The 280,202-nt window shown below is 40.3% G+C and overlaps 3 protein-coding genes across 14 annotated transcripts; 2 read left to right on the top strand and 1 right to left on the bottom strand.

Moving 5' to 3' along the window:
• Positions 1–16,960: 16,960 nt before the first annotated feature.
• On the bottom strand, positions 16,961–195,457 carry AFF1 (ALF transcription elongation factor 1). 11 transcript variants are annotated; one of them, XM_019731262.2, is made up of 21 exons: positions 195,207–195,456; positions 183,654–183,727; positions 104,609–104,729; positions 103,292–104,200; positions 70,328–70,372; positions 65,490–65,576; positions 64,457–64,493; positions 61,024–61,075; positions 48,934–48,988; positions 48,770–48,807; positions 46,554–46,710; positions 40,587–41,528; positions 31,607–31,710; positions 30,574–30,820; positions 29,782–29,873; positions 29,517–29,574; positions 26,540–26,676; positions 25,876–25,947; positions 25,320–25,457; positions 23,208–23,413; positions 16,961–22,252 (listed from the first exon to the last, which is right to left on the bottom strand). In XM_019731262.2, exons 2-21 carry the CDS (start codon positions 183,689–183,691, stop codon positions 22,131–22,133), a joined length of 3,657 nt encoding a protein of 1,218 aa, XP_019586821.2. In that variant the 5' UTR covers positions 183,692–183,727; positions 195,207–195,456; the 3' UTR covers positions 16,961–22,130. The 11 variants fall into 11 exon arrangements, with proteins under 11 accessions (XP_019586821.2, XP_074179919.1, XP_074179925.1 ...); XM_074323818.1 differs by having other exon boundaries at positions 48,934–49,012; XM_074323824.1 differs by having other exon boundaries at positions 48,934–49,012; positions 70,328–70,369; positions 195,207–195,455.
• A 35,293-nt stretch (positions 195,458–230,750) lies between these two features.
• LG02H4orf36 (linkage group 02 C4orf36 homolog) lies at positions 230,751–238,207 on the top strand. 2 transcript variants are annotated; one of them, XM_019731373.2, is made up of 4 exons: positions 230,751–231,102; positions 231,813–231,941; positions 234,557–234,711; positions 234,942–238,207. In XM_019731373.2, exons 2-4 carry the CDS (start codon positions 231,877–231,879, stop codon positions 235,073–235,075), a joined length of 354 nt encoding a protein of 117 aa, XP_019586932.1. In that variant the 5' UTR covers positions 230,751–231,102; positions 231,813–231,876; the 3' UTR covers positions 235,076–238,207. The 2 variants fall into 2 exon arrangements, with proteins under 2 accessions (XP_019586932.1, XP_019586934.1); XM_019731375.2 differs by lacking the exon at positions 230,751–231,102 and adding an exon at positions 231,208–231,339.
• Positions 238,208–249,304: 11,097 nt separating this feature from the next.
• On the top strand, positions 249,305–275,636 carry SLC10A6 (solute carrier family 10 member 6). Its single transcript, XM_019731372.2, has 6 exons — positions 249,305–250,233; positions 262,476–262,594; positions 264,230–264,318; positions 266,936–267,111; positions 271,761–271,918; positions 273,318–275,636. The coding sequence occupies exons 1-6, from the start codon at positions 249,857–249,859 to the stop codon at positions 273,530–273,532; spliced, it is 1,134 nt and encodes a 377-aa protein (XP_019586931.2). The 5' UTR covers positions 249,305–249,856; the 3' UTR covers positions 273,533–275,636.
• The last annotated feature ends 4,566 nt before the right edge of the window (positions 275,637–280,202 follow it).

Raw genomic sequence — 280,202 nt, forward strand, 5'->3', positions numbered from 1 at the left:
TTTTGTTCCTTTTCTTCTCCATGTGTTCTATGATACAGAATGCATTTAGAATCTAATTCATGTCTCATCAGTTAAGAGTGTTTTCTATGGTTTCTCATATCAGACTTTTAAAGAAATTATTGCGATGTCATTGGCTCTTTCTTTTTCCCTTTATGTGGAGTTACAGTGGCAATAAAACTTCAACATAGTATTTTCTTAAAACCATATATAAATTTGTATAGTAATACTCCCTCAAATCAAAATAATAAATTATCATATATGCTCCCAAGTATGGAGTTGAGAGAGTTGGGTTCGTATCAGTGTTTGATTGCATTTATAGAATCAAAATGATGTAATTGTTTATTCTCCATCCCTCAAATATAGATCAGTTTAGTAGGTTGGCTGTAATATTCTTCTCATAAAAAAGATCTTTCTGTCTAACTTAGAAAAGTTAAAGGCAATTAATGTCAGTAGTTGCACTAGTTTTAGTGACTGATTAAGCAGTTGTCTCTTCAGCAATTGTAGACTTGTACTACATCAAAAGGAGGTTCTTTATGCGTTAAGATTGAATGTTATCCTTCCAAGTAGCAACCCTGTGAAGCTGTAATTGTGGGGTTTTTTAGCTATGTTGCCACTATGCTAAAAACTTTCCTGAAACTCCTCTTTGAAAATATCCTGAAGAGTCTACTTGTGAGTAATCCAAGAGAATTGGTCTCATGATTGTCTGTCTTAACGTTAATTTTGAGCAGGGTCTTACTTGATTATTGGCCCTGTGTACTTTATTCATCAGACTTGATTCAAAATATTTTATGACTATCACAGGTGAAATCTACCCTCAAAGAATTAAGGTTTTCCTCCACTGCAAAAAAATTGTCCAGTGGAAGATTTCTAAAATAACCCTGAGCAGTAGTAAACTTCAGTGAAAGAAGTTTATAGCTTCTTTAAGGAGCAACATTATTTGAGTGCAAAAATTCTGGTCGTTTTTTGTTGTTGTTTTAACAAATCACTCTTCCATTATCTTAATGGTTGAGGCTACATTCAGTCTAACTGAACAAACTTTATACAATATAAGGGGTTTCTTAAATGTGGGTACCATGTTTCCCCAAAAATAAGATCTAGCCGTACCATCAGCTCTAATTCGTCTTTTGGAGCAAAAATTAATACAAGACCTGGTCTTATTTTAATATAAGACTGGGTCTTTATAATATAAGACCAGGTGTAATATAATATAATATAATTAATATAATACCGGGTCTTATATTAATTTTTGCTCCAAAAGATGCATTAGAGCTGATTGTCCAGCTAGGTCTTATTTTCAGGGAAACACGATAGTAGTCATGGAGACTATTAAATAAGAACAATTTTTTAAATGTGTAGTCTGTACCAGTCAGTTTATAATAACATTTTAATCTCTATAATAATTCTTCACTTTACAGTTAAAAAATAGATTCAAAGACATTAAAGTAACTTGGCCAAGATCCACAACTAATCAGTAGTGGACCAGTGTTCTTTGTGACTGAAAAATTCCACTATTCCACTTAACCAAGCCATATCTCTGCTTTCACAAGGTAGTATATATACACTTAAGAGAAGGTGATTTTCTTGCTAGCATTATAAAAGTATTTCTGTTCACTGTACTTTTATTTGTCACTTCTTTCCATTCATTGCGATATAACTGATATGTAACATACTAGTTTCAGGTATACAGTGTGATTCGATATACACGTATATTGTGAAATGATCACAATCAGACTGGTTAACATCCATCATCACCCATAGTTAAATTTTTTTCCTTGTAATGAGAAGTTTTAAGATCTCTCTAGGCAACTTTCAGATATATATTACAAGTATTAATGTAGTCACCATGCTGTACATTACATCCCCAGGACTTATTTTATAACTGGAAGTTTGTGCCTTTTGACTCCCTTTGCCCATTTCACCCTGCCTCTGACAACCACTGGTCACTGTATTTCTGTATGTAGTATTTTGTATATATATAAAAATATATGCAACATGGAAGTTATCAAGCATACTAAGAAAACACATGCACCCACTCCCTAATTAAGAACTAGAACATTTCTGGTAAGATTCACTCTACATTTGTATTCCTTCTCAATCCCCAGCCTACCCTTCTCCCCAAGAGGTAAGTACTACCCTGAATCAATCATTCCTTTGCTTGTTTTCCTTTTGTTTTCATACATATATCCCTAATTACATAATGTTTACTTTCGTTGGTGAGCTTTATAAAAAACAGTATCATCCTGGTTGTAGTCTTATGTAATTTGATCATTCAACAGGTTCATTTTTATAATATGTTGGGTATATGTATTTTTTGCTTTTAACACTACTAAAATGAACATTCATGTACAGTTTCTTGGTACACATGTGAAAAGGTTTTTCTTAGATACCTAGAAGCAGAGTTGGTTGTAGGTATGTACCTGATCAGCTTTATAATCGTTTTATAACATAATGCAAAGTTTTTTTCCAAAATAGCTGGGCCAGTTTACAGTATGGTTTATCATTTACTTACTGTTGTAAGACCTAATTCTTGCCAATGGTGTAGGTATAAGATGGTATTTTATTGTGGCTTTGATTTGCATTTTCCAGATTATCGATTGAACATATTTCCATGATTATTAGTCATTCCTGTTTCTTCTGTGAAATACTTCTTGATGTCTTTTGTCCATTTTTCTACTTTTTAAATTTACTTAAGAGTTTTTGAATAGTATACTAATATTTCTATTTATTTGTATTGCACATATCTTCATCAGGTTTGTGGCTTTTAATTTTTTTGTAAAGAAAATTTTAACATAGTCAAATGTAGTTCTTTTTGTGTCTTAAGAAAGTTCTTTTTTAAAATTAGTTTTTGGTACGCAAAACAACATAATGACTAGCCATTTATATACCTCACAAAGTGATAATCCCAATAAGTCTATTACTCATCTGCCACTGTACATTATTATTATAATATAAATGACTATATTACCTATGCTGTACTTTATATATCTGTAACTATTTTTTAATTGTAGTTGACATTTAATATTTATATTAGTTTAAGGTGTATAGCTTAGTGGTTAGACATTTATGTAATTTCTGAGGTTATCCCCCCCTTAAGTGGGTATACCCATCTGACGCTATAGTTTTTTTTGTAGTTTTTACAATAATATTGACTATATTCCCCATACTGTATTTTATATCCCCTGACTATTTTGTAACTACCAATTTGTACTTCTACATCCTTTTACCTTTCTAACCCAAACCCCCAATCCCCCTCCCATCTAGTAACCATAAGTTCTCTGTATCTATGAGTCTGTTTCTGTTTTATCTTGTTCTTTAGATTCCACATGTAAGTGAGATCATATGGTATTTGTCTCAGTCTGACTTATTTCACTTAGCATAATACCCTCTAAGTCCATCCATGTTGTCACAAATGGTAAGATTTCATTCTTTTTTATGGCTGAGTAATATTCCATTGTATAAATGTACCACTATTTCTTTATCTGATTATCTACTGATGGGGATTTCAGTTGTTTCCATATCTTGGCTATTGTGAATAGTGCTGCAGTAAACATAAGGGTGCATGTATCTTTTCGAATTTTTGTTTGAGATTTAAATACCCAGGAGTGGAATTGCTAGGTCATAAAGTAGTTTTACTTATAATTTTTTTGAGAAACCTCCATACACCTGGAATTAATTTGTGAATGTGTAAGATAAGAAAAATTTTTTTACCATGTAGGTAACCAATTTTCTTCGCACTGGTTTAGTGACTAAGTTCATCCTTCCTCAGGGACTTTATCTACATGGCCAATTCCCATGTAAGTATACATCTATTTTGGGACTTTCTGTTCTGTTCCATTGGTTCTATTCAGTTTGTCTAATCAAGGCCAAGTGACACATTATTCTAATTGCTGTAACTAGATTAAAGGTCTTACTTAATACCTGGTAGAATGAGTGTTCCTTCCTTTTTTTCTTGATGAATGTTCTCAGTCTTTTGCTTTTTTATTAAATATTAGAATCAGTTTGTCAGATTTAGGGGGTGGGGGAAGAACTCCAGAATTTAAAAAAAAACTAGAATCACATTTAACATAGATTAACTAGCAAGTATTGACAGCTGTACAATATTGAATCTTCCTGGGTTTTGCTACTTTTACCAGGGCAAGGAAGTTTCCTTCTATTTCTAGTTTGCTAAACTTTTACTATAGGGGTTGAATTTTATAAAACACTTTTTTTCATCATGAGGTAAACATGCTTTTTCTACTTTAATCTGGTAATGTGAATTATACTTACATCTGAAAATATCCTTATTTTACTGTCACTCTTTTATATGTATTTAATTTTTTTTCAGCTTTATTAAAGTATAATTGACAAAATTATATATATTTAAATTGTACAGTTTGACATATGAATACTTTGTGAAATCAGGTTAATTAAAACATTCTTCACCTCACAGTTACCTTTCTTTGTGTGGTGAGACTACTTCAAGTTTACTCTCAATAAATTTCAAGTACACGGCACTTACTGTTATCTTGATAGTTTTGCTAGATACAGTTCTAGTTAGTTTTCTCTCAATATTTTGAAGTTATTCTTCAGTCATGGTTTCCTTGGTTTGTACTCCAAGTCAGCTGCTACTTATGTTTCTTTCCTACGGGATCTCCTTTTTCTCTCTGCCGCTTTTATCATCTCTTCACCTGTTCTGTAATTTCACTATAAGGCCGTCTATTAATAGACGTGTCTTTATATTTATCCTGCTAGTATACATTGTAATTCTTACGTTGTGATGTATATCTTCTATGAAAAATCTGCCATGGACTCTTTGAATATTACTTTTTTTTTCAAGGACTTTATCTCCTATTTACTAAATTTCACGTCACTTCTGTATAATCTGCTATTAAACCATGAATTTTAAATTGCAGTTACTGTGTTTTTCATTTCCAAAAGTCCTATTTCATTCTCTTTTAGATACGCTCAGTCATGTTGATGGATTTTTATTCTTTTTCTTTCTTTGGGCATTTTCATACATTATATCCCGTGGTTGATAAATCTAGTATCTGAAGTCTTGGGGGTCTAATTCTATTTTTTTTTTTTTTTTTGTCTCTGGATTTTTCCTTACAGTGCTAGTCTTATCTGTTTCATGATCGTACTTTGTAAATGCATACTTAGATGAACCTGTGGGAATGCAGAGGTTCTGAATTGGCCATGTTCTCTGTCTGTGTGTCTCCAGGCCAGGAACTGCCCCTGGGACATTTGCGCTCTCTCCTGGCCTAACTCAGGGTACTCAGGCTTAGCTCCGCCCCTTACTGCGGGTCCAGAGCTTAGTCTCCCGATGTCTGCACTGGTAATGGCATCGGACCTCAGAGCAACTGGTGGCTTTTCTGTTTACTTACTACTCCTGCTCAGGGTCCAGCTTATAAGCTGTTTCCCTGAAAATAAGACCTACCCTGAAAATAAGCCCCAGTTAAGATCGTCAGCCAGACGGATGCATTTAGTACATTATGACGATGTTCCAAAAGACGATGACATGACTATATTTGAATAAATGTACATTGTTGTACATGAAAAAATAAGACCTCCCCTGACAATACGCCCTAGTGCGTCTTTTGGAGCAAAATTAATATAAGACCCGGTCTTATTTTTGGGGAAACACGGTATCGGCTTTGGAGGTTTCTCTGCTTTCCTGAGAAGCCAGTAAACCATTTAAAATGTATGTTGTTTCTAATGTATCTGAGAACTAATACCATGTTTCCCCGAAAATAAGACCTAACCGGAAAATAAGCCCTAGCATGATTTTTCAGGATGACATCCCCTGAACATAAGCCTGAATGCGTCTTTTGGAGCAAACCTTAATATAAGACCCGGTCTTATTTTGGGGGAAACACGGTAGTAAGGGAGAGCCTCTCAGGTTATCTAGTCTCTCATAACCCCCACCAGCAGGACATTGCCACTTCCATTCTACACCCAAAAAAGGGGCAGTTTTGTCTTAACTGGTTGTCACTTAAGCTCTCTCTTATGTACTACTAGATCTCTTTATAAAATTTGGTGTCGTAGTAGACCTTAACTGAATGAGCTTTTTGGGTCCATGTATTTATGTCATACCTAAAGCCTTGAGTAAATTTAAACTAGGAGTTTATAAAAGGATAATTCATGAAATATAAGATTACTTGGCATACATGTGTCAGTCACTTTGCATCTCTTTGCCCTGAATGTCTCAAGTTATCACTTACATACACCAGTCCCTTAGCATGTTGATGTAATAAATCCCTTCATAACTATGACTCAGGTACTGATGTAGATGCAGAGAATCACTGTGTTCCGCCTGAAACTTTGCAATCTTTTTTGTTAATGTTACTGTTTTGGCCTTTGGCCAAAAGTAATAAAATTTTTACCTGACCATAAATTCCCTGATTTTCCCCTATTGGTCTGAAAACAATGGTCTTTTCTCCCGTCTGGAAACCAGAGCTCAGGACTGAGTGACACAGTGGCTATTTGTATTCTAACACAGGGCTGTAGTTTTCCTTCTTCTACTTGTTTCATTTCATTTCTCAATACCTATCCTAATGTAATACTAAATCAGTGTGCTTTTTTTTGTAAGTCACCTTTAGTTAGAGGTATAATTTATATAAAATTCACTCGCTGTGTTTATAGTGCATAATTTAGTAAGTTTATAGAGTTGTGCCAGCATCACCATAATCCAGATTTAGAACATTTTAATCCTCCTCCCAAAATTCTCGTGAGTCCTGTCAGTGTCCACTTCTCCCCTCTCTGCCTCTCACCCCAGGAAACCACTGATGTGCTTTCTGTCTATAAATTTGCCTTTCCTGGGTATTCATAAGTGAAATCATACTCTAGAGTCTTGCGTCTAGCTGCTTTCACTTGGCATGTTTTGAGATTCATTTCATCCAGACTGTAGAATTTTTATTGCTGAATAGTGTTCCATTTTATGCATAAACCACATTTTGTTTATCCATTCACCAGCTGGTCGTTGGGACTGTTTCCAAGTTTTGGCTGGTTATGCCTAATGCGCCATGAATGTTCAGGAACATAATGTGACCACATTTTCATTTGTCTTTGGTTGGTTCATAAAAGTGCAATTGCTGGGTTGTAACAGTTCTTAAGACCCAAGTGTCATCTACAGTGGCTGTACTATTTTAGATTCCTGTCAGTGCAGTATGAGGTTTCTGCCTTCTCTTCATCCTCTCCAACGTGTTGGATTCTTTTATTACAGCCTTTCTCCTGGTTGTGAAGTGGCATCCTGCCGTAGTTAAACCAATGTATTTTCTACAGCACTTTTTCCTTAAAGGAATGGTTGCCCTCTAGTGGTGCATTCTGCACATTGCAGCTTTAATCATCCTAAAGCTAAAACTTGCTGTTACAGTCATTCCAGGTTGTGCCTGTCTTGTTTAGCACACAGGGCGCAGTTTGAGTTCCAGGTTCCAAATGTTTTCCTTGTTACCACTGGTAACAATCCTCAGGAGCTGACTGGTTCATTGGGGCTTTTATTTAATCTCTGGAGATGCATTATAGTCAATACTAAGCTTTTGTGCTTCAGCTGTCACCTCCTTTGTGCACCCAGATCTTCTGCTGTAAGGATTTACACCTGTACAGTGGCTAATGCCTGCGAAGAATGGGGAAAAGGCCAGAGATGGTTTTTTGGGTTTCTTTTTACTCAAACCTATCACATCCTTTCAAACCAGAGCCAGAAGTGTAAATAATTCTTAGTAGTGGAATGAAATGTAAATTCTTTTTTTAATGAATTGCACATAAATGGAATGTCTGGTGGCTCCTTGGTAGTCCTGGTAACACTTTGTAAATATGCCTGTAGAGAGCTGTAAAAATTTAGGAGAATGGGTCTTACCTGCCCCCGGGCTCCTGGAGCTCTGCTGAAAGGAGAGAACACTATGTACATTAAAAATAGTAAAGAAATTGAGCTAAGACGGATCTGGCCAGGGATTTACTTGCTTATGAAATGCGTATTTGGTAAGTAAAGAAAGATGTGGCTTTAGGAAATTAGGGTAGTAAAACCAAATATTTAATGGTTTCAAGTCAGAAATTACAAGTTTTGCTTTATACAGGATCTCTCACTTATTTTTTTACAAAGTATAGAGAATGTACATGTGTGAAATTTCCCTAACCTCCTGTGCCATAGCACAATTCATTTACCTAACAGTGCATTTTACTATCTTGACATGTCTATAAAATGACCATGCGTATACGTATGTGTACCCATACACAAAAATACATATGCACACAAATGCTTAAACACAGAATAGAGAGCCTGATGGATGATTTCCTGCTTGTCATATGGAGGCAAGAGGAAGAAGAGAGGCCCAACCATCCATCTCTGTGTGACATTTGGTACACAGTAATTCTACTCTATAGTGATATGGCTTAACCCATTTATGTTATCAGTTGGGTGGATAAAGAGGTATAAGATTTAGGAGAGAAAGTTTATTCAACTTCAGGATAAGCATTGGATATGAGAAAAAAATGGAAATATTCTAGGATTAAAGTAATTTTTAAACATGTATCAGAACTTCAGAAATGTTGATATATAATATTGCTTATATAATGAATATTGCTTATTAAAGAATATGGCGATTTTGATTAATCCAATTGTGCTGCCATCATTGCCAAAACAAAACCAATTTAGGGAGATACTGGAATTATTTTATAGGGACAAATTGTTATCTTCTGTGTTTTGGAACCAAGTCTGGTGAGTTGTTTGCATTGTTTAATTCCCCTGAGAAAAACTACCATAAAGTAGGGAGTGTGTATGCTTGCCCATCTAATTCTGCAAACAGATTTGAAAAAAATATTATAAATTTGTTCTGAACAATGGTAACAAATGTAGAACCCCCTCCTCCCCAGGATGGTGATTTTGAAGGACAGTGGTCCTTTTTAGTAAGTTCTGTGTATCTCTATAACACATCATGTTTAATAAGGAAATATTTGATTACTAGTATTTTCACTCTACAGACTTCAGGATATCATATATCCTTCCTTTTTTGGTACAGGTGAGGAAATGCAGTACCAGACATTCAGGTAACTTGCACAAGGCAGAAGATGATTCTTGTTTTGGCTTCTGGTTGTACTGCCTAGACATTGCATGGCAAAAGTGAGGCGTGTCCAGCTGGGGCTAAGGCATTCAGTCTTCAATGTCACCAGTTTCTGAGCTAAGGTTTTGTTCCATCCCTCTACTCAAACTTGGAGGACCCGGGGAAATTCATGCTGTTGCCTGTTTAGTTATTTTGTATGTGTTGGGAATTTAACCTTTAATGGTTACTTTACATTGTTTGTGACTTTAAACATTGTTTTATGCTAGGTTCTTTAAAGGATTATCACGCTAAATTTAACTTTTATATTTTATTAAACTTTTCTTTATTAAATACATGTGCTCATGAAGAAAATACAAATAAAAAAACTGTCAATTTCAGCAATCACTAGAGGGAACTAGTATCTTCATTCGTACTGGTGAAAATCTACAAGGCAACAGGTTAAGCAACATCAGATAAGGATCTCCCCCCAGCCCCCCCCGCCCCCCCCCGCCCCCCGCAAACTGTGCTAGTCACGAAGTTTCTAGTTATTGCAGGTTCTCAGGACTTCTCAACCTGTTTCATAAAACCTAATTCCTACTGACAATCCAGTTTTACTAATTGTCTCTACCACAATCAAAAAATGGTTGTTTTTTGAAATTTTATTTATAGTTGATACACAATATTAGTTTCAGGTATACAGTAGTGATTTGACATTTTTATACATTACAGTGTGATCACTGCACTAACTCGAGTAATCATGTCACTATGCAAACTTACCAGTATTATTGATTATATTCCCCTTCACCTTTAGCACCCGTCCCCCCACCCTCACCTATGGCGGCCATCCCTTTGGTCTGTTTCTATGAGTCTATTTTTTTAGATGCCACAAATTAAGTGAAACCATACTGTATTTGTCCTTCTGTTTCAATTTCATTTAGCATCATACCCTTTAGGTCCATCCATGTTGCAAATGGCAAGATTTCATTCTTTTTTTATTGTTGTGTAATATTCCATTGTATATATACATCACATCTTCTGTATCCATCTATCGATAGAATAGTTTGAAAAGGGCAGGTACTAATTCTTTAAAAGTCTGGTAGAATTCACCTGTGAAGCTGTCTGATCCTGGGGTTTTGTTTGGAATTATTTTATTGCTGCTTGAATTTCATTGCTATAAATTCTTCTGTACAGATTCTCTATTTCTTCCTCATTTAGACTTGGAATGTGTTTATAGAAATTTATCCAATTCTTCTTGCTTGTCCAATTTGTTGGCATATATTGTTCATATTATTCTTTAATGATCTTTCATATTTTTTTGCTTGATGAGTCTTGCTATAGTCTTGCCAATTTTCTTTCAAAAAATGAGCTCTTAGTTTCTTTAACCTTTTCTGTTTTTTTCTATTTCATGTATTTCTGCTCTTTATTATTTCCTTCCTTCTACTTACTTTGGGTTTTATTTGTTCTTATTTTGGGTTTGCTTGTTCTTCTTTGTGTATTTGGGATTTTTTTTTTTTTTTTTTCTTCATGAGGTAGGCCTGTACGGCTATAAAGTTTCCTCTTACAACTGCTTTTGCTGCATCCCATAAATTTTGTAAGGTTGTATTTTCATTTTCATTGTCTGAAGGTAGTTTATTTCCTATTTGATTTTTCTCTTCAATCCATTGGTTGTTTAGAAGCATGTTGTTTAATCTCCATGTATTTGTTTTTTCCAGTTTTCTTCCTGTAGTTGATTTCTATAGTTTCATGCCATTGTGGCCAGACAATATATTGCTTGACATAATTTCAATCTTGAATTTATTGAGGCTTCTTTTGTGTCCTAGTATGTAATCTATCCTGGAAAATGTTTTATGTGCACCTGATAAAAACGTATAATCTACAGTTTTTGGATGAAATGCTTTATAGATATCAAGTTGGACTAGACTAAGGTAGCATTTAAAGCCATTTATTAATTTTCTGTCTGGATGATCTGTCCATTGACATTAAGTATTAATATCCCCAATTATTATAATATTAATTTCTGCCTTTATGTCCATTAACATTTGCTTTATATATTTGGGTGTGTTGATATTTACAATTCTTATATCCTCTTTGTGGATTGATGCCTTTAAAATTATGTAATGTCTTTGTCTCATTTTACATTCTTTGTTTTAAGGCCTATTTTGTAGGTATAAGTATTGCTACCCCAGCTAATTGTTTCTATTTGCATGGAGTATGTTTTTTCCAGCCCTTTTCAGTCTGTGTCTTTCGATGTAAAGTGAGTCTCTTATAATCAGCATATAGATGGGTCATGTTTTCTTATCCATTCTGCCACCTTGCCTTTTTATTGAAGCATTTAGTCCATTCACATTTAACATAATTATTGATAGGTATGTGCTTATTGGTATTTTATTTTTTGGTTGTTTTGGTTCACTATTCCTTTCTTCTCTTGATCTCTTTCCTTTTGTTTTCTTTAGTGTTTTTATTGGCTTTGTTTCACTTCTTTTTTTGTCTATTTTTGGCTTATGGTTACCATGAGGTTCATAAATATCCATCTCTATATATAGCAGTCTATTTTAAGCTGATAGGCATTTAAGTTCAATTGCATTCTAAAAGCACTACTTTTATTCTCCCCCTTCCACTCTGTTTTTGACATCATGTTTTATATCTTTTTGTTTTGTGTATCCCGATTATAGTTTTAATTTTGCTATTGTCTTTTAACCTTAATATTAGCTTTAAGTTGATTACTGTAATTACTGTAATTTGCCTTTACCAGTGAGATTTTTTTCTTTTGTGTATTTTCTTATTCCTGGTTATGGCATGTTCTTTTCTGCATAAAGAAGACCCTTTAACATTTCTTATAAGGCCAATTTAGTTGTTGTGAACTCCTTTAGTTTTTGCTTGTCTGGGAAACTATGTCCTTCAAATCTGAATGATAACCTTGCTGGATATAGCATTCTAGGTTGCAGCCCTGCATGTGAGTACCATTAAGTGTTTGTAGTTCCACACTTTAGGTGGGCAGCCCTGCATGTGAGAGTGCAGTAGTGCTCCCCACTAGCTCTGTACTCGCTCTAGGACTGTCAGCCTGACATGAGCACATGGTAGCACCACCACCATCTTCAGACAAGGTAGCCCTGCAGGTGGCTACCACAGCATTTTGTTAGCACCGTACTCTGTCCAGGTAGGGAGCCCCATGTGTGTGCAGACCAGTAGGTGCATGAAGCAGCACCATGCTATACCCATCTCTGGGTGGAGGGGCCCCTTGTGTGCACACTGTGGTGTCCTCCTGTGCCTACTGGATCTAGCTCCAGGAGGGGTGGCTGGGGACACACTACAGTGACCTGCAGGTCGGACAGAGAACCTGGGTGGAGTTCCTGCCTGCTATGCACGTACCAGGCAAATGTAAACAGTGGCGCTCACCCGTTCCTCTGGTCCTGGGTTGTTCCCTCAGCTCCCAAAGAGCTCCCGTGGTTCCCTGACATTCTCTATGTGGTCCCTCTCTTGTGCAGAAGCTGTTCAATCAACTCCAGTTGTCTTAGGAGGAACTGCTTTAAATATAGGGTACAATGTGTTTTGGGGAGGAGGCAAGCTCAGCATCCACCTACAGTGTCATGTTGGACCCGCCCTCCAAAAATGGTTAGATGTTAACAGTGCTAGGATACTGGTGTGAAGGATGCTTAGCTTATAAAAGCCACATTTCCTCCAGTTCATTCTCATAAGTGAAATCCCCTTTATAACTTGAAATCAGACAAATGTGTGTCATAATCTGGGTTTCACCTTTTACTACCGTGTTTCCCCAAAAATAATACTCGGTCTTATATTAAGTTTTGCTCCAAAACACGCTTTAGGGCTTATGTTCAGGGGATGTCATCTAAGGCTTATTTTCAGGTTAAGTCTTATTTTCGGGGAAACACGGTAGCTGCTTAACTATGGACAAACTATAGCATAACTTTCATCATCTAGAAGCATGATGATAATGACTGATTTGAAACGTGGTTTTAAAAAGAAACCATACAAAGTACACAGCACACGTGGCTAACATACATTCCTGTCCCCTTCTCCATATTTCACTTTCTAGGTCTGTTGTGCCACAGGGAATGTATCATGCATGTAGTAATGAAAGGGGGAGGGCTGCGTGGGGAATTCAGGACAAATACATCAGCACAAGAGGAGTGCTATCCTCTGCCTAACAGATAAGGTGGCATATGCCATGCTATCGAGCTTGAAATAATTCAGTCTGAACAGTGTATCCACCGGGCTTTAGAATAGCATCTGTGTTAGACCAGACTGGCTGAAGGCAAGGACAATAGCTATTTGAATGGAAAAATACCGGCTCTGAAGTTGCCTGTCACCTGGATGGAAAAGAGACATGCTGTCCAAAAGCTGGGCTCCCTGACCCAGGCTTCATGCCAGCACACTCTGAAACATTACTTTGCACAAAGCAATCACTAAAGTATTAAATGGATATGAGTAAATCTAACAGGGATGAGAAATAAGCCCTCCTTTGCTTTTTAACCTTCATTTAAAATACGCAAATTTCAGGTTAATAGGACTATACTCAAGTAAGGCTCAGGACTGACAGGTGACAAATATTAGATTTGATCTCTATGGGCCATAGAGAACCCTATGGTGAAATTCATTCTGTACACTCAGTGGGTTTCAAAACTGCCAATACTTTACAGCTTTCAAGTTATCCAGGATGAATGTCAGTTTCTTGGACAAATTACTAAAGTTTTAAGGATTAAGGGAGCTTCACATCCTGAAGACCCATGTCAATGATGTACATAGAGTTTCACTCACTTAGGGGTTGATCACTGCCTCCTACCAGACGGGAAATGTAAACTGCTCATGGCTGATGTCTTCTGAGGTGCAGGCAATTAAACTCGGGAAGAGTCATGCAGTGAGGCAATCAACCTAATGCAAGTTTCTTAATTTACAAATTAGAAGGAAAAAGATAATCTGATAGAAAAGGAGCTAAGTACAGGAATAGGCCTTCCTCAGAAACACAGCCCATCAATTTGTGGCAGAATGATTAACTTCAGTCATCAGAGAAATGCAAATTGCAGTAATAATAAGGTTTTCCATTTTGGTATAAGAGCTTTTTGGGAGAGAAAGCTCTTTTTAAATTTAATTTTTTTTAACTTGGCTTATCTTTTGACCCAGGCAGCCCCTGCTTTCGGAAACTTATCATGTAGAAATACTCTGTAAGAATGCATGATGCTGTGTACACCAAGTCCTCCATAATGCGCTGTTTGCAACAGCAGACTAATTGGGGGACCAAGGGAGGCTTATGTGCATAATGGGAGAATGTTTAAAGAAGGATATAAATAAACATATCCTTATTACACAGTATTTTGCAGCCAAAATATTGACAGAAAGAAGACTGATATAAACTGAAGAATGTAGTATATCCAAACTTGTTTAAAAATAATGTGTAAGTGCACAAAAAAAGTTTTCTCGAAGAAGATGCACCAAATGTGATGGCTATTAACTCTGGGAAGGAAGGGATGAAGTACACTGGCCTTTGTACTTTTTGCTCTATATGCTTTTGCGTCATTTGATTTTTAAACTAATCTATTTGTAAATCAGTTTGAAAACAGTATTTTTTTTTTTTAGTTCCATAATGACTGTCATGCATATGTAGGCTTGAGAAGCTCTGCAAAACCACCCTACCAGGTCAGGTACTCCCTCAAGATGCTTGTCAAGTCCCTCTCAGTTGCAATCCTGGGTACCAAGTCCTACCTGCTTTTTCAAAGGTGGAAAAACAGGGAAATGGGTCATTCAAGTCATTTTTCTAAAGCCCACGCAATGAGTACAATTGGTTCTCCGTGTTCAGTAGTACATGTAGATGTAGGAACGTGTGTGCACCTGCTTGTGTGTGTGTTGTTGCTCAGATGATTTACAGGAATGTTCAGCACTGGACAGATGCAAGTCCGTAATTGTTTCTGCCTCCTACACATGAAATAATGTAAATGAGATGTTAGGACTGGGCCCCAGTGATAGAGAAGGGTGATTTAAAGCACTTATCCAGGGCAGGCACACGGTCTTTTAAAGCTAAAATGGAACTGTCTGTTTAAAAAGTATTTCAAGGCCCACCCCTCCAGTCTGTTAGAAGGGCACAGGTCTTTATTATCAGAGTCCTGGTCTACAGGGAAACCACAAACACTGAAATGGCCCTAAGACGAAACAGACTAGTCGGATATAGTTATCTAATCACAACCAAAGTAACGGCAGACAAACCTCTTAAGACCCGTTGGGCGTCAAGGCTGTTTGGAATGGATTGGAGGGTTCTAAACACCATCTAGATGTCCTGAATAAACGTAGCCTGGATTGTGACAATTTACATTCCCAACATCCTGGCAAACAGTGAACAAGTATCTATTTAAATTCAGGCTCCACAGGTACCTAAATACTTGCTTATAAAAAGACTAAGAAGGACAAGGAAATCACTACTTATTCAGAGTTGTACTCAGTGATAGTAAAACTGCCTCATACAGGGTCTGGGAACAGCCCTTGCCTACTCGTTCGTACTTGAGATACCAAAAGCAAAAACTGCAAAGACATTAGAAGATGTCGACTACTTTAGAAAGACTGTCAAAAAGCGCCATAATAAAAAAAAAAAGTTGTAATTCTGAATTAATACTCTTAAAGAGACATAACCAAATGTAACGCATGAAACTTAAAGAGACATAATCAAATGTAATGAATGAATGCTGATTCAAAAATTAAGCTGTAAGATCTTCGGAGGACAGCTGCAGAAATTTGACTATGGACTGAATATTAGGTGTTGAGAAACTTTCTTAGATGACATAATGGTAGTGTGGTTACAATGGAAAATGCCCTAGGAAATGCATGCTGAAGTATTCAGGGGTGAAACTGAATTCAGCATAAACATATACCTGCACACACTTAAAGAAAATAGGGTAAAATAATTGTTGAATCTGCCCCGTTTGCTTCAGGGATGGTCATGGATGCACTTTGTAATATCCCCAAATTAGAAATAATGCCTGACAAGGGTGTTGGATCACTACTTCTGAAAATTTGTAATAGACAAGACATGACATGGAATGTTTTTGTGAAAAATATGAAAGCCCAGAAGAGATTGTTATTATCCATCTTTCAAATAAGACCTCTTCCCTATAGCTTCTCCTAATCTAAAACCCTCCTTTTTCCCACCTTGCCATTGCATGCTTACCAGTTACTGCCGACTTGTCAACTTACCGCAAGCTTGCCAAGGCTGGGTCCATTTGTTCATTAAGGTCAATGTAAGTAGAGGTCACCCTAATGAAAGGAAGAACAAAAAAAGAGGAAGAGGTGGGTGGTGAGGTCTTCATCAGAGTTGAGTCAGAGGCTGGAGGGGCAGGTGTTGGGATTTTGTCGTGCAGTGAGGGGAGGGAATTAGAATAGTCCCCCGTTTCTGAGTGTTTATGCCAGAGACTAGGCTGAGCACTCTCCATACATCATCTAACGCTTGCTTTTACATGGTAGATAACCAAGTTTATGAGAAAATAAACTCAGATAGGTCACAGAGCAAAATGGAAAGCCAGGATTCAAATTCAAGTTTTGATTTCCTAAAACCACTGAGGTAGAGTGTTTTCTTTCAGAGTAGCAATGGGAGGAGACCAGATGGCCTGTCGATTCAATTCAATACCAACATTCTACAAATCTGTCTACGCAGCAAACAAACTGAAAATAGGCAAACTTGGTCACTGTTGCACCTAGCAGTTGATGTTAGAAGGATAAAAAGCCCCACTGGTGATACCAAGCTGATGTTTAAGATCTTGAAGATAAACCGAGCGGGATGAGTTACCCTCTGCCCGCACTTTTCCCATTTCAACAATAAACACCTATTGTGAATGAGGGTGCATTATCCCATGTGACATTATCCTTGGCTGTAAATGGTCATTACATAGAGCAATTTTAGGATTCTTTTTTTTTAATTCAGGCAAAATGGAAGCATGACTCAACTCCAGTGATGTCTCTAAATTTTTATTAAATTTTTATTTTTACAGCTCTTATCCTCTTGTGAAAAGGAAAGAATTTGAAGGTGAACAAATCAATTACATTTTTTTACAGCAATTAATCCTCATTACAGAGAACAACAAAAGATCTGTGGCACATTCTCTTTGGAAAGATCTTTTGCAAATTTTTCTTCTAAAAAAAGAAAACAAACTATATAATTCTCACAGACCACGTCTCTTTCAAAGGACTATACAAGGCAGCTAAATTTTATTCACAAAAGCCCCAGGTTTCAGTTCCACTGCTCAAGTAGATAAAATACACGGAGTCCCCTTTATCTGTGTTGCACATCTCCCCACTGAGACCATTGCTGCTTCCCTATCCTACAGACAGTCACTGTGTGGACCAGACAGCTGGCATGTTATTCCACAATAACTAAAGGAAAATTCATATTATTTTAGAGATAGACCAGTGATCTTCATTTATCAACTGGACAATTTTTTTCCTTTTTAAAACAATTTTAATAATACCAGGATTTGACTTTCCTCTAAAGTTATAAGAAAGCAAAAAATATATAATATAATATAATATATAATGGTAATAAATAAAAAAAAATGGCAACCCTGCTCAGGTATCATCCAAAACGATCACATTCAGAAACAAATAAAACAAGATTTGGGACACACACACACACATACACACACACCAACATCAACAGTGTATACTTGGTATCTGGGGGGGGGGGGGGTGTGCAGTAATTTTAACAATACATGTTGACGGCCTGAACGAAAGGCGAAGATAATACTGCCTGTGTTAAGCGTCGCTTAAACATCTACTTTTAAGCAAAGCAGGTTATCTTAGGTCAGCCACTGCCGGGTCTGCCCAGTGCAGCTCGGCCAGCCGCACTGTCAGTGGTCTTATTCCCTCGTCCTTCCAGGCCGATACAGTAATATCCGGGCTCCCAGGGAGCTGCATGTTTCCTTGCTGCTCTCTTGGGTAGAGAAATACAGGCACTTACTTCTCTCCTCATCACAGTACCTGTTGACAGCCGACACACAGCGGAACAGAATATAGTGTGATTTTTCCCCAGGACAATAGGAAATTTACAGTCACCTTAGGAAAGGTGGCAGGTGGTACCTGTCAACTCATCGTGAAAACTCAAGAACGTGGCCAGTCACAGCTCACTGTCAATCACTGAGAAATCAACACAGCTGATTGCGTATGTGAGATTCATATGGTAGAAATACCACTTGCAATGTTTGAAGGAAAATCCCCAACACCACATTCTTCTGCCACTCCACCTCTGGCTACCAAATGACAAAAGATAAAAAAGGCACAGGAAAAACCTTACATCCATAAAACCTAAATAGGACCAAAAACAAAGAGGCAACCCATTAGAGAAAGGGGAAAAAGGAGCAAGTACCACCACAAGCCGGACTCCCCTCCATAGTCACATACAAAACTCACTTCCAGTGAGCAAATCTCCGTATCTGTGTTTCTCAAAGAAACTCAAAAGAGTCTTGCAAGATTTAAATACTGCTAACCAGTGATAAAGAGTGTAATAGATGAAGTGGCAAAGTTTCTCAAAGATTTTATGTAGTGTCTGGGAAAATAAATTCTTAAGAAAAAAAGAGTGTGGTGGGAGGTGGGAGATCAACCCTCACTTGATTCATTTACCTTAAGAGGCACAAATACACCTCCAACTTCGTGAAGCAGAGGAGCAAAAGGGGCAAGACCCACCTAACATCTCTTAATTAAAGCCATGGCAAAATAATACAGCATTTTTCCAAAATTAGGTTTGGTTAGCAAAAGGCACAATAAATATATCCAATTCAACCAGCTTCTTATTCTGTGTGTGTGTGTGTGTGTATGTACACGTACACACATCTACTTTCATATCTCAGAGCTAGAAGTTTCGGAGGGCACAATGGTTTCTTTCTACTGCCAAAAATTACTGAACAGGAATCAAAGTAGTAACCTCCTGCTCTTACTAACATTAATATTTAAAGTACCAATTAAGACAAGTTTTTAGCCAGAAAGGGGTGGAGTTTTTTTTTAGCTTCTAAACATCCTGAGATCTGGAATTAAAGGATATAGAGCAAGGGAGATAAGTGTGGTCCAATTTGTCTAAGGGAAATAGCTAATATATTTTGGTCAAAACAGATCTATAAAATAAAGGTCCTTTTGTTCCAAGAGATCAGATGCTTTCCGCATTTGGTATTGTGATTAAATCATAATATCAGATAAGTCATTCTATTGTAGTTCTTCTCCTGATGATATGCCTACTGGACCCTCCAACTCGCCACCACAGCTCGTATGTGACCTATGTTTTCACGTTCTTAACCCAGTGTAATTTGGTAAATTTCAGTAAAGTGTTTTTCTTTGTTTAGCAGGGGCCTTAGTCTGGCTAAAATCTCAAGTTCAGGGATTCACATTTTAATTATCTCAAGAAAGGATAGAAACATTCAACATTTTTAAAAGTAAAACAGTGTTCTTCCATTTCCTAGTAAAGACACACAGACACACCCACAGACACACACGAAATTGTAGTGCCAAAGGCAAGATTTTACACTCCATTTTCACAAGATGTTTTGTATTTGTCTCACTGTGAAGTGTGTATTATTGTTGTTAAGAACTTCACAGATTCACAGGTAATTTTATAATCGAGTCCTTTCAATTATCTACCTCAGTACAAATTTTGCCTTTGGGATTTTAAGCATGCAGTGAAAAAGTGCAAATGATTTAAAAGCCTTTTGATTTCTATATACAACTGTAACAGCAAAAAGAGCTTATGAACATTAAAGATTCACCAGTCACTGCCTTTTACATATTCTATTTAAAAAGTAGGCATTAGGAATTCTCTTTTAGGTACAATACATGTGGCAGTAAGAATCAGAAACAGTCCTTGATCAAAATAGTACAAACTGATCTCTGCAAATTCATTAGTTTTTCAAGGGATAAATAAAATTTTAATATAAAGGTCAGGGGGGAAAAAAAGAATAAGGCCACTGAAAAAGCAGTCACTCCTTTTAGAATCGGCTGAGAAATGGAGGCAGAAAGGTCCTCAGTCAAGCGAGCACAGTGGCTTGCTGACAGGACACACGCTCCCACCCCAGCGCAATCTGCATAGATCAGAACCCGCCCCAAAGAACACATCCTTCCAAAATAACAGGTGGCTTACGTGGGGAAGTGATAGGGTAAAGGGGGCAGAACTGGCCAAGAAAGAAGAAAAAAGGATGTTAAATAACTACATCAGCCTGATGGTGGTGTCATGTCTCCTACACACAATGCCACAAGGTTACTTTTTAAATAATTTAAAAAGGACCATGGTTTTGCTTCAGAATATCAATGCATAAAGTCGGTCCATCAAGTTATCTGAAGATAGCAAAACTTCCAACATGAAGTTTTTGATGCTCAGATATTACTACTGCTTAATTCTGTGGCTTTAACCTAAATATGAGGTGACAGACCTTTGCTCCAGCTACTGATGGCACAAGAACGGGCTAAGACGCTGAAGGAACAACCTCAGACAGTTCATACTGTGAAAAAGAAGCATCACTCCCATCTTCTACACATCCCTTCATGTATCTGCCAAATTACCAAGAAAGTTCTTACATTCATCATACGGACCTTAGACGGCTTCATTATAAATAAAGATGGAACTCTCTTCTTCACTAAAAAATGGCAAACATGCTTGGTAGCAAACAACATGGAGAGGGGCAGAACAGGGTGAAGGAAGAAAAATAAACCAATTGTACAGACACTACTCAATTTTAATACGCGCAAATTCTACTTCTAAAAGGGATCAAAAGAATTGGCTTTTAAAAACACTACCCTCAAAATAATGCTTCCAATAATAACCTTCAAAGTGTCAATGAAAAAGAAAATCCATGCTTGTGGGTATGTGGGAATTCTGATGTGTTCTTTCATTTTAGGTCATTCAAAATGAACTTGGTTTCATGTATATAATACGGCAATAATAATTTATGGAAAGGCCACAGTTCCTCTTCAACCTATCAAATCTAGTTCACTGAGAACACTCTAGAGTGAAGGCATGTGGTGACGATTTTTTTTTTTCTTTAATTCACCACCCCAAGTCTCCACATCCTCAGGGAGTTAATTTCCCCTAGACAATCAAGGGCTCTGAAAAGTCTAGTTTTGCTATAAATATAAAATGATTTGTAGCAGAAAAATACAGCCTCTCTAAGAAGTAGATTCCATTTTTCTTTGTTCACTGACAAAACTCTGAGTTTGTTAGACAACATGAGTTACCACATAACTGTAGACCACAGATCAGCACCTCAAATTCCAGCTCTACTTAAACAAAAATTAAAAAGCCCTTTAGCCAACTGGTCATGTATAAATGTTGGTTCCCTTCTTCCCCAAGGTAGAAAATCCAGAATATAGTCAATGGTGACTGCCTTTCGCTGAAGCGGGGGGTGGGAATGGCAGCGCCACGTCCTTGATGGCTTCCCGTGTGCTGCTCGGACTCGGGCTGCCTTCCAGCACAGTAACGAAGAAATCAGGGCTGGGGTGAACGTGCAGTACTCCAGGCCGTGGAGGGTCGCCCTCGAGTCTATAAATTATGACAATACTTGGTATTATCAAAGCCACTGTTCATTGGCAGAAAGTGGGGTACAGTGGAGTCCTTCACAATTTATGTTTTATGGATGACTGTTAGCATTTATCAAACAAATATTTCCCCCAAAAAAAACTTAAAAGAAAAAAAAAAATCATCCAAAAAACCCTACACCAAAATTCATTGTTAAAAATATTGCCTTCTGGGAATGGACTAGTGTGACTACTGGGATGACGTGAATTTGCCTTCAGAGTTGAAATTGCTTCTCCTTTCATTTCATTTGTGACTTGCATCCTGCTGGTTTAAAAAATACGGAAATGTTTCTAGACCATTCATACACCCCTCTGAGGCTACATTGCACTTCTGTCCTTTAGTCAGGAAAGGCAAGATCATCTCTGAAGCCAGCCTCCTCGTTTCTGCTTCTGCACAGCCCTCGTGTGCAACCAATGATCACATGGTTCTTGAGAGTTTAGGTGGACACATGTCCTGGCCATCTCATGGTGCTTCTCAAGTTTGGTGTCCTGATGAGACAGATGTCTGGACTGTTTTTGAGGCTTCCAATGTGCAAAAAAGTTCCCAAGGCATCAAATCAACTTGGGGCTCCATTAAGGTGTTTTGGTTCCTTGTTTTAGCCACTGAAAACCCTGTCTTGCGTAGTGCACCAGATCCGTCAAACTGCTGTTGAGGGCCAAGGTGCACACACTTGTGCTGAGCTGAGCAAAAAACTCTGTAAACAAAGCAAAACCAAAACCAAGTAAACACACGTGCACGCACAAAAATAAAAATGGAAACAAAAACTCAAGATTCTAGAAGCCGATCCCCACAATATTCTGCATTTCATCTATTACAGCAAAGAATCACCCTCTACTGCTATGGCTTGCTAATTCTCCACGTCCCTCCACTGGCTTTTGGGAACTGGCTTTTATTTTATTTAGGGTTGAGCCATAATGCCTAACACAGTGGCTGGCACTGGAGAATACCTAGTTTATACTTTTGGATCAATGGATGCATGAAAGGAAAAAACAAAAACCCAACATGTTTTTAAAATGTATTTAAAAAGTATTAGTTTGTTAAGAAGTTCTAAGAGGCAGTGAGGAAATTAAGTGGCTACAGCCAGGAAAATACATGTCATGGCGTGAATCTGGTATTTACATGAGCATTTATTTAGTGGTCACTGGCACGGACATACTCTACCATCTCCTAAACCTTGGATTTCTCCAAGGGTCGCCTTCTCACACAAGTTTCAAGAAAGCTTACTTACGCCACGTTTCTTGTACTGCCACTAACCAGCTTTCTTAACATATACTGAAAACACGCTCAGTATTTAGGTGATGCTACTTCATATCTCAAACTTGCTGTGCCTAGGGACAGCCAGTGACTTTCCTTTTTCATTTGCTCTGCCCTTTAGCTAGCATTTCAGTTCAGGCTGAAATGATGATGCCAGAACTTCTGAAGGTGCTGAGGCCACTTCTAATTTTGCTGAGATCTAGCCACAGAAATCCAGCTCCACACCACAGAGCTCAAGAAAGCATTGGGACTAGGTTATGAGGCAGGATGGAGAACATGTAAGAGTAAATAAGCTACACATTTCCTTTTCTTCAAAGAAATGAATGTAAAATACAAACAATGCTATTCCCTCCCAGTCCCCCTGCCCCAGTAATTACCACCACAGAGCCATTTACCTTTATTCTTCCTGGTAAGGACCTCAGCCTGTTCCCAAAGATCAAAGGCGGTAAGGATGTGGGAAGTGATAGTGATATAGGAAGATGTCATGTTTTGGATGGTGGCAGGCATCCCACCGCTCCCCACACTGCCAGCACTTGACTGAGATCCTATGGAGCTGGCAGCAGAAGGCATTGGAGAGAGAGGGGATGGCGTGCCTGTGCTTCTGGAAGGTGAAAAAAGAGAGAACTGCTTAATCACCTACACCCCCAGATTACAGGTTTCCTGTCTCTGGAACTGCAGGCCAAGTCACGAAGTTTCAGTGTGTACCAGCCAAAATGACAATCAGTTCGATAAGGCCAAAGAGACACTGTCCACTTTCAGTATTTTGGGAACTTACTCCATAAAATACAGTGGAATGGGACCCACCAAATGAAAAGAGTAACTCGATGGAGGCCAGGTGTTCTTCACTGGACGTGGGCAGCTCTGTGTTCCAAACCTGTTTTTCCACGCCATTTATATCATCTGCTCCCTAGGCCTGGAGTCCCTGCCTCTCCCACCCCCATTCCAACTTCTCCTAGTAAGACACACTGCCCTGTGAAAAAAGCCCTAATCTCCCATATGTTCATTCTTTCATCCCCATTAACTGAGCACCTACTCTGTTCCTGGCACTCTTCTAGACACAGGGGATATATCCAGGCTTCCTTTCTTCCACTGAAATTGTTTCTTTGCATTTATTAACTTACCTATTGCATTTCTTACATTCCATTATATTTTCCTATTTATGCCTTTCCCTGAGTCACAAGCACCTTGAAAGCACCATTTCTTATTAATCTTTGCATTTTTAGCACTTAGCAGAGTAAGTGCTAAGCAGAGGCCCTTGATAAACACCCGCTGCATTGATGCATGACTGTGGGATAGCCAACAAGGAGACCGGACACAGACGTATCACGAATCAGGGGGTTCATGATTTTCTCTTTCCTCTCCTCTTGACTATATACCTATACATGCAAGTTAACAAGTGCCTTGATATGGATCAAATGAGAAACACAAATGAAATAAATCATTTAGACCTAACGGATATAAAATGGAAAGATGGGTCGGCAGCAGTAACCTCATAATGTGGTTGCACCTGCTCTTTGGTTGCATGAACCCTAAGTGTCCCCAGCAGAAGGTATATTTTGAAGGACTAGAGTGGAAGCTCCATGAGGGCAGTGAATCTCATCTGCTTTATTCACTGCTGTATCCCCTGTATCTAAAACAAGGTTTGGTACAAGGAAGGTACTCAGTCTATATCAGCTGGAAAAATGGTAGAGGAGTTATCTCAAATAATGTGACTGACAACATAATAACTTAGAATAGTATCTCAGAGGTGGGAGTCATGAAAATTTTCCGAGGTGGGAAGTTACTTCTCAATCCAGACTGTCTTTTTTTTAAGAGAGGCCATATGGGAATCTCTTCCTTTGAATGTGCTGGAATTGGGGCAATCTTCTAAGTGATATTCTTAAAATAGCAAAACCTATCAGAACTGAGAACTTGTCAAGGAGTATAACCAAATTAAAAAAAGACTAGGCAAGTATTACAGGGAAGAAAATTCTATCTTCACCTTAAAAACACTTGAAGTATTGTTTTTCGACATCTTATGATGTCGATGAACAATTTCAGTTCACAAAGTGGGGGAAAAATTTACTAGAGATAATCGTTTTTGTTCTGAATATCACTGTTATGGATCCTAGAGAAAATGGAGGGCATACAGTTCAGGAAAGTTCTTGTTTACTGAAACACCAAGATGACGTGTATATAAAGAGAAAAGGTTTTGGCTCTGGTTCTGTTGGCTTGGCCTCTAGTTGTTTTGTGTTATTAGGCATATCTATAGATCCTCAAAGCTCTAACGTTTTGACCCTATATCCTTTGCAATTATCTTTTTATGTTACCCAATCAGCAAACACCTTAATTTATGACTATTATCAAAGAGGTAGAAATACACAAATAATTTAAGTTTAAGGAGCAAATAAGCACATAGATGTATACAATTTTTGAAAAGCCAAAGTCACATGTATGCAAATGTTTGCAAAAGCAAGAGATAACTAATGACCCAATATTCAAATTTATTTAAATTAGCTTATCATTACCTTGCAATGCATGGAGAAGGCGCCCGGGCAACTTTGGAAGAACTCTGGAAGTGTTCATTAAGAGTACGAGAATACTTTATTGCTCTATCTTTTTTACAACGAAACATCGCCATGTTCAAAATGGACTGACAACGCATGCTATGAACATAAACAGAAGGTCAAGTGTTACCGTGTAGATATTGAGTGTCACCATTACAGAAAGACAGCCATCTAACCTTTTACAGTCTAACGAACACACTCATCTGCACGAGGAAGAACATGTTAAGAATCTTGCTTACTGCACTCTTCACTGTTATCAGAAATGTAGCAGAAAAACACAAATATACAAGGATATAATTTAAGTCACGAGACGAAAGCATTTATGGAGTCATCAGTAAAATGGCAGTAGGTGCCATTTCATAATATTTAACTACCACTGGGAATAACCCCTTTACCTTAATATTTTATTGATTCAATTTTCACTGTAATTTTCATGCTAAGTAAACACATTTCAAGATCTTTTTGTACATCAAAAGATACAAAAGCAAATGTAATACTTTTTAGAAAAAGTACTCACCATAAAACAGCAAATATTTTCTCTTGTGTTGGTGCTGTGGAGTCTGAGAAGGATTTCAATGACATTATGAATCTGTAGGAAAATATAAAAACAGATCATGTTAAACAAAAGCAGTTGGAAAATCCTTGACACAATGACATCTTACTATGTTTGTCTAGGTTTTATATTGATTTTTCCTGAAGCTGTGGAGACAAGAGCAATATAGAAAAAATGAGGTTTTGCAGCAACAATTCAGGCCATTCAGAAAACTAGGTGAGGACGTGTCTCTGCTCTGGCCTGTCCATTGACTTGAACCCAAGTAGACCCATGTCCTGACTGAGTCCCCTGTTGAAATGCAGATAATAAAGAAGGAAGCTAAAAGTGAGCTGAGAGGGCATCTGATAAGAAAGCCAAACTGGAAAAACCAACCTCTCTCTGAAAGATTTGGCATTTCACACTGCACTTGGCAAATAATGTAGTTGGATCCAGCTTTTCTGTTCTAACATTCATCTAGAATATAATTTTAGTTCAGGACAAAAAAAAAAAAAAAAGTTCCTGGATCAGTAACTTGTTTGAAGGCTCCCCTTTATTAAGCTGTCTTCACACTAAGGTTCAAATGGATAAAGGCAATAAAGGTGAGGACAGAGAAGTACTTAAGAGGATGGCAAACTGACTTGGCACTTACTTAATGAGGACTTCGGCTTCAGAGTACACCGAGTAAGCCGACTTAGACGCCGGGCTCTCCGACTCCACGGCAATCCCACACTCAATGAGGGACAAGGCAGCTTCCAAGTACTTGAAAGCCTTCCCAACCTTGTCCGTCTGTAGGAAGAGAAAATGGTCATTGTGAGGCCTGAGCCAGACTTTTATTTAGTTTCTCACCCACATTCTTTACTGTAACTTCCCTCCTCCGTCATAGTTTAATTATGGCCACAGGGAAGTGTGAGAACAAACCAAATCAAAATAATTGCTGAAGCCTTTTGGCTCTGACCAACTGAAAATGTTCTTTTAGCACAAATTCAGTAGGAAAAAGAAAATAATCTTGTGATAAGACTATTTCTCTCAAAACCTCATTAAAGTACATATTCAAACTAAGGCCAGGAGTACACAGTCTCTTTGTTATTAGTATGCAATTACTCCTTATATCATTTTCCTGATAAATTGATTATTCTATACCTCTAGAACAACACACACAAGTTTCTTTGTAGGTGTTGAAGTTTATCTTATAAGTAGAAAACAGTATTGGTAATGAGCATCATAGATATGTCAAACAATGATCGTTTTGTTATCTCACAGCCCAACAGACTGTCTCATCTCATTTCGAAGTCTGGGTTAAATGTACCAGGCTGTCCCCTGGGCGAACAGGGAGAACACTGCAGAGTCGCTTATAGGAAATATAGAAATAAAAATGAAATCAGATACTGGTGGTCACCTAAACCTGAAGACACATTTTATCCGTTCATGCTCTTCTCACTCGGTGGGATACAGGCAAAAAGGCAGCTCAGCTTAGACTACACGTGCGTGAGCACCACATGCTGTAAGAGCAACTATCACATCTGCAAGTTTGTAGTTTCTGCTAGTGCTTTCATTTTGATCATGTTCAAAAAGAAAGAATGACAACAGAAGAGATGCAAGTGGAGTATGAAAAGATAGTGACATATCGGCAAGGAAAGGTGGTTTAGCGCTGCTAATTTTAATTTTTTTAAATAACCTGACTTAAATATTTTTTTTCCTAGAGAACCTAGGCTCAGAAAATTAGTGACAGAAAGAATAAAAATTAAATTAGCATGGCCCAATTAATCAGCAGTACAGTGTCTCATTGGTCTGCCTCACTGGTGGGAATTTAACTTATTTATTCAATACCATGTCTTTCATGGAATTTCCAAAATTTGTATTGGCCTGAGGATATAAACAGAAGAAACGACAGTAACGCAATTATGTTATTATCCACCTCCTTAAGTATTTTGTAAGGCTAATAGTATAAATATATCTATAATAAACTCTCCATGTATCTCCTAAGACAGTGTTCAAGTACTAAAATCCTTATTTCCCTACTCAACAATGAATATAATGCAGAGATGAAATACACTCTTCTATATTCAGCTGTGCACTTAACTACTTGGTATGCGGAATGGACATCTTTGAGACACTGTGCAATTAAAGGACAATAATTCAAAGAGGATGGCCTTTCGGGTTTTTGTCCAAACTGGCCTACTTTGAGACTTGAAATGAGACGTCATTATTTGTTAAAATGGGGCGCAGTGGGCATAGATGAGGACCGTCCTGCACACACTGGGATGTGTGGTCGGCTTAGGCAGGGGGAAAGAAGATGTGCCTGTGTACAGATTCAAAGCAAAACGAAAACAAAGTTCCATGTAGAATACTTACTTGTTTGACTAATGAGGGAATCTAGTGCGGAAAGCATCCAATGTCAAGATAAGTTTTAGATAACTGGCTAAGTACTGAATATTTACTTTTTCAAATCTCAAAAGATTCATCCAGTCCTAGCAACAGCCTTACAAAGTTGGAGGGAAGAAGGCTGAGAAGACACCATTGTCTGGCACTGTCTTAGTCCACTTCCTCTGACCCAGGTCATCCGGGTTATAGAGTCACTTTAGAGACAGGACTAAGGGGGCTTGTCTTTGACCCCCTTTCAGCATCCAACATGGTAAGGACTCAATAAACATTCTGTCCCAATGAATGGGGACCCCGCCCTCCCTAGCCTGTGTGAGAACAGAGGTCAGCAGACACACTGACATCACACAGCGAGCACCAGGCCATGAGCTTGACAGCCGTCACGGACTCATCTGGTTCGGACCCCTGTGGGCCTCTCGAGTGTGTGGTTAGGTGTGCATGGGGAAGAAGGCAGACCACCACACTCTTCTCCTGTGGCACAAAGTTCAGAGTATGGTACTCGCCGAGGTTTAGGTTTGGGAACACATTAAGGTTAGATGATTAAATATGACAAAGGGCCAACACTAATTATATTGCAGCAGAGACGGAAAAGCATAATTTAGTTATGTATGCAATTAAGAACAAAACCCCCCCTTTCCACAACGTCCACAGACATCAGGTAGAGAAAGTTCATTTTTCAAGCATGTTTTTACCAACAGGACAATCACTGCCTGCATCTTACTATGTCATCTAATGGCTTTGGTCTACTGTCCCCTCAGATTCGTCCCTCAAGGGCTTTAAGATAATTTTGGAATTGCAAATAGGCTACCTCAACTTTCAAAATATTTCAGGGTGAACACAAATAGATCGACTTTCACGAGCAGGACCCGTTTTACAAACCCAAAGAGTTGATTCAATGGGACAAGGAAGCAGTTATGTATTAAATAAAACACTACCAGGTAGATCAACTTTCATTCATTTAGATATAAAACTTGGGACTAGGTACTTTGTATATTCGCCCATGAACAATCAATGGAGTCAAAGAAAAGAATGTCACTGCGAATCCCTTTCCCCTTGTGCCTTAAGGTCCTGCCGATCCTGCCATGGCGTGGCCAATGCCAGGCCCAGGCCGCACACCCCCTCCTACTGCTGCTCCCCTGCACCCCGCCCCCCCACAATATATTCAGTGGTATGTAACACTGTAAAATGAGATGAGAAATATTTTATCAGAAAACTTTCTACCAAAAGGATAAAGAGCTAAGACTGACCATTAACTCTGCTTTTTGCTTCAACTTTTTCACCTCCTTCATGTGAAGATCTGCTTGTCTGAAAGAAGAAGAGATCAGGGGTGGGTCATATGAACCTGAAATTACTAGACGGAGCAAGGGGACTGAAGAAGGCTGAGAAGGTGAAAAAGGATGGGAGGAGAAGGGCAAAGAAGAGGAAGTAAGCAAAGGGTAAGAAGAAATGAGGAGGGGGAAGGACGAAGAATTGGGCAAATACGGGATATGAAGCAAGCATCCAAAATCTTACTTGTCAAACTTCACTTGAGGCTTCCCTGGTTTCGAGTTACCATTTGGCAAAGAAGGCACTGGAAAAGGATTTGCAGTATCTCCAGAAGATCCCTTTAAAAAAATCATTATACAGATCGCACTCTGTCACTGACCTAAATGTACAATCCCTTTAAATTAGCCCAAAACAGCAGTTCAAAAGAGAGGAAATCAAACACTGAACAATTCAGCTTGGTTGAGCACTTTTCCAGCTAGATTTAACTGAAACTGTAGGTTCTGATTGTAGTGGGGATTCAAAAAGATATAGGACAAACTGTTCAAGAGAACAGATAATCAACAAAACCAAATGTCACATTTTCTTTTAGTCAATACATATACATACGTACATACGTACATACATACATACATACACACACGTTAACAGGAAGATAGGAACCTGTATTTGAGAAAAGTGGTTAATTTCTTCCCATTATAATCAGTAACAAAAGTATGAGGTCAAACATCCAAACCAAGAACAAAACAGGGTCACCATTTCTTACTACAAAACATCTGATAAAAAATTAACACAAAACATCTATTCTGATTTTTCACCTCTAGATCCCTTTAAGAATAAACTGCCACCTAAATGTTCATGCGCTATTAACTATCTATTACTCTCCCCCTAAAGAGACCTTTAACCACAAACAACTCATTACTGCCTTATTTAAAAATGATGACTAGCTCTGAAGTAACATTGTTAGGCACTTATCTTATTTGGGAACTTAAAGATACACCCATACATCCCAGTTGATAAACAGCGGCCTCCCCGACTTACTTTGTGTTCTGTGGAGCTTCCAGAACCCTTTCCCTCAGCTTTTCTGCGCTTGGGAACGGGCGAGTCCTTGTGGTTGCCCTTGGTACTGCTGGCACTTTTGGGAGGGTCCTGGCCACAGGGGTGCGCTTCCCGCCTTGGCCTCTTCTGTGTAGGCTTGGCTGGCTTCTGGGACGACGAGGACGAGGACGACACGTGTGTAGGGGGAAGCATATCCTTCTTTGAGGGCTCAGAGGAGGGCTTAGGTGTTCTGGAGTCAAACAGCACACAAAACTAAGTTACGGCAGAACATGGACCACATACCTTAGTTCTTTAGTTAAAAGGACACATAGCTGCTGACACAGAAGACCATGATACTCCGAAGTGTGAAATCCATTTTGTAGAAAGGCCAAATCTCAGGGACTTTGATGCCTTTGAAAAATCTAGTCCTACTGATGAGTACTAAGTCAAGCTGTATGGTTTGTCACTAAGCCGGCCGCGTGTGCCAGTGGTCCTAGCGTTCCCTCACCAAGCCAGTCTGCGTTAGCTGCCGCCCAGCCTGTCCCTTTCTCATAAGCAGACCGCCACCTTCACATCTGACTCTGTCACTCCCAAATCCTTCCATGTGATACTCTACACTTGTTTTTGCCACATTTTGTGAAGCGATTTCTTGAACAAATCAGAGCATGAATAATAGTGACTTTTTGTAACTTTGGACAGGTCAGTTTAATCTCTCTGTGCCTTGGTCTCCAATTCTGCAAAGCACCTTTCTTATCTTTATATAAAAATTCCATCAGAAAGATATTAATTCCAGGTGTTTAGAAAATTTTCTACTCTTAAAATGCTTTTGATAAATCCAAGTTTGCTGCCAAATGAGTTACTGATTCCTATAAGGTCCTCACGGATGAAAGCCCCAGGAGACAAGCTCAGCAGATCATTGCAACGAGCCAGGACAAGCCTGTCAATCCACTCATTCTGCAGAAGAAAAATGTTTTGCTGTGTCAACAGCCAGAAGACTCGATCACGTTCTTAGGCCATTCCTAATCTCTATACTCACTTTGCTTTAGAAGATTCTTTGTGTGAGGACGAAGATGACGACTGTGATTTGATTTCTTTCTCCAGCCTGACTTTCTTGCTATCGTGGTCTCTTTCTGCTTCCCCCTAATATTGTAGTATAACAAAATAAATTGTCACAGACATAGTTGTACAGGCAAAAACAGATAGCAACAGCGACAAAAATAATTAGACTTTTGGAGACAACTATCTATACACACACAGCAACCTTCTAAGTACCTATACTGTGTATGTGTGTGTGTGTGTGTGTGTTTGGGGGCGGTGTGGGGAAGGCAGACAATCTAGATTTGATGTGATCTATATGGAGACCAAGTTTTGCATGAAGAAGGACTATTCTTCATTCCCAGGAAAGGGAGGATATCTATCTAATAGCTGACAAGAAGAAGAAGAAGCAGTAGACTTCAACACATTATATTTTCTAAATATAAAAGAATAAATAAAACATGCATATTCTCATGAAGTAACAACAAATGATTTTGAATAAGGTTCCCAGCTTCTTTCAAAAGAACCATCCACTTACAACTACTAATTTAATGTTCATATAGAATCAGGAGTGGAGTACTTAAAGCTTAGCTTTTCTTCTAATAAATAAACAAGTATATAGTTGAAAATGAAACAGGCTACAAAACCCTCCGCCTATTTATCTTACAGATGGACTAGAAAGACGTACAACAAAATAAGAACAGTTGCTTATGCATCTGGCTAACTTTTTTTTCCTTCTTCATTGACACATTTTCGTGTGTGTTTTTAAATCATCTATATCATTCTCTACATATATGCAGTCATATTTTGTATTCCAAGAAATGTGACAGAAAATGAAGGATTGTTAAATATGATTTTAGTGTGAGAGGACTGAGAGAAGAAGGGGTATTAAATTCTATAAAAGTTAAGTACCACAAAAGCATCTACTTCTACCAAATTGAAGTGAGATAAATGTGTGAAATCATTAAGAGAACAAAGATTCTTCATGGTGAAAGTCTTCCATGTTTTTGTGCTCTCGTGTCAACATGTACACCAAGTTTACAAAAAGTCTAACACACAAACCCAATGACTTCATGGTGGCCTCCTTCCCACTGGCCTGGGCTCAGGTAACACCCATGGGAAGGAGCCACCACCTCTCCAGCAAGTGACAGTGAGGTGACTGGCGGGAGTCATTCAATTAATTCTGATGCACATTTAGAATTAAGCTGCTCCAACTGTCAGTTCACTGAGACAGAAATCTGGGACACCACCAGTCAATCTAGGGCAATACCTTAAAAACCTAAAATCCTCCCTTAAAGCCTTAAAGGAAGAAAACAGCCTTCAAATTAACTGTAGGAGGCCCTGGTTTTCACACCTGTTCCTCCCTCTCTCCCTCCCTCTGCTCCCCCTTCCCTGAACTTCCCCAAGAAAAATGAATACATTAAGACGTGTAGATTCAAGCTCTGCCCAGACACTAATAAGCAGCCTGGCCCTGCTCAAAAGATGGGGATATAGAAAAAAAACAAAAAACAAGCTGTCCTTCTGCCATTCTGCCAATAAATGTGCCAAGTGTGCACTTCCTTCATCAGCTCCTTGGGAAAACATTTTATTTCTTGTTTCAAAATGGATACTTTTAGGTGGCTTATAAAGACACTTGTTTTTAAGCTCTAGGTGTGCGCACACGTGAGAACATGAAGGAGGAGGGAAACTATGGGTACAGGAGAGACATGAGACCGCAGGGAAGGCTGCTGCACCTCTGCAGGCCATCACTGCTGGCCTGCCGTCCTGCACACTCCTGTGTGACGGGCCTCACACAGGGAGCCTTGGACACAGCCAGTCAGTCCGCAGTGACTTCAGAGATTTAGTGCGAAACAGGAAAATGCAGTAATTCGTACATTGATTAAATGTTGAAGTGATAATATTTTAGATATATTAAATTTAGATATGTAAAATTACTTTAACTGGTTTTCTCTTTCCCCCTTTTTATATTTATAATGAGGCCACTAGAAGATGTTAAAGCATATACGTGGCTCACATGATTACATCTCTGGTGGACAGCACTGTTCCACACACTTTTCCAGAGGTAATCTGCAAACTGGGCTCTGAACCTCCCTTTAGCCAATGCAAAGAAGGAATTATAAAACGTGAGGTTAGATAAAAACCAATCAGTTGCTCAGAAATATAACCATTCATTACAGAAGACTGGAGGAAAAGTATCTTGAGAGACCAAATAAGGAAATAACGTGTCATAAATAAGCCCATCCTAAAGGCACAACTGAAATGTAGCAGGAAATGTTACCCAGCTGTTTCTCACGTGGCACTCAGCGCGGGCCAGCAGAATCCTGAAGCACAGTTGGAGAGAAATGAAAGCCTGCTACGACTTTGCACAGCACACTGGCCTCCATTAAACAATCCATAATGGGAACACTTGAGTTAGTCAATGTTGGCAGAGAAAAAAGAAGAAACTGGAAACAACTGGGTTAAGAGAGGATCCAACTACTGAGGGCATCTTCCTTGTCACTTAACCTACTATGCCCCAGGGGCTCCGCCACCAATGGGCCTAATGAATTCTCTTGAGCTTTAGATTAAAAAGGCTGCAAAGCAGGCCTAGCAAGCAGTGCACGAAGGTGGGAAATTTATCTTTGGGAAAGGTCACAGAATTTGTTAAAATATCCAGACAGATATTGTACATGAGGTATTGAGTAATAAATACTTTTTTCAGTCAAAGGTATTTCTAGGCAGTTAATGACACGTAAGTCCCCAAGGGAAAACCAAGCATAAACCGTCCACAAGTTTACTTCCTAAAGAAAACACCAGACCCCAGAGGTGGAATGAGAGTTAATTTTTGTTTGTATGTTTTCATGCTGCTTAGGACATGCTAGTTATGACTATGCACCAAGGTGGCAGACCTTCTAAACCACATATGAAAATAAGGCTCCTAGTGAGTCAGTCCTCACAAGCTGGTTCTAACCCTGGCTCGTGCCAATCAGTGACTCAAGGGAACAGCCAAAAACCAACAAATTACCAAACTCTGATTTCCAGGCCAGCATTAATAACTGTGTTGGCACTTACTGGATTAATGTGCTTTATAGTGACACGTAGCAACTTAGAAGCTGATAATATTCTGTAAGCTGGCAGAAAGTTAAGTATTAAACAAAATAAAGCAAAAGTTCCCTTCTGCTCATTTTGCTTGCTTGACTGAGTTCAAGCCTGTGGGTTTGAGGTTCATGTTTTTGTCCACTGTATACTTGGAATCCTGTCACCTCGTCTGGAACTGTCACAGAGGCTTCCCCAGCGGAGGCGCTCAGGAAGTATTTGTTAACTGGCATGGAAATTAAGTTGAGCAGCTGAGGGGCACCGCTGAGGTCCCTGGAAACAGTGAGGTCCCTGGAAACAGGGCTGCACTACAACTTTAAATGGACGGATTTAGGAAGAGGGAGCCTCGTCATGCTGGGTGGCAAGAAAGGCAGACCTGAATTTCAAGACTGGAGGAACAGGAGGGAAGGAGTTTTTGAGATTTTTCTGGATCAAGAAGCCACAAGAGTGATATACTCTCTCTTTCTTCCAGAAGTCTCCTCTGCGCTGTGGCTTACCCACAGATCAACCCCCCATTTCAGAGAATCCTGTCTGAGGACTGGGTGTTCCCTTTCCCCAGAAGAGTAAGTGTCTCAATGGTGCTGCACCTACAACAAAAGGAGGCTGCTAGCTGACAACCTGGTCCTAACTGACTTATATGCTTTCCTAACCTGCTGGGTCGGGCAGCTGTGGATTATCTGCCAAATGCCATTCCACCCACAGAGTGGAGCAAAGGGCCAGGACGAAGCCCATAAAAGGAAGCGCAGGGCCTGTGCTAGACCCCGGTGGCTTCTGGAAGAGAGGACTGCAGGGCAGCCTGGTGCCTGCCTGGCTTCTGGCTCACCATCCACGTCCCTGTAGGTAGCAGGGAAATGAGGTGGCTTTTTCAGAAATGACACTCACTTTGGACCACAGTTGCTTCTAAGAGGTGTTAAGGTAGTGTCCTAGGAGCGTGGCTGTGATGGGGAGAGATGAGGGATGTCTGAAAGGGAAACTGAAATGGCGAAGGAGTAGGGGTGTGTGGGGTACTGGGGTGCCAGGAGTGTGGGCAATGGAGGGATTGAGCCAGGGCTGATACTGGAACTGCCAGTCAGTACACTGATCTTGAACTATGAGCTTGTGACTCCAAGAATCTCCTCTACCAGACACGTGTGGGGAAACACACAAACAAAAAAAAACGTGTGAAAGAAAAGAACGACCACTGCACAGGGAGGAGTCATCACACCTGAGCTCCAGACCTGCTTTGACTGAGCAGCCAAGTGATGTCAGCGCCTTGCTGGATCTCAGCTATATAAGGAAGCAGCTGAACAAGTGACCTGGAAGGTCTCACACTCAAATTCTAAGACTGTCAGCTTCTCCCACAGGGAAGCAAAGGCGCTGGGTAGCACATGGAGCATGGGAAAAGTAGAGAAGCAGCCTTTTGGGAAATTCAGGGACTTCTCTGGCATGTGCCTCTGCAGGAGGTTCAATAAGAAAATGACACACAAACAAATGAGAAACAAAAACTCATAGACACAGACAATAGTTTAGTGGTTACCAGAGGGTAAGGGGATGGGGGGTGGGAGATGAGGGTAAGGGGATCAAATATATGGAAGGAAAACTGACTCTGGGTGGTGAACACACAGTGTGATGTACAGACGATGTAATACAGAATTATACACCTGAAATCTGTAATTTTACTAACAATTGTCACCCCAATAAATTAAAAAAAGAAAAAAAAGAAAACTAGAGATAGACACACACAAAAAAAAGAAAAAACGACACACAGATGGAAAGGGAAAAGAATCATGTGATTTCACTCATATATGGGATATAAAACAGAAAGCAACAAATAAAACAAAAACCTCATAGACACAGAGCAGTATGGTGGTTACCAAATGGAAGGAGGGTGGGGGGAAGATGGAGAGAGTAAAGGGGGTCAAATATATGGTGACAGAATGAGACTAGACTTTGGGTGGTGAACACACAATGCAACTCAGAAATGATGTATTGTAGAATTGTCTATTTGGAACTTATATAATCTTATTAACGAATGTCACCCCAATAAGTTAAATTTAAAAAAATGACACAGCAGACACCAAGTCCTAGTTAGCACCAAGAATGAGGGCGGGACTTACTGAGGAGACAGGGTATAGTCACTGGGATAAGTGCTACAGAAAAGGTAAATTAATTCACCATTTTTTTTCTTTTTGGTGAGGGAATACACAAGCATTAAAATGGCTTAAAACAGTCTTAACGTGCATATGGTTACAATGTTCTTCTTAGGATAACTAAGTATGAAGAAATTAGGTTAAAGTGGCCTCAGAAAATTATAAAGAATGACTTTTCAAACCCTTGATTTTGAAGGATAATGACTGGGAATGTTGATCTGGAGAAACAACCCAAGAAAAGACCGATTTTAGACAGTAGGGAAGGACTGAACCAACAACCATCCTCAAGGAATGAAAACGCACATTTCCCCAACATATCCCATAACTTCCCTTCCTCATGCTTCAAAACACGTGATAGCACTGAAATTTGCTTCCAAAAATGTCATAGCTTCTCCATCAGTAAAGCAATTATTCAGAAAAAGGAAAAGACCTGAATGAATGTACCTCCCTGTCCCCGTCATTTACCTAAATGACTATTAAGACAGTCTGGTATTTGTTTGAATGGCAACCTATAAAATGATTGAATTAAATGAGACAGTATCTATAGAAGTGCCCAGACCAATGCTTTGCTCACACATGGAGCTCTATGCATAGCAGGTGTGCGTTTAAATACTCTCAACGGCAACCAGCCTGACTGTACATTATCTTGTGCTTTCAACTTCAATTTTTCTACCAAATCTAAAAAACATAACCTTGGTTTAAAAATTATTTAAAAGAAAACCTAAGTTGTATTTTAAATTCTGAACTATTTTAAATTCTGATCAGTCTGAACTTCTCTAGTTTATATAAACAGCACTATGTGTGGTCATGCTTGCTTACCCTCACAATTTTCTCCACTTTCCGCCATGAATTGTTTCCTGCCCACTCCTTGTAGTGAAATGCTATGTACACATAATACATGTACATTTCTAGGTACCACATCCGATGGCTTCCTTACAGCTGTTAACTCTTGATGAGCATCTTCTCACCCTTTTAAATCTAAAATAGCTTCAAGAATCTGTTCACCCTCTGAAAATATTTGCTAAATTTCACACCAGGAGATAGACCCTAAAGGGCCTTTAAATAAAAACACTAAATTCCACTGATAGGAAATACGAGGCACATTCTTTACTTTCTCACTAAACCGTCTGAGAGCTGCTTCTTGTCATCACACTGAAAATGAAGAATACAAGTAAGTCTCCACTACCCAAATTTGGGGCAAGGGGCCCAAGCTTAAAAGGAGGTCAGCCCTCCCTCTGCTCTGCCTCTGTGCTGGGCTGCCCATGGGAGCAGCTGACGCCCTGCCCCAAAGGAGTCAGGGTCAGGACAGGAAGAGAGGAAGCCCGTTTCATGCAGGGAAGGAGCTGAGACTAGTAATGTTCGGTATTAATAGTATCTGGAACCCAGCAGGAAGGAAAACCAAATGACACATGATTCTCTGATCATGAAATACGTACTTGGGGGGCTGATTTTTATATCAATTTATGTGAAAGCTTCTAAGTAATGTTTCTAACTAGTGACATACTTCAAGCAAGGAACTCCTGGTTGCCGAGATCCATGGTGTCTAAAACACAGTGCACTGGATTGCTTGATCCAAGGAACTAGCTTTGTACAATCTTGGCCCTGTGGTAAGGCTCTGTCTGCTGCAAGGGCTCCCAGCCCCCCACTACGTATTAGGATTAATTGAGAATTTTAAAAATAGCAGTGGGGGTGGGGTTTTGCGGGTGTACACCTTGCCACCAGTACTAACAGCTCCCCGGGTGACCGTACGAGCGGCCAGAGTTTGGAACCACTGATTCAGACCCGGATCCTGTCAGTGCCATGCAGAGAGGCAGACTGTTCCCGGGCCCAGAACCCTCTGCTGCTTGCCAGAGCTTTAAAGAAAGCACAGTTGACTAATATGAGGGGGTCATTAGTATTTCTCCATTCCTCTAAACAGAAAGATAAACGAGCTGCCCTAATGGAGCTCAGCCAAGAGCCAGGAATGGCTTTTGGAGGGCACAGTTCATATACTCAACAGGGAGAGTTGAGTTTCCCTTTGGGGAGCTGCAAGCAACACTTCCAGATTTGCAAGAGTGGGGGCTGGGCTAAGAACTGTCAGGGAGAGCCTCCAATTTCTAACATTTCCTCCTGTTTACTGTGTTTCCCTGAAAATAAGACCGGGAATTAAATAAATTTTTACTCCAAAAGACGCATTAGGGCTTCTGTTCAGAGGATGTCACCCTGAAAAATCATGCTAGGGCTTATTTTCCAGTTAGGTCTTTCCGATTCGATTTCAGGGAAACATGGTAGTAAAAGCATTTGAGAAGCTAATACGTCTCCCCACTCCAGCTAATGCAGAAGGTAGGTGAGCACTGTTCACTAGACAAGACCATGGTAGCTGGAGGGATAGGTGAAAAAGTGATTTCCCAGGAGGAGGAGGTAAACGAGTATATCTTTGAAGTCTTTTCAGGTATATTGGATGCAGGTACTATTTTCCTACCCAGGTCCATCAAGATTTCCTCCATTAAGGTTTACACCTTTAACACACAAACACCTGGCATGAGGGAAAATATGCCCTCTGCTAGTGAAGCTGCATGATCAATTAGCACTGGATCCCACCCCAGCTGACTTGCCCCCAGGGCTCTTATGGTGACAATGCCCTCATGTCTCATTCAACAAGGTTCTGAAGGAAACAGTCACCCTCAACTATTTGGTAAAGTCATGTTATATTTTTAACCTGGTGGAGTAATCAGTTGAATCACAAACATGACAACAGGCTTGGTGCTCTTTCTGTCCTTTGTTATTCTTAGATCAGCTTCCACACATGAGTAAGAAGTTTTTTGTGTAGTTATAAGAGTGTTAAAACTTTTACTCCTTGCAGCAGGAAAGACATGGCTCTTCTGGTGCCTCTCACTCTGAATCTTGGGCAGATTGGCTTAGGAATGCTGCTGGGGAGAAAACTCACTAATCTTTCATCAACAAGAAGCAGCAAAAAAAATCTATCAGAAGCTCAATGATTCAAAATAAAGGAAGGAAACTGTCCAAAATAGTGATATGTTTGTGTTAACTGAGGTTCTTAAGTGATGCAGGATTTGTTTTTTATTTTTTATGTTCATCCCCTAAGTAAAACTCCCATAATTCTGTAATAAATAAAATGACAGATTTTCAATACTTTACAGTATACCCTACCAGCCGATATTAGTCAACAAGATGTCCTAACCATAAGTTTAATAGCTCTGAAACTTTTTTATAACGTTCTGCTTATTAATAAAAGTCAACAACAGAGGTCACACATTCTAAATCCGGAGGGTTCAAATTAATGAGGTATTAGGCAGCCATGAGTAATTTACTCAATTTCAGTGTATAGAAGTTCTTTCAGGAATTCAGACTACTAATTAACATTTCAATTCACTTAATTTACTTTTAATTAATTTACATTAATTAATATTTAATTTCTAGGGCAAAAGCTAATGGGCCAGGTGGTAAATATGTTATCAGAATAAATAAAAAAGTGCCCCCAGATGCGCCGTTATCCTAAAACAAGCTACCCTTTCTCGGGACTACCTCATCTTTTTTCAAATGCGCAAGGCCACTGAAGGAAGCTGGCGCTTGGTACTGCCTGTCTGCAAAGTGGGAAGCATCCAAGGCTGCAATTAAAGAGTAACTTCTGGTTTAGGAGCAAAGGCTGGATCGAATCCAAACAGGCTTCCCGTCTCTTCTAAGACAACTCGGGGCTCTAATCTAGTGCCAAGGACAGCCCTAAGCCAACAGCAGGTACACGCCACACTGCGAGGGAGCCCAGGCCCCCTCACTCACCTTTCTCTTTTTGGCCAACTTGCTTGAGTTGTCTGAGTTTCTCTTCTCAGAATCCAGCTTCTTCCCAGCCAGTGGCTGTTTGTCTTCCGGTTTCTTCTGGTGGCTTCCCTTCCCAGGCGGCTGGGGTACCCAAGACAGGAGGTCGAGGGTTATCTTCACCATCAAGCTTTGTGGGGGAGGCGTGTCCCTGAGCGGGGAGAGCAGCTTGGTGTCTCTCAAAGGCACCTGCAGTTTGTCCTTCCGGCGGTCCTCCTGTACCACCACGGCACGGCGACAGCCACTAGTCCTGCCACCACTGTCACCACTGTGCAGGGGGCCCTGGCTCTGAGTCAGGGGAACGAGGGCAAAGTGCTCAGGGCTCTTGTTCTCCACATTGTCCTTCGTGGGCTCTGGGCCCGAGAGCGGCTTTGAGGGGGCTGGGGGTGCGGCCCTGTGCTTCTTCCTTTCGCTGGGGGTGGGCACGGCTGGCTTGGGCTCTCTGGTGTCTCCCGCACGGGGCCTCCCTTTCGTCTTCACCTTGGGCTTATCTTTGGAAGGCTGGTCCTTGGAGCCGTGGGGAAGAAGTCCCAGCTCACTCTCTACCTGCAAGCTGGCCCGAGAGTCTGCTGGGGCAGATGCCTTGATGGGTTTTTTGGGTTGTTTGGTTCCAGTGGTTTGCCTCTGCGGTGGCTCCTGCTGGGCAGGGGACTTCTGACAGCTCCTCTTGCCAGTGTGGGGGCCTTCCGGAGGGACCCGAGGGCCTTTGCTGGAGCTTTTCGGGGGAGGATCTTTGGATTCCGAATGCTCGTGACTAGTGGTGCCACCGTCACCACCCTTGCCCTTCCCGTCCGGGTGCCGAGGGGGGGGCTCTGCGCTCCCCAGTGCCTCTGGTGGCACAGCCGGCTGGCTGACTTTGGTCAGCCAGTTGTCCAGCTGCCATTTATTTGTTGTAGGAGGCTCGGGCTAAAATCAAGAAAAAAGAGAAAAGTGTTAACTGACAATGGTGATCAACTCTTCTTTTGTGCTGCTCCCACTCCTGCAGGACTGTCCTGGGGAGGTGTCATCATTCCAAACCTGAGAATTCAGGTCCTTTTTAACTTCCTCTCATTACAGGTCAAATTCTGTAACAGTTAACCCTTAAAACGATCTTCCAATTCTCTTGTGCTATGGGAATTTTGCTGAAGCAGATATTGACTAATAATAGACCATTAAATGCTGAACCAACGTAACCACTGACAACTGCTAAGAAATCTTTGTGACATAAATATGTTGTTCTAATGTTACAGTATTAACTTAAACAGAATCGACACATTTTACTTGTAAACTATTCTATAATAGGGAGAATTGAAGAATAAAAAGAGTCCTTTATCAAGGATTTTCAGAAGAAGGCTAATGAATAAAGTAAGTCTTGGTGATTACCTATGGGCTTCATGATTTACCTTTTGACATACTTTTCAACTGAAAATTACTTCAAGATTTGATATCATTTATTTACTTAAAACATCATAAACATTTATGTGACAAGGTTTTCAGTGTATCACAGATACACCCTCATTTTCAAATGTTACACCTTGATAGAAAGAATAAAGTGCGGTCATGTTAGCCAAGCATTAGTCCCACTTGAGGTCTTTAAAAATCAAGCATTAATTCTCTTGTTACAGGCAATCGGGTCTGAAATAGCACCTATTTCTCTAAGACACAAAGGGAGGCTCCAGAACACACATTTCAGAGCAATGATATTATACTGATTATCTGTGCAACTGATATGTCAAGTAAACAGACGTTCTTGATATCTCCTGTTATCTCAACTGTTGTTTAAATCTTTGTTGCTAACTGATGATTGATGTATCTAACCATCTCTAACTAGGTTATTAGATCTTATTAACAGAATTACAGGGACTTTTGTATCTCCAAGCTCCACTATTATGTCTTGCATACAGTGGTGTACATAAGATATTTATTTGAGCATTCCTGTAGGTGTATTACTATACCTATAAATATTATGCCATATAAAAAATACTAGGATCTATTAGAGTAAATAATATTATACTTTTTAAAGGGTGTACATCACTGGCATGCTACATGTTTTTCTTAAGATCCATCTGACAGGAGGTTTGTATGAATGACTAAATCCTACGCACAATGCACTAGGAAGCTAACTGAAAGCTATTCCATACAGATTTAACTGATTACATTATGGGTTAAGGAGATCACTCCAGTAGGTGGACAATATTTTACAGGGAAGAATTGCGAACAAGTTTCCCAAGTGGAATATCCCAAGTAATTCAACTCTATAAAAACATGCAAACTTAATACATGAAAGATACGTGGATATAATGTAAAGGCTTTTTGGCTGGAAAAAGGTTAGGTAATAAAATGATCAGGTAGGTCGTTTGGACTTAGTGTGATTGAAACAAATAGAACTAAGAGAAACTTTAAGGAATTCGATAGGGCCATACTTTTGCCAGAAAGATGGCTGCATAACCTTTTTTTTTTGGCTTACCCTATATTGCTTCCTAGAATAACTTCTTTACAGTTCCTTTTACTTACATCAACTCTATATCCGGGCTCACATTTGAATTTCAGAGCAGGGAGGGAGGGAAGAGGAAACTACTCTTAAGTGCCAGGCATTTTGTCACATGTAATCTAAAACTGTATTCAATATTCTAACAAGACAGGATGATTATTAAGGGTAGAGAGAAGATTAGCACAGAACACCTACTTGTCAAGCATTATTTCCTGCAAAGACTTGAGGGTGTCCTAATACTAGAGGTTAACTGGGGACAAAGCATTAGGATATACCACTTGCCAATCACTTCAGAAACCAAACCCTGCAAACCCTTCAAACCCTTTCTCAGGAAAGGTAAGGGTATATCTCACCAGGGCTGCGTTTACAACTGTACTCCAGTCACTACAGAAGATCTATAGAAGGGCATGTATACATGAACCAGAAAGAAATGTCATCCCTGGTCTAGGTAGCACCTGACTTTTCCCTCCCCAAACAGGGCAGTATAAGATACATTTAGTAGTCCCTAAAGGAATGTCCTGGTTACAGAAATAAATCACATTTTCTTCCGCTGCAGTCCTAAAAATGTCCAGAAGGGAGGCATATGGCCCAATTGCTGGGTAAAATTGAGCTGGTGTGTCCAGACGGAGGGCAAAGGGTAGGGGCGATTCTTTTTGTGTACCTACTATAAAGATGTAAAATGGATAGAATTCCTTTTAGGTCAGATGTTATTTAGGTGTTGGAGAAAACTTTCACATGAGGGATTGGTTAAAAATAGATTTTAAAATGAATTTTAAGAGTGTAAGCGGTGGATAGGATCAAGGTTCGAACTTTCATTTCTTCTTTTGCCTTTGCTCATGCCCCTCCCCCTGCCTCCCAACGTTGGAACAAGCCAAACAATGCATACGGGAAGTGAAAAAACATATGATTAGCTTCCATTAAGCAATTTCATAAATGTTTGACCATATGTCCTTTAACTCTCCTAACTTCTGAAATTGGCAAAAATTTATGTATTTTAGAGTGAATTATGATTTTGAATAAAAAATTTTAAGCTAGGCACAACATATGCCTACTTTGCCAGTAAAATATCATAGCTGTGGGGTAGTATGAATCCGAAACTTGAAAGAAAAGAAGGAAGGAGAGAAGCAGCATGGTGTAGCAGGAAATGAAAGGGCTCCAGAAGTAATGGGATATGGGTCTGAATCTTCAGTGTTGCTATTTTCCTTACAGGTGAAAGGAAAGCTACCCACCTGTTAGGACTGAGGGATGGTTTAATCAAGTAACTCATGAAAAAGTACCAACAGCCTCGTTAGCAATCAACCACGGTAGTTTACTACCAAAGAAATGGACAATGAATGATTAGACAACTAAGCAGATCCCTGAATAACCGAGAACAGAATCGTTGTTGTTTTTTCTGAACTTTAATAGAACAGTGAAAAAGGCGAGGTGTCCCATATATTTAGAAAAGCTGAAGTTTACATTTTGGTCCCCACTATAAAGCAAACACTGAAATCTGCTTTTTCCCAAGTTCACCACCAGCTCATCTGGCGTGCATATAACATTTCAGGGTCTCCTAAGATCTCTAAACTTGTCAAATGAATTTAAAATGGAGACAGAGGAAAATTTCTCAGCATTAAAAACAGAATAAAGAAAAGGTTGAGAAAGTTATTATAACTAGTAACTATGGCCTATATTATGTATGGAATTCATGTTACTCTCAACTAACACAGGAGACTTACAATAATGAAAGTATTATTTTAAGAGGAAAGAAGAGTAGTTAGATACCTTGGGAAAATTAAAGGTTTAAAATCTAGACAAAGACAAAATATTTCTGGGGAAGTTGAACCTCAGTATATAACATACAAACCACACCCAAGTCTGGAGTTGCACAGCAACACTGAAAGGTACAAATATGACCCTATTCAGTAAGGCAATTTGAAAAAATAAAGTAGGAATGGAACATTTATTTTTTATCCAAGAGTCTCTAATTTTATTCCAGTAACCTCTTGAGCAACAAGATATAATTGTTTCATTAAATCAAACACCAGATGAAATCTTTCTTTCAAGTTTCAATTATTCAGCCAATCTGTACCATTACCATTTCATTGGAATTGAATTTTACTATTTAATTAAATTCTCTTCCTTCTATCAGTAGAAGGAAGCGTGCAGACTATTTTTAATGAATAAGATGAGACACAAAGCAAAGATTTTATAAACATTAACAGTGAACAATCACATAATTCCTCTGTAGAGCATATTCAGTATCTTTTTCCCTGAGGAACAGAAAAATTATTTCAATAGCAATTAGTATCACACAAGGAAACAGAGAACCCCCAGAAACACAGAGTAGTTTCTAAAATCTGAAACGCACTTCAAGTGCAGTTAAGGCTGATCTATGTTTATTCACTCCAAAAAAACATTTATTGAGCACTTACTCTGCGCCAGACATAAACTCATATCTAACAAAAAATGACACTCAGTTATTTTCTCAGCCTCCCTTGCCCTCAGACGTGGCTCTTAAGTCTCACTATATAATCTCCAGATGGATTTGGTTAATGCCCTAGTGGAACTGCCTTGCTTTCTAAACAGCAGAGACAAATATAAAAATTGTAACACTTTCTTAGTCAGAAAGTCTCATTTCCCAGCATTCCCATGTTAAACATGCAAAATAATTTTCTCTATACAAGCTGGTGTAGTTCACCAAATATGTCTTCCCTTTTCACTAAGTATCCTTCTCCAGCGTAATTTTTACACTGCTACTCCAAGTTTTGAGGGCATTTGGCAACCGTTCTAGTTGTTACTAAATTTCTTGTGCTCCACAACCCAGTACATAGCATAAATCCTGTAGATAAATGCGGTGCTTGAGATTTTCAATCTCATCTGTTTATCTTTACAATATGTCCCAAGGGCGGGTGACAGGCAAACACAATTATCCCTGTTTTACGTGGGGCAGAGCGTGCAAGAAACACAGCCCTGGCAAAATCACTTCACCATCAATTTAATGCATTGCTTTCAGTGATTCAAAAATAGAACCTCTGATAACTTATTTCTAGTTCATGTTCCTGCCCTTTGCTAAATCAGGCTATCTACTTCTGATTTCCTTAATTCATGCATTCCTGAAATTTCAAAAAGAATTCTCATTAATATTAAAACAGTAGCCTACTAAAAACGCGTTCACTTTTTCAAAAGCAGGGAAAAGAAAATGGTGTGCAAACATTCTTAAAGAGTGGCTCTTCAAAACAACACTAGCAACAACGGAGAAGAACCTATCAGAGGAGAGAAGACCTCTCTCCCAAACCTCCACTGCCAAATGTTTGGTAAGAAATAACTAGAAACAGCTGGTTCCACAGGGTAGGAGCAGAAAAGCATTGCCCCAGGGGAAAAAACTACTCAGTCCCACGGTCTGGGTCTGGCCCCAGCACGCTAGCCCCGAAAGACAGAACGCTGCCATCTTAGATTGCCTCCTGGAGGGGACACGGTACCTCAGGAGCCGCAGTTTCATGGGGTTCATTCTCGTCGCTGTCACTTGAGCTGCTCTCGCTCTCCGAGTCCGAGGAGCTGTCTGAGTCAGTGGTGCTCTCTGACTCGGCACCACTGGAATGTGCTGAGGCCGCTGCTTCTGGAAGCGACTGCGGAGCGCTGCAAAGCAACCGAAAGAGATCATCTGAAGACACCACGCAAGGTGGATTTTTCCCCCTCTTTATTCATTTCCTGCTTTGCTCATTTTTCTGCAACTTGAAAGAAGGGCCTCAATATTACCTAATCTTACTAAATTACCATACCATCCAGTTGAGAGAAAGGCCCACAGTCACTCAAATATCAGCAAAAACTCTTAAAATAGCTCACCAGATAACTACATAAAGAAGGAGCCTGTGGAATTTTGCTCATAAAGAACATTTTGAACTATACAGATGCCAGGTGCTTCACATCAGGGGTTGGTAAACCATGGCAGGGGCTGGCTGCCTCTTTTTCTAAATAAAGTTTTATTGGAACTTTATTGGAACATATCCACACCCATTATTCTGTGTGTTGTCTATGTCTGCTTTTATAGTACAAAAGCAGAGTTAACTACTTTCAACACAGACTCTATGGCCCACCAATATTTAAATAAAATATTTACTTTCTGACACTTTACGTTGGCCGACCCCTGCTAGCCATAACCCAAAGCAGTTAATTTATGAAATAAGCCAATACGTTAAAAGCTCACTCTATGCTCTATATGAGAACTGTATGGCAGACTCCTGCATACACACGGTGTTCCTTGGAAAGTGATCTCAAAGGCAATCCAGTCACACTCGTGGGCAGAATTAGAAAATAGGCCGTTCTTTGCGAGTGGCTTAGGATGGTCCCAAATACCAGCTAACGTAGAGATGAACTACCACAAGTTTTAAGAACAGGGCAGTAACTCTAGGTCAGTGAGAAAAAAACGTACTGATCACACTGCTGGGCATACACAGAATTTCAAAGCGGTATCAAAACCTTGCCTTGATGGAATTAGTCAAAGCAATACATCAACTAGAATCTTGAAAGCCTCCTTATCTGCCTAAAATATTAAGTGATAAATTAATTAAATAAATTATACGAGAACAAGTAGAAAAAAAATTATTTGATGATAAAACCAGTAAAACCACTAGCTGAGGTAATTTTAAAATAAAAACACTAGCCTAGGACATAACTTCCTCATACGCAATGTTGCGTCAGGTTTGCGATCACTGTCACTCAGGTGGCTTAAGCCAGTGATAATCAGAATGAGATACACTTTCTGTGTTACTCCTGCTTCTGACTTATCCCCACTTTGTTTTTTCTATTTTCCTTCTCCTCCACTTTTAAGGCAGGTACTTTGTCATATTTTATGAGTCACTATAAGCCACCAGAAATTACTGAACAAAATAGGATATAAATAAAGGAGCAGGGCTTATGAATCCACAAGACCTTTTACAATTACTTGAGCTCCCCCCACAATAGCTGTGACATCACATGTATGTGAGGAAGGTTCTTACTGCTGAGTTTGGCTTGGAATGGACGACAACATCTCAAGGGAGTAAAACAGCTACAGCGTAATTTAACTCTGACCATGGAGGTCAGGTACCGGAGTATTAAATCATTAAATTCAGTACCACACAGGGAAACAGAAAGATGGTTCAGATCGTTCCCATTTCCAGAATTAAAGCATCATGTTTTTTAAAACATAGCTAGCTGTTGACAAAGTGAAAACAGTGCCATCTTCTATCACACTAAAATGTACTGCAGGTCATTTTTTAAGAGCAACTGAAACGATTAGAAAATTCACGTAACCAAGAAAAAAGGCACCATGGAAAAGTCAGCTTTATAATTTTTGAAGACACAGCAAATCGGTCACTTTCTAATAACACTGGACTCTTCAGCATAACTTCTCAAATACTGGTTACATAATACTGATGGAAGTGATTTAAACTTATTTTAAACTCTCAAAAATATTTATCACCCAAACTGATGATTTGGGTGGGTGCAGGGGCTCCTTCTCTTTTATAGAGTTAACAACCTCTCTATGATTGATTGAAGATTCCAAAATATTAAACAGGTGCTTTCTTTTAACTGTGAACCTCCATATCCTTCCCCATGAAGAAGCGATGAAAGTACTACATAAGGTTGTATTTTCCCCAGTTGGTAGAGAAACGCAAACGTTTTGTACAGATGGGGAGAGAGCAGCACACAGTACCTTGGAGGTGCAGATGCGGAAGGAGGCTTCTCTGGGGTCTAGGCATTCACAGTAAGGGGAAGAAGGACCAGGAAAAGAACAAAATACAGGTTAGGATAAGCAGTTCTGGAAGGTTAAACGGATTTTAAAAGGATTCCTGGTGTCGCGGGGAATACAGAACTTACTTGTTCGCTCTCACTGTCCTCACTGTCACTAAGCTGAAGGTCATCTTCAAGCATGCTAGAAAGGACAGGGACAGAGACACTGCAGAATTTAACATCATTTCAATAACTTCTTTAGCATATCAACAGAAGATACGCTTAATGACTTTAAAAAGGGGATGGACTAGGTATAGGTTTTATTTATTCATTAAATGCTTTATTTCCTGGAAATGTAAGTTTTACAATTATAACACAGAAACTAGTTTGGTCCAAGCTCCTTACTATCTCACAATTGAATCCTTCACACATGTGAGCACTGAAAGCAGAAATACTATGAGACAGGCATTTGCTGCCAGCCTCAAAACTAAAGTAACCAGGTCCACAAAAGGAGGAGAGGAGTGATTGCAGTCTAGACTGCTATCTGTCACCATGTACCAAAATTAATTCCAAATGGATCAAAGACCTAAACATAAGACCTGAAACAATACACTGCATAGAAGAAAACAGTGACTAAACTTACGGACCATGGGTTCAAAGAGAATTTTATGAATTTGACCTCAAAGGCAAGGAAAGTAAAAGCTAAAATAAATGAATGGGACTATACCAAACTAAAAAGCTTCTGCACAGCAAAAGAAGCCATTGACAAAATAAAGAGGCAACCAACAGAATGGGAGAAGATATTTGCAAACAACCCCTCCGATAAGGGGCTAATATCCAAAATATATAAGGAACTCATGCAACTCAACAACAAAAAAACAATCCAATTAAAAAATGGGCAGAAGACCTGAATATACATTTCTCCAAAGAAGACATACAGATGGCCAACAGACATATGAAAAGATGCTCAACATCACTAATCATGAGAGAAATGCAAATAAAAACCACAATGAGATATCACCTCACCCCAATTAGAATGGCTATCATCAACAAGACAAATAATAAGAAGTGTCGGAGAGGCTGTGGAGAAAAAGGAACCCTCATACACTGTTGGTGGGAATGCAGATTGGTGCAGCTGCTATGGAAGGCAGTGTGGAGGTTCCTCAAAAAGTTAAAAATAGAATTAACATATGACCCAGGAATCCCTTTCCTGGGTATATACCCAAAAAATCTGAAAACATTTATCCGTAAAGATGTATGTGCTCCGATGTTCGTTGCAGCTTTATTTACGGTGCCCAAGACATGGAAACCAAAGTGTCCTTAGATAAATAATTGGATAAAGAAGATGTGGTATATACACAATGGACTACTACTCTGCCGTAAGAAAAGATGAAACGGTGTCACTTGCAACAAAATGGATGAATCTGGAGCTTATTATGCTAAGCGAAATAAGAAAAAGTCGAGAACCATATGATTTCATTGATATGTGGGATATAAAACTGAAAGCAACAAAGGAATAAGACAAACAAAAATGGAGACACAGACAATAGTTTAGTGGTTACCAGAGGGCAAGGGGGGCGGAGGTTGTAGATGAGGGTAAGGGGGATCAAATATATGGTGATGGAAGAAGAATTGACTGGGTGGTGAACACACAATGTGATATACAGATGATGTAATACAGAATTGTACACTTGAAACCTATGTAACTTTACTAACCATTGTCACCCCAATAAATTTTAATTTAAAAAAAAAAGAAAGAAAGGAGGGAGGGGAGGGGGTAGGAAAGAGAAAGGGAAAGGAAGACAACACACTACACTCAAATTATTTCCTTCTATATTCTCTAACAACTAGAATAAATGATTAAGCATTAAATGAATACTGGATAAATGAAAATTTTAAAGTGCTTAGAACAGTGCCAAACACTTAAAAAGTGTTATGAATTAAATAAATACATAGTAAGTCGGATTTATCAATCAAGGCAACTGTCACCAAAAAGTGCACTTACCTTACCTTTTTGTCGAAAGGACATTAATAAAAGTGAACTTTATTTTCCATACACACAAAAATATTCTCTTTTGTCTGTTTGAACACTGATCAGTGGAAAGGGTAGTAATACAAATAATATTGTTTTCTAGAAAATACATTTCACCTCACTGCTATCATTCTGGTAAAAAATAAAAACTTAGTTCACTTCCTCAAAGTTATATTAATACTCATCTCTAGGTAGTCTGGTTATGGAACCTAAATATTAAAAGCAAACATTTTTCAATCTGTGTATGTTTACTCAAATCTTAGCCCCTTCCCTATCTCTTCCCTTTTACCTTCTTCCATGGAGATACCCAAAATCAAAGGAATAAATCAGTAATTGCTTTGTTCCACTTCCTCCAAAATGTATGAGCATGACTATTTGAGGAAATGTTATAAGTGGGGGGAAAAAGTCTGCTTGAGTATTACTGATGCTCCAAAAACCAAATTACATTGGAGGTTACAATCCTTCAGTACTTCCAAAAATACTTCTTCAATAATCTGACCAACAATTTTTAGTGCAAATCCACTACCTGCCACTGAAGTAAGTAGGCGTGATTATTTTGGGAGTCCTTGGTAAAATCACTGTATTTTCTAAAACTTGGCGCTCTCATAATGACTACCTATATGCAATACTATTATTTTGCCAACGTGGTATTTCCACCAACAAATGTAGTAAAAACATCCTGTGATAAGTTTCTAAAAAATATGAAAACTGTTAGCTACTTGTAAATGTAGATCTTACTCAATATTTATCTAATGAAAGCTAAGGTCTTATTTTAGCCCGGCTAGAAAACACAGCCTCAGATGTAGGGCTTGGCAGTAGCAATCATAATGGTATAAAAGTCACTCAACAGGTTTACTGCTGAATGGTGTCTTGGCCTGGGTAACACAAGCAAAACACAAAAGATGTATCTTTAGAATAAATGTAAGGAGAAAAAAACAAAGAACAACAAAAAACTCTGACGAAATGTGTTCAGTATTAACCAACAACAACAAAACCACAGTAAATGGACCTCTTTGTTTCTTAGTCATTGGGTTTGTTTTGTATAAAACTGATTTGCCTTCATTTTCTAAAATATCAATAACCATGTAATCCACCGAAGCTTCCTGTTGTTAGAGGAGGACTAAATACCTTGTAAGTTGTTTGCCTAGCTACTGAATGCCTAGCTTCCATGAATACATTCTCCAGACGTCAGCCAGAAAGTACATTTAAGATATGGTCAGTAAGTCAGAAAGCCTACCAGTATGTTCCACTTCAGTTCTACTGGCTGTTAAGGAATAAAAGGGACTGTAAAAATGCATTTCAGATTCTGCAAATTTCCCCTTCAGAGTGTTAGGTAGACAATAACAAAACAAGCCTGCAGGTACAAAACTTATTCAGGACCTAAATAGGGTTGAAGGCCAGTTACCTCTGAAGCAGGATTGCTAAAGACATCTCCAAAGACACACTCACTCAAAAGCAATGATAAACCAATAGGGTCAAACAAAATCTACCACTTACGTAGGATGTACTAGGGATTTACACGTGGTAATTCGTTTAATCAAAATTCATGGGTATAATTTATTTGACATGAGAATCAGGAGACACAGTGTATTATTGTCAGTGTCTGCCAACCCAGCCAACAGTAACCACAGAATCTTCCAGAAACCACGTTTAATCATATCATCATTGATGGGTAACTTAACATAAAGCAATATACTCTTAATGGAGAAAATAAATACTTCCTAAGTTTTTTTATAATGAACATTTATTGCATCTCTATTAAGATAAAAAGTTATTTAAAAACCATAATGAAGTTTTGCTAATATAGAAAATTAATCATGAATGCCATCGTGATTTTTTTTTTTTACAAAAAGAATCTACATAGTTGGGAAAACATCAACCTGATGACAGGTAAAGGTTTTATTTACAGTGATAAAGAAGAATTAAAGGAATCAGCTGCTAAAATACTCTACTTGTCCCATAAACAATTACATTTGAGGCCAAGCACATTAGTAAAACATACTATACTTTACATATTGTATGTGAAAGACCTGGCCATTGAATGTGAAGAATGACCAAGTTCACTACAGCACATCTGGGGGAGCACCTTTCCACCCACAAAAAGAGAATCAAATCTCTTAGACCCAGTCTCATTCATACCAATAAAATCTAGGACAAGAGAACATAGAGCCCAAGGGATGTACTCAACTGTAAACTTTTCTGGGGCAGGATCAAGTCGTTTTCACCTTCACAGTATCTGTATCTAAAACTTGGCAGGTACGCTAAAACGCTAGCTGAATGAACAGCAGCACCCCTTTTGGTGAGTAAGTAGCAGTACCACATAGCTGCACCCACTCTGGGAAGGCGACAGGCATTCCCTTCCTCACAGCCCTAGGGCCAGCTCTGGTCACCTCCTCACATTCCAAAGAGGAGCACATGGACTCAGAACGGCCACCTGACTTGCCTAAGGTCGTCAAGCTGGTATACGCTGGAGCCAGGCTACCAAAGCCATTCCATCTGATATGATCCCCTTGCTCTGGACACAAGGGCTAGAAAATCTAACCAATGGAATGAAATATAAGTTTCAGGACCCAGTGAAAGACTTTCATTTAAAAGAAAACTATCTTGTTGGAATAGAACGAACATATTATTTTTCCCTGATGAAAATCAATGAACTTTAAACCTTGTATACTTTTTAAAGTGGTCAAATAACGAATTTTACTTTCAAACGCCAAAGACAGAGCAGTTATTTCAAAGCATATGGCACCATATGGCCTACCTTGGCACTGTTCAAAAGAAGCCGAATGCTCAGGGAAAACAACTCTTTGAACTACCATGTAGGTTTAACCACATTTTACACTACTGTTAGGTAAACTTTTTACTTAAAGGTTACAAACAATCCTCAAACCCCTTTATACAAATGCATTCTTCAGGCAGCTGTTCTGCAAAGCTTAGAGCCGCATACAGGTTTCGGCAGGCATGCTTCGGCGACTCAAAAGTCCAACTGTTACTGTGTGAGGACACACAGACAAGCCTTTATGCCTTTTCCATGCCGTGGTCCTGGGCTTGCCAAAGAGTTCATTGCCAATATTCTGTAACAGCTCAATTCAGAACCCAAAACCCATTTAAATGATCTGATTTCTTGGCTTCACCTTTCCTATGATCAGGCCATACATTTTATTTGGGAAAGAGCAAGTGAAAGCAAGCAAGCTCACAGCAGTTATTTGCAATTAATAAGTCACAACCCTGGTATTAGGTGTGCTTAAAGTGGTAAGTAATGCTTTTCAGAAATGGCTAATGAACACGTAAGAATATATAAATTTGCACAATCTCATAAACTTAAAATTGATTTGGGGGCAGAACGGGCAACAGAGTGCACGGAAAGGGAAAGAAGTTGGGCTCCAAGGCAGATACATAATCCCCAAAATTTTAAATTCAATCAGGCTTTGATTCATTTTTGACAAACGATGAAGCAAGAACTACAAATGTTTTGTATAAGATGATGGAAGGCTACAAATTATGAAGAGGACTCCATATACAAGAAGTGATAAAATGAAAAAGCAGATCTTAAACGGTTGTGACACAACATATGAGGTGTGATTAAAAAAATACGGTGAATGTTTAAATTTTAAAAATTTGCAGTAAAAGACACATTGCCATAAATCCCCCTCAAAGTACTCCCCCTCGCTTCGAACACACTTATTCTGTCATTCTTGCCACTTTGTGAAGCAGTTCTGGAAGTCCTCTTTTCGTGTCTTTAATTGCGCTGTCATGGCTGCCTCGATGTCCTGAATTGATTCAAAACATTTACCTTTCATGGTCATTTTGACTTTGGGGAAGAGCCAGAAGTCGCCTAGTTCCAGATCCGGTGAATAAGGTGGAGGAGGACACACTGCAATGTTTTTATTTGACAGAAATTGCCACATACCAGAACTGATGTGTGACATGGAGCATTGTCATAAGGAGGAAGTAAAGACACTCACAAAAGAGGACTTCCAGAACTGCTTCAGAAAGTGGCAAGAATGATGGGATAAGTGTGTTCGAAGTGAGAGGGAGTATTTTGAGGGGGATTAATGGCAATGTGTCTTTTACTGTAATAATTTTTTTTTTATTTAAACATTCACTATGTCTTTTCATCACACCTTATATAAAGAGAAATCTCCAAATGGTGACAGTAGTTGGCAGAACTCAAATTTATCAAGCGACTGTTTATGGGAGATTATGGACTAACAAAACAGAGGGGAAAGTGATTAAGCACATGATTTACTGTAGTAATCGAGCTAATGGTGGATAAGGTAAAAACTGTTCCCAAAGGTGTAAAAGATTATTTAAACTCCATGGATCAAGTGAAAATTATCCGAGGTGAAATAATGACATGAGATAAAAACATGAGTATAAATGAGGGGAAATTTAAAGTTAATAAATAAGATTAAACCAATAAGTATGACAAAATAATAGTGCAAGAGTGACATACTGGATTAGAGACAAAATCTAGAAAAATTATTGCTGAAAATCATGTCCACTAAATATTGCTCATAGGTAATACATTTTCTTCCAAATTTATTCTGAGTACTTATTATATGCCAAGCTCTGCTTTAGACTCTACGGATATAACCCTAAGCAGACAAAAATCCCTGCTCTTGTGGCACTTACAGACTAGAGGAGGGAGATAAAAAACTAAAATACATACTTTCTCAATGCGTAGGAAGCTTAAGAAAGGGCAAAAGTATAAAAGAGAAAGGGTATAAGTTACTCTTTCCCGTGGGGTAAGGGAAGGCTGCGTTGCTAAGGGGATGACATACAAGGAGAGACCTGAAAGGAGGAATTGGGGGGGAAGAGTAATCAAGGCACAAAAAACAGCCAAGAGGCCCATGTGGCCAAAATGGACCATATACTTGTACATGGGGGAAGGGAGGGTAGGAGGAAAGAGGCAGAGAGGCAGGTTACGGAGGGCCTTGGAGGCCTTTGCAGGGTGTAGGTGGGAGGAGGGGAGACAGAGACAGAGAAGTAGACCACATCTTGTTGGTTTCATAGCCCAGCATCCCAGAGTGGGTGGGATGTACAAATTAGTTTAGGGCTAATAGACACTTAGCGATTTAAAATATATTTTATCCAGTCTTTCAATCCATGTTTAAATTAGTCTAGGGTCACTTATTGCAGTGAATTAACAGTTATGATTAAAAATGAGACTTAACTGGACTGTTAACTTTCCTTTAAAGTCACGTTTTGCATATGCAAATGAACTACTCCAAAGTAGTCACTTCCAATAAGAATTATTCCTTGATGTCTTCAAATGCCTTCAGAGCCTGCAGCATAAATTATTACGCCCTTTTAAAGGTGGCAAACACTCCCTGCCTCCCTCTCACCATTCAGGCTCCAGATCAAATGTCACCTCCTCTGAGAGACTTTTCCTGACCTCCTTCCCAGTAGTATCAACCATCACCCAAAAAAAAAACTCTTCCCCCCCCCACCCCACCCCCGGGGCGAACCTGTCACTATCGTGTCACCTAGTTTGTATTAAGAGCGAGCCACCTCATTTAGTCACGTCATGGAAAACAAGAATTTTCTCTTACAGGCCATTGTTTACCCAAGTACCTAAAGCAGCCCAGGAACACAGCATGCGTTCAGTTTTTATGCACTGAACGGATGAATGACAATTTTTGGAAATATCTCCAAGTCACCTGGAGCCAAGCCCAGAGAAAAATTTATATAATTGAAGTCAAAAGCAAATTAAAGAATGGTGAGAACAATTTTTCTTTTGTAAAACACGGACTCATTTACTTAGCACTTAACCTATTTCTACAACATACACTTGATAAATTTATTCTTCTTGTCCATTTTATTTGACCTTTGGTCTAAGACCAAGTACAGTAGTGGATATTATCCTAAAGGCTTGTTCCCAAAGTAGTTCACGGCATGGCTGCATCATCTGAGAAAGTAGGGCTCCGAGGTGAATACTTTGAGAGGACAATATTCCAGAACTGTGGCAGTATTTTAATAATTATTCAAAATATGCTTCATTTCACAGTCTTAACAGAATACCCCTTCAACATTATGCAAGTTTCCAGCATGAACCTGTATACAATGTTAAGTCAGACGTTGTGCTGCAAGAGATCCTAGAATATTGCCTATTAAAGCTGTAAGTCCAAGAGTCAAACTGACTATTCCAAGAGACTATAATTCTACCATGAGCCTTTCACAGCACAGTGCAGATTAGGAAAAGAGGTGATTATACATTTGGGAGTTGCATTACTTTCTAAATATTGGTTTAATGTTCCCTAGTGACTACAATTCTGAAACGAGATTTTTTTAAACATCGTACAGAATGATTCTTTTTGCTTGCTTTCACTTAAGAACAGAAATTCTTCAACACTCAATCTTACAAATTCTCATTTCTCTATAGCACGGCTAAGATTAACTAAAAAAAAAAAAAGCTGTATCTGCTTTCTTCCTTTTATTTTACACCTCTACCTTTTCTCCTGAAAACAAACAAAACACTTCCTAATACATCTAGGTTACCAAAATAATCATGAACACCAATAACCTTGGATTCTCAATCACCTGATCAGATAAGCTGGGAGTGGGGGGAAAAAATGTATCCTTCCCCAGCAATGCCTGGTATTGAGTACTGGGAATTATTGTCAAGAATGGGATTTCCAATTACATAATGTGATAAAGGTTTAATGTAGTTAAACCATGGTATAACTGACCAGCACAAATATCTGTTCCTTGTTTTCAGGAGACAGGGGTATGACCTCAGTGACAAATCATTTATGTAAGCTTTACATATTAGGGTGATTTCTACCACTCCTTCCATAGTATGTATCAGTAAACAGCACTCCTAAGTTACAGTTGTCATTAAAGGATCCAGGCAAAACATTTTCACATAATATAATCTAACATTTAAAGATAAGACAAAAAAGAAGTGTCTTAAAAAGGAGAAAAGTAATTTCTTCAGGCTAAATATGATTTAAATGAACTGGTCCAAGTAAGCCACTTCTTCAGATTTAGTTCTAGAACATTTCAGCTGACATGTGTCCTGCTGTGATGATCTTATAATGCAATAAACTGAAAGAATGGGGCTTTCTTAGTTCTTTGCCAAGATATTTAAAAACAAATACTATTGTAAAAGTTGAAAATTCAAGCTCACTTAAAAAGGTATCCCACTCTTCCCAGCCTTTATCAACTTTACCATTTCTTCTCATCAAACTTCCTTCCGAGACAATCCCAAGCCTCTACATCCAGATATGTCCCTCATTTCAAAAGAAACTTTCCACATAATAAAAATTTCAAATTGTATTATAACAATTTTATTGTAGGCTAACTTCTGTCTCTAAATAAGTACTGACAATTTCTGAGAAACACACAAGAAAAATAAAAGAGGGCACTATCTAGTAAGGACCTGGCAATTTCAGGGTACGGAGTGGGAAGGGAGAAGAAAGTCAGCCACTACAGTATACCTATCAACTGCCTTATAGTTTCCAAAACATTAACAGATTATAACAGATTATCCCTTTTGGAAGGCTGACAGAAGCATTGACACCAGTAAACTGCATCTGGATGCACAAGAGGAACTATCCACGATTACATAAAGGATTAATAACTACATTAAAAAAGGAAATACTTTACACTTTGCCTTCAGAATTCAGCAGATGTAAGCCTTGGAAAGGAAAAGGATTCCAAGTCCAGGAGCCCTTAAAGCAACATCCCCTCCCCTAAACTTAGGGACAAATAGCGCTTACATCCTAGCTACTCACTTCCCCCCAAAGCTTGGCAGAAGCAATTCATTATTTGAGAACTAGAACTTCAACAACAGAAATTAAAAGCAACAGATTCAGCACATACTTCTTTCACATCTACATGCTTCTACCACCTGTCTAACTGCTACTCCCCACCCCCAAGTCTGGACAGATATATGAATTATTACAGACTCTTCACAAGTTTATTCTCTAGTTTAAGGCCCCCCTTTTTTCCTTTGTATGTACTCTTCTACTTTCCTAAGGATTCCCAAGTACTAGTAACTCTGAAAGAAAACGCATTATGACCTACATTGATTTTTAAAACCAAAGTACAAATGACCCCGTAATTAACATTCTTTTCCTGACACTTAAAGTACATTAGACTATCTCCCTGGCACTGTGTGTGTCACCGAAGTGGTTTAAGTGCGTGTCAAAGAACCCTAATGACACTAGATCAAATTAACCTGTAAGAATGAAGAGATTTACCGTACTAAATCTGAAACAATGACTGCACTTCACAAATTAATTGGGACACCGCTTTCATCCAGTCTCCATAAAAGTGATTCCTTTTTCCTAGAGGTACATTTCACTTTGGCACTTATCAATATCACCAACGCCACCGCCACACAAGCACAGCCATACAGCCCTTGTTACCTACCCAGGCTCAGTATTATTTCTCTCCTCTACCACTCTTCCCTTCCCTCTTCACCTTCACTAGGCCCTCCTTTCATCCGTCCCCTAAATCCATTAGGATCAGAACAAAATTCTTTTCTGGGTAATTTTATATGTAGCAAATTGTTTCCATAAAGAAAACACTACATATGTCACAAGATATAAGTGTACCTGTTAGAAACTTTCAGGCACCTCTGATTTCAGTGGTTTCACTCACTTATCAGGAGAACTACCTCTTTCTCTGAGTAGCAAAATTGTCATAGAAAACGGCCTCAGTCCCTACCACCTACCTAAGCCTGAAAGCTGATGGAAATTGGTGTGAGAGGGTGTAACTTTGAGCTGCTCGCTCTGAAGCCACTTCAGAGGCCCAGGTCAGACCCAGTTGCCTTTCTCCGTCTACCCACAGGCCTCGGGAAACAGCTGCTTCCTTCTGGTGCTGCTGCCGCCACCCACTGGGCTCCTTGGAAAGCTCCTCCCCTCTATTCTTTCTGCCAACGGGGAGGAGAGCTTGTCAACTCCCCGGTCCTCCCTGCCCCCAAACATACTGGCCAGGGCCTTTTATGGTCTAAAGGGCTTTACTACCAACCACTATAAAGAACACGAGGTACAAAACTTCGGGAAGTTACAGGGTTTCCTCAGAGTATTACAATTGCGGTCCTTGGACCTACCAGCTACCAAGTAGTTTAAAGATCTCTTCCTTCTTTAAGTCTAAGTCGTTGATTCTAGACTTTCCAAATTCAGGAGCCAGTAAATTTAAAAAAAAAAAAAAAGAGAGAGAGAGTATAACTGACATACAGTTATTAATTTTTTTCTAGTAAAAGATGATAAAAACAAGCAAAAACTCACCATTTGCCAGTACCACAAATGAAACAGATTTTTACACTAAAATAATCTATCCCTTAAGCTACAATTAATTTATCTTTTAAAAAAATCTCATTATATTGTTCTTTTATTCTTATTTTGCTATAGTGAAATGAAAACAAATTGCATCAAGGGAACGAACATTTAACCTGGTTCCACATTCAGTTGTGGTGAGAAAATAAAATTACCTCTTCACGTCAACTATACAGTTTTTAAAATAGTCAATCCCCTGCAATCCCTCCTTCCAAAACACATGGAACAAATATTATCCCTAGAAAATAGGAGAAAGCTGGAGCTTGAATGTGAAATCCTAAGACTAGCAAACTCATGTTAGTAAGTGATTAGATGCCGAAGAAGAGAAAGGCTGCCTCACTCAGTCCCTGAAGCACTTCTGGTTGTGTGAAAAGAAAGCAGTATTAGTTCAATACCACCAAGAAATGACAAATTGGGTCAAAACGCTGATTTTAAAATCTTTATTATGTAGTTTAAACTGTTCCAAAAACCCAAAATATATCTAGACTTACTTGGCCTTAATAAAGAACAGCTGGGCAACACGCCTCATTTTTTTATTAGTTAAAACTAGGCCAAAAAAGTGGCAGAAAATCTTAAATTATGCACATCCCCCAAAATTTGTTTCCAAAAGCTAAAGCTATTTAAGACTGAAATTTATAAAGCTAAAACTTTCTATTTTCCACATTTAATATGTAAATCATGGCTCAAATGTCTTTCTTTTGAAAAAAACCCCTTAGCAAACTCTATGGTACCTTAGAAACCTTCAAAAGAACTTAATCCAAATACAAATGTAGGTCGCGTCTTCCCTCTACAATGCAGCAGAATTTTATGAAAATTTTACTTGAAAGCAGGGGTAAAAATCTAAGCAATAGATTTATGTGAGAAATTACAATGTAATTGTAATTGTATTACAAACTTAATAAACAAAAACATTTTACTTACGATGTTCCCTGCTGCGAATTAGGGTGCGTTTTTGAAGATGTATCATATTGTTCTGTGGAAGAGGGGGAAATAATTAGAGCAGCACAATGACATATGTTCATGAGACTATTAGTTACAAATTCCTTTCTGCTGTCCCCCACCCTCACCTTTTTCACCTCAACAGTACAGTACTTGAATTCTGTCACCCAGAGGGCTATGCACTGGACTTGGTATAATCTCACTGTTATACAGTAACATTTGTGTTATTTCTAGAGAGAGAGAGGGATTGCTCAGAATTAAAACCCTTAACAGAACAAAAACACTTGAGCACTGCTTACAGCGGGCCCCACCACACTGCTGGCAACTTTCCTATGTGCTGGAGACTTTCCTTCCTTCGATGTCAGTTGGTAGGGGCTCAAATAAATGCACTGTGACAGGGCTGCTCTCATCCCCCACCTGGTTTGACCTTGTATATCTCAGTAACCTGCTAGCTTCTGTCCTCGGCCAACAGTGCTCTCCCTCCCACCTGGCCCCTCCATTATTCAGCACCCTCTCTGATCATTTATTCAACAACTATTCACAGACTGCCTTATAGATAACAAGATGTTCAAGGCATTTGACCCTGTCTTCAATGAGCTTACAGTTGACTGAGGGACATCAAACAGGCATGCAAATACCTACAATCCTAGGCTATGTGAGAGTAGGTACACAAATCTGTTATACAAACTAACCATCCCAGGAATCTAGAGAATGGCCCCTCTGTTGGTAAAGACCAAAGAAGGCAAATTAGAAAAAGGAACAAAATGAACTGTGTCACAAAGGATGGGTGAGATTTTTGACAGAATGACTGCTGGTGGGAGGGTGAGGAAGCTTTTCCGGCAGAAGAGAGAGTGTGAACAAAGGTAGAGACATGAGGAGTGAAAGTGGCACAGAGTGGAAAAGGTAAGACTGGGTGCAGAGTCCCTAGGGGATGGCCTGGGAAGACGGCAAAAGTCAGACTTTAGAGGGCTCTGAATGCCAGGATGGGAAGTCATAACGTTATTTGTTGGGCAATGAGACACCGCCAACGGTCTACACAGGGACTTGATAGAGCGATTCCTCAGAAAGATTATTCAGGAGGTGCAGCGTGGTATAACCCAAAAGGGAGCAGGAAACGTAAAGTGTGGAGCAACAAACCAGCTGGGAGGCTGCAGGTTTTGTATGGGTCTGAGGTAACTGAGACCTGAAACACAACTTGAAGTGGAATGGAAATAGGGGTGCGTTTCAGGCCAGAGTGAGTGATATTTCCCATCAATGTCATGTAGAGACCCTTGAGTATTTGCAATTAATCACTTTATCCTCATGGTGGCAGCAGCTCTTATGTGTGTTTAAGATTTCATATTTTTATATACTGCTTCCCTTTCTGGTTAGAAAGCTAGGGCGAGGACTACAAATCAGAGGGGTTAAAATCACTCTTTTGACCACTCACGGGGACTCCCCTACCGATGTGGTGACTGGGCCCTAAGCGCCACAGGGAGGTTGCCCTCAGGCAGCCATGTTTTCGCACATGTGGACATGAGCCCTGGGATGTGCAAGCAAAATCACTATCCTTCATTCTCTAGGCTTTCTACAGGCTCCAATACTGCAAGATCGCTCTTCCAGAAATCAGAATTCTCTTGCTGGGCATATCTTGAGAAATACATGTCAAGCTCTACTTTTCGGAAAGCTATATCCACATAAATTCCACTCCCTCTTCATCCAACATATAACTAGTGCTTTAGGGTCGAACCAGGCCCCTCGAAGGCCACATTCTCACAAAGGTAAACAAACAAGGGTCCTGAGAACACCGACAAATTGGCAGCAGCATGTAAGACCCCAAGATAAACATCTGGTGAGCCAAGACCTAGGGAGACCTGCGGGCATCTGACGACTTCTCACCAGACCGACGGGGAATGGGCCCACACGACTGCATGGACCGAGAGGACCGCCCATGCCGGCACAAGAAAGCATTGGCCTGCCAGCCCATCTTCAACTACCCTTTGCTACATGGGGAAATCAGTTTAAAGGACTAAAGGATCTTCCTAAACCAGGAGTTAGCCATCATGCAAGCTGTGAGTAACCCAGGGGAAGGCACATATTTCTGCATGGCTGGCCGCTCCAGCAAGTGGAGGCAAAGGAGCCCCAGCAATCCTGGACACAGCCAGGCTGGCGGTCAACCTGCAGGCGCGTTAGCTACTCCACCTGGTATCTAGCTTCGGATAGGCTGTCAAAATGCCGAGAAAAAATATTTCCCAATCTCTCCAAGCAACCGTCCATTTCTGTTACTTTTACTTTGTTACTTACACAACACGGTGGCAAGATGATCAGGCTTATTTCTCGGCATTTGGGGGAAATTTAGATATGAGTTCTTTGCAAGTTCTTATTCAGTATCTCTAGAGCAGGGGGCAGCTACCTTTTCTATAAAACTCACACAGTAAATATTTTAGACTTTGCACGCTGTACCTTGTAACATAATAATAAACGAATGGGCATGGCTGTACCTAATAAAAACTTCACAAAACTAGCTGAACAGATTGGGCTCTCAGGCTGTAGTTTGCCCACCCCTGCTCTAGAGGAAGGATGTTCTGTTTCTTGCTTTTCTCATCTTTTTTATACTCTCCTCACATCCTTACAATTTAAATAACAGAATAATCTAAGGAAAAATGTAAATGGGGGGAAAGAATGAGGTGGGAGATTTGAAGGAAGAGTCACCTCCACGGAATATCTATCTGTGAGCACCCTCTCCTGACACATAACACACACCCTGTTTTGGTCTCCCCAGCCTCTGACGACTAATACTTCGTAACTTCAGTACTTACCACATAGTATCGATGAACTAAATAACTGCAAATACCCTAGCCATTTTTTGTCAAGCTTCAAATGCCTTGCATGTAGTTGAGACACAAAGAATATACTGACCTAAAGGGTTACTGATGAGAAAAGCCAGATCTAGTTAGCTTTCTTCTGTTTCCCCCTGAATTTTCAACTATTTACAATCCATAAAAGGGGTCCAAAAAAAGAATTACAAGGCAAATACATATAGAGGGGCTAAGGAAGTTGTGTGTTGCATTCTCTATAAAAATTTCTTACTTCTGTGTAAAAAAAAAATACAAGAACCGCACAAAATATCCTAACCTATTCTTATATACAATTCCTGGGTTACGATGCTTTGAGAGTCGCATTGAAGTCCTGATCACGTGTCAGGCTAGACCAAATTGCATTTGTTAAGTACTTTAGTAAGACAGCTTCATGAACTTTGCAACCATTTGAAATTCCACCTAAAGAACAGCTTTATATCTGCCCTCCCTTCCTATTGTTTCAACATAGGAAGCCCTCATCTCCACTGGGGCATTTGTCATTCATATTTTTTATATTAAAACAGTAAAAACCATGCTTTGTTCTCCAATGCAATAATCTGTTCCATATATTTACTTACTTTGGTTTTGGGTTGTAGAACTGATGTGCTGAGAATCCTAGGGAAAAAAAATAAAAATCTCTTAGTTATTAAGCTTTATAAATCTAAGACTACATCATGGCTAAATCTGTTAAACACAAATAAATCTAATTTTTACATAAAATAGGATTCATTGCTTCCATTCTTTCCTAGAGTTTATTTTCCTTTGGCAATGAGCAACGATTTTCTTTTAACAAAGTATAATGTTTTGCCTTAAAACCAGTAATAATGAATCATCTTAAAAAAAAAAAAAAAAAAAAACTACTTTAGAAAAGTAGCTAATGCAAAGTATCTAATGTGGCAAATTCTGGTTTGGGTAGACATAACCTATTGTGAAAACAGTATCATGGAAAGGAATAGCTATAATATGTTAATGAAGTGCATGCATTCCAGGCTGGACAGAACACAGATCTGACGGTGCTATTTCTACATTTTGAAGGCTATCCCAAAGCACACCGCTCCTCAAAAAAAAAAAAAAAAAGGGGGGGGGGGCAAATGGCAGTGTTTTTATTTTTAATACATTGTTCACAAATACAGAAATGTGCATGTCAGCAATTAATTCACTTGTTATTAAAACCAGCACAAATGTAGCTGATTACACATTAAACTCTAAGAAAATTCAAGAGGTATAAGAAGTATAAGATGTAGGTATATCCAGGTATATACCTAAATTCTAAACTAGGAATCAAAGAACCTTCCTCACTTAATTTCCTTGTACTTCCATTTTCCCATCTATAAGTAAGGACCCTCAAATAAGAGTATTGGCAAGTCCTCAGTGCTTTCATAAGCTACAAAACCCTAAGTGAATGGAAGATGTTCTCTCTGACATAATTTGGAGAACAAAGTGTTTGAAAGCCTTGTGACAAAGCACTTTAGAAGCTCAGTTAGCTGCAATTTTAATCTAGCCATCAACGATTTCAACAAGTAGTATTTGATTAATCTGGCTTACAGCAATACCTCAGACCTCTCACTGTGGACGCAGTGCCTGCTATACTTTATACTTCTAAGGAATTACCTTGGTGGGAAAAGGAAATTTGGAGGGCTCAGCTGTACTAGGCGTATGTATTGCTGTCAAAGGAGGAGGCCATGAATGGGTCATTTCCTGAAAAGAGATTTGGAAAGGGAAGAAAAGGTAAATTATAAATAGAACATTTATTGTTACTTAACTTTTTAAACAATGTGGTGCAGATTGATGGTAAATGAAAAGTGAAACCTTGAAAGTTATTTCATTTACTTTTTTAAAAACTCCCACTTAATGGGCTATGTCCAAAAGCTGAAGATCTCCAACTTACAAAACTGAAAAAAAACTCAGTTTGAAGAAGAAAAACAAAAGCTAGAACAGGGATGGTCTTAACACTCTGAATATTATAAAGCATCTAAACAAATGGCTGTAGGTATTTACTAGAGCTTATGTAACTGTGAAAACTGAGTCTCTACTCAATGTTTTCTTTCTCCCTCAGCTTCTTTATTGCGTTTCCTGGAATTATTTAAGTTCAAAGGAAGAAGAACTTTCCTGTTTGACTTAAGCAAACAAGTAATTCAGGTCACTTGTTCCTCTTGGGAGAGTTTTAATGGATTTGACCCTTCCCTGATACACACTATTAGCATGTAATAACTTTTTGGAGGACGAGGCCCTAAGAAACTACCTTCCCTTCCCATCAGCAGACATTTCATTTCTATTCACTCTTCATGGAGACAAGGTTTCTAAATATTACAAATTCATATATTTATCTTGACATGAATTCTTTTTTTTCTAAGCGTATTCATGAATTGTATTTTGCTTTGCTAAAAAATATCAGTGGAAAACAGAATGTCAGATTGAAGGTGTCTAATCACACACATGTGCACAAGCACAACTTGTTAAAGAGCTAAAATGGAGATCATTAACTCCTATTCTTGCATTTCACAGATGAGAAAACTGAGTTCCAAAATGACTGGACTGGGTGCCCCAGGAAGCCAGTGGCTGAGAGCACAGAGCATGGGCCACTTGCATTCCCAGTCTAAGAGAAAGAAATCCATTCTGTGCCTAAGAGTTGCATGGCGAATTGGATGAAAGATCAACAGGCAACTCGCTACCAGCAAGCTGACAACCCCAGACCATGCTGTATTACCTCACCTGTGCAACACTGTGTATTATTACACTTCATTCTTTTCAGAGTGCTGACCAAAGTCTCTATTAGCACAGAAATGCCGTGTGATCCTTGCAACAACTGGAGACGGAGCTCTGGCAAGTATTTCTCCTCCCAACCTGGGTGTGCACCTTCCCTTGCCTGTCCCCACAGCCACTCTCTGGGCTGCTACAGCCCCAAGATCGACGTAAAAGACCTGGCACAGAGACAAGCAAAATAACTGATGCCGGCTTTCTTGAGAAATTTTTGTTAAAGGTCAAAGCATCCCCATGTCTAGCCACGTGCTTGGTTCAGATGAATTTCTGGACTAAAATGTAAAGGAAAGAGTTAATTAAGTGCTTTGGAGCCAGAGATCCGGACTCGCATCCTGACTCTGACCCTCACCAACCCAGCTGTCTGACCTCTCCAAGCCTCAGTTCTCAGTAACAGGCAGACGAAGACCACATCTTTTCCCAAGTGTTTAGGGTAATTTACATCAAGTGCTTGGGTACATGGTGCACAGAAAGCACTTAAAAATTAAAAGCATTATCATTTTTAATTAAAAATCTAATGTTTAAGAACTTCGATACTGCACCAGAGAGCTCCCTGCTGTTTTATTTATTTCACTATACTTGAAGGTATGCGACCATTATAATGCTACGATGTAAAAACATAATTACATAACCGAGAAGGTGTTTGAAAACACCACCCTTGTTTTCCAAGAATTTCTGTATAATTCCAATGATATCTATGACTTTTAGTCACCGATTATTCCCAGAAAACATCCATTGTACTCTCAGTGCCTAAGGCTATCCGGGGTATTAAATTAGGCAGTCGGAATGTGCATAGTCTTTCAGGCCCTGAGGGTTGGCTAGCAGTCTGAAAGAATTTAAGTACTTCCCTAAATGCCTAGCTTAGGAGAGGGACTTGGGCCTTAGGAGAATTGGGGCCGTAAGGAGAAGAGGTTGCCCTGAATGGCAAGGCCAAGAGCTTGCTCCTGACCTAACAGTGACTTACCACGTCAGTGGGGTACACGGCTTGGTACCTGCCTCAGGCCTGGCCTCTGGGTGCCACGGCTGCGCTCCCCGCTCCCCTTCACTCACTTTGCTCTAGACCCACTGTCTAGTTTTTGCTGTCCCTCTAACAAACCAACCTGCTGCCGCCACCTGGAGGGGTTTACACGCTTTCCTCTGCCTAGTCCTCTGTTCACTAGCCTGCTGTATGACTCACACCACATATCAATATCGGATGTTTTATTACATATCTATGACCTCCATGAGAGCAAGAATTCTTATTCATATGGCACCCCCAGTGCCTAGAAAGACATCCGAGGCTTAATGGGTGCTTGTTGAGTAAATGAATGAATGAACAAATACTAATGCTACCACTCATTGTACCAGTGTCGCTGGAATGCTGCACTGAGGTAACGTCTCCAAGTCCTGCATTGTTCCCCTGGGGGTATCCAGGCTATGCCACTGTAAGTAGAAAACCTGAGCTGTTTCCCTTCTCCCACTGAGGGCACTGCCCTACCTGGACCCTCGTGCATGACAAATTCCAGGGGTCTGGCACTGTCTGTCTGTTATCTTCTTACTCCATCGGCCTGGAGGGCTTACAGGCTCCCACTTCCCCTTCATTAAAATACTTCCACCCCTAATATTTCCCCTAGAGAAACAAATAATATCTTCCATGATTGATTTTCTCTGTTAGAGAACTATTTACTGCCTTTATTGCCCATCAGAAAGAGTTGTGTTAGGATTCCTGGCAATCTTCATAAATTGCTGGTACAAGGTAAGAGCAGGAACCACGAGGAAAAGGAAAACTAACTGGCTCGACATCCGAGAATGAGAACAGGAATGGACTCTAGAGATCATCTACTAGCCCATGGACTTCATTTTAGCAACAGGGAAACTGAGGCCAAGGGAGAACACGCGTCTTAACTGAGGCCACAGAGAAGAGAAGGGGACAGAGACTAAGTCTCCGCTATGCACAGGCCTCTGCCCTCTGCAGTTCAACACATCCTTCTATTTCAGTCTCCCTGTTCATGATTTCCAAGTGAAAATACTCACCTCTTGTTTGCATTAACCATTTACTTCCAAACATTCCCAGGTAAGTCAGAACTCAGTAATGTGATGCTGGGTGAGAGGAGAGGGGGGATGGATGGGTTTACTAAGTTAAAAATGCTTGTCTGACCATCATTCTAAGTAAAGGATTTGACAGTCATATATAAACATACATCAAAACCTAAGAGAAAAGCATCTGACATATGCAGAAGACAACTAATCTATATTGTTGGATTTATATTTGAAGTAACTATAGAACATATCACTTCAGAAAAAATGCTACGGTCATATTTTCTAACTAAGTCATTTGTTATTTTTATGACTTATCATACCAAAGAATTTCAGAAATGGTAGAGGATAAAACAAAACTTGATCGAGATAACTTGTTAATTATTAGTTTTGTTTATTATTAATCTTACTTGCTGTTTGACAAAAATTTCTTGTTAGCAAGACAAAGTATGTTTCCCTGGAGGGATATCTTTCTCAGAAAATCTTAACTACAAAAGCAGGGGACAGTAGATTGTAAAACAAAAATAATGAAATTATTTTCCAAACATCTGGTTAGACATCACTTTTATCAAAATTTCACAAGTGAGAAGAAAACCAATATACTTAATTACTGATTTCAGCGCCATCTCACTTAATACTTTACAATGAAAAATTAAAGAAAGAACTGGGCAAGCATATATTTTGAGGGAAAAAAGTTAGCAGCAGAGATATAAATTAATAGGCACATGTGTTTTATTTATATATATATATCCTACTTTCAAAGAAAAGTGTGTGTGTGTGTGTGTGTATATATATATATATATATCAGAAACCTTATAGTAAAAGATAAAAGCAAGAATACCATTAAAACTGACATGGAAGAAAATTAAAAACCATAGAGGAGGAATGAGAAACAAAACCCTCAATTATTATAATTACTATATTTGAGCATTAAATTTAGCTTTAGATTTCCTGGAAATTAAAGCCAAAACGGGAAAACATAACCGTTTATATAAATCTTCCGATAAAAAGAAAGCATGCTGGTTCATGAGGAGAATCCCCACCCCCCACCCCCACCCCCAGAACTAAATTCTAGAAGGAATTTGTCATCCTTCTGCAAGAAAACTTGAACAAATGGATAATGGATTCAATGATGTATTTGTAGAAGCAGGACAAACGTGCATGACACACTTTCACTAAACAAGAGCAAAAAATAACCCTTTCACATCAGTCTAAAGATGCCCATTTACTTTTTTTACCCCTTTAAAAATTCATGGACTCATTGATGATAAGGCCATACACGTGAGGTGTCACTTACAAAACGTCAAGCACTATTTAACCCCCGCTGTCTCCCTTACCAAATCCATGCAGGAAGTGTCCATTCGGGGAAGTGAGCAACTCTCCTGAGTCTTTATGGACAACCAGAAAAACTTGAGAAAGACAGGTCTTAAAGCGCTGGTCCAAAGGCCTTGTAAGTTTGTCGCCTTCATTTTAATTAATAAAATCTGTCAGCGAGTTCAATTATGTTCTCAGACTCCCTTCGTTACTGTTCTGGTTTATCTCGCTTTTGGAGGTGTTTGGGGGGCACTGCTTAAAGGGGTTTGGAATGGCAACTGTTCATTAAAGCCAAAGTAAATGGATATGTGTCTGCTTACTTAAACATTTCTTCAAGTGAGAAACACCAGCAATGAACTCACCTTCAGAATCTCTTCAACACAATGCACTTCATTGGAGTAGGTCTGCTGAAAATGAAAAGGAAGAAAAACTTAGCACACAAAAAACCCTACGGTGATGGTGATAGTAGATGCTGGTGTTGGTACAGCAACACTCATAAGGAGACCACCTCAGGGCCTACCTTTTACTAGCTAAGTGTTAGGAACTTCACTTTCTGGATGAAATAAGACAAAGACATTCACTTGACTTCATCATGAGGGAAAGCAACAACAGACTAATTATGACCCAGGTCAGAAGTTTTCAATGGAAAATGTGTACATTAAAGAAAATTAAAGCTGGCCCGGTAGCTCAGGTGGTTGGAGCGCTGTGCTCCTAATGCTGAGGTCGCCAGTTCAATTCCCATATGAGCCAGTGAGCTGCGCCCTCTATAGCTAAGATTGTAAACAATGGCTCTCCCTGGAGCTGGGCTGCCGTGTGCTGCCGTGAGTGTCCAGTGGCCAGCATAAGTGGCCGGCAGCCAGCGAGAGCTGCCATGAGCTACTGTGAGCAGCTGACCAATGACTGGGGACCGAATGCCTCAGCCGGGGGGAGCGCAAAGCTCATAACACCAGCATGGGCCAGGGAGCTGTGTCCTACACAACTAGACTGAGAAACAACGGCTTGAACCAGAGTGTGGGGGTGGGGGGGTGGGGGGGTGGCGGCGGACGAAAGGGGGAAAAAAGAAAATTAATACATTTGTCAATCTAGGGGGAAAAGAATATAACAAAGGTGGAGGCAGAAGGAGATAAAACCAGTGTCATAGTCTGCTGCTTCAGAGTTCAGTGAGCCAAGTTACACAAACATAAAGATCCCCCAAACACTTAGTAAGCCCACAGTAAAGAGGCCAACACCCAATCAAGGATAGATTTTTTATTTTTGGTAATATTTTAACCTGCCAAAATTCATTTTAAAGTTAAATGTCTCTAGCCTCCTTCAGGTCAGCATTTTGATTACATACACACACTATTCACACATATATGTACACACTATTCACAAATATTTCCCCTGAGAAAGGCCCTAAGGAGAGAGATTACCTAGTGTCTTAGAGGAAAGATCCACTATTTATACCTCTTCCTTATCCCCAGCTAAACAAATGGCGGTTGCTGCTGCTAGCATCACCACAGTGTCTAGGAAATGTCATTTTATAGTGCAAAAAGAAGGAAAAGTTAAATCTTTAAAAAGAAAAAGAAAGAAAGAAAGAAAGAAAGAAAGAAATCACTTTTCCTTAACTAGAGACATGAAACAAAACCCACGGATTTCATGGTTTTCAATGGAACAGCAGCTTCTGCTGTGTGTCGGTTCATAAGCCAAGTGCCCTGGGCAAGTTCTACACAACACCCCCTCCCATTAAAACCACTGTTCATGAAGAGCTGGGCAGTTTGGTGCAATAGCTGCCTCACAGCTACACAGCAGATGGAAAGGGTTCTTTTCCTTGCTCTCGTTTCTAATTTGAGTGCAATTTAATACAGCACTGGCAGCTAATTCCTGAATTAGGGTTTTAAAATCCACTGTTTCCCTCATTCCAGTTTATTCTAAGGAAGAAGGAAAAAGTAAAGAACATACAACATTCACACTGTCCTAGAACTGAATCTAATGGACATGTCAAAATTCAAATGAAATTAGGCCTGCCGGGGTCCGGTTTTAGAACATGTGAATCTCTTAGAAATGGTTTTATTGAAATGTCTACTGTTTGTTATTTTTGAGGTAGGACCTGGAAGTTAGGAGGTATGACCAAAGAATCAAAGATATCCCTTTTATCTACTGTCCTCACTGGAACCGCCTTCAGGTATTATGCGTGTCAACAGCTAGACCTGCTTACCCACTTTTAGTTTCCAAAGCCACAAACGGATACCAAAAAACTGAACCAAACATTAATAACCAAATATTTTAGCAGGAATGTCAGAAACAGAAAAGAATGCTGTTTTGAATACGTAATCATATTCTATGGTTTCAATTTTTCACATGCATTAGGAAAAATAACAATTAGAAGCTGAAGGTAAATCACTAGAACAGAGCACATGACTACTCACTCAGATCAAATAGTCCCTTCATCCTATCTGCTGCTGGAATGAGGCGGGAAATCCAATTAAAACACCTGGCAATCAGTGAAAAAGTGAAGCATGTTGGAATGAGGGCAAAAAAATGATTTGTCCACTGCTTCCAACAGAATGAGGTCAGAAAGCTGCAACTTCAGGACACTAAAAAAGACTTTCTGATCTTCCTAATTCCTCAAGCAGTCAAGATGTTTCCTTTCACTAAAAGATTCTTTTTTTTTTCCTAAATTTTTATTACATGAAATGAACCAGGACTGAAGAAATTTTTCTATAGCTTATTGTTTATTAGTCAGGGTAAGATAAATATTGCTACCATTTTTCCTCAAAAATAAGACCCAGCCAGACCATCAGCTCTAATGCATCCTTTGGAGCAAAAATTAATATAATACCTGGCATTATATTATATTATGTTAAAATAAGACCGGGTCTTATATTAATTTTTGCTCCAAACAAAGATGAGAGCTGATGGTCCGGCTAGGTCTTATTTTCAGGGAAACATGGTAAACAGTCACCATTCAATCTATTAAAAATTCAAAATGAGGTCTTAAGTTCAAGCATTAATTGGTTAAGTTACTGTGAACTTTCCATGTAAAGTCCATTATGGGAGTATGAGTATTTCAAAGGAGTGTGGCAATTCCATTCCAAATACATGAGAATCTATCATGTTTAAAGATCTATCAGTAGCCTGTTTATCATGGCAAAGAGCTGAGAACGATCAAATGACCAACAACGGGAATCTAGATAAGACCTTACAGCACCTCCACAAAGCAGTATGCTGTGCAGACTTAATAATATAAATATATGTGCTTGCATGGAGAGATGTTTGAGATATGTATTTTCAAGTTTTTCTTTAGAAAGAATTTCATACTTACAGAAAAATTACAAAAATAATACAAGGAATTCCCATGAGCCCTTCACTCAGATTTCCCAAAAGTTAGCATTCTACGTATTCTTTATAGTTTTCTTTCCCACCTCCTCCCCCATCTACACTGAAAAGTTTGAAAGTAAGAGAATTAGCGTTAATGCCTATTTACCCCTAAATACTTCTGGGTGTACCAGGATACATTTTAAAACTGCGTTTAAAAGAGGGGCAGTTAGGAGAACGTATAGTAGGCGCCCATGCCCCATCTACCTGAGATTCATATTTCCACTTTTCCCCCAACCCAAATAATTAGACTCTGAAACTAGAGTACAGGCATTACAGGTGTGTTTGCAGACAAAGATCTGGAAGGACAGGCTGCCTTGTTTAATAAAGCACAACTTGGCACCTTCAAGTCTGCCACTGGACTTTCCAAAAAGGGAGGAGTAGTTCAACAAACCATTACGGCCTAATCCGTTCCTTAAAATCCACTTTCCCCCCCACAGGCCCTCCCTTGAACACTGAGGCGAAAGGGTAAGAAAGGGTAAACAATCAGCTTCTCTAAAGCACAACTGAGTTAAGGCTGAAGCTCTTCAGGTAAGACTAGCTCAAAGAACAAGAGATGATAAAAAAGCAACCGCCAAACTCTGTGCTACTTGCATGGCTCGAGACGCTCCGGTTTGCAGGTCCTTCCCTGTTTAGCTCTCCTTCAATGGAGCAGACACTGACTTCAGCACTTACAACCACAAACCTCACGGTTGTCTCCCACTCTCAACATCTAGGTTCCTAGAGGAGACAATGCTCCCCTCCTGCCTCCTGTGGCTCCCTCACAGGTCCAGGTCCTGTATGTATTAGGTTGGTGCAAAAGTAATGGCGGTTTTTGCAATTATTTTTATCTTTTTAAACCGCAATTATTTTTGCACCAACCTAAAAGACAGACCTCCCAACAGAGACCACACTTCCCCACTGGGGTATGGCCTTCACTCGATTCCATTTTTTAAGATGATAGCAACCACTTATTGAATACATATTGTACTTGGTATTGCATTAAACTTCTTACATACTATTATTTCCTCCATTTGATACTATCTATTGCAAGATGCACCATCATTAACTTGGTGGGGGCAGGGGAAGTGTGGCAACTGCACTAAATGCACCCATAGACTGTAGATATATCCCTTACTACAGAAACTTAACAATGAAATGAAAATCTCTGAAGGAATTCTGTATAACACTGTATTTAATTCTCACATCAACCTTGATGGTAGGTATTACCTTACCAAAATGAGACTGAGACTGGATTCTAGAGAAATTCAGTTACATGTCCAAGGTCACACAATGCTCTGAAATGACTAAATCTGGCTTCATGATACTGTCATACTACCTTTCCAAAAAAAAACAACAAACCCTCAACCTTCAGGCAAGAGACAGCATATGAAGGAAGGAATATGATCCCAGTTGTTTGATGCATGACTAAAGAGCAATTTTTTCCTTCTGATTGTACAAGAAGCATTTTTGTATTCAGATGTAACGGCCTCTTACTACTGTGACGCTTCAGACCAGAAAAGGCAGCGAAGCTGGCCTTGGTCTGCTTTCTCACTCCTCTTGGAATAACATTGTGTAATCACAAGGAAATGCACTGATACCAAAATAAAATATGTTAGTAAATGTCTTCTAAGCATGACACACAGTTTGTTTTAATAAGCTAAAAAAGAGCTGGATGGAAAAACTATACCTCACCACTGAGACCAGGAGGGTCTCGCAATATTGTGCTGTAAGTCTCTCAAGTTTCACCAGAGCAGCACTTCTGTAACAATGCGATTCTCAAAAAGGCTTAGTTATCGCTCACCAGGAACTGCAGGGAGCACGAAGGCAGCATGCTGAGGAAGGAAGCCAAACATCTTGGATTCTAGTTCTTGTTCTGGTCAGGACTGGTTTTGCAATCCTGGATAAGATTCAACTTGTTTGGGACTATTTCCTCATGGTGATAAAGGGATAATATTACCAATCCAGACCACTTCACAGGGTCGGTATGAAGGTCAGATGTGAAACTTTAACATTCCCTGATTCCCTCACTCCCGAAACTGTGCATGTGCTCCCACAGCTGTCTGTACTTTTCCTGTCAAAGCCCGCATGTTTGATCATCTCTGTTGCTTCTAGATTACAAGTTCTGTGAAAGTGGGGGCCAGTTCTACCTCGCTGAATCACCAGTCACACTTTGCTTCCAGGTACGTGTTCAGTCTCACAACTCAAGAATATGAAAATAAGTTTCCAATTCCAATTTTTAGAACTTCAGAGACTTAGTAAACACTGAAGCTTGTCTGAATTATAAGTCAACACCTTAATTAATAAACTACACGGAAATAAACATACTAGGACAAAAAGGGAAATCATTTTGCATTGTTTTCTCCTTCCTCTTAGAAACTCTGTGCATGTGTCAGATTGGCAAAACAAAGGGCTGACAGCAGTCCCGTGACTGTGAGACAGGTGAGGGGAAACAGGCACGCAAGTGCTGTGCGTGGCGGGTGGGCACAGTAGTACAACTACCGAAGACAGCGATTTGGCTACGGCCACCAAATGCCAATTTGCCACTCTGACCCAGCAACCTGACTTCAGCACCAACTCCTACATGTACAAAAAGACATATGTGCAAGTTATTCAGCCTAGTGTGTAAACAGGAAGGTCCTGGAAACCATGTAAATGCCCACCTGTAGGTAACAGGCTAAGAGGAGTGTGGTATATGGTGCTTACACAGAAACACTATGCAGCTATGACAAAGAATGAGGGAGCTCTTGCTATACTGGTTTGGGACCGTCTCTAAGACATATTGGTAAGCAGAAGTTTAAAAAATAAAAAAAAAAAGGCTGGCCCCGTGGCTCAGGCGGTTGGAGTTCTGTGCTCCTAACTCTGAAGGCTGCCGGTTCGATTCCCACAAGGGCCAGTGGGCTCTCAACCACAAGGTTGCCGGTTTGACTTCCGCAAGGGATGGTGGGCTGCGTCCCCTGCAACTAGCAACGGCAACTGGACCTGGAGCTGAGCTGCGCCCTCCACAACTAAGACTGAAAGGACAACAACTTGACTTGGAAAAAAGTCCTGGAAGTACACACTGTTCCCCAATAAAGTCCTGTTCCCCTTCCCCAACAAAATCTTAAAAAAAAAAAAAAAAAAAAAAAAAAAAAAAAAAAAAGATGCCGTATATGCCAGGACTTGTATAAATGAAGATAGTGAGAAAAGAACATATATGTAGAGTTACTTAATATGCACAAGATACCACTGGGAATAACACACAAGAAACCCATATCAATTACTTCTAGAAAGGAGAACCAGGTGGCTGGGGAATGGAGTGGGGGGGAGATTTTCATTATGTATCTTTTTTACCTTTTAAATTCTGAATCATGAAATACATTATCTATTCATCAACAAAAGCAAAAATTAGAGATAAAAATGGGGATTAAAAACTTTCTCAAAATATACCTAAATGTCTTCTGCCACATTTGCTGCTATTTTTTATCAGGCTTCCTCTATGTAACTTCCTTCTCCCCAACACACACTTGTGTGAATGTGCCCCCAGGTTCCCCCTCAGAGCTCTGGGCCTGTCCCATCTAACACTTAGCACACTGACCTGTTCACAGATTTACTTAGAGTCAACCTGCCCTAACGGAGTGTGAGGTGCTCCTGGGGAAACCCGGGGCCTGCTGTCAAGGCCTGACCCAGTGTTTGCTGGCTAGTTCACTCTTGCTTCTCAAACTAGACTGCACAGTCCTTAAAAGAAGGTTATTTGGGAGGAGGGGGGAATTCTCTTTTGATCAATCACACTTATACACTGAGCAGACACATCTGAAACACACAAAGCCTCATAGGATTGTTTTGAGAAAGAAAGAAGACAATACACATTAAGGCTAATGCCACACAAATAAATTCAAGCATTTATCATTAAGATGTCATAATCAGTATTTCCAAGAGACAGATTAGAGGAGGAAACCAGAAGGCCTGCCTCAACAAGGTTTTGACATTTAACTTTATTCCGTGAACGCACAATAAATTACCTAAACTAGGCCTATTCCAAGAACACACTCATCCTGCCTGGGTGTGCCTACTTCAGCTGGAAAAAATACAAAGGTGCTAGCAGTATTACTTCAGAAGTATCGTGCCCTTTGGGGCATGATACTATCCACACCCAGAATTTCAGGATAAGAAGTTTTAAAATCCCTAGATAGATTCATGGGCGCACTCATACTGCACTTTTTTTTTTGAAAGCGAAAAGTTGTTAATATGGAAGGAGGGATAATGGGTTAGAAGACAGAAAATAAGGTACTCTTAACAGTTTTCTTAAAGAATAGTAAATAATAAATAGTATTATTATATAAATTGCAAACCAACTTTGTTAAATTATCCCTTCAAAAAATTAAATGTCCTCCAGCTCTTCCCAAATATTTTCAAATAATGGAAAGGTTTTGGGTAGCTTTTCAAAGGTGATGAATTCCCAATATGTAGCAAAGAATTAGTCACACAGTTCCTGGAAGCCTCTTTTTAACACCAAGCTGTCTGCCAGATGTAGAGGCTAACACAATTAGTGTTATGCGGACTGGAGAAATTCCCATAGTCCTTCGAATAAAATTTTCAAGGAGAGGAGAAAAGAGATTGATAATAAACAAAACGAATTTAAAAATTATCTTTTAAGATGACAAGCAATCTACAGGTCACCTACAACTAATACCCAACAAAAACTTACCGCAGACCAAGCAATTCTACTCATACAGAAGCATCTAGAAATGAGCAGATAGTGTGGAAGCAGAGGTGTCACAAACACTGGCTGCCCTTTTCTGGAAGTCTTCCTTCACCTGACTGCCCAGCCTCCCTCAATTCTGAATGGCAGCCCATGGTGTTCTAGTCTGTCTCCTCCAGACTGGCTTGCTGCAGGTGGGGACTGAGGTGATTCATCTCTGTATCTTCTAGGGCCTTAGCATAATTCTGGACTGATACAGATACGCAAGTAATATTTGTGAAATGGATAAATTTGATTTTTTCATCTCCAACAAAATTCAGAAACATGAGCTTGTCAAAAAGTAATTACGGAGTAAGTGAATTCTGAATTTTTTTCTATATTTTGGAAGCAATGTTTGCTCACATTTGTAAAACTCCAGACTTCACTGAACAATGATATTGTTTAAGATAAAGACATCTTCAATTCAAAAAAAAAAAAAAAAAAGTGCTACTTATTATAACTAAATTCTATTACCACCACCAAGCCAATCAGATGTTTTTGACCCAAGGAGTAGTTGCCCAAGCGCAATCTGGGGCCATGAATTTCTCAGAAAGTGAAGTTTCAGATGTGACAGTAAAATGAGAACATGACTGGTGGAAGAGAGGGTACATGAGGTATGGTTGGGTGGTAAAGGAAGGGTATATGTCTCCTTGAGACAGGAGATCAAGAAATACTCCCGGATAAACACAGAAAGAAAACGGAAGCTTGGAAGATGTGCTAGCGTTCCAATTCACTTATTAAATGAGACCTAATTATCCCTAATATTTTTAAAGTTCATCTTTAGGTAAACTACTCTTTTATAGACAAACTATATATCACATCCTTGTCCGTTTTCCACCAACTAGAGCAAAAACAGTCTTTAAAAAAACAAACCCCGAACATCATTGCTGAAACTTACAAAACTGTACAGAAATAAGCATTTTGAACTTTAAAGATTAATATAAATAGAGTCTGTTCCTTTCCAGTCATTTTGATTATACCGTGTTTCCCCGAAAATAAGACCTAGCCAGACCATCAGCTCTAACGCATCTTTTGGAGCAAAAATTAATATAAGACCTGGTATTATATCATATCATATCATATCATATCATATTATATTATACTATACTATACCTGGTCTTACATTAAAACAAGACCGGGTCTTATATTAATTTTTGCTCCAAAATACGCATTAGAGCTGATGGTCCAGCTAGGTTTTACTTTCAGGGAAACACGGTATCAGTGATTTGCTTTAACTAGTGTCACGGATTATTTTTCTAATGTATATACTTATAATAGCTCATAATTTGTATTAACTAAACTAATTAAAATATTCTGGAAAATTCTGTTTTGATCTCTTATTAAAAGAAGGCATCTTTTAATTATGAAATCTAGGATCGAGTTCTTAAGATCTGGTTTAAATAAACAAAAATAGGAACAATGAGTAGCTATTATCCACCTATATAATTGTAAACAGTTGATATAAATACACAAATAAATATGAAAGGAATAATAAAAGGGCTGGTTTCATTTATTTTATTACTATTATATTTCCTGAGCTCACATGTATAAATTTTAATATGTCTGTAAAGCTGTAGAGTCACGTGAATCAGTTCCTATTTTTAAAACTACTACTACTTAGAGCCGGTGCATACACACATAAAAGTTTTCAATTGTTATTATTTATTGATAATATATCAACTAGCTTCTTGGTGTCAAAAAGGGGTGGAGTATACCTGAGAGAGGTTTAAACTGACAAACACAAAGTACCTGGATGAAAAATGTAAAATACTTACCATTGTTTGACAGTAAATATGCCTCATCTCAGTTATTCAGCTTTTTAACTTTTGATTGTGACCCATTACCACTCACTATGTAATAAGGACTCAGAAATCCTCAATGCTCTAAGGCTCTAAAATGCTGTGCCTTTGATGAAAGATCACATAAGACTCCATGAAGCCCACTGTGGGCATAGCAACCACAAATGATTTAGTAAGACTGGCTAAAAAGCACTGTTTAAAAAAACAAAAAAGGCACCACAAAAAACAAGTCTAGACATCGGTTTTATTCCAGTGATGATAAACTGACAAGTTCTTTCAAATGGCCCAAACTATATAATTTATCTCCACTTTCATAACCAATTTCTTACTAAAACAACCTCTAGAGTTTTTTAAAGAGGGGTTTAATTTTGATTTTTGAGTGGGTACATTAATTTACAAAGCACAAGTGCCCTTTTAATTAAAATATATCACCTCAGGGAGGGTGTTAAACTGCAGTGTAATGGTGTTTTGTCACCATGCTTACTTAGTCCATCCCGATCCAGTCCTTCCATCCCGCCCTACACACACACACACACACACACACACACACACACACACACACGCGCGCGCGCACACGCACACGCACATGCACGCACACACGCTCTCACACCCACATATACAGTGTTCTCTTGAAAATCATATTAACTGATAGTTCTGAGTCTAAAACAACACAATTACTTTGTCAACCGTGACCAGATTAATAGATAAACCTGTATTACTGCCCCTTCTTTGAGTGCATGTGTCTATCAAATTTAAACGGCAAAAAACGTTCAGGAACCATGTCTAATTCTATGTTTCAGAGTGTGCCTGGACTTTTTTTTTTTTTTTTTTTCCCCCATAGCTGGGCATAAACTAAGACCACAGAGGCACCAGAGGAAAACTTTCCATCAGTTTCTGGATGAGGTTGAAAGAAACTGAAATCATATGAATAAGATAAACCATTTAATCCGTGCTTTGTCTGAAAAAACATAAAGATTTTTATCCTGGGTTTATTCCAGCAGCAATCTCAACAGTACCCTCTGGGCTAGGTGCTGGTTGTCTGTCTCCTGGCATCGATGGTTTTTAAAAACAAAAACCAGAAAGGGGGGGGGGGGGGGGGCATAAAGAAAATTACTGAAGCAGTAGGCCAGAGGCATGTATACTCTGAGGAAACAATCTGAGCTTCAAACTACCCTGGGGATTACTGATACTATAATAAACACAGAAGAGAGAAGGTAAATAAAGATGGCCTTGCCCTTTACATCTTAATTCTAAACAAATAAATTTTGGTTTTTTTGTTTGTTTGTTTGGATTATTTTTCTTTTTTTGCTTTAATGTTGGGTAACAAACAACCAGGTAACTTGTTAGAATTTAGAAAAGGACCAAAGGTGGGAAAGTACAACATTTAATATTATGTTATAAATGGTTTTAAATCATTTATTATCATCAAAGAGCACCTAAATTTAATTGACTATTTTTTTCTATAATCTGTTGAAAACCAGATTCAGTCAGTCTTTTTAGGAAAAAAAAAAAGCTTATTAATTCCACTGAATCTCTGATAGGCTTAATAATCTTTTCCTTTTTCTATAGGTATCTTTGTAAGTTTAGCCTCCAAGTATAGACAAATTACATCACACTTCCAGCAAAACTCATCTGATAAACTGATTTGCTGAACTTGAGAGGAGTGAAAATACGTTTAACAAAGTTTTGAACAAATATTTAGTCACTCAACAAGCACTGCTACTTGAGGGTAGGGTAAACATATATAAAAAATCATTCTTCAATTTATTTTAAATAGGTATATAATATGTGCCCAAAAGAAAAATGTTTTTGCTTGTAAAATAAATGTACTCTAATACCTACTGAATTTAAAGCATGCAAGCAGTCATAGCATAGATGAGAACAATTGTAATGCTTACAGGAGGGAATAGGTAATTGCCCCTTTTGAAGACAGGAAGCAGTCAGCGACTGCTCCATCCATCTCAACACGTTTCTCTCAGTCTCCAGACCCTCTCTTCTCATCCCCTCACACTGACACACAGATGCAATGAAGAAGTTTTAAAAGGACTCTTCTGACTTTAATCCAGAGTCCTAGCCCAAGACTCCAACTTTTTGAGTGTTTTAAGGCTCAGTGTCACTCAACCACATTTGTCGTAACTCCCAATATTCTCGCACTGACTGTCATTCCTGTTTTCTCTTCACTTCTAAACTTTTCTAGTATACAGAATCTAGGTGCCAGAGAAGAGATAATATGAAAAAACTGGCAACCACTCTAATAGTAACAACAAAAGCAACTCCCCTTGAAATTGCCTTTAAAGGACAGGAGGGTCAAACCAGCAGAAGTAATTATATCTCAGTTGTACATAAATCCAACTGTGGCCCTTCTGACTGTCCCACACACCTGGCAAACTGCCCATTGGGAAAATACTCCTGGAGCCGACTTCACTTCTTTCCTGACATTATCATAATCACATTGTGAGTTTACGGAAGGAGCATTACCCAAAAAAAAAAAAATTCTTCTTTCATCCTGAAGGTTTTTAATTGGTAGATAGCCAAATTCCCTGTAAAAACAAGCAGTATTATGAATAACACCATAATAATGGTGTCTACTACACAGCATTAAATGAACCTGAAAAGTTTTTGACTGGCTCTTCAGCAGGTAAGTCTTATCTGTTTCATTATCTTTTAGGTAAAACTTTTAAGAGGCATCTCAATGTCAAAAAGTTGTCTGCTTAATAAAAAGTCTCTCAAAAGCTTTTTGTAGGACAAAATAAACCAGCTTCTTCTGGACTGAACTAGAACACTGTCTTTAAAAGAAATTACTTGTGAGGGACTTCAGTTACTAGAAAACTCTATTGCTCCCTAAGTCTGGGAGCAACAGGTTTTCCAACTCATTTCATGACATAATTCCTACTTTTAAAAAAAGCCAAAAGGTATAACCAGAATTCAAATCAATCAAGGACAAGTTTGCATTCTAGTAACCCGAGGGTTCTCCGGCCTTTCTCATTATTGCTTCCCAATTTCTCAGCTCTCTGGCGGTTGATAGAAGATTCACTACTGCTTGACCTTAAAACAAGCAAATTGCATCTTCTAGGGGGAAAATGGAAACACTGTCATCTTCTCTAACTACTTTCATTGCATAAATTCACACGCCACATAAACACAAACTATATGATCACAAACTATGATGAATAAATGAGAACCATAAAGCTACAAGAACATTAAAATGTATCTACTACACCTGCCTGCACTTAAGCATGACTACTTTGAAATATTCCTAGACCAGTCGAAATCAATACTATCCATATTTGGTTAGGAGCTCCACAATCTTTTAAATTTGTCTTAAATTCCATTTGTCTGCTAAAAAAACAAAATAAAGCAATAAAAGCTGAGAGGGAGGGAAAAAGGTGGGAAGGGAGACAGGGAGAGACAAGGCAGGTGGGGAGGGTGGTGGTGAAGGTGAGGGAGAAAGGTTAGGGGGTGGTAGGGAGGGAGAGGGCGAGGGAAGGGTGGGGGAAACAGGAGATGGGGGAGAATGCACACAGGTATACAAACCTGTGTTTGTGTACCTTAAATACAAATATTTAAGCTTTTAAACTGCCAATATCTTCCATTTATATCTTTAAGAAGATAAAAGAAATTATGAACATTTGCCACGTGATCCAGAAGTTCAAAACCAGAACTTGAAAGATGGACAAAAAACCTGAGTGGTAAGAAACTGCTTACTTAAAAATGCTTTTAACTTTTAAAACACATTTCCAAAATATGCTGTGATTTTGTACAGATACTACACTGTAACATACTTCCTCCACTCTTACACCATCATTTCATTAGAAAGAAAGAGAGAGGGAGAGAAAGGAAAATCCATAATCTAAACCAAACATGAAAACCTCAGGAGATATTCCAAGTCTCTAGTGGCAACTGAAAGAGAGAGAGGAGAAAAAAAAGCCACACCACCTGTCTGCCAGCTATCAAGTGTATACCAAGGGAGGGGACATGGGAGGGGCTGAATACCTGTGGCTGGAAAGCTTATTTACCTTGTTTATAAGGTCAGGCACACAGCAGCACTGAACTACAGAGGTTATACTGATCCTTCTTTGATGTCAGTCCCTAACGGAGGAGACAAAAAAAGAAGACAAGGAGGGAAGAAGGGAGAAATGAAGGAAGGGATGGGGAGAAGGGGAGAGAGAGAAAAAGAAGTCCGCAAAGAGAGGGAGAGAGAGGTTTGCCTTGAGGCCTCTCTCCTGCCTCCTCCTTCCGCACCTGAATCTCAGGCTTGCACTTCCTCGTACTTACGGTGGGGCAGCTGTGCACTGTGGGGCACTTACCTTTGTGAACATGTCTTACTGCCTTCCTACATAGCAAACAAGCTTTCCTGTTTCCATACATTCCCTGGGCAGCCCTAAGCGGGACCATTAGGTCAGTGTCTTTTGTGCTGGCGGCTGCAATGGCGGCCCTGACAGGAAGGAACTTTGAATCTCTTCCCTAGTACTGAGCCATAAGAAGCAGTGAGTGCTCCCAGGCTCAACTCCCCTGGCTCTGCTCCTAAAAATGCTCTCTGAAGTACACCGTTGCTTAGCAATATTTGCCTTCCCCCTGTACATTTGAAATTGGCAACATCTGTCCCTTTGGCAGTTTTGACTTGTGCAAAGCACCACGCTCATAGTTTAAAAACACACGGCTTTATGAAATGAGTAAACCTCCACTCTTTCCATCTCCCCGCAAAACCCCCAAATGGTTTAATCTTTGCTTCTCCAGGTAGATGGAGACGCAAAAAAAAACAAAATCTACAGAATTTAAGGATGCTAATAGTACATAAGCAAAATGTTGAAGCCACCAGTGGGAGTTCCTATTGAACCCCACCTAACAAGTCGTCAGTCTGTCTGCACAATTATGCCTGAGGATGTATCTGAACTAAAAACCCCATTTAGCTCACAGTTTTTCTATATAACTAATTCTATCACCAGGTATTACGTGTAAATATGTATTAGTAAGACAAGATATAAAGGCAATCTATTCATGGAGTAGGTAAAGGAATTTTTATGCTTACATTGTAGCCCAAATTCATAAAAATACAAAGACACATATGCGCACATGCGGATCAATGACAAAAGAACCTAAAAAAATCTAGAGGAAAAATAGTTCATTTAAGTAATTCCAACATTTAACTTCAAAGTAAATGATCTTAAATTCCCTAAGTTTTTTTGATTTACCCCTCAACATAGTCACCTTAGTATTTTACTGAGGTTACTCATTAACACTAAAGAAGTTCATGATGCTATAATTTTTCCATTAAAAAAAGAAAACCTATCATAAAAAAATAAAACTTTTTATGGGCAGTATATGTGTTGTGCATATAATATTACTTTTTATCTAGCACATTAACGGGAAATAAAAATCAGAGTAATAAAAAAGCATAAAAGTCAACTAAGTATTGAACCACGTTCTGTGCGTTCAAACTTTAGTGTGTAATATTTTTGTTCTTTTGGGCCAGTTTTGACATATTAGAAACACATGTTTTCAAAGACATTCTAGCGGAACTGAGCTCCAGCTACAAAGGGCAGGCTGACCTACTGCTTTCATCAAGTCTCTACCTAGAGCTTATAGAAGCAGACGAGACTGCATGATACTTACGGCAACTAAAAACACATGCAAAAGGTCCTTGACTCTCTGGATTTAACAATCGCCCTGAAATTCCATAACATGCATGGATTTGTAATCCTGCTTAGCCACAAATGTGCACTCAACACCCTAGAACCCACTTCTCACTGTAGCTCATCACTCAGTACTTGCCCAGATGCACACAGTAATTCTTATGAAGTTAAGGCTTTTTACTGCAATTTATGGAAGAAACTTGAGTAGATTTTGCTGTCGTTCATTACTTCAGCGTTTCCTTCCCCATTCTGGCAAATTCTCAAAAATTTCAGTTCCTCCAAGTCATCCTCAGCGGTTGGGAACTGACAGGGTCGGACACGGCAGCTTCCAGACATGGCTCTGCCAGGGACCAATATCAAGCTCACTGCATGGAAAGGGCTTAAGCACAGTGTCTGGTACACAGTAAATTCTCAAAATACAGACACTGTTTTTATTATTATACTATCCTACCATGACACAAAAGTCTCAGTTTTTGTCTTTCTTCCAATTTACTAAACTTTCCCACTTCTCCACACCATCACCCAAACACAACTTTTACTTAACGAAGGTCTATGAAAACTTCCTCTGGAATGAGGAAGGAAATGCTGAAGTAACGAACAACAACAACTTTGTATCTTTTCATAACTGTCTAGTGCAATCCTTGCTTGCACCTCTGATTTATCCTTTAAACATCCAAAGTCTCTCCAGGTCTGAAGAAGCCGTCACCTACTGAACACTTGTGTCTGCAATATGTTTTTAATAAATTCTGAGTTAATGTGAGGAAAATATGGGAATTTGTAGAGGCTGGGATCCTGGGCCCTGGGGATGAGGGGGAGGGAGGGAGCCGGGGCAAAGACTGTGGTGCTGTCCACCACGCAAGTGCTGATACACCTTGAGGGTTCTATTTAGAGGGTCTCCAAATTATCCTCACGTCAACCCATCAAGCCATTTGTTGGACAAGTACAAAAAAGCTTCCCCTGAGAAGAGTTCCAGGGCTGCAAGGGACAGCCAAAACTGGTCACGTCAGCACAGCCCTTCTCCAGGACTGTCCCTGTACAGTCCACAGGGCAATGATGGGCCACTAGAAAGCCAAACCACAGTGGGCGTGGGAGTGGGGGCTGGTTACTTAACCAGCTACCAGAGTATTATTGAGAATTTCTCCATTCTGAGGCTTCTGAGGTATTAGACCTGTTCTTAAGGATGAATGCCATGAGCTGTCCCACAGTGCCAACCAATAATTAATTATTAGGTCTGCAAGCAAGCGAAACAAAACACAGGCTGTAATACTCTATCAAAATGAGCTATAAGTTCATTACCATATCATGAGACTCGAACTACTCTGAGATCCGGAAAAAAAAGGCGAGGGTCCCTGTGCTGTTTTCACAAACTCTGAAAATGTTCCAATGGTGTCCAGCCCCAGTCTCTTTCAAATCCTACATACCTAATAACTTGCAGCACAGCCTGCTGGCACACTCAGAAATGAATCTCAAACAGTATTATCATAAAAGCCTTCTAAAATATACTCCTCACTCAAGACAAGTTTCTACAGCATGGTAGTAGTAGCAGCAGCAGCTGTCCGTAGAAAGAACCAGTATTAAGAACCAGTTGGATGGAGTGGGTAGAGGAAGGGGGAAAGAAAATAATGGACAAAATGTAGTTCTGAACTCAAGAAAATTCTTGAAGCAGGAAGAGGTTCTTCACTGGTGAAGGGAAGGAAAAGTTTGACGTCATCTCAGGCCTCAAGCTTATTTTTCTTCTATGACACTGCTCCATCTCTCATTGAACTTGACAAATTTTTTCCTCCAGGACTCAAAATGTCTAAACTTCAAACTTCAGTCATTGTCACACTATCTTCACAGTAATACCATATTGTAATACTACCTGTCCTGTTTTATTTAAATCAACCTATGATCAACTCCCTTTTTGACTTGGCCTCATCCTAAGTAACAAAATTTATGAAATCCTGGATTTCATGTACATTATATATATATTTTTATATATATTTATACACATTGTTTTTCTAATTCACATTAAGTTACATAAAACAAAGATTGGTGTCCCTATATTCTTTTGGAAGTTCGCATACTAATCAATACTACAGGAACAAACAGCTGAGTGGATGTCTCAGGACATAATGACTCCCCTGCCTCATGAAACATGAAACCATTTGCTTAATTAGCTTATACAAGGGTCACCCATCCTCTGTACCAGATTGAGGAAGCCTTCACAATGACATGAAAATATGCCTACTCAGGCCTATCCTTCCTGGGTTTGTGACCCAGACCCCAAAATTAACGCTGTATGATCTGTGGTTTAGAACCAGGTTTTTCTATATGTGTCATGATGTCCAAATACAACTGAAAGCTGGAACTACCCCCATGTAGTTCCCATGACAACTAATACAATTTTGGAATCCTGAAAATATAGCAGGTACTCAATACTTTATTAGTGGTATAAAATACTCATTTACGTCTCTTGTTTAAAAAAGCGTGTGTTAAAACTTGAGTGAAATTAAACCCATGACATAAAATTTCATGAGTTCACCGAAACAACTGAGAAACACCATCAAAGCAACCCAAAACATTAGGACACTTCTTAATATCCTGGTGACTTCTACACATAGCTATAAAGTCAATAAAGACCACTTGTAGACAGTTAACACACAATTTTCATGCAGTATGAATTTGCTCTTAATGTGATGCATGACAAGGGAAGGTGGGACACCCCACCGTCTCCTATATGCTGGGCACATATATCCCATTTCATTGTGACACAGCCCCGTAGCTCAGGTGGAACTGTCTCATTTACAGGGGGAGGAAAATGAACCCAGGTATTCTGACTCCACCTCATCATCCATTAGGAACATTACCTCCCACTTATATTTCTTTAAAGCCTTAACATTCAAAACGATCCGAATCTCAGATTCTCAGCCAAGGCAAAGAAGTGAATCTACTACATTTACTCACACACTTAGTGTTATAATAATGATGATGACGATGATGCAGCTATTTATTAAATACAGTATTTACTATATGCAAGCCACTGACCTAAAAGTCTCATGCACGTTTTCTTACTTAAATCTGATAGCTATCTTACGAGGGAGAGTCTATTAATTCTGTTTCACAGATAAGAAATTGAGGTTTGAGCAGTAATTCTTAACATGTAAGTACTCTGCCTGTACTCTAACAGCTAATTCAAGTTAAAGACAAGATTGAAACCCAAGTTTTCTTAAGCCAAAATCCATGCTCTTAACTACTACCCATAACACATAAAAGGGCCATCTAATTAGAAGGGAAAAAAATAACAAAGTATATTTTCCTTCCCTCCAACAACATCCAAAGTGTTTGTAGTGGTCTATGGATCATATGGCCTATTATATACTTATTATTCATCCCTAATTATAAATAAGTATTAAAACATCAAAATTCTCAGCAATGGTATCACTAGAGATAAAAATGACACCCAAGAGAAAAATAGTAGTTTGGAAATTCTCCGAAACAATCATACCCCAGAGTTCCTAAATAGTACCCTATACTAATTAAATATACTTGTGTAGAAAGTTATACTTCATACAAACAAACATGAGCTGTCTATATAACTACAGAATCAATATTACCAAAATCAGTTTATTTTTGAGGGTGGGGTTGGAGTTTCTGGAGCCACCCCAGGAGCCAGAGCTGTGCTGTCATATTCCCTCCTCTTCTATTTCCATTTGAAACCTATAAAGGTTGTTCATACAGTAAAAAACAAAACCACATACACAACACACACACACACACACACACACACACGCAGTAAGCCCACACTTAATTAACATCGTTGATAGGTTCTTGGAAACTGTGACTTCAAGTGAAATGATGTGCAATGAAATCAGGGTTATCATAGGCTAACTGATATGAACAAGAGTTAAGTTCCTATGGCATATTTCTGGTCAGGAAAACATCACCAAACTTCTAAATAAAGACCCAAGACACTACTAATACTAAACATTGAAATAAATGTGATCGGTAGATACATTTAAGAAAGATTCAAAACACAAGGAAGAGGATTATTTTCCAATCAGCTGATGCCAGTTCAGGGTCGCAGGTGGCCAGAGTCCTCCCAGCAGGTCAGAGTGAAAGGCAGGCACCCAACCTGGACAGGACGCCCTTCCATCACGGAGGGCACGTGCACGCACACACACACACACGCGCGCGCACACACATCCTTGGGACGTGGAAAGAAATTGGAATCCCCAGAGAAAACCCACATAGACATGGAGAGAATGTACGAACTCCACACAGACAGTGGCCCCTGCTGGGAATCGATTTTTTTTTTTTTGTCCCATTGATGTTATAACAAAACGATACGGAACGAAACAACATTTGAGGACCTGCACTATGTTGCTAAGATAAAAGGGAGGAAGGAAGGCAGCTCTCATGTGCTGAATGGGTGTTGAAAACCAGCTCCCTATTATTCACTATAAAAACAAGAAAAGCAATTTAGAATTAAAGGTATTAAAGGATATGCTACTAGAGCAGGTATAGGAAACAGCAGCAGAGTCCAACTGCCGCAATTCAAACTCCTTTTTCAAAAAGAACCATAATACTGAGAGCTGAAAAGAGCATGAATGACTATCCCCCTCCTGTTACACATACAGGAAAAGCAAGCACATTTCTACTTGGTGACAAGGAGGTAAGAATCCATGTTCCATGGTGTTTGGTGTGGCAAACCCTAGAAACCATAAAGATGTTATGGAGGGTAACGCTGGGGGGGGGGGGGTTTCTTTAACTATATGTAATAAAATATGAACAAGTGCCTGAATCACACATATTCAAAGGCTTATGGAGAAAATACCTTCATATTAGGAAACAAGAGCAAAAGATAAAGATGCAGAGTAGGACCTACTTTACATAATTTCTTTTAAAGTTTGAAAATCAAGTTTTACTTTAGATACCATTAAACGCATTCTGGTATAAATCCTTCTGAAAAAACTACGTCTTTGGCATGTCTGGGTTCTCACCCCTTGGATCTGCCCACAGGGAGAAATCATCACAAGGGCACAGAAATCCCCGCAGATAATTCCCAGGGGGAGACGGCAGCAGCTACAGGCTCAGGGGGGCTACTAAGAGCACAGCGAGAACTGCGGCAGCAGCGTGTGCGCCCGAAGGCGCCAGCCGATTGTTGCTCGCAGAAGCACAGTCCTATGTTGCCAGTGCTTCCAGTGTTTAAGAAGAAAAATCAAAATCCAGATTTCAATGTGAAGTCGACTACTTTTCGATGCTGTCAACTAAATCAACACACCAGACAAGACACTGGCCCTCCGTGGGTTAGCGCTCGCAGTGCTGGCGTTAACCTTCCTTCTCCTGCAAATGGGGGAATGAGAGACTGCAAGAGAAGAGTCTCTTTTTCCGTTCAACATCGCCCCATGGACATGTGGACATCTGCAGCCCCCTCTGAGAGATTCTGAAAAGGCCCTCTGCCTCAGTGAACCAGGGGGAACAAAGTAGGAGGCAACTTCACTGCGTACTCCGATGGTCTTTTTGCCGCACCAGCTCCTGCCAAAGCCCGCCTGGCAAACACTGCCTGGCACATCACTAGAAACATGAACCAAGTAAGCAAAATAAACCACCGTGCAGTTATTTTACATGACTTTCCGTGGAAGAAATCTGTTAACTGTAGGTGAGTCATAACAGAATAAAGGACTCAATTAGGTTCCAAACAGCACACCCGTGTTTTCCCGTCTTAGCAAGCAGTTCACTGGAATCTTGAGACAATATAAGGGACATAAAAGACTCTGGTGTCTCACCTCTGTTTTACCCTTTACTAAAAGATAATTTATCTTACTAGAAAGTGAAACCCAGGTTGCCAGACGGGCTTTTGCAGGGTCAATAATTCTTAAGTTACTAGGATACAAATGAATGACACCCAAGTGGTCTGGAAGAGTTAAACCCAAAATGGTTAGCTCACTCCACAAACGGTGATTCATTCAATGGGCAAATGTTTAAAATTGACAATCCTTTGAGATTCACAGCAATTGTATACCTACCACTTGTATTTTAAAAAATCAAAAATATGCTAAAGGAAATCTAGCGTCTTATTTAATACAGAAGAAAGCACCTAAATACATGACAGCTACATTACTTTTCAATTTTTACAGACATAAAACCACTTGATTAGTCTCTAAACTCAATATTGAAAAGTACAGCAATTATGAGGCTGAAACTCTACTAAGCACACCTAATGATCAGATTAGGCTGCTTATTTTCAAATCCACACGCAAGAATGCCCAAAGTGACCTGGGAAACACTTAGGCTGAAAATGGTAAGTCAAACAGTTCCTTCGAAAAACTGCTGAACTTAATGCATGTTTCCCACCTAAGTGTCCTAAGTAGGAAATTCACTCCCATAGCAAATAGTTTTTCCCCATCTGCTCCGACAGTTGTAAGAGATTATCTTTCAGACTCCAGATCAAAGTGAATCTGTACGAGGTCCTCGAGCTGAGCACCGTGCAGGAAAATCCCTGCTTTGCCCCAGCCCTCACTCGAGCCAAACAGGACAAACAAGCGTCGGAGACAAATGAGCCTGCCGTCGAAATGTTACCACCTGGAGAAAGACCCAGGATGACACCAAGGAGACATGCTAAGACAACAGGTGCACAGAGGACAAAGTCAGCTCTGAAGGGCGTGAGTGGCTGCAAGGGAGCCTAGAAAACGTCACCAGGAGGCCCACGACCCACAACTGGAGAGACAGTTAACCCGTCAAGAAGGCAACTGAAGATACCTGGATTTTGATCATGAAGGTAATGAAAAGGGACTGAAGGGTCTTAAACTCGGGTAACTTGATCTGGTTTCCGGACAGTAAAATCACTCCCTTGTGGAACAGTGTGGTAGATCATTGGAAGGGAAAGAAACAGGGGGGAAGCCGAGTTAGATAGAAAGAAGATGTAATTGTTCAGGAAAGTGTTAAACATCTGAACTAAAGAAGCGGCAGCGAGAAACAGGAAAAAGACGCTTTCCACAGATATTTACAAAGTAATATTCATAGGATAGGGTTGTCAAATGGGTGAAGTAGGGGACAGAAAGGAATTGAGCTGGTGACCAGGAGGAAGAAACAGAATACTGTGTGTGTGTGAAGAGGGACAGGGGAAGGCAGACATAATGAAATCTGTTATAAACAGGACAGAGTTGAGATGCCTGTGCAACATCCACAGGGACGGTCCAATGGCAGCTGGATAGGAGCTAGAGCTCAGAAAACTTTGGAGCCTTAGACTAGAGAAATAAATTTGGTAATCATCAAATTGAGCAGAGGCGATCAGCAGCGAAAGGCTGCAGAGAAAAGATGGTTGAGGGCATAGCCTTGGGAAAGGGGCGGGAGGGACCGCCTCCAAAGGAGATAAGGCATGTGGAAGGGGTCAGAGAAAACCCAGACAACAAAGGAGGGCAGTGTTTAGGGGATGGTAGGCGACAGTGGCAAATGCCACAGAGAGGTCAAGCAGGCTACACTCCAGAACATTCCTTGCCGTGGTCCCCCAGGAGTCCACTGGGGGCAGCGCAGTGGAGTGGTGGGGGTTCCGAAAGCGGGTGGCGGAGAGGAAGCACGCACAGAACCTTTACCTCCTGTCTCCAGAGCTTCAGCTGTGACGGGAACAGGAAGTGCTTAGAGTAATACAGGAGCAGGGTGGGGAAGGGTTTGCTTTGCCCTCTTCGCTAGGAAAGGCCTGACTATAAGTACTGACTGTTAGGAAGGAGCCAAGTGATGGGGAAAGGCTTAAGGTAAGCAAAAAAGGTGTGCAGACAGGATTTTTTTTTTTTTTTTTTTTTGAGTCATCATAGGTGGAGAGAATGGAGAACTTAAATACCTGGTGGCCTCCTTCTCTTTTACAGAGTAAAAGCCAAAGCGAAAGGCCTCCGAGCAAGCACACGGCCAGTACAAGCAAAACTGAGTTTCAGTCGTCCTCTCATCTGAACCCCCTGTACCACCTAACACCTGCGTGATTTATCAGGCGCTGACATGAGGCCATGAAGGAAACAGCTCCTGACGCTTTAAGTGTCACAGAAATAAGCATGAATCCACAGAAACCACGTTTTGTGGTAGAGTACCAGAAGTAGTAACCAAGAGTCCTGGTTCTGTGTCCCCCATCTCTGCTACTAATGAGCTTAAACCATTCAACTTCTTAAAGACTCAGTTCCATGGCACGTAAAATGATGATTCATGCCAACTACCCTGCCCAACTCACAAGGTTGCTGTGACAATCGAGAGAGAAACAAATAAGCATGTGTTTTGGAAATTAAAAGGGGGTGGGAGCGGCAGTAACATATTTCCCAGTGCACATGTCTCTATAAAGTGAAACATTTACACCAGCGATTGCCAAACTGTGGGAATGCTGCTCCTCAGGAGTGAGCCTACAGCCCCGATGCCATCAGGCAGGGGTGGCAGCGGAAACTGCTGAGGGCAGTGATGCCCTCATCTTGGTAAACCAGTTTCTAAAAGCTTGATTACCCCGAAGCAAATGCTTTCTTTCCCCAGGCTTTTCATTGGTGTTTTTTTAACACTTAAAAATCACATGTTTAGGGCTTTATTCTCCTAGAACATGTTAACTGGGGATTCCTGGTCCCTTGGATCTGATCCCACCTACATTCCTCACGTCTACTCCAATAAACAAGTTACGAGTACATTCAGTCTTCCTACTTCATCAGCATCACAAATTCCTCATTTGGATAACCCTCGGTCTAAATCCTTTTTCCTTAAAGCCCAGTTCAAATTTTAACTGTGATCACTCCTACCACCACCTACTGGGCTCTTCTTATGGGCCAAGCACTGTTCTAAGCACTGCAGACCATCTCAATCGAGTAGCCTCTCTGTACAGAGGAAGAAACTGACGACACAGCAAGGTTAAGTTCCTCGCCCAAGATCTCACCAAGCTGTATCACCATGCTGTACTGACTACCTGCCATGCAGCCAGAGTAATTTCTCCTTGGCAGGAAAGACTCCAGGTCTTGGATCAAGCACCCGATAAGCAACGAAAGAACTTCAAACACTGGTTCCCTTCTCGCCATGCAGGCGCATCTCCCCACTGCTCTGCTCTGCCTCTACCCGATGTCCTCGAACCATAGGCCCAACTACTCCTCCCAGGCCTCTCACCATGTCTTGCCTCCATGTCTCTTCTTTCCCTACTCCTCTCGCCAATACCCAAGTACTTCAAAAGTCAACTCTAAACAAAAAAAAAATCTTCCTGTTTTGAAAGGCAACGTGAATGGAGGTGTCATAGTTAAGGGTGTGGACTGGAGCCAGAATACCTGGATCTGGATTTATCCGGCAGTTCCGGCCTCAATACGCTTGGCCACACGAAGGTCTCTGTACCTCTGTGGGTAGAATGGCCATAATAATAGTGCCTATCACAAGGGAGGCTTGTGGGGGTGAGAGAGTTAATACAGACAAAGCACAGAGAACAGTTCCCACCATACCGTGACCTGGAGCACGGTGGGATCATTCTATAACCAACAGTTCCATACACATCATACTTTGTATTTTTTACACTATGTAATAAATTTACTGTGCAAGTGTCTTTCTCTCCCATTAGCTCCCTTTATAACTAGTGGATGCTCAAATATTTGTTGATTTTTAGAAAGGCAGAAACCCAAAATGTAAAAATGTGAATTTTTCTATGACCAAATTGTTCCCGACAGGAAACACTGGTTTTAACATTTCATAAGAATGCCCAGATTATTTGATAATAGGAAAAAGAATTTTTTCAACAATTAACATGTTCATTCTCAAGCATGAAAAAATGTTGGAAGCATAATACCATAAGAAACTCTAATTACAGCATAAAATTCTGTAAAAAAATTTTTTTCTAAAACGCAATAGCAAATATTTGCTTTGGGGTGGAGTATTTTAAAAAAATCGAGCTGTAAGAAAAAGGAGAACCCATAAAGCTTGAGTTTCTAAGAATGACTGCAAGAAGTCTGAATAACACAGGATACGTTCCTTTCTTAACTCATGCAGTTCAATTTAGTCTTGCCCAATATGAATTTTCAGAGTTCTATTATTTGTACATTGGAACAACAACAAAAACTAAGGCGATTTACCTAAGGGACAAAGCTAGAAATAGGACTTCTAATTACTTAAATACTGAGGCCCCTAGATTAAAACATTAAACCTAAAAACCCTTCAACCAAGGGATTAAGGAGATTAGAACGGGCTTGACAAATTACCACAGGGTTGGGGGAAAAATGTGGAGAGAAAGTAGGTCAAGCTTAAAGAGAGAATTAAATGAAGTTCAAGAGAAAACTAATGGTGTGTATGGCCACTGAACCTCTGTGGGGGGGAGGAGACGGGAACTGTCAACCTAGTGGTTTCAACAATTAAAGAACGGAACAATATCAATATAAAAATAGCTGCTTATAAAGTTCTTGGAAAATGTGAACAAGCGGCAAAGTTAACCTTGGAAAATAATGATTTTCAAATAGACCTTGGCAAACTGCAGAGGAGAGATACAAGGCCAAAAAATAAACTTGTTATGATAACACAAACCAGGATCCTCTCTGAAAAGGAATTCTGCTTAAATATCTCACGAGTACTGGTCACTCCCCCCACACCCCCACCATCACCAAAACAGCCCAAATCAAAACCATTAACTCAGCCATCAACAGGACTCCTGTTGGAATATCTGGTTTTCTGTCCCCGAAGATTATCAGTTGGCTCAAAATAAAACACAATTAATCTAGAAAAGAGCTAAAATGACTCGGGTGGCTACGTGAGAGCCTGGGAGAGCGCACAGCCTGGAAAAATTCTGAAGAGTTGAATGTCTTACAGCTTGGCAAAGGCACAACATGAGAGACCCAGGGGGGATCCAATAACCCTCCACAAACATCTCAAGTGTGAAAACAACAAGGAGGAACAGGAATTTCTTATCCTGGTACCAAATGTACTTCTGGCATTTTTAGAAGGACTAGAAAGGAAAACAACTCTAATTAATACCACCCAAAAAGATTTTCAAGGTTCAGCTGTAGGCTTTCTTTCTTTTTGGGCTACTATAAGCAATCCTATTCTTTGCACTAACTCATTTCTAGCAGTTTTAGAGCTTTTCAACAATATTTGGCCTATATTATTTTAAATGTTTCCTTCAAAGTTTAAAGTGTTCCTTCAAACTCCAAAAATTGCCAGGGTCAGGAAATTAAAGGTGGCAGTTTCTACTCAGCTTTAGCTGGTGAAACTGAAAATTTGAATTTTCACCAACCTTCTCCAGTTTGTAAAAATTGGCTCAAAGGGGGAAAAAAACAACAACACATTATTATATAGGCAAAACAAAATAATCTATAGGCCCAATCTAGCGTTCAGGCTGTTTGCAGCCTCTGCTGTCAAATTGTCAGTCATTTGCTACTACTTTTTAACTTCTGTATTTACATTTTGGGGAGTCTAAAAATGTAGTCAGCTTGTAAGCAGATACAATTACTTACTATTCATTATTGCTCATACATTGGAAGTGTTCTGCTCTGGACCCCGCTTTATCAGGTAATCGTGTACACAAATAACCTTTTCTCTTTGCTATCATTTTCCTAACATTTAAGTCATGTAGGTCTGCCCAAATTCACTGAGAGCTAGCTCATGGAATCGAATCTAAATTTGCGATAAAGGAATTACTATAATAAAAACATTTTCAGAAAACCCAAGAAAGCTAGGTAAGGTGATTATCAGAATCTTAACTTTCCCCACTTGAAAGCTTGAAAGTGGTGAGAACACACGAAAGGAAAACCTAACTGGAGGAGAGTGTCGTCTTGGGATCCCACTTCCTTGTTTCTTCCCTAAGGCTACTCTCCCGTCCTACTTAGGACAAAAAGCTCCACGAATTCAGAATCCAGTGGGAGCCTTCTGCTGAGGCCCACACACGAGACTGAACCACTGGGGAGGGGGCCCTGCTGTAAGTCCCTGTGCTCTGTTATCAGCTCTTCTGAAATAGTTTTAATTTCCAGGCAGTAGAACAGATCTCATGAGAATCATAGATAAAGATTCTTGAGCCTACTCTCCACCTGCCAATCAATCTCCCAGGGTGTGGCCTGGGAATTTTTATTTTTAACGTTTTGTACTTTTAACAGGCTTCCCCCAGGTGATACTGATGTGCCGCCAAGTTTCAGAATGAATGAAAATTTTCCCTTTGATCTACAGTACTGTGCCTATAACACAAGAGCACTTGTAATGGTCTCTATATCACGTAGCATAAGCCACTGGCACATCTTGTTCCCTCTCTTGGGAATGTGGATGCTGCTAAATTAACTCCTAACATACCTGCTATGCTATGGTCTGAATGTTTGTGCGCTCCCAAAATTCAGGCTGAAATCCTAAACCCCAAAGGTAATGCTAGTAGGAGGTGGGGCTTCGGGGAGATTCTTAAGTCATGAGGGTAGAGTCCTCATGAATGGGATCAGTGCCTCATAAGAGAAGTTCCAGAGGGACCCCGACCCCTTCCGCCCTGTGAAGACACAGTGAGGAGCCAGAAAGCAGATCCTCACGACATCGCGACCTTGCTAGCGCTGTGATCTTGGACTTCCAGCCTCCAGAACTGTGAGAAATACATTTCTGTTGTGTCTGAGCCAGCCAGTCTGTGGTGTCCTGTGAGAGCAACCTGGACGGACTAAGACAACCCTTCACTTCGTCACCTCACCACTCAGGTCCTGCTCAAACAGTACTTCCTTAGAGAAGAATTGGCTGAGCGCCTTCATGCTAAGTCACAGGCCCACTTTATCGATCTTATAATAGTTTGTAAATTCTTTTACAGCACCTGCCAAAGTTCTTACACATTGGTCTGAGTGGTTATTTGAATAATGTCCGTTTTTAACTCCCTAGATAGTTCAAGTCCAAGAGGATGGGAACCACCCGGCTTGGCCCCCACTGTAACCCCCACCCCGGCGCTAGGCCAGACACACAGGACGTACTCAAGACACATGAGTTAAAAGGTGCGAAACTGACAACGTATATAAGAGAGAGTGAGCTTCTTAATTGTTCTTCTTACTTGTACTGTGTACCCAGCAGGACACACCACTGACACACCACAAGTTAAGTGCCTGTAGGGTGAGATCATTTCGTAATAGGGAAGTTCCTCTTTTCCACATTTAAGATAATAAGAGAGCTAAATGTGGAAGTAGGAACGACTGTCTGCACATAGAAATGCAAAGTGAATCACTGTCAACAGTTTTCCACTGGATTATTTCAGGCAGGCTGGCAGTTTATTGAAAATGGAAGGCTCATTTTAATAGGTGCCATGAGTCAGAGTGATCCAACAATGAACTCCCAGCTGCAGGTGACACTTCAATCTAAGACATTAGGTGGAAGCATTTGGTGACAGGAACAGTTCCTAAATGATGTCATGAGAGGCCACAGGGAAGAGAGCGGTGCTTTGCAGAAATCAGAGCCCAGCAGGGTCAAAGCCAGGTTTATGTGGAGCAGAATGGAGCAGGACCATATAAGGAGACAGAAGTAGTGGCAAACTAAATTGATAGAAAATTCTGATAGGTTCCAGGGAGTTATCTGGGATATAAATTAAGATAACTGAACCATTTCCATGTCTACTTCAAATCCTAAGTGAAGAAAACAGAAACCTGTAATTTCCACTAATCTATAAGCAGATGCTCAAGCTTCCAAGATAATCTTCAGTGTTTGCTTCTGAAAACCAAGCAGGTCCGTATTTCTTTCCATCCACTGCCTCTTGCCATAGGTAAAGCTGAGGCAGGAAGGGTCTGATTAAGAGCCTTCTTAGGTACACGTGCTTAGTCCCAAAGCCTTAAATACTAACTATACGCAAGCACATCCCAAATTTATTATTTCCAGTCTTAACATTTTCTCTGAGCTGGTCTACTGTTTATGACTGACAACTCATCATGTCTTACCCGGATATAATAATGGTATCTCCAACTTAATACAGGATCTATCCAAAGCTGTTTGTTTTCCTTCCAAACCTGTCTCACCCACATCAACTCCATCTCATTAGCTGGTATCATCCCACCATCCCTACCTTACAACAAAATCAAGCCTCCCACGATGCCTCACCTTCCCTCACCTCAGGCCCTCTCCCATCTCCAATCAATCACAAAGCCTTATCCGTTCCCCTGCCAACCATATCTGAATTTGTCCACTTCTCGCTGTGTCCACTGCTACCATCCTACTCCAAGACATTATCTTTCTCACCCCCTAACTATTCTTCCTGCTTCTAACCTTGCCCCACCAAGGAGCTAGAATGATCTTTCTCAAAAAACAAAGTAAATATATCCACTCCTCTGCTCAAAACCCTCCAGTGGTCCCCATTCAACTTAACAACACGCCAACATACAAAGATCATAGAACTGGGAGTTCTAACTCTGGCTCTGCTACTTATTATATAAATTTCAGCAAAATCAAGTGACTTCACACTCCTAGGCCTTATTTGCAAGCAAAAAAAACTGTTATGTTTAGCTATAAAATCCTAATATTCTAAGTCCAGTATACAGTTTGATATGCCCATTATGGCTTATTTCATTTCTCCTTTTCAATAAACTGCCCATTTCACACAAATCCTGTATCTCAGAACCCTACCAGTGCACACATACACAGATGCCATGGTTTTTCTCACTTTCCTTTGCTACCTTTAGACAGAAAAGAAAAACAGAAAGGGATCTCAACCTTCCACTTGGGCAGGTCCCATCTCTGATGTGCAACTCTCCAGCTGGAAGTCATCCACATGAGATCAGTCAGTACTGGCTGTGGCCTCAGATGGCACATTGTAAGCTGCTACATCTTCCAGTTGACACAAAACTAAAACTGACACACCCAGAGAAAACCAAGTGCAGATTCTTGCGGTCCAGGCCTCCACACAGTCAGAGGGTTGACCTGTTGATAATCTTTCCTACTATCCTAGAGGGGAAAAAATTAAGTTTTAACTGTGAGAATGACTTATCCCATAAAAGAATACCATATTTCAGGAGAACCAACTAAAATACACAAACCAAGTATTTCCCATGAAGTGAAAGGATAGAAAGTAGAGTAAGGAATCCACATGTATATGGCTGGAGTATGAAGACACACCAGACAAAATGACTTTCCCGTTTTGGCTCACTTTTTTAAATACTGCTTCATGGAAGCAGTGGGGAGGGGAGAGCAGTGAAACAAACCACAAAACCGTCACACTCAGAAAACTGGGAAAGAAAACCTCCTCTGACTTGCCTCAGGACAAATTAAGCAAATAAAGGGAACCACTGAGCTACCCCTTTCCATTCCCCCTTCTCACAGCGCTACCAACAGCCAGCTTCCTCCTCTGCGCCTCCTTCTCCACCCTCTGCGCCAGTAGCACAAGGAGCCCAGGATATCGCTCAGATTCTGCTTCTATATTGAGTTCACCCGCTCTGGGGTTAACACCCTGCTTTTTCTGTCCCCCATCTCTATGCTTTCCTTGGATTCACCAAAAGATATGAGATTTTAAATTCAATCTACATTTTCTTAAAAACATAAAAACGTACCTATTGTACTGGGTGTGTGAAAGTTAATGGTAAGTCTGTGAAATGTGAGATCTTTGTCAGCAGAGCTATTAATTCACCAAGTCCAAAACTTAGCCAGACGGTACCAGTATCACTGCTTCCCAGATCTACTCCCCTTTCGTTCCAAGCTCTCGGCTCCTGATCCCCCCAACAAAGGACACCCTGAGCCCTCCATATGCCTGACCCCTCAGTTTCACTGCCCAGGGGGCTCCAAGGGGGTTGCCACTGCATCTGCCACTGGCATGAGAATGCTGAGCAGAAACCAGAGGGAGCCACAGAATCAAAATGAATGCTGACTGCAAACACAGGCCAAAGACAAAAAATTTCTGTCTACTCAGTTGTTGACAGCAGGTGCATCAGTGCCAAGAAAACCCCCTTCTCCAATCACCAAACTTACAGAGGATTTTGTTAATGTCAAATGTCCATCCAGAAAATACACAAGGGCCATCTCACACAGGTCTATGTTGGAAGTTATATATTAAATAAGACCTGGAGAAATCTCATCTCAGCTTATCTTTTTTTATTTTTTTCACCACGAAAGCAAAACGTTAACTAGGATCCTCTCTCCTGACGGGCTAGTGAGAAACCTACCGACTGAATTTACACAGGCTCACTGTCTTAAAGCTGACACTTGAAACTTTCTCCAAGCACCTAGTAGCAGATAGTTTGTACGCAGTTGTCCTCTGTTTCACGTGTGTAGGCTGATCTCCCCACTAGACTGTCATCTCTGCTGGGGCAGACTAACCCTTCTCTGGCATCCCACCCAGCACTTAAGCATATGGTTGGGCATTTGGTGGACCATGCAAAAATATTTGCTATTTTGTCTTAAAATTGTTTTACAGCAATTTTCAGTTGCTTAGTTTTTACAAAAAGAATGAAATGAATGTTAAATTGTCCCCTTTTGTTCTTTTTTAAAGTAGGAAAACAGAACTGACCCTATTTGATAAATAAAGCGGAGCAAACCCCATTAAGTTCTTTACTCCCTTAATTATAAAGCAGGCTGCTGACTGGCCCTTTCAGGGAGGGCGGAGCTCACTTGCTATTCCTGGCCTTCATTCTGCTCCCTCTCCCTAACGCCCATCACAGCGCAATGTTCAATAAATGGCTCCTTCTGATGAATCTTCATAACTTGGAGTTAAAAATCGAGTTCTGCTGACTTGGTCGTTTCTACCATTTGCTTTACTGGCCCCTTTCTCCTTTTTCCTCAACCTCCAAACAAGTCACATTCTGAAGACATCCGGAAACACTCCAGCTCAAGAGCTGACTATGGATAGAACCCTACCCGCTTCTAAACCAAAAGTTGACATCACCAAGGAACAAATTTTTCTCCTTAAAGATAAGAGCTGTCTTTCAGTTAGGATCCTGGAATCTCCTTAAGGAATTTTACCTTCTAGCACTATGTAAGACTGATATCTAAGTACACACAAGTCTTTGAGCAATGGATATGCACATTAGAATGTTTATACAATGGATGAAACAAAACCACAGACTTTACCTTAACAGATAAGCTTTAAAACTTCAAACATTTTACTTTACACTACTAATTGGAATTTTGGAGTCACTGGTGCTAATTTAGAATTTCAGTGATAGGATATGTTCTCTGATTCTCCTCATTCAAACACAATGCTGCCATTTATCAAAAGGACAGAAAAAGGAATTTCTTTTTTTAAAAAGATACAGTATTTTGGTTACTTGAAACAGCCATAGTTGAATAACATTCTGTATTATATTTGTGACACTCTCAAATGTCACCACATGCCCACTCTTCTTTCTTAGGTGGTAAATAAAAAATATTACAACAGAACTTTAGTTTCAAAGTTTCTTACAATTTACAAGGATCAAATCTTTAAAAAATCCTTTGCCTCAACATTTTGACCTTGTTTTTACTTTTTATGGTTTGGATCTCAAGAAAAACTAACTGGGGCTGATGAACTATTAACCAAAGAAATTATTTTCTTCACAATGTTAAAGAAGCCAGTGTTCCCCCAAACAAAACAAAAACAAGACAGCTCAAAACCTTCCTTGAAACTTTCTCATGACAGAAATGTCCTCTACCTTATTGGGTTGTGGTTTACACAGGTGCACGCACTTTTCAAAACCCAGCAAACCATACTCTTATGATCTCTATATTTTTACTACTACGTGTAAATTATGGCTCAAAAAATTTTTTAAACTCTCTACAAAACACATTTCAGTATCTGCCATCGGTAATCCATCTCAGACGTGAATTTTCTATAGGTCAACAAGACCCTGAGGCCAAAAAGGAATTGCAGTACCAAAAAGCTAATGACATCCCTGCCCCCAACTCTCCAGAAACTTCCACCTCGAATCTTTCTTCATGCTGGAATTGCCCCAGATATGAAATTCCACTCACCTCCACTGACTGAGAAGGCATTTTCAGCTTGGTGAGCTTAGCTTTGGCAGGCACTTTTAAGTCGGTTTTTTCAAAGGTCTGTTGCCGGTAGGCCTCCGGCAGTGGTTTCAGTTCAGGAGACTCACTAGGAGCCTGATCTTGACCATCCATGGGGCGGACATAAGCCGTGGGCTTCTGCTGCATTGCAATGCTTTTTGAGGGGAGTGAGGGTGGAGGGAAAGTCTGAGAAGGTGGTTGGGGAGGGGCTACACCAAGGCTAGCAACTGCCACTAAAGTGTCCTGAGGAGTCTCTTTGTCACGGACCTTCACCGCCAGGTCCTTGGGAGATTTGGCCGGGCAGTAGCCTTTCTTACTGTTACTGCTGTGAATCTTGCTGCTTTCTTGCATCCTGGGAAGAGTTTGCTGGTTGGAATGTATAGGGGACAAAGGGGGCACGGGGGACGGTAAAGAGGAGAGTAGGGGACAAAGCTCCCTCTCTGGAGCGGAGTCTGTCATCGAAGCACAGGAGTCTCCATCTGCCCTGCGCTCACCGTTTTTGTGGTGACTGGACCCATACCCCTCAGGTGCTGTGAGGTGCTGACTGTCCGCGGGGCCATAGCTTTTGACATGGAGACTTGGCACTGGTTCCATTCTTGGCTGTGCCATCTTTGGATTGTGGCTGACGTTACCAACAGACAGTGGTCCAGGGGCAGGAGTGCTCATAGGCTGGTGATGAACACTCGTGTTGAAGGAGTGCGACGGAATGCTGCTCCCCTTCTCAGGAAATAAAGGATATCTCGGCTTTCCCAGCCTATTTTCAGAAGCATCCACGCGATGAGTGTGGGACTGAGTGCTAAGCAACTCCTTCACTTCTTCATAGTTCCCCAGCATGTTCTGGATCCGGCTGGATAGCTCATCACCTTTTTCTGTCTGAAAAAACAAAAATAAGACAGCAAAGTTAGATACCTAAAAAAACAAAATAAAACAAAAAACCCTAAGGAACGCCAACATTTAATAAACCATGTTACATAACATCATTAAGAAAGAAACACCCTGATTTAATGTGTAACATAGAATTTAACATGTAATCTAAACTCGCCACGGAGAAGGCTGTCGTGGACAAATATTACTACATACAGGAGATAAAGATTACAAAAGAAATCCACAAATTGAGGTAATTTTGACAACAAGCTTCAGAGAATTTTCATATTTTGTTTTCAGAAACAATCTCTAGAATAAGTTGTCTTATTTTCACAGTTGTGGCCCTTGGACAAACTCATTTTCATTACAGAGTTAAATATTGTGGCAAATCAGACTTTCTAAGTATAAAATAAATACCTTGTAGGGCTCTCCAAAAAGGGGAATCTTTTCAGGAAATGCCTCCTTCTCTTGGTGAGCTTCCTGATTGCGTCTTTCCTTCTCTCTAATTCGAAGCAGGTTTCTGTCTTCATTGTACAAGCTGTTTCAGATGCCAGAAAAGAACAAGAACAATAACATTTATCAGTATCCACGTTTTGCTGTGCATATGTACATGTGTGAGAGAGGCAAGGACAAGTCAAGAAGAAGCGATGAGAAGGGAGATGATTTAAAGAAAGCACAAGTCCCTCAACTCACTGCTGGATCAAGGCTCAGTCAACGGGCTGTGACACCCCCCCCCCCCCCCCAGCCCGGGTTCTTGCTCCATAAACCTAAGCGTCCACTCTGGGCTCCTGCCTTGGTGGCTCGGGACTGACTCCAACAGGAACAGTCTTTTATAGGCAGTGGTGGAACAGAGACAAGATTACTGGTATTTTTACTTTCGGCTTGCAAAATATGGAGTAGAGGTGGAAGCTTTTCATCTGAAAGTCAGCAGGATGTGAACTTTAAAAAAAGCTGTTTTCCTGGATCAGTACTACACATTTTGGAAGATTAAAATCAAAAGGCTTATTTCATAATTAAAAGATTACCAGACACCCAAAACAGCATTTACTTTATTCTCAGCCTACTCTACTAGGAGTGTCCTGGAATGTAAACTTGAGAAGATCACTTTTATTTCTTATTTCAAATGCCAAGGATGGGAAAATCCAATTTTAGAGGTAAGCTCTACCTACTGATAAGTCTTATAATCCGAATGCCCTACTTGAACCACATAAGAATGTACCCTAAATCATGAGTCCTGGCACCAAAAGGGTTAAAATGCATTCATGAACAAAACACAGAGATGGAAACCAGAAAGAGCAGATTTAGGGAACATCTAACCCAAGCGTGGGCTCGCCTCACATCAGCAACACAGGCTTCTCCCTGCCAACCAGCACATGCACATGTGACGTATTCACACAGTAATGAAAATAACTATAGAAGGCTTTTGTCCTCAGAGACTTGCTTCTAGGGTATCTATCTACTAAACCTTTTTCCCCAATGTCATTTGAATAAATAAGTAGGAAAATATTCAATTGTCTTGCTGAGACTATATGTACCTTTAGAAATTCTAGCCGTGATGTCAGACACACACCACACACCACACACACCCCATATCCTGGCCTCTGCTCTCACGACTTCTCCTATTTCCCCTAACAAGAGCTTACTTACTTTACTGGTTTCCCTTGCCTCCTCCACATCTTGTCCCTCTAATTTAGCCTGCCCATGGAAAGAAATCCGATCCAAGGCCCTGGTTCAATATTTTAAAATAACAAGCATTTGATGGCTCTTTACTGCTGCAGAATAAACTCTAAATCCTTGTTTGGCATTTAAACGCCCCCATAATCTGCTACAGATCTACTCTACAAATTATCCCACTACCCCCCCGCAGGCCTGCCACATGCATTCCACTTGACAGTATTCCCCAAACATACCCTATATAATAACTTCGTGGATCCCCTTTTACGGAAAGGCCACGAAGCCCAGCTGACCCAGGAAGGACGATTCTCTTGTAAACCACCTCTCGATTCCAGTCACAGCAGCCTGCCCCCCACTGCGCCGTGATGTCCTGGACTCTGATGCTTTCATTGCAATGAAACACATTTCCTCTGCCTCTCTCTCAGCTACGCACCCACAATCCCCAATTTTCAACTAGCAGCAAATCTCTGGAGTGCTTCCAGCGTCATCCACTCTAAAGGCTTCCCCAAGTCCACCGAGAGCGTGCCGACTTAACATACTGCGTGGTTCTCTCTCCTTCTCCCCTTCCCCGAGAAAGTGAACCCCATAATAAAACTCATACTTCTCTCTCCTGGTGCTAAAGAAGGTACTTTGTATAGAAGCTGATCATTAAATACGTATTTTTAAATTAAAACAACAGCCATTCTGCTTACAGTATATTTTTATAAGCTTACTTGTAATTTTTAAAAATTTAATTTTTGAAGACATATGCAAAAACAACTTTTAAAAATTATAACCATCTAAAAACTGATCTTCTGCAATTTCTATAGTTTAATCAAAGGTGTAGAGAGGCTAAGCTACCTGGTTGAATTTATTAGGATGTGGTAAAGAATTATCTGCTTAGACAACCTTATCGAACACTTTTCCTAGATGATGGATACCTCGGTATCAGATTTTAAGAAAACGTTTAACACTACAAAGCCAAAAAATTACGTTAGTCAACATACTGAAAAAGTTGAGGAAAAACTAAACCAGATACTGGATACAGAGAATTGTCCTTAATCGTCTGAATCTCACACATTTCAGACAGACTTACTTCTGGTTGACAGTAGCACCATGGACGTGATAACTATTCCAGAACTCTCTAAATTACTTTATGATTTTGGTAATTGCTCTCCTTGACTCAAGAAAACTTGATGTAACATTAACATACAACTGTGGGAGCCCAGTAAAAGGGCTGATCAGGAAATAACTTCTTTTTTTCCTTCAAACTCGCTTTACAGCCACTTTGTTTGCAGGGAAGGGTGGGGCATGCAACTGTCCTCTGAGCAACTTGAACCCCTAAGCTTCTGTTTTCCAAGGCTGCCTGGTGTCTGCACCACACGCGCATCTGCTGTGCTCTTCTCCCACGACAGGAGCTCTCCCTTTCCTGATTCTGCTGGTTACAACACTGGAGTCCTTATAGCTTTACTCACTCGTCAGTGTCCAGGGCCTCTGGTTCTGCTTTATAAGGCAGTTTTGCCCACTTCTGAGTAACTGCTACCTTTGTCTCAGAAAAGGGAACCCCCCCCATGGCCACATTCTCAGTTCCAGGTTGACAGCTGAGGGTGTGGACAGCAACGCCTCAACCATCAGCATGCTCAGGGTCCTCACTGAATTTGCCTGTCAACTCCACACACGTCTTTAAGAAAAGCTACACTGGTTTAAAATTACTAAAGTATTTCTAAATCGATCAGCTCAGCATCGGTTAGGTTTACCATGCTTCTAGATGCTCATTCCAAAATAATAAAAACTGCTACAGAAATAACAAGAACCCAACTTTACAAAATTCCTAACACTGGCTTATTGCTATGTGATTCAAAAAATTATGCCTCCCACAGGGAGGAGGAAATCCTGTTAAATTAAGGATTCTGGTTAATTAAGATTTTACCTCCTTAGTTAAAAAAAGAAAAATTTTTTTAAACCCTCACCAAGATTTTATTGGCAGACATGGAATACTACAGCAATTTTGAGACAAACTTAGAACATATTTTTTCCCCTTATTCACCATCCCCCTTTAACTGAAATACCCAAAAAGAGTGAGGTGAGCAAAGGGCATCAATGTCAGTAGTAGGACGAATTTTATAGTCTAGACACGGAGAGAAACTCACTCTCCCCCACACTGTCTGATGGGTCTCACTCACTAAGGAGGCAGGGCAGAGGAAGGCAGAAGAAACAGGAAGTGCCCAGCCCATGGCTCCCAGGACTTGAAGGCAGGCCGTGAGCCCTCACTCCTCTGGGTTGCCTAACTTCTCCTTACAACTAACAGGGTTTTGCCAGGTGTACTGGGTGGTTTTCTGATTTACTTGGCCACTACTTATTCCAAGTTTGCAACAGCTTAAGAAACGGTTTGTTAAAATGACTAGGCAATTTCTTTTTTCATGAATATTTTCTTGGTTCCGTTTTGAAAGCAGGGGTAATGTAAATTAAAAAAAAACAACGTGAGTACAATTCATAGCATGAGCAAACCATTGTTCAGTCTCTACACAAGCAAAGAGAGGGTGGATGGAAGAATTTTAAATGAGGGGATTTTTAGAAGCAATAAATATTCTCCACGACTCACAAACTCTGTAATTATCCTTGAATAATTGCAAGCTGACTACCACTTCATTTAATTACAGGCGCTTTTCCCTCTGGTGTGGAGGAAAAACCCCGTCACTGGCACAGGATCGGTCACCTTCTCCCAGCACCTGCCTTATCAGACTTTCTCGCTCTTCCACACAGAATAGAGTGAGTTACAAGTTCTCCTTCACGGGTTTCTACACAGCGCTTCAAGTTAGATGAGCGGTTCTTACCCTTGAGCGAGCATCAGAAGCAGGGGGCTTGCTAAAACATAGTTTACAGAGACCCACCCCCAAAGTTTCTGATTCAGTCGCTTTGCTGTGGGGCTTGAGAGCAGCATCTTTAACACGTTTCTAGGTGATTCTGAGGAGTACAGGACAGCACACGCTTTCCAGGCTGTACAGATCACTTTAGGCTTATCAAAAAACAACAGCAATGGCCAAGGATTCAGGCACATCAAATCCATTTCCCATTTAATTTTCACGACTCTGTGAAAGGGGGTTCATTAACTCTATTTTCCAGGTGAAATAAAATAAGGCTCAGAGATTAATCTGGTAATAAATGGCAGATATAAAAATTGAAAGGCAGGTCTGCCTGGCACCAAAGCCTGTGTTCAATAGGGCAACGAGAAAAAAGATGTGCTAAAGTGTTACCTTGTAGTCACTCACAATTCTTTGTAATTCCTTAGTCTCAAACAGGGACACGTCAACAACTCAGGTATCCCTGCCAGCAGAGCAATCTCAGAGTATAAAATATATGTTTGGGTGAATGTATCCAGACAGGTCTGTCTTGCTTGCCGGGCCCTCTGAGAGAGGGATGGTCGACAGCATGAAGCTGCTCTTCGAGTTATACTGTGCCACAATTCTTCTTTTAGAACCTTTTTAAAATTTACAGATTTGAGGTCACCGACCCCACCATAACCTCTGGATTCACAAGTCATCTCTAATGTGGTAAGGGGCTCTTCACGTTCATTTCTCTCAAGGACAGGCTGTAATCAAACTTGCACCAAAGTAGCCATTCTATGCCCGATATTGGGCTCCGCTCCCATGAACGTCTGGCTGACTGACAAAGGCCATGTTCCTAGGCCCTCAATGCCAGCTTTCTGGTCAGCCCAGAAGACCCCACCTGGGGAGACAAAAACATCTGGTGATTTGAACCAGCTGACTGCATACAAAACAAGTCTGTGTGTTGATGTGCCTCTGGGGAGGGTGCAAAGTCTGACCACCAGGTAGACACCCATGAGTTCCACCAGAAGTTTGCAAAAATAATTTTAGATAGAGAGTAACTTTCAGTAGCCAAGTTCTTGCTTTTGGATCATGCACTACTGTCTACCATCTGCAAGTTTCAACACTGGTGCAACAAAAAGATCTCTGCAAAATGCATCAAACCACCTCCTCCACATTTTTTTTAAATTAAGTGAACCAGAAAGACCAGCGGGGAACACCACAGGCTGCAGTCTCCAGGACTGTGTGAGAGCCGTGACGTGTGAGACTCAGCCTGCAGAACACACGTGCACAAGCCATCACTGAGGTGGGCTGCGTCACACGTTTCTGCAAACAGAATTCCACCACTCCGTGTATTAGCACAGGAGTCGGAGTGAAGCCTGGAAACCTCAAGCATGTCAGGGTGCTCCCTTTCCAAGAGGTGGTGAAACTGCTGAGGAATTCGGAGCTGCCCATTCAGCTCCCGAATGCAGTCATTTAGTCAACCCCATGCTGGGACCTGTCAGGGTACATTTACTCGGGCTTTTCAAACCTTTCTCCTGGGGGGTATGGGAGGATGTGTGAAAACACTGTGGTAAAATGAAGAAATCACAGCTCAGTAAGGATCAGTGAGAGTCACCCCCCTTTTTCTCTGTCCCTTGCACTAAAAAGGAGAGCGTCTGTGTGGAAGGAGGACAGGCAGTTCCAGGAAGGCCTGCATTGGGCCTGCACGGAGCCGTGGGGCGGTGTGCTGGCTCCGCCATCATCTGACGGGAAGCGCCTTCCTCCTGCCAGGCGGGAGCCCATGTGTCCTGCTGCAAATCTAGGTTAGTCATGCAGGATCGCTGAATGCCACTGGGCACTTCCATGGCAACTCTCGGCCCAAAGGGCAGGCTCTGCACAGCTGAGGACCCATTTATCACCCTCGACTGGTCACTTCACACAGACCTTCCTCGGAGAGACGTGACCAGCTCTCTCTAGAACTCCCTTTTAAAAGTTTAATTCTCCCTTGGAGGATAGAGTGTAATTTCTCCTGAGTATTTATCTTCGGAGGCATTGGAAGAGACATTTGGCAGGAAAGAAAGGGGAAACTCTTAAAATCAAGAGTATACATTTATTAAATGGAAAGGAATGACTCTTTTTACTGTTTTAGAGGCACTATGGCATTCTGATTTGAACGTACAAAGGACAGAACAAAACATAAGCCTCACAAGAAGTCTGGTCAAAAAAGTTGGGCAAGCCTGGCTTTAACAATGGTGGTGTAAGTGTCCCAAAGTGTCGACGCAAAAGGACAGCAGGCCTCGGTTCTTACTTGTGCAAGTGACTTTTTATTGTGGAAGCCACACCTGTTGACTTTTTAAGTCCAGCTTCTGGCCCTTTGTTTCCATGTTCCTCTATTCCCACAACCTAGAGTACAGGGAACATTTTTCACACATTGGCTTTATGAAAAAAATGTTAATTACTTCAAAGCACAAAATTAGTTTTGTCATTAAGCTGTATGACTCATAAATACAATTTAAACAAAAGAAATCAAAGTGGTTCCATCTTTGAAGGCAGAAGAAATGTTGCTTCAAAGAAATGAAGAACTTTCTCCTCTTTTGCTTTGTGTGTGTGAAAGAATGTGCAACCGGCTTTCTCATAATAAAAGTCAATCAGCTAAATCTTTCAATGATTTCACCTTCATTACCTCTCCCATCACCTAACACACACAATAAATATAAAGAAAAACACTAAAGACTTAATCCTAAAACAGAATCTGATTTTACACAGGAAATAAACATCAACTGAGTGAAATGACAAAATAGCATTATGTCAGTTGTTTTCCTGAAGGAGCAACCCGGAGCTCATCTCAAAGTAACAGCTCTCTCTGCTATTCACTTCCGCTTGCCGCTGAATGCTCAATCTCATTACAATACTGAAATAGTTGTATGTGACTCCATTTTGCAAAACTGAATTAATCTTTAAGATATTTTACATAACTTAAAGGCATAGCATGAGTTGTAAATTGAGACAGCCTCTACGTGGGCAAACAAATAAAAAGGAAGTCATTTCTTGTTAATTTTCCTTTCAAAATGAAGCTGCATGTTACTATGCAGCAAGGGTCTGAAAGGATAAACTTTACAAAAATCTATCAGCCAGTGCTGAATTAGGATGAAAGAGGTAGGTGGTAATGTAGTGGTTTAGGGAGTATTTTATTTAAACATTCTGTTCTAACATCCTTTTCACAAAAAGATATCATTTATTATTTGTGTCATTACAAGTTCTGATTTAAAACAAAGAAATAGCCTCAAATACACATAATGACATCAAGATCAGGGGTAAAGAAATATCAGGGTGTTGATCATTTTGGCAGTAACTCTCATTGGAAGCCCTGAAAACTGATTCTGGACCCTGGAGTAGGCTTAGCTTTTTGCTAAATAATAATTATAGACCCACCTGCGTAGAGCAGTGCATTAGAGACTACGTTCCAAAATTCAAATGCCAGCTGCTGCTCTTTTTTAATTGGAGTAGTCTCACTATAACCTATTTTGTTTCTCTTACTAGATCACAGCAATGTATGTTGAGAGGCATTTTTTTACCCTCTAGATGGAAAAGCACAAGAACTTGTGTTCCTCGTTAATTGCTCTTCAAGGCGGAGTGGGGGAAACCGTGAGGGTGGGGACACACAGCTCCCACAAAGTAAGACGAGGTGCAAGGACTCCGATGAGCTAATGCATTCCCGTGTGCAGTACATCAAGTCCCTTGTGCTCCAAACACATTCAAAACAACAACTCGTACTGACTGAGGAAGGCCAACATGCAAATGACACAATTACAGAAAGCACACCAGTGAAAAGAAATCATTCGACCTCAGAGATTTGACAATCTCTAGCTAGGAGTTAAGAAAATATTTGTTTTTACGGTAACTTAAAATTAGAACATATTAATGTTACTGACAGACCCCAAAAAAATCTCTGGGAAGTGGACCCTAAAATGCTGACAAGACTTATTGGCAGTTAACTCAAAGGACATACAGAAACTACCCCCTATAGAGGCAGCAGACTCACCAGAGAAATCTGCCACCTGAGTGGTTATTTGCGTCTCCCCCTTTAGTTACAAAGGTCCCTGGTTGATGGGAGCCACCTCTGACCGCCTGCTTTGCTAGCACTGCACATTTGGCAGCAACCAGAAACACGGGCAGATGCTGTTGGCTCTTCCCCCGCGAGTCTGGTGTGGACCAGGATCAGCCAGAGCCCGGCCATCCTTTCTACACGCTCCACTGACCATGAAGGACCACACCACATACCTACGAAATAATGAGGCTGGTGAAAGTCTGTATCATTACGGCCACAAATTAAAAGAATGTCATGGTCACAAACTAAGAAAGAATGTAGACAAGCAAGCTTCAAGTTTTGTTAACCTTTCTGAGCTCCCTGCTGCCGACAGGCTTAAAGCTGATGACCGGGAATGCCAAGCAATGCCCTTCACCACCTGGCTGCCACTTACCGCTCAACCATCATGGAGTGTCCACTTATTGCCTCACCTCTCGACCCTTTGAACACAAGGAACTGGGAAGCTGGCGAAAGCACAGCCCTTCTCCCTGCCAAGTTCCCTAATGAATTCCTAACTTGACTTTCAAAACCTTCCAAAATATCATTGCCTCTAGCCTCAACCTCCACACTCACCTCCCATCCCTACAGTGAATGATTTGTTTCTCCGGGACGCATCTGTCATTGTGGATCTGTCCCTGTTTACATATACAAAAGTGGGATGGACTGTACACGGGCCTACAGATTTTCCTTATTGTACTGTGAACTCCTTCAAGGCAATGACGAAGAACTATTCCTGGGAGCACAGCACTCAGCAAAGAGTGAGGCTTAATGTACATCTTTGACTGAAATAATTACAGTTGCCCCTTGAACAACAAAGGTTTGAACTGAACGGTCCACTTATACACAGATTTTTTTTTCAATAAATACCTGTACTATTTTTGATCCGAGGTTAGGGGGCTGCAAAAGCAGACTGTATGCATTGATCTACCCCACTTGATATAAGAGATTTCAGGATCCATGGATTTTGGTATCGGGGTGGGGTGGGGGGTAAATCCTGAAATCAATCCCCTGCAGATACCAAGAAATAACTACGGTTAGGGGGAGTCAAAAGTGATACAAGAATTTTCAACTGCACAAGGTGTTGGTCTTCTTACCCTCCCCTGCCCCCCCCCCACTGTTCAAGAGTCAATTCAATATTCAAGCATTACTCAATTTCAAACAATCCAGAATTCTCCTGAATCCTGCAGGTCTTATTTATTATTTGATGACAAAATATGATTCATTGTCTGATACCTAAAACCAGACTGCCATGCCCATCGAATGACTCAAACCTAGAAGGAAGCTGACGTCACTCTTTCCTAGATCAGCCATGAAAGCTGCCTCAGCTAATAACACCATATGTTTATCAGTTAATGTTACAGGTTTTACTCTGCAGTTTGCCGTATTTGTTAATTAGTCATAAAAGTCCACAAATACTACATCAAAAAGAAAAGACTGTTTGGGCAACATTTACAGCAAATACACATTTAATTTTAAACCAACAAGATTCAGAATATGAATAAATTGTCTCTAGGATTAAAACTTCAACAACAAAATCCCACAATGAAAAGTCTCTCCATGCTGCTATAAATGCATAGTGGGGGGAAACAAACAAACAAAAAATACAACATCTAGAGAGAGAATTGTAAAATGCAAATCAGATTATGTGGCTCCTTCCATTGCTGAAAGAACACCATCCATCGGCTTCCCTAGGCACTCAAGATGAACATCCAGAAGCCTGGGCTACCAGGCTCCATCCCAAGCACACGTCCTCTTAATTGCTACCTCCCAAATGGATTCCCCTCCCTCTGCCCTTCCTCAAATACTAGCCCCACTCGCCTTTCCATGCCTGGAACAGGTTGAACCGTGCAAGCTGTGTTCCGCTGTTCCCAGTGTGAATGTTTTGTCCCTAGAGCTGAGGATGATGTTGTCACTAATATCTCAGGTTATAAAAAACAAAATCCACTCCCCAGGGAGGTCTCAGATCTAAATGGCCACTTTGCCCCACCAGCAGGAGCTGTCTAGCACTTCACCCTGCTTTCTCACTATCTAGAATTATCTTGTCTATTCAATTACCTGTTTAATTCTCTCTGGCTCCCCACACTCAGCTCCAGGAAGAATGTGAACTGCAGGTCAGTCCCCTTTTCTCTCTCACTTCTCACTGTGTGCGCAGCACTAACCCATCAAGCTAAAAGAATATTGGCTGAGTGGATGGAATTCTGCATACAGAGGCAGTCTCAAGTAGTGGTTTCTTTTTTGTTTTTAACCATATAATTTGAAGTTAACAGAAGCATTTTCAAAAGATAGTATTTTTTTTTAAATTAGGCACTTATGGACAGCATCCTGGAAATAACTGATTAATACATCAAATTTTCAAATGCCACACTGGAAAAAAAAGAGAAAAAAAATTTTCCAAATTTATCTTGTGTCTCATGAGATTGCTGAACTCTCCCTAAGAGGATTAAAAAAAAAAAAAAGCAACTCTACCCTCAAGAAATTTTTCAGGAGCAAGTTGTTTTCTTGTTATTTTTAAAGATGAGACCAATTCTACAGTCATAAGAAATCAAACATACTACGTGGATTTTGTCCCTTAACCACTTAAGCCCCAGATAATTCCCAACATACACCAAACTGAATGTATCACAGTCTATAGAACAGCTCGGAAAACTGTACAGGACTTAGCCTTCTAAAAGGAAGAGTCCCTCCCAATGACTGAACGTAACACAGACATTCCAGAGAACCAATTGCACCATATACGATAAGAAGAACCTTTTGAAACTGGGCCAATGTACCAAGTACAGCTTCAGCCAGAACAAATGCTCAGCATTTAGACTTGCTACCCTACAGCAAAAAGCAACAGGAAAAGGCTTACACTTGGAAAATGAAAGGAAAAGCAATGTCTGTGTATTGATAAGAACAGTGGGGAATAACAGGATAACAGGGAAACTGGCAAGATGCAATTTATTTCTCTAAAGATGAAAATATTAAGAAACATTTACTCTTGAAATGAGTAGAGACCCATCAACACCTTTTTCAGGTACTGAACAACAAAATAGTGTAGAGCTCTTCCTCTATCCATTTAATGAAGCCCATTCCATTATGGGAGAATATATCCAAAACCAAATTCAAGGATCCTCCACTCCCCAAACACACAAACTGTAGTCGTAGGAAGCACAGCTGTATTTTAAGGCTAGTGAAAAACAGGCTGCCGTGGACACACACACTAAGAGCAACTTTCTACAACAAAGTTTTTCTCAGGCTCTAACAAACACATGGACATAAAAACACAAAGATATCTAACCTTATTTCCATATTATACAAAACACAACAAAAATGTTAAGAATAAAGTGTTCATATAACAGTGTTTTTTACAGAATCACTGGCATTTTTTTCTTTTCATCTTGACTTAGTTACCTCTCCTTTGGGTTAACTGCGTATGTCACACTTGTTTTCACAGAAAGTTTAATGCTATAAAAAGTAGAGGCAGTCTCATTATTCTATTACCATTTCATTCCACAGACATTTCAAGTAGGAAGAACAGGGAGATTATTATAGGAGAAAACTGGAAACATGTATGGGTATTTTATATGGCAACAAGCAACAATTACATGTTTCTAAATATTCTCATTTTCATCTTAACCCCAGCTCACCTCCTACCACCCGCTATAACTGGCATCTCCTAAACGCTAAACAGTAAGTCATTGTTTTTCTGGAGGAGTCTTCCTTCATTTTGACCTCTGCTAAGCAGTGTTATGAGCCATACAAAGCTTGTCAAGATTCTTTGGGATGGATTTTGGCCCAACCATGAACATTTATATGCAGAGTATATCATCTTTTCCCCATCACGGCCAACAGGCAGTCACTTGCATATTAACAAAGGGTATTTATCAAACTTAATAAAGTGTCCCTCCAATGCTAACAATTAGAATCTGAGAGTTTAATTAATTAAAAAAGAAAAACACACTTCGGGATTTTTAGATATTGTCTTTATAATGCTTTCAAATTTTTATTTTTAGCTCTCTTTGGAAAGCAGAAGCTAATATATCCATTGTAAGAAAACAGTAAGAAACATTCCAAATTACCAAATGCACTCATAATTTATATCAAGCAGGGCCTTTCATTGTAAAATATTTTCTTCAAACAGAAATGCATTTTCAATACTATGTACGCCACTTTAAGTTATTTAAAAGCACAAATGATCTTATCTATGGTTTACAGTAGTCCAATGCAAGACCTTAAGCCTCACAGAATGAAAACAGAAAATCTATTTGTTTCCAGTAAACACTGACTCCCTCCTATGTGCTAGACCCAAGGAGATTCCACAATCTAGTGGGAGAAATACACAAGCGGGGACCGCTAAGAGTGACTGTAGAGGTTGGCTCCAAGTGCTAAAGAATCAGAGGAGAAAAACACCAACGGGGGAGCCTGGGATGATTTAATTAAGAGCGGTGACACCTGAGCTTGAAGGATGCGCACAAGTTTGGAAGAGAGAAAGGAGCCCGCATACCCCTGCTGAGAAAGCTTTTAAGTCATGCAGGAGTGATCATTCCCCATGGGGTGTTTGCACCCATTTTATTTACCTCATTCTCCAAATCCAAATATCTCCAAAGAAACCCCCGATCATTGGTGGGGGTGACAGCCTTTTGCAGCCATCAACTCCACCCGGCTGGTCTAAGGGACTCAATGATCTTTCAGGGCAGCAAGGCCCTGATAATGGGCTGTGGACTTTCCCGGGCCTGAAACAATGATCTCAAATTATCTGCACACGGAACACTGTCAAGTTTAGAAAATGAACACAGTGGGGATGTCAAAGTTTAGAATGCAAAGGGACTTAACTGTGGCCTCAGATAAGCACAAAAGCACAACGGATCCCTCTCCCACGCCCTTTCCTCCTGGTTACCCCCCAGAGCGGTCTTGTTGCCCACAGAGCACCCGCGTACTCAATACAGATTCTTGCTGTGCAAGGTGTGGCCTGACTTCCTCATCCAAATGATTTTACACTATTTTCAAGGCCTTCTTGTATCATTTGCTGAATGAGCAGTCAAAATCCCAGCATTAAAAAAAGTTCAGTAGTTAATTTAAAAGGAACATTTAGTTGAACATCCCCACTCCAAACTGCTCCTTCATTCCCAGACATGCTTAGCCCCAGAAATGTCAGACTGGTGAGAAACATTAGTTAGAGGAGAATAAGCTACCCATGACAAAGAGGGAATTCTTTTCTATCTAACATTGATCAATACATAAATTTCAACCTAAAAATGTATGTTAAAGAAAGCAAAAACAAAAAGATGGAGCAGACCAGGGATTGGCAAACTATAGCCCAACTGCCTGTTTTTGTAAATAAAGATTTATTGGAGCACAGCCCTGCCCATTTGTTTATACACTATCTGCAGCTGCTTTGGTCCTAGGACAGCAAAGTTGAATAATTGCAAAGTTCAGTAGTTGCAACAAAGACTGCGTGGGCAGCGAAGCCTGAAATATTTACCACCTGGTCCGTTACGGAAAAGCTCTGTCAACCCCTGGAGTAGACCCTAAATTATTAAGAAAAATAGGATGAATTTTAAAGTTTATTTTGAAGTGTTTCATTTTAAAGAAGTGATATGTAGACTACTGAAATAATTTCTGCTGGACTATACCAGCCTTTTAGTAACACCCAATACCTCTCTTATCAGCTTTCCTGACTCGAGGGTAGATGATTAAAAAAAAAAAAAAAAAATTCCGTATCTATGATTATCTAATTTTAAGGCCCTACTCTCTTATTCCAACAGATAGCATAATGGAGGGTGTGGTGAAAAGCGTGCCAAGCTGGCAGCCTTCAGGTTCTAGTGCCACTCTCTGTATGATGCTATCTAATATCTCTAGGACCCGACTTCCCCATCTCCAATACCTTGCCTGGTCAACAGCTTCAAAGTTGTACAAAGAGTGTTTGGTGGAAGTTGGGGAGATGTACGAGGCATTAAAAACTCTTCCAGTCACTGGTTCCAGCTGCATCTTCAGTGAAATAATGGCCTTCACACTACAAACTTTTATAATTTTAAGAATAAATAAATGGAAAAGAACAGGATATGAGGGAGAAGGCAGAGCATTAGAAATCATTAAGAGAAGCTCCGCGATTAAAAACTCCCAAGGCACAGTAAGTCCCTCCAATTTCCCTGAGATATCTACTCCAGCAGGCGGGTGTGGTTTTTGGAAAGTATCAAGAATTAAACCAGTGGCTGCTCTTAAAGGTCAGAACTTGCTGTTCCTCAAATATCCTGGTTCTTTAGAAGTCTGGTGGGAGACTGCACCACTAGATTTGAATACCTTTATTTAAATACAAGGACATCTGTCAGCTTGACAGTGATGAAACAGATTGACAGTCTTGATGAAATTAAACCAAGATCCTCAAATGGAGGTAGAGGGAGCCTATTACACATATTTATGTCTTATTCCTTAGGATTTAAAAGCTCCTAGGGGATCTCTCACAAATTAAGACTGCTACCCCTACACTTTGCCTTCAGTTTCCCTTACAACTCTGGTCCAATCACAGACTCAACTACTCCCTTACATTAAAATGGTGGAGAAATGGCTGGAACATTTACATTAGACTACCAAAAGATGCAGGACCTCAGACTAGAAATAAACAGATAACGTGCAATCAGATAATTTGATTGACAAATTACCACTTCCCACTTAGCCTGGGACCCCTGGTTATCTATAGTCCCATGCCAGGTTACTTGGGAAGACTTTCCATCACCCCCCCCCCCCCCCCCCCCGACTTCTCTCATCCTGGCCGAGGAAGGGAGGCTCTGAGAGCCCTGGGCCCACCCATGCAGGACAACGGACATCAGCTTTTAGAAGAGACCCCGCCTCCCCACCTTCCACAGCATAACCTAATTCTCCTAGCATTCCTCTAATACATCACTCTCAAAGTAGCAGGGGGTGGTTTAGTTACACTCTGTCATATGCATTTGACTGTTACCCAAAAATAGGGAGGTCTTCAAGAATAGACAGGGGTCTCTACTCCCCACAAAGTGTCTTTACTGAAGGAAGAGCTGATTCCAAAAAAGTTCTTATCTTTACTGATTTTGGGGTCAGACTCAAGTGTTCAAAGTACTCTGTAAAGAAGGCTTTGCTTGTTTTAAAGAAAGCAGTCACCATATCCCTGGTCATAGACACAGACGAAATTTTAGTTACTAACAGTCACAAAAAAAGTCATTTTTTAAAAACAATATTCAATACTACCTTAGGAGGGTCAAAAACCCCGGAAACCTCCATAAAGGAATCCAGGAGAATTCTTAGCAAGAGACAACTTGGGTAAAGCAAAATGTACCTTAATTCAAAGGTTTTGGTCTGAGACCTCAAAAAATTACCTAAATAATCTACAAAAGGGAGATATTATCAAGCACACAACTCATCTCACAAATTTTTAAAAATAGAAATGACACCTTGAAAAGAGGAAAAGCAAAATAGGAATGTGCATACTTACTTATCTTCTAATCATCTTACACATCCCGTACACATGCCAAAAAATAACCCTAAGATTACTGCTATATCTTAATAGGGGTTTGGATGTATGCACTGTCAAAAAGTACCAATACACTTAAGATCTGTGCATTTTGTGGCACATAAATTTTATGGCAACATTAAAAAAAACACCTGTAAATACTTAACTTTAATGACATACAAGGTGAAGTGGGGAAAGTACACTGACAACTGCAACTTACAAAGAAAGCATAAAAGCTGGTTAGTGGATAAATACAGCAATGGAGAGATGAATGGATACATGGTAACGCAAGTATAAGAAAGTGTTAATAGTATAATCTGGAAATAAAGCTTTTTACTGTGAAATTCCTTCAACTTTTGTACATGTTTGAGAATGCTCATAATACAACGTTAGGAAAAATAACCACGAGCATAAACTAGTAAATAGGGCAGGATCTGAAAGGCAGCCAGACGCCAGGGGCTGCCCCATCTTTCCATCAGACACATCTGGAGACTGCTGGTTAAACATGAAGTTTTATCAGCAAGGCTTCACTTGGAAGCACTCATCCCCCTATCAATCGGTACAGTGGACCTTTGGAAGGAAAGAGACGAAACAGCGGCCCTGAACTTGTGAACCACACGATTCCATCTGCAGTTGGCAGGACTGAAGCAGCTTGGGCATACGCGTGCCTGCTGCAGGAGTGTTATCTGTGCGTGCACACCAACCAAAACCTTACCTCACTCCTTCAAATTCTTGCTTTGGCTTCTTTCTGCTTTTTGCTCTGCTGAGAAACTACAAGTGATCTAGTAGATACATACATACATTTACAGGAATAAGTTTCAGGCTCCCATCTGGAAAGTTGTCAGAGCAATCTCCTTAGCAGCCACCATGAAGGCTTAATTCACCTTTCCCTCCTCCGTCCTCCAATCTTCATCTTTTTAAAAAAAAAAAAAAATCCTTGTTTTGTCCTATTTGAGAACTAGGTTGTTTGTGAGGTTTTAGAAAAATAATCTTCTCTGATTCTTGTCCTATTTCTTCATGTACTGACTTAGTGCCTATAAAGGAACTACGAGAATCACATTTCCTTCTTCATATTTCAAAGTGTTTTTCCTGCAAGTCCTTCCCTTCAAAATTACCAAGCCAGAAAGCTTCGGGCTTTAAGGCAGGCCTGGCTCTATAAGTCTGATTTTCCTAGTTCGAGTTGCACCTGATATCTCAGATACAAAAGGCCCAGATTTTAGAAATGTGTTTCACACAAGTAAATCCAATACAATAGGTGGTTACCTTATACCTACCAATCTCCTTCTCTACATGTTTTGTCCTTTGAGCTAGTTCAAAATGTTGCTGTCATCAACCTCTTCCCTGCCAGATATGCCGAGGCCCCTCGTCAACTCAGAATTCTTTCCTTGCTCCTTTAGAAGGCTCACCTCAGTTCTCCGCTCATGGGTCCTCCTCACCTCTTATCACTCTATCACCTCCTGCAACAGAGCAACCGGATGGCCACTCAAGGTCCCCAAATGGGGACTGTTGTTTGTCAGTCTCCTACTATGGCTCTGTTAAGTTTGAGAAAGGTAGACAGGAGGCTGAACCACACACAACAGGACAGAACATTCTGGGTTACCACCAGAGTAAGCCGGTCAAGAGCACGGCCTCTGGAGTTAGTGAAAGGTCAAACCTGGGCTCTGCTACTCCCCAGTAGTGATCCTTTGAGCGAGTCATTTAACCAAGTCATTGAGTCTCAATTACACCAGCCATTAAGAAGGGGTGGTGATAAATAATAGGACCAATTCCCTAAGATGAAGGTAAGGATTAAGTAAGTTAATGACTGTTAAAGTGCATGGTAAACAGAGAGCACTCTAGAGTGTAGGAAAGGAGAAGTCTGAAAATGTCCCCCAGATGCACCTCCAGCCCTACATCTATTCCATATAGCTCTTCATCTATTCCTCTGGGGTTTTACACTTTCCAAATTCAGTTTGTATCCATCCAAACCTTTGCCGATCCTATGTCCCCTCTGCTTCAACAAATCCTTTCTTCACCTCTACACTCATAAAGTGCTTTTTTCCATTTTCTTAACTTCTAAGAGGAGTCTGACCACTTCTCTTTTCCACAGGGCTGTGTAATGCACCATACCCAGCAGTGTCTTGCGCACATTGTGTCCTCAACAGGCTAAATAACTATCACCTGGGGCCAGCAATGATTGCGCTGGAGTCTGACTACAATGCACAGATGCTCTCTAAGGCACCAACAGCCCCACACCTATGAACTAGGGGAACCTGTAGGGCAGGAGTTCTCAGCCATGGCACTGAGACATTTTGAGCAGAAGAATTCTTTGTAATGAGGGCTGCCGTGTGCATTGTGGGTTGTTTAGCAGGATCCTTGGCTTCTCAGATGATGGTAGCACAGCCTCCTCCCAGCTGTGACAATCAAATAGGTTTCTAGCCACTGTCAAATATCCCCAGGGGTGAGGTGGTAGTCAAATACCCGCCCCACCCCCCATGCTAAGAACCACTGCTGCAGAGAATGAGAAATATGTCCCAAGTCACTGTTACTTATCTACTCAGACAGCAGCCATCACCATGGAACAGGTTGAAACCTTTCCTAAGCCACATCTGTGCCAGGCACCTCCGAGACTGTCACTACTAGCTATACAGCCAACAGGGTAAGTCACAAACTCTCTAAGCTCTAGGTCCCTGTTCTCTAAAATGGAGCTAATTGGACCAAAGGTTTAGGACTATAGTTAAGATTAAATTAACTAACGCATACATAGTGTTTAGCCCAGAGCCTAGCACAAGGTACGTACTCAACAACTGTGACTATTAGTAAACATATTCAGTGGGGGTCCAAGTGCTGGGCAAAGCAGCACAGCACAGGCCTTGGTTTCCACACCCCCCCCCCCACATGCTTTCTATGCTCCTCCCACCCATCTCCTCCCCAAGGAGAAAGTACGATAATTCAATACTACACACAGTACAATGGTCCCCAGAGCTAACCGCATATGGAACAGGGTAAGAGAACAGCAGAAGACAGGAGGATCCAAAAATGGCATGAAAGCGTGTTGTCCTGCAACAGAGGCAAAGGGTGTGTGCATTTCATACTAAAAAAGATGACGGAGAAGGATGTCTGTTTCATTCCCAAACGAGTTTCTCATAAGGAAGTGGCATCCTGAAGGTTTATCCAGGAAGGTTCCACCCACATCTATCTTCCTTTCCAAAGAATACAGGAGTTCCCTGAGTTACAAATACTCCACAACTTCAAGTAGCTGCATCACCTAATTCCCCAGGTATTATAGGCAGTTAGAGTTGTGAGGAAAAGGCACTTCCCAAGGCTGGGCATTAGGAAATACGGACCTCACATTTCTCCTGCACCTTTCTCACCCTGAGAGGAATTTCACATATACCATGTTTCCCTACTCTCACTCCCTTTTCCTGTTTCACAGTCACGGTTCAGTTCAAAGACAGACAGACATAAACACACAATCATGTTCCATTTTCTCCATCCTTCCCTCGCTCCATCAGTAAACCAAAGAGCATTGGCCATATGGATAAGTACAAGAAGAACAAATAGGACATTTACATGAAAGTCTGAAGTAGATTAGCAGAGGCTGTGATGTCAGCAGTCACTTGCTGACTGTGTAACCTTGTTCAGTCAATTAATCTCCTTGAGCCTCAGTCTCTTCACCTGTAAAACGGGAGTGATTAGTCTCTGCCTTATAGATTCAGTAATATTTAATATGCAAAGTCCTTGGCTCAAGGCTCAGAACATAACAGAGTGATCAACACATGACAGTTATCATATCCAAATTATACATAAAGCCTGTTCTTCAAAGTGCCCACGTTTACTAATAGAAACACTCCCCCCAAAATTCATTTTTTCTACCCTTTCCTCCTATTAAACCTAAAAATCCCTTATATCTCTCTTCCCTCCCACCAAAAAACAAAACAAAACAAAAAACAACAAAAACACCTAAGTGTAGGATAAATCATCTTATTCAAGCATGGTTTGTATGCTTTGTTTCATCAATTGCACTGTTTTTCATTATTGTTTCAAATGTTTGACAGTTTGGCACCATTAGTGAAGAGACATTCTGGGTTCTAATCTTCATCACATGCTTTTCATTGCTGCTTCCGCAAAATATTTTCTGTGCTCTAAAACCCTTTTTTTTTTTTTTGAAGAAAAGCAGTTAGTATATAGGAAACCATTTATGCTTTTTTTTAAAAAAAAAATTCCCAACACCAACTGAAATAACCACACACTCTTACCCAGCTCAACTATGAAAATATAGTGAAAATATCATTTTAGAATTAAATCAGAAATGTTTTCCATCAATAAATGAATAATTTCAGTGACTCATGCTGTCCTAAAGCATAGGCACAATTTAAGTAATTCTATAAAAACATAAGTGTCTGAACTTTCTATTCCTGATAATTTAAACAGACATAAATTAAACTTACAAAGTTAAAGACAATTGCCAAAAATCTGTTTATTTCCTTCTCAGTTTTTAAATGACTGATAGCAAAAACAAACAAAAAACAGATGCAACTTCTCACCAGCTAATTTTAAACTAGTATTCAAAAGCATAGTTAAAAATAATAATTTCAGTCTGCACGTATGATTCCAACTTGTCCTACTGAGACGATGTTTGGATTCTGCGTGAGAATCCAAACACCTCCACGTGTGAAAAGAAAAGGAAAAAATCTTAGGGGTCTTCAATTATTAGGCTGCACTAGCTCCCCTTCAACTATGACAGTCTTGTAAATAAATGAGTGTGTGAAGCTCATAAATAGGGTGTTTAGTATACTTTATAAAATTATAACCAGCATCATGAAGAGACCATAACATGGCTCCTAGCACAATGCATAAAATACCACCCCGATTAGTCAATATTAACTGGGCTGATTTTGGCTTTTAAAAATGTATTCTTACCATGGCATTTCTAAACATAAAAGATCTGAAAGTCTTATCTGTTCCTCTTCAAATTTAAAACAGAATGACAATCTCAAAAATCACAACAGCCTAAAGTAATCCTGACCTGGTTTCCCCTGTACGTTGACTCAATCACTTATCAAACATATACAAAGAATGATTCAACTATGTGAAAATATTTAATGTGTAAAGAAAAATCTGAAAAGGAACAAAAAGAAAATGGTCAAACTTGAGATTAATGAAAATAGTTCTTTCATTTTAATTACATTAACTTTAATATATTGTTGCTTTTATTTTACTGACCTACAAAAAGATTTTAAAGAGCCTAAATTATATCTATTATGGTCAAGAAATAGTGAATGAGGAAAAAGTCTCCTAGAAAGTGAGATACTATCCACAGAAATACAGACTGCAAAATGTTCTCTCTGCCTAAAGTCAGATGTAAATCACCTACATAAATGATTTCACTCTTAGAGAGTTATATTAATAATATATTGATCTATGACGAGAGCAAATGCACACTTTCACTTCATTCTGGAGAAACTGAGGTAAACACGATCTCCCAAATGTCTCCAAGATAAATAAGTGGTGTCTGGCTAGTGATTCAGGAGTCCCTGGCACTCTAACTTACTGTTTTCCATTCCATGAAAATCTACAAAGAACACAGTAATCCTGTTTGAAACTTTTACACTTCTGAAAAACAGGATGAGGTTTTAAAGTTTGTTAGGAAGTCATCCTATTAAAACGCCACCCTTTTTTTCTGACAAAATACTCAAGTTGATCTTGAAAAATAGACATGAGAAAATATCCATGAAAATTCTAAAAGTACAAAGAGCAAAGAAGGGAGTTAGCTCTGTCACTTATTAAAACATGTTATAAAGGTACAGTGATTGAGTTTGATGATGGCTCTTGAATACAGAGAACAGAAAAACAGCTGATTTGGAGGAAGAGAGGCTAGTTCTGGGACCCTCCCCCGCACTCCCTAAACCAAAATAAAACCATGTGGATAAAAAATTTAAAGATGTATCTTTTCTTTAAAAAAAATAAAATCACCAATACTCAAAAACACCTTCTGACACAATACATAATAAACTAATACCTTCAGGGGATATTAAAATGAAGACATAACAATTATGAACATCTATGCATAAAGGCATTGCATCAACATTCACATAGCAAAAACTCCAGAAGATACTAGAAGAAATAGGAACTTATTAATTGTATAAGACTTTTATTCACCTCTCTGTACACAACACAAATGGACAAAAGTAATAATATAGAAATAATGTAAGAAACGTCTAACATACAAACACATTTAAATCTGTACCCTAAAAATAAAGAATATACTTTCTTTTACACGTTTACAATACAACCATGAAAATTATCATATATTCTGTCACAAAAGGTCTACAACAGATACATTTATTTGAAAATAACTGTAAAACAGAGGTACAAAGAGATGAGGTAATAATGAATGCAGGTCCTTGAAGCAACTGTATATAATCAACTATAGCTGTGATGCATGAGAAGATAGGAACTTTTAGTTCCTGTAGTAATAGTTTGTTGTGATCACGTGTTTTTTTTCAAGAAGCCACAGAACCCCTTGAGAAAAAGGTACTTAAACCATCTGCTACTTCCTAAAATATCCAAGGTAGAAGAGTATGTATTTTCTATTTCTAAATATACCAAAAGAATACCACCTTCTTCTACTGTGTTTTCATGTTTAATTATCCCCAATGAAAAGCACACTCTGGGCTTGCTTTGGTTAAACCTAACATACATAAACGATTTCTTCAAGACCTGGTTTTGGCAGAGATGGAAGCCATCTTTCACTCCACTTCCCATAAAGGTCTTTCACATGTAGAAACAGGTTCTTTGTAGATTAACCTTTGTATTTAATAACCAGGTTAAATATCCTCCTTACTGTCTACATCTTCACTTCCTTATGACTGTACCCACAGAGCTGGATTGTGTCTGATTCTATCACATCCCTTACTTGATGGCTTCCAAACTAAGAAAAATGTTCTCTCATGTTTCTTTTCCATACATGTAACTTATTTATAGTTATGTACCAGTTAAGGCTAACTTTTGGAAAGTATAGTCTCTATTTTAAAAGTTTAAGTTACACTGTTATGGAACTCATTTTGCCTTCATTAAAATTAAAAAAAAAAAAAAAAAAGTTTTAGAACTAATCCACAAAATCAGTTAACTATATTTTGAGAAACTGACACATGATGGTTATTTCCTAAAACCATATTTGGCTTGTTTAAAAATGTCATCCTTCCCATGATCATCACATCATTTCCATGTATATTCTGAAAGGACAATTAATTCTAACATGACATGACTTGCTTTTTCTCCATCTCAGGTCAACTTCCTCAGATGTCCTCATGGCCCACCTGAGACCAAGTTCCCCACACTCCACTATTCTCTGCTCCAGCTCCCCATTTATGGTGTTTTGTTTTGTTTTGTTTTGCCACAATACTTAGCACAGGTTGTAGTTGTTTAACTGGCCAGTTTGTTTGCTTATTTTCTGTCTCCCCAACCAAACTATGAGCCCCTCTCCTTGTGGGGAGGGAGACACTGCATATTTCTTAACCAGCTTAGAAACCTGCACACACTGTGTCTGGCTGACTCTTGGTGAGCAACGAAGGCCATCGGCAATAACTGACAAGGATAAAGAATATTAAAAGCACTGTGCATACATGTGACTTGGCCACAGTCATAAAGCTATTCCTACTGATACAATCTTGAGGTAGGGAACTGAATACCCAATGACAAGCAGTAATGCACTGGGGCCCCAAAGCTCAAAGCACACCGGGTAGGCTCACACAGGCAGGCACAGAGGAGACAACTACTACCCAGGGCCTTGCAGCTGCTTTTGCAGCAGAGCCAGCAAAGTGCTCAATAGATGATTCACTTTCACCACCATCACACAAGCACCGAAGATAATTTCAACAACATTCAATGAAATAATTTTCTTCATAAAATAGATCTATTTTTCTGAAGTTTAGAGCACACCACTAGTTGAGGGCACATGACCCCCACCTTCCCGTGGCAAGACCCAAGTTTTAATGATAATTTCCAGGAGCTTCACATAGATAACGAATCTTTACATGTGAGGCTGTAGTGAATGAGAACAGCTCATTTTGGCCTAAATGTTTTTATTAAAAAGCACACTGAACAATTTCTAGGGCCATTTAGCAGTTATGAAATAAAGGATTTCAGTTTAATATTTTTGCTAGGAGAGGTTTGTGAGTTATGGGTTGGGAATTTTGTTTGCTAATTAAAACAATTAGCATGTATGATACTTTAAATTTTAATTTGGTTTTCTTTAAACATCCTTTTATATAAATTTCTTCACCAAAAAGCCCAACCAATTTAAGAACTACTATAAGGAGTATTTATGAGAGTTGTGTTTTTAAGTCGTATATAAATGTAAAACATCACATCTCCTAATAATCAAAAAAGGAAACATGTCCACACAAAGACGTGCATGTTCACTGCACAGCGTTATTCATAATAGCGTCCCCACCCTGCAAAAAACAACAACAAAAACAACACAAAAAAACACCTCACTGGAAACAACCAGTCTGTCATAGCCAAACAATGAAATACTATTCAGCAATTAAAAAGACAGCGCTATTGACCCATGCTATGCCATAGATAAACCTCAAGAAATTACTCAAGTGAAAAAAGCCAGATGCAAAAAACCACAAGATCCATATATGTCAAGTGTTCACAAAAGGCAAATTTACACACAGAAAGTAGATTCATGGTTTCACGGGGCTGGGAACAGGGATTACCTATAAATAGGCATGAGAGATCTTTAATGGGAGGGACAAAATGTTCTAAAACTGATTTATGGCAATGGTTGGATCACTAACTAAAAATTGTTGTATTGTTCATGTGAAATGGGCAACTTTTATGATAGGTAAAATATACCTCAAAGTTGTGGGGGAGAGGAGGGGAGGGCTGGGAGGAAATACCATATTTTGCCGCGTATAATGCGCATTTTTTTGCCCACATTTGTGAGGGAAAATAAGGATGCACATTATACATGGGTAGTACTAATTCCGTATCTATATAAATGTTTTTAATTCTTTTATTTATGCTTATGAGTTAAAAGTGCAACTCTAGAAATCAATAAGAATATCCATATGCAAAATAATACCCTGGAATAGGATCATCGGTCAGCGAAGAGTTCTGGGCCTTCTGTGATGCCTAAATATCGTAAATTTGTTACTGGTACATAAGTTTTCTCGTACCTTGTATCGGTTCTTGTGTTTTGTAATTAATTGCTACATAAAATTTCTTGTACCATAATATGTTAAAAAAAAAAATAAGTACTAAAATTTCTTTACAAAAAACAAGTACCTAACAAATAAAAATATAAATTAAAAAATTAAAATGACTTTTTCCCTGAAAGTTTGGGCCAAAAATATGGGTGCGTATTATACACGGGAGCACATTATACATGGCAAAATACGGCATGCATAAAATGAAAAGAGATAAAAGATCTGGGCGACAGTGAATGTAAGTGAACTGAAACTAACTACTCCCCTCACCCATATCAAAAAAGGAGGCGGGGTCATTTACCAGCTACCACAAGACCAAGCAGGAAAAAAGCTTCTACTTCACTCTTTTAAAATGATGGATAAACCAATACTTCAGAAGTGTCACCACAGAATACAGGTGCCCTCAGACAAAAAACAAGTTTCTCTCTAGGTTTATCATGAGAACTGTCATGATTTTTTAAAAGCTTACAAATTAAACTCTGCAGTTAAGTAAATCTAATGATTTGCACCTTATCCTTAGAAAAACATGACTGTTAAAATATGAACTATATGAAAGTGTTTGTTTGTAATAGGCCTGTCATGAGGGTTAAAACAAAAATCCCTCACTATCAATACTATCAGCAAAATGAGAAGTGTTATCAAACTCAATCTTTTAAAACTTCCAATCTAGGGCCTTTTGTCTTCTGGGCACAGGTCCCATTGAAAACCAAAAACTTAAGTTTTAGTTGGTTTACTTTGAATTTCACTAAAACCAAGTGACAGGACAAGCAGACAACACTAGTCTGCTTATACTTTCCAACATTTTCAGGTGGCAGAAATTCATTTTGAAACAAATGTAACACACTGGGTTTCATTTCATTTTTTTACTATGCTAATGTTAGGAAACGTTGCTGCCTAATTTTTTCCATGTGGTACAAAGTTTGTATTTGCACAGCTTTTTTAAAGTGGAGAGTTAGCCCAAGTATGGTCTAAAAGGGGGCTGAGGGTGAAAGAGAGATATACAGACTGTAAAACAGTAACAGAAAAACATAATTCCTAAAAGTGTAATTGCAAGGTCAAAGTTAACTAGGGGGAAAAAAAAAAAGAAAACATAAAATGAGAGCTTTAGCTCTGTGTTACTCTCCAGAACTTTGTACTAATAAATAGCCCTTTTTAATGAATTTTAAAAACTATTTAAAACTCAGCATATTAACTCAATGAGATGTTGTTTTCCTTTAAATAATTTTTTTGAAATTATAATATCGTGGGCTCAAAGAGCTACCAAATCACCAGATAGGATATCTTACTTAGAAACATCTAAGGTAAAATATTCATTTGTGAGTTGTGAGACAAAATTAAGTAATTTCTGCAAAGCTGGGTAGGAAGCAGGTTTCATACTTTTGTACAAAACAAGGAGAGCTGGTTAATTTTACACCCCTTTCCATAAACCTACCTCCAGAGTAAATCAGATACACCTGTATTTTTAAAGCAGTGATTTAACTAGTTATCCAGATGCACATTATCCAGGATGAAAGTCACGTGACAATCTCAGCTCTGTCACGACCACAAAAACATATGCACCAAATCAAAATTTAATTACACTGCTCAGCACAGCTTGTGAATTGTGCTTCATATTTTTTCTATTGCTCTGGTTTTGACAGGACAGTTTCCTGAAGGAAAGTTCCAAGAATTGAAGTTACAACACCCACATACCAGAAAGTGTTTCCTGAATTTTGTTACAGGAACTGACATCTGCTATAATTTTAACATTTACTTCCCAGTAGGAGTCCCCTTTAAAAATTTTTGTTGAATATTATTTGTTCAACAACACTACACCTAGACAACGTTTTTTGTTTAAAACAAACAAACAAAAAAAACCTTTCATTTCAGTTTCAGAAAGTTTAGCTATAAATGACCAATTCACAGTTTTAACTTTTCCCTGGGAACAAAACCAACTGCCACCTGATAAACTGGGGTGTGTGCAGTACAGAGTGAGTTAGTAGTTTTGGGACGGAGCCCAGAGTGGATAGGAAAGGGTAAATATCTACAGCCTTGAGAAGAAACAATTCTTGGGAAAGTGTTACATGATTAAACATTGGGCATTACTTCTTGATACCTTCCTTTTCCTTTATTTTTTAAATATAGGTGCATCTGGACATTTCAACTAGTATAATTTGTAATAGGTACATAAATGTATAGAGGGAGATATCTGTTTTCTACCAACTTCATGACTATTTTAATAGAGGGGGGAAAAAACATGTTGTATATGGGTGCGTCTGTATATGTGTGTACATATATATATATATATATACATATTTTATACATATATATGTATATATAAAATCAAAATGTAATTGCATTGCACGATACATATCCTAGGCCATACACCTCTGTCACACACATCCCACTTCACTGTGTGGCAGGCAGACCTCTGGCTTCAGAGCCAACAGGGCTCCACCCCAGCCCCACCCAGGCCCTGCCTAATCAGAGTGGTGGGGGGACGGCGAGCGGAGCAGACTGCATGGTTTAATACACACTCATGATGATTCTGATGTCTAATCAACTTTGAAAACCTTGAACTTAATACGACCACATTGCCCCTAAAATATTTTTACTTTTATTTGTTGAACGTGGCCAGTTTAGCAGTAAGCAAAACTGAAAAGAAAGGCAAGATCCTTTTGGGCAAAATAAAGGTAAACCAGTGACAAGAGTCACCTCCTTAGCTCTTCCCATCCCCACACAAAGGATGAAACGGCCTACAGATCTCCAAGCACTCGTTACTGTGAGCCACTGTGGGGGAACAATTCTTGGTACTATTAGAACATGGCCGAACTGTGGGTGTCCTTTGGAAATATAACATCTAATACCAAAATAAAGACAATTTAGATGTCAGTAGAAATACAATATATTTTCCCCTTCCTCTTTGTTTCAGTACCTTTTGACAAGATTTCACTACTGGGATTTCTTGTTTATATATTAAATCTGACATCAAATTACTGCTTTGAGTAATAGCCTTAAGAATCTGAGAGGATTTCAATCTGGTTAAATTTAAAATAAAGCCAATAAAACAACACAAGAAAACAAGAGACATTCACCAGAGAAAAAGACTTTCAGGATATTAAGTGGGCTGGCTGTGTGGCCATCGGGTTAAGCTTTAACTCACTGTGGATAGATAGGAAAAAGGAAAAGTTTGCACATGGGGAAAGCTTCTCAACACTGATCACCGCCAAGACACAAAGTCAGCACTCGGATGGTTTTACTGTTAATTTTTACATTTGGGTCTCCAAGGCACTAACACCAAAAGTTATAAATCTTACTTTTGCCCCTGAGATCTAACACTAAAATTCGTCTGGTACATTTATATTCAAGCAAGACATTATTGTGCATTCTATTAATTTGATCAAACGAATACATACTATATTCATAGTAAAATGAACTGAGAACCCTCTGAAGCAGAGGCAAAACACTGAAAGTTTAGCTCTCCGCCCCAAATTTGTTTCAGGTAAGTAAAAGCGAGAGGTAATCATTTAAGTTGTAAAAGCTATATGCACCCACCCTATACCAATAAAATGTAACTGAACCACAATGGAGATTATGATACCCAAGCTTGCTATGTTTGTAATTCTGGGCCAAAAACCTTTGTCCTAAAGGTGCAGACCAGATTTCCAAGCAGTACGAAGGTAGAAGCAGAATACACTGTTCCTTGCAGGCCTTTCTCACTACATCTCACATAGAGGACTTTCCTTTTTCAAGGACAGGAGATTTGGGACTTATTTGCCTATCTTGGAAAACAAATGAAATGGAGCAATTTGCTAATAGAAAACTAAGTTTGTATATTTAGAAGCAACCAAGTTACATGCTGTACCTCAGAGTAGTAATGAAGCGAATCAACTTTCTAAGGCCTCCATTTTACAGCTATTGGGTAATACACAGATTTGGATGCTCAAAATAAAAGACAGTACCAGGAGGAGAAAACACATTTCTTTCTTATCCATGATTAAGTATGTTTGATATTTAAATTGTTTAAATACAGCAGTTGAATACCTTTTCATAGTATAATATAGAATCCCTTAAGTCTTTCAAGAGAGCACTTGTATTAATTTTGCCAAAGAACATCCCCATAACCCAGCTGACAAGAAAAACATGACTCAATCCTCTTTCCCTGTCTTCACTGCGGAAGGAGCTCTAGTCTGAGTCAGGAAGCTCAGCTGGGCTCTCAGGATGAACTAGAAGGAAGTCATTTAAAAGACCTGTCAGTGTTTCTCTTCTGTCAAGGACACTGTTTACAGTGGTGTCACAAGGGAAAAAGTGGACATTCACTGAGTCAAAATACTGCAGAAATTCTTTCTCTTTTGAAATCACTTCCTTGAGCTGCACTTTCCAAAATATCACAGCATTCTTCTTTGATGTTTGCCCATACTGACTCATAGCTTCTTTGCTTTCAGGAGTTTTCTCTCAAGGTATCTATCAGTAGTTCATAAATCAGGGGTGGGGGCAGAGGGTGGAGCAAAACTAGTTCTGTACCAGTTTCAGAGCATTGCTTTTTGCAGTGGAAAAATTTCCCTCACCAGAATCAAAGGGAGCCACCAAAAACCGGCTTCATCATAATCTTGGGAACAATCTGACTTTATTTTTTTAAATAACTTCATTAACTTTCGTCAAATTCAAACCAAAACGCTGTGGGAGAGTTAACTAAACTTAATTTCCTTTTGCAGTTTGCCTGAAAGTACTTTCTTTTAAGATGGTCTCAGCCACCAGATGCTATTCTCTTAAAGAAGCAAGTTCAACTCCAATTCCCACCCATACATCCCTCCCCACCCCACACCCACCCCCCAGGGTAGGGGTGGGCCAACGATTCTTAGGTAGCATAAGGTGCATTTTAAAACTGATTAATCCCTGATGGTCGTTGAAGGTATGTATGTATTCCTTCCTAGAATTCAGGCATTGCTTCAGTGGGGGGTTAGCGGAGATGGGGAACCACACAAAGCCCTCCTTTCAATTTTGTCCATCAACACACTCCTCAATATAAAGCTAATCCTCATAGAAAAGGATAGATCTACAAATTGTTGGGATTCCATGCCCACCCCTATCCATCTGTCATAGGCTTACTGGTTCGCAAACAAGGCGATGCCAGGTTGTAGACGTGTATAAAAGTATAATCTCCATGTCCTTTAGATCAGAATTTGGAAACAAAAGCCACACTCTGTAACTATTTCACATTAGAGAAAGCAAGTTTGTTATAATTCCCAGGAGGAAGTGTAGTCAATGTATCTGTTGTGCTTACAGGTTCCAAAGACAGCACACGCTACCCTGAGAGCTGAGGCCAGCTTACTCCTGCTTTAACTGATGTTGCATTTCTAAGTGACTGCCTCCCTCGTAACTCTGATAACTCAAACCAAATGTTCAGTGTTTTCAAAATATTGACCCAAATTCTAATTCTTAAAACTTGGGCAATTCACCTCTCGTTCAATAAATGTCTTCCGTTTCTAGAGAAGAACTCAACCACAAAGCAAAACAAAATAATCAATTTCCTACTTTCAGGTTTTAAAATGAGGAAGAGGAATATACAACCTCAATTTATAAAAAATTCACAAGCCAAGAAGTACTTAGGGAGTCCCTCCCTCACTCAAAGTACTTCCAGCTTATGCAGGGGGTGCTACAAACGGGAGACAGTATCTTGCCTTAAGGAACTGACTATAGAAAAAGAATGCACTCCCTGGGCTCCTCACATGAAAAACTAGTCATACGCCACCCATCAATACCAAATCAAGACTATTACCTTACAGCAATGCTAAATAATAAAATGTCCATGGTCAGCTCATGTATTCATTATCAGCGCTACAAAATTCCATTTCGTCTAAGTTCCCACCCACCTCCTCTAGCAAAAAAAATAAAAAAATAAAAATAAAATTTAAACAGTACATAATGAAACTACGGTGGTTTGAACAACCTGAGCTATGACTCTTTAGGTCCAATGAGTCCAACAATCCAAATTAATTGTTTCAAGAGCACACAGATACTGTGTGTGACACCTAAGCACGATTTTACCACCCCAGGTTACACATCATAGATGATGGCTCAGTTTCACTTCAGACTACCAAGGGCAACTTGGCCCAGCTGTGAGGTTATCCGGAAACCCACAAATATCTGCAATCTGCTCCATATATTCATTCTCTCTTTGGATCTCAAAGGTTACCCTACTCTCCCACAAAGCATAATGTCTAAGTGAGCTTGGACCACATTCCAGATGTAACTGAAGAAAATGGACATTTACAACTTCTGAGATATACTCCCATTATGCAGGCTAAGAAAACAACACATATCATGGCCTTGTGGCTTTGTTCCTAGTTCAAGGGCATGTCTGAAAGCCAGGTAGCATGAAATATGTACAGTCCTCCTATTTCAATGGCTGGCAAGCTGAACTAGCACACTAATAACTCCGATTATTTACATCTTGAAACAAAGCACTCTTAGCAGAAACTGCTTTTTTGTACACTCATACTGAGGCCTTGCAACTTCCTTTTAACACCTCCCCTCAGCATTGAAGAGGCCGCCTGGAGTAAGGAAGCTCTGCAGAGCAGCTCACGCAAGTCAGGCACTGCTCTACCTGTGTATCCCCAGGCAAGAAATAGGCTGGCTGGGCCTCAGTTTCCTTAACTAACCTAACAGTGAAAATAAAACTACTTGCCTACTTAAGTGACTGAGAAGAGTAGTAATCCAATTAAGGTCACTGTGCCTGGCATACAACAGTGTCCAATTTAGCTATTAAATCATTTTATTCCTAATTAGTTTAAGGGCTCAGGCACCGAAATCACTCACACCTGGTCTCAAATCCCAGCTCTATATTACTGAGCTCTGTTAGATATTTACTGAATTTCTGAGATCAAGGTATCTTAATCTAAGGCTTTACGCCATGGACCCCTTTGGCAGTTAAATTTCAGTAAAGGTTAGCAAAAATGAAGATTCAACTTCTGTTTCTCATCCAAGTTTTGGCTCCAAGTTACTACTTGGCTCCAAGTTAAGAACGCCTTTTTGAAAACAATCAAGAAAATGGGGGCAGGGATTAAACCACTGAGTTGAGAGGATTAAATATACAAAGCAGGTAGCATACGCGGCACTCTACCATGTTTCCCCAAAAATAAGACCTAGTCAGACCATCAGCTCTAATGTGTCTTTTGGAGCAAAAATTAATATAAGACCCAGTATTATTTTACTATAAGACTGGGTATAATATAATACTAGGTCTTATATTAATTTTTTGCTCCAAAAGACGCATTAGAGCTGATGGTCCAGCTAGTTCTTATTTTCAGGGAAACACGGTATATAGTCCTTTTACTTCCTAGAAAGTTATTATCTCTTAGTGAAAAATTGCAGTCTTATCCAGCCCAAACTTCAACATCAAAGCACCTATTTGTCTCAGTGATCCATCTGCATCTTCAGAAATGAAATGTGGTCAGCCTTCTAAGATATTCCCAAATCACTATACTACAAATATCAATTTGAAGAGGCCTCGTATTATTTTAAATATGTGACACTAAACTGCTTTTGAGTAAAACTAAAAGTTGAAAAAGATATATGTAGATACACATATCCATATATAAAAGATATATATAGAGATAGATATACATATACATGTACCCTAAGTTTCTCTTAGCACCAACTGCTGTCACAACGAAAATGAAATCACACAACGGTTTGAATTTTATAATAATCACTAGTGCCTTGTCACCAGTCTTTAACGCTCATTATAAAATAAGTAACAAACCGTGAAAAGCCCGAGCTGGAGGTTCTGACCACAGCGTCCCTCTGACACCAACTGCAGTTCATTATCGTCTCCCCTTCACCTACCCCGTGCGTTCCCGGTCTCTGCCTACTCAGCAGATTCAAGCTGTGCCGTTTTATGTGGAATCGTACATTTGAGCAGTAAAATTCTCAATCACCAGGCAAATTCTCAACCACCGTCCCCAAGGTGAGCACATTTTGTTTCACATTAGCTGGTTTATAAAATTCTGCTTAAGACACCAGCAAAAAAAAAAAAAAACAAAACAAAACCTAGAGAAGCAAAAGGAGGTGCACAAAGAAACTAAATGAAAATTTGGGCAAAGGCGGACAAGTGAAATCAACTTAATTTCTGTTAACAATTATTTTTGAAAGAAGAAATTTCACTGTGATTCTAACTTGAACCCAATCCGTCTGCTCTCCTCTGTTGAAACTGTCTAGTGCGTCCTCCCAACTGTTTTTTATCTGACGTTCAATAATGAACCACCACATCGGGAATGATGAGAAAGCAATGACAAAGCTGCTTCCTGCCCGTCTTCTTCGCAGCACCCCAACCCTCCCCCCGCCCCGCCGCAACCTCCAACGCCCCCAGCCACTAACATATTTTAAAAGTTTTTCTCTGTGCCCGGCTTACCTTGACTGGGCTGCCATAATTCAGTTTCTAGAGCTCAGGGTCTTCTGTCCATGAGCGCCTTCCACCCGCGGCCCTTCTGCCAGCGCCGCGCTCACCATTTGCCGGGGCCGGGCGGGGACGGCTCCCCAGCGCGACTTCCCGAGGTTGCGGGACTACCTGCTCCAGAGCCCGGGCGTCCTCAGCGCAGCCTCGGGCTCCGAGCGTATTGGCTCGCACTAATCCTGATGGACATCCGGGCACTGGGGCCTCTGCAGGCGAACTACACTTTGGCCGCGCGGGGGAACATCGCGTCCGACTTCAGGGCGAGTGAGATCTCGCAGGGCGATTTCGGAGAAGGGACACGAAAGGGGCCCACGTTCAAAGCCCACCCCGGCGCACAGCTCCCTCCCAGCAGCGCTAGAACTCGGGCCAGCGTCACAAGCGAAAAGAAATCGCCTTTCGGCTCACTTCAAGTCGTCCGAGTTTGCCGGAATACCCCTCCCCCGTCAAGAAAGTTCTGGTGGTACGGTCCGCCTCCTTAAATGGGCACGGCGCTCCGCCGGTCCGAGCCGAGGCTGCGCCGCGCGGGCGGGGGCCCGGCCGGATCGCGGACGCAGCCCCGCTCGGACGTTAGGCGCCCAGCCCCGCCTGCGGGCTCCCTGGCTCGCGCTCTCTTGCCAGGTTTCAACAATGTAGAAACACCGGAACACACGGTACCCGGCCGCTCGGAACTCCACCTCCAATTTGAATATTTGTTGAATATCAATATTTGTTGAATATTCAGTGCCCCAAGAGGCTGCACTGACTAAGGAATAAAACCACAACAGTAAACCACCTTCCCTACTTTTGATCATTCCGATGCTTACAGTCAGGAAATGTTAGCACACTTGTTTTTACTTGTTCGCTTTCAGTTTTGATTTCATTCTACACTGAGACAAATATTTACAAAACGCCCTCCCTTTTTGAGGGGGCAACATGCAGATCACAAAGGAAACTAACCCATTTTGGTTTTTGAAGTGATTGACAAAATTTTCAAAAATTAGAATACAAATCAACAGCATCGCAAGCAGCAGACGACATACAAACGATATCGCGTCCTACTAAGGAAAGGCATTTAAATTTCAACTATGCCTAAAGCTAAGCAGGAATAAAACTTTCGATGGGTAGAAATAGAGGGAGGTTATACTTCAGCTTTCAGGGGGCCAGGAAGGAGCGCACTGTAGCAGCTGGAAACTCTTAAATGAATACTGAATGAATGCCCGTCCTGTGGACTCCCCACTCTATCTAGAATCGTGACAATGTTGCCCATCTCACAAAGAGATACTCCAGACTGCACTGCTAAAAAGCCATGGAATACAGACATGTTGACGTCTGGCACAGAAAACACAAAGCTGGGGGGGTGGGGGTGGAAGGAAGGCCCAATGCATCTCTATCCTGGTTCTCAAAGTGGCATTAGTGGACTCCTGGGGGTCCCCAAGACTTTCCCAGGGGTCAAACTATTTTTAGAATAACACAAAGACAGTATTTGTCTTTTTCACTGTGCTGACATTTGCTTTTGTGGTGCAAAAGCAATTGTGGGGCAAGTGCTGGCGCCTTAGCACTAACCAAGACAGCGCAGCAAGTGGAACTAGTAGTAGTAGTCACCGCATTCTTCTTCACCACACTATTAGCAATAATTTTTTTTTAAAAAGCCAGTTTCCTTTAACGAAAGTCCTTAATGAAGCAAGCAGCCGGAATTACTACTTTGATTAAATCTTGACCCTTGAGGACAGGTCATTTTGATGTTCCTTATGACAAAATGGGAACACATGAAGCCCTCTGCTGCTGCAGACTGAAGTACAATGGGCGTCTAGAAGAAAAACACTTGTGGAATTGAATTGCAAGCTGCACGAGCTGTTTTTTCATGGACTACCATTTTTACTTGAAAGAACAATTGACAAACTGTGGTGGGTTATTCTGACTTGGGTATTTGGCAGTCATTTTCTCAAAAATGAACAAAGTGTGTCTGTTTCTTCAAGGAAAACAACCGACAGTATTTATTGCCAATGATAAAATTTGAGCTTTCAAGCATTTTGGAGAACTTTACAACTGCCACTGTGAGCTTGACAGCTTCCCAAACTTAAAGACTTTTCTGATGAGATAAGGACAGTAATGAATGTGATTTTAGAAGATCTGCGTTAGGTAGTGACCAATATTTTCTGAATCACCCATGAGTAAAAAAGATCCATTGAAAGTGCAAGATAAATCAATGGATTTTAATGTATCAAAGTTAAAAAAAAAAAAGGCTCAATAATGTGATTTCAGATTCTACATTCCAACTAAGCTTTAAGAAACTATGACTTGTGATGGAGTTTGGGTATAATATCAAAAAAGGTATTAAAATACTCCTTCCTTTTATGTATGAAGCTGGATCTTCTTTATAGAGTTCAACCAAACCACCATTGCAACAGATTAAATACAGAAACAGATATGAGATGCTAGCTGTCTTCTACTAAGCTGGACAGCAAAGACATTTGCATAAGTATAAATTAATGCCACTCCTCTTACTATTTTTTTCTATTTTGGAAAAAAATAATTTAAAAAGAAAAATAAATTTGGAGGCACAAAATTATCAATGTCATTTACTAATGTTTCCATCACGTCTCCATAATCATCATGGCTTCTCTTATATTAAAGGTAATATTATTGTACTATAGCTATTCCCACATAACCTCTTAGCATGTATATAAGCCTTGGCAAGATGTGGTCAAATCACCTAGGGCATGTGTTAAAAATAGACTCCAGAGCTGCTGAGTCAAAATCCTTATGGGGTGAGGTCCCAGGGATATGCATTTCAACAAATTCTCCAGCTAATATTTGTCTGCTTATAATGTGAGAACCACTTACTTAGAGCATACTTATTTAGAAAATAATGGTAAGAGCTTTGTGATTCAATATTGGTTTATAATCTCTCAATGATTTTAAGGATCATTGTTGGAAAGCATTTATTAATATTTTCACTGTTAAGCGATCTCTCTATCAGGCAATAAAATACTGTTGCACACATATATTCTTTGGCAATAGTAGAGTGATAAACCCTCAAGGAAACAAAGTATAAATTCAGGCAAAGGTCCACTCCCAAGAATTTTTTGCGTGCCATTTCCCCCCATTTTTCTCTTGCTGTTCTAAATATGAGCTATGATCATTTATGCTTCAAATAAATTGATACCAGACATATAAGTAAGCTGAAACAATATTTCATAATAGCATTCACTCAGAAATGTTTCACTTACCACAGGCTAGAAATTAACATCACTAATATTAAAATTGTATTTTTCCTCTGTGAACTGTGTCATTTGTCCTGGCATTAAGAATACAGCAAATATTTACACAAAAGGAAATATGGAATCAACAGCAGATCAGGATTACAACTGAGATTCCCTGGGCTCTCAAGATCGTTTGTAATGTAAATTACTGAGCGTAATATGAAACAGAAGTGGAATTACACTCGATTTGTAATAGATCTAAAAATACTAGAGAAAAGTGCAGGAGAAATTCTGTAACTGAATACTGTATGTGGCTGAAGAAGTACTGCAATACAAACATGGGCGTTATTATTTCCAAGTGTTTTGAAAACACCATTGTATCCGACCCACGGACTTGTTCAGCAGTGAAACTAAACAAAAAGACATTCTTAATGCTTTGGTAGCACAGAATTATTTGGCCTTCTGATGAAATTTGAGGATATAGGCCCACACACACAACATTTGTTCTACTTTGATGTGGTTCATGATCCCCTTGCAACCCACTTAGCGAGGACCTGAGGCTCTGTAACCTTCAGATGAAGAATTCCTGGGCCCTAGAGGATGCACACACTGGACCAGCTAATAGACCCAAATTACCTGACAAATAAGGGGTAAGATCACCTGTCAATCTTCACTGCCCCTTTAACAACTTAAGACTGTACGTATTAGTAATTGCCCAGTACAATGAAGAATGTCTATCTAATGAAAATAGTAAAAGATGCTACATTATAGCAAAACATCATCTATACGCTAAAATAAACAAGTTTCTCTATACAATGAGAATATGCTAATGTAGTCTACATTTCTTGAATTTCATTAATCCTACAGTGATCACATATTCTAAAACCAACAAAGTAAGGTACACATTTTAATAAATGGGGCAGAATTTATAAGGTGAGTGGGAAAGACGACTCTACCTGAAGCAGGTTCTTGAGTCACAAGAGTACCTACCTTTTTATTAGCTCTTTAAATTAATGAGCTTTACAAATCACTTGCACACATGTAGTGGAAACAATATATATAGCACATGTAACACATCTTAAGTACCATCACAAATGTGCACTAGATATTGTTATCCAAGAATGAAAACAGAACAATGGTTTAAGTGCTCCATCGTTTATGTGGCAAAATACGGACAGACATACATTTAAAAATATATATTCACATTCTAAAATTTTTTTCTAAAAGATAGAAGGCAAAAATATTTCTAACTAACCTTAATTTTTTTAAAAAGAATGTAAACAGGTTGCCTTAATCAGAGCTACAAACTACCTCATCCAACGATACCATGTACCATAATGATCATTCAATGATTCTACTCCTTAGTAGCATTTTTGGTCTAAAAGATACATACTTCAAATCTCCTCACTAGGAATTGCCACTTCATTTCAATGGAATGTTGTTTAATGAGGACAGTACAAAAAATCACTTCATCAAGAGAAGAGTACTCAAGGTTGCCACTGAAAGATCTCAAATAAATCAGACACAGGAAAAGGGAGGAAAGACAAAAGAGGAGAAAAAAAGTTGAATACTCATGGAAGGGAAAGAAAGCAGGGGAAACTGTGTAATAAGCGTTGCTGGAAATTAACTGGCTCCCCCCCCCCCTTCATCTGGGACCTCAACACTCAACACAAAGCAGTCCCGAGAAAGTTCTCTTCTTCCCCAATGTTCCAATGCTTCACTCCATACCTCTCAGATCCTCGACCGTGGTCTTCGAAATGGTGGTACATGGAAATTCTCAAGAAGTATGAGGACAAAGGATTTTGGAAATCAAAAATCTATTTCCAGGTTCTTGATTTCCAATGGCCCTTTTTCCTAAAATGAGGATCCAGGCTTTCCTTTCACTTCTCACTTGCCTTTCCCTTCTTGAACAAGAAAGCAAGCTTCTCACCTCTCCCAAATCAATCTTAAAAGGGTAAATTGCTACAGGCTGTAACTACCTCTATGGCCCCAAAGGAACAGTTAGTTCTGTGTAGGAGGAGAGTCCCTGTGCTCAAATCAGGAAATAGGAATGGTGGCTTCTCATTAAAGACATCCAGGTAACCCCATGCCTTGAGATGGATAGGGCCATTAGAAGGCAGATTTTCTCTGAAACAACTCAGCTGATAGGTCTGAGAATGAAGACTTGAAGTTTTTCAACATTCTGTTGGGGGTACACAAGCACAATGTTTAATACTACTGTCCAACTTCACCGCTTTCTTCACTGAACAAGTGTCTTTTTCTCTGCTTCTGGGCTACACTTTTCTGTATCTACTTCTATTTGTACACTGACAAAACGTCCCTCATTACCCTCCTCTGCTCATCTGTACCAATAACATATTCTCTGCCTATAAACAAGCTTGTTTCCTCGACCTCGCATTCTCTCTCTCTCTCTCTCTCTCTCTCTCTCAACATTTTTTTTGAATATTTTTAGATTTACAGAAAATGGTGTGTGCAAAGAATTCCCATATACTTCCCCAGCCAATTTCTCCATTTTCACATCTTATAATACAATTTGTCATTTGTCACACTAAAAAATCAATATAGTATATATATATTACTATGAACTGAACTCCAGACTCTTTTTAATTTCTTCAGTTTTTCTATTAATGTCCTTTCTGTTCCAAGATCCAATTCAGGGCATCACACATTGCAGTGTCTACGACCGTTTCTCAGTCTTGTTTTTCAGGACCTCGAGTTTTGAGTTCAAGCCATGTAACATGTAAAATGTTACCCTATCTGGGTTTGTGTGATGTTTTTCCTTTCAAGGGAGGGAGGGAATTACACTTCACCTGTAGGGTGGTGATATTTATATATATATTATTCAGAATTCTTCTGTAAGAAAGATTTCCCTCTTCTCCATTTATTCATTTAGTCAGTCACCTATTTAACTCAGTATGGACTCATGAATATTTATTTTATACTATGGATTATAATCAATACTACATGACTTATTTTGTTGCTCAAGTTGTGCCTGCCTGGCCATTGGGAGCTCTTTCAGGTTAGCTCCTAGTCTCTTTGATTTACTCCCATCTTCTTGCCTTTGACTTGTCTCTTAAACACTTGCTCAGTTTATGATACTACAAGCTGCTCCAGTCTCATCTTCTATTTTCTCTACCCCAGTTCTAGAATCACCACTTCTTCCACATATCAGTGTCCTCTCCTTGAAAGCTACTTCCCAATCGTCTTCTGCCATCACACCTGAACTTTCTAAACAAAAATTAGTCTGCTTCCTTTGGGATGCCAGCCAGTGACCACCTTCCTTGAAGTTCTCCTCTGTGAACTTGTAGGATACCACTCTATTTGGGGAGCAATTCATTTTATTTTATAATTCTTTCTGCTCACACATCCAGGATCCAATATAAAATGCTAGAAAACTTCAGTTACCTCTTAGTCTAAATACTATCCCAAACAAACAATATCATCAGTGACTCTCCAAAAGCGTCACTCCAGCCCAAACCTCTCTCCACAACTCCTGGTTTGTTCTTTGCAGCTGCCCCAAAACTCTTTCCTGGGAAAATACATTTGGGCAGTTGTCTACAATGGATCATTCTCTGAGTGAAAGTGAATCACACTAGAAATGCCAAGAGACAGCTATCATTCAGCCTGCACTACTGCTTGGGCCCACAACGGGTGGTTTCTCCCTAGAGGAAGGAGAGCAGATCTTCACCAAAGACGATGGGAAAGGACCAGAGAGGAGGAAAGTGTTTAGTTGGTTGCATTCTTGGGAAAAAAATCTGAACGCAAAATTCAAAGAGGGATTCCCATTAGCAAATCAGGAGGGACTTGTGTAACATAAAATTTAAAATTTTTCTTTTCTTTATAATGTTTTTTTTTTTTTTAAACTGTAATAATCAGCAATAAACCCCTTGAAATTAGATCTGTCTCCTTGGGTTTTAGACTAGCAAAGCCCAGTGAGTACGCACAATAACAGGTACGCAGGGAGTGTGCAATAGTCACGCCTATAAGAAGGCAAGTAGGTGAGGGAGACACTGTCAGCCTGAGAAATGGACCCAAGCCCAACAAGGCCAGAATTAATTTACTGGCCCCCAGTCCAAACCAGTCCTCTCCACTTGGTCCCTTGGTTACCTACCCGTCACCCACACTAAAGATCACACACACTGCTTTTCCTGGCTCTCTCTCCACATGTAATTACCACCCAAATCCTGGAGAGCTCTTGAGAGAGTAAAAGTGCAGGGGTGCAGAGGGTTTCACTTTACATTTTTTTGAATTTATACAACTAGTCCCTAATTACTTTTTCTACCCCTGGGTTGAATATGCTTTCACCCTCCTGTTTCACAGAAATATTTAATGACATGGAGAGATATAATACAGTGTAAGGCTTTAAAAAAAACACACGCTGTTTCAATACAGTGCATTTGGTATGATTCCACTTCATCAAAATTGAATTAAATATGCATGTTTAAAAGATTGGCTGAGCCTCTGTATCAAAATGCTAGTCGTAGATATTCCTGGCTAGAAGGATCAGATGACTTACCTTGTTCTGGGCATTTAAAATGTTTCTAAATATTATAAAATGAACACATACCTGTTTTCTGTAGTGATACATGTCAACGGAAAACATCCAGCCTAAGAGAAAGCTTTATTTGAGCCAAACTGACAATTGCCGGGAAGTAAAGTCTCAACGGATTGAGAAAATGCTCCGCGAAATGGCGGTTTGCAGCTTATTTCAGACATAAAATCAAAGGAGGAAGGTTATATGAAATCCATTGGTGACAGATTAAGGGGGTGGGAGAAAGCAAGCCGGGAAACCTCTGGGATTGGATAAAAGTAAATTGGAGAGACAGGTACTTCTTTTACATAGGTGGGTGCAGGACAGTTAACAGTTCCCTTTTTACAGCTTATAGAGATGGTAATCAGGAGACAAGCATAATAATGAGGAATTTTGCAGTTCCCAGTTCTGGTCTGGAAAAAGGATTACTGACATTCCAAAGATGTTATCTTAGGTGCAAAAAGACAACAGACAGGCCCACTTAAAGGCACAGATTAACTTTATGAAGGAAACTAAAGATGTGACTTCTCAACATGGGCCACCTAGTTATGAAAATTTTTATGCTCATGCCATCTTACGTGGTTATTTTCAGTCTCCTGAGCTTGTCAGGTTTAATATGTAGCCCCTTTCCCATCCACATACACAAAAAAGAAAGAAAAATCAGAATGATTGTAAAAAACGAACTACAGTCACGCACTGCTTAACGATGGAGATACGTTCTGAGAAATGTGTCTTTAGGCAATTTCTTCATTGTGCGAACATCAGAGAGAGCACTTACACAAACCTACATGGACTAGCCTTTCACACACCCAGGCTGTAGGACGCAGCCTACTGCTCCTAGGCGACGAGCCTGTACAGCATGTCACTGTGCAAAACAGCACGCTATTAAACCAAGCACGAGAGAAAATGATGCAATCAAGAGACGTGGTAAACACAACGAGATGTGTGAGCCTGTTGTCATCATAAGAGCCTACAGTTTTACAGCAAACATTTTTTATAAGTAGAAAGAGTACACTCAAAAAAATAATGATAAAAGGTACAGTAAATACATAAGCCAATAACATACTCATTTATTATAATTATCAAGTATTCCGCGCTGTACATACTGGCATGTACTATACTTCTACATGGCAGCACAGTAGGCTTGTTTATACACCAACATCACCACAAACATGTGAGTAATGCACTGCATTACCATGTTTTGATGGCTGTGTCACTAGACAATAGGAACTTTTCAGCTCCATTATTATCTTATGGGACCACCATGGTTTGTCATTATGCTGCATATGATGGTATAATAAAATCTTAGCTCCAGAAAGAAGACAGAGGTCATCTAATCCATGCAAGAATACTTTTCATCTATCTAGACTGGCCTGTTTGCCTAGCTCTGACATCTGTTGTAATTACAAGGCAGCCCCTTCCATTGCTCACAAGTGAACGAACACTAGAAAGTTCTGTACTCCAGAACTTTGCTAAAATTGGCTTAATCCAAGCTAAGATTGGCTTTCCTGTAACCCTCATCCATTGGTTCTACTCCTGCCCTCTTGATTCTAATAGAGCCGTCTAGCTTTCTTCTGCTTACTGTTTAGTGATGTATCTCATTCTGTCCTTTCCCTCATCCCTATGTAAGTTTTTACATTTAAAATGCATTTATTGTAAACGGATTATCGTGTTGGGTAAAAACCCAGTCTGCTGGATCTCTGCCTTGTAATTGAAATGTTTAGTCATTTATTTTAATTACTGATATGGTTGGGTTTAAGTTCTACCAACTTGTTATTTGTATTCCATTTATCCCTTTTACGATTTTGATTCCTGTGTTATTCCTTTCCTTCATTTTTTTTGCAAATTTTCAGGGGCCACCCAAACCTACACAATCAGAAACTGTGGGCGGAGTCCACCAATTAATTTCAATAAACCCTCCAGGTGATTTTGTTTTACACTAAAATTTAGAAACCAGGCGGGCCTGGTGGCTCAGGTGGTTGGAACTCGGAGCTCCTGAGGCTGAGGTCGCCGGTTCAATTCCCACATGGGCCAGTGAGCTGCACCCTCTGCAGCTGGGATTATGAATGGTGGCTCTCCCTGGAGCTGGGTTGCCATGAGCAGCCGGAAGTTGGCGTGGGCTGCCATGGGCTATCGTGTTGAGCAGCTGGTGGCCAGCGTGAGTGGCCGGCAGCCAGCATGAGTGGCTGGCAGTTGGCAACAACTGCCTTGGGCTGCTGTGAGCGGCTGACCAACAACCTGCGACCAACTGCCTCAGCCAGGAGGAGCGCAAGGCTCTTAATACCAGCATGGGCCAGGGAGCTGTGTCCTACACAACTAGACTGAGAAACAACGGCTTGAACCACAGTGGGGGTGGCAGGGGAGGTGGAAGAAAGCGGGGGCGGGGGGGGAATTAGAAACCATTGCTCTAGGACTAACTTAACTTACCAAATTCTATTTAGAGTCAATATTGTACCAATTCACAGCTGACACTTCCATCCTCTAATACCTTTTTGAAATTAAAAATAATCATAAAATCTTCCTTTCTTTCTAGAACCACCTACTATTCTCTTATTTTGGGTTCTTCATATATCACCATGCTGTTTTTTCCATAACTTAGTAAGAATTATTTATCTTGCCAACTCTCTGTCCTCATTCAGCTTTCAACACTACCATCAGAATATAGAATACATTGTTTCTAAAATACTCACCAGATATTAGTCTCTTACCAAAAACAAGAAAGACAGAGGAAGGAAGGAAGGAAGGAAGGAAGGAAGGAAGGAAGGAAGGAAGGAAAAGGAGGGAAGGAGGGAGAAAATGTGCATTCCCTGCTGCCTCCAGGATGAAGACTTCCTACAGGGGCATCCAACACCCTTCCCAACTTGGCCCAACTTCAATCGCCTTCTCCTCCACTATCTCCTACCCACCCCATCACCACACACACCCTCCAGCCAGACACTTCTCTCATGCCACCCATCTCTGCACAGAATATTTGCTCTTTGTTGGAATATCATTTCCCCTCTTCTCAAACTGGAGACCCCCCTACTATTATTCAAACCCCGACCGACTGATGGCAGCTCTCTTCAGAAGCATTCTCCGATATCTTACCCTTCACTCTTCACCTACCATGAGCTCTGCGGTAAGTAGAGAGTGAAGGTAGCACTGGATTAAGGGAATGTTTGCTTGTTTGCACAGGAAGGCGGCCAAAAGATAATGCAGCTAAAAGATAATTACTGATACAAAGAACTGTGAAGACTGCTGCTAGAGTTGCAGCTGGCAAGACTTCCTCCTACATATGACTTCAAGAGAAATATCTGTCCCCAAACCAGCACAATCTAAGGAGTTCTCATTATGTAATTAATGCACTCTGAGCTGGGTCCACACATGCAGCAAGCAGAGGTCAGTGCACTATTTTCAACATTTCAGAAAGTGCAAAAAATCACATATTTGCCCATGGAAAGTGTATGAAGGCCTCTGCTTTGGGCCTTTCTGGAGCTTATGCCAGCTCAGTGTGGTAACACCAGTTAGCGCACGCGGATCAGGAAGTCGAACCGGCAACTGCTTGTGGTTTGATTCATTTAAAAGTAGGAAAACAAAGTTGTTTAAATGTAGTTTACTTAGTAGAGGGACTTTTTCAAAACATGGGGTCCAAACAAGAAGGGGAAAATAACAATTAAAAATAAATAAATAAATAAATAATAATTGAAGACAAACACACAGAGGACATTGCTTTGAAGACAGGCCCTTGCCCGTGGATGTGCACGAATGAAAGTAATTCAGATCCTTCAGATTGTGCAGTGGGGTTCATATCTTCGCCTACACAGGAGAATCACCTGGGGAAATTTATAAACTCCCGACACTCAGGCCACATGCCAGGCCAATTAAGCCCATGTAGCAGTGTTTTCAAATATCCTCAGATGATTTAACGTGCAGTCAGGTTGGAGAACCTCTGCTTTTGCTTTGTTCCTCCAGGTGAAAGCCACGGGGCAGCAGCCACCCTCCAAGGGAGGCTTGTTAGAAATGCAGAAGCTCAGGTTCCGTTCTACAGCCACCAAAATCAGAATTGGCATTTTCACAAAATGCCTACATGACTCCTATGCCCATTAAAGCCTGAGAAGCACTGCATTATAAACACACAGACCACTTAAGAATTCCTTCAAGTCTCAAAGACAAGTGACCATTCTCCACCACCACCTCCCCATAGCCATCCTAAAATATTACTCTCTAAACGATGTTTGGTGCAGCCCTCTATATGTTGGGGGGCTTTTCCATCCCTTCAAGCTACCCTCAAAATTTCCAGAATACACATAAGAAAAGGGGAAGGATTTGGGCCGGGCCGGTGGCTCAGGCGGTTAGAGCTCCATGCTCCTAACTTCGAAGGCTGCAGGTTCGATTCCCACATGGGCCAGTGGGCTCTCAACCACAAGGTTGCCAGTTCAATTCCTCGACTCCCGCAAGGCATGGTGGGCTCTGCCCCCTGCAACTAAAATTGAACACGGCACCTTGAGCTGAGCTGCCGCTGAGCTCCCGGATGGCTCAGTTGGTTGGAGTGTGTCCTCTCAACCACAAGGTTGCCGGTTCGACTCCCACAAGGGATGGTGGGCTGTGACCCCTGCAACTAGCAACGGCAACTGGACCTGGAGCCGAGCTGCGCCCTCCACAACTAAGACTGAAAGGACAACAACTTGAAGCTGAACAGAACCCTCCACAACTAAGATTGAAAGGACAACAACTTGACTTGCAACAACTTGACTTGGAGAAAAAGTCCTGGAAGTGCACACTGTTCCCCAATAAAGTCCTGTTCCCCTTCTCCAATTAAAAAAAAAAAAAAAAAAAAAAAAGGAAAAGAAAAAAGAAAAGGGGAAGGATTTAAGAGCTGGAAGAGAGGAGATATTTCCCAGCCTTCACAGGGATGCTTTTTCCTTTTGTGGGAAAAAAAAGAAAATCACATCCGAATGTACAGACAAGCCACAATGATCAGTAAATTTCAGCATATAAGTTACACTAAGATCTGGTCTCCCCACATATAAAAGAGGTTATGTTAACTATTAACAATTTCTGTGATACCCAGGCCTGTCCTAAATGGGCCATTTTTATTCCTAGCAAATATTTGAGTCCAAACATTTCAAAACCTAATTTGGGGTACAAATTTTACATTCCACTGGAAGACTGAGGATCTCATCTAAAAAGATCAGGGGACTTTTATTTGTGGTTTATGTGTTGTGAGGTTTGCTTCCTATCTAGGTCACAACGCAAAAAAGATTACCATGAAATCAAATCAACATTTATTAAGTACCTATTATGTCTAAAGCCCTGTGCAATCCTACAGGAGAGAATTTTGTCTTCTAAGTACTTACTCAGAGAAAGGGCTATTCCACTTTCCAAATCCTAAATATCTTGAACATATAACTCATCTACAGAAGAAAAAGTTGATTAATAGCCAATTAAAACTTTTCATGATCTAGGATCTATAAATTATTGAACTTATTGAATAATTCATTTTCAGCATTATGTTTAAGGATTCATTTAATAAAATTACAGCCCATTTTAGTTCACAGAATGTATTGCCTAGTTCTCAGAAAGGAGGGACTTCCCCAGATAATCCAATTAGTAATCATCCATTTCAAACTGACAGTTCCCAAGGTGACAACTCTCATCCAGGAATGCTGCACCCAGATGACAGACTTGTTAGTGCCCTTAACACCTCAAAGCAGGCTGGCCTCTTGCCTTAAAATGCTTAACACCTGAATGGGCCCCTACATTGTCACTTGGAAATTCCCAGAGAGATCACTTTCCCCCAAATATGATAATGTTGCCTCGTACTCAAGTTCCCTTTAGTAAAAGTCATAGATGTCAAGGCCTGGCCTGTGAGGAGCTGGGAATCACCTTGTGAGTGATATGAATTGTGCACTTCTGCTGGACGCCCCTAATATACTGGCCCTGTTCTAAGTGCTTTGTTTGTATTAAATTAATCCCCACCGCAATCCTTTAAGCCAAGTACAGTGTTACCATCCCTGTTTATAGATAAGGGAAAAGCCCATGAAGTTGGATACATTTCTCGGAGGCGTACTGCTGGTGGTAAGTGTTGGGACTGAGCTCTATGACCAGAGTTGTTCTCTCGATCACTAAGCCGGGCAGCCTCGCCTTTCTGCAGAAGCTGCTGCTGTCACGCGCTTGAGAAAACAGTCCTAAGACTGCTTACACAGTCATTTAGAAAATCATTTCCCCTGATATCTAGCTTTGTTTCATCCTAGCACTCCCCAATTTGACACTACCTTTGAGCTCAGCTAGCTGGCTTCTGCAAAAGGCAAACAGGGATGTGTCATAGCTGGTTGGTTTGGTTTTTTTCTAGGACTGTTTGGGATTTGAAAGAAATTCAATGTCTGGGACCAGAGAGCATCTACCATATTTCAGTGACTAAAGATAAAAACACATATTTTTTTTTAAAGTAATTTGAAGTATAAATATGGAACTCCTGTTCTGTTTTTTATCTGCCGTTTCAGATACCAGACGCCTGTCCTTCAGGAAAAGATAACAGAAAGTCTGTAGAGCTGTAAGATCATATTCTTGAGAATATGGGGTAATAGTAACACAGTTCTTGGTGGTGGTGTCATCCAGGGGAGTCATTTTATGAATTAAATGATTTTAGAATAAGAACTTGGCTGAAACAATTTTAAATAACTGCATTTCTCTCTCTCCTATGACAAGTGTAGAGATGCTGGGGGGCATCCATGTAGGTTACATATATATTTCCAACAACCTCAGCTATGTGGCTCACAGCTGAGATAAAATAGTAAACAAAAAACCACTTTCTGCCCAAACCATTTTCCTAATGCTCATATCCTCAGAGTTCGTGAAGCCAGTTCCTGGGAACCGCACCGTTTGGACAGCCACACACTGCCTGCTGGTAGTACTTAAGCCTTAGCTTTTCCATAAACCTGGATGGTGCCTGAAGCATGTTACCCGAGACACCTTTGGCAAAGGCCTCCTTGAGCTCTCCTTCCCCACCACTGGTGGCTGGCATCCTGTCTGTGGACAATCTGAAACTGTTCCTGGGGGTGGGGGTGGTGCTGGAGTTTCAAGCAGCTTTGTTGTACAGAAGCTCTGGTGTACGGCGCTCTGGAGGTGCACCCCTGGGCCCTGTGTTTTCTTCATACCTCTTTGATATCCTCAGCTAACCAAGACTCTTTGGATATTGCCAAAGCAGAGGTCCTGGTACCTCCTCCTGCTGTCTCCACAACTTATGCAGCCTTAAGGAAGCACTAATCATTACTGCTCAACAATGGTTACTGCCTCTGGTCTCCACGTGGGCACTAGTCAGTTACCACCTCTGGAAGAATGAGGATTTTCACACAGAGGGGCAAGTCTGACGCAGTCCAGTCTATAAACTGTTGTCAAGCCGCTAGCAGACCCCTGCCTCAAAGTTCACAACTGTTGTGTTGAGAACCTGGACAGGAGGGGGCAAGTGGCCAGAAAAAGAACACAGAGCAGCTTCCTGGGGTCAATCAGGTCCTTTGGCCTGAGCTCTGGAGTTCTTGGTCTCACCGGTGCCCTGATTAAATAAACCTTATCCACAAGCAACACCATGGCCTGCACGTAATAGTACATATAAGATTCCGAGAAGAAAAACAAGAGGGAGTGGCTATTACATAAGGAGCAGAGAGAAAACAGAAAAGACATCTAATCCTCTTCCTTATTTCATAGGTAAGAGACTCAAGTACCAGGAATTTTCAGGTTTAGACAGACTTTAAGATGAAGATTTAAAAAAGAAAAACCATAAACACAAAACTATTACTCCATTAATTTTTTTCCTTTAGTATTACTATAATATTAATTAATTAATATTTAATATTAATAAAATTTTCCTTTAATAGGCTCAAATATCCAGTTAGGCTTCAAATTAATTAGTGTGCTCAGATCCAAATAGGAACCTTTCATACAGGATTAATATGTCTTAGGTTTTATAATAATACATATATTTTTTTCTTGAGATTTCCTGGGGGAAGAACGATTATTTTCTGTAGCATTACCTCACTATGGATTTTGCTCATAACACGCAGCAAGTGTTCTTTACCATGTTTCTTAGTTCAGTGTATTTCCTGTAAACTGGCTTGATCAGATTTCTGCCCAAACTTTTGGAAAGACTGTTTTATAAGTGGTTTGTCTACCTCCCATTGAATCACACCAGGATGCACAACAGTTATCATTTAAACAGAATCTTGGGGCAGCCAGTTAGCTCAGTTGGTTAGAGCATGATGCTTGTAACACCAGGGTTGCCAGTTCGATCCCTGCATGGGCCAGTGTGAGATGTGCCGCCCCCCCCACCCCCCTGCCCCCCCACCCCCCCCACCCCCCCGCCACTAGAAACAGCCACTTGACTTGGAGCTGATGGGTCCTAGAAAAACACACTTAAAATAAATGTTAAAAATTTAAAAAAGATACGTATTAAAAAAAAATCTTAACATTAAGTAATGGATCAAGTGTTATCAGCCACTTTAAACTATCCCTTTAAAAAGTTTCTCACCATCTTTTAACCTAATGATATTATTAGCTACTTGTAATCACCACCAATTGATCCACTTTGAGAATGCAAGTATCAGAATCATATTCCAATGCTATCACTCTTTCATTTGCTAATTTTTTTTTACTGTAAATAACTTTTCCTCACTAATAATTTGGTTACTCAGTTTGTTCAGGAAACGAGGGTAAATACTTGATTCTTTTATTTTCATCTTTTAAAATTATGAGTCTGTTCCCTCCCATTTTCCACAGGTGACTAAAGGACTTTGTTGTGTTAGTATCATTTTAAATCTGAGTTTAAATATATCGGATGTTTTAATCCACTACGATTTTTATTCTTTGATGCTCCCATTGACTGATCTTTGACGTTTCAGGTTGTTTCTGGAGTCCTTTTTCCTATCACCCCAATTGATAGTGCTTGCTTTCTGGTAATAATGAGAAAAATCTAGGCTCGTCTTGCACATTTCCAGATCCAGACCTAGAATCAGTCTTTACTCCAAGAGCCTAGGTTCCTTTTAGTGGTGAATGTATGTATCACATGGGCGGGGGTCGGGGGGGGGGCTGGGAGTTTGTTCTGTTGATGGGCTGACCATTTTGATGCTTTTTATCAAGGGACAGAAGAGAAAATGCAATATTTAAAAAGATAATAGACATCATTAATTTCCATTGATATTTTCAATTAAATTTAGGATTACAGTGTTTTTAAACTGTTTTTGTTTGTACCTCTTTTCTCTTACACTGAAAATACAAGTACAATAGCAAGTTCCTGACAAGTACAATAATAATACTCATATTATTATTCAACATGTTTGCTGAGAACAGTTTAAGGTTTGTCATTAAAGTCCAAATAATCTTATCTTAAAATACAGATAATCCTCACGTTGCAGAAGTGCAGGACCATAAAAAGCACTGTGCAGGCTGAAACTCTGCAAAATAATCTTAATAATCAATGGGGGAAATTACAATTGTTCCACGTCCTTTACAAATTTTTGTCAAAACTCTAAAAGCTTTGAAGTTATAAATCTATAGGTTTATAGAGAAATAACATATAAAACTCATATAACATATGTATAACTTTTACATATATAAAAATGTAAGTAAATATACATAAATTATAAATAAAATACAAATAACACAGTTATCTCTATATAAGGAAATGAACAAAAATAGTAAAACTAATATTTATTTAATCTGCTGTGATTTAAAACATTAGACACATTGAGAAATAAAGTGTTTATTTCTGCATTAAAGTCTTCCTAAGAGTTCTGTGAACAGTGCTTTCCTCCTTCTTGTCACATAACTTACAACACAAACCAAACATCTTTTCTATGCCTTGGCAAACTGTCATATTCCTCTCTAAGTATGGATCAACTTTTATCTTCTGCCCTTTCAATGTGGTGAAATGTCGCCTAGGGCTCCTTTACTGTGAGTGTTTCTGAGGCACCACTTACTCTGCGCATCTGCATCCTTTTCATCACAATCACTCTATGGCAGCACATTCACCTTTACTCTGTTCCTCCGGCTGCACGGCCCCACAGTCGGCTATTTCTTCTATAACTTCATTTAGGCTCTACTAGAATTCCACTTCCAGAACTGCCACTTTTTGTTCCTTGCCTGCACTTCCATCTTTGTGGGCCAATTTTCTCTTTAGATTATCCATTTATGGGAAATGTCACATGGGTTCATCACTGGGAGACAAGGAGGCAACATAGTTACGTGCTTTGCTATCTTTGCTAAATGACCAACTCAATGACCAATCACTGACAGGCTTTAAAGAAGTGACATGATTCATTGCTGCTCAGATCATGATGCCATCTGTTATTTATATACTGATTTGTGAAGTAATAAGCTAGTAGCAAAGTTTGTTCTTTATGAAATTGCTATGCTAACTGAAATTTGAAGCATTGTGTTGGGGAACTGGTATCATTTAAACCCTAATAACTTAAATTTGTGGGTATTGGTACTGTGCAAAGCAAGGAGTGACTGTCATTCCTTTTGGTTAATATAAACCACCAACTTGAGAAACAGTGAAACGCATTTGTTCATTGTTTCTCTCAATTTTTAAGGGATGGCTCCCCCCCACCCTGCCAGTTTTGATTTAATTTTGCTTTATAATTATGTATAACATTTAGTAGTTCCAAAGTGAGCCACAAAGCAAAGTACATTCAGGAAAGTCTAGCTTCTATTTTTGTCCCCCCATCAGTTTTTGGTTTATCCTTCTATTATTTATTCTTTTAATATAAGCAAATACACATACACTTTCATATTTTTCTTCCCTTACTAAATAAAAGATTCTATAATTATGCATACTATTCTGCACCTTGCTTTAAAAAATAATATATCTTAGAGATCACACAATAGAATAAAATAGTCCTCATTTCCTTTTATAGCTGTACAATGCTCTATTGTGTTGAAACATCAGATGTTTTTAAAACCAACTCCTTATTGACATTTGGATTATTTCCAGTCTTTTGCGATTACTTATAGTCTGTAATGAATACATCTGTAGGTAATCTTTTTCTTTTTTGCCAGTGTATCTTGGGGATAAATTCCTAGAAGTAAGGTGGATGGATGAAAGGGTACATGAAAATGTAATTTTGCGGGGTGGCCAGGTAGCTCAGTTGGTCAAAGCGCGAGCTCTCAACAACAAGGATGCCAGTTCAATTCCCACATGGGATGTTGGGCTGCACCCCCTGCAACTAAAGATTGAAAATGACGACTGGACTCAGAGCTGAACTACACCTTCCAAAACTAGACCAAAGGGCAGCGACTTGACTTGGAGCTGATGGGCCCGGGGGAAACACATCGTTCCCCAATATTCCCCAATTAAAAAAATAAATAAAATATAATTTTGCTACCTAATGCCAAATTCCCCTTATAGGGTTACACCATTTTGCACTCCTACCAGCTATGTATGACAGTACAGTACTTTTCCCCCTGTAGTCTTATCAACAAAACATGTCAAATTTTTACCACCGATAGGCAAGATGTGATAGCTTAGTATACCAGTTTTTATTTGTATCTCTCTTAGTGTGCATCATTGAGCATCTTTTCATATTAAAGGGACATTTAGAAAATGTAACTGCTTTGGGGTGGCTGGTTGGCTAAGTTGGTTAGACCGTGGTGCTGGTAGCACCAAGGTTGCCGGTTCAATCCCCACATGGGCCACTGTGAGCTGCACCCTCCTTAAAAAAATAAAATAAAAATAAAAATGTACTGCTTTGATAAGTTTGCTATTTTAGAATAATACAGTTATCAGTTTTCAAAAAAGTTTTCACAAAAATGAAAGAACTGTTAAGCACACTCCTTAAAAATCTGAGTAATTTAAATACCCTCCCACCCCCACACAGGCTTTATTCATATCAGTTCATCGAATCTACACATATTTGAGGGTTGGTTCATCAGGACGTGCCCCTGCCGTGCTAACAGAGGCAGGACAAGGGCTGTGTGATTGCCCAGCGTTCAGTGGGGATCCCAGTAGTTTGGCGATCACTGGAGTTGAGACTGTGAGGCAAACTTTCAATAAGGAGCAGTTCATTGGGCCAAAAGAGCAAGTGTTTCCCGGGTTTTAGAGGTGTTCTAAGTAAAGAGTTAGAAATGGTCACAACAGAACAAGTCTGCCTTTTCTATTAAAAGAAAACAAACAAAACAAAAACAGTGGCGTAGGCTACAGGTGCCAGAGAAATCCGGTGCAAAAAGCAGAGACAGATACCACCCAAAACTTAAAACTACAGCTGTACCAAAAACCTGCAGCCAGGTTGCTCTAATCACGCATAATGCCACCCACTGATTACGGAGTAGTCCAAGAACAAAAAGCCCACGCAGGTATTTTGTCCACCGACATGGATATGTCTCCTCTCTCACACGGGCAGAATCATTTCTACTCGGGATTAAAATCTGAGAAACGAGCAGGCTTCCTGTGAAACTTTACACCACGCAGTTTACTAGACAGATTCTGTCATGATACAAAAATGCAATGTAACAATGAGAAATAAACTACCACCGATGAGACATCATTTAAAAAAACAATTCTGAGATTCTTTGATCAAAGTCATTACCCAGCTAAACAAAAACCCCAATACAACTAAACCACTTCACAGCATATTGCTCGTTAAACACATCAGCAGCCATTTACCTTCTCCCTCACGCCCACAGTTACGACGGCCAGAGTCCACACAACCCAGGGCTGAGTCCATGGCTGACTCATCTTGGTATCCCCCATGGCACCATGTGCAGTAGGCACTCGGTAAATACTTGGTGTGTGAAAGAATGAAAACATCGTCCCACAGTGACATGCCCAGACTTTTCCATGGGAGGACCTTTCTCCGGAATTATAAATTAGGGCAACTCCCTAGCAAACCTTTCAAATAAATTCAACAAACACTTCTTGAGCCCAGTGTGTGCCAGTGAGGCACTAGTCTTGGCACCGGCATGTAAAGATGAGTAACGCACAGTCCCTAAACACCCTGAGGGGACTGCGTCTTGTGTGAGAAACATAAACTATAAAATACAATGGGAAAATGCCGCCATGCAGAAACAATGATGTAGGAACACAGGTGTAGGAACAGGAATTGTGCAGGGGCTGAGGGGAGAAGGTGAAGTGGGAGAATCCACCAAATTGCAATTCCAGCCCCCTGTCCCCCCAACACACGTGCTCCCACAAGATGATATTTGAGAAGCAGAAGCATGCCCTAGTCATTCTACTATAAGTTAGCTGCGTTCATTGGTCTGCAACGGGTCAGTTTCTCTCCACGCCACACAACGTCCACAACCGCCATCACCTGCAGTTAGTGGGCACCTGCTGTGTGCCACCCACCGTTCTGAACACTTCATAAGTATTAACTGATTTAATCCTCACAATCACATCACGAGGTTGGTACTATCGCCGTCTGTTGTACAGATGAAGAAACTGAGGCACAGAAAGATTTTTTTTTTTTAACGTTGTCCTAGGTGTGGGGCATGGAAACACCAGAGGCTGAAACATGAACCCAGTTCTGCCTTCAGAGCCCCCCTTGACCACCCACTTCTTTCTCAGCCTCATTTCCTACCTCTGGGCTCATTGCACTATAAAGCTTTAGTAATATCGAACCACGTCTTTTGCCATGTATAATGTACACATTTTTGCCCAAATTTGTGAGGGAAAAATAAGGATGCGTGTTATATGTGGGTACTACTAATTCCCTTTCCCTGAAAGTTTGAGCCCAAAATGTGGGTGCACATTGCACACGGGAGCGCATTATACATGGCAAACCACGGTACTTTAAATTCTGTGAACACAACTCAAATTGTTTAAAACCTCAGTGCTTTTGGGACCACCGGTTAGCACAGGTGGTTAGAGCACAATGCTCGGAACACCAGGGTTGCCGGTTCGATCCCCACATGGGCCAGTGTGAGCTGTGCCCTCCACAACTAGATTGAAGCAACTACTTGACTTGGAGCTGATGGGTCCTGGAAAAACACACTTAAAATAAGTAATACTTAAAAAAAACAAAACAACAACTGTGGTACGGCATGGAAAGCCCTTCAGCCACCCCTCACCAAATGCTTCTACCGCATGGCAACAGAAACTGTATTGTTGTGCCCCTCCCACTATCAAAGTATCCTTTGTCACATCCTCTATCACTGAATTTATCACGCTGTATTATAACTATTCATTTGCCTTTACATTTCGACACATAGGTCTCCTATACTCACTTAGCCTATAATTAACCTCTATTACGCTTTACTCAAGTTACTTGTTTCAATGTCTTTTTAAAAATTTCACCTTCTCAGACAGGCCAATCCTGACCCTCCTTTTTTTAAATCTAAAATTGACTTTCCTCCCCTCCCAACTTACTTGCTTTCTCAGATTAAAGGGTTTTGTTTTCCTTCTCACAGTACTTCTCACAGATCAATTTTAAAAATATGATTCGTCTACCCACTACTTGAAAATACGCTTCATGGGGGTGGGAAGCATTAACCGTTTGTTTTGCCATATTTTCAACACCTAACCCTAGTACATAGAAATATTAATAAATATTTGTATATCTGCCTCTTTATACTATTAGTTCCTTGGAAAAAAAGACTGTCTTAACGTATTTTATATCCCCAACACATCGTGCATGGAAGACCTCTATAAATGTCTGTTGAACTGAAACCAAATAAAGGTGAAGGTGGGATAAATAGGATTTCCCCAGGAAAACAGAGTAGTGTTGGAAGACTATTCCAGGCATGGGGCCAGTATGGTCAGACACACAGAGGCACAGGAAGACATGGGTTTGGGGGGGCAAACAGTGAAAACTTGTGTTGCACTACAGGGAACCCAAGAGAAAATTAAGGAATGCTCTAAAGAGGTGAGTGCATACCAGGCTGCAAAAACATTTGCCGCATTTTTCTTTAGACAGCAATGATCCAGCAGAGTTTCTTAAGTAGTTGTGGTTTTAGAAAGATCATTCCAGCAGATAGAGGGGAATGGAGGAGGCATCGGTTAGCTGGAGGTACAGGAAACTGGAGCCTGTTGCGAAAATCCAGGCAGTATGTCAATAGCATTCACATGACAAAGGCAAAAGAAAGAGGGTCAGGAATCTGACACCAGAAAAAACCGGCAGAATCTCCTATGCCACAGCCTGACAGCTTCTTCTTTGTATCATGACCCCTGTTTTTTGCTACTCACCAACGTTCTTTTCTGAATTTAACTCACGTGACCAAAACATTATGTCCAGCTTTTTAAGTGGACAGGAATACTTTCCTGTGGTTTCACATACTTAGCCTTTAACATATTTGATATGGATACTGTTAATTAGAAGAAATAGCATCCTTTCAAGAAATCACAAGCTAGCAATTCTTGATGGCAATTTCCTGTCTAATATCAATACTTTCATCTGCACTTAAAAATCTTAGGAAAAGAGCAACTTCAGAGTAACCAAAATGATAATGGGAAACAGCCACAGGAAGAATGTATTTAATATAAATAGCCGTATTTACACAAACTCGAAAGTTTACGTAGGACACACTTTTGATTAAAAAGTTGAATTCTGCCATAGCACTGCTTCAAGCAAGAGGGTTGACCCCAAAAGAAAGTGAAAAAAAAAAAGAAAAATCAGAATAACCATAGTTCTCTCCAGAAAGATCTTATGCAGGATCTATCACTGCCTTCTATAATCTTGTAACACTGTGGACACATCCGTTAATGCATTAAACACGGTTTCATAATTCATCTATGTGTCTGGCTCCCTGATTAAACAGACAGGGACCCTTATCTCGATCATCTTTGCTACATCAGATTTTAATGAACCACCTGACTTGGTAAATGTTCGGTAAGTACTTACTGAATGCATAAATGAAAACAACTCTCAAAACAGAGGACTTCTGTAATAAAAAAAAAAAAAAATTTAGTCATCATTCTGATTCTAGGAAATAAAGCTCAGCAAACATGTCATTTGAGTACTTCCTTTCTCTTTACCAAATCAATCTGCTTCCAGAAATAAGTAAAAAGGTAAGTTGTTATAACCGGTCTACATATTTGCATTACAATTTTTGGCCATGCCGCAAGTTGCACACTTCCCTTTCTTCCAACTATAAAACGTATGGTAATTTAAGAAGAAAAAAAATCAAGGACCGGTTGAGGCAGAATTGGGAAGCCCAATGTAAAATTCAGCATAAACTACCAAGCAACAGTGCAGATTATTTCTATAGTGCATCCTGCTCTCACCCTGCCCCCTCCAAGAAACTGCAGCAACCAGGTGTGATGGGCCTGGGACCCGACCTAACTGGTCTCCCCACCTCCAGCCTCTGCCAGCTCCACATTTTGCTGCCAAACCTCCCGACAGTACAGCGTGTGCTCAACAGGCCCAAAACGAAATCAGCTTTGTCCCCCGCCCTCCAACGCCTCCGTGCAGCAGCTCACAACTTCAAGTAGATTGCGACACCAAAGCCAGAAGCCACACCAACTAGTGTAAATCCCGGAGACTCTCCTTTTCCTGTTTGATTCTGTGCCTTTCCTTCTTTCCAGTCACCCTGTTTTCACTCCCTCTTCTAGGGCTACCAGCTGTAGCCTAGATCAGCTGTGATCAATAGAAACATAATGGGGGCTACAAATGTAATTTTAAATTTACCAGTAGACACATTAAAAAGAAACCAGTGTAATACATTTTAACAATGTGAAACTATAATATATAATTTAGTATATCCAAAAAGTATCTTTGTTGTTTAATTTGTAACCAATATACAGTTAATGATGAACAGCAGACAATCTTGACATTGACAACACGAGACACAAAATTTGAGAGTACATATTCCTTACCAGGGGCCTACTGAAAGAGCATTATTCGGACTCAGAATGTCAGCTGGGAAGTCACTGCATGTGATCCAAAACTTCCACCCTTCCACACACATGTGGACAACCCAGAAAGGAAACCACCACCGGTTTTTGCTTCTGAAGGCAAGTACAGAAGATGGATTTTTCTTCCTTCTCCCTGTGTTACCACGGCCATTTGCGAAATGCTAAAATTGGGTACCAGCATCAAGAACCAGACCCAGCTAAATACCACCTGGCTCTGCTGAGTCCTCTGTCCCAGGATTAGTGAATTCAGATAAGTGTTTGTTGGCTGCCTGTTCATTTTTCTCTTAGTGCAGACCCATACGTGGATTTTGAATCTTTGTAGTAAAATACGTTTCACTTAAAAAAAATAAAGCTAAGGATGACATATTTTACATTTTTCTCCAGACCAACTCTGTGCATTGTATCTGTACAGCAAATCTCAGTTCAGACCAGCCCCATTTCAAGTGCTCGACAGCACATGTGGCCAGTGGCTACTGTCCTGAACTGTATGGGTTCTGGCTGAGATGGCAGGGCCCCACTGCACCACTGCCTGACTCTGTTTCTCCTCTTGAAAATAGTTCAGTCCAGCTGTAACAGGCCACCCCCTAAACCCATTTCCTTCCATGCCACCCCTCTGGCTGTCCCTTAAGCATGAAATACCTTTTCAGTTCCTCTCCAAACGTGAATACCCATTTCAAGTGCTACTTCATTCGTGAAGCCTTTCCACAGTCCCGCTCATAACACATCTCTACCTCCTGTTATTTCTATATCATCTTGCAACTCTGTACTAACACTAGTGCTTTCCCCTGTTTTACCCAACAGAGTGTAAACTCTTTAAAGGCATAGTATGTATTGCTATTTATATGATAGCTCTCACAGAATATCACCACATGGTGCTTTGCATACAGCCAACCCTTGATAAGTTTCTGCTGAAGTAAACTCTAATTCACCAGCCTTACAATAGACAAGTGTACTCTTAACATGAATGCATACCCAAGATACAGGTGGTTCCAAGGTAAGCTAAACTACTGCTTAATACCCGCTGGCAACACGAGAACTGAATGTATGGGTGCATCCCAACCCTGTCATGGAAAAAGTGACACTCTGACCCAGAATTTTAGAAAATGTCATAGATCAGACATTTCTTACTGCATGTAAGAAGAGGTATGAGGCTAGAACCCCTAGGCATTCTATATAACATCATGGGCCATGTTCACAATAATTCATCAGAGATCTATTAAAAGTAACAAACTATAATGACATGCTAGCAAATGGAAATTGCCAGCTTAGATACTCTTATCTGTGTAACAGAGCAAGCACTGAAGTGACAATCAAGAAAACGCAGGACCTGGTCCCTACTCTCTAATGTTTGATGTTTGTATACCTCTCTCTGACTTCTCTATTTGTGAAATGAGAGGGAAGGATAATCCCCACCCACCGGAGGGACAGTTTACCCTAAACTGCTTTTGCTCCTGTCTGCCACAGTGTAAACTCCACAAAGCTTCCCCAGGGATCCTGTTACAAGGACGAGATAGCGCCATCCCTCCAGCCAAAACCCTCGAATGGCTTTCCACCTCACTCCAACAACTTTCCAATGGTCCATAGGCCCTCCATAATACAGCCTCCTATCCCAACCACTCTTGCCCTCATCACTGCTCCAGCCTCACTGGCTGTCACGCTGTTGCTCTAATGCACAAAGCGCGCACTGCCTCTGGGCCTTTGCACAGGCTCCCTCTGCCTGAAAAGATCCCCAACTCCCACCTCTAGTCAGTCATGCCTGGCTTATCTTCCTCCATGTGCCTGTTCAAATATCATCTTATCAGAGAGGGCTTTTCGATGATTAGATATACAATGGCATCCTTTTCCCTCATACACCTGACACTGTTTACTCCCCGCAAACTTGCTTTATTACCCAGACATGTTACATGTTTACTCCTTGTCTACCCTACACTAGACAGAAGCTCCATAAAAGCGGGAGCTTGTGGGGTTTATTTGCTGCTTTATCTTCACGACATAGAACAACACTGGAAGGCAACAGGAACACAAATGTTTGTTGACTGGGTAAGTGAAAATGAGCAACATTTAAATTTTCTTAAGACGGTAGCAGAAAGAAGGATCATTCTTTCACCTTTTCAAGCATTCTAGGAAATGTTTTCATTTTAATATCTTAAAGTTAACTGTTCATGAATAAATATTATCCTTCAGTGTATAAATTAAAAAAAAAAAATCCTACCAAGCATCCCAAATAATTCTCCTCCCAAGAAAATTAGCTTTGCAAACCCTGGTCCATGCCCTTCAGACCCATTTTATGCATGTTCCTTTAGACAGATATAGTTCTATATTCCTACTCATAAAAGGAGGATCAGACCTTTGATTCTGTTCTGTGATTTGAACACAGCATTGTGCCATGTAGGGACATACAGAATTATCTCATGCTTTCCAATAGCTATTTAATTTTCAATTTTGTAGGTATACCCTAATGCAGAATCTAATCCCCTACTGATGGACCGATTCCAGTGTCTTTCTTTTGAAAAGACCAAAAACAAAACAAATCAAAAAAGCTATCGGGCCACATAATTCGCCCTGTGGCCCAGACATCACAAACCAGAGCAGACACCAATGCAGATTAATGAAGGAACAGGGAGGCGGGCCACGCAGAGGGTACCGTGTGAGACCTGAGACCAATGAACAGTCTCTGCTCCCCACCCAGTGGCCCCTTCCCTCAATTCAGCAAGCATTTATAAAATTAGAGGTGATTCTGGGGCCCCCTCTCTGCCTTCTCATGCTCATTTCCCCCCTCTGAAACACAACTGACCTCAACCAAGCAGGAGAATACCACACAGCGATTCTCTTACACCCATGTGTTGTGCAAAAGATAGCCACAGAGGGTACCCCGGAGACCCTCCTAGGGCAGGCTTGATTTCCTGAGCTGCCCTAGTGATTTATATAGCAGTTTCTCCCCCTCTTCTGTTCCCAGCGGTGATCCCAGAACAGGATGTGGCTCATAAATCTTTTCCCTGGCTTGCTACCACCCACGGACCAGCTTATTTTTACAGGAGTTGCCATTTCCCATCCTCCCCTAGTGTAAGGCCCCAATGTAAGGTCACAAAAGTGTTGGGCCTGAGGTCTTTGCCCATCACAAGAGCCAGACACAGGCAAGATGTCATACGGCTGCCACTGTGAGTGCAGAAAAGTCTACAGGGGGCTGTGAAGGAATGTGGACATATTAAACACATGCTAAGTCCAGAGACATAAAAATCAGGCAAATCACTAAGAGGACATAACCATTTCTCTCTTGTGTTTTAGGAGGTTGCATGGCGGGGCAGGGAACGGGGGGAGGATGAGTTCTTATTTGTCTTTGAATAACAAAACAATAAATAGGGTTTCACACAATCCAGACGTGGCTTCTGAGGTTAAGGAAAGTTGCTTCAATGATGGAAAATGCTTCAGGAGAAGGCAGCATTCAAGCTGTCAGTGAGGAAAGCTCAGTAATCCCTGAGAGGTATACTGCCCTGGGGAGCTGGTGAAAACGGCCGTTCCTGGGTCTCGCACTGTATAACTGTAACAGCAGCAAACCCTGCATCTTCAGGAGCTCCTCAGGTGACGCTAATGAGCACTGAGATTGTGGGGGGCTGCCCTGAGGCACGCTGCCAGGTTTGCTATGCCATAGGTATGTCTAGCGAGTCCCAAATTCATGCTTCGGATGTTATTTGCAGACTACAGGTATTTACTGTTTTCATTGCATATTATACAACATCTATCTCGTCATGATTCCTCGGGTCCCAGGCTGCAGCTTCAGCTCACCCCCACCCCCGCACCCAGCACAGGGAGCCGGCCCCGCAGGGCCTCTGTGGGCTCAGCTACGAGTGATGCTGAGGCTGGAGTGAAGCATAACCATTTCTTGATGATAGAGGGCAATTATTATGTATCTTTAAATTATTTAACTAATTTATTAATCTATTGACTATCTGAAGTCCAGGTACAATGCCAGCCCTTGGAGACACAAAGGTGACAGCGCTTCATCAGCCGTCCAATGACAGAATCCTGTGAGGAAGGCAAACGTAAAAGCAATGTAAGGAAACAAGTGTCATAATAAAAGAGTGCATCTTTGAGAGGCAGGGGACCATTCATTACTGCCTGAGCGTGACGGGAAGATGCACAGAAGAGGTGACTACGCTAGTAGCTGAACAGCATCCCAAGCTCTGAACTACTGTGCTCTCTTCTGTGGGCCCCTCTCCTGATTTTCTCCCCACCTCCTTGACAGCTCCTTCTCAATCACCTTGAGCCTTCTTGCTACATAGTTTCCTTCTCCTAGCGTTCTCATCTTTGCACTCTTCTAGGGAAATGCTGTGTACAACTGTGATTCAGTTTCTACTGAATAAATGTGTATCTTGAGCCCAGACCCAATGAGCTCTGTTCTTAGATAACTAACTGCCCACTCGACACATCCACTTGCCAGGATTTCCACAGGTATCACAAACCTAAACTCTCCTTCGAAAGAACTTGTAACCTCGTTTATCTTCTCCATTTTGACAGCAGCATCTCCCAGTCACAAAACCAAGTGATTATGAATTGTTCCTGATCCTTCTCTTTTACATATCTTTTATATCCAACCAACCTACAAAGTATTAATACTTGTCTGAACGTGTCCAGAAGCCATTCCGTTCTTTCGAGCTCTCTCGTGGGCTACTTAACAGTCCCCCAACTGGTTTCTCTACTTCCACTTTTGTCCCACTATACTCCATTCTCCATTTGACAAGTGACCTTCTAAAACCATGTCAAACATTCACCTACTTAAAATCATTTGATGGCTTCCTAGTCCCTTAAATATAAAGTCAAATTTCTTAGCATGGAGCACCAGGCCGCGAACTCCAACCAGACTAAAGTTTCATTCGGTTCCTCAAAAGGACCCTATTTTTACTTTCCACCCAAAATCTTCAAAGTAAGTTTCCTTTTACCTGGAATACATTTTTCTTCTGCCCATTCCACCACCCAATTTTCTCAACGGATCAACTCTTAAACATACATTAATTTTCTGCCTAGCTATCTCTTCCTCCAAGAAGTCTTCCCTAACTGTTCCCCAAATCTGCAGTCAGGTGCCCTTCCTACACGCTCCTGTAAGGCCCTGTGCTTCTCTGAGAGCACGAACAAGTGAAGGAGTAGATGAAAATAACAGCTAGAAGGAAGGCCCAGCATATGCCAAGGCATGGTAGTATCTGAAGGACAAAAGCCTGTATGTGGAATCGTGAGGACTTCTGTACAGTGAGGACTAAGGTGGTGGAAGGACAGTGGTTGGGAAATGAGACTTGAAGAAAAGCCTGAAGTCCAGGGGGTGGAGGGTTTGAATGTCACATTAAGGGAATCCAACTCTAAAAATTGTCAATGATGGGGAGCCCTGGACGTTTTTAAAGTAGAGGAGCAAAATGAACATTGAGAAAGCCCCTGGCCTAATGACAGTTCTCCTGTGGAGGAATAGAAAAGGAAGAACAAGTGACTTTAGGATAGAGAGACAATGGCTTATATTCAGAGGGGAGAGGAAGGTGCAGAGCTGGCTGAGCAACCCAGATGTGGGAGCAACCTGTTGGGGGTGGTGGAGCCACGATGAGAAACTGTACAGAGGAAATTTGGGGGATAAAGAGGAAGCACATCAGGGATAAATGTTTGAGGATGATGACTTGTATCAAGCAGGAAAAGAAACAGTTGCATGTGAAAATGGGAGAGTAAAGAGCTTACGAGTGAGGATGTGTGTCCTGGAGAAGGTATCAGGGAGGAGGGAAGGAGTGTCCACACTGTGTGCCCAATTTACTGTGCTGCCCTCTGCACACAGTAGGTGCTGAACGTTTTTGAAGTATAATACATTGAGTGCCTCTGTTAGGATTACATAGATTCCAAAGAAACTGAATATACTTCTCAGACTATCAACTCACCACAACGAAACTGTCACTTCGGGGAAGCAGGGAGGATATCGCACACCCACCTGGGATGATAGTTCCAAAAAACCACACCCACTCCGATTCTACGGGTGTCACGTGTGAGTCTTTTTGAAAAGAAACAAAATTTTCTTCATACAATTTTTTTCTTCATGTAAATTTTTCAAATTGGAGGTTTTAATGTATCCTCGTTTTCTTTATAAAGGAGAAAAACCTTGCTTTAGTGTGAAAAGGTCATCTGAGTGGGTGGAGTGGGGGAGGGGTACAAAGAGCTGAGCAATGACAAACACTGACGGAGAAGGATGGGCTTGGGGAAGAGAAGGCATGTGCAAATAGCCATGAGCTGAAATCAGCACATCTTAAAGGGTCAACCAGCAGACTAGCTGAAGCAAATAACCATTAAGGATTCAAAAATGCCCGTTAGCCTCATAATGATAGCAAGCACCAATATTTCCTTTCTTTGAGCCATAATGGAGCTCCTATCTTCAAGAGGCAATATTCCTGCTTTTCTGGCTACACTGCTTTCCTAGATGCAGGTTTAGAATGCCAAATGAAGAAAGAAAATTTCCCTATGGGCTATATACCCTTCACACCTCCTCTTTTGCTCATGGGTTGATGAGAGAAAAGGTTTAGCATGTATGTGTATAGCACCTGAACACTAACCCATACATAACATCTTGGCTAAAACAGACAAAAAAGCCACTGCGAGATGACATTGACAAATTAGCCCAAAAAGTGAAACAGTGGATTTTTAAGCACCATTGCCTATAAGGCTTGCTGTACTTAAAAGCAATTTGTTTTTAAAAGGTCAATGAAGACAAATAGGTAGCAGTAAATCACTGTTGACACAATTCTGAAGACTTGTTATATACAGCCCCTAAAATGTAGTTTTTAACAGTTGGGTCAACAGTAATTGCCTCAACCGCTGCAGGATTTCACAGAAACACCAAGGTAACCCATTAATAACAGAATAAGAACTTCGGGTTGTTTTTCCAAGAAAGGGCAAATAAATACCCCATTGAACTATCATCCATCCTCCATTTCTCTGTAACAGTAACAACTATAACAGCAGCAAACTCAGTCATTCGTTAATCGCTGGTGAGTTGCAAAGCACAGAGATGATGCTGAAGGATTAAACAGGCCTCTGGGTAAAAGAAGTTTACAATTTACACAGATGTGTGAAGTAACACTGAAACCGAGGGAAATAAGCACCAAAGGTTGTATTAGTCTGGGTCTAATCAGGAGAGAGAAACCATACAGTAATGTGAATAGAATTTTAACATCAAAAGTATTAAACCATGAGAGAGGAATAACTATAAAGACGGAAAGAGAACTCTGAAAGACATCCTGAGCTGAAAGAGGGTATGTAAAGAAGGACAAACTGAAGAAGGATCCCTCCCCAAAAGTGAAGTTGAGACATCACTGGCAAGGGTATGGTTGCAGCCCATTGGATGGCAGAGAAGCTCACTGGACCTGGTCCCCACTAGCCAGGCAGCAGGAAACAATCCTCTAGGGTGATGGCAGGTGCACAGAGAGAGCGGGGTGCCTCTGCTGGCCTGGAGAGTGCCAGTGTCTGCACTGAGAGAACCACTGGGCCCAAGCAAGACCTGCAACATGGCCAAGAGGCGGCACGCTCTGGGGCGAGTAAGAAAAAGCAGAAACCACAAGCGGGAAGAGAATCTCCCTAATTCCAGCAATGTCCCTCCAGCACCCTCTACTGACAGTTTAACACCATGCTCACTGCAAAGGAGGAATGTGTAAGTCCATTACAACAGAGCAGGTACTGAAGGGTGAATTTAGAAGACAGAGGCATTCGTTGAAAGTTGGCACAGAGGTAAACGCAAAGATGCGAGCACACAAAAAGACAAATTTCTCGGGTGATTAAAGTTTGAAAAGAGGTGTTATTTCAGTGGAACCTTGAAGGATGAGTAAGATTTTGATAGACTGGGGGGTGGGGGGAGACTGGGAAAGTGAGAGAAAACTCGTCCCAGGTTGAGAGGACAGTTTTATTATTAACTCTAGGATATCTTGGGCAAACTATTTAACTTCTTTAAGTCTACCCACCTTAAAACATGTCTATGAGATTAAAATAACAGCAGACTGTAAAAAATACCTTTAAAAAAGTTGAAAGCATTAGATGAAAACCATTTGATGGAAATGCCTTTACATAGTAGAGATTCAATACCCATGAGCTACAATCAGCACTTCTGTCTACCAACTGGAACACAAGTTCTAGTATGAGCTCCATCCAGACTAATCTACTCCTTCCCAGGGCCTTCTCTTCCCACCCTTTCCCCCAGTGCCTAGCAGACACTTGTGACAGCAAGGCTCTCTACAAGTCTTTGCAGAATGAATGAGTGAATCCTGGATTATCATCAGAACAGAGAAGACCCTCCATTGAAAATCAAACAAACTTGAAGGAAATACATGACTTCTTATTTATTTAAAATAAAAGGCTAAAAAGTATTTAATTAAATATCTACTTTCTCTACACAGGCACACTTATCTTGATGTAGACGCTAAACTATATCTTAATAAAATGTAACAGGAAATAGGAAATAAGGACCTTATTGAGAAATGAACGCAAAGCTTCACCCACTCAAGCTCTGAATAATATAAATTCCATAATAACAAACAAAAATCAGTCTCATAATCGCCTGAGCCCACAGCCAGTAGGCACGTTCGACGAAGCACTTTGCACAGGGCCACAGCCCCGTCACAGACTGGGTCTCCCCACAGGAGGGTCACTATCCTGAGCCGGCCCACGAGAGCCCAAACGTTTACATCCCCTAGAGACTTTTAGGAACACCACACAGTTCAAATCCTCCTGGCCCTGAACACTAAACGGATCAAAGACAGAGCAACAGAAAGGGAAGACAATATTTATGAAATTCCAACTCAGCACACACACTGCTGGGTTTCAAACAATACCTCATTATTCTCATTATTACTCTTATTTTCAGATGAAGGAAGTCGAATTTGGAGAGGTTAGGTAAACTGCCCAGCATTACACAATCTAGTGGGGCCAGAACACTAGCCCACATCTCACAGATTTCAAAGCCAAGTGTCTTTGCCTTGGATTGGCTGGCTCTCCAGGTGAAAGTTCACTGGCAGAGTCTGAGGACACCTGTAAAGCCTCTTCTACTCACCCGAGTCACTACTGTAGGTTGAGGATTTGAGGACAGGATGGAACAGTAATGATATTAAGAACTGTCTCCCCCACAAATCCTCCCCTCTCACTTCGTTTGTTGCCTTTGCTCTCCTTTCCGGCCACAAGCTGAAGAACACATAGTTTTAAATATATATTTTAGACAGGTTAGATATATTCTCTGCTCTCTGTCCTATTTGAAAATCAACACCTCCATTCGTAAATTAAGGACGATTTCATATCTCAATCATCAAGTGTTCACTGGAGGAAAGTAAGTCTCTGATGTTGAAAGATAACCTAAAACGAGAACTGCTACAACTTCTAACCGTTGAGAGCTTGATTTATTAACAGGGCCACCACCTGACATCTGTGCAACGCTCTACAGACTGCAGAGTGCTCTCCGAGAGAGTACACGTCATCTCACCGCAAGGATGAAAACAGCTCTGAGGGAGGCAAACTGGGAGAGTCTAACTTACACTAGGATGGGCACGACCTCCACCCTTCGATTTTTAAATTTAATTCATCTTTTCCCTGCCATCGACTCATGAATCACCCCATCTCTCTCCCATCCTTTCTTGTCCACACCCCAATGTCAGGATATCAGCTTTGTCCCTTTCACTAGAAAAGAGGCGTGTTTCACTAACTACTGGAGCCATGCTGAAGCAATCTCCAAGGAACACACTTTTATCTACTAATTCTTTATTATGTCAGAAAAGAACAGTCAACTCAGAGGATCTTCAGTCCAGCCTCAGAGTCTTAAACCAGACCACAGAACACTTCCCTGCCACCAGCGTCTGCCAAGACAATGTGGAATGGGGTTAAGGACTTGGGGTCCGGCCGCAGAAGGACAGGAGCTGGAATACCTGCCAACTGATGAGTCAGAGAACCTCTGTCTTCTTTTTCATCTGCAAATTTCATCTTTCCTTTTGTCCTCCCTCACAGGGAGCTGTGAGATGGAAATGAAATTACACCTATCAAATACTAATTATCCTGTTTTCCCAAAAATAAGACCTAGCCAGCCCATCAGGTCTAATGCATCTTTTGGAGCAAAAATTAATATAAGACCCGGTCTTATATTATGGTAAAATAAGACCGGATCTTATATTAATTTTTGCTTCTAAAGATGCGTTAGAGCCGACGGTCCGGCTAGATCTTATTTTCGGGGAAACACGGTAGCACACAATCTGGTCACTGTGCTCATTAACTACTAGCCGCTGTTGGCATCTGAACTCACAAAAGCAGTGTTAACCAGCAGTGTGTCCCACATTCTCACCATTCCAGCGTCCAAGTGGAATGGAAGGCCTTGAGTACTCCCTTATCTAGAGTTGAAAACACCTCAGCTGAAGGACGGCATCTGTCTACCCACTCTGCAGGGATGTGCTCCCCTCCAGCTGTGGCCTCTGCTCGTTTCTCAAGTCTCACAACTTGTTTGGAAGCTAGACTCAGAAAGTGATTACCAAACACTTGGAAAGTCAGTAACCACATTAGAATTCTTGGGTGCCCAGCGCCTTACTAGTTTCACTGGGGATACAAAAGGGCAGTCTCGGACCAGTTGTTTAAAATCTGGTCAGGGCTTAGACTGACAGCAACCAAGAAGCCAAGTGAAAAAACAGCGAGATAAGCTTGATGAGGGCGCTGGGCACGCACGGAAGGGAGCACGGAAGGGAGTTGACCAAGGGTGGACCTCCAATTGCAGGGGTGCATTTAAAGAGCAATTTCCAAGTTTTGGTTCCATAAAATGCTAGATCATTAGTGTTAATAATAGTGTTTTAACAGTGTTGCTTTCAACATAAACATGAAATGTTCAAATAGTGTAAACAGTGTTCCTTTCAACATAAACACTGAACATAAAGTGTCCAAATACTATAATTTTTGTTAAAGGTTTTGATCGTATGCAAAGCCCTGCACTATACAAATAAAAGGAACACTAACTTTAAACTTCAAATATAAACTTGAAAACAGCCTTTGAACTTCTTGACAATATTCTAAGAATTTACTTAAAAACTCGACCTCTTTCTACACTGTGCAGGAGTACAGCAGTTTTTCCTCTTGATGTTGGGTGAGAAAGGGAACAGAGGAAGCAGTGTAAGTCCTCAGTCTTCCCAGAGGCACAGGGCACAAAAATTCTGCCCTGTTCCCACTTCTTGCATCAAAAACGCAGCTGAACCCAACGCATTCCAATTCTCAACCCTTTAAGGATACCTGAGGGGCCACCCCGGGCAGAGAGCATCTCTCCAGTATTTGAGTCGGGACAAACCCGGGGTAACAGTGGCCGCCTCTCCGTAACCTTAACAAAGCTCTTCTCCAGTGGGAGCAGTCAAAATTCAAACGAAGAGCGGCCCTACGCTCACCAGTAGGAAACCCTGTTTTCTTTTAATTAAAAAAAATTTAGAGGTCATCCCTCAGCTTTGTTTACAAGTAATGAGTCCAGCAGCCCCCATTTATCACCCCTGGAGATTCTTTTACACTTTGATGTGAAAAGAGTCAGGGCCCATTGTGATTTCAACTACTCCAACAGCAGTCCTTTCATTTGCAAACGAAGCCCTGGCCCCTAGTAAGAACCAACTGTCAGAAAAAAATTCATTGCCTTTCCTTCCAATGATTTATCCGAGACAGGGGAGAGAAGCTGGCTTTAAGACAACTTTCCAGCAAGGGTTCCCAGCACACCCCTTATGCATTCCCGACCTCCGCTGGTTCTTTCTGCCCCAAATGCCCCTTTCCCAAATCACCACTGTTTGTGAAAGGAGACCTTGTCCCTGGGAGCCATCCTTCCAGAAGGACTTTCTCCCTCCTTTAAGCTTTCACAGAAAGCACAAGTGGCCAAACATTACGTATTGTTTAGGCGTCTGTCCCTTAGGGCAACTCTCCAGAGCAAGGAATAGATACCAGACTTGGCCATAACAGATACTCAACCATCCCAATCATTAGGGCACAGGGACCCATATTCCTCCACTTTACCAGTCTCTTACATTAAAAGGAATTGAGTATTAAGGAAGTTTAAAAGGAAAAAAGATTTCCTGATTAAGAATCCGAGCTGCAGTCAAAAAGTGGAAGGTTACACAGCGGGAGTAGGAAGGTATTTTTCAAGTAAACTTTAAAAGTTAGAATATAACATACGTTTAAGAAGTACACAGCTCACACCTGCGTTTTCACAAAGTGACATACTCTTGTAACCGGCGCCCAGATCAAAACACGGAACAACAGCACCGGCACTCTTGGACTATTAAACCATTTTTAGCGAAAGACTTACCTTGACTCTACCAAGCTTTAGAGCTAACTTCTATTCTCAGGAAATACCTGGGAGAGAACCACAGGGATCTCAACCTCAGCACTGCTGACATTGGGAGCCAGAAAAATCCTTGGGGCGGGGGGGGGGGGGGGGGGGGGCGCCTGTGCATTGTAGGATGTTTGGCCACATCATTGACCCCCACCCACTGGATTAGGGCAACTAAAAATCTCTCCAGACATTCTCAAATGTCCCCCCACTTCCGCAGGGTAAAAATATTCCTGGTTGGGATCCACGGGCATATAAAAACAAGTTAAACACATTAAGAGGAAACAAACAGATAAATCCACAAAGTAGGACATACATTCAAATCAGCTTCTTCAACCAGTCAATCCACCCCCCACCTCAAAAAATAGGGTAAATGCTCGATTAAGAATCAAGAGACAGGGGTGGTGGTTAGATCAGTTGGTTAGAGCACAATGCTCAATGCTCATAACACCAGGGTTATGGGTTCAATCCCCACATGGGCCAGTGTGAGTTGCGCCCTCCACAACTACATCGAAACAACTACTTGACTTGGAGCTGATGGGTCCTGGAAAAACACACTTAAGTAAAAGTTTTTTAAAAAAAGAAAAAAAAAAAAGAATCAAGAGATAGAACCTAATGTAATGGATGTACTTTGGCTTGCTTGAACCAGGATATAAACAATTTTAACACACATTTTAAAACAATCTGGGCAGTTTGAATATGGCCTAGTTATTGATGAATCCAAAATGCTAACTTGATTAGGTACGAGGTTGGTGTGCAGCTATGTAGGGAAATATCCATGTATTTTTTAGAAATGCCCATAAAGTGCACAGAAGCTAAAAAATAGATGTCTGGGATTTGCTTTAAACCATTTCAGCAAAGAAAAAAAAAAAAAGGATTTAAAAAAGCGTGGCAAAACATTGAGAAACATTAAATCTGGGGAAAGGGTATTTGAAAGTTAATGAAACATTCTCTCTACTTCTAGTAAAGTCTGACTGTTTCTATGATAAGAATTTTCTTTTAAAGTAAAAGAGTACGCAAGAACTATGATTAAGTTTATACCAAATTAGGTTACCATGGCCGGACAGGGTCAATATTAATCAATTCTATATTGCTGCTATAATGCACAAGATTTCCTTTTCTTCTCTCCCTCTCGCCGTCCCTCTTTCTAGACTCTCTTTTCTTAACAAGAATTCTTGGCCCACCTCATGCTTTCAATCGCTTCAATAAGACCTGTTCACTTAACAAAATCTATTAACATCTTATTTATGTAAACGTTTATAATCCAACATCTGTTTTAAAAATCAATTTACAGCAACAAAAATGGTGGCACTCTGCATTGCAGGTAATGAAGAGGCCTTCATCCGATGAAAGCATCAGAACTTGTTGGTCAAAAGCAGCAACAAAACTGCACAACGCCTTACATGTTAAATGTTATTTAGTATAGTAATTGAAAAATGTCCCAACCAAAGCAAACTCCTTGCCCCAGGATTCCCTACAGCCTGACTGATACACTCAGCTATTAATTTCTCCAGGCCTTTGCTTCCTCAATCAAGCACAATGAGGCCGATTACCATATAACCTGACCACTTTACAAGGTTATCATGAGGTACAGAAAACAAAACTCATATTCTAAAATAACGTCCTCCAAGCTTCTGAAAAATGAGGAAACTGGAACTGAAATTCTCTTTTTCTTAACCCTGTTCCACATACTCCAAAGGAGGCTGACTGCTACCGCTTCAGAAGACTCTTGTAATTGAAGCCCTTCAAAAAGAAGAAAAAGGTTCTTCTCCATATCAGAATGGTATAAAATTAGTAACCCCACAAAGAAGGTGTCATCTTAAACAGTTCAGCTCACTGTCCTTCTGACCCACCACCCTAGACCAAAATGTTGCCTAAAATGACATAATGCCAACTGCCTGGACTAGTATCCATTTTTTTAAGGGCACTATATACACATTAATTCATTCTCTTCCAACTCTCAGCATTAATAGAGAGTTCAGGGCTCACGAAAAGAGAAAAACCATACACAAATGAATGTGAAACCGACCCATGGGCACACTGACTTGTGAACTTCAAATAATCTAAAGATGACTCTAAACATAAATCCACAAGAAAGCAATTCCACTCCTAAGTATCTACCCCAAAGAAATGGAAACATGTGAATGAATGAAAACGCATTATTCCTAACAGCCAAAAAGTGTATGCAAACCAAATGTCCATCAATTGGTGAATGGTAAACAAAATACTGAAATATCCCTACAATAGATATTATTTGGCAATAAATATAAATGAAATATTGATGCATGCTAAGACATGGACAAATCTTGAAAATTTTATGCTAAGTGAAAGAAGCCAGTTACAAAAAAATACATTATATGACTGCATTTATATGAAATGTCCAGTATAGGCAAACATATTAAGTAGATTAATATTGCCTGTAGTTGGGGGGTGGGAAATAGGCAGTTGCGTCTATTCAGGGTGCAGTTCTGAAATTGGATTATAGAGTGATTACGCAACTCAGTAAAATTACTAACAACCATTAAATTGTATATGTAAAATGGCACGTAAATCATACCTCAATAAAGTGTTTTGTTTTGTTTTAAGACTTTGCTACTTGTAGACAAGACCATACTATGCAGCACTGTTTTCTTATACTGTGTGTGTGATTTAGGACAACCCCAAAGCCAATTTTAAACATAAAATTGGCCACATTAAAACTTGTAAGTGCATCCACATACCCTGCAAACGAACACACTCTTTGTGTTTTGTTTCTGAAGGTCTGTTTCCGCTATCATTTTCCTTCCTATGAATGCTACTCCTGGAGTAGCTCACAGAGGAATCCCCTCCAACCAGAGCTCCTGCTAAACAAAGACTTTTCCCTCAAAGTAGAATTAAGGAGGCCACTGCCTCCCCTGAAACGCACCATCCTATCATCACCAGAGTGGTGGACTTTCATAATTTATTGAAGATTTATGACGTACCAGCCATAGTGATAAGCACTTTACATCCATTATTTTCCTTATCCCCATTTTAACGAGGCTTTAAAAGTTGAGCAATGTGCCTGTCACCAAAGTGTCAGAGATCTACACACAAACTGTCCGACTCCAGAGTTCCGCCCTCAAGCTTACGCTATCACACATGTGACCATGGGTTAAGGGGATTTTACTGATGAAATTATTTAACATCTCTAGTTTAGTCTGAATTTTCCAAAATTTAACTTTCCCTTTGGGAAGTAACTAATTCTGAAAAAGATTTCCTCAGGTCTGGGATAATGAGTTTAAAATCAAACGCTTCTAAACCCATCAAGCCAAGTGACTCCTTTTAAACTGTATAAGACGACGACACACTTACCAGTTTCTGAACTGGAACCATTTTCCAAAATAAAGGGAAACAATGAGTTCTGTATACAAAACATTACTGCACTTGTAAATCAGGCCTAAAACGACTTGCTTGGGAAATACAGGAAACCTTTCTATGTCCCAGTTCACAATTCCAGGTGTGGATTATTTACAATGCCCAGCCAATCTCGGTTTTAGGAAAACATGGCCTACAGCCATTAATCTCTCTAGTAAGCATCTGGAAATTAGGTCCTTGATTTACTCACACACAGAAAAATCTGTCCATATAATAGGTGTTAATCAGCTTAACACCTTGTTGCTTCCTCACTAATTGAGGACTCCTCTCAATTAGGAGAGTTACACATCATTTCAGACTCTCCTGGGAAGGAGAGCTTCCAGGATCACAGTACAATAATATGATTGAGGGTTCACAAAATTCAATCCCTCAAATCTTCTCAAATACTGAAAAGCATAGGAGCAGATCTCCTAAAACGTTTATAAGACGTACCCACACTTACTGGCAGAAAACAATAAAATCAAGTCCCCCAAAATCTGTTGACATAGCCTGAAATAAAATTTCTTTCATTCTTATGTTTTATCTTAACATGTTTCCCCCTAATCATCAAGTGAAAATTTCCCAGAATGTATCCCAGCTTTATTCTCTGGCTTCACTTACCTGGGACCAATTTCAGAAGAAAGTAATTTAGCACATACTTTGTAAAAATTATTTTTAGAAACAACTGAAATATCCTTCAATAGATGAATGGATAAAGAAGTTGTGGTACATATACACAATGGAATACTATTCGGCGGTAAGAAAAGATGAAATAGGACCATTTGTGACAACATGGATGGATCTTGAGAGTATAACGCTAAGCGAAATAAGTCAGACAGAAAAAGCAGAGAACCATATGATTTCACTGATATGTGGTATATAAACCAAAAACAACAAAAGAACAAGACAAACAAATGAGAAACAAAAACTCATAGACACAGACAATAGTTTAGTGGTTACTAGAGGGTAAAGGGGTTGGGGGGTGGGAGATGAGGGTAAGGGGGATCAAATATATGGTTATGAAAGGAGAACTGACCCTGGGTGGTGAACACACAACGGGATTTATATATGATGTAATACAGAATTGTACACCTGAAATCTATGTAACTTTACTAACAATTGTCACCCCAATAAACTTTAATTAAAAAAATAAATTTTAGTTTCCTGATTCCAAGAAGAAAACGAAAGATTTCAAGTAATAAGTACAGAAGGGAAGAAGAGGAACGTACTAGTTAAATGGCAGAAAGGCAGGTTCTCTCTTTCAAAAAGGAAAAAGTAATGAAAAACTCCAGGAAAAATAAAACCACCATTCAAAGATGAAGTAATTTACAATGCGGCATGAATTTGAACAATTTACTCAGCCAAAGATAAGAGTTCACTGGTCCTGATCAATATGAACCTTTTACAAGTGGTACTTGGGTTAACTTTGAATTCAGAGAGGCGAAATGAAACCCTAAACATTATTTTGCTTCCTTGTCAAAAATAATGTAAATAATGCTGATTGGTTTTTCTACTTTTACTATCCATTGAAAGACAAAGCTTGCAAAGGCAAAGATAATTATGCAATAAAATGTGCTACCAATCTGGATTGTTTGCAACTAAAAGCAGAGTTAATAGTTGGAGGCTAGAAGAGAGAGAAGTGGAAGAAAGAGTAAGGCTAATTATATTACCATACTAGACTATGGAAAGTTGATGGAAAAAGAAAATAAAAAAAATATTTAATATTGATTATATAATATATAACTGCTATTGTATATTAATACAGAATACAATATTATGAAAATATTTGAATGTTAAAAATATTTAAATTCATAAAATAGAATAAAAATAGCAAACATCAAAACTAATTAGAAAACATAAAATAGTGTATGGTTATATTTAAGTAAAATTCAAACACGAGTAAAACAAATCCATGGTCTGAGAAGTCAGAACAGTTGCAGCATTCGAGGGCAGCAGTGGCTGAAAGCAGACAGGCAGAGGCTTCTGGAGACCTGGTATTGTCGCTTGATCGGTTACACAAGTGTGTTCACTTTGTGAAAACGCATTGAACTGTGCTAATAATGTCTGCCCTTTTCAGTTTGTTATACTCCCAATAACAACTTTAAGAACGAACAAAAAGAAAGCAAAAGGGAAAAAAGGTGGAGGAAAAAATAAGGGAACTCAGATTGAATTGTTCATAATGCTGATAAATCTGGAAATCACAGAATAAGCCTATTCCGTGTAAGAACTAAAACAAATATTGTCCTTACACATTACATTCATATTCTGTCCATGCTCATGACTTCTGATACCCCTGAGCAAAGTAAAGGTTCACACTTAGACTTCCATTTAGTTGGAGTGATTAGAGCTGCATAGTCAATACACATCTGTTTCCTTTCAAATATGTGCGAGTCCTGGACCAGTGCCACATAAACTTGATGTTTCCTTCTGGACTACTAAAAGATTAAAGCCTATGATGATTAAGCATTCAAATCAGTGAGCTACTGGTATATATTTAAAACAGAGCCCCATTTAGGATCCCACCCTAGCTTATCACTTGTACTGGGCACTAAATTTAAAAGGAGCATATCAGGGAGAGGAAGAGCTGAAAAGATAAATGTAACAAATAATACAAACAGTTCTGTAACTGCTAGAATGTTATGACAAAGGGCAGCCACCCATCCTAACTTAATTAGCATCAATAGGGACCGTGTAAACAATAGAATACGAAATGTCTTTTTAATCTTGCCACTGATAATACTGTTCACTATTTTAACTGACTCTTCTACTAGGAATTATACTGGGTGCAATGTCAACTACTAGATACCATGTCAACTACTAGATACGACGATGAGGTGTGATCAAAAAATATGGTAAATGTTTAAATTTAAAAAAAAATTATTACAGTAAAAGACAAATTGCTATTAATAACCCCCCCCAAACACTCCCCCTCTAGTCAAACATACTTATCCCATTGTTCTCACCACTTTCTGAAGCAGTCTGGAAGTCCTCTTCTGTGAGTGTCTTTAGTTGCGCTGTAGTGGCTGCCTCGACGGCCTGAATTGATTAAAAATATTTACCTTTCATGGTCATTTTGACTTTGAGGAAGTGCCAGAAGTCACACGGTGCCAGATCCAGTGAATAAGGTGGATGAGGACACATTGTAATGTTTTTATTTGACAGAAATTGCCATATACCACAAGCGATGTGTGACACGGAGAGTTGTCGTGATGGAGGATGAAACCATTTGCCCATTTCATGTTAAAGCGTTGTTCGTGATCCATTATTTACGGCACACTTTAAAATACACCTTCTCTCAACTATAGCTCACAGCCAACTGACCGCACTGAACAAGCTGAAACTTGTCACACACTGTTACTAAGGTTCAACACGTTGCTTTCGTATTGAAGATCCCTGTCTTTCCGTTGGACGGCACTCGGTGGCAGCATTTACCGTATTGTTTGATCACACCTCATATTTCTGAAAAATTCTACCACCACAAAAATCTCACAATTGAAATTTAAAATTTCTTCATCCCCTTTAATTTTCACCAGCCTGATATTTAGATTCTTTTGTAGGAAGATCCAATTTTAATATTCTATAGAATTTAACATTTCTTAATTGATGAACTCAAACGGACCCCAACCAAAATGCCAACAATTTTTCTAGAAAATGACTAATGACTTCAGAGTACATGTAGAAATGTAATCAGATGTGAATAGCCATGAAAATCCTAAAAATGAAAAGTAACGACACACACCAAAAAAATCTGCCTGAATATTAGGATCTATAAAAATACAGTGAAATAGTATGGCACCATTGTTAAAAGAGAAAATCAAAAGAACGAGAGTCCAACAATAGACTCAAGAATGTGATGGAATTTAGACATAGCACTCAGATTAGTGCAGAACAGATAGATGATTTAATAAATTATGTTGAAACAATTGGCTAGCCTTTTGCTTTAAAAAAAAAAAAATGCTCTTAAATATTGCCCAGACTTTTTCATCTTCTTGTTAATATGGAAATTTACAACATATACTTTACACTAATGTTAACTGCAGATGGATCAAAATACTATAAAGACAAAGATCTAAAATGGGTCACAAGTTACGAGAGCTAAGCAGCTAACTAAACGTGTGAATCCAGCTTGGTGGGAATTGTAGTGAATTAGAAAACATCTGTACTTTCCCAACTTTTTGTGTGTGCACCTAGTCTGTGGGGCAAGCTGATAAAGCAGATGTGTGCAGGAGAAAACCAGGTGGGAGTTCTGGAGTTCTGGTTGACGGAGGGGAATCAATATCTTAGCACACCTGAGAAGTGTTGCTGACATACCACTAGGGAAGTTCTGAATCTGAAAGCTCATGTATTGTCTAAAAGACCAGTAGCTACTCAATTCTGAGTGTTTCTATACAGCAGTGCAAGCCCAACATTGTTAAATCTTAAAATTTTCAAGAGAAGATGGAAGTCTAGATTGTTATGTAAAAAACGTTGGTAGATCTATCTTTTTACAACATTGTGAGGGTCTGAACAAAGCCCATCTGTTGGCCAGATCTAGCCCACAGACCACCAGCTTGTAAGTTCTGATTTAAACACACACAAAAAAGAAACCATTCAAGTGCCACAGAGAACACATGACATTATTTTCGTAATCTTGGAGTAGGAAAGACCTTTCTAAGCACAGTCAAAACCAGAATGCGTAAAGGACAAGACATTTAACTACATAAAAATTTTAAAGTTATGTGTAACTGAACATTATGAACAGCCTAAAGACAGATAACAACAATTTCCCCCCAGGCTCTAGCAGAATGTGGATTGTTGCAGCCTGCGTCACATGCCTTCTTCTGTGGGGGAGGAGACTATACCATGTTTAACAACAGTACTAGAACCGTCTGGAACAGAGAAAGGGTTTCTTAAATGGACAGAAAGGGGGAGGAAGTAGGAAAATATCCAGGACAGATAAACTATCATCTATTCCTCAATAATATTAGTTGAGTAAGTTTGAGTCTACATGTCTCATACTTTAACATGTTTTTGAATATCTAATAGTATAAATAAAAACTGATAAGTGATAGTAAGGATTCTTTCTGGCTATCAAATGAGTTCTTCTTAATAACTGCTTCAGACTGTTAATATGTACCCCTCAACCAACACTGGTCATGTTGTATATGCAATAAAGCAGTTAATTATATGTAGAGAGTTGAGGGAGAGATGTAAAAGCCAGAAAATGTAACTATGACAGAGTTCCCTCTTTCAAGGTCCTCCTGATAAGGTGAATTTCATCGTGATATTTGTTTCAGCACCTGCTGAATATGTTTACATTTTCCCAAATATAGACCAGTATCTTGAACACTAAATTAGGATGCTGATATAACATCTGCATGTTAACAAAATGAGCTGAGACTCGGAAAGCACTAAATTTAAAGAAAAATGGACCCAGTCTAACAGGTTTGAGTTCATGTAGAGAAAACTGAAATTTTCACACATTTTCATGCACCAGAGATTTCATAAGTTGCAAAAATGAAAAGGAGCAAATTTATTCTTTGAAAACTAGATTTAAAAATTAAATATCAGCTCTTTGAATTATGGATTTCACAGTTACCTGTTGCCGCTGCTGTTGACTCTTTCAGTAGAGGCCATTGCTGCCAGTCAGTGGAAAGTGACAAGTCTATTCATCTGAAAGAGAAAACAGCCTGTGAATATCAGCTCATAAGTAAACTCAGGCATGCCTGACCTGTAAAGCTTACTGGAGACAGAACTCAAAGTTCTCATTTGAATTAGAGAATTGTTCTTCACCAACTCCCAAGTTGCATGAACAAACTGGCTAGCATATACCATAGGCAAAATACCCTTTTAATAGTGAGGCTGCTACTCAAAGCCTTTTCAGCAAGGAAAAAAAAAATGTGCACAAGTTTATCATGAGAAGGAAGAAAGGAAATAACATTTCACCAGTGTCCACTATGTGCCAAGCATTGTGTTAAGCCCTTTTAAAAATGACATTTCATGTAAACGTACAATAAACTTTCAAGGTAAATACTAATATCCATATACTGATACCCCATTTTACAGATAAGAAAACTAAAACTCAGTTTTAAGTAATTTGCCTGAGATAACAAGGTTGTGTCAGCATCCTCGTTAGAATAATTTAAAAAAGGTAAAAGAGTATACAACAGAAAGGAAATCAACATTGACTTTACATAAAAATTCAACACTTAATGAAATTTTAAAAGTGGGCCCCAGTAAGAGCCAATCTCAAGATTTTACTTTCACTCATAAAAAGGTACTTAATTCCCCCAAACAATTCTTGAGTATTCTCTCATAACACTACTGGATTCTTTTTTTTTTTTTTTTTTAAAGTTGTTATCCAACCTGGGCAGATGGCCTTGATACTATCTTGTGTATCTCTAGAAACCTCTCTGGTTTAACACTATCAACAGCTGTTTCCTTTTCCCTTTCTTGTATGTGTTTGTAAATTTACTGCACTTATCCTAACTTGCTTTAAATAGTTTCTCTTTTTTAAACATCCTTAAGGCAAAGAGTATGTTACTAAACTACCTTAATACAGATTTAACAAACTATTTGATACAAATGGAAACTCTACATTAAATTTGTAACAATTCTAGCCTGCTATGTTTAAGAGGCTAACAGTTACACTTTGGCTAAGGTTGCAACACTGAATCTAGTCCTTCAGCTCTACTCTGACTCCTTGATAAAGTCTTTAATCTCACGCTCCATGAAATGAAAATTGCTGACTTGATGATTACAATGTTGCCATATGAGTAGATATCATTTATCACTCATATCTCCTCCCCACAAAGAATGCAACATGGATGCTGCAAATATTCTAGTTAAACTCCCACAAATAGAGCTCTAAGTTTTTCAGGGTCATAAATGCTTTGGAGTTGGACACTCCTCCAACTAGCTCTACAGTGGCCCCAGGCGAGTTTTCTAAATTCTCCAACTCAAATCCCACCACCACCACCCCCTTACTCTCTCTCTTTCCCTCTCAACCACACTTTTGAGTCTCTTTCTCCCTCATTCTCTAACCTCCTTTCCCACTTCCCTTTCTCCCCCCACCCCATAATTTTCTCTCCATTCCCCTCCAACCCTTTCTTCCCCTTCCCCCCTTCTGCTGCTCTCTCACTTTCTCTTGACGTTCAGGGCTGGCACACAGTAAGTGATCAGTAAGATAGTAGGCATTCATTTGGGCATTCATCTTCCTAACGCTGTAAAGGCTTCTGCACAGTCTGTGAGGGTGGTCTCCCAAACGACACCTCACCTGCTTGCAGCCCAGCAGTGCCCACCCTGAGGGCCAGTTGGTGGAGAGTGAGAGGGCAGTAATGGAGGAGGCAGGTTGGGCTGTTGAGGGATGCCAACCTGGGAGTGGTCGTGAGTTCCCTGTTTGTTCATTTACTCACTGAGCCAACAGATATTTCCTGAGTATGTACTCTAAGCCAGGTATTGAGAATGAGCGTGAAGGAAACAGACTCTTGCCATCACTGAGTGCATAAACTACAGGAGGTAAACAAAAACAAAACACAGTATCCACATGTTAAATATTAAAAGGGGCTATAGAGAAAAACAAAGAGAAAGTATAGCGTGCCAAAGAGGACATAAAGTAAGGTGTTGCAATTTTATGTAGGGTGATCAAAGAATGTAATAAATGAGCAAAGACTTGAAGGAAAGTGAGGAGCAAGCCAGGCAGATCTATAGTGAAAAACGGTCCTAGAACTCTGGTGAAAATAATGTATCAGTGTAGGTTCATCAATAATAACAAGTGCAGGGGCCGGCCCGGTGGCTCAGGTGGTTGGAGCTCCGTGCTCCTAACTCCGAAGGCTGCCAGTTGGATTCCCATATGGGCCAGTGGGCTCTCAACCACAAGGTTGCCGATTTGATTCCTCGACTCCCGCAAGGGATGGTGGGCTGTGCCCCCTGCAACTAACAACGGCAACTGGACCTGGAGCTGAGCTGCTCCCTCCACAACTATGATTGAAAGGACAACAACTTGACTTGGAAAAGTCCTGGAAGTACACACTGTTCCTCAACAATGTCCTCTTCCCCTTCCCCAATAAAATCTTTAAAAAAAGAAAAAATAACAAAAAGTACATTACTCAAGTGGGAAATGCTAATTATGGAGAAGCTGTACATGTGTGGGGAAAGGGAAATCTATGGGAAATCTCTGTACCTTAGGCTCAATTTTTCTGTTAATCTAAAAGTGTTAAAATAAAAAATTCTATTAAAAAAAATGGTCCTGCAGACTGACAAAGCCAAGACTGAGTCAACTGAACCCGTGGGTGTCATCATTGGCTTGTTGGGTGGTGGGTAGTGTACAAAGTGAAAGAGACATATTTTCTGAGGGATCTGGCCCCTGGGGACGGTCAGGGACTTGTCTGGGCAACTCAAATTCACAGCTTTGCTGGAAGGCACAATTCTTTCCATAGAGGCAGGGGCAAGGAGGCCGCATCATCAGATAACGCACTATCTCAGGTACATCTCACAGAAAGACCTAATTCAGCCTATGAAAGGCTGTTTAGGGGCTGATGCATGACGTGCTCAGCTGCACGCAGGAGTCACGCACCTCAGACATAAGGTCAGGTAGGAATGGAGGCCTGTTGTGGTCAGGAAAGTATTATCCCAAACCGCTGCTAAGAAAGGAAATACTGTATGTTTCAGTTTAGCAATTCTTCAAAGAATTTTTCTTAAAAATATTCACATATCTACAAGGGGGTATGTGCAATAAAATATTGTTTATAATAGTAAGAAAACTGGTGACAACCTGATACATACCAACACAGAAATTACTAATTAGGATCTATCACGAGATGCGACGTAACATCAAAAGAGAACAGGTTTATCCAAACAAGATGCTGAACAAAATGCACAATATGAGACACTTTGTTTAAAAAGAAAATGCTTCAGACAAACAAAAATAAAATTTAAAAACAAAAGAAAAGAAAATGCTTCATTACGTTTGTGCACAGATTTCACACTGTTAGTAGCAGCTTCTCTGAAAAAATCTCCTTTGATTCTGTCTGCTGAGTCCATTCTTACCTGTGTAAACAAACGTTTTTTCCCTCCAAATATGGATGTTGAGGGGAAAGTGGCCTATAAATAAATATTAAAATCAGAAGGTCTTCCTGAAGTTCTCATACATTTTTATATTATTTTTACTAGATTATAAACACAAAATGGGATAATAAATGGGGAGGAGTTTAAAATCCTCCCATTCAAAATAGCAGGGACGATAATACCAACGTGGCTCCTTTAAAAACGGAGCAGCGCTGTATAGCAGAGTGAGCACACGCTTCACGTGAGACCAGTGATCCCTTTGGGCAAATTAAGCCCTACCCGCCTCAGTGCGCCCCTCTGTAAAAGGGGAAATAGCCTATTTTACAGAGTCACCGAGAAGAGTCAATGATACAATCCAGCTACAATGCGTAGCACACGGATACATCATAGGCATTCAATACACAGCAGCTCTTTTTATTTCAGTCAGCAGTGTCTACATTAAATGTCGTGTACGTGAAATAAACTGTGTTTCACTTAGGAAGCCCCTTGCCAGGTCTGTTTGAGTGACCTTTCTACAGTCCTTCCAGTTTCTTGCCATGCAAATTTATTTAGAAATAAAAATGTCATGTATATTAAACTGCTTTTCTCCTCAAAATAGGTAAAATAATTCAAATTAAAAATATATATATTTTTTAGTTTCATAGACACGCACAGCATACACATATATATATAATTACAAAGAAGGAAAAAGGGGAAGGAGGAATTTAAAATACGATTGAAGACATTTTCAATTATTCTGTTGTGGTCTTTCAGTGCTTCCAAAACCTAGCCCATTCAAGAACACTTCCCCTCAGGAGTCTTTATGATATATGCTGGTTAGAAGGCCTGCTTTGCACCCCACTACCACTACGATCACAAGAAAAATCACTGTTTTCTAAGATTTCAGCTGTCTCATCAGTAATACAGGGCTTGTTATAAAGTTGTGGGGTTGTTGTAAGGTTAAATAAAACGTTTGGGATATTTCTAGCACAATGGTAAGCAGTCAATAAATGGTAATCATTGTTGTTCTGCTTACTTTTCTGCCAAGCAAAGCACATGCTCAGGAGAATCCATACATTAGAGAAGCTTTGCAAATGCACAAACATAGCAAAGCAGGTCTCCAAGTCCCATGACCATGATGACCCAGTTTCCAAAGGAGAATACGAGGAAAAGAACTTGGCCTGGAGGCCAGAGGATGCCTGGACTTGTCAGTAGTCGCTGGTCAGATGTACTTCCCTTCCCCTTCCCCACACGTCCCCTCCAGGGACAACAGTCTCTTGGTAACAGGCGATGTGTCATGGGTGAGTCATTGGTCATACACTCTGTTTTCATCTGAATTCTCCAGAACTCTACCTCAAGCAGATCATAATCTCCCTGAGGCCCCAAACTGACCAGACCACCTACAGTTCCTTTATCTTTCCACTGCCACATGGAGCCCACAAGCTTAGAAAGCCATCATGGGACACAATTTCCCCAGCTGTCTCCTCTGCACTTCAAATCTCTGTTCACGGGGGCTCTGGAACTACTCCCAACTCAAATACACACCCCATATTTTGTTGGCTCCCTCTCCTCCTTTGGGTCGCAGCTCAATGATACTTTCTCAAAGAGGCCTTCCCTGATTACAATAGCTAACATAGCACTGTTCATTCCTCGGCCACAACCTCCAACTAAACCCCTCTCGATTCCATTATACAGGAGTGTATCTTGCTGTAAGTAACAGCTGCTTAACTAATCGAGGTTTGCATGTCTCCTATATTAAGTCTAGAAGACAGCAGCTACTGGTATAGCTTCAGCTGTTCAATAAGGACATCGGAACTCTGTCTCTTTCTGCTGGGCCATATTCAGCATGTTGTCTTTACACTTGTCATCTCCTGGTACGAAAAGCTTGCTGCCCTAACCCCGACATCTTAGCTATATTCCAGGCAGGAAAAAGATGAGAAGAGGGTGGTGTGGCTAAGCCTCCTTCTGTCAGAAAAGCAAAATCCTTCCCCAAAACCTTGGCTATCAAAAAACCAGAACTAGGTCATATGGCCTCGAGCTGCAGGGGAGGCAGAAAAATCAGGGTACAAATTGTCATCACTGGCTGAGAACAAACATGATCTATTACCTGAGGCTGGGTACAATGTAGTCCTACACACAATTAAGGTTATCTTAGCAACAACAACAACAAAACGGGAATGGGCATTGAGTGAGAAAGTAAGTGTTGGCCACACATCTTTTCATAATATTTATCCACTATCTGAAATTAACTGATGCTAAATAGACAAATGTTAATTGTCTGTATTTCCTCAACTGAATGCAAGCTCCTGGTCCAGCTTTATATATATATCCCCAGTGTCTATATTTTAAAATATTTGGCTGTCAACTTTCTCACAGTAGGCAGGTGTTACAGGCACTGGAAAATCGTGAGCATAGTTTAGGTTATGGTCTCGTACCAAATTATCCCACAAATCTCAGTGGCTCGACAGAACAGAGAATTATTTCATGCTCATTCTTTATGTCCATTGCATCTTGGTGTGCTGGGGTACAGAGGAGGGTAGGGAGCTTTTCTCCATTGAGAAACCCAAGCTGTTGGAAGTTACACTATCTGGAAATGAGGCCTCAGGGTTTCCTGTAAGAAGAGAGAGTCGGAGGGTCTCCGAAGAGGCACTTAAATGCGTCAGCGCAGATATACACATTACTCCTACAGACAGCCCACTGGACAGAAGGAGTCACAGAATTCTGGGTAACCACATGGAAGTGGAGAAACATGGGAGGGCACATGAATATTAGTAGTAAATGTTTCTGCCTCACTCCCCAGGGAGTGGTAAAATAACATATGATGCATTAGCCCCAATTAAGAATTTCGACCCATTAAAGAAGTTTCTTGGAACAAACTCAAAGTTAGGGATACTCAGTAAATCAATTATTTCACTTATAAGGCAATACTTATCATTTAAAAAACATATTTTTTCCTTCAGGAGTAATAATAGGAAATATTTATGTAGCACTTATGATCTGCTCCAAGTACTTGCCAAATCTTAGTACCTTTAATCTACCCAACTACCCAATAAGGGAGACATTACTAGATTGTCAGCCCCACTTTATAAGGGAAAGGAAAAGTGCTGGGAGCCAGTCTCCCTGGGTCTACGGCATTGGCGCACATTGCACCGAGTGCTGTTGCTCCAGACAATCTTTAAGGATGCCTGTATAGAGAACAGCCTTGAAAAAGAGACAGTGTCTCCTTCTAGAGCAAAGGGCAGCATGTTTACCATCCAGTATCATCAAGATAATGTATCCCTTGGAACAAAGGCAAGCATGCCTACTGCCCATTATAAAAGACTGGGATTCCCAAAACTCAGGAGTCCTCTCCGTAATGCAACCTAGTCTGCAGGTGTCACCTGGCTCTCCTCGCATGTCCCTTTGGAAATGGAGACTTAGGGAACCCGTGTAAGAAAATCTTGATACTCTGGCTACAGCTATTACAGTGAGTAATAAACTCATTCCCAGGAGTCCATGAAACTGTGGCCAGTTAACCTTGTTAGTTTGAAAGGAGGGTAAATTCTCAGAGCCTTCACAGTTTTAAAAACATGTTCCTTGCCTAAGGTCTGACAGCTAAGTAGGGGGCATATCCAAGATTCAAGCCCAAGCTATCTGGCTGAGAAACCATGCTGTTAAATTCTCTGCTACACTCCAGTTCTCAAAGTGTAATTCCAGTACTAGCAGCAGCCACATCACCTGCAAACACGTTACAAATGCAAATTCTTGGGCATTACCCCAGATGTACTGAATCAGAAACTTACGTGCGAGTGGGGGCTGGAGAGACACAGCTGTGTTTTAACAAGCCTTCCAAGAGATTCAGGTGCTTATTATAAGTCCGAGAACCACTGCTCTACTGCATGTATTTACCAAACCTACCAGATTGAAGGAAATGGTATGGGTCTATCCTGATTTATACCGGGCTGGGAACTGAATTTCATAACTTGAGCAACAGAGTTGAAGCACAAAGGGAGATGATTCATAAGCCCTTGCATTTGATTTTTAGGAAGGTAAGAGTCTTTATCTGGTATAAATAAACACACGTTTATTTAAATACCACGTCTGTTTAATAGGTTTGCATATTTCCTCTGGAGTCACAAATATATGTCCAGAATGCTAAATGAAAATACCTCCTTTTTCATTCCCATAATAATCAGAAAGAATTACTTAGCCAAGGAGAAACACTATTTATATTTTAGAGTCAAGCTGTAATTCTTGAAAAACAGGAAACCACATATCAACCCAGCCAACCCCGTGTACCGGAGTAGAAAGGGCACCAGGCTTTGAGTCAGTCAGGTCACTTCTTCAACTCAATTTCCTGATTTTAAAATGGAAAATGAACTCCAACTTCAGAGTTACAATTAGACTCAAATGATATGTCATATGCAAGCCATTGGTAAACAAACAGCTTTTGTGCTACAGGAATGTCAACTCCCCCTATATGGGCTCCTTTTCTTTCTTTATCACGGGGCCACCACAGTTTCTCCAGTGCTTAGAGTTCTGTCTGGCACAGAGAAGATGCTCAATACTTATGAGGTATTAGGAATGCATATGAGGTATGAATGATGTAATTGATTCCTCTGGGCTCCACTTGTCACAATAACCACAGTCTTTTAATAGGAAAAAGTCACTCCAATAAGAAACCCTTAGTCATGTTTAAAATGGGCCAGATAATTTAGGAAAATCAGCTGATTTTCTTCCCCTGGAGAACACTAGTGAAGGAGTTCTGTCCTAAGGCCTAAGGCAGAAATGGCTACAGTATTAGCAACCTCGATGATGGTTTCACGGCCTTATGGTTTCAAGTTTACAACAAACTGTTGTGCACATATAAACGGTCAAAAATAAAGGATGTGCACCGACAGACAGCTACATGTTACATACTTATTTCTGCACTGGGGCAGCATTTTAATACATGGATTACAGGCTTTATATAATCTATTTTAATAAAATCTGAGACTTAATTCAGCAAATACTAAATAAACTACAACTGTTGTAAAAAAGAGAGACTGCTGGAAAACCACGCCAATTAAATATCATTTGGGAACAGAAACTATTGTTGAATTTATAATTTAATGAGGGAAATATAATTTATTTACAAAAACTTTTGTATACTTGCGGTAAATGCAGTTCCTTAATTTGTACTCTTTCCAACATACTTTCTCAATCTCCTGAAAAATTAGTTAACGGTCTAGTCTTGAAATAGGGGAACTTTGGGCTTTTAGCTTCAACAGTCATATCTAAGATAAGATAGCAAATGAATTCAAGTTGAAAGACAGTTTTCAGTGTAGGGCTTTAACAGTCAGAATAATATCCCAGCTATGTTGCCGTACCTTAAGAGACATCTGCAGGGTATATTGTTCCCTGTGTACGTCTTACGATGATCCAAATATTTATATGTAAATTAGCTCTACCTTTTAAAATGTGAAAGCATAAATCCATCTCAAGATTTGGAACAGGTAACTAACTTCAAAAAGGATTATGCACATTTGTTTTGAGCACAAATTAGAGTTGAGCATGAAAATCCTTTCACTTATTTCTTTAAAAATATTGAAAAAAGTTTGTCGTTTCTAAGCTTGATGAGTTTACCCATCGTTTCAACTCCCAAGGCAATATCACTTCAACTGATCACATGGCCACAGTGATTTGCAGAGGTTCCTCATAAAGGTGAAACTCATATATAGGTATCGTATATTGAACAGTGCTCTTCCAAATTTAATCCAAACCCCAATTAAGCAAGTATCTTAGTCAATTAAAAAAAAAGTAACAGTTCAACCAACTCCTTACAAAATTCAGTTAAAGCAGATCAGAAACAGAAGACAGAGAGTTTAATGTAATCTAACTACTTACTGTCTTATAACCCCAGTGAAACAGTGACTTCTGGTGGCAAACAATGCACGCTATTCTCCATCTGGTAGGAGAAATGTTTATAATCACTTGGGCTTTTACTCTTCCCATAAATCCTGTCTCTGGAAGATTGTTGAATTCTAATTTAACACATGATTCTTTGAAATTGTATTTTTACAAAGTTGAAGAGTTTGTAAGCAAATGACAAATGCCAAAGACACTACAGAAACTCAATTGCTACAGTAAATGAAACAGACATGTTAACTCTGATGTGTTACACGTCATTTTCTTCCTGCAAGTGGAAAGCAAGGAATTCATGGTAATATACCTGCAAGTACCACATCCCCAGTCTCATAATCCCTGCAAGTTATATTTAGAAAAAGAAAGGGGAGGGGGAGTCCCCAATATCGAAACTCATTTTTTTTCAATGCCTGGTATCCCACTCTTCAACATCTCCTTGTCTTAATGTGATCAAGTCTGTCCCAAATCCTTTCCTTGATTCCCTCTCTCCTAAATGAGCTGAACTCAAATTGGTTTTCCTAGTTTTAAGTACTAGTTATCTATTCTCTTGCTTTCTCTCCTAGTCTTGCATTCTCCTAGTCTCCCTTCATTCTCTTGGGTATTTATCCTTTAGTTCTCTCTATTCTTTTTCTGCATGTTTATCTTCAAATAAAATACTTTCCAACACTGGCAAGAGACACCACCTTTAAATTAAAGCACGCAAATCATCCAGAATTTTCAACTCTCCTGCGAATTTATTTCCAGAATCTCTACTCAAGGAATCCTTTCCACTAAAGATGAAAGGCAAGCTAAGGAAATACATTAGACAGAGGAAGTAAACATTGAAACGGGGCCATGCCTAGGTATTCTTAAGCCTGTCAGCAGAACTAGACTCCTGTGTCCAAAAGTCTTTCTTTTCTGTGCTTTCTATCCCCACCCGGAATTTGACACCACGTGGGTCTGGGAGAGGTACCCCACTGATGCCTACCTTCCACAGCTCTGCAAGGTCTTGCTCTGAAATAATCTTGCACAAGGAAAATCCCCACAACTCTCAGGCCACTCCCTCGCCTGACGTTTCTGTGCCTCAATTATTGAGCTCTGCTCACTCTCCAACTATCCTAGGGAACACTGTCATCGCCTTAACTTACCGTTTCGCCTTGAAGGTTTAAAATCTGTCTGGTTCCTCGACCGTATATCACAGCCCCCGCAACCCGCATGCAACGTGCACCAACATGGTTAAAATGACCCCATCCCACCTTTAAAATACAAAACATTGTCTGTGAGTCCTCCCCCACGCCAACAGACCCAGGCTCCAGGAATTTTCAGACACATCTCCACCTTCAAAGCCAAGGGTCTTCCTGGGACAATTTAAATAACAATATGGGGGTGTGGAAACTCCTAGAAGACAAACTGAGTTCGGGACCCTCGCGGAGCTCTCGCAGCTTCATTAACTACCATTACATTAAGGTAAAGTATGATTCATACGACTCTCCATTTCCTGTCCCTTTTACTTTGCCCACCCCGGCGCTCGCAAGGTTGGAGGGCTCTCATGCAGCAATCACAGAGGATTAGACACCAAGGAGAGAATCACCAAGAGAAATTAACCAGTCCCACGCTCTGCAGGCGCCGCCTCCCTGAGCCCCAGGAGCAAGTCTCAGAGGTACCTCCAACTTTTCCCCTCCCTCTCGAGAGCCTGCGGACCACCACAAGCGCCTCCCTCTCAATCACAATTAGCTGGGACTGGAACCACTAATCTCTCTGTACTAGACGCAAGGGGGAGGGGTGACGATGCCGGGAAGAGGGGGGCTTGGGACAGAGAAGAGAAAAGCCCCGCTTTCACCCCCCCCCCCCGAGAAACTTCTGGGACTCTTCTATTACGCAACCCTGGGACCAGGTTCAAACAACGGAACATCTTTCCGCAAGATGCGGGGCGCTCCCGCAGATGTCTGGTTTTGGGGGGACAGGAGTGAGGCAGAAGGATGGGTTTCTTCTTGTGGTCCCCCCGGTTTTTCTAGACGATACCTGCTGCGTATTTGCACGTAAGGGCGGTGCTAGCTAGCTCCGCGTTGTCTACGCCCGCTCTCCCTGAAGGTTCCCACCGGAAAAGTGGGAAGGCCAGCGACTTGAGTCAGCGTGCTGGGAATCCGGCAGCGAGGCGGGGGAGAGCCTGGGCTTCCCAGAAATCAGCGGCCGTGGTTCGGGGCCAGGCTGACACCCAGCCCGGGGAGTGCAGGACTCCGCTTACCTTCCAGACCCTTGGTCCTCCAGTCTTGGGGGCCTTGCGCCCTCACCGCCTCCGCCCTCCCCTGACCTGTTGCGGTGGGGAAGGGGCACGCACCCTGCGGTGCGGAGAGCACAGGGCAGCCTGTCCTCCTGGGGCTCAGCGGCGGCTCACGCACTCCGGGGGCGACTGTGACGCGCGCAAGCCGCGGCCGAGTGCGCACTCGACCGCTCCGGGTTCACAAGCTCCGAGCGCCTGTCGCCCCACAACGCCCGGGAGGCGAGGCCACGCCCTCCGCGGGAGGCCCCGCCCTCCCCGCTCCGCCCTGCCCATGCCCTCTAGCTGGCGCCACCAACATGGTGAGGAACCTGGCGGCCCTTCGCTGGAGACCGTTGGGAGGATGGAGGGGGAGCAGCAGCTCTGGATGAATACAGCAGTGACAGCACCCGCAGCGTGGGTCACCCTGCCCTGGGCTGGTGTGGGGCACGAGAACCCCTTCGCTTTACAGCGAGATTAAGCTCTGGGTCAAGTTCTGACTGAACGTGTCAAGGAGCCTTTTTGCAGTCTCCTATACAACTGAAACAGAATCTGTGCCCTTTAAAGGAAGTAATAACTAACATCTGGGGAGCTTTTAAAAGGCTTCTCACACACAGACCTGTCTCATCTTCACAACAATCTTATGACATACAAATTATTGTTGCCATTCTTCAAATAATGAAACCAAAGAGCTGAAAATAAGTGTTGTGCCCAATGTCACAAGCTACAAAGTGGCTCGGGAAACCAATTCGGAGGCTTGAATTCAGCCTCCGGGTTCTTGCTCTTCAGCCCGATTCTAGAAAATTCTAACAGATGTAGGGGCTTTGGCAAACAGAACCAAAGGAAGAAGGGAAAGCTAATATCTAGTTAAGTTGCTACCCGATCTCTTCTATGAACATACCTACCAGGGAACGCATCAAGCTATCTTCTTTCCATCATGTCACCTTCCTCCCTGAAAGAGATGCAGAAAGATTACATCAAATGGCCCAGATGGGTCTTTTTTCCTAAAAGCTTAATGGTTTAAAATTGGTGAAATTATTTGAAGAAAATCACCTTACTCAAATGTAACATAATGTAAATGTAAAGAATATAATGTATGAAAATACCCCTCACCTTGCCCTGTGTTCTTTGTTGTTGCTGCTGCTGCTGCTGCTTGGCCCTTCCTGACTCCTTCATTGTCCCCACCAACAGTGTTTGACTGAAAATCTAATCTATAGATATTTTCATTTCCAAGTTAAACCCTTGGCTACTTGACTTAATTTCCTATGAAATGTTTCCCAAAATGTAATATTCTCCCTGCTCCCTATGTTCCCGTGATGATATGGATTTGATTTACGTTACCAGCTAAAATAACTAAGGTGTCCCTGATGAAATCAGGTGTGCCTCTAGATGAAAGCTTTGGAGGTCACCCCTGAGCAGGGTGGGACAGGCATCACCTCTGACAGACGAGTGTGCACTTCTTAAAAGTTTCTAGTAGATAGTGAGACCTAATCATAACAAATATTTTAACCTTTTTGTTACGGAAGTAATATATTTCACTGTAAAATACGTATATTTAAGCATGGTATTATTTTATAATGTGAAGGTTTTTATCACTCCTGTTTAAAAATTTTTCCTTTTTATCATCCCATAAAACCTCTTACTACCTTCAAATTGTAGTCAATTTAGTAAATGATGTTGATAGTGGAGGTTTGATCATTTTATTTTCCTGCTTTTGAAGTTGAGGGATGTACTTTTGCAAATTTTTTGTTGTTGAAGATTGTGCAGCTTTGGTTCAGAGAGTAAGTAGTTCATTCCATTTATATGAATATTCTTAAGGCAGTGTGCTGGCTGAAGGACCACGTCAGTGACAAAAGTATAGCTCCTGTTTTCATGAGATTCCAGTGCCTAACAGGAAGAAGCCGGTACATAAACAATTCTAGTGCACACTTCTATTGAGTAATTTCCAGAAAGCTCGTAGGTTATTTAAAAACACATCAAAATAATTTTCTCATGATAAAGAGGATAGTCACTTCAGTGAGTTTTTAGGTTGCCTTTCTGCCTTTTCTCCAGATCACATTATATAAATGGTTAATAAGCAGGCTATTTTAAATACTACCATGTTTCCCCAAAAATAAGACCTACTCTGAAAATAAGCCCCAGTTAAGATCGTCAGCCAGACGGACGCATTAGTACATTATGGTGATATTCCAGAAGAAGATGACATGACTGCATTTGAGTAAATGTAGACTGCTGTACATGAAAAAATAAGGCATCCCCTGAAAATACACCCTAATGCATCTTTTGGAGTAAAAATTAATACAAGACCCAGCCTTATTTTTGGGGAGATACAGTATAAGACCCTGTCTTATTTTCGGGGAAACACAGTAGTAATTTTACTACATCTATTTTTTTTTAATTATGACAAACAAAAGTAATTATGCAATAGAGATACAGATATTTAGCTTTTTAGATACACTCTCTGCTATCTTCTTCATTATAGGAATTCTTTAGTTACATTTTTACCTCACTCAGTGCAATTCTAGCACTTTTCTTAATCTTGACAACCGAGTCACATATATTTCTGATCATGTTTCCGCCAAGGTGAAGCAGGTCTCTGACATCAGTGATCTTTTTTTAAACAGAACTGAAAAAAAGTGTTTTCCCTTTTTAATACAATAATGGTACATTTTTAGCTGCCTCTTCATGTGAGGACTCCTGGGATGTTATCTGACAATTTCAGCCATGATGTTACTTAAAATTTAAAGACAAAGAAGTTAACCCCCTGTGTCTCAGAGAGGCTCATGGACCATATTCTCAGAGCACCTGTACTGGAGACAGGAATGCATTAAGATTGAGACCGGTGGGGAATGTGCTGGCATCACAACAGAACAACTGTTTGCTTGGCCAATCTGAAGTCTTCCTAAACTCTACAGTCAGTAACACCCAAGCATTTTAAATCAGCAGTTTCCAAAAAGACTGCATTTATATTTCAAAGGGCATCAATTTCTTCACAGTGTAAATAAATCTTAACTGAGGAAAACAACTAACCCAGAGTTGGGGGAAGGCGGTATAATTGAGGAGAGGGTGACAGAGGAGGAAGGATTAGCCTAAACTAGGTAAAGAGAAGTGGAGGAAGAGCCAGTTCCCAAAAAAGAACACAAAGAGGGGGAGGAGGACCTTGGGGGCAAAGATTATAAGGGGCAGGGATAAGAAATAAAACAGGAAAGATCAACCGGAAGCTGATGGTGAAGGACCCTACATGCCAACTTAAGGAGTTCTCCTTTCATGCTAAGTGCAGTGGGTAGGAGATTGCTTTGCTCAGGTCGCATTTTAGAAAAACTGTCACTGCCATGTAAGAAAAGGACTAGGAGACAGTCAGGCTGCAGTCCTAACCCCCAAGGCCATGGCAGAAACTGCGCTACATAGTTTCTGCCATGCCTAGATTGTAGGCAGATACAGAAATTCCTCACTTTGCTTCTCTACCGGGAAGTCAGCTATGCAAAATAAACCTGCTGTCTTTTGCTGGAAGAAGATCTAGGTGCACACTGATTATAATTAAAATAACTATCTTTACTTTATCATGAACACTTTGCAGAAAACATGGTTCCTAGTGACCTGACATCATTTTTCTAATAAGTACAATACGTGTTTCATATTGTGTGTGTGTTTTCCCTCATTGCTACTACACACTACTTCCCAATCTCAGTGGGGATTATGAATGTTTTTTAGTCATGTGATAGTATTGGTAAATTGCTTCCATATTTAAAGTAGTAATTTGGAAAATCCCGATGAATCTGGAGCAACAGAATATAAGCAAAATGTCCGCATTTTTCTCTTAACAAAGTAGGGATTTAACTGAATTTTTACAATTTACCAGATATGTCACACACATAATTTTATTGAATCACATTGAAAATGTGTGTGTTTATAGTTCATGTATAAAAGAAGGAATGAGCTCAGAGAGATCATTCACCCGGATCATGATTATACGGCAAGTATATAGTGGAAGCAATATTTGACCTCAGTGTTTCTGTGGTTCAAGGTCATGTTCTTACCACTGCACACAGAATTAGATAAGTATCCCAACTAATGTTTACTACAATCAAATCCACATCAGCAGACCCAAAGGACTTGACAGTGGGTTTTCATTTTGTCAGTTACATTTGGAGGGTTAAATAGGAAGAGGATCACAAAAACTGAGTGATTATGGGAAAACCAGATAGGTGGGAAGTGGAAAAGGGAAAGAAATAACAGGCAGAACCAGAATACAAGAGCCAAGTTATGGCCACAGGACTAGGGATAAGAGCACCCTAAAGACTGTAGCACAACTTCAAAAACTCAGCACTGTGATTTACCTTAGCCCATATCTCTCTTCTGAGTTTTAGATTATTATCCTCACTTGTTTGCAAGAAATTTCCACATGATTCTCCCATGAGCAAAACAAACTCAGCATATCTAGTATGAATCTCATAGTTTTTCCACTCTGTCTATCCACTCTTCTACAACTCACCCAACCACATTCCTTCTATTTGGTTTCCAACTTTTGTTAATGGTACCATTACAGACCTAGGCTTCAGGTTTAAATGTCCACTACCTACCAAGTCATATTTAACTTTCTTTTTAAATATCTCCCTCTCCTACAAGTTTCCTTCTCCTCCTTGCCTTTTCTTTGTTTTATTTCTTCATTCTTTCATTGAATAACTACTAAGTCTCAGGTAACAATTCTGTTCAATTCTGAGGATATAAAGACAAACAAGAGACTGGCCTTGTCTGTAGAGCATTTACTAATGCTCTAGAAGGCCTCCAAGATTCCCACTCCTCGCGTGTATTTGCTATTTAATTACGTCTCCTTGAGTGTGAGTGAGCCTCACCTAATCAGGAGAATACTTTTTAAAAAGAGGACGTAGGGGCCAAAGAAGGTGGAAGTCAGAGAGATTTGAAGCTACAGCAGATGGTCTCCTATTGGCCTTGAAAGAGCAAATTACCACATTGCGGAGAGGACCATATAACAAGGACATGTCAGTGGCCTGTAGGAGCTCACAGTGGTCTTTGGCCATGAGCCATTAAAAAAAATAGGAACCTCAGTCATACAACTACAAGGAAATGAATCCTGCCAAGGGAACTTGGAAATGGATCTTTTCCTAGTCAAGCCTCCAGATGAGGATACACCTGGTGAAGACCTGGATTTCAGCCTGGTGAGAGCCTGAGCAGAGAACACAGGCAGAGCACGCTGGCCTTCTGACTTACAGAAACTGAGGTAATAAATGCATGCTGCTTTAGACTGCTAGGTTCGTGGAAATTTCTTATGCAGCAATAGAAAGCTAATACAGGGAGGGAAAATGACAAGCAGATCACTGTCATACAGTCAGCTTAGTTCTGTGATAGAGGCATGCGTCAAAGCCTAGATAGAGACATCTAGCAAACATTGATGGACTCAGGAAAGGTATCCTGCCAGAAGTAGAATCTAAGATGAATCATAACAGAAAAGAAAGAGTGGAGGGTAACGTGTGTAACTGGGGATGCAATGCTCTGCGAGCAGAGGGATCTGAATATGCACAAGTCCCAAAGGGATAGAGCTCATGGTGAATTTTAGAAACTAGAAATACTTCAATATGTCTGAAAATAGGGAATAATGGTAAAGATGAAGATAGAAATGTAAGAAAGGATAAGAAAAAAATAACACCATTTCTTGACTATATACTATGTGGTAGCCCCATGTGTAATCTCAACTGAGGTGTTCACAGTAACCCCAAGAGAGCGACCCATTACTTTTTTTGTTTTGCTTATGTGCTGGTTAGTTGCATGTTTGCTTCAAATTGAGTCCCTGCTCTCCTGTACTCTGCCATGAATCAGAAGGGGTTAAGTCTTGTCAAGCACCTTTCCCAGGCTTCTTGGCTGGGAAGCTTCTGGCTATGTTGGGCCAATGGGTGGCACTGGGAGAAGATTGGACAGCAGGGAGAAAGGAGACTCAGAGGGTTTCTCTTCTTTCTCTGCTCTAGGCAATGGCTCTGACCCAGTGACAGCACCTCCTTCCCACCTCTAGCTCCCACACATTCTGACGAGCGGTTCTGCCTCCTGGGCCTCGGTAACACTTTGTCCCTCCTTAGTCCCAGCCTAACGGGGGTAGCTGTTTCTTCCTATAGTTGGTTAATCCCTGGGTAGCCTCACTTTCTCCTGTTTGGTCTTTCAACTCTTCAGTATGAACTTTTTCACTAAGGTCCCTTATTAAATTCTCTCTATTGAATTATCTAGTATGAGTGTTGTTTTCCTAATTGGATCCTCATTGAATCACCATGTTTTATAGATGAAGAAACTGAAACTCAGATGGACTGAGCAAAAAAGAAAAAAGAAAAAAAAAAGAAAGACTGAGCTACTTGCTTGATACTCCACAGTTAGGATATTGTGGGTCTGATGAAATACAGAACTGAGAAGAGACACTAAACATCCAGATGTGCTTTAAGAGATCAGAAGTAAGGGTATCATATATTTAAGTTTGTTGTAGCCTTAAAAAAGAAAAAAACAACTAGGATCAAAGAAAAGAGAAAGAGAAAATATACTCATGACAGTACAGAACTAAAATCCTAGACCAATAATATGGGTGTGACAAGTTTAAGAAACAAAGGGAGAGGAAATAAATAAGGTTATGGTTGTATCAGTCAGGACACAGAAACTACACCAATAACTTATCAGGGAAAACTTAATGTAAGAGTCATGAGCTAATAAAAGGTGAATAACTATTAAGAGAGGTAAGAGATAACTCTGCAGAATAGCAAGTGTAAGCAGCATTATCGCCTCTAAAGTTGAGGGAGAATATCCAAGGGACCAAGGGCAGACAAACTTGGAGCAGGCCTTGCCTCCAAGGCTGAGAGTCCAGCCTCCATTGAGTGAGGAAGGTTGCAGCCCACCAGATGACAGAAAATGATGGGAGTGCTGCAACCCAGAGCGAGGGTGCAGCTTGCAGGCCAGGGTTGATCAGCTGGAAGCCATCCACTGGGGTGGTGGTGGAATTGGCTGGACAGTGAGTGCCACTGGGTATCCACAGATGGCGTCACAGAAACAGGAAGATCTAGGAAGGGAAGCCACCTCCTCTGCTGTGCCTTGCAGTGTCCCTGCAATGCCCTCTGCTGATAAGGCCTAACATTGTAACAGCTGGCAAATGGGAATTATTCACAGGGTCCAGTTCCAGGTGGCTTTGGAGCTGACAGCTAATAAACTGATTACTGTCTCAGTACTCCCCGATTTTCTTTTCCTCACTCAGTGCTCTAATGTCAATATTCATCCATGTTTTTTGTGTATAATTATCAAATATTCTGCCTTGAGCACAACTCTGGTGGTCTCTTCCTTTTATTGTTTTTGGGCAATTTTATAGTTCTGTAAGTTATAGAAAATTAATAATAATGCAAACAATTTTAGTCCATAGAAATGGAAATGAAAAGTGTCCAGTAGAATACAACTGATTATTTCTGTGCAGTTAGACCATTTTGTGTCTTTTTGTGAATTCATTCTAGCATTCCTTGTTGCCTATATATATGTGTGGTCATTTGAATTTGCCTTTGATCTAATCGTAATACCTTACTGGTTTCCTCATTGATTAGGTAAATAAAACCTCTGACACATATTCATTTTATATTTGTATGCAAGTTATGATCTTGACTTTATATATCTATATATATCTATATATCTATATCTATGTATATATCTATCTAGCTACATATGAACCTTAAATAAGCCAGTCCTAGAGTAGTCAAATTCATAGAGACAGAAAGTAGAATGGTAGCTGCCAGGGCCTGGGGGAAAAAGGACAAGGGGAGTTATTATTAAATGGGTATAAAGTGTCAGTGTGAGACATTGAAAAAGTTCTGGAGATGGATGGTGGTGATGGTTGCAGAACAATGTGAATGTATTTAATGCCATTGAACTATACACTTAAAAATGGTTAAAATGGTAAATTTGTTATGTATTTTACCACAATTTAAAAAATTAAAAAATTATACTTTACCAGTAGGTATATGAAATTGCTTCTCAATTTCAGCAATAATTCTATTATTCTATTACTTAAAGAGTAAAGACTAAATTGTAAAGTTAACCTCCAACAACTTATATATGAAATAGTAATGGGAAAAAGAAGAACATGGTTAATATTTACAAATAAACACATCAACACAACAAGCAATGAGAAAATATGCAAAACTACAACAGTCCGTTTTTGTAACTGGTCATGAGGACACAGTTGATATTTATGAGCCCCTCTGTCTATTACTTCTTCCATATTTCCTTTGCTTTCAGCTAGAAAGTCAGCTGGTCAGTTTCCTAGTGGAGAGACCAACACCTTCATTCTTGAAGCATCTGAGTTCTCGGTATTCCTGCCTCTTTTTTGATTACTGCTTTTCCCCCCCTAATACTTACTATTGAGCATGAAAGTACTAAGAGATGCCACAGGAAATGGCCTGTTTGTACTCACGGGTTAGGAACAGCCTAAGTTCCCTTTTGGGAGTTGGGATCAATCCCTCCAGTTGTAGAGAAACCCCTTTTATTGCCTTGGTTTGTGACATAAGAAGCTCAAGAAGGACAGGTGGCCGCCTCATCTTCCAATTTAATGCACACGAGTACGTTGTTGTGTCCCTTGATGGAAGCATTCCTCCCTCGGGAACAAAGATCTATCTTTAAAGCAGCAAATCTCAGAGTTTCCAGGATGGGAAACAAAAATTTTATGAGTGGGTTATTTGATATAAGAGTGAGAGGAGCCACTGCCACTTACATCCCTTGCTTCCTGAATCCCTGTGATCTGGCTACGGAGGAGCGAGCCCTAGAATAATCATCTTGGGTTGCAAGGCAGAACCCAGTCTGTAAAGGTGTTGTGTCACCTCTGGCGCCATAACTGAGTTTTCGGTAAGCCATTCCACCTCAAGTTAGAGTAGCCACTTCTGGATGACACGTGTTAAGTTCACTGCTGCGTTTTTATCACTATGAAATGAGTTTCTTGATCAGAAGCAGGGTTGTGTGGAATGCCATGATGGTGGAGTAGGCATTCTGTGAGTCTACTGATGGAGGACCTGGCACAATTATTATGTGCAGAGAAGGCATCTATACCCAGACGATGTCTGTTCTAATGAGGAAGATTCCCTGCCCTCTCCACGATGGAAGAGTGCCAGTGTAATCAATGTGCTCCCAGGTGGCTGCTGACCACCCTGGGGAATGGTGCCTTATCAGGGGATGGCGCTGGTCTCTGCTGCGGGCAGATAAGCTGCTCAGCAACTGCATTAGCCAGCTTAGCCTTGGAAAGGGCACGTCCATGTTGCAGAGTCCATGGCTCGCCTCCATCCCTTCCATGATCATTTTATTCATGGCCCATTGAGTAAGCACATCCAATCCTCAGTGTCTGGGGAGAGAGGTTGTTTGCCACCCACAGAGCATGTCATTTTGTCCACTTGATTAATAAGAGCCTCCTCTGCAGTGAACCTCCCCTGGTGAGCACTCAGATTGACACACATATCTTTGCAGTTTGTGTCCTTTCTGAAAAGACCATTGACATTCCTCTTCTCCATACTTCTTTGTCACTAATCTTTCAGTCTGCTTCCTTCCCTAACCATCCAACCAAATTGGTAGCAAGCACACTAAATTATGAACTAGTGTAGGTACATACACCTGACTTTTCACATCAGACAAAGCAGATATCATAGTTTCCTAGTTACCACAAACCAGGTGGCTTCGAACAACAGAAGTTTATTTTCTAATAGTTCTAGAAGCTAGAAGACTAAAATCAAAGTGTCAGCAGGGCATGCTCTCTCTGAAGGCGCTGGGGGAGAATGATTCCTATTCCTAGCTTCTGGTGGTTGCTGGCAAACCTAGTGTTCCTCAACTTGTAGATATATCACTCTATTCTCTGCCTCTGACATTACATGGCATTTTCCCTGTGTATCATGTCCAGATTTCCCTCTTATTATGACACCTGTCATGCAGTTTCTCTGCTCCTGCTCCCTGCACAAGATCGCAGGATATGGTGAGGCCAAAAAGGAAACAACAAGGGAGCCATAGACAGGGGAGTCATACCACTATATTCTCACTGGCAGCTGGGTTGGAGACATACGAAACAGGAGCCTCACAATCTGCAATCCGCCGTCCGCTTCTTTGCCAACCAACCCACCAACCCAGCGCAGCCACGGCAGTTATATCAGTGGCTAATGGCTAACTGGTAACAGCTGATGGCCAACTACTACCCGAGCCAGCACCTTTCCAGGTGAGGCCAAGAGCCTAGAAACTGCTCTCTGAGACTCTGTCCTCACGCTACCTGTCACTGGGTTAGGACTCACCTTGATCCATTATGACCTCATTTTAACTCGATTACATCTGCAAAGACACTATTTGCAAAGAAGGTTGCGTTCACAGATTCTGAGTGGACATGCGTTTTGGAAGAGGACACTATTCATCCCAGTATAGAAGACAATCCCTACTGGGAGGATTTCCCTTCACCACTGTCCTTTAGGGTCATTTTGGGGTGGAGCTTTGTCTAAGCATATTTCAATGAAGTTTAAATTTAATCAGAAAATAATAGATGCAACTTCACATTTAAAAATTAAGTTACATATTACTAAATAGCCTTTATGTTAAAAAGGGAAGTGCAAAGTAAAGTCATACTTAGGAATAAATGATAATGGAAATACTACATGTAAAAATTTGTGGGTCACAGCTAAAGCAGTTCTTAGAGAAAAAATTATAATTACATATATTTATTAAGAGACAAGATAGTTTTTGGGGCGACCGGATGGCTCAGTTGGTTAGAACACGAGCTCTCAACAACAAGGTTGCCAGTTGGGCTGCGCCCCCTGCAACTAAAGATTGAAAATGGCAACTGGACTTGGAGCTGAGCTGCGCCTTCTCCAACTAGATTGAAGAACAACGACTTGGAGCTGATGGGCCATTGTTCCCCAACATTACCCAATAAAAAAATTTTAAAAAAAGAAACAAGATAGTTTTAACACAAAGTAGCTAAGCATTTAAATATGGTATTTGAAAGTAATATCCAAAGAAACAAGAAGGAAGCAAATAATAAAAATAAAGGGAAGAAATAAAAGCAACAATATTTTTCAGAAGATAGAAAATAGTAATGAAATATTAGGTAAGAGAGGCAAATGCTCGGTAATGTTGATAAAGAGAGACGAAGGGAGAGAGAGAGAATGCAAATAAATAATAGTATGAAAAAGGGGGAATAACCACAGTCTCAACAGAAATTAAAACTTAACACAACAGTATTATGAATAAGTACACGTAAATAAATTTGAAAACCTAAATGAAATGGACAAAGCCCAAGAAGAAATGCAAAACTGCAAAAATATTGCAAGAAGAGAGAACTTGACTAGTCAATAAAGATTAAACAAAACAAAACAAAACCTGAAGATGTAGATAATTTATACCCAAGTTTTGAGGCATAATTAATCTGTAATATAATATATACTCAGCAGCAAACATGAAAACAAATGGAGAAATCTGAAGTGTATTCCTTTGAGATCAGGAAAAAAAAAAGAGCGTCCAATATTACCAGTGATATTTAGTATAGAATTAGTGGTCTTGGCCAATGTTATTAGGAAAGAAGAAAAAAAGTGTTTTAAGAGAAAAGATAAAAGACAGTTCTGTGGCACAGTATTATAAAGGGAGTAAAGTTTAGAGTCAGAAGACCTGAGTTTAAGTCGTGGCTCTTTCACTTACTGTGACTATGAGCCTTTGTTTCCGTACCTCCATAAAGTGGGCTGTCAAAAGATAAAACTTGCAATGTGCTAAATACAGAGCTCAACCCTACAAATGCCCCTTTTTTTCCACTTGCACATCTTCCTTCCTGTTAATCGTTGGTATATGTCTATATCTGGGAGAATACTTTAATTCACATGTTACAGATAGCCGAATTCAACAGGGTTAAACAAAAAGACGAGGGGGAATTATTAGCTCTTGTACATGTAAGTCAATGAATAGACTTGTAGCATGGCTAGACTCACGTGCTCAAAATGTATTTCAGGAAGCTGTCTCTATCCCCGGGCTCTGTTCATCCTGGGTCACTTGTGCCCCGTCTGATGTTCCCAGCAGTTTCAGACTTAACATCTTCACAGTTTTAAGAAGGAAAGAGCATCTTTTGTTGTAAACTCTTGGAAAAGTTCTGGGCTATATCTTGACTGGGTTAACTTGATTCCCTTTCTCACCCTTGAGCCAATCACTGTAGCCAGGCTGTTGGCACTTATGTTGATTAGCTGGAGCCAGTGTCGCGTGATCATCCCTAGAACTTGGGGCAGGGTCAGGTGCATCCAATTTATGAGCACTAAAAGTGGGGTAGGGGTAGTTTCCCATAGGAACACGGGGTTTTGTAATAAAAAAGGTAGACAAAAATAATAGATATCATAGCTCTTCCATTTCCTTTATCTTTATTGTTCATTTTGACAACAGAACACATACATGAAAATATTACAGGAACCAGAGAAATGGTGATTGGAGAGGACCTTGACTTGAATTTCAGGATGGCTGTGTGTATAAGAGATGAGGTTGGATAGGAAGAGAAACCTGGAAATTGGTAAAGCCCCTCCTCACTTCCTCATCACACAATGAGAGGGCTTTAACAAAAAACAAAAAAAACTTTATTGAGCTATAGTTCACAGCATACAATTCACCCACTTACAATGCACAATTCAATAGCTTTTTTATAATTCATAGTTCTGCAACCAGTATCACAATGAATTTTAGAGCACTTCATCATCCCAAAGAGAAACACTTTAGTTATCATTACCTCTCCCTTAATTTCCCTATCCCCAGCAGCTTTAGGCAATCAGTAATCCACTTTTTGTCTCTATATATTTTCCTATTCTGGACATTTACTATACATGGAATAATATGTGATCTTTTGTGACTGGCATCTTCATTTAGCATAATGTTTTCAAGATTCATCTATGCTATAGCATGTATCAGTACTTCATTCCTTTTTATGGCTGAATAATACTCCATTGTATAGATATATAGATACATTTTATTTATCCCATTCATTAGTTAAAGGACATTTGGGTTGTTTCCACCTTTTGGGTGGAAATGTGTTTTCATTTCTCTTGGGCATATACCTATGGGTAGAATTGCTGGGTCAAATGGTAACACTATGTTTAACTTTTTGAGGAACTACCAGATTGTTTTACAAAGTGGCTGTACCACTTTACATTCAGAGCAAGAGTGTATGAAGGTTCTAATTTCTCCACATCCCAGATGGATCTTTTTATTATCTTTCTAAAAAAAAAATTACAGCTATCCTAGTAGATGTTCGGTGGTGTCTCAGGGTTTTTTATTTACATTTCCCTAATAGCTAATGATGTTGTGCATGTGTATTGATTATTTGTATGTCTTCATTGGAAGAAGGTCTATTCATACATATATATGTGATTTGCAAGTATTTTTCCCATTCTGTGGGGTGTCTTTTCACTGTCTCAATAGTGTCCTTTGAAGCACAAATTTAAAAATTTTGATGCGATCCAATTTATCCATTTTTTTTCTATTGCTTGATTTTTTTTAAATGACACTGTTACTGCTTCTAAACCTGGCATTTTTAAACTAAAGCTTATCTCTATTTCTTCTACACATAAGATCTCACAAGTACAGTAGGTGAATCCTAAGAACGTTTTTTTAAAAAATGACTCACCAGCATGAGACATCAGAGCCTGAATAAGGTGAGGACATTCACTTGGGGGGGGGGGGGCTTTATGTGAAGAGTCAGAACCTACAGAGGCTAGGAGGACATCCATGAATGAGGATTGCCTGGCATTGGGTGCTGGAGCCCAAGAAAGGGAGATGGCATCTACACATGGAAACAGCCTAATGTGGGGAGTCAGAACCTAAATGGGCTATGAAGGGTGTTCATGTGGGGTGGGGTGGGGGGCAGCTCAGTGTATGTGAGAGCCCAAATGGTATGAGAGGGCTTTCACACAGGGGATGGGGTTGCCAGGTGTAGAGTATTGGAATACATGTGAGATGAGGGGGGTCCCTGCACGGGGTAGAGGATGGTGGAGGTGATGGGAGATTGATTCTATTCAGGAAGACTGATCAAATATTAAGGATAATGAGGACCAGGTTTCTCCCTATTGGAGAAGGGATTAAAACTATAGAAAGGAAGAAAACTAGAATGAACCTTATGGTGGAGATTAGAATCAGAGGTATCCGTGTCGACTTGTGGTTTTTAATGTATATAGATATAGAAGTGTAGATGTAAACATATGCACACACACTTACATATATGTATATATATACATATATACACACATATAGTGATTAGATCTGTTCCCTGAAAGAACCTGGGAGTAGGGATATCTCAATTGTAACGAGTAACACTTGTACCCAGATACTGGTTTCCAAATACCATTTTGAGAGCCGGCCAAGCAGTTGACTCACAGACAAAGGCCGGCACTGACTGTTGGGAGACCTGTTCATCCCAGGAAGGCAGAGAGTGGAGCCACTCACAGTGAGACCATAGTGGTTCAGGGATCAAGCCTTGAATCCACACCAACAGTGAGTTTGATCCCAGCTCTGGGTTTACTAACGATGTATTGACAACAGGCTCCTTAGTATCTGTGAGTCTCAGCTCTTCCTATGTGAATAGGATAGTAGGGGACGAGGATAGAAGGGGACAAGGATAGAAGGGGACAATGTAAGTCAGATGCCGGGCATGTTGTGAGCACTCACTATTCTCCCTGACACCAAGAAGGCCTGTTACAACAGCAAAATTCAAAGAAGTAAACAACAACAACAACGAAAACTGAAACCTTTCCAAAATCTTCATCTAAGCTCAGAAGGCCAGGAACTTGGTAGAGTTCCAGGGGCTTTCCAATTCATATACCAACCATAAAATTAGTATGTAACACTTCTGTGGCAATTAAGCCCATTTATAAAGTTTCTGGTGAGAGATTTGAGCTGTATTGCCTAGTCCCAAGAGTGGGGTGTTGGATGGGGATGGGATGAGAGGAATTATACCAATTTTATTTCATTCCTCAACACTAATGAGCTGGGGAAATTCCTATGGAAATGAGCTGCCAGTGAGATGCCACTACTGCTCAAGCCAGGCTTCTAAGTGTCCTCCCTCCGCCAACAGTGCTTGATCTAGTGACTCCCCAAGCCTTCCTCCTCAACTTCCCACAGTCATCTCCGCTGTACCTCACTCTTTGGTTCCAGCCCTCAACTCTGATTTGGTTAATTTGTGCAAAAGTATCGGACTGGTCTTCCTGCGCCTAGTTTTTATGCTCTCCAAACCATGCTCCATCCTGTCATGCAGTGATTTCTTTTTATCCAAGGATTAATTTGATTGTCACACCCACACTAAAATTCCCCAAATCCTATTTCTTCCAGGATAAATTTTGCACTCTGCAGGGTAACATTCAAGGACCTCCTGCCATCCAATCAGCTACAACCACTAGAGGCCATTCATTCACTTCTTGTTCTTTGGCTGATGTTTTCACATTTCTACCTAAACTTTTGTGTACCTAAGTCTTCTTTCCTTTTCCTTTTCACAATGATTGTTTCTTTTATATCCTGCCATTAAAATATTTTAAATCACAGTTTTAAAATCCCACAGAAAAACAAAGAGTCTAAAAGATTGTTAAGTAGGTACCAGTCCCCTGCCCCCTGCCCATCATAATTTCCCTCTCCTCAGAGGCTATAACTTTCACTCTTGTTGATTATTTTCATATCTTCCTCCAGATCTCTAAGTACTTATGTTGCTACTCAATTTTAAAATTTTAGGCATTTTCTATAAACTTTGTATTACTGAAGATTTTGCTCTTTTATACACACACTCATACCTTCTTGTTCACAATCCTGTCAATAAAATTATACCATTATTTTACACAAATATTCTTTTAAATGCAAATTCAAGTTGAGTCATGTAGTATATTTTGACTTTTCCTTTTCTGCGTAACTCCTCCATTTTCTCAACATTTCTGTAAGTTTTGTAAAACTCCTCACATTATATTTACATGCATTCGATACACATTTTTTGTCATTTCATCTTCTTGAAGCAGTCTCCTCTGGAGCGTTGTGCTTTCCTCTTATAGAAGTTCCCTCAAGTTTGTCCACAGCTATACTTCTCTTCACTTCTCAAGAAGGAGGTCTTGTTTACTGCACCCCATTCCTCTTGGTTACTCCCTCCTTTTGCAGAAGCACATTCTTTCTAGGTTCCTAGAAAGAACTTGGTGTAGGTATATTTTTTTGAGACCTTGTGCGTATTAAAATATTCTCGTTCTACTTTTATACTTGAATGATAATATGGCTGGCCAGGAAATTCTATGTCGGAAAAAGTTTTCCTTTATAATTTCATCATCTAGCTTTCAAGGTTGTTGCTGAGAAGTCTGACTCCATTCTGACTCCTGATTCTGTATGTGGAATCTGATTTGCTTGTCTTTTTTAAGCCATAATTCCAACCAGAAACCCTGTTTTAGTTAGCATGCCTTCAGCAGCAAGTGAATGAAAATCAACTTAAAGTGGCTTAAAAACTAAGACGTACTTCATCTAAGAAGCCCAAACATAGGATAGCACCCAAGTTAATTCATTGATAAATGACATTATCATTGACCCTATTCTTTCCATTTTCTAGCTTTTCCTTCCTCTCTTTTCCCCCTTAGATTAGCTCTCGTAATGGTCCCAAGGTGGCTGTGGCAGTATTAGGTGTATCCAATACCCAGACACAAGAAAAAGACAGTCATTTCATCCGTATCTTTTCTAGGAGTGAGGAAACCTTTCCCAGAAACTCCCAGTTGGTTTCACCGATAGTCTAATTGGTGAGACTATATCACCTGCCCAAGCCTAACTCAGTCAGTGACAAAGGAGTGGTACTGTCTTGATTGCCTTAGATTAATCAGGATTCACGCTCAGGAGTTTAGGAAGTAGCCAGCATCCACACAAGCACATGGCCAAGCGAAGGAGGGCATATACCCAAATAAAACTAGAGCTGTAAGAGCAAGGAGAAGGGGAAATGGTTTGGGAAGGCAATCAACAATATCTACTATACTCCTGGACACGCTTTGCTTAATTGATCCTGACTTTATTACAGTGAAGTATCGAAGTTCATATGGAAAATATGGAGTTTCCCCAATATTCCTATAGAACACTGAAGAATAGGCTTGATTTTTGGAATCTTCCTAGAAAGTCCTTTATCTCTGTCCACTTGACTGGCATTGTATTAACCTTGCATCCTCTATAAGTAAAGTCAGAGTGTTGGTACTGGGAGCTCCTTACCCACTGAGGTGGGGCCCCGGCTGCAGCTTTGTTCCACCATCACCAAGGCTAATTGGTTCAAGGAGAGGATATTGAACCGAAGTTTAACCAATCAGATTCTCTCCCTGTTTGATATTAGGACTGAAAAAAAGTCATTTGCTTCAAACTATAATTTCAGCTTCAAGAGGGGCAGCCATACTCCATCTTGTACTTTGAGGAACAGAGAAATCAGCTTGCAGGGAGAAGGAGCAAATGCACAGAAAGAAGAAAAATGGGATGGGCTGAAGCACTCCAGGCTTTTCCACTGATTTCAGGCCCTGCCTGCCTGAGGGATGCCTGGCTGCATTCCTACCCTTGAGTCTACTGAGATAAGCCAGCTTCCTTATTATAACTCCCCCTTTTCTATTTAAAATATTTCCCCGGAAGTTCTGCTATTTTTAATCAAAGCACCTTACTTTAAGAAGTTATGACCAATCCTTTTGGACTAGGGCTATGAAACCTTAGAGCTTGTGACTTGCCATGTGGCCCAGGGCCTCTTTCTCTCTCCCTTATCACCAGGTTTTATTTATTGTAGACCTTGTGGGGAATCTGGTGTGGTTGGGATCTGTGGTGTGGCAAGCAAGAACTAGTAGAAGGGTTTGTGTTTGGTTCATGCAGAGACTAGTAGGATATTTCAATTTTCTTTCATGTGGCATATAGTAAGCGTTAATAAATATTTGAACAGATGAGCTTTCTATGTCTCATAAATCTGAATCTGATAAAAGATGAAAATTTAAAGTGATTGGGAATAGCTGTTGTGTCACACTAAACTATAAAAACTCAGTGACCATCCTTAATCGTCACACCTGTGGTGGCTGTGCTGGGGTGTCGGCCTTACATTTACCAGCTGCCTTCTACCTTCAGGTTATGCAGCTGGTTGGCTGTGGGTAGGACAGCTCTAGTGCTTAGAGAAGTCTTGAGGAGTTACAAACAGCTTGGAACCCGAACAAACACTTTTGCTCAGAATCTTTGCATTGATTTGCCACCTCTTGGTCAACTTGCATCATTTCTCAACACAGCTCCTCATATGTATGCTGTTCATTGGGACACGTTGGAACTACATTTCCCACAACTCCCTTCCTTGTGTCAGTTGAAAAACAGAGAGAGAGAGAGAGAGAGAGAGAGAGAGAGAGAGAGAGAGAGAGAGAAAGAGACATGAAATTTGGTAGGTAGACGTAAAACAGCGGCCATGCTTTGGGAGAAACACTCAAAGAACTTGGCATACCCCAGCTTATCCCCACTTTCCACCATACTGAGTGACAGAGAGGCATAGGTGGCGGCAGGTTCCGTATGTCCTTGCTCTCCCCTGCTCCACACTCAGCTGTTCTCTCAAGAGCAGGCTCTGCTGATCAACAGTGACTCCAGGCTGGGCAATTCCACTCTGACAGCTAAGTCCCTGGCTTCCCTGATGACTTCAGAAGCTCCACCTTACCATCTGTGTCAGCAATAAAAGGGCTAGCAAGTGACTCTTCTCTGATCCTTCAACTTCAGACCCTTAATTCCCCAGCTTCTCCAACAATAGTGGGTGGTAACTATGTCTTGTTTGCTCTGCCAGATGTCATCATAGTTTCTAGCATATAATGAATCCTTGATACATATTTATTAAACGAATGATCTTCAGTTTATAAAAAGAAGAAACAGAAAACAAGGAAGAAGAAAGTACTACTCTCCTTGAACTGGCCCAGATGGTAGAGATTCTCTTCCGCACAATTTTGGCTAAGAGGAAAAGGTGCTTTCCAATCTCTTATTATTTCTTTCTTAAAATAATTCCATAAGGCATATTCCTTAAAAAAATAAAAAAATAAAAAAGGACAAAAAGAAAGGCACCGTTGAAATAGAGAAATGAGAGTAGCTTGCTTAAGATCCTGAGGCGAGAGAGGAAGTAAACTAAAATTAGAACTCGTAGTTATGTTTTCCCGAACTACAACTTACGTCGACTCAGCAACTCACTGAGTTTTATCTCCCACTTTCGTTCATCACCAGCTCTCCTGCCCCTTACCCATACACACACGTGTGGTTGTCCAAACACCACCCGTAAAAACTTATGAATGTACTTATTGAAAGTACATTCAGGTTAATTTAACAGCTATTGATTGAGCATCTATGTGGAAGAAAACGTGCGCTAAAGGCACCGTGAGGACACACAGAGGGCAGATGTGTTGTAGTGTTCCTACGAGAGAAACCTTATGGAGCCACTGTTGGTTATTATTTAATTCCTAGTCTCAGTGCTCTGCCTTTTCCTCATTCCTCACTGGAGTTGGAGGTTGTGGTTTCCTCATGAACATAGACCCAAAGTAGCTTATGAGATTCCTCAGAAATAGATCCTCCAGGCCAGGGCCCCTCAAACTCCCTTAGGCTGGGGGTTCTTAAAATTCATCCATAAACCTTTACCTGGGAGCCCCTTTAAAATGCAGAATCCTGGGTTTCCTTCCTTACTCTCCCTCCAACGCTTTTTCTGCAGATTAAAATTCAGGATGTCCATGGAATTTGTGTTTTTCACAAGACTTCAGGTGCTTATCTGATGCAATGGTGTTCAGGCCACTATTTCAGAAACGCCTAAAAACACCTGAAAGAGAATCACCTGGGCACTTATTTTTTATTGTTTTTTTAGAAAAATTACTTTTAACTATAGTTGACATATAATGTTATATTAGTTTCAAATGTACAACATAGTGATTCGACATTTATATACCTTACAAAGTGATCACCATAACATGTCTGTAATGAGTAACCATCCATCACCATACATAGTTATTATGATGGGCACTTAATTATTTAAAAGCTGATTCCTGATCCCTACCCCGAATCACCTGAATCATAATTTTGGTGGTAGTACCCGGGAACATGCATTTTAAACTCATTCCTCATTTGCGTCTTATGAGTCCACAGATCCCTGTTTGAGCGGTACTGTTAGAACTCCTACTGTACATTTAAAGCCCAGTCTAGACACAAAGCACTCTAGAGAGAGAAACAGAAAAAAGGGAAGGCCCTTCGCTCTAATAAAGATTGATTTTAGAATCATCCTTTCCTCACTCTTCAAATCAGTTCCCAGCTTATTGCTGATCTGAGCATGTCCTGGAAAGTGGCTGGGTTCCCAAGGTCAGGCAGGCCTCATACCCTCAGAGGCGGTGAGGACCGCTGATGGGCCCATGGAGCTAGCCCTGATTTGCAGACCAAATGTTATCTGCAGGTCCGTAAAACAGTAATGGGAACCTCAGAAGCCAACGAGGTGTTGGAACCTGCCTTCCTGGATAATGGGGGCTGCGGTCTTTCTGGAGCCAACCTCAGGTCACCTGTCTGCTTCCCCACCCCACCCTCCTGATATCCCCCATTCTCAAAGTCATGCCTAACATGTCATACCAGCTGCCAGTTTTGTAAAAAATAACTGTCATTCAGATCATTTAAAAAGGGCATAAGGTGGCCCTGTGGAATGAAGGAAGAATCTTGAGACCGATGTGGTTGGAATCTGGGCCCCTTCCTAGGCTTGAGTCTGGACCAACTCCTGGGCCCCAAGGTTAAGTGCAGAGTGATAACTGCTGGGAGGGGCTGTGTGAAGTCAGCAAAGGGAGTGTGCAGAGCACTCAGGAGGGGCACAACACAGGTACTTTCCTTTCTTCCTGACTGCGCTTCTTTTTAACCTCCTTCCTTCCTGTCCTCTCCACCCCTCATCCTCCCTGCTCCCAATACCAGCACTCCTTTTTGAATCTGAGAAGGCTTTCTCCAGCCACCACCAGACCCCCGTTTGGGGAGGCCTCCTTTCTCTCCCCTGCCTTCCACAACCCACACCATCACTCTGCCATCTTCAATGCTGTAAAACCTGCTTCTGAGACTGAAAGGGAACATTTGCTGAGCCAAGTGCTGAGGACTAAAGATACAAAAGGAAAAGTGCTTAGGGCAGTGCCTGGCTTGTTTAGCAAATTACAGCTATTACTCACAATTGTTTTGCTATTTATTTCTCACAAGGACCCTGGAGAGTCGGTCCTGACTGCTGATCCACTCCTATCTGCAGGCAAAAAAACTGGGGCTCACAGAAAGTAAGGAATTTTCTCCTGATCACATAGCTAGAAAGTGGTGTAATCGGAATTTTAACCCAATCTATAGACAGCGCCAAAACCCGTACTTTTTCAACTGCAATTAATAAGACCTCAGTTTAAGGTCTTACATTCAGAATAAATATAGGAAAACCTTTTAAAAATCAGCTAGTTCTGGAGATACACACACGTTTTTTTTTGTGTGTGAAATTAAAGTGACTTATCAATGACTTCAAAAAAGTCACTAAGTTTTTACTTATTAAACTCTCAAAATAATGAGACTTTGTTTATTGTACAAGATGGGCAAGGCATTCTTTTAAGTACTTAGTAAGTGTTCTCAACTAATGGCCAGAGCTTTGTCTGTGACCACCGCTAGCTATAAGAAACACTGGGAAATTGAGTAGCTAGTAAAAGAGGGGTAGCTAGTAACTAGTAAAAACTTGAGTAGTTAGTATAAAATTACTACGGTTGACTTAGATAAATGGGTCACAAGCCTGGGGACACATTAGATCACTGGGTAGTGTTGGATTGTTATTTATAATTATTTAAAAAATATATAGAGCTTTACTTAAGAGCTTTACTTAAATATTTTCAGAAACACAAGGGAGAGATTTCTATCACATGGCACAGCAAAGTTCCCTAAGTATATCTTTCAACATCTCTCTGTCCCCAAAGTCCTATTTCTTATAACAGTCACCCTAAGCTCATCCTGTCTCTCCAAAAGAGTAAATACTTTGGGCTGCTCTTCACTATACCCTCGTTTTACTTCTTTCTCTTCCTAACTCCTCCTCATTTCCATGTCTTTTTTCTATGCCTCTTTATCTCTTTTTTATTAATAGAAATATAATCTAGCCTATTGTGTTACAGATTGATTGGAGTAACAAATTACCCCAAATTTTGTGGCTTAAAATAAACACGTTATCTCACAGATTCTGTGCGTCAGGAATTTGAGAGCAGCTTAGTTGGGTGCTTATGGCCCAAGGTGTCTCATGAAGTTGTAGTCAAGATGTTGACAAGGGCTGCAGTCATCTGAGCGCTTGACTGGGGCTTGACTGAGGACCCACTTCTAAGATGGCTCACTCGGGTGGCTGTTGACTTGAGGCCTCCGTTCCTCACTCCATGGCCTCTGCATAGGACTGCTCAACATTGATGCTGACTTCCCCAAAGAGCGAGTGACCTGAGGGAGAGAGAGAGAGAGAGAGAGAGAGAGAGAGAGAGAGAGAGAGAGAGAGAAAACATGCGGGAGCCACAATGCCTATGACAGCGTCTCTGACTTATACTGTCATTTCTACTTCATTCTATTTGCTAGAAGGGAGTCACTAAGTCCAGCCCACGCTTGAGGGGAGTGGAATTAAACTCTTCTTCTTGAAGGGAGGTGTAGCAAAGGATCTGTGGATCCTTGTTTTTTAAACCACCACATCTATATGTCACTTAGTGTTCACACCTCAGGTTGTTTTTGAGGAGGAAAGGGAGAAGGGGAAGAAGGAACAGAGGAATGAGAAGAAAAGTGAGTCATGGATTGGAAGCTGTATTAGTCTCCTAGGGCCACCATAACAAAATACCACAGACAAGGTGGCTTAAACACGGAAATTTATTTATGTACTCACGTTCTAGAGGAGCTGGAAGTCCAAGATCATGGTTGTTTTCTGGTTAGGCCTCTCTCCTAGGCTTCTGGATGGCCGCTTTCTTGCTATGTCCTCACATGGCCCTTCCTCTGTGCACACACACTCCTGGTATCTCTTCTTCAAAGGGCACCAGTCCTATTGGATCAGGGCCCCATCCTTATGACCTCATGTAACCTTAATTATCTCCTTAAAGGCCCTTTCTCCAAATTCAGTCAATTTGGGAGGTAGTTAGGGCTTCAACATATTGATTTGGGGGACACAATTCAGTCCATGACAGTAGCTATGTATTACATGTTGCTGCTTTGCACATTACTTCTATTAAAATCATATTTTAAAATAAAATGTCTTTGTGGCTTTTGGGGGCATTATAACTATATTATACTATTTAAAATCATCATCAAGGTTACAACATTTTTATAAATAATATTTAAAGCAACAATCTTTATAGGAACAAATCAAAGTGATTCTTCAAGCATCTTTTTAGTGTGAAAAAGAGCTCATGCAAAAAGATACATACAACATAAATGTACAATTTAACAAATTATGAGAAAGTAATCATTCCTTTAACTGCTAACCAGGTTATGAAATAGAACACTTCCTGCAAGTCACAAAGCCCCCTATATGTACCTTCCAAATTATAAGCACCCCTATTCCTCCAGAGGTCACCACTGTCTTTTCTTGCACAATATTAACTTTGTTGCCATTCTTTATTTTTTACTACCTAAATATGCATCCTTATGGAAAGTTCAAGGCCCTAAGGATACTAAGGATACAGTAGTGAAGTAAACAGAAATTCCCTGCTCTTAAGGAGTTCACATTCTGACAATAATTGATGATCACATAAGAAACAATAAACAAAATAAATAAACTATCTGGGAATTTAGAAGGTGATAAATGCAAACCAAAAAAAAAAGCAGAACTGGAATTTACTTGGCTCTATTAGCATATAATGATTTCAACATTAGTAGGGAGGTAAAAAGGGAGAATTGAAAGTGTGGATGGAAGAAAGTAAATGGAGAGAGGGAGGAAAAGAATAAAGAGGAAAAAAGAGAAGAGGGAACAACAGGGGAAGGAAAAAGACAATGTCAACAACAGAGAAAAATAGAACAGGCGTTAAGACAAGAGAAGAAAGGGGAAAGGAGAATAAGGTAGAGAAACAAAAATGGGAGGTTAAAAGTTCTCTCCAACCTGGAGGGTTATGGAAAAGACCCTGAGCTGGAACCACTTTATTTACATTTTGATAAAAACTAGTACAGCAGGTCATCTCATAACATCATTTTATTTTGTTATAATGTTGATGAGATGCCATAGGAACTTAATTCTAATTTATATGTTAGCCTATGGTAAAATTGGTTTCACTGTACAAGTAGTACGGTCATTTGGCCACAGTTCCAAGAACCTATCAATGACATTACATGAGGATTTACTATACTAAATTCCTATATTTCCTATGTTTCACATCGCTTCTGTTTAATATTATATAAGCTAAAACTTAGCTTGCATGAAAGTATTCCTTAATACTCGCACAAAATTTAACCAGTTATTGTAGAGGTGGATATTTCAGAGCCCATAACAGATGACTGGGCTGAGCAAAGGCTATGCACCATGCCTGGAATTTGTGAGAATTGCCAGCTAATACAGTAGTCTTCTAAAAAAGAAAAAAAGAAAAAAGAAAAAAAAAGGCAGGGCAGGGTAAGGGGATTGACTGTACCAGGATGAGGGAAGGCAGTTTTTCAAATTTTATTAAAGTGTATTTGGCATATATCATGTTTCCCCGAAAATAAAACCTATCTGGACCATCAGTTCTAATGTGTCTTACACATTAATGTAAAACTAATATTATTTGCTTAATATTAGTTTCAAGTGCACAACACAGTGACTTGACATTTATATATCTTACAATGGGATCGCCATACCTCTAGGACCCATCTCTCACTGTACAAAGTTATTACGATAGTATTGACTACATTCCCTGTGCTGTGGAGGGATGTAGGTTTGACTAGAGTGTTAGGAAGAGCCTTGGTGAGCAAAGGCTTGATGGAGGTGAGAGACTTATTGATCTCTGGAGGAGGAAGACTGTTCCGGGTAGAAGAAACAGCTAGTTTTAAAGGCCCAAGGTGGTGCATTCGTTTCATAGGACTGCTCTGACAAAGTCCCATAAACTGGGTAACAGGAAAAACAAATAAACAAACAAACAAACAGAAATCTATTCACTCCTAACTCAAGGGGCCAGTAGTCTGAAATCCAGGTGTCGGCACAGTTGTATCCTTTTTGGAGGCTTTGAGAGAGAATCTGTTCCTTCGATCACTCCAATCTTTGTCTGTGTTTCTGTGTCTTTTTTTTTGTAAGGACACAGCGATCAGATTTAGGCCCCACTCTCATCTGACAGGACCTCATCTTAACTTGATTACATCTGCAAAGACCCTATTTCTGAACAGGGTCACATTCCTAGGTACTGGGAGTTAGGACTTCAACATCTCTTTGGGGGACACAATTCAACCTATGTCTGGTGGGAACATTCCTGGCCAGCTTGGGAAGTCAGGGAGGTTAGAGCTAGTTAGATACATTTGAGAGATTTTGCTTAACTTTGGGATAGAAATGAGTTTGTTCTAGCATTGTTTTATCTCTTATTTCTTTCTCAAATATATAGTACATATGAGGTCAACCTTAAAAATTAAAAGCATATAGATTACAATGCCTACTAATAAACTGAAAGGGGTGTCCTTTGATTTATTATTGGTACCTTGAAAGTAGAAATGGAAACTGAGAAACAATTAAGAATTTGTGACTCTAGTTCATAATACAGTATTGATTTTAAACAGATGATTCTGGCTGCTGTGTTGAGAAAAATTATAATGTTCAAGACTGATAGGTCTGATTTTACTAGTTAACCTAGTAAAACTGACTGACACCCAGCAACTCAGAGGCAGAGCAGGAATTCAAACCCAGGCAGTCCGGCACCAGGATCCATGCATTTAACTTCCACGGCTGCTATGCAGCGTACCTCCGGCACCACTGGCTCAGTAATGCTCCCCTTGTTTCTTGGATTTACCTGCTTTGATTCCAAAACCCAGGGGAGAGTCAGGAACAGGGGGAGAGCCTGTGTCCTGACCACTGGGGGCAGAGAAAAAGGAGTTTGGTCTTTTTGCAGTGCAAGGCAAGTCCTATCTCCCTTCAAAACTCACATAGGCACTTTCTCCAAAAAAGAAGGAGATAAGATCGTGGGCAACCAAAAAAATGAAAACTGCCCACTATAATTCTGAATAAACAATGTGGTATTTCAAAGGGGAATGGGAAATTTCAACCTAGAGTTCCAATTTAAAAATACTGGATTCAATAAGACATCATGGGAAAAAGAAAAATCCTCCTGGGCACTGGGTCTCCTCTGTTATAAATTAAGTGACCTTGAACCATGCACAGTGATGACCCAACTTTTGGGTTAGGTCACATTCAGACTGTTTTCGGTGCTAAATCAGAACCACAAACTTCAGCAGTCTAAAACCCTACCCAATTATTATCTCAAAGGTCAGAGCTTTGGGCTTGGCATAGCTGGGTTCTCTGCTCAGAGCCTCACATGGCTGAAATGAAGGTGTCAGCTGGCCTGCACTCTCATCCGATAGGCCCTTTCTGTCAGAGTACAGTGTCTCTTCAGAGTCTTCTTCCAAGTTCATGGATGCTATTGGCAGAATTCAGTTCCTCATGGTTATGAGATGAAGGCCCTTGTTATCTTGCTGGCTATAAGCAGTGTTGCTCTGGGCTCCAAGATGGCAGCTTATACAGGATAGGAATTGGGGGAGCTGTGTTAGTTTACAAGATCTGCCATAGCAAAGTACCACAGACTATGTGGCTTAAATAAACAACAGACATTTACACCCTTGACATTCTGGAGGCTAGAAGTCTGAGACCAAGGTGTCAGCAGAGTTGGTTTCATTCTGAGGCCTTTTTCTTTGCCTGAAGATAGCCATCATTTCCTCCCTGTGTCCTCATGTGGTCTTCCCTCTGTGCACAAACATGTCCTAATCGCCTCTTCTTATAAGCATACGTCACGCTGGATTAGGGCCCATCCATATGACCTCATTTCACCTTAATTACCCTTTTCAACGTCTTTTCTCCAAATGTAGTCATTCTGAGTTACTGGGTTAGGACTTCAACATATGAATTTGGGGGGAACACAATTCAGCCCATAACTGGGATCATCTTCGAATTCTGCTTCCCACACAAACATCTTGGCTAGAGTTGTAAGGTCAATGCTGGCTCTTATGAAAATTACTAGAAGGTCATTAATTGCCACACTCTGTTGTGGGGCTTCAAGTCCTTTTTGAAAGACTAGACACTTGCAAAATGTAAAGCATTCCCTGGAATCTGAAGTATTATTCTGAACATTTCTAATTTCCTGAGATTTAGAATAAAATACCTATTTTCAGATACCCGAGGAAACTCTGTGAAGCTACTTAGATACATTTTAGAAACTTTGCTCAACTTTGAAATAGAAATGAGTTTGTTCTACCATTGCTTTATCTCCATTATTTCCTTTCTCATATATACAGTATATATGGGATCAACCTTAAAAATTAAAAGCATATTAGATTGCAATGCCTCCTAATGAGCAGCAGGGGGGTTACTTTGACTTATGGAAAGTAGAAACGGAAGCTGAGAAAACAATTAACAATTGTTTACTGTAGTTAATAATACAGCATTGTACAGTTGAAAGTTGAGGAGAACAGCTCTTAGGCATTCTCACCACACACACACACACACACACACACACACACACACACACTTAACTATGTTTGCTATGTGGGATGACGGATGTTGTAGGGGAAAGTGGAAAATTTCCCCCCTTTTTCCTCCCTCTTAGTTCTTCAGGCTGGTTTAATAACCAAATTGACAAGACACAGATTAACAGGATAAAATAACCAAATTCATTACGCATGTACATACAGGGGTTCCATAAGCATATGGGACCCGGGATGAATCAGGATAAATCAGACAGTTGCAGTTGCACTTGCCCTCTGGAGCTAAGGAGAAAGTGGTAGTGGTGTGACAATTCAAACGGCAGGACGGTAATTCAGATGGAGATGAAAAGCAAATGTTTGGTTACTAAATGTTAGCTGGACCATCTTTAACAATGGGACACAGAGGGGACTTTGATCAATGGGCCTTGCTAGGTTCCTTCCTATCAAACACTAGTTCCTATTAAACTATAGTTATCTGCGATGATAGCTCCCTTCCTGGAGCAGGTCCTGACTCTAAATTTTTTTAGGCAGTTAGGGGGAAGGTCAAAGGTTTTTCCTGAGTCTTTTAAAAAATAACCAGCTTAAAATAATCAATATCCCAATAGAGGCATATTTTGGAGTGGCAAACTGTGCTCTCCCTCAAAATGTTAATTATCTTGATTTTGGTAATCATTTAACAATATATACGCATCAAAAAAGTTTAAGAAAGGAACTTGTCTTAGAGGTTCTGGCAGACAAAAAAGAATTAAGGGGTGAAATCACAGACAGGTTTATCATTAGGAAGTCGGTATTTGAACAAGTACAAAAAGTTCTACACTTTGAAGTAATTCCTTTTTTTTTAAAAATCCTGAACTTAAGTGGATTGATATTTATTGCCTATGGCGACTTATATGCATTCCAATTTTAGATTTTGGCTTAAAAAAGGAATCTTAATTCTTTCAAGACAGTTTTCACAACTGACAGAAAGAGAGGTGATAATTTCTTTTTCCATATTTCTCCAAGCTGAGAATGTATACTTTTTATAACTGACTTAAATCTTCAAGGGAAAAAAAATGAGATTTTCTTGCATATGGCAGAAGAGGGAAAAAGGGTACAAATTTTAGATTGCAGAGGCCAATTACAGAGCCTTGCATACAGAAACTGTTCAAGAGATGTGTGTTAAATTGGCTTTTCTAATTAAATTAAAGCTTAAGACGAAACATTAATACTGAAATGAATAAAATTAAAAAAGAGTGTATGAAAATGATAAAACTGGGACATAAATCTTCAAAAGATGAAGCTTTAGGACAAATAAAATTTATATCGTTTTATACACTAACTTTAATGAATTCTTGACATAAATATAGCAAGATATAAAATAGGTAAAATTATTAAAAGTCATTTAGTAACTTATTAAAGACTTAACACTATAATATTTGTGTAAAGGATTAGACAAATTCATGGAATCTATCAAAAAATAGTTTTGAGGGCTATATATTAGGTTTCATAAATGATACAAAGGCTTAGAAGTTTTTCATATTCAAGAAAGGAGTCTACAGGGTTTTTGGATTCCTAGTTAGACTATTTCTATCAGAGCACACTCCCTCCATCTGGTTTCTGTCTCCCAAGGAAAAGAGTTGAATTGATGTGATTTATAATATATTTGAAAAGTCAGTAAAATGTGACTCATTTGAACAAATATTTATTGAATAACTAGAGATCTCATCTTAAGTTTCTATTTGCTCCTTCTTTCCTAGTTACTCTTAAAATAACATATTATAAATTACAATGAAATTAAACTGTCAATTGGACTGAAGCAGATTAATCCTTTTTTCAATTAGTACTTTATAGGGCAAAATTGTAACTCCAATGGCCTCAAATATTAAAATGTGTAAAGAAAGACTTTTCTTCCTACTTTTATAACTAGTGCTTTATGCCTGCGCAGTGGAGGAATTCAAGTGCAGCTCTCCTGGTGTAAACCTCTCCACCACAGATGTAGGTTTGGGGTGCCCATTTGAGACCCAGCCAGGGATCCCCACTGCTCCAGATTTTGTCCTGGGGAGAATCCTAGTTTGTAAATCACGTGCCATAGTCTTGAATCAGGATAATGGATTCTGACCTGCTGTGCCTCCAAAAGAACAGGAATTTAATCAACTGGACACCTGGGAAATTTTAACTTCTGCCTCTAAGGGTTGCCGAGGGGACTGGACACTGTTTGTGGCTATTATTTTCTGTTCTCGTCAGGCAATAATGTGTTTAAGGTACAGAAACCTACTCTGTCGACCTCAAATATAATAAAATGGGTGGGTAGTGAATGTTATTATAAGGATGCAATGGAAATCTGATGGACAGAGGGATATATAGCCTAGCCAGGGGGTCCAGAGAACTCCAAGGGGTTGATGTTGATGTAAGAAATGTCCAAACCTTTAGAGAATTTTTATAAGAGTTTATTTGAGCCAAACTGACAACATATGTCAGGAAGCAAGATCACAAATGCTCCAGAGAGTAACAGTTTTGGAGCTTCTTTTATGCATTTGAAATTAAAGAGGGGACTCAAGAAAGACTGGAGAAAGCAAGGGGGAAAGGGTGTTGGATTACAGGATAGTTAAGATAATGTGCTCTCTTGAGGGTTAATACCCCCTTCTAGAGGTATTACTATCTGTTAAAGTGTATTAACAGATAGTAATACCTCTAGAAGGGGGTATTAAGAACAATGGACAGGGTTGGCTTAAAACCTTTCCTTAAAGAAGTTTTAGGCCTGGGGCATGACTCCCCACTTTGACCTGCCCACGTAGGAATTTATGATCAGGTCACCCTGTGAGGTTAGTTTCCATAGAACCCCTTTTGTCATCCACACAGGTCAGGAGTGTTAAATATGGCTCTGCAACTTACTACAGTCATACATTGCATAACGACCTTTCTGTCAACAACAAATGGCATACATGGTCCCATAAGATTACAATGGAGCTGAAAAATTCCTATCACTTAGTGACATTATAGCCTGTAGCGCAATGTATTACACAAATACTATTGTGTTACAATTGCCTACAGCATTCAGTATAGTATTAATAACATGCTGTACAGGTTTGAAGCCTAGGAGCTCTAATGGAACAGAATTTGCTACCCCAAAATACAGAGGGTGCCAAAAAACATGTATGCACATTTTAAGAAAGGAAAAATCCATATTAAAATTACCCTGATGGTAACCACTTTGAGCACCTCTTGTCATTGCAGAAGTCAAACGTGACTTGTATTCATCTTTTGTTATCGGTATATATTAAGTATTACAATTTTAATACAGTTTTTCACTTTCTTAAAATGTGTATACATTTTTTTGGCACCCTCTGTATGTCTATTTGGCATAAGGATTGTTTTAGGCTGGTTAATTTTAAGAAACAGCAGACTTGGGAGAAGCTCTGAAAACCAAGTAGAAGTTAACTCTTTGTAAAAGACATTTACATTTGTAAGAGAAATCTCCATTTGTAAAGGTGTCTCCCTCAATGGACCAGGAAGTCCCATCCCCAGAAATAGAAACCAAAGAGATGGTTTAGGGAGTAGGTGATTAATTAGCTTATGTATATGCTGACACTTTCATCTGAACAGGATCGTCAGCTAGGAAGTCCCATAAGCTGATGGAAATGCAGGATATGAGTTCAGGAAAGAAGGCAAGGCTGGCTAGAGAGTCAGAGTTGGGGGCCATCCAAAGAGAAGTGATGGCTGTAGTAGTGAGGGCAGAGCCACTGAGAGTACCTGTGCAGAAGGAATAGAGAAAGGTGTACACACCTGGGCATACACAGATTTCAAGAGGGGAAGAAAGAAGGAAACAAGTGAAGGAATAGCCTACCTAGGTTGTACACAAGGGTTCAATTAAACACTTGGAGAAAGGCTACATAATTACTGAAATATTTATTATGCTCATTTTCTTGCCTGAGATGTTTTTCTTCAGAGCCAGAAGGTAAAGATTAGGAAACTGCCTGAAACCACCTGAGACCGGTTGAAGTTGCCTGAAGGCCCCTCCAGTGTCCTCAGCAGCAACTTTTCTCATTATACTCTCATAATAATACTGAAATCTCCCAAAGCGGAACTTATTCACCATTATCTGTACATGCAATGTATGTATAGCCATGTTCACTCACTGTGCATGCTCACCCCAAAACATACCTCAACATGCTACGATGGAAGCAGCTGGCCCTAGAAAGCCCTGCAGTCCTTTCTGCTCCGAGAGGCACTGCTTTGGGAACCATCCCCAGTGTGCTCCTTGCTTGCTGTCTTGCAATAAAATTCCTACTAACAAAATCATCTTGGGGTGTTCTTTTGGCTGACATCTACCAAGCAGCCGAACCCCAGTTCAGTTCACTAACAAAGGAGTGGCTAGAGATGTGACAGAATTAGGAAGGTGCTAGTACGGAAGGATTGAGACTATTTAGGACTCTCGGTGCTGTGTTTTGATGATTTTAAAGTTTTTGCAGGTGAATTGCTTTATCGTTATCTTAGAGTTGGTGTCATTACTAGAGAAGTTTTGGATGTGGCCATGAAAAAAGTTTTGTCTGCCTCTGTGATTTACCTGTTAAGTTAAAAGAAATAAAACATTCTTTGAAAGTAGAATGAATATCTATACATATGATGAGAAATTAACTCAACATTTTGCAATGAGCAGTTGCAAAAATATTTTTAAGTATATATTATAAAACCTTGCCTTAATTCCAATCCTGGGAGAATGTATAGTGTGGTAGAGAGAACAAAATATCAGAATCATATAGTCGTGGGTCAAATCCTATGACCCTGGGAAAGTTATTCACATTTGAGATGCCACAGTTTTTCTTTTCTAATAGCCCTAAAAATCACATCACTAACTTAATAATACCATCTATTGTTGTGATAATTAAATGGACAATGTATATGAAGTACCTTGAACAGGGCCCAAAGCATAGTAAAAGTTAACCGGTAGGTTTGTGTTATGATTGTTTTTTGTCTCTTTTGCATTCCTCCTTGTACTTTAGTTTTACCACTAGGTGGCAGCAACACTCCCTTAACTAATTTAAATGAAAACTTTCTGGAATTGATGACATCAGTGAAGGCTTTCCTGTGCATAGGGCACCAGAAAAGCAGGGGGAGAGAGAGAGCATGGATCAAAATAGAGAGAGAGAAAAGGAGGGAAGGGAAGGGGAAGGAGGGAGGCAAAAGAGAAGAAGAGGGTGGGAGAGATGCGGGGAAGAGGGGAAGGGGAGAGAGAGTATGAGTGAGCTGTGTAGGTAGGTTTAGAAATAACTTGGTATTTCAAAGGAAAATACTGAAATAATCATTATGAGGGTGAAAACCATCCTTTACTGGATACTCTTCTACCTTTTATAGGAGTTAGAGTTATTTTTGTTTTGAAATACATGGAGAGGTGTGGTTACCATATATTTATTGTGTTGAACATTTTTAAGGATCTTAACCGGTTCTAGATGAGATCTGGCAAAATACGCTGCTTCCCAGAAATGTCTGTAAAACATGTTTTACTGTTCATTTTTATCAAACTATTAACCTCAAAATTATAAAAACATGGCTATTTTCCTCTACGTAAAATAGTCCTTCTACAGTAAGACACTTACTAGTTAGCTACTACTCTGTAACAAATACCCCAAAGGTTTGTGGCTTAAAACGATAGATATTTATTATCTTTAGCTCTCTGAGAGCCAGGAATCCTGCAGCGCTTAGCTAAGTGGTCTTGTTCAGGGTATCCTGTGAAATTTCAGTGAAGACACTGGGGCTGCAGTCATCTGAAGGTTTAACTGAGCCTTGGAGGATTTGCTTACAAGGTGGCTCACTCCCGTGGTTGGTGTCAAGAGGCCTCAGCTTCTCACCAGTTGTTGGCTACAAGCCTTGATTCCTTTGCACGTTCATTTTTCCATAAGCTGTCTTGACTTATCTCCCGACATGGCAGCCAACCTCTTCCAAGAAATACTACAAGAAGGAAGCCTCCTTCCCCCATACCTTTTATGACCTAGTCTCAGAAGTCACACTCTGTAACTTGCACCACATTTGTTCAAAGTGAGTCAGTCACACACGAACTAACTAAACACAATTGTCAGGAACTATATACATATGCAGAAGGTGAAGTTCCCACATGGAGCAATCACAGGCTGTCTGATCTCTCTCAGTGTGGCCCTGGGCCCATTACATCCTCTCCCTAGGTCTTGATTTCTTCATTTATAAAAAGAGAACAGGCCATGGATCCATGCACCACTTCAACTCTAAGGTGGCCTGTCAGTTAACAACTCAGTCTCTGTTTTTTCATCTCTAAAATGAAATGGTCTTAGACAGTGACTTTCAAACTTTTTATACCCACTGTAAGAACTATATTTTACTGTAAAACTGCACACACACACACAGGCATGTGCATGAGTGCATATGTATAACAGAAATGAAAGTTCCACAAAACTATACTCATTTGTGTGATGAGTATTCATTTTCCCACCACTCCATGCTAATTCATTTAAAAAATTCTAACTCTACTTATGGGGACAGAGCCAGGAGTGCAGTTTCCAGGCTCTCGGCCTCATGTGGAAAGGTGCTCACTTGGTTAGTGAATGGCCATCAACTGTGATTGGATGGCCATCAGCTGTGGCTAGTTGGTCGTCAGCTGTAACCAGTGAACCATTGGCCACTAATATAACTGCTGTGGCTACGCTAGCAGCAAATGGGGGCTAGCAAGAAGATGGTGGCTGAGCTAGCAAGAGCGAATTGCAGTTCGCACCGCGGATTGCAGCTAGCAAGTGAGGTTGGTTGGTTGGCAGACAAGTGGACGGCAGGTTGCAGATCATGTGGCTCCTGCTTCTTGTGTCTCCAACCCAGTCGCCAGTGAGACTATAGTTGTATGACTCCCCTATCTATGGCTCCATGAGAGTTCCTTTTTGGACTCACCATACCCTGCGTTCTTATGTGGGGAGCGGGACTAGAGACCCCAGAAAAGACCCCGCAGCCCGCCCCGCATGACACTGCTCCAGTCAGGTCAAAATTTACTACAGTGGTTTCACAATCCATGAATGACTTCACCATTCTATTAAATACTAACACCTACCTTTACGCCTCGCTGCTTATTTTCCACTGGTACTAGAAATGTTAAACAGCAAGCCAGTCCTCACCTTCTAGTTTCTGGGAGGGACAAAAGCACCTTCTGAAGGTGGGTCAACCCCACGAGCCTATTCTAATTAGGCAGGAGCTAGTATCAGAGGTGGCTGTCAGAGCAGAAGGGTACTGTGTTTTACCTTCAAAAGTTGGCCCTGCAACTCACTAGTTTTGCGACCCTGGGTAGGCCTTTAACCTCTCAGTTTATTCTCCCTCTCTACAACAGGAATAATAAGTAACACTTGCCTATCTCATAAAGTTATTAGGCTCAGAATTAGATAATTAGGCACTTACTATGTGGCAAAATAGACACGATCTTTAATCCTCACAACAACTCTATAAGAGATAAGACAATTATTAAGATTATACTCGTTTTATAGAAGAATTGGCATAGCTATAGAAGCAAGTAGAACTAGAATTCCAAAACAGTTCCGACTCCAAAACCTTCACGCAAAAAGGAAAGGTAAGCTATTTTCATTTAACATAAAATGTGAATCCATCCTGAATCACCAGTGTAATGGTTTCAGCAACTGGTCCATCAGGCCATGTTTTAGGATCCCATCTTGTTCTTAACGCGAACACGTAATTTATCACATACAGGTTTCGAGTTTTAGAGTTTAAAACTGCCGTGACTTACTAGGGCGTGTGAACACGCTCCTCAAGCGTCACCAGCGAGAATTGCTCACGGTGAACACGTCAGAACAGAACACGTTTCTTTAAGGGGGGTCGCCATATGGTCTCTCAAACGAGGTCTCCAAATAGCTTCAACACCAGCTCCTTATATTTAAAAGTGTCGTTTTCAGGAAAAGGCCTGACTCAGAGCCCACTTTCCCTCGTGGGCTTTGTCCAGCTTGTGCGGGTCCTTGGCTGTGTAACCCGGAGGCCCTCGCGCCGAGGGGACCCCACGGAACTAGTGTCCGGGGCACAGCGCTCCGGACTCCTCGTGGGCGGGGCCCACACCACAAAGCCCTTTATTGAGGCCGCGACGTGATGCCGGGCGCTCCAGCCCTGGGTGCCGCCCACAGTTTCCGACCCGAGTAGAAAAGAGGCGTGTGCCCGCAGCGCGGGCCCGCAAGCTGTGCGCGGCCATGTGCACCTAATGGGGCGCGCCCTCTGCTGTCGGTCCGGAGGGACCACTTCCCTTGGGGACCCCCAGACGCCGGTAAGTGGCGGCCGGCACCCCTTCTGGGGACCTGACCCTGAGGCCCCCGCGGAGAGGGCGCGCCCGCAGGTGGGAAGGAGGAGCCGGGCGCGGGCGTGGGAAGGCGCCCGGGGAGGAGTACCTGCCCCTTCGCCTGGGGTCCTGCGACGCCTTGAGGGCTCCATCCGCTGTCCCCAGCGGTTTCGCACAAGGAATTGCCCATGGGGGTGGGAGGCAGACTCACCTACTATAAAACGTGTGAGTGGGAGAAGTGGGAGGGGTGCTTAGAATTGGACACTTTATCAGTTCAGATTTTTTGAAAGAGGAAATATCTGGGTAAGTTTGCATTTCTTAAAGGGCTAGGGCGGGGGAAGGGATTCCCTGTGCCCTGCGCAAGCATTTATATCTCTTAACATTGCCACAGTCTGAGGCATTTTGGTGATGCGGTGTTTGAGCAGGTTTGGCAGGCTCAGGCAATGACAAAATACCATGACGGAAAATCGATGCTGTTAACCTGGCATTTTCTCCTTTCAGGGCAAGAAGTGATAAAATGAGTTCCTGGAAAATAAAAGAGAAAAAACACAGTTCTACATTAGGAGTTCAGCTTCAATGAACATTTATTAGGGACGTTCTGACATTCAGAAATGCCTTTTTCTGACTCTTTTTATTATGTGAACATTTAAAAATATTCAAGGGAAAACCATTACTTAGGTGTGTTGCAATCATTTCAGGCAGCGAACAGAGTATCCCATCATCAGGCACCAGTGTTGGGAGGCTGGGCTGTAATAATTCACCATGGCTTATGGCTTGCCAAGAAAGAACACAGTGAAAACCATTCTGCGGGGCAGTTGTTATGAAGTGTAAGTATTTTTATTATGGTAAGCATAGACTTGGGGTGGGGAGTGGCCTTGCTAAAATAAAAGTATTGGACACTCTTATGCTCCCCATGAGATACTAGACTGTATGAGACATATTCAGATGTCTGGATACTGTTGTTTTGTTGTTGTTTTTGCAACTGCTTTTATAGGAATTTAATTCCCTTACTTGGTTTTTACAACAAAACAACACTTTGAAATGACAAAACTGAGGTTCAGAAAAATGGCTCAGAAAAATGGTTTGACCAAAGACACAGTCATGGAGCAGGGTTAGAGTCTCTGTATTCTAAAGCAACATTTTCTACTATTGCCCACTACCTTAAAATACCTCTGTAGATAGTGCACGTTTATCTACAAATGCCTTGGTGTCAGGTACACCTTAACAAGAATCCTTAATTAGCTGGTTCAAAGGGTTGGTTTTGCATCCTGTACACTTTGACAACAATGAGCTATGCAATCAAGAAGACCTGGGCTCAAAGTCTGGCTCTGCCCCTGGCGACCCAATCAGCCCTGAGTAAATTATTTAACTTTTCTGTGAGTAGGCCTCCACATCTGTGAAATGGACATATCAATACCTATCTACTATATGGTGTGGAATACAAATGAAATAGTGGATGTAAAGTTCTTGCACGTTGCCTGACATATCGTAAACCCATAATGAACATGGGTTGCTAATGCTACTACACGGTAGTTTCACTCTGTAGTATCATGCTATCTTGTTTTATGTTTATTTGTTTCTAATTTTTAGACTTTTTTTTTTTAACCTCTCTGCCACAGTCTATGACATATTTACCATTATGGGTCAATTTAATTTTTCTTTCGAACAATATTCTGAGAAGGGCTGGTAAAACCAGAGAGCTATAGGAAAATCAGAGAAAAATCACTATTGCATTTTATTTAGTTTTGTCAGTTCAGTATGTGTTTAGACCTTGAACTATAGGCAAGTACAATTATAGTCAATATTATTATAAACCTATCTTTTATAATGAAGATATTCTTATGTCTGGAGAATGATTTAAAGCACTGATTCTGCGGTTTGGGTTTGCAGAATTTTATATTATAAATAATCTCTGTGAAACGAATGCCTTCTCTATCATTCTCACAGGAAAGTATTTGATATCATACTATTTATAAGAGCAGCAAAATTAAGAGGAACAGAATGGTGGTAGCACTCTTTGGCGTTCATTTGCTAAGCCAGCTCCTCACCTTGGGCTTTTTTTTTTTTTTTAAGTGTTTTTAGAAGATTATTTTAAAAATACACTAAGAACATACAAACAGTATAGAAGCATTTGAAGGGAAAATAAAAAATGCCATTTCTCATACCCTATTCTCACCCGCACCCCAGTCCCACTCAGAGGTAAAATGTTTTATATTTCTCTGTCTGTTATACAAGATACACACACGCGTTTTTACACATGGGGTTATATTGAACTTTGCTCCCTACCGCACTGTATCTTGTAAAGCCTAATGATTAAGAGCACAGATTCTAAAGTCTGACTTTCTGGGTTCAGATTCCAACCCACAACCAACAGCCTTGTGACCCTGGGCAGGTTGTTTTCTGTCCTTATTTCCTAATCTGTACAATGAGGATGATAATAGCACCTGCCTACCTAATAGAGTTACTGTGGCAATTAAATGAGCTTGTACACATAAGCTGATTTAAACAATGCCTAGCATGTAGTAAGTGCTAGATACATATTAGCTGTTTTATTGTTCATCTCCCCAGATTAACGTAAGGATAAACCTTATTCTTTCCTTACATGTATGTGCCATAGTTTGTATAACTGGGCTCTTCTTGATAACCATTAAAGCTCCTTCTTTGTTTTTTTTTTGACAATGCTTCAGTGAGCATTCTTATAAATACATCTTAGTGAACTTATTCAAGTACATCTATGATAACTGTAAACTTCAAATCACTCCATAAATTAGATGATAAAGTAGCAAGGGAGCTGGAGGTGGAAAACAAAAGGGTGGCGTGTGTGTAATACCCTCAGTTCCCTTTCTCATACCAAAGCAGGTCTTTCCCCTTTCCTCATGCATATGAACTCACATTGGCTGTACATGAGAAACATATAGGTGATATTTTAAATTTCCTAATTAGGATGCATAAAACTCTTCATTTAAAGTTCATTTAACTTCTGAGCCTCAGTTTCCTTGTCTACCTGCATCGTAGTTGTAAGGATTAAAGTAAGATCACATACTCAAAGCCTTAGTGTATACCAAGCACCCTGCTCAATGCATGATTTGTTCTTTCCCTAATGTGACCATATTTTTGATCAGCCATAAAAGACTTGCAGCTTACAGTTCTTAACTACATCCTCTTAAAAGACATGAGATGATTGGATTGACTCCAGGGAGGCTATGTTGTGAACAAACGTTCATGTCGTTAAAATGTGTGGTAATTTTTCAATATGTATTTACATTAGTTCGTATATGGCTCCTGCTGGCTAGATTTGCAACTGTGGAAAATCCTGAATACCTCCCTGTAAATCAAAATGTATACTGGAAAATGGAACTAAGAATTAATAAGATGTCTTCTGAATCCCATAGTAGATGCTTAATAAATATTTGTTGAATGAATTAATGAATTTTTGCCCCAGACAGGAACCTTGGGATCTTGCACTACTTACAAAGGTCTGGTGCACGAACCTAGCCAAAATCAAGTTGCCTTTCTTGGAAGAAATAGCATTTGGTAGTCCTGTACCCCTCAAAATACATAAAACCAATAAGGATGGTCTGCTCCCTTCTGCAGAATGTAAGTTTCATAAGAACTATTTTAATAAATTGCAAATTTTGTTTGTTATTTTGCTTACTATCAGACAAATGTTTAAATATGCTCATTCACACCCATACCCCCATATGTGTAGTCCTGTCTTCTTTTTTTAGTATTCAAGAATGTGAATTTTACTGTTATAAATATTCAGTTTTGACTAAATTATGCCTTGTGAAAAAATATTGGATTGCTTCATGTATTTTATTTTTTAGCCCTCAAATTTGAAAGAGAGTATGAAATGAAGCGCCTGAATAACCTGAAATGTCAGGAAGATGCAGCTAAGGAAATTCAGTTTTCCCTCAGGGAAAGGCAAGTTGGTTTGAGAAGACCTCTTCCACCTAAGTGACAGTCACCTCTTAATCGAATCTGTACTCTGGCGTTCCGCGTCTGAAGGGCATGAAAGGCTGTGACCTTTCACTATGTGAAATCTGGTGCAGATATATGCATGCCCACTGGTTGATGAGCTAATCTGACAGATCTTCTGGGTCCCTGCCACATACTTGTTCCATTGTATCACAAGCAACAGCATGGTAAATAGATGAAAAATACATCTGGAATTGAGTCATTTGTGCTATTCATTTGGATTATTGAAAAGTTGTACTAAGGGAAGAGGAAATGCCTTGTTAGAGACATTATTTTTTTGCATCTATGATCTGGAGCAGGCACCAAAAAGGAGAGAGAGAGAAATTCCTTTAAAAATGATAAATGGTGAAAATTTTTGTTTGCTTAAGAAAAATTGTAGATTTCTTTTTAGTAATTCTACAGTTCCCAATTTTCAATAAAATATTATTATTCTCATGTGGTACTTTAAAGTAGCAGGTAGCTTATTTAGGTTTTGTTCTCCTAAAAAATTGTCTTTTTCTTCCCGCCTAATTTCATATTGTCTCTCTGGGATGCCCTTAGAGCATGTAGAACAACCAGATAGTGAAAGTGACATGAAAATACAAATAACTTATTATGAGGAAAACTTATTCGTACAGAGTGGCTAGAGTATGGGGTATTGGTTAACTGGAAAGTATTGAATTTGCGTGAACCAATTTTCCTAGAATTTGAATTCAGTAAAGCACAGTTAGATATGAAAGTTCTATTTAAGCACAATTTAGTGTTTATTAGATGATTCAGTAGACGTTTTTGGGTCTTCTGGTATTTTAACCGTCATTATGAAACACATTGTGGCATAATGTTTAAGAGTACAGACTTTAGACCTGGCTGCCTGGTTTCTTTCTTACGTTTGCACTCTACGGTCTAGCCAAGTGCTTAACTCATGTAGGCACTCAATACCCATTACTGATTATTGATTGAAAATTTCATATGGTTAAAAGTCCATAATAGAAAGTATACATGGGAATAGTATGTATGCATGGTGAAAGTGGAGGAAAGAATAGAAACAAAATACTATCTTCTATACTGGGAAGTCAGTAGAAGATGCCCGAAAAGGAAAAACCAAGAACTAGCAATACCAAAGTGTAATTTGGAGACATGGAGGTAAATAACAAAATGGGTGAAATTAGTTGCCTCTGTGGAGGTTAAAATGAGTGGCAGGGGTACACAGAACTACTGTTTTTAAAAACAAATATTTATTTTACCCTTTAAAATACTTCTACAACTGATAATTTTTTAAAAGAGAAAAACAAACTGAGTTCCATTGAAATTAAGAAATTTTCTCAAGGATATACAAAGAATCAGGGAAAGGAGGGGAGAGGACTAGAGCCCAGACCTGTTAACTGAAACCTGGTTTTCTTTCTACTGCTGTCTTAATGTAAATCTGATTTTTAAGAAATTAAGACTTACTAATAGCAATAATGTTAGATTCCTGTGAATTCAAAGTCCAACCTTTTTCCAAAACCCATGTTGTTAAGCCACCTGCTTGGTCCACCTTTGGCCTGACTGCCTGTATGTCCTATTGCAAAAGCTGATATTGGAGAATATGGTTGGTATGGAGCAAGTACGCCCTATTCTGAAATTCCCCACCTAATTACTGGTCACCCTGGGCCACAGAAGGCCTTCTGGGCAGCAGGGTAATTTCCAGTAAGTGTTTTGTGTCCCGATTTAAGAACAGATTGTTTTTGTAGGATATCAGCTCCCAAGGGGAAGAAAGGAAGAAAGAGTTGGGACACATGTGCTTCCTTTCTCCTTCCTGACAGTCAGCTCCACTTCCCTTGGGGTGGACTGAACAAGGGGACAGAAAGAGGCCAGGTAATGCTGTTGGGATACTCTTCACATGGAAGGAAACCTCTGCACTAGAGAAGTGTTCCTTCACAACACCTTTATGTGTGATGACATACGAGACACATAAAGAGAAAAAAGATGAGACAGAATAGGGAAAAAGATACCCTGAGTTAAGGTGAAGTTCAGGAGGCAAGATGGAAGGACATCTCTTTTCTTTCCCTCATCTGACTCACTCTAGACTCCTTGACTTTTGTTCTGTATATTTGTTCAGTTCCTACTCTGGGTGGTCTTCTGTGTGAAGAACCTATGGAGGCCATTTTTAAGTCCTTGATAATTTTTAGGATAGCTGCTCTCAGGAGATCTGGCAAGGCCCACATCATTTTCGATCCCCTACAGCCCTGGTAGGTAAGAAAATCCTGAGAGAGCCCCACATTCCATCAGTGAGTAGTGGGAACTAACATTTACTGAATCCTATGTGCCAGGGACTGCACTGCGCTAGTGCTTCCCCACATCTTTCAGGTCGTGGCACATATAGAAAATTATACTGTTCGTACATTCATATGACATACTGGAGTCAAAGATGAATGAGGATGCTTAAGGCCAGAGGTGAATGGCCCAGGGGCTCTGATCAACCCAAGGGCTGAGGGAGTACCTCCTTGGCACACCCATCACTCATGCGCAGCCCTGCATTGTGCCACAATGGTTGGGAAGCCCTGCACTGCTCACCTGGCATCCCTTATCCTGTGAATCGTCTCATTTATAGACAAGGAAACTGAGGCTCATGGGCTAAGCCACTTGCTTTAGGTTGAACAAGCAGAACTTGGTATCAAACCAAGCTTTTTCCTAATCTCAAGCTCACATTCTTTGCACTACATGATGTTTTCTTCTAAAGGTCCCCTGGACACGTGGTTCTAGCCCTGCACATCACGCATTGGATCCCTTCTGGTTGGCAGTTTATTCAGTTACAGTGCATTTCAACAAGAATTTATTTGGTTCTGATCATCTGTCAGCACTGCTTGGTGCTGGGATCTAAAGAAGAACAATGGACTGTCCCTGTTCATTTTTAAAATGATAAATCTTTAGGTGGTTTCCAGTTTTCATTATTACAGACAATGTTTCAGTAAACATACTTAAACAAGTCTCATTATGCACATTGTGTGGGAATTTCGATTCAGACTCAAGGCCTAGAAGAGGAATTTCTATGTCATAGGATATATATTTCAGTTCTGCAAAATAATGCCAATTACTTGCTCAAGTGGCTGTACCAATGAATGCTTCTTCCAGTAGTAAATGAGCATATTGGACATTTGCCTTTTTGTTTGTTTATTCATTCATTTTTGGGCTTCCCAGAATCTAACCTTTTTTCTGTGGTTTTGTGAGTTGAGAAGCCAGATTTTTGCTCTGCCTGGTACTAAAAGCCTGGGCACAAGCATGTGGCCAAAGTATGCCAACTGGATTCCTCCTCCTGGGACATTGGAGAGAGAGAGACACACACAAGCCAAACTGGTTTGGAATTAATTCCAGTGATAATGGCCTTGGCATCCAAGGCCCAGTGGCAGGGGCGGAAGTAACATCAACAGTGGTGTCAGGTGCATCTTAACAGACCCTTCCCATGACAAGATTTTAGCTGGGTTTCCTGGAACCCCTGGGCCTACCTGTTTTCTGAACCTAATTCTCTAGCTTTCTTATTCATAGAGTTCATACTGTGAGCTCTCCACTAGCTTTCCAATGACTTCCATTTCTCCTACTAGAATTGAGTGTAGTGCACTCTTTTCATACAGTCAATCACAATACACTGAAGGGCTATGAAATCAATTTAGTGGGTATGACCTACATTTAAAAAATGAAATAGTATAGAATACAAATATTAGAGTTCATTGACTATTGTAAAGGTAGTGATTGTTTTATGAAACATATGTACATATAAAGATACAAACATGTGCTAGATTGCGGAGGAAAATGTTCTTCTTATTTTCGGTTATTGCTCAAACATTTGAAAAGTGGTGTTGAAGAGCATATGCTCTCCATTTGGACTGCTTGCCTTCCAGTCCCACTTGCCAGCCTTGTAAACTTGGGCCAGTTACTTCAGCTCTGTGCCTTGCCTTCCTCATCTGTAATGTGGTAACATGTGGAGACTGCTGGTTTTCTACCAAAATTCTTTCCCCCTTCTTTCATCGCTATGCTGTTTGGCTTAGTTTATGCTGCTACAAAAGAATATGAAGACTGGGTGGCTTACACAATAAACATTTTTCACAATTCTGGAGGCTGAAAGTCCAGAGCAGGGTGCCAGCACCGTCACATTCTTGGTGAGTGTCCACTTCCTGGTTTATAGATGGTTGCCTTCTTGGTGTTTCCTCCCACGGCAGAGAGATATCACCTCTCCTGTTTCTCTTCTTATATGGGCACTGATCCCACTCACAAGGGTTCTACCCTCATGACCCAAATACCTCCCAACAGCCGCACCTCCAAATACCATCACAGTGGACATTAGGGCTTCAACATGAATTTTGTGGGGACACAAACATTCAGCCTGTAGTAGTGTTGTAACTAAGCTGCATGACTGTGCAGCTAGGCCACATTTGCTACTTGACTTATAATTAAGTCTGGCTAAGTTTTTGCCAATAGAATGTATGGTAGTGATGTCCACCACTTTCAAATATGAACCTTAAAAGGCATTGTGTATACCTCTTCCATTACCTTTTGTCATTCTTGGTGGGTGGAGCCCTGACGTGGTGGTCACCCGGCTTGGCTATGTATACAGTGATGATGTAGACACTGATGGTAGAACAACACCTTGGAAGGGGCCTGGGTCCTTGAGTAACTGTGTGGATTTCCCCCAACCTGGAGTACTCACATCAAGACTGTTGAATGCGAGAGAACTGTCTTTGTTCTCTGAGCCACTGCATTTTGGGATCTCTTTGTTACATAAATCTCATCTTTACCGTGACTAATGCACTAACTACCTCATGGAGCTGTTGAGGATTATTCAAGCAATTCCTGGTATATAATAAGTACTACATAAGGTATAACTCTTAAGAGTGTTTTTGAAATCAAGAACCATGACTAATTGGAAGAAGCTTGTCTAAAGGTATAAACTTTCAGTTATAGGATCAGTAAGTACTAGGAATGTATGTACAACACGATGGCTTTAGCTAACACTACTATATGATATATAGGGAAGTTGTTAAGAGAGTAAATCCTCCTTGTTCTCATAACGAGAAAAATTTTTCCCTTCTATTGTATCTATACGAGAAGATAGATGTTAGCTAAACCTCTTATAATCACTTCACAGTATCTGTAAATCAAACCATTATACTGTATACCTTAAACTACTACGGTGATGTATGTCAATAAAACTGGACAAAAATAAACAAAAAGAATATTAAATAAAAAGAACCCTGACTAGTAAAATGAGGGGTGAGTTTAGCTCAGTGGTTCTTTATAAGGGGTGGTTTTGCCGCCCCTTCCTGCTCAGGGGACATCTGGCGACACCTGAAAACAATTTTGGTTATCCTAACTGTGGGAGATCATAAAGGCACCCAGTGGGGAGAGTCCAGGGATGCTGCGAAATATCCTACAATACACAGGACAGCCCCCCACAACAAAGAGTTTTTCAGCCCCTAAGGTCAATAGTGCCAAGGCTGAGAAACCCTGATTTAACTGATCGATTTAAGCTACTCAGGACTCATCGCTGAAACAGAAGGTTGTGTCAGACTGCATGGCTGAGTATCATGAGATGAAGTATTTCCCCAAAAGAAATGCAGACTATTTTTACCATGACAGGAGGAGAATGAATGCTAAGTAGCAATTAACAGATGTCTCCAGTACCCTTTTGGCTACTCACATTCACTTGCACCCTTCTTTCCGTATGTATAAACACACTCATGGATTCCTCAAAATTGTATCTAGTTACTGTATCAGGCCCAAGTTTAGGATTTCAGGGTGATACACAGTCCTTGTCTTTAGTCTGGACCTTGCAGTCAATAGCTAAGCAATTTGGTATCAACCCTAACATAACTGATATACTGTGATGGAAGGAGAACAGAATAGATGCATACAATGAAAAGGTTGGGCTCTTTAGTCTTGCAGATGGTCTTGGGTCACAGAGCTGGCAATTCCTCCCTTGTTTTTGGCGGGGGTGGGGGGGTGGGGGGCAGGCAGAGAGGGGTTCCTGAAGCCATTCAGCCTTCACTGAGCCATCAGCCCACCATTACAGAGCCCAAGGGGCAATCTGTTTGCAATTTTCTTTTGCTTCATTTAGAAAACAAAGGGATAGGAACAAGACAATAAAGGTATTGACAGGGAAGTTTAGAGATGTTTTCATGGTTCCTCAGAATAGATATAACCTATGAAAAGAACTAGTGACTTTGGCTTACTTTATTTGTAATAATGGTCATAATTCATTAGTTTTAATTGATCCCTAAAGAAGGAAAAATTTGCCCATGTACTGAGAGTCTCAGGCTTTCTTTTGGAATTTTCTAATAGGCTCTTACTTTCCATTCATCTGCTTCTTTTAGTTTCAATCACAGCATTGAAATGTAGGTATAATCTCTTTCATGGACTTCAACTGCAGGAACCATTTTTTCTTACATCAAATCAAATCTTACATCAAAGCAATTTCTTTCAAGTGCCAGAGGCAGACTCCCTCTCTCATTGTTTTAGAGATTGCTCACCATAGGGGTATGTCCTGTTGGAATTCAGTCTCCTGCTCTCATCAAGTATGTAGACTAGGTAAAGAGAAAGCACAACCTTAACCCAACAAATGACCGCACACTTCCTGGGCTGTATTACCTGCACCATCTCCTTTCCCAGGAGATCTGTTGCACCAAAGCTCAGGTGTTCCCAGGAGAGTGACTGTCAGAATTCTAGCACTGCAGTTTAACAATATTGAAATGACATAAGTAGTGAAAATAGCTGACATAATTTCCTTCGAGATAAGATGAGGGTTCTTTCTTTTTTTTTTTTTTCTTAAACTTTTATTTATTTTGTTAAGTGTGTTTTTCAGGATCCATCAGCTCCAAGTCAAGCAGTTGTTTCAATCTAGTTGTGGAGGGCACAGCTCACAGTGGCCCATGTCGGGATCAAACCGGCAACTTTGTTGTTAAGAGCACCGCGCTCTAACCAACTGAGCTAACTGGACACCTGCAGGAGAGTTATTTCTTAACGGTGGTCTCTCACCCTATGTATGTTTTTTGTTTTTCCTCATTAGTGTTTTAATATTTGAAAGAAATTTCTAAGTTTTACTAACAAAAGGCTTTGAAAAACAAATCAGAGAATCGGAAGCAGGAAAAAGGGAGAATTTATTTACTTATTTTTGATACTGACATTGTTATTTTTCTGGGTTAGATGCAACACATGTTATTCACAATAATATAGGGAAGAGACATGAGGACTGTTTCTACAAAAGAAGGAACTGGGAGGTTGGATTCCAAGCCTGCTAGGCCTATGTGCTGCCAGACACAGCACTCAGGCAGACAATCAATCACACAGCACAGACCATCCAAAGGCTCCCGAGCAAAGAGATCCCATTATGGCCATTCCTGTAGTTAAGCCTACTACAAACAAGTCACAGGTTGTGCCTTACAAAAGTTAAAGATAAACCTGCCCCTATTCTTCTTGCATCTTACAGAAGCTAAAGATAAACTTACCACTGTTCTTCTTTTCTCTTTCCCCTATACCATCAAACTTTCCATGGAAACAAAACACACACATATGTATTTATCTTCTTGATGATAGCCATTCTAACAGGTGTGAGGTGATAGCTCATTGTGGTTTGGGTTTGCATTTCCCTAACATGCAGAGCTATTAGTGAAGTTGAACATTTTTTCATGTATCTGTTGTCTGTTTGTATGTCTTGTTGGGAAAAATTTCTGTTCATGTCCTCTGCCCATTTCTTAATTGTATTGTTTGTCTTTTTGTTGTTGAGTTGTATGAGTTCCTTATATATTTTGGATATTAGCAGGGAGGGGGGATGGTAGAAGAGGGTAAAGGGGGTCAAATATATGGTGATGGAAGGAGAACCGACTCTGGTGATGAAGACATAATGCAACATACAGATGATGTATTGCAGAATTGTACACTTGAAACCTATGTAGTTCTGTTGACCACTGTCACCCCAATAAGTTTTAATAAAAAAACAAAACAAAAACACATGTAAACCCTAGCCTGGGGGTTAGAAAGAGTCTCTCTTCCACTAGCGATTAGAGACCACCACTCTGTGAGGTGGCCTTTCTTTTCTTCCTTACTCTCTGCTAAATAAACCTACTTTCACTTTAAACTCTATATCGGCTCTCATTTGGATTCTTTCCTACAGGAAGCCAAGAACCTTCTTGGCTCAGGGTTTGAGTCCCCACTCCAGGGAACTCATCACTCTGCAGCATCAATAACCAACACAATACCCAGTATTCATTGAGTACTTCTAATAGCTCAGGAATAGTAGCTATGGGTAAGATAAAAAAGCTCTAAGTTTGTACCAGATGCTTGGGGTTGATCTTCCTGTGAAATGCTTGATCTCAGCAGCACCCTTTATTTTGATTAATTTTGGCTAGGGAACTAGGTGCCCGTCCTCCTGGCTTAGCAACTGAGAAAGGTGAAAAAATGCTTCTGGCCCTTTCTAGCCACGGCTTTAGGGCTTAACCTCCGATGAAAGTATATAAGGAAGAGATAAACGGCCATTTTCATCATTACTGTAAAATGTCTGACTTGCCTTGGTTCTACTCATTCTTCGTAGTTGGTTGACATGGTCAAGGATCTGTTTTGCTCACGCACGTTTATTTTAGGGAAGCCATTATAAAGTGGCTTACAACCTACAGTGAATGCTAAGAAATACTGTTCGTGTTTAAGATCCTGAATGTTTGAATCAGGTAATTACTTTAAAATAAAGGAGTGATTCAGACATGTAAATTAGGATATTACCCTTTTCAGCGTGGATGTTATTCTTTCCTAATATCAGTTAATGCATATTTGCCATGCACCTATATTTCAGCACCCATTATGGCATATGAATTAAAGTTTTAAGTTGATGAATAGTAGTGACCAGGATGTGATATTTAGTTTGAGTAGCATGAATAATATTATTTATTATTATTCATGAGTGAAACTCATGAACTTTTAAAATTTCATTATTTTTCATATACAGTATAGACTCTGGAGTCAACTCCTGTCATCTTGCCTTGTTATTTAGTAGATTAGCCCATGTTAAGCTGTTTAACCTTTATAAACCTCTTTTCACTCATGGGTAAATGAGGGCAATGGTGGTACCTGCCTAATAGAGTTGTTGAGAGGATTAAATGAGATACATATACGGGAGGAAAATAAATCTTTTTCCTCTACCCATCTTGGGTTCTCCACCTGGAGCCCTGGCACCCTGTAAATTAGACTAAAGGACAGATTAATGCGAGAAGAACAAACAGAAGTTTATTAACATGTGCATTGCACACACACGGGAGCCCTCGGAGATGAGTAACTCAAAGAGGCGGTTTGAACTTGGGTTCATATAGCATCTTAACAAAAGGACAATAGATTCTTAGATAAGTGACAAGACAAAGGAAAAGGACCTTGAACTTTTAGGGGTGGCAAATTGTGGGAAGACAATTTATGGGGAAACTAGTGGTAGATAAGGGCAAGTAAGTCAGGTAACGTAGATTCCTCTGGTCTGATAAAGGTCTAGACATGTTTTCAGTGATTAAGTTCCGTCCTTCCTGGTAGAGAGGGGAGAGGAGACATCTTTATAAATTTATGTCTTGGCTTAAGCTAATAGGAGGAGGGCAGAGAGCTATTCTTGTATCTGCTTCTTCTCAACTGTCTTCCATTCAAAATAATCCTCATGCTAAAGTGACATATTCTACTACCCTTCACACGCAAGGGACCTATCACAGGAAGAACTCATCGGATGGTAGTTGTTGTTTCTGTTATTATAGAAAAATCAGTATCAATAATTTGCTCTCATGGCTGACCAATCCTGTTAATCTCATTTATTCCAACTTGTGGATTTTCTTCTCATAATTCCAGGATGGAAACAGGGTATGCACATTTATGGTTATAATCTTAATAACATCTGATCTGATGAGCTGAGGCCAGAAAAGTTTGTTGGGAAAAGAACCACAGATACATTATATAGCATAGCACCAGTGCAGGCTAAACAGGTCTTTCTAGTTAGTTTTGTTGACAAGGTGCTTCATTTCCCCTTCATTTTATCCTGTGGATGGAGCAGGTACTGTTTCAGGCTGAACACTTTGTGAACCCTTCTCTAGGTCCTGACTTGGCTCTCAAGTGCTTCTCACACCCTTGCATTCCATTTTCTGCAGGTGTCTTTTACCTGGAAGCTCTGGCATTTATTAGGCTCCCTTATAAAAACCTGGGAACAAAGACAATGACTGAGCCGTCTCAACAGTCTGGCTTTTCATGGAGTTGTCATCAGGTTGTTACCACCTTTTGGGGAGCTTCTTGAAATAACCACCACTTCCTCTATCTTTACTCCTTTTCCTTATAAAAATAGTATAAATTACATTATTCTGTAATTATAATAAAAATAGTAGGTTATAGTAATAGTAACTCAAAGCCATTTCAAAGGTACTAGATAGTACAAAATACATAAAGAATTTAAAAATCATCCATAGTCCTACAAAGAGGAGCGATCACTATGAAAATTTTAGTCTTTCCATTTAGTCTCTTCCTGTGCTTATTATTTTAACAAGGCTGGCCGCATTGTATCTATACCCTTTGATATGGATTTTATTTTTGCTTAACCTTCTAACATCAATGTTTCTCTTAGTTAAAATGTTTGCTTTTTAAATAGCTCCATAATGTTTCATTGTATGGTTGTACTATAATTTACTTAAAGTAGTCTCACTTTGAACATTTAAGTGAATCCCAGTTTTCTGCTTTTGTACATAATAATGCTATTATAAATAAGAATGCATTTATAAATAACAATGCCTTGATAAATAGGAACATCTGCCCCAAATAAATAACACATTTTTTGCTAGTATTGCAGCCTATTTATTAAAACAGCTTCTTAGGTTTATCGTGACAAAGGTTATTAGTACATATTGCCAGACTTTTCCAGAAGGGTTCTGTGAATTTTCAGTCTCACTTGCAGTATATGAGAATGTCTCTTTTACTCAACTCTTACCATCAAGATAGTCACTTTAATATTGCTTTTTTCTTACTGATAGGCAACACATACTATTTTATGTTAATGCACTTTAAAAATTATTAGTTGATGTTGTTTCCCAATGCCTGTTAACTGTTTTGTGAATTTCCTTTTCAATTATTAGGCTCTTTTTTTTTTCTGTGACATAATAGTGTTTTTATTTTTTTGAGGTTTGATTTTTAAAAAAAAATATGGAATTAGATTTTTTACCTTGTGTTTGTCTGACAACCAATTTCCTTTAAACTTGTTTTGGATCGATGTCTTATGAGTTTACCTAAACTCTTTCGGCACGTATAGAGTTTTTTTTATGTCCTTCAAACTTTTAGAAGTTTCCCCTTGTGATAATTTTCCGAGTTGGAGAACAATTCTATAGCCAGGTTTAATTACCTTTCCTTTCGGTGCTTTTCTTTCATCCTTTATATTCTGACTGAAGAGCAGAGTGAAGAGCACAGGCTTTCAAGTTGGTTTTCCTGAAGACTATCTGTCACCCCCTAATTTTATTGGCATAGAACAGAAATACATGGAAATACATGGAATAAATCCTGTAGAACTGTGTCTCAAAATTAAGGTGCACATATGTGGAACATATTCAGGTGTCTTTTAAGTTTATGAGCATACGAGATAAAGTTAGAGATAAGGGACTAGTTGGTTTATTTCTCCATCTTTATGCCAAATAGTGTTTTATCCCTGAGCTACATCTACCTGGTTGCCAGTCTTTTCAGCACGATTGTGCTATATAGACTACTTTCCATTGCTTCTACTTCAGTGAGCTCCAGGGAAATGGGGAAAGGCTGAAAATTACATTGGAATTTAAATCCTAAAGTTACAATTTACTTGCTTAATAACCTTGGACAAATCACATAGCCCCACTAGGCCTTTGCTTCTTTATCTGTGAAGTGGAGAATGCTAGTACTTACCTCTTAGAAGGGATGAGAAGATTAAGTGGGATCTCATGTCCTACCTTACCAGTTTGGGGTATAAGTTTGGTCATACCTTTTAACAATTTGTAATTAATCATTGAATCCCTACATGCCAATAAGTTTGGGACCCCCTATTTAAAATCTCCTTTGCAAATTAACCAAGAACCCCAGAGGTTTACTCTTCCAAAGAAGTCTCCTTCCCAACCCCAGACAGAACGAGACTCAGAAACGCCTGACCAGTCCACTGGTAGGCCCTGGTTTCAGCGGCTATTATTTTTGTTGGGATCTTTTAAAGGAATTTGTCCCACCTATTTCAATGGACACTTAGCCCATTTCTCGTCTGCTGCTTTCTGGTCTGAATCCTTACACACAACATGGCTGTGCCCAAGTGTGGCTGCTCTAGGTTACTTCTCTTTAGGTTATATCCACATACTCAGTCACCGCGTCCTGTATTGCCTTGTGACATCTCTGCCAGGATAACTGGAGCCAGAGGAACTTGTCACCAGTCCAGACATCCCTTTCTTTCATGGTGGGTTATTGGATCTTGGTATGTTTTCGTGCTGGTGGATGTCAGCTGGAACCATCCTAATTCATTTGAGAAATTCTGTAACAATGAATTTTGAAAGAGTAGTGGCCAAGGTCACCTTCCCTTCCAGGAGGCTTCTTAGGTCCACTCTGCAAACTTAGCTTTCCATTCAGTGACTCTTCTAGGAACAAAGGTCTGCCAGGGAATTTTTATTTTATTTTATTTTTTTATAGATTTTATTAGGGAAGGGGAACAGGACTTTATTGGGGAACAGTGTGTACTTCCAGGACTTTTTTCCAAGTCAAGTTGTTGTCCTTTCAATCTTAGTTGTGGAGGGTTCTGTTCAGCTTCAAGTTGTTCTTTCAGTCTTAGTTGTGGAGGGCGCAGCTCAGCTCCAGGTCCAGTTGCCGTTGCTAGTTGCAAGGGGCACAGCCCACCATCCCTTGCGGGAGTCGAACCAGCAACCTTGTGGTTGAGAGGACACACTACAACCCACTGAGCCTTTCAGGAGCTCAGCGGCAGCTCAGCTCAAGGTGCCGTGTTCAATTTTAGTTGCAGGGGGCGCTATCCACCATCCCTTGCAGGAGTCGAGGAATTGAACTGGCAACCTTGTGGTTGAGAGCCTACTGGCCCATGTGGGAATCGAACCCGGTAGCCTTCGGAGTTAGGAGCACGGAGCTCTAACCACCTGAGCCACCAGGCCGGCCCCTGCCAGGGAATTTTTTGATATTATCCAGACAGTAATGTCTGATACCTTCTCTTACTAAGTAAGTTTTTTTAAAAAATTCTGTTTCATCAGATACAGCCACATATGCATAAAGCACTTAGCATGTCCCTGTCGTCTAATAAGTACTAAGAAAATTAATTCTCTCCCTTCCTCCATTCCTGCTTAGCTCTACCACACCTCTGAGTTATTCAAGTTGGGGACATGTAGCTTTTCAGAGACCTAACCCATTCCAAAGTGCCCATTTCTCTGCTTGGCTCTGTGTAAATACACCACAGATGGTCCTGGGTCACCTTCTGACCGGCTCACCAAGCTCAATGTAAATGTTGGCTTGTTCTCAGGCATAAAACAAGAGTTGGTGGCAACAGGTCATCATGCTGACCTCTGGTGGCCTCTATCAAGGTTCCACCTTCAGAGCTGCTTTTAGGGTGTGTTGGCCTAAGGCGGTTTATGCTTTTTCAAATAGTTAGATTTTTATTTTACATTTGTATTCAGCTTGTATTTTTACACAGTAAACATGCTCATTTTACCATGGAAAATAATTTGCTAATCCAAAAATGAACAACGCATAGTTAGTATTCATCTTAAGATTGGTGGAGGCATGCATAAAGTGTGCCTTGTCACCAGCTTTGCCCCATTAATAACCTTTCAGCTCTCTGTGAGAAAAGGTGTGGCTTCTGTTTTCTGGAGGTTTAGTTTCACAGAACCGTATTTTCCTTGTCTGGTTTCACCAGCGGTGCCTGGTTAGGACACAAAGAGGGGCCCCTGGGCCACTGCAGTCAGATGCTGACCTCAGATCCTGTTTTCAGACTCCAGACAAGGTCTTTACTATAGTCCCTTGCAGAATTCTCAGACTTCACCAGGAGGCTCAGGGGTGTGGCATCACAAAGCCAACGCTAGTTTTCAAAAGAAAGTGACAGACAGCTCCCTTGAATTATTTTCAGTATAGAAATGAGTTTCCACATGTTTCATGAGACACAATCAGGTGCTTAATATCATATTATTCAGACAGGTGTTTAATTACTGACTTTAGCCACAAATTCTAATAAAAATAGAAAGAAGAAAAGCTGAGACTAATTCTGAAGCTCTCTTGAAATTATCTTTACTCCCGCCTGACACATCCTTATTTGGCTTCCTTTTGCTTTAATATTTTCAACAGAAATGCGATGACATGGGGCTTTGGTTTAGCTGCCTTTGTTTTTCTGCAGTTAGCTTTTATCTCTACAAAACATTGCCATCTCTGCTCTTTGAAATTCCCACTTGGAGAAGTTATGTCTTGGCATTTAACCTCCTTTCCTGGAACACAATGTGATGCTGACGACATCGCCCAGTCACTCCACTTGACAATAAGTTCGCTTGTTTCACTTCACTTGAATATTCTGTGGTAAGAAACAGAAGTGGAAAGCCTTACTTACCACAGTTTATTATACATTTAGTGCCCATGCTAATTGCTTGTATAATGCCATTTGTAAATAAATTGATCAGATTAGGATGAATCACCTGGCTGGCCAATAGCTATTGGAATGATTCTCCACGCGTGACTTTGTTGCATTATTACAAAACGTGACAGGATAGACCTGCCCAGCCATCGCGGCAGATGTTCATTTGTAATGCTGCCTTAAGGAGCTGAGGAGATGAGAGCAAACTGTTCCAGCAGCTCAGCCTGCCCTGCCAACAGTTCGGAGGAGGAGCTGCTGGTGGGGCTGCAGGTACCTGGGAACTTGGAACTTGTTTTCACTGTGATGTCAGCCGTGATGATGGGCCTGCTCATGTTCTCGTTGGGGTGCTCTGTGGAGCTCCAGAAGCTGTGGTCACACATCAGGAGACCCTGGGGCATTGCTGTGGGACTGCTCTGCCAGTTTGGGCTCATGCCTCTGACAGCCTATCTCCTGGCCACCAGCTTCTCTCTGAAGCCTGTGCAAGCTATTGCCGTGCTCATCATGGGGTGCTGTCCCGGGGGAACCATCTCTAACATCTTCACCTTCTGGGTTGATGGAGATATGGATCTCAGGTAAGTTCCGCTGGGGAATCCCCGCAATCTTCCTCTGATAGCACTTTGCCTTTGGGGGAGGGGTAACGGATACTTTTCGCGTTGAAAACAATGCCAGCTTTTAGGTAGAGATCCTAGTGGGAAACATTTTACAGAGATGTGTTCAGTCCCAGAAGGACTTGCCTTTCAGAGCTTAAAATTGACTTTGCTGTGATCATCCTCTGTGTGGCGACTACTTTTCTGAGTAGTGGGGAGGCAGGTCTTCTCCTCACCCAATGGCCCTTCCTGTCGTGTTTCCTCGAAAATAAGACCTAGCTGGACCATCAGCTCTAATGCATCTTTTGGAGCAAAAATTAATATAAGACCTGGTCTTATTTTAATATAATATAAGACCAGGTATAATATAACATAATATAAATAATATAATATAATATAATATAATATAATATAATATAATATAATATAGTATAGTATAATATAATATAATATAATATAATACCAGGTCTTATTTTAATATAAGACTGGGTCTTATATAATATAAGACCCAGTCTTATATGAATTTTTACTCCGAAAGACACATTAGAGCTGATGGTCCAGCGAGGTCTTATTTTCAGGGAAACACGATAGATATTAACTCATTCCCACCCCCACTGGCAGCTTTAACAACAGTCGTAGCTTCACAGTCTCCCAGGACTTAGTCTGAAAATCCCAGGAAGCTAATGACAATGGTTTGAAAGCTGTTGTGGTGCTGCTGCTGGTGGTGGTGGCATAACCAAAATGATGCTCTTGTAGCTCTAATCAGCAAGTGTTGCCTGAGCACCAACTTTAGGAAATCAGTATTTTGGGGGACTGGATGAAGGAGCTTTAGGGGTATGTCATTGACATGTCTTGCTTTAAGTGCCAGTGGTGGCCTATTGAATTCACGTGGGCGGCAACAAAAAGACTTAGAACTACAAATGTTCTTTCTTGTTACTTTTCAGATACTTAACTTTCATCAGTAGAATCCCATTCCTTTCATTTAAACCAATGACCTTATTCCCAAGTATAGTGTAAACAAATACGTCTGGAAGACATTAGGCTTTATCACTAATTTATGCTTCAACGAGGATAAATTAATCACATATTTTTGGGAGTCCATGTGTGGATGGGGAAAAAAAGAGCATTTGAGGAAAGAATAGTCACAACTGGAAAAATGAAAGAGCTAAAAACCATGGTTTTTCTAGATTCTTTGCTTACTTATGAAAAAACTGTTTCATCTCCTCCCCAGGGAAAGAACTACTTATAAATTTAAATCTGTGTTTTATGTATACGTCATTTAGTTGAGATTTATTATTCGATGAATGAATGAATCAGAAGTGCTGACTGTGCTGGGAGTTCACGTTAGTGAGTCAGCTGCAGGTACAGGGTTCTAGTTTCCTGCTGTGCTAAATGTGTAACATATGGAAAATATTTCACCTATAAATTTTAATGAGTGCAGACCAATAATTAATTTTCATATGGCAAATGTTTTTAGTTACCCACTTATCAGAGATTTGAAAAGTATCACTTGAAGCATTGCTAACTCAAAATAAAGCCCCACTAATATCCATTGCTAATTCAAATTCAATAAAGTTGATCATTAACATAATAATTGGGAAAGATAAATATTCTTTACACAAAGTCCTTATGTCAGCCATAAATTCTGGGACCTGAAAGTTTTTTGGAAATAAAAAGGAAACATACTTATTAAGTACCCGGATAGGCATGAGATAGATGCTTTCACATACTCTCTTTCTCTTCTTTCTTGGCTCTCATAATAATCTTGTACATGACTTTTAATTATTCTGAAATTTACAGCTGAGAAAATGGTGACTCACATGGGTTAAATAGTTTGTCAGATGTTACAAATGAGTAAGCAGAACTCAGATTTGAATTCACATCTGTTTCTCATCAGGCTGTAGTTTAGGCCCTTTTTTCCATGTCATTTGCTAACACACTAGATCTTCTGTTCTGAGTTGGAGCATAAATCTTTAACAGTGTTCTCAACTACTTCTGTTCTAGGAAAGAGAACATTTATTACCTTCATCTCTTATTAGCCAACCTTGTAATAAAAACACCACTGACTAGGAAGTCTATAAAAGAAAACTCATTTTACTTCCCTTAATTACCCTTTAACTTTGGTCAAATTATTTAACCTATAAACCTCATCTCTCATTTGTAAAACAGGGTTAAAATTACGTATTCATCATCACAACACTATATTTTAAGGAGGATGACAGGCACATAGTGGGTATGCAATAAATATTAGTTACTTTCCCTTTTTCTTTTAAAACTTTGACTTTGAGTCTCATAAACAAAACGAAACAAAAAACAAGTAAAAAAAATAGTCTGTAAGAAATGCCATTGTAAAATGGGGACTAAATATTAGATTTTCAAAAGCTTATAGATACAAGAGTAATAAACTCTTAATTCTCAGTAAAAAACTGCAATAAGGAGAAAATTCAGTATTATTGAGTGGAACAATATCCAAGTTCATTATGTTTCTTCCCCCTTGATTGTCAACAAAGAAAAAGTTTTCAGCAAAATTCAGTAGGTTGTCATTAATAGGAATTCTGTTTTTTCATGCTGGATAAAATTCAAGGGCATTTAGGACAACACCTTCATCTTACAAATGAGGAAATGGAGGTTTAGCTCTCTGCAGATGACCCCAAACGTGTTTCTCATGCTTTAACTCTGTGTTCATTCATTCTACTTGCAGTTCTGCATGTGTGCACCCTAAACAGGCCATTTCAGAATCAACATGTTTGAACCAGTTTCTGCGTTCTGAGTATCTGATGATGATACCAATCATTCTTCCAGTTACCCAGGCTCATTTTAACATTCCCCTGAGACTCCCTTTATTCTTTACCTTGTTCACTCAATCTGCCATCTAGTCCTGCAGCCCACCGTCTTCCATGTCACCTGTAGCTGTTGCTTCCTATCTATCCCCACTGCCATTACCTCAGGTCAAGCCCTCATAATTTCTTTCTTGGCCAGTTGCAGTATCTTGACAATCTCCACCTTCAGTCTCTCTGTCATGTTTTGTAGTAAGTGGTTAAGGCAAGCTCTGGGGTCACGTTGCTTATCTATAAATCCTGACTTGAGACCTCTTTTCTGTAACTGGAAAGCATAGTAGTTCCTTTATAGAATTGTGAGGAGAAAATGAACATGTTACACATATAAAGGCTTCTCAACACCTACTACATTGGGTATAAACTAAGCCAGGTCCAACCTACTTCTCCAGGTTTATTTCCCATTAACCGTTTAAACACAACTGCTCTACAGTTATAACGGGCTACTCATATTCACTGTTTTCTAAACAACCCCACACTCTTCCAACTTTCATTTGCCCGTGTTGTCCCCACAGCCTGGAATGCCAACTGGTCTGATTCTATCCCTTCAAGTCATAATGTCATCCTTCATTACACCTATTTTGAAAAGCAATTGGCCCGTGTGTATGGAGAACCTAAAAAATTATCCAAACCCCTGGATTGAGCTCAGCTGATCTTGGCTGGGCTCTCTCACATGTTTGGGGACTGGCTAAATGTAGACTGGTCTTAGACGACCTTGGCTGGGACAACTGGGCTCTCCTCCACGTGCTTTCTAATTCTCCAGCAGGCTAGCTTAGATCTAATCACATGACAGTGACAGGGTTCTGAAAAAGAGGAAGCATACAAGATCTCTTGAGGCCCGGGCTTGGAACCAGTTTATAATCACTTTCATTGCATCCATTGGCCAGTACAAATTTCAAGGCCAGCCCAGATTCAAGGAATAGAGAAGTAGAGTCTGGCTCTTGATGGGATAAGCTGCGAAGTCACATTGCAGTGGGCATGAAAAGCAGAGCAGTGAATATTTGGGGAGATTTTTGCAATCTACTATACTAAGGATGGACAGAATTCTTGCCTTTGAGGGTAGGACTTGAAAACTAAGGTCTGGAATATAGTGTAGTAGTCAAGTGCACCACTCCACAGCCAGTAGGTAGATCCATCATTTACTAACTGGGTCTCCTCAGCCAATTATGAAAGTTCTCGATGCCTCAGTTTCCTCACTTCTAAACTAGGGAGAAACTGAAACATAACCTACCTCATATATATATATATCCTTACATAATGTGTATATATATATATATATATATCCTTACATATGTATATATATATATATATATATATATATATCCTTACATATGTGTGTGTGTATATATATATATATATATATATATATATATATATATATCATATATATCTATATATCTATATCAGAGCAGTGAATATTTGGGGAGATTATATATATATATATAAGTATATATATATATAATACTATGCATATATATATATATATAAAATACTTAGAATCTCACCTGGCACAAAATGCTATGTGAGTTGTTGTTGTTGTTATTATTATTATTATTATTATTATGTGAGGTAGGCAAAAGAGCCCTGGGTTAGGGGTCTTTGTTTTAGTCTCTGCTCAAGGAGTTGCGTGCCTTTGAGCAGTTTAACCTCTCTGGACTGCAATTTCCTCCTTTTACAGTCAATGGGTTAGATTGTCTGAGGTCCTTTTTTCCTAGTATGGTAAAATATATATAACAAAATGTACAACTTTAACCATTTTTAAGTGTATAGTTCGGTGGCATTAAGCACATTCACATTGTTGTACAATCATCACCACCATCCATCTCTAGAACTTTTTCATCTTCCCAGACTGAAACTCTGTACCCATTAAACACTAACTCCCCCTTCTCTCCAGGCTCCGGCAACCACCATTCTATTAGGTTGAGTAATTGCAGTAAAAGTAATTGCAGTTTTTGCAATTTTTTTTAACCTTTTAAACCGCAATTACTTTTGCACCAACCTAATGCTTTCAATCTCTGAATCTGACTACTCTAGGTATCTCATATAAATACAATAATAAAATATGTGTCCTTTTGTGTCTGGTTTATTTCACTTAGCATAATGCCTTCAAAGTGCATCCATGCTGTATTGTGGCATGTGTCAGAATTTCCCTTTTAAAAAAGGCCGAATTATCCATCGTGTGTGTGTACCACAGTTTGTTTATCCATTCCTCTGTTGATGGACATTTGAGTTGTCTCCACCTTTTGGCTGTTGCAAATAATGCTGCTATGAACATGGGTGTGCACATATCTGTTGGAGTCCCTGCTTTCAATTCTTTTGAGTCTAAACTAGAAGTGGATTTGAGGTCCTTTTAAGTATCTTGTGACAATAGGAAAAGCAAAGCAAATGATATAGTTTAAGTGTCCTCCTCTCTCCACCCCAGTTTTGAATGTTTCTCCTGAAACTATTTGAGAGATGCCTCTCCCCTCTGTCCTCATAGTGCCAAATACGTAATTCTTTCTTGACATCTGTTGGAGAGTGTTGCAATAGCTGGACTACTTATCTGCCTCACCCACCAGGTCTGTAAGTTCCTTGAGGGCTTGTTCATGTCTGGGTGCTCAGTGCCAGCGTGGTGGTGGTAGGTGCTTAATAAACGCTGAGTGAATGACTGAAGGAAAGTTTCTGACTGCCTGAGTGTGTTACAAAAACTGCTCTTGAAATGCAATCAGTTTACTGGTGCCACTCAGGACAGCTCCCATGTCTTCAGTGTGACAACTTTTGATATTTGAGGTCCATTCTTCCATGAGGATGTATTTATAGCCTCAGCTGCAGAGAAGGGATTCTGATGGTGGTGGTGGAGTCTGAGGGATTCAGGGGCCAGTTTTGACCTTTGACCTTTAAAGAAGCTCTTGGTCCTTCAGCAGAGGCTCTGGAAATAGGACTTCAGATTTTTCATGTCTGTGTGACACGGTGTGGTGGAGAACTGAAGATCATCTTAAGAGACAGAACTTAGATTGAATCCATATGACTTTGTGTAAGTTTCTGTAACACTGTATGTACTTAGTTTCCGTGTCTAGACAATGGAAATAATACCATAGGTTATTGCATAGATAAAAAGAGAAAATGTATCTAAAAGCACGAGGTATAATATTTTGTAGGTCATGCTCAATAAATGCTAGTCATTATTACTGAGATGCAGCAGGCAGGAGTAACATTTATAGTGGGGGATGGAAAATCTGGCCTTGAACTCTTTTCTAGGGCCAAGTCTGGTGACCTGATCTTATAACATACTCTATTGCCCTCTGGCTAGCCAGATAGTTTTTAATTTCTTTTCAGTAGGGAAGCAAGTATGTACTTTCACAGTTTTGAGCGTCATACTTTCTTACTTTATTGGTTTAAAACTAGAACCACATCTGAATAATTTAAACCCTAATTGCAAAATGGTATACTTAACTGACACTACATTTTAACAATGTGTATAAATGTAGTTTCCATGTTTTAAGGGAGATTCAGGATTTACCTGTTGGTCCAGACTTGCTGAATCTGTCTCATTATTGTCTATAATAGCTTGGGATGGTGATGCCATTCTTAGTGCAAGTGGAATCTTGTTATATCTAAGCCAGAATTTGCCAACAATTTTCCTATATGTGAATAGCCGAGGCACCCAGTTAGCCACATCCTCTGTTTATGCACGTTGGAATTTCATGGCAGTAAAACAGAAGGTGTGACTTTCCACTGCACTCACACGTGTTCAGTGTGCTCTTCTCCAGCTTTGTTTTCATTTATAACAGTTGGCAGAGTACCAAGATCATCTTGTCCACTTCCATCCTTGTCCACTCCCGTGAGTATCATGGGTGTGAACAGTTGTATAAAGGATGGAGTCAGTAACCTATGTAATCAATGATCTGGGATCACTCTGATGGAAATCTAAAACTTTGATTTCCACAGTCATGAATCTTACCTTTCTGCTGTTCGAGCCAAAGCCATAAAAGGGGAAAAGGCTATGCTAGTTCTCCAGAAGTTTAAGAGGAAAATGATGTAATACGGGATTCTTTTCAGGACATGGTCATATGAAGAGCCAAGGAATATAGTAGCACTATTACAGACTAAGAATTTGGAAAAGCTTCCCGGACACGCTTTTTCCAGATACTATCTCTTCATGGGCACAGAGGTTTGAGAGCTTTGGCAAACTGATTTTCTTCCTTTATCTGTTCTCTAAATACTAGGAAGATGTCTTTGCTCAAAGTAACCATTCTTCACAGGATAAAATAATTTTAAATTTTATATGGAATAAGATATATGCAAGAACTGCTAAGAAAAGATTGCAAAGAAAAAGTTACGCAGAATTATCTGCTCTGTCATATACAAAAACACACTCTGAAAACACTAATTCAGTTTGGTATTTGCTAAGGAAAAAAGAACATTTTGGATACACTTACACATTTAATGTGTGTTGCGTCCAGCACGACATGGGCAGTGAGAGAAGGAGAAGGGGCGGCGAAAGGTTAAGAAAGAAACTAAAGTCAAGAGATTTATGCACTAGGGGCCAAGGGTCTCACAGCCTCAAAGGACTGAGAGCCCTGAATCGAGCCAACGTGTGGCTTTTATTGATGTACACACAAGGAAGTAGCATTGTTTTTTCCACGGTCTGTGAGTCTCATACATCATACCAGAACACTGATTCAAACCAATCACCCTTGCCTACAAGTGGCTGGTACCGAAAGTCCTATGATGTCTTAGTAATTGTTGTATGTACCTCCCCAAGGGACAAAACCTTTATGCTGAAACTTACTGATAAGCATAGATGGAGAACTGATGTTATCACATCATTGAATCACTTCCCAAGCAGGTTGTGGGCAGGAATATAGCCACAGAGGCAGAAGCTCTCCTTAGATGCGGGAAGGTGGGGGTCTATGATCACCTCTATCAACCCTGTGAGTTCTCCTGATGGCCCCTATGTGACTGTGCCTTAGGTTGTTCCTCCCTTGAGGAATCTTACTCGTCATTGACTAACCAGCCATCCTTTGGGGCCAAACAGGGAGATGTAAGGTGTAAGCCCAAAGGTGAAGCAAAGTCCCTGAAAGGATCAGTCTTACAGACTCTCCATTCTTTAGGCGTAGGTACGAGGGGACAGATGGGTAGACTGCTGCGTGACAACAAATGTGTAGTGAAGTTAGCACTTCAAGTTAGTGAGAAATTGTTTATTTAGTAAACAGTATTGACACACGTGCCTGTCAATATAGATCATGATAGATCAGCTTCATACCTTATACCATATAAAATACACATTTCAGATGAGTTAAGAATGTAAATATAAAATATCAACCTATAAAAAAGTAAAAAGTGGGGACAATATTTGAATAACCTCAGGATAGGGGGAAATCTTTAACAAGACAAGAAATTCAGAAGACAAAAAAAAAAAAAATGGACAGATTTGAAAGTCATAAGCATAGTCAAACATACACAATAAGCTTGGCAAAGGTATTTATATTCACATGATAATATGAACCTTAATTTTAAAAGAGCTCCTACAAGTTGAGAAAAAAAATCAGACAAGCAAGCCTGTTTAGAGAGGACATCCAAGAGGCCAGCAACACAAAGAAAGCACAACCTCATGAAAAGTCGTGTGTATGACAAAATAACAGTCAGATGCACTTTTCAATGTTCTCATGAGAATTAAAAAGGGATTGATCACATTCAGTGGAGGCAAGACTGTGAAATGCAACAATCTTTTTGGAAAATAATCTGGTGCTATCTACTAAAATAAAAAAAAAAGACTTTTTGACATAGCGATTCCACTTTGGGGACTCAATTCTACAGAAATAAAATAATTATTTCAAGTGAAATATGTGCAAGAATGTTTATTATAGCATTGTTTATAATGGAAAAATACTCAAAGCAATTTACTCATCACTAATGAAGTAACTGAAGAAATTATGGCATATTTAGATTAGGGTGAACTGTGCAATTTTTTAAAACAATGAATTTAAGCTATATGTGTTGTCTTGAAAGGTTGTCTGTGATATTAAGTGGAGGAAAAAAAAGCAACCAGTTTGCAGAGTAATGTGTATTGTGTGATTGCTTCAAAAAGAAGAAACGAAGAAACAAAGAATAAACAAGCATGTGTGAAACAGCACTGCTTAATATAAAAATAAAAGGGGAAGGGATGTATTGTATACAAATACTTGTGAATCACCTAAGTCTGGATTTCTGAAAAGGGCTCCAATCAGATAAATATTTGCTCCTTAAAATGTTACTCACATTTGTATTAACACTTGGAAGAGCATGATCTTTGTTATGTTTTAATAGAAAGCCTCTGTTCCTCGGATTGCCGTAAGGGGTGTCTAACATTTGAATTCAGTGTAAAGGGGTCATTTCACTAAGATTTTTTTGAGGCTCACCTGCAGTCACATGATATATGAGGAAGGCAGAGAAAACATGTTCCTAGCACCAGTGTATTGACATACTGGTTCATTCTTTGATTCATATATTCATTTAATAAGTATTTAATGAGCTCCTCCAGTGTGCTGCAGCATGATGTTATGTCAGGTTCCCAGAGATGAGGAGGTAAATAAGGCCCTGTCCTGTAGCAGCTCACAGTCTGGCGCACATTGACAAGGTATACAACTTTCTTACAGTATGTGTGCAGCACGTGAGGTAATGCCAATAAAGGTGTGTCCAGAGGGCAACGGCAGCCACCCCCAAGAACGAATACTCGAGGAGCAGAGAGGTGGTACACAGCAGCGCTGAGGAAGGAAAAGCCCACAGCCAGCCAGGCTTGGGTGGGCAATGCTTTAGATGCCCCCATGCCAGTGTATGCATGATACTAGATGGAGGGCAAGGCCTCTATCAAGGTAAAATGGGATAGAGTAGACATCATCTATCCAGACTGACAGCACAGTCCTCCACAAAAATCAAAGGGACATTCATTTATTATTTGTCGTAGAAAGTTTCAAATATATAAAAAGGTAGAAAGAACAATGTAATGAACCCTCCGCTCCCCTTGTGCACTTCCCCCAGCTTCCACAATTACCAACATATGATGCTTCTGATTTCATCTCCACTCCCCGCTCACCCAGTGGATTATTTCTGAGGCAAACTGCAGGTATTATTTTACCTATAAATATTTCAGTGTTTGTGATAGATTGCAAAGTATGACCAAAAGTCCTTCTAGTCTCATAAGCACCTTCCTTTGCAATGTGATAAGGCTGGCCCTCCTCCCATGGGGGGGTGCATATTTCCCTATCCTTTGAGCTTGGGCTGGTCTGGTTACTGGCTTTGACCAATGAAATGTGGCAGAAGCGACACCGTGTAACATCCAAATGGAAATTTCAAAGGGTCTTGCAGTTTCTGCTTCCACTCTCTGGAATGCCGCTGCCCAAACACTGCCAGGTGATATGTCTTTTCATAGTTTTGACAGTGCGTCTTTGGAATAGATTCCCAGACGTGGGATTGCTGGGTCAGAGAGTAAATGCATGTGTAATTCTGCTAAATATTGCCAAACTCCCTCCGACGGGGTGTGCCATGTTGCATTTTTACCCACAGTGAATGAGAGAAAGAGTAATTTGAATCTCATTACAGTAAAATGGTTGCTGCTTTGCCAAAAGTATAAACATTCCTCTGATAGGAAATGTTAAAGTAGTCATAGCTGTTTTCTAGGCTGGGTAATTAGATGGAAAGGTGGTGACACACATTATGAGGAAGAATGATGAGTGATTTGCAGGCCTGATAAAGTGCCAGAGGCCTCTTGTTATCTGTGCGGCAGACCCCAGCCCTACAAAGGATCTTCTTTCGCTGCTTGGTGGGCTGGGGGCTGGTCTACTTCTTAGTCTCTCAGCCATTTGTGCTCCAGGCACAGACTGGGCACATAGTGCGTGCAAGGCAGTCTAGTGTGAGAACTTCAACAATGAATATTAAAAAGTTCCCAAGCTTTCTGGGACTGGTGTTAAAGTGAATGAAGTCTTGCTTTTTACCCTTGGGTTGTGTTGTGTGATGTGCCATTTGTCTCACGTCACCAAGCAGAGGAGCATTCATAGTGTCTAGAAACAGTTTGTACGTGCTTAATTAAACAGATTGTGTAATTTTTCCCAGTAGTTTAAAGATAAAATATTTAGTATGCCTGGAGATGATCTCATTTCCATTTACTGTATTTCCCCTCATTTTACTGATTCATTCTTTCACCCCAGGTAGGGAAGAAAGACAGCCTAAGCTTGGGAGGTGGAGGTGGAGGTGGGAGATAGACAGGGCAGATTTGGGGTGGAGGCATAAAAAACTGGCGGAAGGTTGGATGGCACTAAATCGACTTCTTGGGTCTCATCCTCCCTGATCTCTTGTTGGCATTTTGCCTTCATTTGGAAGCTCTCTTTTCTTGGCTTTCACGGAATGTAACCTTCTGGCTCTCCACTCGCGTCTCTGTCAGAGCTTTCTCTACATGCACCATCTGCTCTTCTGCCTCTCCCCCGGTCAGAGCAGGAGGGGCCATTCCAAGGCTCTGTGCCCCAGTCCCTGGTTTCTCATGCTTTTTCCCTTGTACGGAAGTTAGGTATTTTAATGTGTAACCAAGTGCTTCTTTCCAATTAAAAAAATATAAAGACTTGAAAGTTAAGACCTCACATATTTGGAAAAAATAAAAATAGATTACAAATTTATGAACAAATAACCTATTTCACACATTGCGATAAAAGTACAGTAATCAAGATACTATTTAGTCACAAAAAGGACTGAAATACTACTGATATATGTTAACACGTTGCGTACGGATCACGAGAATCTTCACGAGGGATTTAAACCCCGCCATACGCAATGTGTTAAAACATGGATGAACCTTGAAAACATTATGCCAAATGAAAGAAGCCAGTCAGACAAAAAAGGACAAATTATCGTATAATTGTAATCATAGCAAATGTCCAGAATAGGCAACCCTATAGACATAAAGTAGGTTGTTTATTGGTTGCCAGGGCCTGGGGAGAGAAAGGGAACGAGGAGTGACTGCTAATGGGGTGGGGTTTCTTTTTGGAGTGATGAAAATATTCTGGAAATAGATAGTGCTGTTGTTGGACTTTTGTGATTATACTAGAAACACTTTAAACTGATGAATTTTGTGGGCCTTTGAATTATATCTTAATAGAAAAGAACTGGATAAGGAAAAAAAAAATTCCTTATAGTGTCAAGCAAAATGTTTAGGACAAATAAATCCTGAAGTAAATCTGAGTTCATTGATGGATATCAAGATCTGGAAATCTTGTTCTAGACCACAAACACAGCCATCATCTGTTGAATAATGAGGCAGAAGAGAACTTCGAGTAACTTACTCCCTGTCATCTCTAAGAAGTTGTGTCCTGGGAGTTGCTTTTGGTAACAACTAACTTCATTTCAAACTCTCCCTCTTACTCATCGTTTTCATTTTATTTTCAGCATCAGTATGACAACCTGTTCCACAGTGGCTGCCCTGGGAATGATGCCACTATGCCTTTATCTCTACACCTTGTCCTGGAATCTTGAGGAGACTCTCACCCTTCCCTATCAGAACATAGGTCGGTATGAGCGTATGCAACAGAATAGTAACAATAATGGTGAGAGTAAGAATAATAGCTATTGTTGACTATGTGCCTCCTTTATGCAAGGGTTTTAACTATATCATCTAACTTAATTCTCTAAATAACGTTACTGTATGGATTCTGTTACTAGTTCCATTTCCTAGATTTTTCAGGGTTAGGGAGGTTAAGTCACTCGACCAAGGTCATGCAGCTGGTAAGGGCAGAATTGGAATTCTGACTCGGGAGTCTGACTACAGAGTCCAAGCTCTTAACCCCCATAACAGTTCACTTTTGAAAATAAAGCCAGAAAATGTACTTATTAAACACACACACACACACACACACACACACACACACACACACACACACACCCCCTTTATATAATTCACTATAAAGCAATTGGATTCATTATGACCAAAAGGTTAACTGGATCATAGTGGCTCTAATGAGACCTTAGTTCCCCAAACTCCAACTTTGATGTTGCCGGAGTGTCTTGACTTTTTTACTGATCAACGTAAATGATACCTATTGATTATTCAAGTATAGTATATCCACATGTCACAAATATACCCATAGTTCTTTCATTACCTCCTTTCTTGACTATTCTTTCTTATTAAACTCTGCTCTTTTTCTAGAGACCTCTGTGGATTTACTAGGTGTGGAAGAAAAACTTGGTGAAATGATCTGCCTGTGCTAGTTTGGTCAGAGGCTTTGGAGAACTGGTAGAAACTATGATTCTTAAAACTCTAAAGTGTCATTCTGGAGTCTTAAGTAAGCACCTGGAGCAGGGCCCATAGTTCAAAACCATGAAGAAAGCCATCTCCTAAGAACAGCTGGAGACAATTGAATTTGTAAAATTTGAGTGAAATCTTAATTTAGAAATCATGATTTTATGTGCAACCTTTTCTGAGCAGTAAGTTGCTTAATATATTCTGTTTTCGTAGTATATTCTGATATGCACTTGTAAAAAAATTAAACCTCAAATATAATGAGCAACTCACATAACTCTGGAGCCAGTATTGCAGCAGTTGGCCAGACTTGTCAGTGTATGGATCCTGTTAGCAAGTAGACCTCTGTTTTATTGAGCCTGCCTTCAATGCTTTTATTTACTTGTGTTAATTAAAAGGCTTTTTTTTTTCCTACCTGCCTTTGGGTTACCTAGCTACACTTGAAAAATATGAGAAATTGTTTTGGCATGTGTAGCAAATGCTGTTTTTATGTCTGAAACAGGTATTCTTACTTTGTGAAGTAAATGACCCATTGGCTTCAAATAGAGAAGAATGGCTGTGGTTATAGAGAGTGACCCCATACAGAGAACCAAAGAATATCACAGCCAAAAAAGGGCCCTCCTGTTTTCTAAACATTTACATTTCCAGTTGTCTCTAAAATTCCATGTGATTGTCAGAGGGATTCTGAGAGAAATGACGGACCAAGTATGGTGGCATTCAGTAGCATCATATACACTTCAAAGACAGTCTTCCAAAGATTTAAAAAAGAAATTGTTTTGGAGGTGGTTGAAAAAGCAAAATGCAGCTTTACTGAAAACTTTTATCTAATTAAAATGAAAATTGTTAAGGACTGGGCAATTAGGATGAGAGCGGATAACATCTGATGGATTTTTCTTCTCTTCAGGAATTTCCCTTGTGTGCCTGACCATTCCTGTGGCCTTCGGAGTCTATGTGAATCATAGATTCCCAAAACAATCCAAAATAATTCTCAAGGTAAGCAGCTCCACAGGGCAGTTAGCACATTCTCAGACTCAGAGACGTGGCACAGATGTGGGCCATGCATGGAACAAATGGGCCGGTCAAACACAGCTCCACACCCAGTAATTTTCTTTACGTGTCCTGCATTTTTGGATCCAACCTCCTTATTTCCTCCCATTCTCTAAGCCTTTCTCTGTCACTCCCCTAGGCTCATAAACCGAGGCTTATGACACCCTGGAAAGTGTGGGACTCTTGGCTGTGGTGGCAGAAAAACTAGGGCCTGTGTGTGGCCGGAGAGAACCTTAGGCTCATCATTCACAAGGCTTAGCACAGGTGCCCTCAAAGTGAAAGCTCTTCAAGTGTGTGAGAAATGGAGCCCAGTGTTTAGGAATATGGCTGGTTTTGTGGAAAAGTAGGATGACGGGCTGTCTTTCAGAAGCACTCCTGGGGGGAGCTTCTAGAGTTGTAGTTTATACACCAGGTGAATACCCGTCACAACGAAGTCATCCAGAACACATTGAGGGATCGGACCATGGAATGAATAATGGTAACGATCTCATCTGGAGGTTCCAGTGTTGTCTTTTGTCTGCTGGAGAAACAAGCACATGGCCTTTAAAAATACCTAGCTAGAGAGAAGGCATTCTCAACAGTCGTGTCAATCTCCTAGAGTGCTTTTCAGTTTTCCAATTATGTATTGTTTTAGAAGACACAAGATTATATTATGTGCTTCAATAGTTTAAAAATGGTTTTGTTATATTTTACATTTATAACGAAGTAAACATTTGGTGCTGATTGGAGCATCAGCAAATATATCTCAGTTGAATTGAGTTTGGGATTTATGGTTTGGTTCAGTTTAAGCGCTTGCTGTTTAGCTCTCGTTGACGGAATGCACCCAGTCTGTTTGCCTATACAAATGGATACTGCTTTCCCAGTGTGGCACAAGACAGAACAACTCCCACCATTCCTCCAAAGAAACAAGGAATGTGAAAAGAGGTATTGGCAAGCAGACAAATCCACTGGGCACAGAGAGCTGGAGGAAGTCTTCCATGTTGTGGGTTTGGATTGTATGTGAGTGACTGTTAGTTCAGTAGGATAAAATTTCCGATGTGGCAGTGTATGGTTATAACTTTGTTTATAAAACACGAGAAGACGGGTGGCCTGTTAGCTCAGTTGGTTGGAGCACAGTTCTCTTGGAAGCAGGATTGCCAGTTCGATCCCCACGTGGGCCACTGTGAGCTGTGCCCTCCACAACTAGATTAAAGCAACTATGAGACTTGGAGGTGAAGGGTCATGGAAAAACACACTTAAATAAATAAAAGTTAAAAAAAAAGAAAAAATACCCTGAGAGGAGAGTATGATCATGGGGACCTCTTACTTTTTAAGTAGTCTATATTTATTTTCTTAAAAGGCCACCTAACAACAACAACAATCATGGTTTTGGTGTTTCCAGATTCTCTATTAGTCTGTCAGTGTCAATGGAGAAATCAGATACATTTTCTGTATGTCAGCTTTATTATCTGTAAAAAGCAGATTTAAAAACCCCTTTCCTTTGGCTATTCCATAGGATTTGTGGCAGAAAATATTTAATAATATGCATAAATATTCTAGAGCACCTTAGTAAAAAAAAAAAAAAGAGCCTGTGATAATTTAATCATTATTTTGGTATATCTGCATTCTCTGGTCCTAGTCCTCTTTTAATTTTAGATCTGATTCATTTTCTGAACAAGTTGCTTTGATGAATTTTGAAGTTTTAAATCCTGTTTGTGGTAGAAAGATGAAGAGAGATTTTTACAACGAGAGGCCTCCTTTGTGTGTTCCAGCATCTTCCTGTGAGGTGGAACCCAACCTGTCCCTGCATCTGGGCAGTCAAAATGACCCCCAGAACACATCTATGGTACATTGAGTTGTTTTGTTTGGTTTTGGTTCCCTGTGGTATGAATGGGAGCTTGCCAAGATCCTAATTTTCCCCAAATATTTTAGGTCTTGCTTCTTTCCTATCTGACCTAAAACTCAAACCACTGGAAATTTTTTTTTTTGCTTGTTTCCCCTAAACAAGAAAAGTAAGAGACAGTATTCTTTTGGGAGGGGATGGAGATAATATTAGCTCAGATTGTCTAATGAAGGATGGGTAGATTTCATTTGGAGGAGGGAAGGGCAGGGATCAAAGCAGTAAGAAGATATTGGTGGTGGAAGAGGTGGTGGGAAGAGAGTGGCAGGTGGTCAGGCAGGGCAGGTCTCCAACAGGAGGTTACCAGAGAGGTGTCTAAGAGGTGTGTGTAGCGGTGTTGGATGCTTATTGTCAGATTTCATAAATTGGTCCTATCCATGAAAACTTTTACTACTCAATCCTTCTGGCCAAATCCTCTACTTGAAGGGAAAAGATACTGATCATGAACTAAGAAGACTTAGATTTGTGTTGCGCCTTACCAACTTCTAGCATAGCCAAGTTACTTGCCCACTTTGGACTTCAGGTTTAGTCTCTATAAAACGAGATTGGATTTGGTAGTCTCCAAGTCTTCTCTTTGTTTTACACCTTCTGGTTTCCAAGCCTTTTAAAGTGGTGATGGACTTTGCATCATAGAACAAAAAGACCAGGATGCTTATGTGTACTTATTTTATTGGTTTGCTTCAGATTGGGGCCACTGTTGGTGGAATCCTCCTTTCGGTGATCGCAGTTGCTGGTGTGATACTGGCGAAAGAGTCTTGGAATCCAGACATCACCCTACTGACCATCAGTTTCATCTTTCCTTTGATTGGCCATGTCATGGGCTTTCTGCTGGCATTTCTTACCCACCAATCTTGGCCGAGGTATAGTTAAATTATCCATAAACGTTTTTGAAAAGGATAAATTAAACGCACTGACATTGGCAGGTTTTGCTGCCTAGCTGTGGCTGGAAACACAAAGAGTTTTGACTTACAAGGTAGATGGAAAAGGACAGTTCATCCTAAAGATGGTGAAAAGATCATAGTCATTCTTTCTGTAAATGAAAGCAAAGGCCAAATTGATGAGAATTTGTAATCTATGAAATTAGGATTAGGGTGTTAACACCATTTATAATCTGGACACCTTTCTCTTCACATTCTAGTTGGTAAATAGGAGGGGTGAGATCGTTTCACTAAATATAGAGATCATTCTAGGGCATAAGCAAGAAGATTCAAGAGATAAAGCACTTACCCATTATTTGTGCCAAATTTTTAAAAAATGCTAATTATAAGGGGCAGGAGGAAAAAGGACAAACTTGAGAAATAAGATAGATATTTATCATAAGTATTATCATTGTAAGTTGGGGCATATAATTTATAAATGCTGTGAAATATTAAAAATGATAATATTTCATGTTGAATGCATGTAGATGAGATGAGCATTATCATACACTGTCGGGGAGAACATAAATTGGCATAAACTTTCTGAAAGGCAATTTAATCATATCACTAGCCTTATAAATATTTATAGCGCTAACACAGTGATTTTACTTCTAGAACCCTGTCCTGAAGCTAGCACTCAGAAAAGCGCTGGAATACTGATGTGCAAAGATGTTAACTGCAGTGTTATTTATAAATATGGAAAACAGAAACAATTTAAATATCTAACAATAGGGAGATATTTAATTCATGATGTGGCTATGTGAGGGAACATGATGTATCAATTTTGAATGCTTTTGGAAAATACTTAAGAGATAAATTTGAGTTAAAAAGAATGGAAAATGAAAGCATTTTGATTCCCATATTGCAGAAGAAAGCAAAAGAATTTATGCCTGGAAGAGTTACACCATATGCTAATAGTATTTATTTTGAGTAGTAGGATTAAGAATAATTTTAGTTGCTTAATATTTCCTTGGTATAGTTTCTATGTTTTTCAATGAGTATGTACTACTTTTAAAATCAGAAAAGAATTACTGAAGAAAAGTAAGCTATGCAGGTGAATTCCAAAGGTGGAGTCTGGGAAATTTTAAATTAGCTTTATGCTGTTTCCAGTTTATTTGGGAGAACCAAGTACTGGGTGAGGCTCTGCCAACTCTATCTCATTTAACTCCTTACTACAAGCCTGAGAGGTAGATACTATCAGTACCTCCTTCTGCAGATGAGCAAACCCTTCAGAGAAGTTAAGTAACTTGATCAAGTTCAGAGCCAGAATGTGGTGGAGTTAGGATTTGGACCTGGATTGTATCCCAAGTCAATATTAGGAACACGGACTGTTGAGTGGTTGCAATATAATTGCATCTGCAGAGAATGTATTCCTACAGCAAACTATAGTCCACAGTCTCTTTTTTTTGCACACCTGAGGGCTTGAGAAGTATCAGGACAGAGATAACACATTTGCCTAGGGAATGGTCCAGGTGTGAGGTCTAGCTTGTAGCTTAATCATACCGATTTATTGACAGGGGTGTGAAAAAAGCGAGGGTAGTCTGAAGTATAGCAAACAGGGTAAGTAGAATTAAAATAGAGCCACAGAACTTGTCCTGTACCGGTGACACTATTTTCACTCCCACATCACACACTCTTGTTACCTCCTCATTCCAATTCAGCTTGCATAGAGATGCTGGTTTATCTTTGGAAACACCTCTTTCCTCTATTCACTTCCATCTGTTAGAAACCTGAGGGCTCCTTTTATAAACTGGACACAGATGAAACTGCTTAGCCCAGCCCCCAAGGTCCTGCCTATGGTCTTCCTTCTTTTCCCTCCTGCTTTTTCTTTTTCAAGTGAGGTTTATTTTATTGTTTTGCAATTAGAAAACCAACAAAATATATAAAAGTAAAAGTAGAGAAAAACTTATTACTAAATTCTTTCACCAAAGAAACCATTTTAGACATTTGGTTTTCACTTAAGGTTTTTGTGTTTACTTTCAAGTGTTGTTTTCACATCTCTAACTCAACTTTCCATTGTTACCTTGTCATGTAGGGTCTCTAGTCCTGCTCCCCGCACAAGCATACAGGATATGGTGAGGCCAAAAAGGAACAACAATGGAGCCATAGATAGGGGAGTCATACCGCTATATTCTTGATAACAGCTGGTGGAGACACAAACACAATAATCCACCAGTACCCCAACAGGGGGGTCTTCCTGCACCCCAGAGTCGCTAGCAGCCCGGCGAGATGCAAGAAGTAGGATCCACACGATCCGCCATCCGCCATCCATGCTTGCTAACTGCAATGAGCCTTTGCTAACTGCAATCCACCTTTGCTAGTTCATCCACGGCAGTTATATCAGTGGCCAAAGGCTAACTAGTTACAGGTGATGGCCATCTACTACCCAAACCAGCACTTTCCCACGTGAGGCCAAAAGCCTGGAAACTGCTCTCTGGGACTCTGTCCCCATACTCCACCCCTACAGGGTCTCGCCTCACAATCTATGCAACAAGCATCTTCTGCGAGGGGCCCTGTGTCAGGAACGTGGAGGTGGATGCAATATCCTGGGCATAGCCAGGCATTCTGGGCACAGCCAGGGTTTTGAGGGTACCACCAGCCTTTCTGGGCACAACCAGACTTCCTGGGCACAGCCATGGTTCTCAGGGTACAATGCTTGTGTCAATAGTGGCTCACAGCCAAGGTGCTTACATATTCTCGATGGCGGCTGGTCGAGACACAAGAAGAAAACATCTGCCAGCACCCCAACAAGGGATCTTCCTGCACGAGTCTCGCTGGCACCGGGGCGAGACACAGGAAGCAAACATCCACCGGTTCCACTACCTGGTTGTACGTTCCCAAGCAAACAGTCAAGTGGTCCATCAAATCAGGGATGGAAGGCAATTCCCCCACAGTCCACAGTCATTTGCCAGAGCTGTGTGCTGGCCCCACAATGTGTGCCCTCTCCTCAGGGCGAGGACTCTAAGTCCTCCCCAACCTGGGGGTGAGGGATGACCTTGACCTCACTGGCATCTCCCACCGAGAACTCAGCAAGGGTTTTCTCCTGAGACTACAAGTTCCGCATCTGGGCTGCCCCAGCAAGCACTTCCCAGCCCACAGGGCCACAGTGACCTTCGCTTTCTCTATCCTATGCTGGTCGGAGAACCGTCCACATTCTCCCACCCTTCCACAGGGGTCCAGCTCCCGACAACAGTGGCCACCAGGTACCACACACTGTGGAGGCCACATGTCCCCCCGCCTAGAGTCAGACACCATTCCTACCTGGCCCGAATCCTGCTCGCCATGCCAAGCGTCCGAGTGGGCCGTGGCCTCGGCGCAAGATGTCCACAACTCTAGGAGCCCACGGCAGCAGCGGACCACCAAAAGGAAGATGATGCTTGCTTTGGCCAATAGGGCGGCGTGCCATCCGGAGGCTTGAGAAGACCACCAATTCACTGAGGGGTCATGTTTCTCCCAAGCAGATCTCGTCTCCTCTTCCTGGCGCTGCTCCTCACGGGCTTCTTGAGATAGAGTGTTCGTAAGCACAAACTGCTCCACCATCCTTTGGAGAGTTCTGGCCAGCACCGTACCCTGCTGGTGAAACTGAGCTTTCATACTCATAAATTGCTCTGTTACTCCTTTGAAAATTCTGGCCAACACCATACCCTGCTCACTGCGCCATTTGTCAGGCGGGGTCTCAGCTCCTGCTCCCCACACAAGAACGCAGGCTATGGTGAGGCCAAAAAGGAACAACAACGGGGCCATAGATAAGGGAGCCATACCATTATATTCTCACTGGTAGCTGGTCGAGACACAAACGCAATAATTTGCCAGTACCCCAACAGGGGGGGTCTTCCTGCACCCCAGTCTTGCTAGGGGCTGGGCGAGACACAGGAAGTAAGACCCACACGATCCGCAATCCACCATCTCCACGCTTGCTAACTGCAATCCACCTTTGCTAGCTTAGCCACGGCAGTTACATCAGTGGCCAGTGGCTAACTGGTTACAGCTGATGGCCAACTAGTTATAGCTGATGGCCATCTACTACCCGAGCCAGCACCTTTCCACGTGAGGCCGAGAGCCTGGAAACTGCTCTCTGGGACTCTGTCCCTACACACGTCTTCCAATCCTCCACTGCATGCAAATGGACTTACAGCATGTGCAGTGCCTCCTAATAGGCCATCCTTGTACCTGTCCCTGAAACTAATTTCAGTCACTGTCCCACATTAAATGCCTCGTCCCCTTTCCATTCTTTAATCCCAGTGGTCCCCTGTGAAGCTTCTCTAATCACTTTTCTGATGGCACTTTTCTGAATTTCTACAGCATCTCCCTCACCCTCCATCATACTTTTTCTGGTGTTGCTACGGAACTTTTCTTGTGTGTATGTCTTGACTTTTCACTCAGATTCCTAGGTTAGGTTTCACAGGACCCTCCTCTCGAGTTCCTCTCGGGAGACCACCTACAGACTAGGTACTCCACAAATAATTATTGAATGAGTAAATATTTTTAGTGGCCTGACCTCATAGCTTACATTTATTGCTCTATGTAACAGAACATTTAAGAATAGTCCGTATTGCTAATATGTAAGTCTCGAAAACATTTTTCATTGGTAGGTGCAGGACGATTTCCTTAGAGACTGGAGCTCAGAACATTCAGATGTGCTTCACTATGCTCCAGTTATCTTTCAGTGCCAAGCAGTTGGTCCAGATGCTTAGCTTCCCATTGGCCTACGGACTCTTCCAGATGGTGAATGGAATTCTCATTATTGCAGGTGAGCAGAGTCCCCATTGGGTAAACTTGATTGAAAATTGTTGACCCAACTTACGAACCCCTGTTTCAATCCAAACATGCATGTGCTGACCTTGGGATACATTTTCAACCTGAAAATTTTTGGCGAAAATCGAGTGCCCAAACAAGATCCTTTGCCACAAGTGGAAGTTTCACAGGAAAATATTTAAAAATTATGTGAAAGTGAGCTTATAATTATAAACAAGTATGCTTCACATAAAACAATGCACTATCAGAGTTTAGATTTCAGGACTTGATAAGTCTCCATGAGCAATCATTTATCTAAAAAATGACATTTGTTATGTTTCATCAAGAGCCAAATGTCGGGGGTGCTGATTAGCTCAGTTGGTTAGAGCATGATGCTCATAATACCAGGGTTGCCGGTTCAATCCCCACATGGGCCAGTGTGAGCTGCTCCCTCCAGAACTAGATTGAAGTAACTGCTTGACTTGGGGCTGATGGGTCCTGGAAAAACACATTTAAAATAAATAAAACTTAAAAAGGAAAAAGAACTTAAAAAAAAAAAAGCCAAATGTCAAGTAATTTCACAGTGCTTCTGTGACTAAGAATTTTGCTGAATGGCTGTGACATCTTTTTCAATTATGGAGTATAATACATACACAGATATTGAAATTTTACACACACACACACACACACACACACACACACACATGCTTATCTATCCATATAGCCAAACATACATCTATTTGGAGTCATACATCTATTATGTAGGTTCACAGAAGGTTAATTTAAAAATACACATGGATAGATAATGTACACACACAAACGTATTTTAATCTTGGGCCATTGTAAATTTTTATTGTTGTCAAGGAGGAGGTTCTGAGTAAGGCCCAATAATTGCTGACATAACTGATTATATACTGATTACTGACATAACAATCAATAAAGGAAATACTTGGGGATTAATTTTCCCACAAGATAAGAGAAATCCTAGCAGAATGAAACTCCTGGTCTTAGACTCAAGTTTTAATTCCTTCTCATGGTGAGACCGTGAAGGAAGAAACATGTCTGGCTTGTTCCCAGTTATCTTCCAGCACCCAAGAGAGCACGTGACTCAGAAAGCACACCACTGGGGTTGTGGACGGACTGACTGAATGGATGAGCTGTCAGTAACCTGATGAATAAGTCTCAATCACAAATGGTTCATTCCAGACAGAAATAGCCATTTTGCTACACTGAATTATTTGGTTTCATAGTTTCCTCTTGTTTTCCTTTCCTTTTCCTCTTTTTTCCCCCCGTGTTTTTATACATATATGACCCAAAGCAAACAAACTCCCAAAGTATTGACAAGTACACAAAGTCACCAAATTACAGTCTTTGCTAAAGTGATTTTTTTAATATGTGCATGTTTTAACACCTAGCATATAAAATGTACAAGAGGATACAGAAGAATAAACACAGAAAAAGGAACCCAGGTTGTGCAGAAGGCTGCCATAACAAGAAATCCACTTCTCCCAAAGAGACCAGTGCTTTCTTGGAGATGAATGAAGAAGTTGCTGTACCTCGTGGGCCATCAGAGCCGATGGTTGGTCACTTGGCTCTCGAGCCCCCCAGCCACATCTCTTCGTGTGCCTAGCAGGGACTTGTTTGCCTGACTTGTTGCTGGCTTCCTCAGCAGCCAGAAAAGACAGTGCAGAACTGACGTGTGGATCTCATTGGCAGGGCCAATGGGAATATTTGCATATTTATATTTTTGTGTGGATAATGAATTGTCATAGGATCCCTTTCTGAGAATGTATTCTGCCTATTTCAGGGAATCCTTTTGCGCTTTCCTGAACATATTTACTAGCTGCTGTGTTTTTGTCTTCACATGCAGTGAAGAGTAACATTCATTGTTATGTGAAGTCATTCTCATGTTGTGGATTTTAATCTCATAAGTGTTGGGACTCTGTGTAGAGATGCCATCTTATACTGCAGAGCAAGGACAGAGTCTAGACCCACTTGACTTTGGCAAAATCCTTTGAGCACTGGGGAGGAAGCATGCAGCTCTTATTAAAAAAATAGGGCCTTTTCTCAAATGACTTTTTTAAGGGCTTAAAAATCTCTTTGGATTACAGGTATAATACAAATTTAGAGGGAACTTAATGAACACTTGAGGTTCAAAGGTCAATGTCCTGTATTTTTCACTCCCTAGTGATAGGCACATGTATATCCTTCTAATTTTTGTTTACACATTGTAGCATTTAAAAAACATTGAGATCATTACATAGGTACAGTTTCGTAAGTCACTTAATGACACATTATGGAGCAAGCATCTTTACATGTTAGTCTCTGTTGACCTACCTCATTCTTTAGAACAGTGGCTTCGTAGAAGTATCCCATTGCACGGGAGGACTGTAATTTAGTTAACCATTCCTTATTAATGGACGTTTAGATAGCTCTCCACTTATTGATACTACAATTGTTCCTAAAAACCACTTGTGCTGTTCTGCAAGTATTTCTATAGGATCACTTCCTACGACTTGAATTGCTAGGCCAACTGCACATTAAAATGCTGGACAGATTGTTCTCCGGCAATGTGGTATGTACAGCAGTGCCTGAAGGGGCCTGGTTTCCCCCAGTCACAACATCTGAAGAGTGGTCGATTCTGATTTGCGAAAATAATCTCATTTAAAACTGCATTTCTAAAATTATGAGTGAAATAGAGTATTTTTCATCATCACTTGCCTATTCATGTCCTTTGCCTGCTTTTCTATTATATTTTGTTCTTTTGACTGATAAATCTCTTTAAAGAAGAAAAGGAAAAGTTTATTGTGTTGAGAAGACCTTATTTTCATTAATGGCTGGTAAATTTTAACATTATGGGTAGTGACCTCTTTGCCCTATGTTGTCAACATTTTACTATTCTTTTATCTTTTGTTTTTCTGTCTTCTGCTATATAGAAGTTTTATATTTCTTATATATTCAGCTGTATTAGTCTTTAAAAACTGTTTTTGACCTTGATATCTGTCAAATGTTAGAATATTTATATTTTTATGTGGTTTGTGAATTGTGAAAGGATTCCTTTTCGAGAATGCAGTTGAGCCCTTTTCAGGGAGTTGTTTTTGGAGGTTTACACAACGTATTTACTAGTTGCTGTGTGAGCAACTAGTACCCTCTAAGGAGGGTAAAACCCACCTCCTTCTCTATTCTTTTATTATTAAAAATGGTTTCCATATATTGTTCTCTTATTTTTATGGACGAAATATGTACATGTTTATTCCAATTTGAACTTATTTTACCGTAAGGTATGTTCAGAATCTAATTTTTTATGGTTAATTGTCTCAACATCACATACTGAATCATTCATCCTTTCTCTGATTTGAAATGCCACCTTTATCACATAACTTCCTATATAATGTGTTTTTGTTGGGACTCTATTTGGTTTCATTTTTTTCTATTTTTATTCATAAGTTTGAAATGTGTGAGAAAGTTTATTGTCTGAGATTTAATGCTTTATAATTTTATTTTGTAAATATTCCCAAGAACGTGTGGTTAATATAATGACAATACTCATTATGGTATTTTCACAACAAGAATGCCTGTGAGGTATTACAGAAAGAACCCCGTTAGGTGTCACAGGTATATTTACAATATATGGAACAAAACTATGTAGACTTCTGACATGACTGTTAATTCTCAAGTGCTGCTTGACTGCTTGGGAATTCCCATGGATCACCTAATAAACACGTATGTATTGAGAAGCTAGTCTGTCTGTGCTATGTACAAACACATGGTACACACAGCAGTCATGAGGCAGGAAGAGTTCCTGCCCTCGTGGTTTCTAGTCTAGTGAGTAATAGATCACTGCAATGAACAGTCAGTAGAGTTGGGATTAACATGCATTCCCAGGTCTAAAATGAGCATTACCATGAGTTTTAAAGACTCTACAAAAAAATAAATTTCTAAATTGTGTCTCTACATTGGAACCTAATATAAAATGGTATAATCCAACCCTCCATTCTGAGAGAATTAACTACATAGTCAACATGGTCAGCATTTGCCACCATCAGGACAGTGGGGGACAAGTCTACCAAAAGCTATTGTTTAATACAGAAACAACATGAATCAATGTAAGAGTTTGAAAGTAGTCATGTCAGCAGACGGCCATAACCAGAGATGGTTTATAAATGTGTTACTAACAACTGGAAATGGTCACACATTATCTTTAGGATGAAGAATGTAACTAAAAAAACAGTCAATTGTATTCTACATGATCTAAGTAATCATGAGTTCATAGAAGTCAGGGTGTATATGAAGCTCAGAAGTGGGGCGAGAGAGAGAATGTGAAGCAGAGTGCGCTCACTCTATGTCTGGAGAAGAGCCAGCTGGATACGTGGGGCCGCATGCTCCAGCGCAAAGAACATGGGCTTCGCCGGGCTACTTGCTGTATTCCACTAGAAGAGGTGGGATGCCTCTGGAGTTGTGGGTCGAAGTCAGGCTGACCTAGAATTGAATCCCAGCTCTGTTGTTTGGGCAACCTTGGGCAAGTGATAACCCCTCTGGACTTCAACTTCCTCTCTGAAAAAGTAAAAAAACAAAAACAAACAAACAAAAAAACCGGTAACAATCCTAAATACCCTGAAACGTAGGTAATGTGAAAACACCTGTTACGATGCATGGGAAGCGATCAGTAAGTATTCTGTCCCCTTCCTTTCTCTTGTGCAGTCACAACTAGTCCTAGTGGGGAAAGGGGGAGTTCCACCTAACCCAGTTTAAGGAATCACCTTGGCCTCTAAGCCACCTTCTGACCAGCCTTTGTATGTGTGTACTTTACCAACCTGATGTCCAGCATCACTCATCCTGCTAGAGAGAGCTAAGCTGAAAAACTGGCAACGTGGTGTATCAGCAAATATACGGAGGTTGCTTAGCATGGCCTTTAGAGTATGCCTAATTTTGGGTGGATACAAAATTATGTCTCTAAATTTGCAAAGCTGAAGACTACTTTCAGATACTTCCTATTTGTGAATCTCATTTCAACAATTACAAATTCAGATCGTTTTGGGCTCAGGAAGATATTACAGATTGACAGTGTTAGGAACTTGACTACTAAGGAATGGTGGAAACCTGCAGAACTGGAATGGCACACGGCTGGCTGCAACCCAGTATCTGTTGTTGTCTTCGTCCTTAGTACAGAACCAGGATTTTGTGCAGGACAACAATATGCCTAGCTAAAAATAATTTTCTTGAAGCTAGAGACACCGTGTGACATAGTTCTTGCTAATAAAATAGAAATAGAAGACTGCTTGTGATTTCTGGAAAATTTTGCTTTTTTGCCCTAGGCACTGACTAACCCTTACTCTTATCAATATCTCCTATTTCCTTTCTGGAATGTGGATGTACTAGCTGGAGCTGCAGCAGCCATTTCTAGACCATGAAGTAATAAAGGCCAGGATAATTATATATCTGTTGATATTCTTGAACTGTGGAATCAATCCCAGCAACTACCTATTTCCAAACTTGTTTTCTTAAGGAAAGAAATCTCTCATTTGCGTAAGCCCATTTGGTTGTTTTTTGGTTACTTGCAATCAAATGCAATTCCAAGTTGATACATTAAAATTTAATAAAGCTTTAAAAATGTTATGCAGGTCAATGCATAATTTGTTGCATTCATCTCCCCCATAACAAGGTACCTTGAATATTTCTGAAATCTGTAAAATGGGAACACATTCTCTCACTGTTAAGGTATCTATGACCAGATGATAGATTTGGTGAGCTGTTCTTTTAATTTCTTGGATTCATCACATTGCATTTAGATTAACTAGTCATTTTAAATCAAGAGATCTAGCAGGATATCTGGAACGACAGATGTGAATACCTGATCTTTTCTCAAAAGCCATTTATCTCTTAATAATAATTCAGAAATATTTCTACTAATGACACCTACCGAAGTTTGATTTGGGGACAAAATGATGTTTCTAATACTGCCGTGCTCAGGACCATACCAAAATACTATTCTTTTAGAATATACAACTTTAGTTCAGCTTTAGATTCCACCATGATTGGTGCCTCCCCCTCTATAGTACAGAGCTGTCTGTCACAAGGCCACAGCTGCTCAGCCAACTCATTTCCCAGCTTCCTCGTCCGTAGGGGCACCGTGACCAGTTCTTGCTGAGGGAATGAGTGCCAGTCAAATGCTTTGCTTCCAGGCCTGCCCAGCTCATAAAATCCCTTCCACAAGCGGCCCCCCACATGCTTTCCCCCTTCTGGCTGGAGGAATGGAGATGATCCCAGGATGACCTTGGAAGCTATGTGTTGATTACAGAAACTCCATCAGCCTGGGTTCCTGAATATTGGGGGGGGGGCACTCCCCTGCTGAGCTGTTCACCTGCCCTCAACTGTTAGATAAACTAGAAATAAGCTTGTTATGTTTGAGCCGTCATATGTTAGGGTGCACATTTTATAGAACTTAGCTATCTAATGTGGGTTTACAGCCTAGTTACATTTATTCATTTGATATGAGCGCCTCCATGAACCGCCCCCGCCCCCTGCCTCCCCCGGCTCTGCAGCCTCAGCTTCCTTTGTAACCAGCATGGCCCTAGCAAACAGGTCACTCCATTCCATGAGTGGGGCCAGGTCCCAGATGAGGGCGGCAACATGTTTACTATAACGAAGTTTCCAGGGTTGAAAACTGAAACAGCATTTTCCTCCCACAGTTTCCATTCCTAGCTATATTGTTTCCAGAGAAAAGATTTCTTCAGCTTTCCCCTCTCCCATCTCTGTTGACTTCAGATGGTGGCTAATCACCTCCAGCTGTACTGGCTCTTAGAGCCCTGCTGGCCTCCTTTCCATGACAGGAAAACAAGCCCTCATGATTCCAACTCACTCAAAACAGGAGTTTGCAAACATCTTTTAAAGCAATAGAAACCTTCCCCTGCCACCCCCACCCCCCCAAATGAAACCTTCAGCTCCAACCCAATCTATAAAATTCGTCCTTAATGAAATAGGCATGGTGGTTGTAATGAAGCGTCTCTGGTCCTGCTCCCTGCACAAGAATGCAGAATATGGTGAGGCCAAAAGGGAACGACAGAGCCATAGATAGAGGAGTCATACCACTATCTTCTCACTGGTGGCTGGTTGAGACACAAAAGCAAACATCCGCCAGCACCCCAACAGGGCGTCTTCCTGCACCCCAGTCTCACTGGCGGCCAGGCGAGACACAGGAAGAAGGAGCCACATGATCCGCAATCTACCATCCACTGTTGCTAACCCCACTTGTTAGCCACAATCCACCATCTGCTTCTCTGCCAACCACCCAATCAACCAACCCCTTAGCATAGCCACAGCAGTTATATTAGTGCCTAATGGCTAACCGGTAACAGCTGATGGCCAACTAGTTACAGCTGATGGCCATGTACTACCCAAGCCAGCAACTTTCCATGTGAGGCTGAGAGCCTGGAAACTGCTCTCTGGGACTCTGTCCCCACACTCCACCCCTACAGGGTCTTGCCTCACAATATATACAACAAGCATCTTTTGCGAGGGGCCCTGTGCCAGGAACCCAGCTCATGAGAAAAAGTTTTAGTCCAGTTCAAGTAATGTCCCAGGAGGTGTCCCTCGATGTCTACCTACTTTCTGGGCACAGTCAGGGTTTCTCAGGGTACCATGCTTGTCTCAATAGTGGCTCACAGCCAAGGTGCTTACATATTCTCGACGGTGGCTGGTTGAGACACACCTGTACCCCAACAAAGGGTCTTCCTGCACCATAGACTTGCTGACAGCTGGGGAGACACAGGAAGCAAACATCCACCGGTTCCACTACATGGTGGTACATTCCCAAGCAAACAGTCAAGCGGTCCATCAAATCAGGGATGGAAGGCAATTCCCCATAGTCCACAGTCATTTGCCAGGGCTGTGCATTGGCCTCACAATGTGTGCCCTCTCTGCAGGGCGAGGGCTCCAAGTCCTCCCCAACCTGGGGGTGAGGGACGACCTTGACCTCACCCACATCTTCCACGAAGGACTCAGCAAGGGTTTCCTCCTGGGACTACAAGTTCCGCATCTGGGCTGCCATAGCAAGAACTTCCCAGCCGACACGGCTGCAACAACCTTCGCTTTCTCTGGCCTATGCTGGTTGGAGAACCATCCATGTCTTTCCACCCTTCCACAGGGGTCCAGCTCTCCAGCAGCTGCATGGCTCTTTCTATGCTGGTCAGAGAACCATCCACATCTTCCCACCCCTCCACAGCGGTCCAACTCCTGAGAACAGTCATCATGTACCACACACAGTATGGGGGCCACATGTCCTCCTGCCCAGGGTCCGACCT

Source organism: Rhinolophus sinicus, linkage group LG02 (assembly GCF_036562045.2).
Source record: "Rhinolophus sinicus isolate RSC01 linkage group LG02, ASM3656204v1, whole genome shotgun sequence".
Taxonomy (NCBI): domain Eukaryota; kingdom Metazoa; phylum Chordata; class Mammalia; order Chiroptera; family Rhinolophidae; genus Rhinolophus; species Rhinolophus sinicus.

Coding starts and splice junctions, on each gene's coding strand:
- AFF1 (XM_074323818.1), bottom strand. CDS start 183,691: ATGGCCTCTACTGAAAGAGTCAACAGCAGCGGCAACAG. Junction 48,808..48,933: donor AGGACAGTGAGAGCGAACAA/GTAAGTTCTGTA, acceptor GTGAATGCCTAG/ACCCCAGAGAAGCCTCCTTC. Junction 41,529..46,553: donor ATGAAACTGCGGCTCCTGAG/GTACCGTGTCCC, acceptor TCTTGATTTTAG/CCCGAGCCTCCTACAACAAA.
- LG02H4orf36 (XM_019731373.2), top strand. CDS start 231,877: ATGGCTTATGGCTTGCCAAGAAAGAACACAGTGAAAACCATTCTGCGG. Junction 231,942..234,556: donor CGGGGCAGTTGTTATGAAGT/GTAAGTATTTTT, acceptor TTTTTGCCCCAG/ACAGGAACCTTGGGATCTTG. Junction 234,712..234,941: donor TCTGCTCCCTTCTGCAGAAT/GTAAGTTTCATA, acceptor TTTATTTTTTAG/CCCTCAAATTTGAAAGAGAG.
- SLC10A6 (XM_019731372.2), top strand. CDS start 249,857: ATGAGAGCAAACTGTTCCAGCAGCTCAGCCTGCCCTGCCAACAGTTCG. Junction 262,595..264,229: donor CCTTCCCTATCAGAACATAG/GTCGGTATGAGC, acceptor TCTTCTCTTCAG/GAATTTCCCTTGTGTGCCTG. Junction 264,319..266,935: donor AATCCAAAATAATTCTCAAG/GTAAGCAGCTCC, acceptor GGTTTGCTTCAG/ATTGGGGCCACTGTTGGTGG.